The 281,131-nt window shown below is 45.7% G+C and overlaps 11 protein-coding genes across 33 annotated transcripts in view; 8 read left to right on the top strand and 3 right to left on the bottom strand.

The window, feature by feature from the left end:
• Nucleotides 1-804: 804 nt before the first annotated feature.
• On the top strand, nt 805-111,398 carry LOC136019956 (serine protease inhibitor Kazal-type 5-like). Of its 7 annotated transcripts, XM_065690611.1 has the most exons (18): nt 807-1,120; nt 85,095-85,188; nt 92,398-92,510; nt 93,561-93,607; nt 95,127-95,203; nt 96,279-96,304; nt 97,348-97,475; nt 97,981-98,047; nt 99,743-99,870; nt 100,077-100,128; nt 102,414-102,544; nt 103,147-103,225; nt 103,715-103,782; nt 104,615-104,705; nt 107,073-107,200; nt 107,567-107,630; nt 110,673-110,725; nt 111,160-111,398. In XM_065690611.1, the coding sequence occupies exons 3-17, from the start codon at nt 92,415-92,417 to the stop codon at nt 110,676-110,678; spliced, it is 1,188 nt and encodes a 395-aa protein (XP_065546683.1). In that variant the 5' UTR covers nt 807-1,120; nt 85,095-85,188; nt 92,398-92,414; the 3' UTR covers nt 110,679-110,725; nt 111,160-111,398. The 7 variants fall into 7 exon arrangements, with proteins under 7 accessions (XP_065546682.1, XP_065546683.1, XP_065546684.1 ...); XM_065690610.1 differs by lacking the exon at nt 92,398-92,510 and having other exon boundaries at nt 805-1,120; XM_065690612.1 differs by lacking the exon at nt 85,095-85,188.
• HRH2 (histamine receptor H2) lies at nt 8,862-21,465 on the bottom strand. 2 transcript variants are annotated; one of them, XM_065690556.1, is made up of 4 exons: nt 21,339-21,465; nt 14,338-15,862; nt 10,794-10,954; nt 8,862-8,948 (listed from the first exon to the last, which is right to left on the bottom strand). In XM_065690556.1, exons 2-3 carry the CDS (start codon nt 15,438-15,440, stop codon nt 10,936-10,938), a joined length of 1,122 nt encoding a protein of 373 aa, XP_065546628.1. In that variant the 5' UTR covers nt 15,441-15,862; nt 21,339-21,465; the 3' UTR covers nt 8,862-8,948; nt 10,794-10,935. The 2 variants fall into 2 exon arrangements, with proteins under 2 accessions (XP_065546628.1, XP_065546627.1); XM_065690555.1 differs by lacking the exons at nt 8,862-8,948; nt 10,794-10,954 and adding an exon at nt 11,170-11,883.
• Nucleotides 52,190-57,019, bottom strand: LOC136020081 (pancreatic secretory trypsin inhibitor-like). The gene is made up of 4 exons (XM_065690807.1): nt 56,965-57,019; nt 55,583-55,623; nt 54,868-54,980; nt 52,190-52,271 (listed from the first exon to the last, which is right to left on the bottom strand). Exons 1-4 carry the CDS (start codon nt 57,017-57,019, stop codon nt 52,190-52,192), a joined length of 291 nt encoding a protein of 96 aa, XP_065546879.1.
• Nucleotides 111,399-118,588: 7,190 nt separating the features above from the next.
• On the top strand, nt 118,589-129,688 carry LOC136019711 (ovoinhibitor-like). Its single transcript, XM_065690187.1, has 16 exons — nt 118,589-118,712; nt 119,511-119,530; nt 120,348-120,484; nt 120,661-120,721; nt 121,245-121,378; nt 121,834-121,888; nt 122,907-123,043; nt 123,476-123,536; nt 124,324-124,460; nt 124,908-124,968; nt 126,114-126,247; nt 126,323-126,383; nt 127,982-128,118; nt 128,502-128,562; nt 128,895-129,010; nt 129,498-129,688. Exons 1-16 carry the CDS (start codon nt 118,658-118,660, stop codon nt 129,541-129,543), a joined length of 1,413 nt encoding a protein of 470 aa, XP_065546259.1. The 5' UTR covers nt 118,589-118,657; the 3' UTR covers nt 129,544-129,688.
• A 98-nt stretch (nt 129,689-129,786) lies between these two features.
• Nucleotides 129,787-146,794, top strand: LOC136019712 (ovomucoid-like). 4 transcript variants are annotated; one of them, XM_065690192.1, is made up of 10 exons: nt 129,787-134,386; nt 134,469-134,642; nt 141,329-141,455; nt 142,439-142,458; nt 143,270-143,406; nt 143,908-143,965; nt 144,242-144,381; nt 144,943-145,003; nt 146,043-146,152; nt 146,622-146,794. In XM_065690192.1, the coding sequence occupies exons 3-10, from the start codon at nt 141,401-141,403 to the stop codon at nt 146,665-146,667; spliced, it is 627 nt and encodes a 208-aa protein (XP_065546264.1). In that variant the 5' UTR covers nt 129,787-134,386; nt 134,469-134,642; nt 141,329-141,400; the 3' UTR covers nt 146,668-146,794. The 4 variants fall into 4 exon arrangements, with proteins under 4 accessions (XP_065546264.1, XP_065546263.1, XP_065546262.1 ...); XM_065690191.1 differs by lacking the exon at nt 146,622-146,794 and having other exon boundaries at nt 146,043-146,369; XM_065690190.1 differs by lacking the exons at nt 129,787-134,386; nt 134,469-134,642; nt 141,329-141,455; nt 142,439-142,458 and having other exon boundaries at nt 142,717-143,406.
• Nucleotides 146,795-148,519: 1,725 nt separating this feature from the next.
• On the top strand, nt 148,520-150,647 carry LOC136020188 (serine protease inhibitor Kazal-type 6-like). The gene is made up of 4 exons (XM_065690972.1): nt 148,520-148,574; nt 149,421-149,437; nt 149,864-149,976; nt 150,439-150,647. Exons 1-4 carry the CDS (start codon nt 148,520-148,522, stop codon nt 150,482-150,484), a joined length of 231 nt encoding a protein of 76 aa, XP_065547044.1. The 3' UTR covers nt 150,485-150,647.
• A 3,528-nt stretch (nt 150,648-154,175) lies between these two features.
• Nucleotides 154,176-160,167, top strand: LOC136020003 (double-headed protease inhibitor, submandibular gland-like). 4 transcript variants are annotated; one of them, XM_065690715.1, is made up of 9 exons: nt 154,176-154,211; nt 155,816-156,019; nt 156,491-156,513; nt 157,083-157,207; nt 157,464-157,509; nt 158,425-158,552; nt 158,693-158,738; nt 159,472-159,593; nt 160,069-160,167. In XM_065690715.1, exons 2-9 carry the CDS (start codon nt 155,962-155,964, stop codon nt 160,112-160,114), a joined length of 594 nt encoding a protein of 197 aa, XP_065546787.1. In that variant the 5' UTR covers nt 154,176-154,211; nt 155,816-155,961; the 3' UTR covers nt 160,115-160,167. The 4 variants fall into 4 exon arrangements, with proteins under 4 accessions (XP_065546787.1, XP_065546785.1, XP_065546784.1 ...); XM_065690713.1 differs by lacking the exon at nt 154,176-154,211 and adding an exon at nt 155,195-155,246; XM_065690712.1 differs by lacking the exon at nt 154,176-154,211 and adding an exon at nt 155,256-155,427.
• Nucleotides 160,168-163,397: 3,230 nt separating this feature from the next.
• Nucleotides 163,398-167,683, top strand: LOC136019991 (serine protease inhibitor Kazal-type 6-like). Its single transcript, XM_065690672.1, has 4 exons — nt 163,398-163,582; nt 165,679-165,704; nt 166,539-166,651; nt 167,426-167,683. The coding sequence occupies exons 1-4, from the start codon at nt 163,525-163,527 to the stop codon at nt 167,469-167,471; spliced, it is 243 nt and encodes an 80-aa protein (XP_065546744.1). The 5' UTR covers nt 163,398-163,524; the 3' UTR covers nt 167,472-167,683.
• Nucleotides 167,684-178,887: 11,204 nt separating this feature from the next.
• On the bottom strand, nt 178,888-192,020 carry UBLCP1 (ubiquitin like domain containing CTD phosphatase 1). Of its 3 annotated transcripts, none has more exons than XM_065691007.1 (11): nt 191,922-192,020; nt 189,139-189,293; nt 188,645-188,736; nt 188,162-188,247; nt 187,955-188,070; nt 186,761-186,859; nt 185,783-185,820; nt 182,909-183,007; nt 182,358-182,474; nt 181,264-181,391; nt 178,888-179,917 (listed from the first exon to the last, which is right to left on the bottom strand). In XM_065691007.1, the coding sequence occupies exons 2-11, from the start codon at nt 189,290-189,292 to the stop codon at nt 179,890-179,892; spliced, it is 957 nt and encodes a 318-aa protein (XP_065547079.1). In that variant the 5' UTR covers nt 189,293; nt 191,922-192,020; the 3' UTR covers nt 178,888-179,889. The 3 variants fall into 3 exon arrangements, with proteins under 3 accessions (XP_065547079.1, XP_065547078.1, XP_065547080.1); XM_065691006.1 differs by having other exon boundaries at nt 191,813-191,976; XM_065691008.1 differs by having other exon boundaries at nt 191,860-191,971.
• A 6,999-nt stretch (nt 192,021-199,019) lies between these two features.
• RNF145 (ring finger protein 145) lies at nt 199,020-245,581 on the top strand. 4 transcript variants are annotated; one of them, XM_065691003.1, is made up of 11 exons: nt 199,020-199,255; nt 208,562-208,775; nt 219,737-219,845; nt 225,452-225,543; nt 230,259-230,494; nt 234,240-234,415; nt 238,173-238,313; nt 239,642-239,824; nt 241,725-241,872; nt 242,535-242,891; nt 243,995-245,581. In XM_065691003.1, the coding sequence occupies exons 2-11, from the start codon at nt 208,592-208,594 to the stop codon at nt 244,418-244,420; spliced, it is 2,052 nt and encodes a 683-aa protein (XP_065547075.1). In that variant the 5' UTR covers nt 199,020-199,255; nt 208,562-208,591; the 3' UTR covers nt 244,421-245,581. The 4 variants fall into 4 exon arrangements, with proteins under 4 accessions (XP_065547075.1, XP_065547076.1, XP_065547077.1 ...); XM_065691004.1 differs by lacking the exon at nt 199,020-199,255 and adding an exon at nt 199,432-199,506; XM_065691005.1 differs by lacking the exon at nt 199,020-199,255 and adding an exon at nt 199,744-199,814.
• Nucleotides 245,582-261,992: 16,411 nt separating this feature from the next.
• The window catches only part of EBF1 (EBF transcription factor 1), a 278,427-nt gene continuing 259,288 nt past the window's right edge, over nt 261,993-281,131 (top strand). For 4 of the 5 annotated variants that reach the window (XM_065690402.1, XM_065690403.1, XM_065690404.1 and 1 more), the window contains exons 1-5: nt 261,993-262,942; nt 264,290-264,446; nt 264,735-264,798; nt 265,047-265,102; nt 274,117-274,190. In XM_065690402.1, the coding sequence (XP_065546474.1) occupies nt 262,809-262,942; nt 264,290-264,446; nt 264,735-264,798; nt 265,047-265,102; nt 274,117-274,190 (485 nt within the window). In that variant the 5' untranslated portion in view covers nt 261,993-262,808. Of the gene's footprint in view, nt 262,943-263,726; nt 263,997-264,289; nt 264,447-264,734; nt 264,799-265,046; nt 265,103-274,116; nt 274,191-281,131 lie in introns of those variants that run through there. The other variant, XM_065690406.1, reaches the window with a different exon arrangement.

A 281,131-nucleotide genomic window follows, 5' to 3' on the forward strand; every position in this document is an offset into this window, starting at 1 on the left:
AGAGCTGGCTGGGCACTGTGGGTCCAGGGCTTTGGCAGAGCCTCCCGGGTCCAGGCAAGCATGTCCCCTCCTTGTGTGTCATGGGGGCCATGGGGGACCTGGTAGGTGGCCCCCTCCCTGCAGGGCACGGCACTGAGCTTCGCTCTGTGCCCCAGCGCTGCAGTGGGGGGTTCAGGCTGGACACCCCTCTTCTGCTATGCTGAGATGGTCCCATGGCAGCAGGGACCTCGGGAAGCGCAGGGGTCAAACCTCTCCTGCAGGCTAGAGCTGGAGAGGGAGGTTTTGCAGCCCAAGGAGAGGACGGAAAACACCCGGGCTCCATCTGCGACCTGAGGTGCCTCCTGGCATCCCTGTGTCTGCAGGGTGAGGGACGCTCCATGCCTTTCCTTACACTCCCTTGGGCCAGCTTCACAACTGTCTTGGGCTCGACCACTGGCCTCTTTCTCCGCTCCCACCACTGAGAATGTGGGATTCCTCTTTCCGCACTTTGATCTCTCCAATTTTTAGCTCATTCTGGCTGCCTTATAGGCACTAATCCCTCTGCAGGCATCAGGGAGAATCCACCTACACTCCATGCAGTCTGAAGTCTTATTGTGTAAACAAAATCTCAAACACGAAATCCCTAATCCTCAGTGGTTGAAACCTCTGATACCTGTTCCCATGTGTCCTGCCCAACAGAGACTGGAAGAGAGAGGGAGGGAGGGTCACTGCTATGTTTGCTCCCATCCTCAACCTCAGCCCATATTAAACATCCGTGCATGCTTTTAACCTTGGGTTTTTCCTTTCTTCCCGGCAGCCCATGGCAGCGAGCTGCCTCCGGCCCCCTCCCTGCTCCGTTGCATTTGTTCAGCTTAGGGGATCAAACTGGGTGACATTTGGAGTTGGGATATTTAAAATGCAAATCTCCCCTGGATAGATAAGTGGAATTTACTCCCTCTTATGAAGGGAACCTCTGGGGAGAGCCGAGCGCCGCGGCCAGCCCGCTCTGCATGCGAAATCCAGCCGGAGGGGGGGAATCACTGCCTCCCCCCCCAGCCCAGCACTTCCGGGCAAACACTCCTGCGGCAACCATCCTCATCACCATGAAGGCTTCCGAGTTGCCCACAAGCCCAGCGCGGAGGTAAGAGCTGCGGGGCCGGCAGGGAAACCTGCGGCGTTTCTGCCAGGGAGGGAGAGATCTCGGTGGCCGCTGGTGTAATCCCAGAATTGCTGTTTTCCTCCTCTGCTGCTGATGGATCATTGTCTCTCTCCCTCCCAGCTCGGAAATTAAAGCTTTCGCCACTTTTCTCACTGCAGAGGAGCAAATGGGTGTCTGAGAGGCAGAGATTTACACTTTACATTCCCTTTTGGAAACCGAGTGCGATTTTCCAGCCACTGCAGATGCTGGGCCTGTCCTGATGAACTGAGCTGGGATCTCACAGGGGGGAAGAAGGAGCCTCCCATATCCTCCCTCCTGACCTGCTTGCAGCAAACCGGGTGGGTGCACATCCAAAGGAGTTTGGCTGAGAGAAGGCTCCAGTCCTGCCTTGCCCCTCTTCACTCCTGCAGGTGACCCCCCCTTGCCCATCCCTGCTCAGGGGTGCAGGCTCCAGGCTGGGCTGATTCACCTCCTGAAGTGGCTGAGCTTGAAATCTGCTGAACCCCCCCAAAGGGAGGAGAACCAGAGCACCTGTAGGGAAAAACACTGGATTTGCTGCCAACCCCATCCAGGATGTGACAGCAGACACCAGGCTGCAGCTGGTTTAGGGGATGGGGGGACTTAGGGGTCTGGGGGTGTGTAAAGTGCAGCAGTGCTGGGATGGAGAGAAGCAGCTCCAGGTGGGAAAACCCTGGGAGGGCTGTTGGGGGTGTTCCCCAGCCTGGGAGCCATGCACAGGCAGCAGCTTCTTCCCTGCCAGCCCCTGGTCCCCAGCAACAAACCCAGCAACAATTTAAGCAAAAATGGGAAAATCATAAAGCACCAGAAGTTGAGCAGCTCTTTCAGCTGGTTCCGGGCTCTGCAGCGGCTGGGGGCTTCCCGCAAACCACAGCGCACCGAGGAATATCTGGAGCTTCAGAAATATACTCTGGGAATGGAGGAAAAGGGATTTGAATTTCAGCTTTGATGCATAATGTGCTTTCTGGGGGAAAAAAAAATAAAAATCAGCCTTCTTGGCAGGGACCAGACAACTTCCCACTAAATCTCCTGGAGGAGCGCGTTGCCAGTTGCAGAGATAAAACCTCAATGAAACACAATTAGCTTCTACTTGGATTAAGCCAAACTTGCCTCTCCCCAGCCACCCTGGCCTGGGGGTGGGATGGGGACTGTTTGGTGCCAACCTCCTGCATCCCCAACCCCACTGGGATGGATGGGACAGCGGCTCTGCCCCGGCAGGAGGATCACCCTCTCTTCATGGTTAAGGGGACATGTAACGAACACACAGAAGCTGGAGTGCTGCAGAGCAGCCCCTGCCATATCACCGAGGACAGGGGCTCATCACTGCTGGTTTGCTGTGGTTCTCTGTGCTGGGGAGCCTGGTTGGGGAGCCTGGGGCAGGGTCCCTGTGTTATACCCTACGGTTCGGCCAGCTTGGGTTTGGGGCACAGCAGTGCTGCCTTCCTTCCCCACTCAGTCCTGGAGCAGGGGGAATAGGGCTGAGGGGACCTGCTGGTAGCAAAGGTTACTGAGAGATATTTTCCTTTAGGAGGAAACTTCTTGAATATTGATTTTTTAAAAAATCTCTGTAAGCTGGGGTGTTTTCTGGTTTGGAGTTTTCAGGCTTTAGCATCACTCATGGTGGGAATCACAGAATGGTCAAGGTTGGAAAAGTTTGTAATATCTCACCCCTGTTTGCCGCTGTCTTCCAGGGTATCACATTGAGCCCAGGCATGTGTCAGCCTCGCTTGTGCCCAGGGCGACTTTCAGAGCAGGCTCCTGCCTCCAGGCTGGTGCCCTAGGGCCAAGCTGTCAGGGAAAGAGTGCAGAGGAGGTGGGAAAAATGCCTGGGAGCCATCCCCAGCCCCACAGCATCTGCCCTGTCGGGGAGCGACTGCCAGAGGGACCAAGGGATGCTGGCAGGGCTCTGAGGGGAAACCGGCTTGTTAATTAAGAGCTTAATTACCCAGTAAAGAATGGTGGACTTAGCTCAGCCTTGAAGCAGGCCAAGCAAGTGAAGCGTGCTGGGGGAGGGACTGGGGAGGTGGGCTGAGGGCATGCTTTGCATTCTGTGATGTATGCAAATACCTGCAAGATTAATACATGGAGAGAACAAAACCCTGCAGCCCCCTTGGTACCTCTGTCCTGTTGTCCCCAAGGTGTCCCCCTGCATCCTCACTGGACATCAGTCCCATCATCCTGCTCATGGGTCCTTGCCTGGGGAGAGGGATTCTGTCCCCGCTGCTGTGCTTGTGGGGTTCCAGGGGTCTGGCTCTCCTGCAGAACAGGATGGATGCACATCTCACCCTGGGGAATGAGGATGAATGACTCAAATGCAGCCTAGGGATGTGGTGCCAACAGAAGGACACAGGATGGGGACCATTCGTCCCTCTGGCAGTGTGACATGCACCAAGGAGGGGGTGGCCTGTGGGATGGGCATTTCTGCTGGTAGAGGAGGAAGGGAGGAGAGTTTCTGAGCTGGAAAGAGAGACGGATTTCTTTGGCTTGGCGCATTTTGCTGCAGAAAGGCTGTTTCAGCTCCGAGGGTAAGGGAAATGAAACAGAAAAATACCTCCCATTAAGCAAAAGGGATGGAGAGCCCTGCATAATAGTGCTGTCTGCAGGGGTTTCTTGCTCCGAATTTGCATCCAGCACAGCCTTGTGCCAGCATCCAGCGGAGACGTGCCGTGTGCTGCTGCAGGAGATGGGGCTGGAGGGGACGAGCTTCTGGCCCCACAGCCACATCCCTCACTCACCCCATGGATGGTGGGCAGTGCCTGGGGAGAGGGCAGGTGGGCAGGTCCCAATGGTCTGATGGGCAGGGAGATTGGGATCCCCATGATGTGGGCTGTGTCACAGGCATATGGAACTGCTGGAGGGGGTTTGGTCAATGACTGTAGCTGGTGCTGGGTGTCTCCTGACTGTTGGGACACAGGCAGTGCCAGTGCGTCCTCTTGCTCTGCCTACATCTGCATGGCCCCAGGGAACAGCCCCAGCAGAGATCCTAACCCTGGCAGACACCCTAGGCCCAGGTAGGGTGTTCGTTGGGGGATGCTCTTTCCTCTCCCTTTGCTGGGAGTTTCTTAAAACCCAAGTAGACGAGACGAGTGTGTGTGGTAGGAAGAACAGCATTCGCTCTGGAGCTTTCCTGAGCAATTCAGCCTCCGAGAAATTAATTATCAGTGCCGGCATTGCACATAATCAGCATCAGCCCCTGCGTGCCTGGGGTTGGAGGGCATTGCTGCCTCTGCCTCCAGCGGCTCTGGGCTCCTGCCGACAGAGAGATCTGTTGCTGTTGTTGGAATAGGAGCTGGAAGCAGGGAGAGCAGATCAGGCCGGAAGCCAAATTGAGCAAACACTACTGGGGCAGCAGCACCTTGCTAGCCCTGCCTGGGGATGGTGGCTGGGATGTGACAGGGCAGCCCCGGTGCTTAGAGCAGCTCAGACACCCACAAGGGAGTCCGAGGGTGCCCATTTGGCTGGGAGCAGGACTATAGCCTGGGAGATGGTGGCCTGTGACCAAGTGCCCCATTGTGCACTGTGGACAGCAATCCCCCACTGGCAGCATGAATGTGTGCACATGTGTATGTGTGGCACACCAGGAAGGTGGATGTTGCAATGTTTGTTTGATGTGGGACACACAGGGGCATCTGTTCCAGCAGAGCTGGCTCTGGCATGTGTCTGACAAATGGTGTTTGGTTTGGTGGTGGAGCATTAATGTAAGTGGTGATGGCTGAGGCACAGGGATGGGAGCGCCTGTCTGAAGGATGCTCTGGGGGAGAAAGGAGAAGGGGAGAAGGATGCTGTACATGGCTCTTGGTGGTGGCCAGATGCTCCTTTGCAGGACCTGTGTCTCACTGCCTGGCCAGGGGCACCTGGCTCTCTGCAGCCAGACCTGTGCAATGGGCTTTGGGCCACCAGGAGAAGGTGAGCTGCTGGTGGGGAGAGGATGTGTTTTGTGGGTGTGAGAAGGTGCTGGCTGGTGTGCAGGGTCAGGCTGGTGCTGGGTGGGTGTCCCACGCTGGAGGCATGGCCTGCATGCAGCATGGGCTGCCACCACACAGGGCTGTGGGGCTTGGGCTGTCTGGGATGATGCTCTCTGGACATGTCTCCGTGTCCAGGTGCAGGCCCAGTTGGGGCACTGGGGGACACTGAGCCCTAGGGCCAGGAGGACCTCAGCTAAGGGTGGGCTTTTTGGAGATGGGGGGTGATGGGGGATTCTGGGGACCTCTGGAACTGCCGTGCTGGGGGAGCAGGATGTCCCTTGATGTGGGAGATGTTTCTATCATACTTGTGCCCTCTAGTGGCTCTGTCCCCTCTCCCGTCCCATGGCCACCATCCCAGTGCCATGACCATGTGCTTGGTCCCTTGGCCACCATCCCACAGTGCCCAGGGTCAGCCTTGACATTCACGGGTGGTGACAATGATGGGAGAGAAGGACTTGGACCAGGCCAGGAGGGCATCTTGTCACCATGTGATGCTGTCTTCATGGTCATCTTCTTCAGGCTGGAAGGGAGTGCTTCTCCTTGATTTCAAGGTGGTTTGGCATGGAAAGATTTATATCTGGGGGGAGGCAATGGATCCCAAAATCTTTTCCAGAGTCTTGGATCCTCCTCTAAAACTGTTGGGTGAGTGGCCCCCAAACTAATTTTATCCCAGAAAATGAAACCTTGAGTTTTCTAACACAAAGTTTCTCGTTTTTTGACTGCTCAGGGCTGTCCCCTGCCTTTCTGTCTGCTCTGTTTAAACACACGACAGCCTGAAAAAAAAAACCAACACACTTTTCTCATTCTACTGATGTTTCCCTTTTATATAAAAGACATAAAACCCTCCTTTGCCTCCAGCCCACAGCAGCCACCGCTCCTCAGCTGCGCTCCTCTGGGAAGGGATGCCTGGATGCCCTGCGGCTGCTCCTGTCTCAGATGTGCCTCTCCCCTTCCTTGTGTCTCCTCTCTGCATGTTTTTGGACCCTACCCAGAGCTGCGGCAAGGACGGGAAAGGTGGTTTGGTGAGAGAAGGCCAGCCAGGCACTGCTGGTCCCTGGGGCGGTTGGTGGAACAGGGTGAGGATGGGATCCTGTACATCAGGACAGTTGTGCCCTGCAGGGACAGGGGGATGGGATGTTCCCGTGCTCTTGGCAGCTGTCCCTGTATGTGCTCCCACTGCTAGCAGGGGGATATTTCCTATCTGAGAAAGCAGATGTTGGGTAGGAGCTTCCTAAGCAGTTTCTCTTCCCTCCCAGAACTGCTGCTTGGAGAGGAAAATAAATTCTCCTTTGTTGTTGGTTTAAGGGAGAACAAAACCAAATGTCACCTGAAGAAGTTCCTGCTGCTGCACCCCCAGGGGCTGGAACGGATGCCCCAGGATGGGGATTAGCACATCACTGAGAAAGCCACCGTGGTTGATGGTCCCTGGGGGGATCAGACAGATGATCAATGCTGGGATTAGCCTGTACGGTGGCTGCAGTGACAGCATCGACCTGGAGCAGCAGCTTCACCCTGCCTGTGCTAGCACTGAGCCAAGCCATCCCCGTGGCCTCCAGACTGGTGCATGCACTGAGCAGTGTCAGGCCTCTGCCAGCCCCATGAGGGGCTTGGGGGCACTGACAGCAGACAGCAACTGCCACAGATGTTCTGCATTTTGGATTTCTCCCCTTTCCAGCCTCATTAGTATTGAAATTAAAAGCAAGTGTTTGTGAATTGGTAGCTGTTCTCCAAGACCCTAATTAGCAAATCTCTTCATCCCCCACGGCTGCAATCTAATAATCAAAAAAAACCTCAGCACCCAAACAAGCCCCAAACCTTGTTTGATGGATCAGGAGTGCTACTGGAACAGTCAGAAGCGGCTCTTCCTGCTTAGTATGGTAATTAAACACTTCAATTGCAATTATTTTTGCAATTAGATAAGTCTCTAATTGTTATCATAGGTGGCAGGGGTTTGGGTGTGTGTTTGCCAGTTCTTCCTCCCTGAGCTGGAATGAAACGTGGATGCTACAGGTGATGAAAGGCCTGCTCCTGTCTGGTTGGGTTGGGGAAGAAGAGTCTTCTGCCTGTTCTGCTGTAGCGACTTGTTTCCTGCCTCTTTGCAATGGAAAGTGCTGATGAGGTGATTTCTCTTTCTGCGGTGGGGTCCTCTCCACAGGGGTCTCTTAGCAACCTGTCCTGAGGTCATATGGGGGGTTCTGGGGAGGGGATGTGTCCTGCCACGGCATCGCCTTGCTGCAGGGCATCCTCTTGCTGCTGGGTATCCCTGCTCGGCGCCGAAACCAAACGCTGTGGTTGCTGCGGGGGCTCGGGGAGTGGAGAGGGTCCGCAGTGGCGGTAGGAAGCAACCCTACCCCAGCCGGGGGTGCTTCGGGGCCCCGCTCCTCCGTGTCCGGTCCGGGCGGGCAGGCTTGTCCCCGGCAGCAAGCAGGGGGAGCTCCGAGCCTGCGCTGCCGCCGCTCCGAGCCCCGCTCCTCGGGGGTTGCGGCCCGGCCCTGGCAACGCCGCTCCGGGAGGTGCGGGCGGGGGGATCCGGGTCCGGACACTCAGGGAGCTGGGACCGTTCCTGCCTGGCGCCGTGCAGAGAGCCCCTTCCTGCACCCCCCCAGGTCAGCATCCTCCCTTCCCGGGGGCATCCTGCAAACAGGGCTCTGCCTGTCGCCCGCTGCGCTCTGGGGATGCCGTGCGGTGCGGAGCGAGCGCACTGTGCCTGCGGGTGAGGGGGGTCAGGTCCAGGGGGAAAGCTCTTACAGCACGGCAGTGCGTCGTTGTTCGTTCAAGTCCTACCCAGTCCTCGATGCCGGCTGCCTCCTTCTTCCTACGAGCTCAGGGAATGGGGTTTCTGTGTATATGGGGGTGTGTGGGGGGGTGTTCTCACTGGTCCCACAGGGCAAGATGCTGTGTGTGTATGTGTGTGCCAGCCCTTCCCGGGGCAGCCGCAACCTGGGAATTTGTGCTCTGTGTGTCCAGGCTCTGTGTCAGCAGAGGGAGGGAGGTGGCACAGTGGGGTAGAGGTGGGCAAGATCTTTCCAGGACAAAACATGCTCAAAGAAATCAATTATCCCATTTTCTCTCTGTGTTAAAAAGATTTTTACAACACTGCTTACTTCTGCACAGGCTTGGTGCAGAAACATCCTGGTTTGGATCCTGCTGGGGAAGCTAGAGCTCAGGGATGAACCCTGGCTGCTTCATGTCTCCCAGCAGGCTCCAGGGCTACTCTTCTTGCAGTGGGGCTGGAACAGGGGTGTAAAGCAGTCACAGAGAGCAGGGATAGCATCAGTCATGTCAAAACCTCCCCAGCATGGGAGGCAGTCTTACCCAAGTACAGATGCGGCACGACATTCAGCGCTCACAGCTGCCGACATTCACCATGCCTAGCCCTCCTGCTACATCATCCCCACTTCTGCCAGGACCTCTGTCCTCTCTGAGGGATGGGTATGTCCCTTGGACAAGGTACCAGGGAAGGTAGTGCCTGTGCTTCCCTTCTCCATCCTAGGTTGGTGTCTCTGGCACCAAGAAATTGATCACAGACCACTGCCCCTTTCCCATTCCTGTGCCCTCTCAGCCTGACCCACTGCCCTGGGGGTCTGTGGAGGGCACCCCTAGCCCAGCCCTGCTGGGGATATGTGTTGGCTGCTGACCCAGCTCCTTGGGCACCACTGCCTGCTGGCATGCGGCTTGACACTGGAGGTGTCACGGCCCCAGTGGGGCAGGAGAGAGGCTCTCTTGCAGCTCCTCCAAGGGCTCTTCAAACACAACCCCTTGGGCAGGTGAAGGCTCTTCAGCAGTGTTTGGGGAAGGGGCAAATGTTGTTCGCCAGAGCAGGGATCCTGCAAGGGAACAGAGAGGGGGTTCAATAGCTTTGCAGGGTGCATGTGGGTCCTTCTCCCTGCTGTCCTCTTTCCTGCTCCCCACCATAAGGGATGCTGCATTAAGAACTCTCTGTGCCTGGGAGGGACTGTGGTGCGATGCTGTGAGGATGTTCTCAGAGCATGGTTATATGCCGAGCGCTGACATTTGGGCAGTGCTCAGCAGGCTCATGTCACTCCAGGACCCACTGAATGGCATCCCTCTGAGTGACATCACTTTTCTTTGTGGCTTTCTTTGTCATCTGCTTGGGCCACCCAGCTGTGGCAGGGTTTTCTCCTCTGCAAGCAGCTTGACAAAAGCAGATGTCCTGGGGTTAGTGGTGCTGTGCTCCTGGGTGCTCCTTTCCTCATGGCCTCTCTCCCTGCCCCTGTAGATGTCTTGGGGACCTTTTTGGGCTGGTGCCCTGGGCAAGATGACATTTCCTGTCCCACCCCTGTCGTGCAGAGAGGAAATCTGCGGTCACACTGGGACCTCACATCTCCTGCAAGCCTCTCCCCAGACCGCCTTTGCTTTACTCTGCTGATTAGATTAGCAGCCTCTCAGGGGATGGCTGGTATTTTGCCTTTGCCTCGCAGAAACTAAATGTGTTTCGGAACATATGTGCAGCACAGAGAGGGAAAGCATGAAGCAGAAGAGCTGGAATTGGCATCCCCTCCGCCCCTGCTGTTGGGAAATGACAGCAAATAGAGATGACTCTGCCTTGTGTATACGCTGCTGGGGGGGGGTGAGCACCGTGTCTGCCGCCTGGCAGGTTCTCTATGAGCTGTTGTGCCCTCCAGGCTCGTGGTTTCACACTGCTCCTTGATGCCACCCCGGGGAGCAGCCACTGCACTGCTGGGTGATGCTTGTGCCTTGGTATGTGGCACTGTGGGACTTGCAGCCCAGCAGGGCCTAATGGGGCCATGGGGATCTCACTGCTCTGCTCCTTGCTTTCTAAGCCCCTGGTTCTCCTACTGACGGGTGATGACATTTCCAGGGTGATTCATGGGGAGACCCTCTGAGAGGTGCAGGCTGATGCTGTGCCCCAGGGCAGGGGACCCTGTGCTCTCCTGCTGCAGCCCCATCTGCACGTGCAGGCAGGCAGCACCAGCTCTCACCATCACCATGACCTTGGATAAGCTCGGAAGTGCTCAGTGTGCAGCAAGGACAAGTGTACCTAGCTTCCAGCACGTGAGTGGCTGTATTTTCTCCCTCCGTGGCACAGTCAATACAGGAGAGCCCAGGTTATCAGCATGCAGCACTGGAGGGAGAGGATGTGGAGGTCAGGGTGACCTTGCCTGGTTCTTCACTGAGAAGAGCTGCACTAAGTGGCTCTCTGGAGCTGAGAGGCATCTCCATGCATACCAGCCATGTCCTCCAGCCCAGCACCGCTGGGAGAGAGCAGCAGCATCAGCCCCTCACCATGGGAGATCTGCCAGCGTCCCTGTGAAAACTGCTGCAATTTATGTGGAGCCGATGTAGGCTTGCATGAAAATGAAGTGTGCTGGAAATCCATGGTCTGAACACAGCTGCTCTGCAGCGTGTGGGGGGACAGGCAGGATGCAGGCATCTACTGGGGCATTGCAGGGAGGCTGTGTGAGCCGGCACCTCCACAGCCCTGTGCACCTACCCTGGGCTTGCGGCTGGGTTTGGAGAGCAGATGGTGCTGGAATGAGGAGTGAGAATGCACCTCTGATAGTATCACCCTCTGCGTCAAGTACCATTGCAGTGGGATGGCTGCATCAAGGAAAACGCAGTGGGTTCCACAGCAGGGAGAGCTGCCCCTTCCCCTTCTTTGCATGCAGTGACCGCGGCCCCATACTCACCCTGCAGCCCTCGCCTCTGCTGTAGAGTTGTTCCCTGAGGAAAACTGAGTGCTGTCCTTTCAGCCTCACGGGACTTTGGAAGAAGGCAGCCAGGAGCTGAAGGCTGGGAGATGGGGTCCCAGGGCAGGGGGCTGGCTAAGGCTCACGGGAAAGCTCTGGCACTGGAAAGGGTTAAATTGCACATGGGGACAGAAACAAGAGAGAGAAAAAGAAGAGATCAGTTGGTCAGTGCCAGCCTGGTCGAGCCTGGCTTTGCTCTGTGGAGCACCAGGTACTGCCTGCCTGGTGTCTGACCCCCCTGAGGCCAGCAGGCAGGCTGGGACACTGGTCCTTCCCTGTGGAAACTGCCATCTCTCACTGTGGGCCCCGTCCTGCCCCTGAGCACAGTTGATATGTGCAAGAGGGTGATCCAGAGCCACTTGCTCAGCTCTGGTGTTTTCTGCCCAATACCTCCCTGTTTGTTCTGCATGCTCCTTCCTTCAGTCTTTTATTCTCTCTGGACCCCAAGGACCGGTCTCACAACCTGTAGTCCTGCCCAGTGCTCAGCGTCCTCCCCAGAGTCTGGTGCCACTGCAGTGAAGCAGGTTCCTGAGGTCCATCAGGTGTTGTGCGTGCAAGAAGTGCTTTCCTTTCCTGGTTTTGTGTAAAGTGAATTGCCTTGCTTTTTTAGTACCTGGTGAGGAGATAGGAGCAGCTGTCTTCTCTTGCACCCCTGCTTGGTTCTCACCCATGGAAATGCCTCCAGCCCCTTAATGGCTGTGCTGCTGCTGTGGCCTTTTGATTTCCAAAGCAGTGATGACTCTCACTCTGTTCCTGCTCCTGATGCCCCTGAAACTGGCTGCAGTTCTTCAGTATTCCCACTCCTGATTGCTGGTCTTTTCTCTATGCCTCATAACAGCAAAGAACATTGTTATTATGGGCAATGGTTCAAATACTGCTGGTTGTGCTTTCCCCTGAACGACCCTGTGGAGCTGCTCTGAGCAGAGCTCTTCTTAACTCTGGCCCTTCTTATGCGGGAGGTTATGAGTCTGTGGAGTGATTCATTTTCATCTTTTTCTGTTAACACGTCCAGAGCAGGTGACTGGGAAAACTGCAGAAGGAAAGGGGAGAGAGGAACCAGCTTGTTTGGTGCTTGGGATGAAACTGGCTGCCAGGCTTTTGGTGTACAGGTAAATCCTGTGCCCACCTGTCTTCTGTGGTATTAGTTGATCCAGATCATCTGCCAACAGCAGATGTTTGTATGTATTACTATGGAAAAAAGGGTTGGAAGGGGCCCCGTGTGATCCTTGGTGCATCACTTCTGTGCAAGTGAGCAGGTTGAGAAGTAGAGAAATTAAAAGCATTAACTGATCATTCAGTGTTCAATCAACTCTTATCTGATTGCGAGCAGAAACCACAGCAGCGATGCTGGGGACAGGAAGGAGATCTCTGGATTTAAAACAGTCAAAAAACATCCCCGTGCTTGAGTCTTCCTCTCTCGCTTCCCTGTGGTCTCTATCTCTCAGGTATCTGCACCGTTGTGGTTCCGGCTGCCGCTCACCACCATCCCTCCAGCCTCCTGCATCCCTGGGGGCAAATCCAGCTGGGAGGCTCATGGGGGCTGAGTTGAGCAGTGGGGGAGCTTCACCCGCAGGGTGAGGACAGGCTGGAGGCCCACGCTGGGTCTCTGCCCTGGGGGTTTTGCTCTGCTGGCACCAGGCACCAGCATGCTCAGAGCTTGAGGACGGAGGTCCCCTGGCTGCTGCTGACCTCAGTGTGGGCTTTGAATGCAAGTCTTGTAGCAGGATCAGGCCCTGTGGGGAACCAGGGTTCCAGGGACCTTATCTAACTGGGAAAGCCTGGAGGAAGTGACCCTGACCTCTGCCTGGGGAAGAAGAAACCTATTTTTCTTCCCCTTTTCTTTCCCTCTGTCTCATATTCTCCCTTTGTGGTAAGGCAGCTCTTTGAGAAGTCACTGATGTTTCCCTTCTCTTGTCCCTCTCGGCTGTGTAGGGAAGTCCCACTGCCCCATTCCCTGTTGCAGCTCTCCCTGGCTGGCTGCAGAGCAGCAGTGCGTGAGCTCCTGGTTTGCCCAGGAGCTGCACTTCTGTGTGAGTAGACAGCACAGCTCCTCCTTTGTCTCTGTCTGCAGGAGTACCTCTACCATGCCAGGCACGTGCTCTCCATATGTTTTATATACAGCCTGCTACCACGTTTACCAAATGCTAAACCTTTGCACCCTTTATTAGTTTCCCAGAAACTGAAAAAGCAGCTGCAGAAGCTGTGTTATTGTATTTGTTCACACTCATCCATCCCTCTGTGTCTCCTGGGGCAGACTCCTGTCTAAAGCTGCCCATCTGCCCTGGGTAAGTCACATTTGAGCCCCAGGGGAGGCATGATGCCGGCTGAGCCTTTTGGATGGCTCTGCCCTTTGGTTCACCTCCCTACGTTCTCCTTTCGGTGGCTTGAGACTGTGTTTCTGGGACAAGATCAAGAGCACGTGCTGCAGGAGAGCACAAGCACGGCTCCTTTGTTGGTGTATGGGGAACAGGGAGTTCAAAGGGCTCCTTATCAATGGATGGAAAGTTTCAGGGCTGCTTATCAGGCACTGCCTTGGAGTTCGATTAAAGTCTCGGGAGCAGCAGTTTGCACTGTGGCAGATGGCAGGCTCCTCCGTGCTCCTTATGCTCAGATGGGTGAATGCTCCTGAGCAAGGTGCTGTGCGGGTGGCTCAGCCCCGAGGGGACTGGTGCCACCGCCTGGCACAGAGCTTGCTCGCCTTGCAGGTCCTGACCCCTGTGACATGCTTGGGATGATGGTGTGGGAATTTTTGGCTCTAACTTTACGTGGGTATTTGTATTTCTTAGATCATTTGCCAACCTAATTTTGGCTGTTTCTGCCCCTTTCCAGAGATGGGAATGGAACTTGCTGTTGGCCGAATTTGCTGCTAATGCAAACTGACAGCCGAAATGCTAAGGGTGTGTGGCTCGGCTGGGAAGGGAACTGCTGAGCTGCTCAGCAGGGAGCTGAAGACCCAGATCTTGGCTCCTGCAGGGACTTGCAGCCTGACTATGCCCTATGGCTAACACCCTGTTGGTCCCTGTGACAGGCGGTCACTTTCCCAAGCTCTGCTCTGTGCCCAGGCTTTGCTGGCTGCCTACCAGCAGAGAGTGGGACATGTCCAGTTTTTGGGAGCAGATGCAGCTAATGGCTGTGCCCATTCTGTACAGATAATTCTGATGGCAAAACTGTCCCCATTACCCAACAAAACCAGGGATGTTTTGTGTTCCTTGTGAATGGGTGACGATTACAGGAGTAGCCAGCCACGTGTGAAGCTGGAGTAGCTGGAGCTGTGCTGCCAGCATGGAGGGATGTGCTGAATGATGATGCTCAGCTGAATTTCTTAGTGACTGCAAAGAGCAAGAGTTGCCTGGGCAAGGGTTTTCCTGCTGGGGCATCAGCTTGTTGCTTAAAAGTTCATGGACAACGTGGGGTCCCCACCTCTGCCCCTTTCTCTCTGAGAATGGACCTACCATCAAAGCCCCGCGTATGAGAAGGCTCTTACCTCTTAAGGGCTCCATCGATCAGCAAGATCCCCTTTCCGTTCCTCATCTCCAGTTTCAGGGGTTTACCCTCCTGCCTGCCCTGGCTCTGCCTGCAGTTTCTGCCCCTGGAATGGGCCTTCTGGGGGGGACGCAGGCTGGAGCTCCTGGGCCCCCCAGTCCTCCAGCAGTGCAGCAAGTGTTGGTAAGCCACCCGGAAATCCCTGTTGAGTGTCCCATAGAGGATGGGGTTCAGGGCTGAGTTGGCGTAGCCCAGCCAGAGGACAATGGACATGGGTGTGCCTTTCACCCTGCTGTCCCCCCACATCCCCCGGTATGTGAACACTGTGAAATAGGGGAACCAGCACACGATGAACGCTCCCATCACCACTGCTAGTGTCACGGTGGCTTTGTGCTCCCTCACCATGGGCGGCATGTGGGTGTTGCTGCTGCAGCACCATGTGTGGTTTATCCTCTTGGCTTGCTCCCTTGCTATCTTGAATATCCGGTAGTAGGTGATGCACATAATGACCAGGGGGATGTAGAAGGTGAGCAACGCGTCCACTAGCCCATACACAGGGTTCACCTCCAGTGTGCACTCCCTGTTGCAGCTGGGGACTGTGTTTTGGACTGCTGTGCCATTGGTGTTCCAGCCCAGGTGAATGGGTAGGAAGGAAACCATCAGTGAAACGGTCCAAATAACAGCCAGGCCCACAGCCACCCGGGAGGGAGTGACGAGCTGGCTGTAGCGGAGTGGGGTGGTGACAGCAAAGTAGCGGTCCAGGCTGATCATGAAGAGGTTGAGGATGGAAGCCGTGCACAGCATGACGTCCAGGCTGGTGTAGATGTTGCACAAGGTGCTGCCGAAGGGCCAGTCTTTGGCGAGCTCATAAAAGGCAGAGAATGGCAGCACCAGGAGGCCCAGCAGCAGGTCGGTGATGGCCAAGGAGACAATGATACAGTTCGTCAGGCTGCGGAGCCGGCGGTCCAGGGTGACGGCCAGGCAGACGATGATGTTACCACAGAGAGTGATCACGATGAGGATGGTGAGGCAGGACCCAACCAGCAGCTGCAGGGGGAAGTCCATCCTTTTTTGAGAGCTTGTATGGTTATAACAAGGATCCATAGTGCAGTTGCATGGACGGAGCTGTCCTGCTCTCACTGGCTCCAAATCTTCTTGATGTGAGCCTCTACAAGGCAGCTCTAGAGCCCTTTCCAAAGTGACCTTGGGCCTACAGTGACCTTGTAGAACATTGCAGAGTCACTTCACATGTTCGGTTTTGCTCCTTGCATGCTAGGAGTGACATGACCCAGGGAAAGATGTGGTCCTGTGACTTGCCTGTGCTTGTTGGCCCCATCTGCGAGGTCAGTGCTGGAGTCAATCTCCCATGGCAGCTGCTGGTGGGTCTCAACTGCTCCCTTTTCCTCTGCTGCCTTCTCCTTTCCTCTGAGCAACCAAGGGGTCTCATGTGCTCTGCATGTTTGGTTGGTGACAGCGGTCTACAGTGCTGCAGCTGGGACAGAGCATTGCCACTTCCCGAGGACAACCTGCAAAGAAAGCACCGACACAGAGCTGCAGCGGGTGAAGGTTATTTGAGCTCTCCCTCAAACCCCTCTAGAAATGGGATGCCTGCACCTCCCTTGGATGCTTCAGCCTACTTAAACCTGTATTAGAAAGCCCTTTGGCAGCCAGGCACTCGTGTCTCTGCAGCTGCATCCCCCCAACCCTAGGGGTGCCCACATGAAGCAGGGATGCTGAGGGAAGGGCAGGGATTCTGGAGGCACCAAGATTCTACAAGCTTATGACAAAAATGAGGACTGTGAGGACAAGGAAAGAGTTTTCCTGAGAAAGCAGTGTGCTTTTATTATGCAATCTAGCAAAATCAGTCACAACTGTGTAATTTAGACGTGTGGCTGTAAGCCTTGTTAAACTTTGCTTTTGCATCTGCACTTTGCAGCAGTCCATGCCTTGTGCTGGTCCCTACCATCAGCAACTGTGCTGGCTTGTGCAGCTCAAAGAGGAAATCCTCACTCTCCTCAGGTCCCTGGAGGTAAAAGGAGCCCATTTGTCAGTGGTGCAATGTCCTGGGAAGGAGGTGGCTGGAAAGGGCTCCAACAGCTTTATAGGTCCTGTTCCCTGCAGCTGAAGGGACAAGAGGGATAGGGGCTGGGAGCAGGCTGAGGAGTCCAACTGCTTGTGCTGGGACCCCCATGGAGCTGCCTGTGCTGTAGCTGTGATCTCCTAGTCAAGGTGATAGGTCTTCCTCATCCTCCCTGCTGTGCTGGTGGGGGAGAGATGCCCTGGTCCCCATGGGTGATGAAGGACCCCATTCTCCAGGCTCCCATAGCCCATGGAGGGGTGGTGAAGCCCTCCCTGGTGGTGCACAGACTTGCGCAGGAAGGTGAAACAGGTTCCCTACAGGGTACAATAAGCTACAATGGTGGAGCAAACAGAAGAAGGAATAGGTCCAGTCTTGGCAGAGGGCAGGGTGAGATTTTAAAGTCAAACTCACCTTGCAAGAACAAGATAAGGATGTGGAACAGGCTGAAATACTCTTCAGGTGATTTATGTCCTTGATTCAAGGTTAAAGGCATGGGGGCCAAGGGAGAGAGTATACCAGGGAGACTGCATGAGTAAATAGCCACCAGCTGCAGGGAGCCATGTGGTGAAGAGCTGAGGACCTGTGAGATTAAAGATGATACCTGCAGCCCTGCTGATTCTAAAGGAACTAAAAGTGAATGACAATTGATGAATTGGCCCATGGGAAGCGTTCTGCTGAGCAGAGCAAATTCATTGCCAGACAGGGGGTCCTCTGAATTTGGGTGCCGGGATAAAGGCTGTTGGGAGAGGGCTGTGATACTTTCAGCTGCGGCGGCAGCATGCGGAGCGGTTCCTCACCTCCTGCTGCAGCGCAGGCTCTTGCCATGGAAAGCTCTTTGTTCGTTGCACAAAAGCAGCGTGGAACAAGCTGAGCGCTGCCTGCCCACTGACGGCAACGCTGAGAACAGGTTGTTCTTGGAGAACGGTATTTCCAAGTGAAAGGGATGTTTTTTTGGTTGCTCCCAACATGTGGAAATGGCAGGATAAATTATAGGGGGAGTAGCACACTTAGAAAATGCTGTGGGTGGATCACAGCCTCCTACGTGGCTGCTTCACCACACATCAACAACCTGCTCCTGCCACCAGCTCTCGCAGCTCACATGGACTCTCGCAGCTCACATGCCAGGGCTCAGCCTGGGCTCTGCTGGTGGGTCCCACCTCTGGGTGCATCGGCACACTTGGCACTGCCATGGTGCAGGCAAGTGCTATGAGGCAGCCCTGTGCCACGCACCTGGCCAGAAATAGCTTTCTTACTACTTTTTCTAATTAGCTCAGGGCAAGGAATGGGCACATCTTCCCCTGTTCAGGGCAGGGGGTAAAAAGCATTCCCGAGTGAGACAGAGAGCCACTGGGCTGAGCTGTGGAGGGAAGGAGCAGTGATTCCTAAATGAAGGGGACAGAGGTGTCCACATCCCTGCAGAGGACTAGCTGTCAAGGTGCACATGTGGGCTTCAGGGCTCGGCTGCCTGCAAACCCTTGGGACTTTGCTCCTCCGTGGGACAGGGCAGGACCTGCCAGCTCAGACGTGGGATGCTGCAACCCGAACTGTGGCGGGGGTATGGGACACTTTCCTGTGTCCCTTGGGCAAATTATCTCATGGAAACGTTCCTCTGAGTGATCACAGCCTCTGGACATGGCCTTGTAGCCTGGAGGGCTGGTGCAGACAGAGACTGTGGCTCTGCCCACTGACATGAGAGCACAGTCCCTGCAGCAATGCACTTAGCTTGGGGCTCTCTCGTGGAGCATCGGCTCTCTTGGACTCCGCATCTCCTCCTGGTTTTCTGCTCAGGTCACCACCTTTAATACCAGGTCCTGTGTCCTCTGCTCCTGTTGCATTTTGGCAGAGCAAGTTCATTTCCTCCTTGATGTATGAGCGGAGCAGCTGTTTCCCATGGCAGGATTTCTAGTAATAGCCTGAATAAGCGATATCCTTCCAGCCCTGTCTCACCAGGCAGCCTTTACATTTACCTGATTATCCTCATTATCACAGCTTGGACCTGTTCCTGGTTCAGAATCACCCTCCTGACACTGGGGGAGCAGAGCAGGGCACTGCTTCTGGGTCATCTTCCAGTGCTTTTTCCGGTGGCACTGGTGCTCTGATGGATGCTATCTCTGCTGTGAGGACTTGTCAGGTTGCATTTGTTTTGTTGCGGTTATCCTGGGGTTCCCTAAAAGCCACATATTTTTCCTATGGTGTTTTCAGCTGCTTAGAGTAGCAATTTTTGCTGTTAGTCCCTAAGCATGTGAACTCTTGCCAGTTCGTTGTGTTTCTGTCTCTGTTTGGATCCTCTGGTTCTTCTCCTATAGTACTTAGTCCCTTGTCCTGTTCACAACTTCTCCCAGGTTTCCCACCAATGCATTTTCTTACGCAAACTCCCATTTTCTGAGCCAAGATCACCAATGAAAACCATTAAATAAAATTTATCTCTAGGCTGATTTTTAAAGAACTCTGTTAATAGCCTTCTTCAGAGCATTAATGATCTTCCCATTTTAATGTACTATTGTCTCCCCATTAGCTTCCTTATAACTCTCATAGTAATTCCTGCCTTCTCCTGCTTGAATAGACATTTTCTGCTCTGTTGCAGCCCATGTTACATTTGATTCACTGTGTTCCCTTTTGAAATGGCAATTATCTCCTCTGGGGAGGGGGCTGTGATTTATCCATGGGATGTTTCTGTTGCATTTTAGCCTTTTAGCCTTCCTCCTCCCCGTCTTTCAGCATCCTTTCCTTCAGCATTGTTTATTTCAGCCCTTTGTGCATTTTTGCAAGACTAATGGGATGCAGCACCCGCGCCGGCAGCGCAGGTAATACATGTGCTGCTCTCCATTCATGTGCTTCTAGTTCTGGTTCTATAATAAATAGGTTTGTTTAAAATCTGTTAAAAGCCTAGGTACATCAGCATGGTACATAGGCAGAAAGGAGCACTCGACGAGTGTCTGAACATGGCAGTGTGTCTTTGGAAAGCATTTCCTGCTTCCTGAAAGGGCACCAAGAGCAATGGTTGTGGGCTCAGAAGAGGCTCCGCATGAAGCTGTCCAGGATGGTTCTGCTCTCAGGCAGACCTGAAATGTTTCTTTGCCTTCTGCTTTAGCTTCTTTCTGAGCAAAGAGCTTGCAGAAGTCACTTAGGAGAGAAGCACGTTCCCTGGCCCTGCAGAGCTTGCAGCAAAGCATCATGGCCCTTTCTAAAATTATATCCAAGTGCTTCCTGAGATTAACCATCCGGGCACGCTGTGAGATGTACTTCAGGCAAGGCTGAGATGGGCAGGAGGGTGGGAATTTCTCCTAGTCTGAAAGAGGATGTTTGGGGTTCGATGGTGGGGAGCGGGTAGGGCCGGGAGCTGCAGGGACCCTGGCAAAGGGCAGTCTTGATCTTCTGCCTCACAATGGGACAAGACTGAATTTGCCAGAGTTGGGGCTTGAAGGCGATGTGAGAGGGGACAAACGTGAGAGTGCTGTGGTAACTGGCTTGCTCTGCTGTCTGTGGAGGGCTTTGGTGAGGTTGTGGGGTTGTTTCTACTTATGAGCAGCCTTTCTGGAGGGGCTGTGCTCCTCTCCATGCCTCCCATGGGGTGCTGCACCCCATAGCATCCCTCAGCATGCCTCTGTCCTTGCACTTGCTAAAGGCTTTTGCTCCCTTGTTTCCATATCTTCATTGCAATTGCTCATCTCCCCTCTAATCCCTGGGGCAGGGCTGTTGGATGTGCTGCTCCTGGGTGCTCACACATTCAAGGTGCCCTGCGCTCTCATTCATGTCTGTAGACAGAGTGTGTACGCTGTGATCGTACAGGTACACACAGACAGTTGCAGTCTCATATTTGCAGGCCCCTTTTGCAACCTTTCTGCACCTCTGGGACTACAGGAAGACAGCGGGGTCCTGCCTGGCTGCATCCCCACTTTTCTCCCTGTTCCTTGGTCTCGGCTGGAGCCTGGTGCTCTGCCTGCCCCATCCCAGCCTGAACCCTGACTGATACATAGCACCAGTTACTGTCTCTGGCATGAGCAGAGGGGCTGGGGGAAGCAGAACGCAATTCCCAACACAGTCACCAGCCCTCCATTGTTCTCCCCAGGAGAAAAAGGGCTCCCTAGGACAGTGGGTAAGAGGGAGTTTGGGGCCCCTGAAAGCAGAGAATCTGAAGGGGTACGTAGAAACCAGCAGAGCAGTCAGCATTTTGGAAGTTTTATCTGCAGAGAGCACTTTATCTCTTCCAGGTACTCGGAGGGCGCCTGGAAAAGATAAAAACTGAAAACAGAGGTGCTGGGCTCATGGGCGTGCTTGGGGCTGCACAAGTTCCCAGCAGAAGTCCCACGGTTCAGCCTCCGCTGAAGCTTATTCTGGCCAGGGGATGGTGAGCACTGCACACCCCTGGGGACTATCCACCCTGCTGTGCCCGTGCTACAGCTTGTGGGTGCCCTGCCCCAGGAATACCCTGTACCACAGAGCCAGCTTTGCCCATGGACAGGCAACCCCTGCTCCGGCAGATTCCCACCAACTGCCAGGGTGTGCAGGGCTGGATGGAGGGGCTGGGGTGCCCAGAGAAAGGACTCGGGCAGCTCAGTGCAGGAAGTTGTCTTAGCAGTAAACCTCGTGGGGAGGCTGCTTGGGCAGAGGTGCTGCACACTGATGGATGCTTGGGCAGGGCCTGGACACACTCCACCCGCGTCCTCCCTCTGACCCTGCTGTTCTCTGCTTCAGAGGTCCCATCAGCAGCAGCCGGCAAAAGTCCCCAACCTGGCCTCTGCTCCAGGCACAGCAGGATGATGATAGCACAGGGGTCCGATGAGCAACACCCTCTTGCTCTGACCTGGCTATCCCATCGCACACCCCAACCTCAGTGAGGACCCACCAACCCCTCTGAGATCTCACCTAGAAAGTGATTTACCAATGTAACAACCAAGTGAAAAGTAAGGCAAAAGCTTTACCTGGGAGAGATGCTGCTTTCCCACCACCCTGAGCCGGTGGAAGCCCCCTGTGGCTCTGCTGCCTCCAACTTTCCCCCGGTGTGTGTGGCTCAGTTTATGAAGGCAGAAGCGTGTGCTGTGGGATGCTGCCTCCTTCCCTCTTCTCTCCTCCCTCCCTGCTCGCACCAATATCCAGGCAGCGCGGTGACTGCAACATGAGTCAGACCACAAGTGGGTGGGATCAGAGCTGTGAACTCAGACACTGAGGTTATCATCCGGCAAATTTGAAATGCTGGAAGTGAGCCGTGCTCGGGGCACGCAGTGTGTCGGGCTCCACTGCGCTGTGCCAGGCACAGAGCCGGGTCGGATGCCTGCTGCCTCCTGCTGCTGCTTCCCTGGGTGATGCCCGTCACCTTCCTCGCTAACATTAAGGTTTCAGGGCCCTTTTGCCATGTGCAAAGCCTCCCTCCTGAGTGGCTGCAGGTACAAACTCACAAACTTCCGTGCTGCCAGGATGCCTGATGCCATCACTTGCTCCTAGTGCAAACCTGACTTTGCATTTGGTGTGAGCACCCTGAGAGCAAGAAAGCCAAATCTGTGGAGATGGCTGAGAGGCCGCAGGGGGGATTGAGGCTCTTGAGTTGCATTGGGGAGAGATTATGAAAAAGGGGGTGTAAATGCAAAGCAGGATAAAACTGGAGCCCGGTCAATGCTGGGGTGTAAATTTGCTTCTTGTGCAACTCAAGGTGGCAGGAGGAGCCCATGCCACCACACTGGGGGTTCTGTGCCACGGTGGGGAGAAGCTCGTGCTGGATCAGTGGCAGGGATGCTCCAGGCTGGGCATCTTTCCTACAAGGCTGCATTTGCTTTTGCTGAAAACTGTCCCCTGAACGTGTGTGATGGCAGAGAGGGAAGAAACCAAACGATAAACAGGCAGTGACAGCCTTTTATGTTTCTCAAATCTTTCATCTGTGGGTTTCAAAGCACTGTTTTCATCAGCTGCTGGGCCAGCTGTGTGAGGACCTGCTTTCCCTTTTAGCTCTCTGCTTCGAGCTGAGCAGGTCCCAGGCTGCCAGCAGAACTCCAGCAAAGCTTGGCCACCCCCCTGGCTCTGCATGGCCTGGGGACAACAGTGCTGGCAGTGAGGCACTGTGAGAGAGGTGCTTCAGTCCCCACCAGCCACTTCTGAGTCCTCAGAGCAAATAGCAGGGACTGAATTATTACAGCCTGAATGTGGCCCTGGGCTCCCTAAGCTGGAAAGAGACAGGTCCTGCTGCTCCCTCGCTCACTGGGCTGAGCTCCCCCAGTGTCCTATGCTGGGAATGGAAAACACATCCCAGCCTCCATCTCTTCCAAATGGGGGTACTGGTGGCACTGGCACACAGACCAAAATGCCTTTGATGTGTTTATCTCTGCAGACCAAAGCATGGATCTATCTTTAATAAGCTTATGATGTGCTGGAGAGTTTTTCCCTTGATCAGCAGCCTGCGATGTGTCTGGGTACCAGAACTGGGGACTGGCTGCTGGGAGCTTCTCAAGTGGCTGGTGTGTGCAGTGTGTGGCCCCAGAGGGATCCCTCCTGCAAAACAAGGCTGAAATCTGCTCAGGAATGTCTGAGCAGCTCAAGTTGCTGGGGTGCTGATTTATTCCAGGCCCCCTTGCTTGGCTCTCCTCTAGGAGTGATCTTACATTTGGAAGTGTCAGGATGGGAAGTGCCATGTAGGGATAAAGGTCTCTGGTCATCGGGGCAGGATCCTCTCTCCAGCCTCCTTGCCCTAATCCCTCCCACTGAAAGGTCCCTGCTGCCTCCTCCAGCTGCTGGAGGTGGGGCTGGTGGCTGGTGTTGGGGCAAGGCTGCCATTGCCTGTCCCCAGGCTGGATCCATTGGTCCCAGCTCTGCAGAAGGATGCTGCATGCAGGGTGCTGGGGGTGCAGTGGTGTAGCAGCCTCAGGCATGCAGGGCTGTCTGGGTCGTGGGGGAACCCAACACTTCTGGAACCCCCTGAGCACAGGAGGTCCTAGGGCTCTGAGCTTATGCAATGGCTGGGTGGCCGTGGAGCTTCTGAGGGCTGTACGGCCTGGTGTGCTAGGTCTGAGTTAACTGGAGAGTGTAGCACTGGAGGTGTGAGAAGGGCAGCCTGCACAGATCATGCAGTGACGTGCAGGAAAGCAGCTGGACCTAGAGCCAAAAGGAGCTGTGCAAGAGTATTCCTGCTGGCACAGACCACTGTGCTCTGCACATCTACAGAAGCAACCTGGGAAGTGGCAGATGCAATACCTGTGTATGCTGTGGCTGGAAAGTATGAGTGGTGGCAGGCTCCAAAAAGGAAGGAGACACTTGAGACCCATCAGACCTGACGGCCAAACCACAGTGCGCGCCCTGGCAGCGTGGCCACCTTGGCCAGGCTCGCTGGGCTGCATGGAGTGGGCAGCAACCAGAGACACTTGTAACTGGGATATTCAGGCAGGCTGTGCTGAGGCATGGAGTGAGTAATGAGTCAGCGAATAGCAAGGAAAGGTCTTCTATGTCCTATGTGTGTGTGAAGCAGCAGTTATTGCAGGCTTTAGCAATGCTAGAGGGTGGGGAAGTACAAGAGAAATGGAAATTCCGGGACTCCTAGAACAGGGATGTGAGATTTGGCAAACATGGGAGCTCCTGAAATCAGATGGTGAAGTTATGCCCACATACGGCAGTTCAGCTCTGAGCAGGGCTCGGAAGGGCAGCTCTGTGCTGCTCTCTTCAGCCTGGGCTGGGTTTGGAAAAGCCAAAGGAGGAAGGGAAAGAGGAGCAGAAAATACCTGGAGCACACAGCCTCTGGCTGTGGAGCTGCTCCTGGGGCAGTGCCGGCTGAGCAGAGCTGCAGGGTGTCCCATTGGGTTTCAGAGACATTTATGTGAACTCTGGCAGAGGATCCAGGATTGGGTTTTGGGACTTGTGCAGAGTTGTTTCTTCTGGAAAAATCCAACCTAAAAAGCCGTGGAAAGACTGCTGCCCTTCCTGGCTGGATGGGAGAGGCCAGTATCTTACTCAAATCATCTGAAGACTTTGATTTCCAGTGGATTATGTACCTGGTGAAAATAAGAGACCTTCCCAACGTGTTAACCTGCTGCTTTTTTTTTAAACAAATACTTTGCAGTGAAATGTTGTCCTGGACAAACTGGTGAGTTATGACAGAAATCTCTGATATTCCCTGTTGGGGCTCTGTGAGCAAGAGCACACTTGTGGGAAATAAATATTGCAAGGGAAGGACATGTAAAACAGCTCCAGCGAGTCCAACATGGGAGCCTGGCACCGTGCAAGGAACTGCTCCTGCCTGCAGACCAAGCAGCTCAGCACAGTGATGGGAGACCCTCGCTGTGCTGTGGCTGAGGTCCAGAGCAACATCCTGCTTGTGTGTGTATTTTTGGCATGCCATAAACCCTAGCTATTCCAGGAATGTTTCTTTCCAAAGGCAGGGACAAGTACTGGAGAAGGAAATGAGGCTTGAGCCTTTCCCACCCCTCTGTTTGCTGTAGTGCTGATCCCAAGGAGGCTTAGCAGGACCCCATCTGCTGTGATACAGTGTTAGACTATAGACACAACCTGTCATGTATTTCTTAAGCTTCTCCTAGTGCAGAGGGAGGATGTTAGAGGTTTGTTTCCAGGTTGTCAGTCTATCTGTGTTATGCAAAGCTCTCCAAGCTCTAACAAGGACTGGAAGGTGCTGGCTGGCTTCACACTCACACGTTGCTCCTTCAGGCAGTTGAGGGTTCACATGTTTTCTAGTGTGTCCAAGGGCCAAGGAGGGTACTAAATTCATTGGAACTCCTAGAATGAGGAGAGAGCAGTTTGTATAACACCAGTACAGGAGGTTTCATCTCTCTGATGCCCTCTAAAGAGGAAAAGGAAAGGTTAAGGTCTGTGGGAAGAGGTGACAGCCATTCCTCCGAGGCCATGAGGCTGGGAGGGCAGTGGGAACCTTGGCATAGCATGCACCCACCGGTGTGCGTGAGATGTCCCCAGGAAGGGAGCAACCAGTTACGGCTCCGATGAGTGGGTCTTTTATGGGCTTTAGCACTAATCCTGCCAAATGCAATTGTACATGTCCTTGTTTTCCAGATAAATATTTAATCCTCTTCCAAACGCTGCTGAGATCATGGCCTGGGTGATATCTTGTGGCAACAGGTTAATCTGGGGCTGTGCAAAGCTGCTGCCCCCTCCGGGTGTGGAGGAGGCTGAGCTGTGGGTTACTCAGTCCAGGAGCAGAGTGGGAAGGTGGGATGCTTTGGGATGCAGCTCTGCTCACATCCCTCCTGGCATTTTTGGGCCCTGTGTCAGGAAGGTCTGCCAGTGCTTGCAGGAATGAGCTATCAGGTTTTAGCTTGGGGCCAGTGGATTCCGGTCTGCGTATATAAGCTCCTGCTCTGACGTTGGCTCGGTGGTTTAGGACTTCTGAGGGCTGGAAGCCAGCTCCTGCCCCGTTGTTTCACAGAGAGGTTTGCCTGCTTGAGCCCCAGGTGCTTCTGAAGCATTTCCCTGCAAAGCTGGCAGGAGGCTGTGCTGCTGGGCATGGGGGCAGGAATGAAAGGATTAGCAAAACGCTCCCCTGCAGCGGGACCGCCATGGGGCTGGCAAGGAGCACAAAGCTCAGAGCATGGACTGGACACGGGCATTGCCCAGGCAGGCTGCCGGCTGCTGCTGCCAGCTCACACCCTGCCTGGGCCCTGAGCGGGACCCTGCTGAGATCCTGCCTGACCTGCCAGTGCGGGCAGACGGGGCATGGGGAGACCCTGCAAAGACCAAGAGTTGCAGAGGGACCATGAAGTGGCTGCGCCATCACTGGTAGTGTTCAAGGCCAGGTTGGATGGGGATTTGACCAGCCTGGTCTACTGGAAGGTGTCCCTGGCATGGAATTGGATGAGCTTTAAGGTCCCTTCCAGCCCAAACATTCTATGATTCTTTGAAGCCAGTGTAGTGCTGAGCTGCTCCCAGCATGAGATGAAGAGCTGGGCACCAGTGTGGATGAGCGTCACCAGCATGTCCCTGCACGCAGACCCCAACAGTGAGGGCACCTGGGGAGGGAGCAGCATTGCAGTGGTGTGGGCAAGCTCAGCCAGGCCAGGACAGAGACTGTGACACCCTGCCTGCAGCCTGCTGTGCCTCTGTGCCAGACTGCTGCAATCTCCATCTCATGTCCCACTGCAGGTAACTGTAAAAATGGGAGATGTGGCTGTAGAATGCTGCTCCCTGGCAGCTGCATGTTGAATGGGGTAAAGAAAAAGAGGATCTTTCTGTCCTGACCCACAGTGTGAAGGTCCTCTGCTGCAGGTGGTACTTCTTACAGTCCTGACTGATACCAGCCTCCCCCTTGTCTCCTGTGTGTAGGAGAACCTGGAGCATTTACCAGGGTGAGCCAAGCCAACTACAACTTTCCTCTTCATGGAGGCTTTTCTGGCTGAGAAGCCTCAAGGGTGAGGAGCATACAAGATAGACAGATGCCTGGAGGACGTGTCCTGTGGGAACAGACTGAAAAGATTTTGAAGGAGCAGATGTCACAACCTGCATGTATTTGCAGTTTTGCCATAGGGAAGGAAGGCAGAAGCTCCCTACCGTATGGCAGGAGAAGCAGCAGCTAAGGACTTAGCTTGCAAAAACTAAGATTAATTTAGACCTACTCATCATAAGGATATTCATGTACTGGAAGGAATTTCTTAAGGAAGTTTCGGTTAGACAAAGTCCCAAAGTCCTGGAGCAGCTGGCAGGAGGCATCACTAGCAGCAGCCACCCCAGAACCCATGCATTGCTTTCACATCTTCCATATATACAACTCCTACATACCATCAGCTTCTGGGAACCATCAATTTGGGAACAGCGGTAGTAGCTCACAGCAGAAGACCTGCTGTCTTAATAATCACCTATGGAAAAAAATCAAAGCAGGCAGTGAAATGAGCCTGAAGCCTCCTCCCTGCAAACCACAAGCTGAGGCTTGTGACAGGCACTTGGTGACAGCCATGCTGATGGAGGAGAGCAGACGCTGTTGTGCCCAGGATGGGCTCACCCCATGTGGACTGGTCAGACCCATCCTGCTTTCTATGGGAAGCATGAGAGCAGGCTTGGTGAGGCAACAAATGCCCAAATATATGTTTTTTTTTCTCTTTCCCCTTACACAGCCTGGAATGAGGCCAAAAACAGGGCTGGAATCTCTCTCCAGACAATTAATTATTGCAGAGATACAATTTGTTAAGCAAGAGAGGCTTTTAATTTGTAAGAGCTCATCTATTCTTATTGTATCTTTTAAACTGAAGGAAGTGGAGTTGATCAAAATAGACTTGAAATAGAAGATTTTAATTTAGGGGCTATGCTCAACGTGCTGTCAAAAATAGGAAACATCTCAGAAGAGCACGTCCTCCCCAGAAACCCGGCTGGAGTCTGCAGGGAGTGCTCCTGAACAGCTCAAATCAGTACAAAACCACTCATAAATCTTTTAGTGAGATTCAACTGGACTTGCTTGGGAAAGGCAGGACCGTCGCCATTGCTGATTGCTGCCCAGGCGCTGACACCCTGCCTGCAGGGCTCTCACCAGTGCAGTGTGAGATGTCCAAGGGAATGCGGGGGATGAGATTTAAGGGAACCTAAAGTAACATAATTTGCAGCCTTCCAGGAGGTGATGGGATCAGAGCTGTGATCTGCCACCCTTTGCGAAGATCCGTTGAATTTAGGTTATGCAAGAGATGGAAAAAGGGATGGAGCAGTTGCAAGAGGTCCTGGCTGGGCAGCTGAGCCAAGCCCTGCACTTGTTCAGCACTCCTCTTGTTACAACCTATATATACCCCACAGGGGGATCCCAAACTGTGAGTCAGGTAGTGAAGAAAGTGAGAGAGAGCCATGATGGGCCTGGGAGAGGCTGTCAGGCCGTCATCATTGCTTAGTGGATGGACAGGACTAGCACAGTACCCTGTGCTGGGACAAGCAGCCTCAGTGGGTGAGCTGGGGCTGTGCATGTGCCCAGGGAACATTTGCAGTTTAGTATCTTTCCATCAGAAAGCATGAGTTCTTCAAAGCTGCCAGTCTGTGCAGAAAACGATACGTTTTGACCAGTCTTCTTATTGCACTTACTCTTTTGAAGTATCTATATTTAGAAATCTTTGTGAAGTCTCACATTGACACTTCTCAAAGGAGAATGGTTTGGGTTTTGCTTTGAAACAACTTATTTAGAAATTTGTGCTCATCTGCAGCATAACAATTACACTGGGCTGTAGAAAAGGCTGGAAACAGAAAGGAAATAACCCCCCTTGCTTGCGAAGTATATTGAGGTCCCAACTTTTCGTCCCAGTTTAAGCTGGGAGTTACTCTCTTTTAAGTCTGTGCATGGATGCCATTTTTTATCTAGTTGAAAAGCTGCATGAAACAGCCAGTAACTGGAAATTAAATGCTGCTTTCTGTAAAAGGCAAGAGATTGTCCTCAACCAAGGCATTGCTCCCTGAAGACTGCAGGTCCATGGAGAAGAAGCTTGCTGTAAAGATTCTATCAGCTGGATGGAGGAGAGGAGCCAGTCTGTGGGCAGTTCAGTTGGAAGCAGAATCAACTCTTGTTTGCTTCAGTTTAAAAATAATAATCTATAATGAAGTGAAGGCAAAATGGAAAATGGGTAGAAATTGAATTAGAGCTGCTGTTGTTCCAGTACTCCCCTGCGGCCCTCTGCAAGCTGAGTCCCCCGCACCCAGCCTGATTCACAACCCTCTCCAAAGCCTTTAGAGGCACTGGTAGGTGCACTGGGGCAATTTGTGTTTGGGGGTGCCACCTTCTTGGAAGGAGGGTGAGAAATTCAAGGGTAAATCGCTCCAAATAAACAAACTGATGCTGCTGCTGGGCTACGCAGCAAGAGCCTGCTAGCAATGGGAGCTATGTGTGCTGGCTCTGTGCAGCAGCGTTGGATTAGCATTTCTGATTAGGCACATTGCAGTTGCGACTTTCTGCCTAGCAGAGCTGGGGTTTTCCTAGAAATGTCTAGAAATCAGGTGGCAAGTCAAGTGCTTCAGTTATGGGAAGGAGAATTAGTACTCACGTGTATGCTGCAGGCAGGCAGGAGTTGAACAGAATGAGATGTTCCTCCAAGCATTTTTGGTTCAGACCAAAAGTGGTCCCAAGTCCTGAAGCTGGGGTACTCCCACATCGATGCTTGAAGACTCTTGCTTCTGGTTCTCCATTTACCTGGGATATTTCAGGCTTCTGAACACCGTGAGCCCACTTGATTTTGGGCTGACATCATCCATAAATCTGTCCCAAGCCTGATCCAGGAGCTGGGTGCTGGTATCTCACAGCCCATAACCTAGTTCCTGTCCCCCCAGGCTCTTGGGGACTTAGTGGTGTGGTGCTCTAGCGAACACTTTGCTGCTGTTGAAGTAGATTAGCTCTCCATTTCTCCCATTTGCAGAGGCAATATTTTATCTGTGAGTGTTATCAGGCTATCTGGCACCCTTGGGGGAGTGGAAAACCGGGTAATATGTTCTGAGCTCCAATTCCCCCTTTCCTTGGACTTTGTTCTATGCCTGTCATGTGGCATGGGACACCTGAATGGTCTGTAGTTGGTGTAGTGGCATTTTTCCCTCTTTTAAGTAATTTTATGTTCTTCTTTCCCTATGCTTTGTGAACGTTTTAATGGGAAGGTTTCAGTGTCAGGTGTTCAGTACTAGGGGATAGGAACCAGCTATGCCCGTGACATGAGCCTGCAGCCCTCTGATTCTTTATCTGGAGGGATGTGACATTTCCATGTCCATTTCCTTGTTCCTGTTATCCTTATGTCCTCTGCACAGTGACAGGGCACTAGAAGGATGCATTAGTTTTGGTTCATGCTTGAACTGACTTTGATTTGTCTGAACCCATCCTTTCTGTACAGCAGCTCCATTTCTCGTTCCCTTTTCCTCTGATGTAGATGGCTAAAACTTCTCTTGTTATTGCCATCCTCTGCAAGAGCAAATTCAGCCTGACCCTTGCCAGTTCTCACTTTATGTCTTGGGCGTTTCAAGGCATAGGAGTAGGCTGCCTTTTTCCTTTGCAGCACAATCCTTTTACCCCATTCCTTATCAGCTCTCTCTGTCCTTTTATGTAGTGATTTCCTTGGCCAGCACAAAAGCCCTTTCTGGTCTTGAAATACATGTTCCAGAGATCAAAGGTGCAAAACCACCAAAGGAGACTCCAAGCCATCTGCGTACAAGTCTCCAGACTCACCAAGCAGCTGGTTTTATACTTAGGAACACAGAGTCCATCAGGAGTGCAGCCAGCAGCATGGTGTTGGGCTGGGACTGAGGGCCCCAGCAGCAGCACAGGGGTGGAATAAGGACCACAAGGAATGAAATTCCTCATTCCCAAGGATCAAGATGAGAAATAGTCCTAATGGTTTATTTTTGTCTCCAGCACTCTTCTGTTTCTGGGGCACAACCATGTACTGAGCGATGTTCAGAGCCTCAGCATGGTGGCTGTTCCACTCTGGCTCCTCGGCAAGATTTGCCCTGCTTTTACATTGAAGGTGGATATGGAAAGGAACGTCACCTGCCCTTCCTCGTGCTGCTGTGTTTCCAAGCTGGGAAATTTAACATGAAAACTGGCTGCAGCCATCTTGCAGGGCAGAAAGGGAGCATGAGAGTTGTGCAGGATTTGGGGCTTGTGTGTCCCAAAAGATTCATTAGGGAAGGAATGGTAACACAAGGCTGAAGGCAGCTGGATGGGAATGTTTAGTTGGCTACATGACAAAAAAATAAAAAAGGAAAAAGGGAAGAAAAAAAGGAAAGGCCAAAGCTTTTGTGAAAAACCACCAGAGTTTTGGGAAGGCCAATCTTGGTATTTGGAGCTGCGTCCTACCCAAATCATTAGTGTCTCTGCCTTGGAAAGGATGAGGGCTGCAGAGCTCTTCCAGCAGCACTGTCCTCCCTCCCTACATCCAGAGCCATCCCACTGGCTGTGTCTATGCTGGCTCCTCTTCTGCTGTCATGGAAGCAGTTACAGGGCAGCTGCTTGTGCCCTGCTGTGCAATGCTCAGCTCAGTTACTTGCTAGGTCATGACCAGCGAGACACTTGTCATTCTGGTACTGGACGCTAAACCACATCCCAGCCAGGACTGCAAGAAAAGCAAAGAGGTGCTCCATCCCTGCCATGTCCTCATCTACACCTTTGGGCATGGCCAGGGACAATCTCATTTTAACCTATGTCACCTGGAGCAAACATCTAGTTCTGGTCTTTCTGCCTTGTGTTTCTGCATTGTCTCTCACCTTAACAGACAGCCCTTGTCCTTCAAAGCCCAGCTTGAAAATACCCCATGCTGTTGCATGGGACCACCACCTTCAGGCTGCATCCTGAGAAACCTGATGGTTGTGCTGCCACTCTGATTTGATGGAGCAGCCGGTCCTCGTCATCACATCTTGGCCATCCTATTCCTCCGCCTCTTCAAAGAGAAGTGACATCCCTTGGCATCTTTGACTCTGCTGCCTGCGCATTAGCTCCTGTTCCCAGCCCTCTTCGTGGGAACTGGTGGCTTTGACTCTTGTCCCATTGATGAGGCCAATGTGACTTGGCACAGGGATCCAGGAGAAGAAATTGATGGAGTGGCACAGGGTAGAACACGTGTTCCATTTGCCTGGGATCAGAAGAAACATCCACAGAGGCCAAAGGCTGCTGCAGCAGACAGGAGTCTTTCACTTTTCTGCCAATACAAGTGTTTTTCCAAGGCATAACTGTTGCCAGAAATCTATGGAGTCAAGACCTGCTATTTCTTCACTTCTAAACAAAACGAACCATGGTTTGTTTTCTGCCAGGGAGAAAAGCTCTTGTCTCAGAGAATAAAGTCAGACAGAAAGACAGTGGGCTCTTGTTTCCTTTCTCATTCAGTAGTGATAAATTTGGGAAGAGGGGAATTACTTGCAGGAGTTGGGAGATGGGTGCACAGCCTGGGCATGCTCTAGTCTGCACGGGGAAGCCTCATCAATACTTGCAAGATGTTTTACTCATCTTTCCAACCTGTTCATCCTTTGGAAGCAGTTGGGCTCCTTCTCCCTGGTGGCATAGGCACTGTGAGCATGACGAGCTCGCTGCCACACCGCCTTTGCAGCTCAGCAGAACCGTCATGCATAAAATCCCCAGGTAATTTACCCTGAGTGGGATCCTGTGATTTGCTGACATTCCTTATAAACTGAAACGAACATAAAAGAAATGAATGCAGAGTTGCTAATTTGGAAACTCATTTTGAGTAAATCCTCACTGATGTGGTAACGGTTAGCAGGGAGCCCTGGTGATAAATAATAGTTGCTTAAATCCTGAATTGGCTATAAATTGGCATGAAGGAGCGGAAACCCCTGCGTGAGGCTCAGCTCAATGAGTTACTCTACATTACACTCAGCAGCAACTGCAGGTGAAGATAGATAGTTTTATCTGTATGAGGTTGTGGTAGCAGATGTCCTGACACACGTAAACTAGAAGATCATGTGAATCCTCAAATGTCAGCTCTGGTTTACATTGCTTACTGCTTCAGGGAGTTGTGAGGCTTTACACCAGCAGATTATCCACCTCCCTTCTCTGCTGAGCACTCCTCCTTTTTAGCTGCTTGATATAATTGCATATAAACTGGGAAGATCCCGAAGGGATCATTACTTTTCTGCATAAACTACTTTCCTTATTCACATTTCACATCATCACCTGCAGGCATCCTTGATACCCAGCAGTGCTTCCTTGCAGGGCAGGGTGGTTTGCAGAGGGCTGAAGTGTTAACAGGCAGAGAGCTGCTGTGCCCAGGGCTGGATGAGATGATGTGGTCTGAGACCTCTGCAGTGGTACCCAAGGTGGTGATTGGAGCAAGATTTCCTCATAGACCACTCGCTTTCCTTCCTGGTGGGTCACCCTCCCCAGCACCTCTGTGATGTTTGGTCCTGGAGCAGGGAATATGGCGTCTCCCTTCCAAGATGCTCAGGATGGATCAGCAGAAGGGCCATGGTCGGGAGTGTTGTATCAGGTTCTCCCTCCCACCAGCCCTTGGCAGAGCTGCTTGGTGAGCATAAGCCATCAGGCTGGATCTGCCTTCCATCACTGTGTCCTGATGTATGACAGCATCTGCAGGCTGAAGGATGTGCAAAGAAATGGTGAGAGCAAAGCTTGGACACAGACTTTCTCTGCTGAACATGACTGTTTTTTGGGAGCTGTGAGAAAGATAGTTTCCTTTCACCACATTCTGTCTTCCAAAAGAGCTGCTGCTGCTTGTAGGTTGCTGTGATTGCGGCAACACCTTCATGGTGCACAGCGTTCACTTGTCAAGGGGGGAAATTGTGCTGCTAACACTGCAAGTTTTGTTGTTTTGGGTGGTTAAGGCCTGAGTCAACCAACAGCCTGCAGTAGGTGGTCACATCAGCCCGGTCCCAGGGGTAGCGTCCACCAACACCATTCTGCAAAGCAATTGCAAAAGCAAACTGCAATTCTTTGTAACCACAAACTTTGAAGACTACATGTTTGTCTTGCAAAACCTTGTGACCAGAGCAGTTGTTTGTTACACACATTGGGAATGAGTCAGAGCTCAGCTTTTCAAGTACGGATCTGGCAGTCAGCCCTAAAAGTTAAGGCTTTATGTTGGGTGAGTTAAGACTTTCTGTTGGGTTTCCTCCATCTGTGGCATGTCAGACAGACCCATCTATAGAGATGACAAAGACCTGCTTCTGCTTATCTGGAAATGAAATTGTTGTATAGATTGTGAATTGTGGTAGCTAGACCACAAAAGCAAGGCAGCTTATCCAGCACAGAGATGTGGAAGATCTTACCTGTCTATGTATGCACTTAAGAAAGATACATAGGAGTTCAGTGTTTCCTCTGGTTAAGGATGTTCTAAACTCACCAAGTGCTTTCATTTATTGTGTGGTTTTTGGCCCCACTCATGCTAAATATTACTAGCTGTGGCAAACCCATAGCTAAGATTCCTCCACAAAAATTTGCTTCACATTGAATTATTTCTAAGGTTTTCTTAAATCCCACAGGTTTCTTCCTCCTGCTCCTTCCCAGCACAGGCTGATTTATAGCATACATTCATATATTTTTAAATGTCCCTTCTATATGATAAGCTTCATTGAAATATGTTACTATAAGAGACACCAGGGAGATAAGCCCTGCTTGAGGCATGCAGCTTTTGACTGCATGTCCTTTGAAAGGCATGACAGGTTTAAGAAACATCTCATGTTAGACAAACTGTTTGCAGGCTGAAGACATCCAACAGCAGCCAGTGATGAATGTTTTGTGCATCAGAAGATGAAAATCTCATTTCAATCCTGCTCGACTCATGGCCAGCTTGCCATGAGCCAGGTTTATGGCTTGCTACTACCTTGTCTTCTGAGTGCATCTCACCCCAGTCACCAGGGCAGGCGGTTGGTAATCCCCAGCTCCCAGAAGGACAGAGGCAGCATGATGCCATCAACTGAGAATGACTCAATAGCTGTAACTCAGAGCAAGAGGCCTCCATCTCAGCAAGTACCATGATGGACTTCTGACCGGAAGATCCTATTCCTCCCCAATGCAGGGTGGTTCCGCTTATATGGGACATTAGTTTCTATGAACTCAAAACAAGCTCAGAGCTGGCTAGAAGAGCTACAGCTGTGATTATAACCAGTTTGACCTTTCTGAATGCTTCTTTTCCTCAAGCTGAGGTTGGAACACAGCTTTCCAAGCCAGAAGGCTGATGTCAGGATTGCTTCATTCAGCAACGTTGGGTAAAGCTAATAAACACCACTAAGAGCTTGCTAATAGCTCCAATTAGACTGCAGCTGATGCTTCATAAGTGGTTCTCTTTCCTCCTCCTCCCCTTTCCTCGCAGCTATTTCCTGGTGGAGTTTAGGAAGGTAAGGTGGATTAATGCTACTCTGGGAGACAGTCAAGAGTCCCAGCTGCAAAATTACAGTTTCCTCTCGGCTTTTTTTTGGCAGCAGGTCTGGCAGGGATCTCAGTGCACTACCTGCTTCTGTCTGGACTGGGTTGAGGTGTGTTGCTGAGAATGAGCCTAATCTGGCAGTTTAATAGACAAGAGGTAGTATTAAAAAATGCAGCTTTGAAGAGCTGCTTACCCTTGCTCTTGGGACCTTTCCTGGTTGTGAGAGAATCAACAAGCCGTTTCCTCAAAATATATGGGCAAAAGAAACTGTGATAAAAATGTTTGAAGGAGCTCATGCAAAAAAACCCCACACCTTTGCTGTAGTTTGCTTTGTGGTTTGGTTCTTTCTCAGTTTTTTTAGCCTTGAGTACTTCTTGCACAAGAGGGTTGTGCATCAAGACTTTCGCTGTCTTGTGGCATTTGGAGTTTTTAAGTGGATTTTTAACCTTTTATTGACCGAGGATCCTTACCGTGAAGGCACAAGAGTGCCTGGTGCTGTGCAGAGGAGGTGCTCAGGGGCTCATCACTCTCCAACATCTATTCCTTAGCCATCTGCCATGGCAAGCCCTGGTCCAGAGGTCAAGTCACCAGCTATACGCTGTGATGCTCCAGCCCTTGTGTTGGAGCATCATGTCTGTATTTTTCATCCTGATGCTCTGTTTACAGACACTGGGTTTCCTGCGCGAGAACTGGCCTGAGCTGCAGCATTAGATAGGCTCCTTACAGCAGAATGATGAACACCATTCACCACATTGTAGGGCGAGGTGGGTTGTAAAGCCTTTGCAGAGACTGAGGCAGCAGTGGCGTGGGGTTCTGCTATTTCTTGGCTTGAGGATCCTAATTCTGGCTCTTTTCTTCCACACCTTTGATTACAGTTTCTATAATGTGTCTGAACAACCTGCTCTGCAACCTTCTCCACAGGGATTCATGGGCATATTTTGAAAGCATCTGTACTCTAAGCCCCCTCAAAAAAAAAAAACCCAAACCAAACACACTTTGGAATATGCACCCAAGCAGATGACTTGGAAGTGGCTCTTGCGTAGTGCTGGCGTTGTGTGCAGGCATATGTCCTCTGATTCTGTGGATGTCAAAGCAAGTAAGCACAGTGATTGTGTTAGCAGGTCTTGTTTCCTTCTTAACAGAAATAAAAGCAAGGAGCAGGTGGGATTCTTGTGGGGGAGGGAGCTTTGAGAGATGCCTCATTGAAACATCTTATGGAAATAAACCAAACATCTACCGCTGGGAAAAGTAATAAAAACTGTCCCTCCCACAGCCCTGGACAGTCACAGCAAGCAGGGTTTTGTTCTGTGTGTGTCTTGAGCTCAGGGGTGTATACATAAAAAAGAAAGAGCTCTTGAGCATGGGCCACAGTGTTTGCTGCAGTGTTTTTGTGGTTTTGGATATGTGCTAAGGGTGGGCTGGGCTTAAACCACAACAGGGAAGTAGAGGAGGGTAAGATGAACACCAGAGGCCTCCATGGTGATAAGCAAGATATAGGTGTGAGGCTGGTGAGCTGCTCTTTGCTGATTGAGCTGCAGTCATGACATTGATGGATATTACAAGTGAGGAAGGTGGGCTGGGAAACCTCTGCTTGCTCTCTTGACCTAAGTGATGCTACTGGTCTGTTCTGGAGGCTGAATAGCCCAGCTATTTGTGTGTATGGAGCAGGATGGGTGGAAGGCACCAATGGTTTGGGACAGGACTGGTACTCTGGTCACTGCGAGCTGGCTGGGAGATCACAGTGTTGTTTCAGTTGCAGCATCTCCCTGGGGTGTGAGTGGTTTCAAATGATGGGTGCATATCTCAGGGTCCAAGGGAGGTTTGTGAAGAGGAGTGTGCTTCTGGGCAGGGATTAGTCACATCTAGGACTAACATAGAATAAACTTCTTTCCTGTGACAGCAGGGCTATGAGCATTGGGATTACTTCACTTTGTAGAGAAAAGCTGAGTTCTTCCTCTGGGGACTCAAGGGGAAACATTCTTTGAGATATGACCATGCTCCTGGCACGTAGTGTGCTGGTGACAGCACAGCACTGCTGAATGTGATGGACATGACTGCTCATTATTCCCAAATACTTCCCAACTGCTCTTGGACAGCAGTGGTTTTTGGAGGTGGCGAAGTCACATAGAGCTCATCAAATATTGCATCAGTGCCTGGAAGAGATGGGCTTTATTTGGAAACACAGAGAGGGCTTCCGTGCTTCCTGGCAAGCCGTGTTGCTCTCATTCTATGCTGAGGGGCTGCAGCTCCTGACTGACTGAGGTGGTGCAGAGCTTATTACTAACCCTTTACGTCCCAAACCCTGCTTGTAGCGGGCAAGTGCTCTCAGGGGTCTGGAGCACCTCCCATGTGAAGATAGGCTGAGAAAGTTGGGGCTGTTCAGCCTGGAGAAGAGAAGGCTGCGTGGAGACCTCATAGCAGCCTTCCAGTATCTGAAGGGGGCCTATAGGGATGCTGGGGAAGGACTCTTCGTCAGGGACTGTAGTGACAGGACAAGGGGTAATGGGTTCAAACTGAAACAGGGGAAGTTTAGATTGGATATAAGGAGGAAATTCTTTACTGCGAGGGTGCTGAGGCACTGGAATGGGTTGCCCAGGGAAGCTGTGAATGCTCCATCCCTGGCGGTGTTCAAGGCCAGGTTGGACAGAGCCTTGGGTGCCATGGTTTAGTGTGAGGTGTCCCTGCCCATGGCAGGGGGGTTGGAACTGGATGATCTTGAAGTCCTTTCCAACCCTAACAATTCTATTATTCTATGCTCCTAAGTGAGTGTGCAGGTTCTGGCAGCCTCTGCCTGGATTTGTCAGGCAGGGGGAATTGGCGACATTTGGTCCTTGTCCCCAGGAGCAAAGAGGGGTCTAAACCAACCTGACGTCATGCTGTGTCTGCTGTAAAACTGAGAAGATGTTTTGTGCTATACTAGTTTGGAAAAATAAATGTTTCCTTCTGTATTTTGTACCAAACAAACTGCTGGGAGGTTGATAGAATTCCTGTCCTGACTTTAGGTAGGGAAAAAAAACCAACCACAAAGCAAAGCAAGCAAGCTGAGACACAAAGAGATGGAGCTTTTTAAAAGGAAAAAAGGGCCCTGGGTGTGCTGTAAGCCACATGCTGGCTCCTGTGGTCTGAACTTGTGCTGTTGGTAAAGGCAAAGCTAACAAGACCTTACGTGGTGGTGGTTTTGAGGGTTTTTGAGCCAGGTTCACACATTCCTGGGAAAACTGTATTATATGCTGTAGGCCAGATGCTGGTGGCACAAGCTGGGAAGCGAGTATCTGGCAGCTGCTATGTATGCTCTAGGGCAGCCCTGGGTGCATCTCCTTCCCCAGTCCCTTCTTCAGTGATCCCCTGGGTTCCTTCATGTAGGAGAATGTCAGCCTGGAGGTAGAGGCATTTATGTGATGGCTGCTGGCAGTCTTCTGCAAGGCATCCCTGTGCATTCACACCTGTGCAGAGCAAATGCTTTGGGTGTCCTGAAACAGTTTGAAACAGAGCAATTGTGAGGACTGTATTGTGGTAAAACAGGGGAGGAGCTGGAGCACTTTCTGGTCTGAAGTCTGGGAGGTCAGAGTGTGCCTGATGTGAAAATGGCAGGAAATGTCCCATTTTAGAGATTCCTAGGAATTCTTTAAAAAGGAAATCCTGGATGCTGATTCAAAGGAGCTACTTCCTTTAATGAAATCTGGGAAGTTTTGGGTTGGTTTTGTTGGGTTTTTTTTTGTTTTTTTTTTTTTAAACCTTTTAATCTAAATCTAAGCCAAATCTTTTCATTTATAAGATTGGTAAAATACATGGCAGAATAATTTTGAAATGGGAAACTGATGGGGGAAATTCATTTTTTACAAACAAACTTCTGAAGAAGTAAACTGGAGATATCATCAAAATCAAAGCATTTCTATACAAAACCCCTGTTTTGCAGAACAGCTTTTCCTGTGAAAAGCTGTGCAGCTGGGGAGTTGCTGGGAAGGGCTGTGTGAGGCAGGCAGAGGAATGCTTGCAAGGAGATGATTTCATTGACACATGTCAACCGAACTCACGTGGCTCACGGCCCCAAATTTTGCATCTCAAAAACCTTCCTTGCTCTTTTTGGAGATTGGGGGTAGCTTTGTTCATGCATCCAGGAGACTGGAAACAGCCAGAGACGGGCAGCAACCATGCAACATGGTTGGATGGATTTTCAGCCTTTATTTAAATGTCACTTTGTCAAAATCCTTTTGGACACTTTTCTTCATAGCTCAAATCCTGCCCTTGTATAGGAAGGTCGGGCGCCTCTGGAGCTGGTCTCAGCAGAGTCTGATGTGAGAGGCGATGTCTGTTATGCCTGGCACCAGCCAAGCATGTCTGATTATTCAGAGGGGAATTGGATGGCAGTGCTGAGCAATAGCTATTAAACTGGGTACCTGTAGATCCTACTCAGTATGCCTGTGTGTTACAAGCCTACACAGGCTTCCACAGTGTCTGGTACCAGCAGGCGATGTTGGTGTCATACCATGGATTCTGTCATCATAATTATCATCACACCCCACCCTCCTACCTTGGTGTGATTTGCTGCCAGTGTTGTACTAGCAAAAGTAAAGGGGAAAAAAAAAAATCACGGTGTTTCCAATGTACAGATAGCAACAGAAATGTTTGTATGGAAGTTGTGACTGGAGTAATCTTGGTTGTTAGACAGCTTTAAGTAGGATTTAAAATAGTCAAAGATGCCAAAACAAATAGCAATGAGATAGATGGTCTATTAGGCACAGCTTGTTTAAACCACTCAGTGCAGGAAGATGTTTACTTGGTTTGTTGTGCATTGGGAGTGCTAAATGAGAGAAAAAAAAGGGTACGGCCTTGGTGGGACACACCGTCAAGGAATGGGCCAGCACCAGTTTTCAAGTATAGCACTGGGTAAAGCTTTTAAAGGAGCTGTATCTGCTCAGTTCTTCTTTGATTGTTGGTCTTGGTCTTGGTCTTCACCCTGTTCAGTGTCCCACGTGGAGGAAAGATTCAGCACTGTGTTCTGAGCCTAGAGTCCAGCCACATTCTCACTTGCACTTCCATGAACTAGAGAAGCATGATCCCAAAGGCTGGTCCTTATGCTTTTATCTTTGACTCCTCGGTTGATTTTGATGTTTTTCCAGAGCAGGACCTTTGTCCTGATTTTTCAAACATTTAAATCTCAGTCTGGTGTAAGTATCTTATTGATAGAGCTGGAGGAGGTACATTCACTCTTTGGTCCCAAAGTAGGCTACCAAGACGCCTAAGGTTCTGGGGGAACCAATGACTGCTACTTAACGCTTGGGCCACTGGAGCTGAGATGCCATTCACACCTTCCAGGCATGTGAATAAGTCGTGCAAGCAGCTTTTATTAACGGCATCACATTTCTCTCTTGAAGTCCCAGTGTGAGTCCCAGTGGGAGAACATATGGCTGTTGGGAGAGGGGCCACAGCAAAGCAAACGGCCAAAGGCAGGCGATGTGTGGGAGAACACATGTTCTGCCGGCCAAAGGACAAGCACATCTCCTGTTCTGGCCAAATGTGGAATTTGGCCTGTTCTGGGAACAGAAGCTCCTTCCCTAACTCCAGCAATGACCTTTGCACATGTGACATTCAACACAGAAAACCGTAATTGCATAAACTAATGATTTGCAGAGAATGAGCTTTCCTAAGGCCATGTAAAAATGGCCGGTGTTTGTCAGCAGCGGGTAGATACAGAATACAGGCGTTTCAGGGCCAGCTGGGTTATGTATTTTTAAGTCAGTCTGCTGTGGTAAAGCTCTAAGTGACCAAACTCTGCCCTGGGAGTCCTGGCTGCGTGAGGTGGCTGCCTCCTTACAGCCGTTGCTTGCCTCAACTCCCACCAGTCAGCTGAAGGTGTTTTCTTGTATTCTTTTTACTGGTTTTGTTTCTGTCTGTGTAATTACTTATTCACTTGTTTCCTAAAGAGAAAAGAAGCCAAATAAAACCAATTGGACAGAAAAAGAGATGAAGAACTGCTTCAGTACTGGAGAACATCAGGAATTAATTTCTGATATCCTTGCCTTGGTGCAGTCCAGGCTTCATTAAAGCATTTGGAAAACTCCTCCTGGCAGTCAAGCATGCGGTGGAATAACTTGCATCTCCCTATAGACTGAACCAGTACCTGCCTCTGGGTTTGGCTGGTCTCATTTAGAAATGTTTGTGTTGCTGCTGCATGGAAGGGACTCTTTGTACAATCTTTTGCATAACAAAGCAGGGTAGAGTTTCAGCAAGGCAAACAGCAACAAACCAGCTGAGGAGTTGGTGAGGCCCTGCCACAGCTGATTGACCACTTGGAGAAGCAGAGTGAGAAGATGGTGGGACTGTGCTCGTGACTGTGAAAATAGGATCTGACCTTGGTGCTTAAGTCTCCACCATAGAAAGATCTTGGTCACAGAGGTAAATGGATGGATCTGGCCATGCAATCATCCTCATCCTTAAGCAAGCTGTGCACCCCCTTCCGAAAACCCGTATCTGGCCTGGGTGTGTGATGTGGTGCTGTGATTACTGAAGGACACCCAGAGCCTGATGTGGTGTTTCAGATCTCGATCAGCCAAATAAGCTGAAGTTACAGTGAGCTAGCTGTGACAGCCTGACCTAGGGAAATGTGTCTCTGCAAATGCCTGGTGCTGCCAGCCACGTGGGCTCCCCTGGGAAGCAGCGGATGGGAGCTACACCAGCATGCAACTTAATTTTCATTAGAAAAGGTGGGAGCCTCTTAGGCTATGGTGAGATTGACAAGTTGAGACAATTGAAAGAAACACTTCCAGGAATTTAGCTCTTCACCATCTCCTGAATGGATAACATGCACACTGCAGGTCTGCTGGAGATTGGCCTGCAGTGGCTCCGGTGGGGTGGGCGATTACGTGCTACCGTTGCCTGCAGGGACATTTAGTTTAGTTTTGTTAAATAGATCAAGTAATACCTAGGGCATGACACGTGTCATGGGGTGGAGATGATGGACAAACTGATCTGGTATGCTGCTGGAAACCTGCTCTGTGCCCTGTGTGCAAGCTGTGATGTTAAGTTTTTTAGGTATCTATCTGGTGGGAGAGCATGGACTGCTTCTTCCAGTGTAGATGGAGTCCCGCAGTATTAGACATGGCATTATTCTCACATGCACATAATTATATGTAGCAACTACTTTTAAATAGTTTGAGGCAATGTAATGACTGTAATTAGGCTGCCATATACAACATGAAAAAAACCCCAACCCAAAACACAGAACACATTGAGCCAGGACCTTATTAGTAAGAGAGGAAAGTTTAAACAACCTGAACATTTATTACGTGCTTTATGAAAGCTAATGGCCTAGTGCCGGCTGTTCCCGTGGTTTGACACCTGCAGGTATGACTCGCGGTGCAGAGGTGCTGGAGCTGCAGCAGTCCCCTCCTGCTTGTCTTATCTCACTCTGGAGTGATGTTGCAGGTCCCTGGCCCTGACAGGCTCTGCTAACCCCCAGACAGCTCTTGAGCTTGAGATTTTCAGCAGAGCAGGCTCGCTCCTTGGGCCCAAAAGAAGAGGTAAACAGCCTGCACAGTGAAGTAGGAAGTCACAAGAGCAAAGAGAGCCAAAGGCTGTTGTACCAGCAAAGCCCAGCTTGTCGCTTTACCCTCCCATGGAGCACCACGCTAGCACTAATTCTCATGCGGCGGCCAGCCCAGGCTTTAGCAAGCCATGATTGCTGCACTGGGTTTACTAGCAGGTTCCCATAGCACTGCCCTCCCTGGACATCCGCTTCTCCTCTGTACTTGCTGCCATCTGACCTTTGTGAGTGACTTGACTGGGAGAGGCTGCTGGGTGTTTACAAGGAGCTTTGCTCCTGTTTCAGCTCCTGTGCCCACAATGGCAACACGAGTGAATCTTTAAACAGGCAGGCACAGGAGGGAGGGGAAGGATAAAAACTCTGAATAATGACTGAAATGTCAGACATTTATTATTAAGTTTGTCCTGATGTTGACAGCTGAACCCATTAAAAGCTGCCTTGATCAAAAAAGCCAAAGGCAGATCCGATTCTTAAATATCCCACTTGTTCTTTTTGGCCCAGTTTTTGAAGTCTTTAGAAGAAAATATAACTTAAGAAAATATTTACAGGCATGGGAAATGCAGGATTTTGTCATGGCTGGTGGCTTCACAGGCCTGCAGGGGGCAAGGACAGCAATTAAAGAGCAGGAGGGCAAGCAAATTCTCACCTCTCCTTTGCAGTGATATTGTTAGTCTTAAAAGTTGAAGTGTGAGTAGTTAGGGCCGGATGAGCAAGAAGTCACCAGTCTCAACATAAGGCTTTGAGGAGCTCTGGACGCTTTCAGGATGTTAAAGTAGTAGTTGTGAGCCAGGCTGAGGTTTAACAGGCATTGCTGGGAGCTATAAAGGTGAAACGATCAGTGCTGTGTTGTGTGTGCCAGTGAAGCAGAAATGCCAAAGAACTGCTCTGAATAATGAATGATCTTTGCAGGTCAAAGCCTCCTGTGAGAAGGCTGGTAGAAAGGGCTCAGCATCAGCCATAGATTTCAGGTTTGGATTAGGGTAAGAATAGAAGACAGCAGTAGGAACAGGGAGAAGGATAGAAAATCTGACCTAGCAGGAGAGGTGGAAATAAAATGGTTTACTGAAGACTGAGGCAAAAGGGAATAAATGAGAAGCTCTTCAAATGTGTGAAAGCTACAGAAAAGAGAAGAAAAAAGCTTTTTTTTCTCTGTCATGGCTAGGGGAAGATGCCATGAGCATAAGCCAAACCAGAAAGACACAGATTTGAGAAACGGTTTCTTGAAGAAGTTGTAGAAGGCTGTTATTGAAAGTCTTAAAAAAGAAATTGGAAAGGCACGTGATACAGCTGGTTGCGCTTTGAGCTCCTTGGGCTTCTTCAAGCTTTATTTTTCATGAGTGCATCAATCTGTAGTTATCACTGTGAAGTTAGAGAGATTCACCTCCAGAGCTGCAGAGTTGAACACTGCCAGAGCCAGCTCTGAGGGCAAAGTTTTGAGCTGAGACCTCAGACCTTGGTGGCTGAGTGCCGAGTAGCAAACAGAAGCTGTGAACAGAGAAAAGCATCTCTTGGTATTTAATTAGGTTGCTTGTAAATGAGTGGAAAACCAGACACTTCACTGGTTTCAACATGGCTGGGCACATACAGTTTTTTCTGACTCCTGGTTCAAGGAGGGGTGGCACATTGTGACCAAGGCCTCCAGCTCAGCTGACGTGATCCACATGGTCTCTGGGGACAGTTTAAGATCCTCTGTATCCAGCCATGAGATGAGGATGGGACCCCCTCCTTCAAGGAGCAGCTCCTTGCCAACATAACTCCTGCCTGGCTCTGCTGATGGGGACGTGGTCTGAGTCCTTGGACAGGGACCAAGCTTGGCAGGGACCAAAGCTACACAGTGGACTGCCAGGCTGTCAGACCTGCCAGCAAAACTACCCAAAAAGCCCAATTTTGAGGTCAGATGTTAGGGGGGTTATAGGGGGACAGGGAAGATAAGAGTGGATGGCAGTCCCTGTGTGGCAGTTCACATATCTACATGTCTCTTCATGTTCATGGTGCCCCTGGGAACTGTACAAGTATGTTCTTGTGATGAAAGACATACTGTGCTGGAAGTATAGTGCTTGGCTAGATGGACCTTTGGGGCTAGAACAGCCATTCCTATGTACTCATTTAAATTTCATTGATTTTTCTAAAGAATTATTTCTCCCTTGGTGGTCTAGAAATAAAACCTCTTGCCCTGACTGGTGCAACAGCCTCATGGGTTCTATCTATTGACAAGGAGGTTTTCACACTCTGTCTTGACATGGGCAAGCTATTCTTCAACATGCTCCATCTGAGAAAGAGAAAATTACATTTATACACCTCCTGCCGCTTCCTGTTATATTTCCCCTCCTGGCTTTCCAGAGGCAGGTGTTAGTGCAAGATCCCATCTACAGACTGGCCAGTGAGTTTCCCAGCATCAGGTTTTCACAGGAATATCTCCTCATGATACAGGCAATGCCCAATTAGGCGTATTGCCAGGCTACGAGTTTGCAGTGATATTTTTAGTTTTCCTCTGAGGTTCATTTTTGTCTCCAGCTTTATCTTGGCTGAAAGAAAACAGCCTGTGTGGCTACTCTTTGTGCTCTGGTCTGATTTCTGGCTCGTTTCTCATGGTGCAGTCAAACGTGTGCAAAGCAAGTGAGGACACGGAGTTGTGCTGACCCTTTTGCACAGAGTGTGTGTGTCAGGCTGGTGACCAGGAGCCAAGGCTCTCTCAAAGGACTCTTCAAGCTCAATGCTTTGAATAGCAGCAACAGAGAGGGAGCGTGGAAGCAAGTGTGATGACCCTGCAGGTGTATGGCAGCAGGTTTGCTGGGCTACCTGAGGATAATGTGACAAAAGTACCATTTTCCATCTTCCGCTTTGATTAGGACCTTTCTGGCCATTGCATGTATATTAGAAGCTATTATACATATGGGTCAGGGTTTTGGATGAGGAAGCCTTCATGGGTTTCAGAATTGTAACCACACTGTCTCCAGCACGTACGTTCTCCAGCTGCAGTCTTTGAAGACCCAGCTCTGGAGCTCATTTCCTTTGTTTATATTTTCGTGGGTCATCGCAGCACTGTTTTCCAGAAGCAAGTGAGAATTGTGGACCTAGATTAGCTGCAAGATCCTGAAAAGTGATCTTGCGTCACTTGTGGAGGCTGTACATACCATCTACTGCCCCCATTAACAGGAACTTGTTTGCATGGGAAAGGGCTTCTGCTGGCAGAGCTGGTTACTGGGGGTGACTTTGCTCTCATGAGCTTTATTCCTGAGAGTGGCACTTCAAGTATGCAACTCTAAATATGTTTCCTTGTCCAGATGTCCTATTTAGGCCAAAGCCTGCACTTCGCCTGGAAAAGCATGGACATGCTTCTGCAGACAATTAGCTGCCTCCAAGGCAGGAATTATTTCTAAAAGCAGTTGGATTGGGATAGGAAACGTGCCAGAGCTGGAACCAGAAGATGCTTGTCTGCCCTAATGTCTACAGTGGTGATCTGAATTTTTCTTAATGGCTTTTGGGGAAGCTAACTGTAACCAGATAGCTGCTTTCCTTTGCCAAGAACTTGGGGATATTTGTGGCCCTGGAGTAAGAAGGAACAGCAGAAACAATAGAGCACTCATTATGACTGAATCAGTCTATGCTTAATCTTTCAAGCAATTTTTCCAGAACACCTTGACCTGGAACTCGTAGTTTATTTGCTATATTCATCTCTTTTGCACCGTCAGGCAGACTGGAAAGCTCAGGCATGTTAGTGATTGTTTCTAGGCACCAAAATTAGAAGCTCTTGTTGAATTGGGTGGCTGAGCAAACAGCACTAGGGCAGTCAGGGAAGGCTTGCAGGGCAGAAATGCAGTGGGTTTGTCCCTGCCTGTTTTCACTTGGTTTGCTTTATGACATTATAGTCCAGTCTTTCATGTTCCCTGGAGCCTCCCAAATAGGGTGAATGTGTGTGCCATTCTCTAAAGCATTCTATCCACAATGGCAGGCCAAGACCTATGCTTTCCTCCTGCCCTGCACTATATCCTCTTAGGTTCTGCTGGCGGTTGGAGGAGAGGAGCTGAGCCCTAGTTCAGATGTTTTGCTGCGCTGCTGCTGGCTGGCAGCGATGCAGGTGCAGTGTCCTGAACCAGCCAGGAAGGCCTGCAGAGGTGGGGAGAGTCACATCTGGCCAGCCCCTTTCTCATCCCCTTTCAATCCCTGTTTAACTCATCCCCTGCTGTCAAACCAGCACATGACCACCAGTGCAAGGGCTGTGGGATGTCCTTCTCTCCCTCTGCTGTGCCTTGTCTACTGCTTCAGTCCCCACTGTGTTCCAGCCCCTGATAAACCCAACTGGTGGTGTCCTGGCTTTTGCTTTCAGGATTTGGCATCCTACCACTGGAGTTAAACAGAGTCTATGCCCTTGAGGGCATTGGTGGGGGACAGAGTGCCCCAGAGTGTGTGATAGGGTGCATAAGGAAGGCTGATGTTTCTCTGTATGCATACTGACTTCAGAAAAGAGGGCTAATAGGGGGTATCTGATTAATGCATCACATCTTGGTGTCCTGCAAGTGTCCACCTGCAAGCAGGACACTTGCACTGACCTAATGTCTTTGTGGCTTCAAGCCACATTAGCACCATCTGCCAGGAAAGGAGAGCTTCCCAGCACCCTGCAGAGCAGGAGTGGGGGTGGATCTTCACCTGCTCCGTGTCAGGATGGGACAGGAAGGACGTGACCTTCTCCCAGGGGCCAGCAACCCCTATAGGGGTTTAAACTGCACATGTGATTTTTCTATTTGTGGCATCATTTTGTGGCTAGCAAAGTGCTCAAGATTTTGGGAAGAGCCTTCCATCTGCCCCTGCTGAGCCATGCTGCAACAGGTTATTGTTCTGGCATAGGTGAAGGACAGGACCCCTCTGCCTGGGAGCTTTCCAGGAGTTGTGCTTAGCTGGAAGGAAGCAGAACTTCTCAGCATTGAGTCTACCCACAATGCTAATGCCAACTGCAGTGCTGGGAGGTCTCCGACAGCATGCAGAGTGTGAGGAATCCAGCTTCATGTGCCAGCACCCTGCGGACCTGGCACTTCCAGCCCCTCTGTCCTCTGGCATAAGTGGAGTGTGCGTGATGTAGGATGGAGGCCAGAAAACTGGCGTGGAAACATTAGCAGGGCTGCCTTGATGTCTGCACTGGCTGCAGAGCACTTTAGATGCTCATCATTCCTGGAAGCTTACTGTCTTTTGATAGAACTACAAACTATTACTGTCATTTGATTTGTCTGTAACAGCTCAGAAAGACATTAGAAAGCAAAGGCTGAGATCTTCCTTCAGACTTGCAGCTCTAGTTGTGGCTGTGGTTGTCTGTGGTTATTGTGGTGTTTTCAGCCCACCAGTGAGAAGTGTCCACTCTTTAGTGATGCTGCTGCTACAGCCATATTAAGCCCCATGGACAGTTTGTGTTGGTACAGATCCACTTCTAGCTCATTTCCATGCATTTGTTAAGAACAGCTTTTCATCTAGATAGCCTAAGCTGTGGTTTAGATGAAAGGAAATTTGCAGTTTAAAAGCATCCTTCCATTTTGGTGGGACTTTTGCTTTGCAGAGACTTAACACCATCATTTCCTACTCAGGTGGGACAAGTTAGTATTTCCTTCTCTCGTCTCAAGCTTGGCAGCATAACACTGTTAACATAGTGCTGCTGCACTGTGACAGGCAACCATCTCTCCACAATGATAAAACTGTGTTTGCTGGCATCCCTGACATCTTTAGTTGAGGCTGTGGCAACAGCAGCAGCTGAAGTGATTATGTAGGTCCCATAAAGGAGAGCAGAATCTCTGCTCTGGGCATGGGAACACTGCTGTCTGTACCCTTTGCAAAAGGCCAGATCCAGGAGGTGGTACGTGGCAGCACACACAGAGCCTTTCACTGGCAGGTGCCCATGCGGTGTCTGCAATGCGAAGTTCTCTTTGCCAGCTGGCCAAACTGGGCTTAATGCACCTCCCTCCCAAAAAAGCCTCCTGGAATTGGGATACAGCCCATGGAAAGTACCCTCTGGCAGCTGCAGCACATCTGAGGAAGCCTCTGCTTATTCCAGGACTAGAAAAACAAATCTCATGTTGAAAATGTGGCTAAAATAGAAGCTTTCTTAGTGGAGAAAGGTCAGGGAAGGCTGCAGTGGGTGAAGGCAGTGCAAATGCTGCCTCTTCCAAACAGGACTGAAAATGGGAGTGTTTCAAAACTGCCAGAAATCCAGAGATGCTTCTCAGCTGTGGGCCCTGCATGCCACTAAAGTCTCTTGGTCCAGTTCTAATCCTGACTTCAGTCTGCTATCATGGCGTTATCAAGTCAAAAAACACCTCAATGGACATCGATGTTCCTTTCCATACGGGAGCTTCAGTTGAGTGTTCCAGGAGGCGGAGGGGGAAGAACTTCCCTGGCTGAATTTCACAGCAATTTTTACCAGCAGAAAAGTTTCAATTTTAAAGAAACATGGTTTTGTGATCAGGAAGTGCTCCCCTGGGCCATCTGTCCTTGCTGTCTGGTTTTCATCACTCTTGTGACATTCCTGAGGCTTGGCAGAATCCAGGGCTGCTTTGGAGGCATTGAGCAGGATGTGACCTTGCTTTGAAAAGCTTCCACCTGAACAGCAAATCCTGGCAAAGGAGTGCTGGAGGGATGTTCCCTGTATGGCAGGAGGAGGGAATGCATTGCTTGTGCAAACCACCTGCTCCTCCTCTACATAGATGTGCTGGTGCTCCCCAGGGTGGGCAGGCAGGGAGCTGGTGTGGGGCTGGGCCATACGGGTATCTTGCTCTGTGAATTCCTGGTTGCTGCAACTGGCATGGTTATTTTTGGTGTTTCCCACTTTGCCATTCAAGCAGTTATTCTGAGCAATGTGGTGGTGGGGCTGACGTTGCATTGCTCCGTGCCCTCATTTTCCCAGGCAATAAATGCTGACCCCCCTGTTAGTACCATCCTTTGGGGTCCTTCTCATCCACTGTGTGCCTGTGAACCCCTTGGCCTTTCCCACTGGCCTGGCTGAGCCCTCTGGCAGCAATCAGAAGGGAAGGAGGATGGAGGCGGATGGCTGAGCTCTTCCTGTGTTTTGGCGAGTCCTGTTTTTCCCCAGTTGCATCATTTGAAATGTGCTCATGGCTCTCCCAAACACCCACTGCCAGAAGTGCTGCCCTTGGAACGTGGCCTGAAAGGCTGCAGCTATTTAGACAGATGAAGAAAAGAATTGAAACCGTTACCCTTCCTCCCATCACTCTCCCTTTTGCTCTATCCCTGTCAACTCACCAGCACTGGGAACAGCATCAGGAGACACAGGGAAGCAAGCTGGTGTCTCAGAGAAGTCATGTTGGCTGCCAGCAGGATGGCTCCAGGCTCTGCTGGTGATCAGATGGTGGAGGAGCAGCTGAGATGAAGTTCTTCTCTCCTCAGCTTCAGGGATGGATCTTTATGGGGGCAGAAGACTGGCTTTTGAGGATGAGTCTCCTATAAATAAAACTAAACCTGGTCTAGGGGTTGGTAAAACATCTTTGCACCTGTTAAAGCTTCCTCAGGTTTGCACTTGGTCAAGCCAAAACCAGAATATGGACAGCAACCGTTCCCTCCAGGAAACCTGCTGCTGGTTCTGCCTCATGCATCCCAGCAGTGCGGTACCTACAGGGTGGCCCTTGATCTGGTGCCTCCCATAATCTCAAGCCTGATGTGGACCTTGCTGCTGAATGGATGTGGCTGACATTTAGCAGGAATACTAGTTCTGTCAGAGCAGTGCCTGGGGGGATGCAGTCTGCACTCAACCATCCAACTGACGTGACCGACCTGCTGCTTTGCAAGCTTGGTCAGCACCTTGCTTCATCAAAGAAATATTCTTGGCTAATGCAGGGTGATGTTTTCCAGAAATGGCACAGACAGGAAAGATGTTTTGCTTGGCATAAGCTGGCCTCGGTGCATTCTCTTCAGTGTTTTGAGTGGAAGAAGCCAACTTGGATGAGTTTGGAGCTAAGCTGGGTTTAGCCATGCCACAAAGTCCAAAAGCAGTGAGCAAACAGCGTGAGGATGCTCAGCCTCCCCTCCTGCCAGCCCCACTTGCAGAGACCTCTCCAGCTAAAAGCTATGCTCTGTTTCTCATGATGCAGCAGAATCAGAAATATCCCAGCTGCAGGAGGCACGCTTCCAGGATCCCCTTAATGCAAAGATGTTAAGGCAATTTACAGTCTCAAGCCTATTTGGGGCTACCACCTTCAGTGCATTAATTTTACATATGGGCAAAGTGAGTCGTTTTCCCTCTCTCCCTCGACCGCAGCCAGACTTGTTGGCAGATCTGGGATGTGGAGCCCGTGCTGCCCTCCCTCCCCGCTGCAGCTGGTTGCATTTGAAATTTCAAGCGAGAGCTAGAGCTTTCTCTCAGGCTGATCCTGCAGGTTTGTGTGTTTCAGCCCCTTCTTCAAGGAACATAAAGAGAACTCGAACACATCTTTCTAACCACAGCTAAGTTCAGCATTTGCTAAGGATTTGGTTTGTCCAAAAGTATGAATAGCCATTTACTTGAGGGCTGTAATTCATGGGGGACCTCAACAGTGTTCAACCCCCAGCCCCGACCGCTCTGTCCCAGGCTGGTTTCAGTTGAGCACCTCCGCTAACCCACCGCAGCGGCTCTCGGATCGCTGCAGGGCTGTAAGCGGCGGCACCGGCACCCCTCTGTGCTGCTCCCCGCCTGCCCCGGCCGCGCATCCCTCCAGCCGCGAGCTCCAGCTGCGGGATCGGCTCCTGCACCGGCTCAGGCGGAGCAACAGCGGCCTCCAGTGCCGAGATATCCCTTTCTCCATCCCTCACCCCGCGTCCCGCTGCCCTGGGCTCCGCATCGCCCCTCCCGCCGGCCCGCAGCCCCATGGGTGCCAGCAGCAAAGCTCACCGGGGCCGCGAGAGGAGACAAATGGGCTTTGCCTGGAAAAATCGAGCCTTTTTGTTTTTCCGATGCACCGGGTAGCTGTGACCTGCAGGACGAGTCTGAGGTTGGTGGCTCTCAGTGTACAGGGACCGTGTGATGCGCTGGTGTATGGACCAGGCTGGAGACAGGTCGGCATGGAGGTGGCTTGTTGGACTCCTCCTCCTGGCAAATGGTCGTGGATCAAGGGCTTTAATGCCCTCTATTTAACAAACACAACTGCAAGTCGTGAGAATGCTAAAATCTCTCATTGCTTGGATGCTGGAAAGGAAATCGAAATTCTTGATGCAAAAGAAGAGCCTCTTTGTTATGCTGGAGCCTGGCTCTCTCCTTGGGCATGTCTTAGCCTTGTCTCTGGGGCTCCACCAGTAATTTTCTCTCAGCTCCTATGGCCATTACCAAAACAAACTGTATTTTCTAGGAAGATATTTCAAATGTCAGGGAAAGGGGGCTGCTATGTGTGAAAGAAATCCCAGTGCAAGACATGGCAATGCTTCTGTTTTATTAGGAGTACAGATGAGAGACAGCTTTGTGCTGTCTTCTCTGGAACAGTTGTACCTTTTAGTTTTGAGTGGAGTTGGACGAAGGAGAGGGCTTCTGGCACATTCCCCTGTTCTTTATGCGCACATTAGTGTTTCTTTGCCTGGAAGAGATGTAAAAATACGCTAGAGAATGCCTTCCGGTCCCTGATACACAGAAGACCCTGGCTTGGAGTACAAGGAAAGAAGGAGAGAAGGGAAGGAAGAAAGGAAGGAAAGTACTGCTTATATTATCATTTAAGTAATATTCACAGTCAGTAAGGCCACATATTCTTGACAGGGAGTTCACTGTTGCTATGGACATGTATTAATTGGTTCCAAGAAGCTCAAGAGCTGGTGATTTCTGACACCTCCTGGCAGAATAATTCACCTCTGTGCTGTAGGACAGCACTAAGGCACCTGTAATCTCTGTCTGGATGCAGATGATAAAGGTTGTGGTTTTGTTTTGTAGGTTTTTACAGGCTAATGCTTGCCATTGTGTCTTGCTTGGACTTGGGCTTCTCCCAGCCTCCTCCTCCAATTGCCTCACAGCAAAAGCAAGGAAAATACTAAAAAGGCACCTGCAAAAAAACAGCTGTTATTTTTTACCATGTAGTAGACCTAATTGCCATGAATTGTTCCATTTTCATGTGGAATCATGATGTTCTCTTTGGAAAGACAAACCCATGTCTCAGGTGCATAGAGAAATGCTGGTTGGATGATTTTCAAGCTGTTTTGTGTTTTGCAAAAAGATTTTGCACTCTGGTCACAATGAAGTGACCAAAGGCGACAAGTGAGACACTGGTGCTGCAGGGACCAGCCAGATGCTCTCTCAGTAGTTATTCCCAGATTCCTTGCAGGCCTCCAGCTCTTGTCAGACTGGCTGCACACACAGAACTGCAAATGACACTTCATCTGCCTCTTGGCTATCTGACTTTTCCCCATGGACTAAAGCTTTATAGATGAGGATGCTCCATTTATCTCTCCCCTGAGACATTTGGTGCCAGGCAGGTTCAAACTCCTGGTGCCTGGCCAAGATCACCCAGACAAGGAGACCAAACGGCCGCTGTTCCTAACCCTAAAACTTCTTCTCTTGGGAACATTACAGGGGAGCTGCAAAGCTCAGGGCTTTGACCCGCAGGAGCAGCACATTTCCAGTTGCAGCTCCTTAGAGCTTGCTCAAATGGGAGTTTGAAGAAATACGGGGATGAAGTGCCTATCAATGCAAAGTGAGCGTCAGCACCAGCTTTCCTCCCCCGACTCCTGGCCAGCTCTGGATACATCACCGGCTCAGTCTTTTTCTTTCTATACCCCAGACTTTCCTTCTTGTGACCACCTCTGGCTCTGCACCAGGGAGGGATGTAGCATCCGCAGTGCCACTTCACTCCCTGTGTAGCTGGCTTTAAAGCCTTCCTTGCTCTCTTTACCCCACTCTTGGTTCATGGCCAAAGTCCTAATGATGTTGTGTCTGACGAACCTCCCACCCCCATCTGTTGTACAATACAACCGGCAGCTGGTGCTGGGCTGCTGGCTTCCAGCATGGTCATTACCACCCTGCCATGCGTGCTGGGTCATTAACCATGGCGCCTTTGTTCAGGAGATCCCACTCAGCATGTCTCTGCCTGACTGCATCCTTTATAAATGCAAACCCAGCATTTGAACAGGCCAGAAGCAGAATATGGGGCAGCAGCCTGGCTTAATGAAGGGAAGAGGAGACAACCAGACCAACAATTGTTATCCAAGCTTTTTTTTTCCTGGTGATCTGGACTCCGTTCTTGTTACCGCAGAGCTGCTCCTAAAAGCAGAATTTGGCTCCACAAGCCCACTCATCCAGGGGTTGAAAAACTGGAATTTGAGCTTCTGTTAGAAATGTCTCTGCTGATGGCAGATGGGTGTGTGAGCCTGATCACCCCAAATCCCTGCCTCCACCAGGTAAAGTCAAGGATGAAGCTCCCTTAGCCTCACAGACTGGGGCAGCTGGCTACAGATGAGACTCAATCTTCCCAACAGAGATTTTCAAACCACCTAATAGCATTGAGCTGGAAGTAATTCCTTCACTTGTCTGACACAGAGCACTCCCAATGTATAAATATACTCAAAATTAGCTAGGGCCCAAGCCAGATTAAATGAATCAAATCTTGCCAGAGACATTGCTAGCATTTGGACCTGGCCTTCTGCTAAGACAGTGCAATCTGGCACCAGCACAGATTAAATATAAGGCTCATTCTTAAAAATACCCAAATTGTACCTTTTCATATGCAGAGAACAGAAAGCAGAGCTCAGCTATAAGTTACTGGGGCAAAAAACCATAGTTTTTGCTCAGCCACCACACATTTGAGGTCACTTGGAAAAACGTTTTTCCGCCTGCACGCTTGATCTGGGCAGGCTTTGAGGACTTTGTTATTTGAGTTCCTGGGCACCCTCCAGCACCGTCTGAGCAATCCCTGCAGTTTGGCAGCCGCAGGTAAGGGGAGATTTTGGCTGTGTGGTCCCTGCTCGTGGGCAGCTCGTGTGGGACTTATTTCACAGGCAGAGTCCAAGTGCTTGGAGCAGCGGGTGCAGCATCGGCGTGGGAAGCCAGATCCGTGCCAGATGTGCCAGGCTCGCTGCCCATGCTCCACCCAGCTGCATGCAAACAGCTCGCTTTCTAGGAAATCCCAGACATCTGTAGTGGCCCTCGCCTGTGTGGTATTTAGATGTGCAGGAGGTCCAGGTACTCACAGGTTCTGAAAGCACAGCATACACTCGTTGTCGTATAGGAGGTTGTCTGTGCCGCAGATGGGGTCGAAGATCTTTGCACAACCCTTTCTTAGGGGATAATTGCCACAAGCTGCCTGGAGACACAAAAGGGTAATGCTGGAAATATTAAACATGCTTTCAATTTACCAGAGGACCTTTGCATTCACATAGTTTGTATATCTTAATAACCCATCACTACTTGCCCGGAGCTCTGCTCTGAGCTTTCAAAACCACTGTGACTGCCTGTCACCAGTCCCGTGGCCAGTTGAAGTCCACCAGGCACTGCTGCACAGCCTTAGGAGTAACAATATTGAGTAATGCTCCATGGAAGGTGCCTGATCATGTTCTTCACGGTTTTTATTTTTATGCCACAACAATACCTTCCCTCACACTTGCAAACCAGAGAGAAAGGGAAGCTCTTATCTTCTTGGCAGGTAACAGCAATATTCAGCTCTTTATTAATAGCTTTTCCCACTGAGTGTGAGGAAATGCAGTGAGAAACCAGTACTGTCTCTGGGATTTTGCTGTGACATAGCAGGTAGAAGGAGGATCCCAGGCACTGGCATCTCTGGGCTCCCAACCCAGCAGCTCACTGTACTTCACTGTATTTAGCATCTTGGCTCCCCAGTGTATGGTTTAGTGCTGCCTCACTAAAGCTGGACATATCTTTGTGCTACACGAAAGTAGGAGCCTTCACCTCTGTTCCTTTGCCAGCAGCTCCATGCATCTCAGCGTTTCCTAGGGAAAGAGTGAAGAGAGAAGGCAATTTAACACCCATCACTCAGGCTGGTTTGAAGGTGGACCTAGTAAAGATGCTTTAGGCTGAAGACCGTGTCTTCACTCAAACACCTTTATCCCAGCAAACAATTTCTTCTCTTGGATCTCCCCTAATTTGCATTAGGATCCCTCCCAGCTGCATCTGCCTCTTTCCCTTGGCAGAAGCACCATGATGGTGCAAGGCCCTGTTGATGACAGATGCATACTTCCAGCGACTTTCCCTTCCAGCTGATAGGGAGCAAAGGTGGCTTTTGTCATCTCTTATGACATGTTCATGGGTAACCAAGAAACTCCTGCTGAAGCTGGATGAGTGCTGGAATAAATCCAGGGTGATTTTCTGGTGTCAGTGGGTTTGTACCACAGGGAAGCAAAGCAAAATTTAAATTGCTGAAGGTATCTATTAGAAGGAGAAATGGTTGGACCCTGAGGTCTTGTGCCAAAGCTGGTGGGAACAAGCCAGGACTTTGGGTTGTTTATGGATCCAGAAGTCAGCTACATGGGGGATTTAGACTTTATCTGTATTATTAGCCAATGTGGTCCAATAGCAGTGGGTCTGTACAGTGAAACTGTTTGGTGCTGAAGACTGGATAGCCACACTTCAAATATTTCAGGGATTTCACTTTGGCCTAGCACTGGTCCAGACCCAGGAGCTCACTACATGCTCAGTTCATCTGAAATGAGTGCAGATTTTGTGCTGAGACAGCTCTGCAATAGCACAGTAAATAGGATGATGGAGGACTTGTTTCAGAAGCACCCTCCTCCTCCAAACGAACCCACTAACTCAGAAATCCCTGGTGAGCAAGACCTGAAGAGCAGCAGCAGCTCATGTTCTTACCCCTCTGCACCATATGGGATTTTGAAAACACAGTTGGCTTAAATGATGACTTTGGTAATGAGAGCTGCATTTTCCCTTGCACAGATGAGTTTCCTGTCTTCTTGAGTTTGCTTTTTTAAAACCAGAACAGCACCTATTCACTCCAAAAGAACTGTATTGCTCTAGAAATCACCAGCTCCAGGCCGAGCCCTAGCCCTGAAGGGAGAGTGTCAGCCCATTTTTGGGAGGTCTGCTCAGCTTTGAGAGTAGGTGCCAAGCATCCTCTTGAACCCTTTGCTTTAGGTTTTCTCACAGACCACTGGTTTAATCCACATTGGCCATTGCAGCATTCTCTGGTATTCCCTGCCCAGGGACACAGCAAGGTCCCAGCACCGGCTGGTGCATTCCCAGGCTCACCTCCGCATGAAGCAGACGTGGGAGCTTTAGCAAGGAGAGGAAATGGCTCCTGAGCAAATTGTTGCACTCACCTTGGTAGCAGCAGAACGCCAGGGAGAAGAGCAGAAAAACACCAGTTGCCTTCATAGTCAAGGTGATGCTTTGCTGGGGACAGCAAAGAGGAAACGGGACACTTCTCAGGCATTTAAAGATCCTGTCTCCGGCGGTCTGTGCTGGCACCTTTATACCTTTCCCCACTTCTGGCACCACGCTACACGGCCAGCTGCACCCTGCAGTCTTGTGGTGACAACACTGAAATCACAGGGACAATACCAGGTGGCAAATGGCTCATTGGTGTGCGCAAGGATGAAAGCTTCTCAGAAGCCAATGGAGGTAAGGATCCTTATCGCTGGCAAGGACTGGAGCTGCATCTCAGGTGTGGGAGACAGCCTTGGGTCTGCACTGCAAGCCGGGAAAGAGTGACTTTTTGCAAGAAGGTTGGAGAAATGGGCAGGACAGCAAGTAAAATCCATGTGTTAGCATGAGGAGTGTGGCTTTGATTAACAGCCTTGCCACTGCCACTTGCAGAGCTCTGGGTGAAGATGGATTTGGTCCACGCATGCCTTTCCTGGTGTGATCCACAGGAAAGAACTGGGGTGTTGCAGCTCCTCTCTGCAGACAAATGGGGACAGCAGCAAGAACGGCTATGGGAGAGCAGAGAGCTTGGAGGTGTCAGGCTCGCTTGTGGGTGCACATTCGGTGCTGTTATTTTGACTGCACATCTGATTGCAGGCAGGCAGCTGAAACCAGCTCCTTGGGTCGGATGATGCTCCCTTCCCCTCTCCCTGCCTGCAGTTTGGAGTAAACCCTGGGGATTTTCTACGTTTACTCCATCAATGGTGCATTGCGGGGAGTGCATCAGTCCCTCGGGTTTAAAGGATTAATTAATGTTTCTAAAGCACTTTGATATCTCGGCCATAAATCACTGGAGAAGTGCAAAGCAAATTATTACTAATGGTGGCTTATGACTCAAAGACAGATTTTTAATTAGCTGAACAGGAAAAAGTCAATGCCAAGAGCAATTCAAGGAGCTGTTTGTGAGACAGAAATCTCAGCTCAATCGGCAGCTCCTCCACTGTCCAAGGGAGACCCCTGTCCAAATGTGGCTCTGGAGGATCCTTTCCTCTGCCATAAACAACCCTTGTGAGTTTGCTTTGGAGGTGATGGAGAGTTTCCCTGCTGTCATCAGGAATTCCTTCTGCTCTCCCTGGGGGACCTGCAACATGAGGCTGAAAGAACTGCTGTTAATGATATCTATTATTTTATTAACAAGGAGAGTAAAGCTGTGAATATTTGGGCTGGGTGTGAGTGGATCTCTGTGAGCAAGCATAGTACTTTAGTGTGCCTGGGATAAAGATTCTTGTGGTGTAATCACTCTCTGAGGAGTAAGGGTGGGAGGTATGATCATTTTTTATAACTGAAAGAGGTTCATCTGGATCCAACACTGTCCCCTGTTACTCCTCCAACACACCTGCCAGTGTAAGTAAAGCCAAGTAGGTGCCAATAGGTGCTTTTGTCTCACTTCCCAAAGCTGGAAGAGGACTTAGCAAGAGTGTTGATGGTTATATGCCAGGAAAACTGGGGAAAAGATTTTGCTTTTCAATCTGTAACACATGCAAATAGAGCAGTACTGAAAAGAGTTTCTCTGATTACCCCTGTCTGGGATGTGCCCACTCCTGGTAAAACACGTTTGCACCTTTTTCAGTTTAGAGATCCTCACTGTAGCCAGGAAATGTGATACTTTTGATTGTCCAGAAACAGAAACATCTTTTCTCAGGTTCTTTGGAAACATCTAGGCACATTTCCAAACTTGAATTTGATGGGTAAACCCTCAGTGTTTACGACAGCTGCTCTGCAGATGGGAACTGCGTTGTCTCCTGGGGCATTTGAAGTGTGTACAACACTGCGGTTTTCTCCTGTCCTTCCTTCACGAGTCAGAAGCATCAAAGCAGAGACAGGCTCTTGACCAGCCCTTACCTCCTGGACACTTCTGTCTTTATCCTCTTATTGCTTGGGTTCCTGAAATATTTGCACTGACTTAATCTTTGTAACCCCTCTCAGAGCTATAGATGAAGTACTTTACTACTGAAGAAGGTTGAAGAAATTCCAGATTATGCGTACGATGGACTGAACTTTATTCTGCCACAAACAGAGCCAAACCAACTGATTCAGGGTCAATTCCCTCTGTCAAAAGAAGCCTCCCATATAGGCTGCTAATGCTGCTGCAGCCCAACAGCAGCCACACTAGGTTTTTAATGCAGTTTTCTCCGTTAGCAGGTGCTCTTCCTTCCCAAGTGCCTCTACTGACATCTGTGTGTTTATGAGATGCCTTCAAAAACGTGGTATTTCAGGGCTCCTCTCTCCTGATTGACATCTATATTATATCCTTCATGAAAATCAGAGATGCCTTGGGGCTGATTTGACTGGGGAGGAATGAAAAAGAGCTGCGAACTGCTATTGCGCTGGGTGCTCCTGGTAGAAGGAGCAGGGAGATGTCTTCATCAGTGTGGGCTTTCTCAGGATGTGTCACCTTGTCAGAGCAGCGTGTTCCTCTGAACACATCAGCTGGAGGAGTAGAGAAAAATGAGTCAGGCGGCTCTGCCAGCCGTGTGGTGGGACTCGCCGAGCGCAGCGCTTGCCATGGAGAAATGGAGAAGACAAGCAGGCCCCAAAGCTGGTGCTGCTATGGGATGGCTTCGCCTTGGTTGCCTTGTTGGGTGATGGCTATCACACACAGTGTGGGATGGGAGACTGCTATTGCTGATGGTGTCTTTTGGCTTCTGCAAGGCACTTGTAGGGGAAATCGACACACAGGAATGCAGGGAAGGGGCGGTGGGTAAAGCGGCAGGTCTGCGTCTAGGTGGATCAGCAGGAAGAGGTGATTTTCCTTCAGGATGAGTGTCTGAGTACTGTCAAGTTGCATTTTATCTTCAATAGGAAAGTATTGCAAAGGAATGAAAAATTGCATTGCAGGGAAATGAAAACGTTTTGTTTTCATGAGGGATTATAGAATTTAGGAACCTACTTATTTCCCTGCTATGGCCCATCTATGACAGGCTGGAGGAGCACTTGTTGTACCAAGACTGGAATTTGCTTTTTCTGAAGACTTTATATAGAGAGAAAAACCGCCAGTGCCCAGGGGAAATTGCAACAGAATCACCAGTCAAAAGCATTCAAAGATCACAAACCAGACCCAGATGATCGTGAATCACAGCTCAGAAACCACAAACGGTTCTTAAGCCTCTTCAAAATTATGGTATTTACCAACAGGCTCGTTTGGGCTGGTTCACATTCTCCAGCCTTCTTCTGAACCTGAGATGGAGAGAAAATGGGCTAAAGTAAAAGTAGAGCTCCTCTTGCAGTCCCAGCTTCTGGGAATTGGGGTGGTAACGGAGATGTTGTGATACTTGGCTGGTGGCGCTAGGGCTGGGAGTACAAATGAGATGTGACCGCTCAGCCTTGTGCCAGCAGGGTCCTGTGCTCTGCCACCAAGGAGTGACTGTGCAGCCAAAACCCATACTACGTCCCTGTGCTGGTGGCATCCCTTGGTGGAGGTTGTAGGGATCTTTCTTGGATACAGGAAAAGAAGGCACTTTTGGGGACCTGTAGGAGGATCCTGTGCTCAGGATGGTTAACAAGTCAGGTAGAGTTTGCTTCTGCCCTGTGATGAGTGGGATGAGTGAAGTTTGCAGAAAGGCTGATGCAAATGTGAAGCCCAGGGTGTCACAAAAGACAGCTCCTAAGATGCTCAAAGCTCTCTCGGGTCCAAAAAGCTACTTGTGTTGGATTTAAAGGCTAAAAATTCCGAAAGCTCTGTTACTTGCTGGGTTTGCCGGGCCTGAAGCTTGCAGGTGTACCCAGGACTTTGCCTATGGTATCTGAGATGGTTTTGAAAGCAGCCGGCGCAGAAAGTGCAGAAGAGCAAGCCCTGTGCAGTGGTGTGCCCATAGAGAGGAGGAGGTCGTCACCACATGCAGGAGCCCATGGGGAGATCTCTGCAAGTTGGCTGGAGGAAAGGGGATGGTGCAGCTGAATCCATTCAGGCACCATCCATTCAAGACTTGTTACATCAGAAGGTGATAGCTAGCCAGTGTGCAGTGATCAGCTGCTCTTGTACCCAGGAGATACTGATCAAACACTGATTTTCCTGCAGAAAACCAAACCAAACCCAACCATAGTTTGGTCTGTACTGATTTTTGTCATTGATTCTTTCCCATTAATGCTGGGAAAGCTATTTTACTGCTCTGGGTGCATGGAAGGTATTGAACTCTCTGACAGTTTGGGAAAAGGGATCTTGTGAGTAGCTGCTGTGAAAATATCACTTCTTTTCTGCAGCTGTAGAGGTGTCTTTAGAGCCCAGAATGGTATATATGTTTGTTTTCTGTCCTGGAAACATTGCCCCTGGAGCCTCTGGTTTCTGGGGAGGTGGCTGAAGTTAGCCACAGCAGAAAATTAACAAATCATCAAATTATCATTTCTACTTTTACTAAAGCTTCTGTTTTTAACCTTCCGCAAGGGCAGCATGTCCATGACAGTGACCTTCGGAAATATGTAGTCATCAGCAGCTTTGTCTGAGAATGGGTATTGCTGACAGCAGTATCTGAAGACAAAGGCACCACATAAATCATAGCTTGTTGGGTTGTTCAGAAGGGACTGTGCCTGAATGCCCATCAAATGCTTCCTGAAGAGGATGAACATACCAAGGACAGGTGATGTGTTTGTGGGGATTACTGGCTGAAATTGCCTGCAGTGCGACTGCATAGCTCCCTGGTGTGGGGGCAAGTTCCTGGCCCCTGGCATCCCTGCTCCTGGCCTATTTCCTTGTGCTCTTCCACTACTGCCCTGATACCAAACCCTATGGACCCAGGCTGCAGAAACCTTTCCCTCATCTGCTGTCGCTTACTGGGTTGTGGCATGTGGCTGGTGGGGATACCTCTGGACTGTGGTGTACTCTGGTCACAGTGGTGGCCTCCGGGCTCTGTCCCTTACAGATGGGACAACTGCTGCCGCTGTGCACCTGGGAGTGATCCCAGGTCAGGATCAATGCAGCGGGTGCTGGCTCCTGTCAAGACTTCTCTTACTGCTTGTACCCCTCTCCTAGGCTTCCATGTGGGATCTCCAGTGGGAGCACATGGGGTTGGTTGCCCAGGAGCTGAAATATGGAGCTCTCCTCTTCTTGCCTTCCCTGGCAGCACTGGAGAAGAAGTATCGTGTTACCCACTCCTACAGAAAATGCCAAAAGCAAAGAATTCTTTCATAAAATCACTTCTTTATTAAATCCTTTCTGCCTCCCACCTCTGTATCCAACTGACTGCCCCTGAGGCTGTCAGAGATCCAGGGCAGAGTGACTAAGTGCTGTGGCCGATAATTGTGCAAACAGAGTTTTCAGTCTCCTCCAGCAAGGCACCCCCCTGTTCTCTGAACTAGAAGTAGCACTCCCTGCCCACTCCCTCTACCACCCAGCAATATTCATATGGGAAGCATATAGAATCATAGAATAGAATCATAGAATATATGGTATGTACTCCTTCCAGTGTCACAGACTCCTGGAAAATGACCTGGTCTATTCTGACCTTCTGCATAGTTCAGACCACCTCTGCCCCTGCTCCCAGGGATCACATGTCCCTTGTCCAAGGCTGGACATTGCTCTGAAGTGTGCGTGGGGTAACTTAACAAGGAGCTCTGGTGTTAAGCACTCTTAATAAGGATCCTGGATCTCTATTACCCTGTCCTGTTTGGATAAAAGAGCCCGTCTGCCTCCAGTTATTGTTGCCTTTAGGTCCCCTTACCAAGACTCTGAAAAACACTATTGTATTTCTGATTTCAATGAAATATGTGGCTAGAAGAGGATGAAACTCTTAGGTCCATCTCACTGTACCATTCCAATTAGGGGAGAAGAGACTTTTCCAGCAGAGAGCTCTCAGCCTGCTTAGCTCCATGGGAAAAACTGGCTGTTAAAAAAAATTGAAAGGTGTGGAAAGGAAGGGAAAAGTAATGCAAACTATGAAAAAAGTCTTTCATTTCTGACAACACTTCTCCCTGTTAGCTATGGAGAGGTTTTAAAATGAGAAGTGCACTCTTTCACAGACCGATAGAAATGAGATTTTGAGAGGAAAAGGAAAAAAGTAGTGGAGGTGGGCTAGAGCTTGTGGTGATGTTTCTGTTGTTGGACTTTGATCCAGAGTGTGCCAAAAAGAGGAGGGAAAAGCTCAGAGGTGAAAACACTGAGCATGCTTCCAGAGATGGCTTTTTCTTGAAGCCGCTGCCACAGGGAACCATGAGACCCACGTTAGTTGGAAAGTTCATTCCTACATTTGAACTTTATTCTCGGTGAACTCTTACCCCGGCAGCATCCAATGCTACCGCTGGGTGCTTTAGCCACAACAAATGTGTCCTTATTGTTGTGTTAATCGTTTGTATCTGCTCTGGGGTGTGGAAAAGCAATACTCCCTGACCCCGCCTGTGCGTCAGCATGACACACACCTGCCTGAGTAAAATCTCCCCAAAGCTGATAAATGATGGTTAAACACTGCTGATAAACTTTAGCTAACTGCTATTGACCATTGGGCTGGGCTGAGATTAGATAAGGCCCAATTAGCTCTTGCTTCTTTTCCTAATGACTGCTCAAGCTCAAAGACGGAGGCTGACATTTTAAAGCTAAACTAGGGACACTGTGATGTTTTGGACCGTAGCTGATGGCTGATGTTTATTGTCCCTACAAAACAGGGCTTCGTTTCAAGTTCCAAGAACTGTTCCCAGGACACAGATATGGGATACTGGTGAAAAGATGCTGGGGTGTAAGAGTATCGGCACCTGTAGCAGTGCTGTGAAAGGTGATGATGCAGGCACTGCTAGCAGCTCTGTGTGCTTTCAGCTGTGGTCAATGGCCTTGATTAAAGAAGGATTTTGTCTTTGATTTTAGGGAGCCTTTGAACATAGTGGCTAAACATTTCCTTTCGATCAAGGGTTTCCTTTTGATTTCTGCATGTAGTCAGCTCCCTATGTCCCTCTGTGAGCTTTGCAATTGAAGTGCTTCCCTAATAAGTATGACATTATTTTTGATGCCTTGCATGTTTTCAGCCTGGTTGTGGAAGTGAGGTGCTTTGCAGTGAAAGCACTGTCTGCAGCCCATCAGGGATATGAGGAGCAGCAGTGCTTTTGCTCTGGTAACGGAGATGAAATAATCCACTGCTGAACCTCCTTTCCCCAAGCAGCTTTTAACTTGGTTTTTTTCCTTCTACATGAGGAAGTGGCTGCCAAAGCCTGTGGCTGCTGCCTGCAGTATGCTTTTCCTTCTTACCCTTATTCATCCCTGCCAAGATCCTCTTTTCTTCACTCTTTCCCATTTTCTGAGCTTCTGGAAGCCCCTGGCTCATAGTTTCAAGCCCCACTTGACAAGAAATGTGGTTTTCCTGTTAAAAGCCAGCTGAGGTTCCCACATTATGCTGTGGTTTCTGTAGGAAATATTCAGAGATGTTGCATCCTGAAGTTTTCTCTCTGTTTTTTTGGAAGAAGAAATCCGTCCTGCTTTCAAGCTCAATGCAGCCCCACAGTGCCTGGACTTGGGACAGCCTTCCTCCAGCACTGAAGTGCTTGCCAGGAGCAGACAGTGACAGGCTGGAGGCAGGCGATGATGCTGATTATGTTGTCCTGCATCTGCTGGTTTAGCTGAGACATCCCTGAGCTCTGCGCTTGTTCCTCTGCTCAGGCTGAGCTGCAGAGCTGCCTGGTGGTATGAGGTCAGGCTCTCCCTAAGCATCCTCCTGCATTACCTGGAGGGTGATCAGACACTGCTGGCGGAAGGCTGGGCAGCTGTGGTTGCAGATACCCTGTGGGCCACAGGAGGGAGGGTGCACCAGGTGCCAGTGTCCCTGAGCCCAAATACATGTGCTGGCACCCTCTTGCCCACTTGGGACCTCAGATCCAGAGACCTGTCCCTGTAAATCTCCATCTTAGTGCAGACATGGATCACATGCAGCCTTCACAAGACTCTTTTACTCCACGAGCTACAGTTCCACCTGTTGGGACTATCACTTTTGCTTCATTTTTGCATTTTGTGCCCTGCTGACATTCATGTTCTTTCCCAGGATCTGGCATCGTGGTGGTTAGGAGCAGCCTTTCTCACTGACTCCAGGCTCTGGTGTTTCCAGGATCCTATAAATTCAGCTTTCAGCCATACAGAGCCCTGGGATTTTTATGGATGAGGAACAAAGATGCATAAATGATAATTAAAGCCTCTAAAGAAACACTCAGTGTCGGCCAGAAGCATAAGTCATAAATAATTATCATGATGCCCAGCTTTGCTTTTATGATGCTGTATTATTATAAACTAGAATTAACATTATGAAATTTAGAAAGTCAGCAATGGAATGGAGAGGTAAAAAACTTGGAGGAAGTCTCTGGGTCCATTCTGAGGATAGGGTGCTGGACTGGACAACCCTGTGCTTTCAGGGATACTGCTTTTATCTCTGCAGTTATATTAATATTTAAAACAGGGATTAAAACATTGATGACACCTAAGAGCTTTATAGATGGACCTTATTGGGATATAGGTCTTGCTCTGACTGAAGTCCCAGGATCGCCCATGTGCATGGACCCCAGCTCTCCTTTTGCTTTAGCCCATTTTCTCTCTCCTGGATTCAGAAGAAGGCTGGAGATGTGAACCAGCCCAAACCAGCCTGTTGGTAAATGCCATAATTTTGAAGAGGCTTAAGAACCGTTTGCGGTTTCTAAGCTGTGATTCACGATCATCTGGGTCTGGTTTGTGATCTTTGAATGCTTTTGACTGGTGATTCTGTTGCAATTTCCCCTGGGCACTGGAGGAGCATGCTGCTTCTTGCTTCTCTCTGGACTTCAGAACTTTCACGCCCTTGACAAAAGTAAATCCTAGCCCTCTTCTGAGGACTCGGGCAGCTTTTTGCTGTGCAGATCCCACCCTGGCTGGAGAGAAATTGCAGGCACAAAGCACAGTGTGTCCCGCTGGCTACCATCCCATCCCATTTTCCATTTTGCTTGGCAGCTGCTGCTCACAGCATGCTCCTCTCCATGCAATGCAGAGAGACCCACCAAGGTGGGACCCCGCAGCTCCCAGCTGCTGCTGCTCTGTTTGTTGGCCAGGGATGTGTTCTGCCTCTCCATGGGCAGGAGCCCCTTGTGAAGCTACCCAGTTTTGTCCAGTATGTTACCCACAGGTGGCACAGCAGGGAGTCTTGGGTGACATGGCTTAGTGTGTGGTGTCCCTGCCCATGGCCAGGGGTTGGAACTAGATCATCTTAACATCCTTTCCGACCCTAACTATTCTATGATTCTATGGTGCAGCACTAGACCTGGGTGCCTCCAGCTCCCACCAAACTGTGTGTAACCCCTTGACTGGCCCTGGAGGAAATATTCAAGCAGAGATCACTGATTCGCTCTTGGGGATGGTGTATGGTTGGTGAATTTATGGGAACCATGGCTAAAAGGAGCCCCTGGAAGAGTGGGGATGGCTTGTCACTTGAAGGACATCTACTTAGGCACATTTCCACTCCTTACAGAAGTTTAACCAAAAGATTTGATGCTCCCCCTCCCAGTCCTGAAGAACAGCTGCTAGATGCTGTTAATGTTAAAAGCCTTCAATTAGGAAGAACACTGAGGGACAACACAGGAAGCCAGAGAGCTGCTCTGTAGCTAAAATAACTTCAGTGAGATGCTGTGATAACAGGCTGAGACCGGAGGATGAATTGCCAGAGTGACATTCCCTGCCTGCCTGCAAGGATGGACCCTGTGTGGGAAAGGATCTGGCAGAGGAGTGGGAACATCCCGGAGTGTTGGGACTGGTCCTCTTTTCAGAGCCTCTCTGCACACTGGGGTTAGTCTGTCATGAGCAAATCCAAGATGAAGCAAACTAAAGGGAACTTCTGCTTCACATCGAAGTGCCCTGCTGTTTCCCACACATGCTCTGAGACAGGGTTGGGTTTTTCTAATACAGACATAGCAAAGGAGCTGCTATAAGATGGTTTATTCAGCCCCTGTAACTGGTGTTCAGAGGAAGCTGAGCTCTCTCATGTGCAAAGAGCAGGGCTGAGGTAGGAACAGGCTGGAAGGGAATTGGCTCCATCTGGGCCAAATTCTGATTGGGGAGGAGGAGGAGGAGGCTTGCAGAAAGACAACCAATTTTTCTCCTTGGAAATTAAAAGCTTCTGGCATCACCTGCTGCTTATCTTGCTGCAGTGACATGCAGTTTTTTTCCAGGCCTAAAGAGCACTACCGTGAGTCCAATATGGGCTTAATTGCTACTAATCCTGTGCCATTTAGCACTTAGGCTGAAGGAGGGAGATTGAAAAGAAAAAGTCTGTGAAACAAGTTCAGCTGACCCAGGGCTGGTCACTGCTCCTGATGTTATAAATATGTGCTCTCCTGCACCTGAAAGGAGGTTGGCTGGTTTGGGTAGGTAGCAGTGGGATTGTGCTGGGAAATGCTTTTGGTACCTTACTGGTAAGAAGCACATCCTGCTCTAATTGGGCTTTGGGTGATCTGCAGGCTGAATGTGAGCTCTTAAATTAAGTTGAATTCCATGTAATGATGAGACTTGGGGTAGCAGGGAATTAAGTATGTTCTAAGGGATTGTCCTGCTTTTGTAGGGCTTTGCTTGAAAGCTGGTGTGTGATCTTTGATAGTATTTTTGGTTTCAAAAACATATGTTTGGGGGCTGTGGGCAGCAAAGTGATTTTTGAGTATGTGGTTTTCCTCCAGGGTGGACTTCTCTCAGATGGGCCACAGGAACAATCTCTCCCATCAGAGCTGTGTGTGCATCTGCTTTTGCTCATGGGAAGACAGGTTTTTGGTGCGTGCCAGGCTTATGAGGCTGGTGTCTGCGCTGGTTTTTGTGCTTGCCAGTAATTCCCACAGCAAGAGAGCCAGAGTGTGCTCTTTAGAAACGGGTCACTTTATTCCGTTTTGTGTCAGTAGCATTTCTGTTAGAAAAAGATTTTGGGAAGGGGGTTTGTGGGCAGTGGGCTCCATTCACTCCTTGCAAGCTGACGGTGAGAAATATAGAATCTGGGGTTTTGTTCCTTCTTGGGCACATCCAGAGTGTGGCTGCAGTCTCTGGTTGAACATTAGGTGGTTGGGTAACAGCAGAATGTTCTGGATGCTGTCTTCCCGGTTTCTGGAATGAGACCTGCATGTTAATTAAATCCTTAAGCATCCTTCCCATGTAGTCAGGGCAGTGCAGTGCTGCTGTGTTATGTGCAAACCGACCACGGGTGTATAGTGTTGTGGCTGGGTGTTTTTTGGAGAGAGGTCTTTGGATTTTAGTTTTTGCCCTGTGTATGTTCCTGTGAGCTGATGATCAGAGCCAAGCTGCGGAAGAGGCAGAGCCGGCTGTGTTTGGGGGAGTGCTGCCAAATAAGTGCATGGAAAGCTCTTGTAGCAAAGATCATGTAAGCCTAAATCAGAGAGCTGGGGTGAGTCAGAGGCTTAATTTAATTAGTTCTAAAATTAGAGTATCAGTGAGGGGAAGGCAGGGCAGGAGGAAGGAAGATTTGGGGGTATGCTTTGTAAGTGAGAATTGAGTAGTACAGTTTGGTGCTGTTTATACAGACCAATACCAGCGTCCCAAGGCCTTTAATATATCTAATAAGCATGTTTTATAGACAAATTAGTGTGCACAGTATGCCTCAGTATTGCTATTCATTATATAACATAGGGTAGTCAATTGATTTCTGGTTTTGCTTTCACATGAGAACAATGCTCTCTTACATTTTGTCTTTTCCCTCTGTAGTTTCTACAGAAAAGAATATTGCCTTTTAACATGTACATATTATCTAGTACATGGCACAATGGCACTAGGCTTGTAGTGACTGCTGCAGGGTAAATAATCAGTAATAATGGTAGTAATAATGGTAGAATATGCCAACACTCTTATTTCTGGAGATTTTCCCTTTAGCTTGAACTTCGTTTTGTAAGTCGGTTTAAGTATCTGTCCTGGTGAATCCTTTGGCCTCTCTTTCACTTCCCAGAGAAAACAAAGGTCAATGAACTGTTGGTCAAGGAATGAAGTTGTAGCCTAAGGATCTTGGTGGCCACTTAATGGGATAGCAAGTTTGGGCTTGAAAATTGCTTATGAAGTGGATTTGCTGGGGAAGGGAATTCTATTTTCCAGCCACTTTTAACTAAAAAAAGAGCAAGTTAAAGGCTTATAAGTTTGGGAATATGATTAACAATGCACCAATCCATTAGGAAACATTCTTTTAGTGAATGTCAAGGGCTTTCCCAGTCCCTTAGAGCCCCAGAGTCCTGCTGAACTTGGTGGTTTGGCTCCATGTGTTCAAGGCCAGGTTGGACAGGACTTTGAGAAAACTGGTCTAGTGGAAGATGCCCATGACAGGGGGTTGGAACTGGATGAGCTTTAAGGTCCCTCCAGCTCAAACCACTCTGTGATTCTGTGTTTTATTCTGTTTTGGACCATGCTGCAAATGGTGCCAGAAGGAGTTTGTAAGGCTTTTGTGAGGAGATTGCTTCACTACCGGGTCAACCTAAACCCCACAGCCTTTATCACTGAAGAGCAGTCTTGGCATGTGGTGGAAAATCCCATGCTACACTGATGGCCAGACAGTGGGTCATCCAGCAGCTCAGCATCTGCCCCACACAACCACATGGAAAGGGTGAATGGACCAACGAGCATCCAAGAATATTATGCAGAATTACTGCTGTTTTTGGGGTCTGACTAGCACATGGGAGGTAATTGAGCTGCGAAGGTGCATGAGGCCCTATCAGGAGGGGATGGGAAGGGGACTGGGTGTCAGCAGATGGCACTGTCTGCTGTGAGCCAGCCCCAGGCTTTCCCTGCACCTTGGGGTGCTCCTGGGGGAGCCACACCTCTGTCCTCCCCTCCCTGGGGCCCATTTCCAACCATATTGTAGGTACAGATGTGACTCCCCCTGCATATGTGGTAAGTCTGGCATTTTAAGGTGCTACTTTGACTTGAGGTCTATGCTTAGAAAGGAATTTAAGGCACATTTTGTACTGTTTTAAATGGGTGCTCAGAGTGAATCTTGATGCTAAGAAAAGCATCCCTTTGGGATGGTACTGTATCTATAACAGAAGTAAGGCTTCTACCCCCGCTGCCTCTAATAACTGCAGTTAGAGAATTGCATTTCGTCTGCCTGAAATTCTCCTGCTGCTTCAGAGAGAGATGCTGGACTGATTTCAGCTCTTTCCAGTATTGATCTGACGTTGCAGAGCTTTATTTAAAGGCTGTCCCTCTCCATTCAAAGGGTTTTGGGATCCCTGCATCTTCATAGGATTTAGTGAGCAATTTGGGACCTCAGGATGAGTGGTAATGAATAATTGTCAGCAGTTAGCTCTGAGCCACAGCCATGGGAAACGGTGAGAAAAATGAAGCGGTGCTTCCTTGTAAACCCTGCAATTGTGGGTTCTCCCTGCCACCCGAGCGGCGGAGGAGGAGCAGGAGTCCCACTCTGCGCAGGGATGTTGCAAAAGCAGGCAGACTTTCACTTGCCTGCTCCAAGGAACCCTGGGGACAGAAATGGATGCTGAAGTGAAAGGGAGCTGGGAGCAACCTCCCAGCCCTGCCTGGTCTGTCCCAGGGCATTGTGGAAGAGCCGGAGCACTCCTGCGGCTCAGGAGGCTGCTTCTCCTGAGTAGTGGAATCTGTGAGAATGCTATGATAAATGCAGCCATTGCTGATGGTGGGGTTTGGTGCTGGTGTGCAACCCTTCCTTGTGCATGTGTGCACCCTGTTTTCTCTCTTCACAGCCCCCTGTCTCAGGGCTGTTGGGGACCAAGGTGTTTTCTTCTATTCTACTGAGTGTATGTGAATGCCCTTGCATGGCAGCTCTGCCTGCCTGTGTGGTGACAGAGGAGTGCAGCTGAGGTCTTCAATAAAGTACGAGTCATTTTGGGTGACAAAATACATTTTTTTGGCTGGTTACACCTTAGAGGTACATGATGGACCTGGTGAACGTGGGTGCTATGCTGCTTGCTTGGCAGCGTTTGAGTGAGCCTTGACTGACGTAAAGGATAGCTGAGGGGGAGCATCTCTCCTGGTGACATGTCCCACACCTTGAGTGAGGTGCCACCACCCTGGTGTGACACATGCTGACTTCCCGCAGTCTCCCAGTCAAAGGCCGTCTCCCTTCCCAGCTCCCTGCCCTCACTAATGCCTCAGAGGGTTGTGGTGTTCCCTAAACCAAGCTCTGCTTGAGCTGGAGGAGATGTGTGATTTCACGTGCAGAATGAGCCGGAATATTCTGTCCCAGTTTATAGCAAAAGCTAAGCACTGCCAGTAGCTTATTTTGTGTTTCAGTTGTCTCTCTGGCTCCAGTCACATCAAAGTTTATTGCCATGCTCTGGTATCATCCTCACTGGCCTCTGCTTTTTATTGCAAGATGTAGGACTTTTTATAGGCCTGTTAGAAGCATTTATTGTATATGCTCCTATAGCTCTTCAGCTGGTTCTAGTTGCTGTGTATCAGTGGCCTGCTCTGTCTTAGTAGTCTTGGATCATTTTTCTTGCAGGTCATTGATAAAGTACTCAAGTAGCTGAGTCCTGTGTGGCACAGAGAAAAAGGTGCTTGGTGACAGCTCTGCTTAGGTGGCTGTGACTCTTTCTGCTGTGTTTCCGCTGTCTGGGGTGTACTGCTTTTGTTCTTCTGAGGGCCCCAGCCTGGGGCTGGGAGTCAAGTGCAGTCAGCTGGGAGTCAGCTAGGGATGGCCTTGGGAGAGGCACTTAACTCTCTCCTTCTCACTGATGGGGAAATGGATAAAAATAAAGATGCTCACCTCCCTCTGAGGGTGGTGAGAGGATTAATTGGTTAATGTTTGTGAAGTGCTTTGAAGTTGAAATAGGGCAGATGAGTGCTAAACCTGGATTGCAAAAGCTGGATGTGTCATGTGGAGGTAAAGGCTGTGCTGAGTAGGCATTGTGAGTCTTAAGCCCTCTGTCCTTCAGATGTCGGGCACCTCACGACTTGACCTATGTTCAGAGGCAGTCAAATACAGGGATTAGAGAGAATGGTAGTTGCAACATCAAGACCTTTCCCTCCCCATTAAGTCCTGGGCCAGCCTGCACCCCTGCTTGCGGGGACAGGCCATCATGCTGCAGCCCAAATGGCAAGGTGCCGGCCAGTTCTTGTTATAGAAGTGGCAGCATCGCATCCTCCTCATCCTTTGGACAGAGCTGTGTGGGCAAGAAGAGCCGGCACGTTTTGTGATGAATGGAATCTGGTTCCGGGTTCAGCGTAGGGGAAACCAGAGCTAGAGTGGGGTTGAGCAACGCGGGCTCCCTCCTGGGGAGGAGCGTGAGAACTTGCGCACCCAAAGCAAGAATGTGTTTGGAGACCTGGGTATAAGCCACGGCAGGTGGGGGCGGTGGGACCGGAGCTGTGTTTAGCCTGGGTGTGTGTCCACCCACTGGTGTGGTTGCTCAACAGGCAGAAGGAGGAGGAGGCACTGTTTGCCTGGCAGCTGATGGTGCTGGCTGAGCCTGGTGGGGAGCCCCAGCCACAATGGGGTGTCCTGTTTCCTTGGGAAAGGGAGCTGCCATGGGGCAGACAATGTTTGGGTTTATGGCAGAGCACTCCTGGGGTCTGTGTGCTGGCCCTTAAGGCAAGCCCTCTGTGTGCCATGCATTGTCCATGTGCTGCAGGGCATTCACAGTGGAAGAGGGGGCCAAATTCTATTTTCTCACTTCCTGAAGTAGTGGACAGGGCAAGACTTCATCCTGTGGGATGAGGAGTAGTGACAGAAGCCAGCAGCAGAGCTTCCTATCACACCCTGTCAGTGCTGTCCTGAATGAGACCACACTTGAAACTTCCCTTCTGGAAGGGCAAAGCATTTACTTGCTACCTCTTGTGGACCCTGTTGTCTACCTCCAATAGCACAAAGTTGCTGATGGTCTGCTGGATGTAGGACCATGCCAGTCTGCCCTCCTTGTCCCATTTCTCCACTGTTTGTGGTCTAGCAAGCAGACAAACTTCACAGTCCTGTTTCTGTCCCTGTTATGATCCAGGAAAAACTGGAGATGGTGCTGGCCTCTGAGTAAGGAAGGGATGGGGCAGCAAATGTGGAGGCCAACAAGGGCAGTGAGCTGTGTAAGCCTGGCTTCAAACCAGCAGCAGGATCTGCTCAGGGCTGTGCCTGGCTGCTGGATGCATTGGTCACTTGTGTGCATCCACAGTAGTTTCAGGAAGAGTGGAAGTGTTTGTTTTATACTCTGCTGTTTTTAGTACATGGGACCTGCTGTCGTGGTTTAAGCTGAACCCAGGACACCCTCCATGGGATTGACTTTCTCAGGTCTGTGCCAAGCAGGTGGTACTGGGATGGATGAACCTGTGGACCTCCAATGGGCATTTGGGACAAAGCAAAGAAGCCCTGTGGTAACCCAGAGCTGATCTGCAGCACTGCAGTGACTGTCAGTATCTGGGCAGCCAGACCCTTCTGGACCAGGCTGGGCTTTGGCAAGCAGATCAAGGGATCAGAGTGGGAGAAGATGAGTAGTTTCCTAGGGAGGAGCAGCCTGTTGGGGAAGGCTGGGGTGGCAAGGTGGAGTCTGGAGAAAGGCGCAGGTATCTTTCACTTTCATTGGCTTCTCCTGCAAATGTGGGACTGTGAGCCAAAAGGCAGCACAGCAGACAGCACCCTGGTCCTTGCAGGGAGCCTGCTGTGGTCCCCATCCACACTTGCAAAGCAGATGGGACTGCTATGTCTGCATCCGCTGCTCTGCACAGGTTGTCTGTGCTGCTTGGAGGTTACCTGTGGCTGCTCTGCACCACTTCTTTCCCCTGGGAAGGATCAAACTGCTGCTGCAGTCTGTGATCCAAATGCCTCCAAGTGGGGAAGAGCCTGGGGACCTGTCTTACAAGGGTCAAACAGATGTAAATAGCCTTTTTGCAAAGATTTCTGCTCCACTTCCCCCATTCCAAATGCTGTAGCAGCCCCGGAGGAGGTTTCTTTCTGCTTTGGTTACTGTACCCTGCTGAGGACTCAGCCCACACAGCCAGTTTTGGGCTATCCAAGGTTTGTTCAAGAAAGCAGCCAAATGTTTTCATTATGAGGGTATCCATAAAACATATGGGTTTTCCAAGGAACAGCCGAAAACAGGGGGGAAATATGAGGAACTCTTCATCTGCATTTGACTCATGCTTTTTGCTTAGATGGGTTTATTATTCATCCTGTACCCATTACTGCCTCGGGCCTCCTTAGCTCCATGCTCAAAAAAGTTTATTTTCTTCTTAAACCACATCACTGCAGTGCTGCTGAGCACTTGTTTGCTGTTGCCAGAAGCGCCTTCACTCCAAAGCTCTGGGATGAGGCAGGAGACAACTAACTTCTTCCTCCTTTTCTGTAGAAAAGGGTTTTGTTCCTGGACAGCCCTACCCCACCCAGCTGGAGGAACCCTTCCTGTTAGCAGGAAAACTGTAGTGCCAAGTTAAATGCCATGCAAATAGGGTGGTTTCATTTGCGGGTCTTTGTAACTACTGCTGCAACCAAAGGGTAAGAGGGGGAGGCTGAAGCTTTTCCTGCTAGTCCCCTTGTCCTGAGCACCAGTTGGATGGAGAATGATTAAAGGAGCAAAGCTAATCCTGTCTGAAACTGGGGATTTCCCATGGAATGACAGCTCTGCGTTCTAGTGCTGTTGTGTTCTGTGAATAAGTGTGCTCACCTCTGTGGGCACTGCATGATCCCCCTCTAACCTTGAGGGCCACCATCTCTGGAGGTCTGTATTGCCAGTGACAGCAATGCTGTCCAATGACACGCTGCTCTGAAACTGGCAGTGCCATAGGGTAGTCTCATTATGCCTGCTTATACAAAATCACCAGAACCAGTTCTTGGGCCTTATTTTTGGTGTCAGTGGCTCCTGTAGAAGGAAAATCCAGTGGTCATGTGCTAGGCCTGGGAAAGGTGAACCTCCAGAGATTATGCTTTTAGGAAGGGTGGGCAGGGGGAGGAAGGAGTTAAGGCCTCCTGTGAAGCAGGGAATCTCTGTCGTGTACCTGAACTATTAGAATTACACTTTTTGGGCTGGGAATTTCTATTACTGAAAGCTTCTTGTTACAGAAATCATGTCCAGTGAAGAGGGGTGAAACTGCTGTAGCAGGGTGAAGTAGCTGTGGAATGTAAGTGCTACCTCACCTCCCAAGCCTCCCTGCAGTTATTATGGACCTGAGCTGATGAGTGTGGGGAGATGGTGGGGGATAGTGGACTGAACCCCAGCCTCAGCTCCAGGGAAGGCGAATGTCTTACCTAACCACTGACTTGTTTGGTGGCCAGTGGCAAATATCTCCATTCCCTATAGCCCAGCTGATAAACAACAGACTTCCAGGTTGGCTTCTTCAGGCTATTGGAAAAATGATTCAGTTTTTTTAAAGACCCTGGGAGGTGATGGGCAGTTATATAAACGGCAGGTCTTGGTATGCCCTAATGGAAGGGCAGCACCTGCGGCTCTGGGTGTAACTGGCTGAAAAGCCGATCAGACAGCACCTCCGCATTAGCGTTATCACGGGAGGGATAGCTTAAGTGCAAAGGTAAGTCCTGCAACAGAAGTCAGGGGAGTAAGACATTGGTAAAAGCAGGCTTTGGGGAGTGTGAGATTCTGGGCTGCCACAGAACAATCTGCTGAGAAAGAACAGGTTGTTTATTTTCTCACTACTCAAAATCCTTGTATCCCTGCTTGCTGAGTGTGCCCTGTTGTCTACAACACAAATGACCCAGTTTGAATGGACCAGTTAAATCTTTGAGCTGTGCTGATGAAACAGAACATTAAAAAAACTGAATCTCAGACTGCAAAGCATCTTTTCACTTAGGTTCATGCAATTTGTGAAGTGCTGAGGCTAGAAGTGAAAAATGAAGTTCATCACAGAGGAGTCAGGTTCATGGATGTTCTGAAGTTATTCAAGCATCTTGAGAGTTGTTCTTTATTCAGGGCAGGGGCACAGATTTTCCCACGTCTCTGGGTGTTCCTCTCTGTTTTTTTGTGCTTGAGAGCTGTCTTTAGTCTTGCTTATTGATCCTGTTTGCTGAAGTGGTGCCACAGTGTGCCACTGCCACTGGCATGATGAACTTCCAGTCTAATTTGAAACAAGATATGACCTGGGCACATAACCCCAAGTGGGAGGCAGAGGGTGTAATGAGATCCCAGGTTTGATAGCCCGCATATTGCACAGCATGGTGTGTTTGAGCACCTTGTTTGCAAACCTTGGGTCCCTTTATGTAAGTTTTGGAGAACAATATCAACCTGAAGGTTGTCTGTATTTTTGGAGATAAACTCAGTAGAGGTGTTTTTTTAGACCTGGTGCATAAAGGGTTCAGTGGTGATGCCTATGGGAGAAGTTACCGAAAACTTCAAAGACTGCTAGTGCTGAAGCAGTAATGCAATGTGATGTGAAACTGAACAAGAGCAGCCAAAGCAGGGGGCTGCAGGTCTGGGGAAATGTAAAGGTGAGGAGTGCAGTGCATTGGGTTTTTTTTATGGGAACATGGGGAGTTATTAAAGGAAGGATGAGGGATCAGGAAGGATGGAACTCATCAGCTGCCTTTAAAATGTAGGATGTGGGAAAACTGGGGAAATGTGTTGGCATGCATCCCAGGCTGCACTGATTTATTTTTAAATGAGGAATCTATCATTATGAAATGTAAAGACTTACAGCAGCTATTCTCTGTGCAGGAATGTGAAAGTCCTTGGGCATCCTGGGAGCGAAGTGAAAGTGGATCTTCCCTCTCTTGCTCCTCCTTATTCCTCCACAGTAAAAGCTGATCAGCTCCTCCCTGCCAAAAGTGAAGTGCCAAGTATTTCCCCTTGACTTACTCCTTTTCCTATTGGCTTCCCTCTGCCCTTGTGGCTTGTTCTAGTTCAAAATGTTGGCAATTATGCTGGTACTTGGGATTTGGCTATGCTGTTGTGACTCGTGTAGTTTGACTTCATCAGCTCAAGGCAGCCAGCCAGCCAAAAGGAACTTGTTAGCTTGGCTCATGTTTATCTGGAACTATGGGTGACTATGGAGGCTGCATTACCCTCTTACAAAGGTTTCTTTGGGCTCTATGCTTCAGTTCAGGAGGTTTCTAAAGGTGGAAATGAAACTGCAGAAGGAGGAAGAGAAAAGGATCCTCTGCAGGGAGAAAACTGCCGAAATGTCCCTGTGGAGATCTGATGGGCTCCGGGGAAAGATCTGTGTATCTCTTTCCGACCTCAGTATGAGACTCTGGGTGGAGCTTAGACAAAAGCAAAGTGTGTGGTTGTTGGTTGGCTGCAGAGAAAAGGTGCTCTGTAGGGAGAAGAGACCCTGTTGCTGCCTCTGTTTCAGCTCCTGAGTGCCAGTCCATCATGGCTTGTGTGAATGTCAGGGTTCAGCTCCTCCAGGCAGTAGGAAAAGGGATTATTTCTACCATACATAAAAAGATTGCAGGGTTTGGCATCTGCTTTGAGGTTCTGGCTGCCAGGCTTAGTGAAGAGGCTTAGGAGTGCTCAAACCAGAGAAATAAATCTGCTGCACCTCTTATCAAAAATAATGGATAGTAGGCTTCAAAGGAAGAGGAAAAAAATCTTTGTTTTGTAGCATACGTATGTGTCTGGCCTGACTGATTCTCAACGTTCTCTCTTTGCACCGGCGTAACAGTTAGTGGGAAAATAAATAGAAACAGATACGTCTAGGAATAGATCTGGCAAGTGGGTGGGACACCTCCGACGCTGGGGAGGCTCTTCAAAGAGAGGAAACATCATCCCTACCTGTGCTGCTGCTGCGGGCTGCCGAGGGGCAGGGCTGCGGCTCACCGGGGTTGCATGCGGCTGCCTGAGGGTGATTTATATGGAGCAATCGTGGTAATTAGCAAACACAAGTTTTTCCACGTACCAACCATTGTCGAGGGCAGTAATTCAGCCCCATGCTTGTTATTGTAGTGAGTGTTGGGCAGGAGTGTCCTGGGAATTTGTTGCATCCCAAGGGGGGGAGCCCATCAAAGTGTCCTCTACTTGCTGATGTTGGCTTGCCACCCTGAAACAAAGGGCTGATGAAACAGCATTAGCCAAGCTGGTCACTAATTGAGGGCAAAGGAACATCTGGAGCCAGGATTTGTTTATAGCTCTTTGTTTTGTCATTGTTAGGGAGACAGAAGAGGAAGTGTCACTTGGAATATAAATCATGACATCCAAACAAAGGGCTGACATCTGGGTGTGATTTTGGATTTCATGTCCTAGGAATCTTCTGAGGTTTAAACCCCCAAATTTTAGCCCAAGTTGTTGGCAATCCACCCTGTTTTCAGAAAGTTTAGTGTCAATTCGGGACAAGGACAAAGAAGCAGTCCAGATCTCTAGACCAGAATTGGCATGTGCTGAGACCTGAGAATGTCTACATGAACTCTTAGAGCCTGCACAATCTTGGGATAACTCCTGTACCTGCGCCCTGGGTCTGACCATGGTTGGCTCTGGATGCTGAAGGAAATAAACAGGGCGAGCACAAAGTAATTCTTCCTGTGATAAACCTTCATGTGGCTTAGGGACTTGTCAGCCAGAGGCTGCATCTCCATAATCATGTTTAATAGCCACTGATGGACCAGTCCATGAATGTGTTTAATTGACTTTTGACTCCCTTGATGTGTTCGGCATCCACAACATCCCGGGGCAATGAGTTCCACAATGCAATTAGATTGTATGGGGAGTGGAAAAAAACCTTCCTTTTGTTTATTTAAGCCTACTATATGATAATTTATTTAGTATCCCTTAATTCTAGTGCTATGAGTAATCCTGAACAACATCTACTGTTCATTTTCTCTGGGTCACTCCTGATTTTGTGGACTCTGCCTTAACCATACCCTTCCTTTGTAGCCTGTTTTCCACTATGGGAATTCTGTGAGTTTAGACAAAAGCCCTTCCCATTTCTGCCCTCTCTGGCTAGGAGAGGGAGAATCTCTGTGCCCTGTCTAGTTCCCCACATCCCTGTTGTGATAATGATGAAGGCCATGGTGCAACAACTGTGCAGAATGACGCAGCTGAGCAGACCCAGCATGATAGTACAGCTGCATGATAGAAATGATTCGTTTTAGCCTGTCCCTGTTTCTTAACAGCTCTTATCAGGTGCTAAACCTTTCTGATTGCTGCCTAACAATGAGGTGACATTTATTTGTGACCTTATCCACAATGTTTCCTTAATATGCCCCCTGCCAGTGATTGCTAAAGTAGAGCTGTGTATGCAGGTATAATACAGCTGGCCTTTTCCCCTGTCTGTTTTTCAATATTGAAATGTCTGCCACTTTCTTGTCCAGCCACTGTGTCATGAGTGACTTGTGCTTTTCTCTCAGTTGACCTGCAGGTTTGAACTCTTCTGAATCATTCCATTTGTCCCTTTGCTAATTGCCTTTTCAGAGTCATTTACAAAAAGCTGAGCTACAGAAATTCCTGTTGGGTCTCGCCTCCACCTCTTATGACTGTTCTCAATTTTAACCATTTTTAACTCAAAGAAGCTGCTCCTTTATGGTCCCTTGCATTCTTCAGAAGCCTTTAGAGGAAGGATATTGAAATGGGTTCATTAGAAACAAAAGATCATTGTGTCAAGCAGTACCATTGCTTTCCTGCACCTGGGGGCACTGTAAGGGACTGCTGGATGCTAACAGTGTGGTTTCACATCTGGACTGACCCCCACTCTGAGCTGGGAAAAAGACTCTTTTTTGCCTCCCCAAAACCTGTGATGAGTCTTCCCCAGTCTTCCTCTTCTGTGTACGTCATTGCTCTGTTTATATGAGCTTTCCCTCCTCTCCCCCAAAAGTGCACTATAGAGCTTGAGCTGGGTGATGGCGTGTTTGAGCCCCTTTAGTGCTGCAGGGGGAATTTAATCCCTGACTGTTGCTCTGCATCACTGGGATTTATCAGTTTATTGTGAATAAGAGTTAATTTAGACTTTCTACCATGGAGCTATCTTCCTTTGAGGTTCCCTTAGCCCTGTGATCACGGATTCTTCAATGTATTTTGTTATTAGTGACTGTGACTTGGAAAATTCTGCTCAGATCTTTTGTGTATTTTGGCACAGTTGCAGGTCTTACTTTTCAGTCTTTGTTTTTATGTTTTTATTATTTGGACAGTGCTTCTACTTAGAAAGCATTATTTTACTGTTAATAGTCCTACTTTAAGCTTTACTCTAATTTTTTTCCCTTTTAAGAGATGCATGCTAACTCTAATGACTTTTTCCCATCTCCTGGGTGTGTTTTTCCTTACTGGCTTTTCCTTTTTAACTTTAACAAGTGTCTGTGCTTTTCGGTGACTCCCTACCCAAGTTAAACTTGGAGTAACAGGCTTGCAAGGCTGCCTTCGAGACTGTCAGTTTTAGGGTGCAAAGAACCACAGACAATATACCTAAAATCAAACCTCCTAGTTCCTGGGTGCTGCTCAGGATGTGTTAAAAAAGAGGCTCTCTGCTTCAGATGTCATAAATTACTGCTGGAGGGAGCAGTAGCTTCCTGTCTTAAATGTAGACATCTTCACTGCTGTCTGTTATCCTGTCTGTAAATGGAGATGGGCATCTTCTGTTGTCTGTGCTTGTCTTCTCTTATATCCATCACAGCCTCACTCCTCTCCCTTAAAGTTTTGCAGTTGTTGCCCTGTTCTGGATGGGTGGATGATGGAGTAACTTTAATGCTATAATGTCTGGGCATGGGACTGCAATCCTGGGGACTCTATGGCACTTGTTGATACAGTTAGATTGGTTGTGCTCTTTGAGCTTGTCTTAATGTATACCTTACTACACGGCTCCTTGCTGCTCAGCTCCTCCTCCTGCACAGACTACTCTCATTCCTGCATAATTTGTGCCCGCTTATTGCCGTGTTCTGCTGCTTATATTCCCTCCACCAGATCTCTGAGGTGCTGGGTATGTTAATAGCCCCACCTGAAACCAGGGCACTGCTGTTCATTCACCTTGCTTTTAAACCCTTGGTGCTTGGATAGAAGTGCACATATGGTGTCTCGTTCCATTCTCTTTCTCTCTGCAGGCCAGAGAGGGATGTCTGCTGGGGCTGCAGGCTGCTGTTTTCTCCCTGACTGATTTTTGGCTTCTCTCCTATCCTTTTATTCAAAGATACAAATTTTTCATGACTTCTCCACTGGAGACCACATTTTCCCAAACCACATGTCTTGTCAAACTGTTGGTTTTCCCACAATATTTAGTTTAAAAGACCTTTTTTATGTGCCAATAGCCTTGATCCATTTTTATGTGGATTTAGTATTTGGAGCTTTACTGTATAGGTTCTTCCTATTCAAGCCTGACTTCAAGGTACTATACTCTGAACCTTGCAATGACTCTGGATTTCATTATAGGGCACTGGAGGAAGCATTTCTGTTACTGAGTTGATCCTGGCCTTTAGCCTGGTAGCTTCTAGCTAAATCTTGCCTTGAAGATTGTTCTCTCCATCCCGCATTGGTGGTGACCATGTGGACCACACCATGAGTTCTTCGCCAGCTCAGAGTAGGGGGCAGTCCAGATGTGAGACCACCCTGTTAGCATCCAGCAGGCAATTGATGTTCTGGTCCTCAGTTGTCTGTTTCCATTGCACTGACCTTTTTCATCCTATTGACAGAAGTAACTGTTTTCAGAGGCATATCCTTAGTATGAAAGAATACCCCTTCCTCTTCCTTAGACAGCTTTTTAGAGCTGCTGGTCTGCATGAGTGCTACATGGTGTTCTTGAATGTGTCACTGCTATCACTCTGATCCCAGCAGATGTCTATTTTGGCTGTTCTTGTAGCAAGACTTGGCACTTTAATGTCCATGGGTGCCCTTCCCAATGTGCAGACCTGAGTGATCTCCTCATGACCAGCCCTGTCCAGCTGAGTATGTGCAACAAGTCTAATGCAGCTCAAATCCTCGACATGAATCCTTTGCTCAGGCCTTGTGATCCCATCAAGATAGATTGAATGGGATAATCCTCTGAAAGGGGTTTCAAACATTCACTAAACAGGGAAAGACTGAGTAATTTATTCCCTGGAACAGTGCTATAATCAAGTGTAAATACTTAGACATTTTTTCTTTTCATAGGATCTTTGCACCTTTCCAAAGCTGATGCTTTCTGAGAGGTCCTACAAATACCCCTGGAGGACACCAGCTTCTTGTTGGTATCCTCCATTCCTGAAAAGAACTTAACTGTTCTGTTGCTCCATGGCAAGATGAAGTAATATCCTGTCACTTAGTGATTCAAAATCCCTTCCATTACATTCTCATCACAAATTCAGCATCCTTTGTGAAAAATGGTCTGTGAATTCTGGGCAATTGCACTAAATCACGTAGTCTAAGCATCCCACACAAATGTGAAACAGAACCACATGCAATGCAAGTGTTGATTTTGAATGTGTCTGAGATGCTGCAGTGACTTGCAGTCATTGTTGCAGTGATTTGCATAATTTAAAAGTGAGGTATTTTGATTGTATGTGGAGTGTAGAAAAGCTCAAGAATGAAGCAAAACCTCACAGTGGGCCTGAAAGTTTTTTAACTGCACCTGAACTTTTCTTCCCTTCCCTCCCCTCCACACCCCCACCCCCCCACCCCCCCGAATTGATGGTGTCCACAAAGTGGGTACTAGTACCACTATAACCGTGGTGCAGTGTGTGTGTTCAGACAGAAAATATTACAACAAAAGCTGTCCAGGTTTCTTAGTAAATGAGAGACTTATTTATTTGTTATTAATTAAATCTCCATCCTGAAGGTATGTTAATTATCTCAGATGTCAGTCTAATCTCTAGGAGAGCAGCTTCAAAAGCATGTGGGAAAATGCCTAGGGCGTATGGATATGGTATTTTTCAATTTTATTTGATGCCATACCTTGAAAACAAATACTAAATTGCATTTAACTGCTTGCTTTTGTAAACGTGACGATGGATGTAGCTCTTAGGGCGGGATTTAAACCAGCTAGCTGCAGCCAGGCGATTGTTTTGAGTTAATTCTTGTCTCACTTTAAGCAGTGATTTATTTTTTTTAACCTTTTCTTTCAGTTTGTGGATTCCTCTAGATGTCTTACAGGGAAGATGCAAAATAAAAAATCCCAGTAAGTGTATTATTACATAGCTGATGGCAACTCCTCTTTGTTACCTCTCACAAACCATGTAGCAGCAGTCCAGAGATTCCCAGAGACTTCTGGATTTGGGGCAGAAAGCCAGGGGATAAAATCGTCTTGACAAAACATTCAGACTAGATGAAAACTTGCCTGTGATGTGGGATGCTCTGGACTGGTTTTCTCCTGCACAGACTCAGGCACTGTTAAACAGTCACCCCTTGTTTCCAGCCTGATCTTGCTAGTTGTGGCTTCTAGCCTTTGACTCCTGTTATTCCTCTGCCAGACTGAGGAGCCCATTAGCTGTGATAGGCCAATCAAACATCTCCTAATTGATCTAGTGATGTGGTTACTAGTGAAGACAGGCAGATGAACTTGATGACCTGGGAGGTCCTTTCCACTTCTCTGCTCCATGGAAGTAGCGCAGTGTTAATGCCAGAGTGAATCATGGATGTATCTCTGTCCTACATCTTTGGAAGCAGGCTCCATGGCTCCAACAGCTGTGATTAACAAGGTAGAGTGTGTTCCCTAATATCAGCACACCAGGCAAACAGCCCATGGGACCAAACATGTACGGCAATGAATTCAAGAGGATAAAAATATAGTATTTGGACACTGATAGAGTTGTATGCTGCATCTGGTCCTGAGCCAGTGATGAGTGGACAGACATTCTGGACAGCCAGTAACTCCCACAAGGATGAACCTCTGCAGTAAAAGCAGCTGGATGGTAGGACAGGCAGCAGAGCAGATCTAGTTTGCATGTGACAGATTCAGAGCAGAGAGAAAGGAAAAGGACTCTGCAAATGCAGGATACTTACCTTGCTACAAGCATAGACTTACTGAAGTGAAGGGGGAATTCCTGAGACAGCAGCTCCATCCCTGCCTTCCAGCCCCAGCGCTCTGTCTATCGCTGAGCTTCCTGTTTCAGTGCTGCAAAGGGGAAGATCTCCTTTTCGGTTAACACTGTACGTAAAGTGTAGCCATGTTTGTACAGATGTACTCCCATGCAACAGCTGGTATGTGGCATCCTCAGCTCTTTGACCAGCTCCCACAAAAGGTGCAAATAGAAGCTTTATGCAAACTTACTAAATCCTCTTCAGAGGGCTCCATTCCTGTAGTCCAAATGTTGGATTATGGCCTTATTTTCCATTAGGAAACAAAGAGTGAGTCCAATCCCATCAGGGAAGGGATTGTATTCACTGGAAGGGATCACAGGCTGGGAAATCCCAGCAGTCCACCAGGAAAGGCAATTTTGTTGTTGGTCTAGCACCACTGTGGGCAAACAGTTGGAGTATGTTCAGCTCAGACCCTGGATATTTTAGGACAAGCTGAAAACAATCAGGAGCTGAGGTCCTTTGCTGCATACTGCCTGTTTGAAGTTTTATTGCTTTTTTACCCTTCTGCCAAGCACTGAGTGGTGATAAAAAAGGGCCAGATCGTGATCTTGATGTTCCTTGAAAAAACTGAAGTAGCACTGATCTGGGGCTTTCCCTGGCCTTGTTTTAGCTACTGGGATGCTGTTGGTGTCTGCCACATGCCACTCCCAATAGCCAATTTGCTAATCAGTCACTGATGGTGAATGTGTTGCTTCCCACTGCTAACATTAGGCCTCTGTTAGCTCACCTGCTTCACCATTAGACTGGCAACCCGGCTGCAATGGGGTGCTTATTAAGTCGAATATGGGTGCATAGGCTAGTGTGTTGTGTTAAACTGTGTTATTAAATGCAAGTGAACAGGTAGTTAAAAATAACCAGGTAAACCTCAGGATATAGAGAGTGCATTCCTGGGATAACAGAGCTCTGTGGGTGAGTGCCTGTGGAAAATTCATGGTTTATAACAGTCCTTGGGGAAGCAGGTTGGGTTAAAGGTGTGCTGAACTCCCATGAGGTGCTTGTGCTTCTGTAGCAAACAAAAGGACTGAGGATGGCTTGCAGTGGCTGAGGGAATGCTTCAGATGGCACCAAACAGGATGAAAGAGACAAAAAGATTCAGAAACACTTTGGAAAGGGTTTTTTCCCCCTCTTTGATGGAGGGTGAGAGGCCAGAGAAGTGCAGGATGCAGAGGAGCCGCATTGTAGGTGCAGTCCCTGGTGATGTAGAGAAGGAAAATGGCTCATTCCTCTCTTTTCTCTCCTCCAGAAGAAAAGCTGGAACAAAAGGCCAAGACAGCCATGGCAATCAGCCATGTCTGCTGGAGATGCTGGAAGGTGCCTTTAGCTCAGATCACCACTTGGTAAGTGTTTAGCACTACTTTTGGGAGGCATATTCCATACCTGTAGGGAAGTCCAGAGGCAGGCTGGACCTGTGGGTTAGGCAGAACTTAGAGCATGTTTCCTAGGCATGGTGTGCCCCAGCTTACTGGCCGTGTAGACTGATGTTGATGGGGTGTTCCTTCAGCCTTTGTGCAGTTCAGAGCGCAGCTGGAGTAACCTCTTCTCTGCTCAGTATGAGCAGAGTTGCTCGTGTCTGGTTAGAAGGTATTGTGTAGACAAGTCCTGGTGTCAGATACTAAAGAGGGCTTTATTGTGGAACACTAATGTCAGAAGTCTCATGTTTGCAGGTAAGGGAAGACATGCTAGCTGGAGTTTGCCATGGTATCCTAGTACTCTTGCCAAAAAGGGCCTGGCAAACACTCCCACCAGAGCATAGGGATTATCAGTTCAGTAGCAAGCATATTAGCTGAAAATCAGGTACAAACTTGCAAGGAATCTGGTGACTGCAGACTTGTACTCTGGAGTATTTGACCACCGTGCAGAGGAGCAATCTCCAGGGTTACCCATTTAATGCCTTCATGAAACTTAGATTTTGATGTGTGAGTGGAGACAGCTGAGCATTAAGGACTGAATTGAGTTGTTTTCTTTAAGTGTGTTGGACCTAAAGTAATTTCCCAAAATTCTAATGCATTTCTAGTGATTCCTTTCCCTGCTGAAGCATCAAGGGCTGTGCAATTATCTTTGGTAAGGCTGAACTGTTCTTTAGCAACCAGAGGGATGCTATTGAGTGTAATAAGGCTACTTGATAGTATGCCTCCCTTTCCCATAGGAAGGTGTTTAAGCCTTTTTACATCTCGCATTAAGGGACAAGTCTTTCCCTAGGTAGTGCCACATCATCAACACATTGTGGGGAGGGTGTACAGTGGCCGTAAAGTAATAGTTACGGGTGTATGAAGACATTCTGTGGCTTTCAATTTAACAATAGGGAGCTTTGACCAAATGCAGATATTCATGTCAGTTGTATACTTGCTCCTAAATTTGGGGGATATGAAAGAAGAAACAGAAGATTATGGCAAATCTGTAGTTCTCATGCAAACATTCTGTACTTTCAGTTGCTGTTGCTTGTTTTTTAGTGAAAAGTTGATAATTTTCTGTTGAATTTATCCCCTTTGGCATACAGTTCTAGTCACAACCCATGGCAGCAGATGCCTCTAGTAATGACAATGTGGTCTTTCACATCCATGCACAGAATGCCTTATTCTCAGTTCCCGTCTACAAGGCAGAGAAATTTGTGATACTGTCTTTCCCATAGGTAACTTCAGAGAAGCAGCTCATGCCTTGAAGGATCACATGAGTGGCTGAAGGCACCTGCCATCACAGGGATAGGGTAGAGATCAGAGTTTCACAGTGCAATTAGCGGAGCGGGGTGCGGTGATACTATAATCTAAGAGCAACCAACACCCACACGGGGCGTGTTTTTGGCCTCCTGCTGCTACTGCAGCGATGGGTTCTGGCACTTAGGCCACCACACCCTGCGGCCAGTTCCAACACTGGATCCTTTGCTACTGATAAAACATAAATAATAATTTTGGAGAGAGAAAAACACTATGTTCTTGTCCCTTGTTGTTCAGGTGGGGATGGCTGGTGATGAAGGCTGTTGGGTGACATGGAAGGGCTCAGTCCTTGCTTGAGGGGAGGTTATAGTAATCCTCATCGGAGTAGCACTTACAGGGTCCAACTGGCAGCACAGGATGGGGCAACATTGCTCAAAATGGTTGTTCTCTGTTCTGTAGTCCTTAGTGCACTGTGCTCATAGGCTCTCCAGGCACCCTTCTTGCTGTCCACTGGAAAACAATCTTGGGATAGATTTTATTTCCTCTGTTGAAATTCTGCTGTTTCAGTAGCCCAATGACAGTCATTGTCTGTTATTTCCATGTGTGACTTGAAGCCAGAGTCAGAAAAATACTGTACTTTGTTCCCAAACAATAGGGCTGTGTGTCTTTGCATGATGGCTCTGGCTTTTCAGCCTGTGTGCCACGTTTTGCTTCTAGCTGTGGCCCATAGCTGGTGCTCAGCCGAGGCCGGAAAATACCCACAATGAATCTGTGTGGTTATGCAATGCTGCACACGAGGTGAAATTCCTTTGTAAACCCTGCAGGCGATCAATTTATGCCCTGAATGATGAGATTTTGATTACCCTTGTCTAAGATACAGTTAACTGCAGTAAAATCAGCTTGCTCTGGTAAGGCCCATCAAAGCGCAGATTCTGGTGACGTTCTGAGGCTGCAAGTCCTTTGCAGCTCTGTGGGATGTCGTGGTGCTTTGCCATGGGAAATCCTTTCACTGTGCAGATGTTACTTGCTGTGGCCTTTTGTAGATCAAAACCCAACTCCTGCCATCTCCAGCCTAGTGCTTTTCAACAAGCAAATACCGCCCTAGAAAGTGTTGACAGTAGGAATGGCGGGCTGCTTCCCTGGGGTCGGCAGGGAGAGCTTGTTGCTTTGACACTGGATCTCCCTCTGAACGTAGAGACTGGTTCCAGCAACCCCAGCCCCACATGGCTTTGGTTATAGACTGGGGAGCAGCTTTGCTCTCCCAGTGAGCACAGTTTCCCAAGGCAGCTGCATTCCTCTGTGAATAAAAGTTGTTGAGCTGGGGGAGGCTCCTGGCTGGAAGGTGGAACCTCTCCATGGCCAGACTGAGACTAATAGGTGGAATGAGGCCTGATGGTGTGTTAGACACTAAGATGTATCTCTCCTATGGATTCCTCTGTCTTATATTTCACATACAGAAAAAGATAAGTGTATGTGTGTATATATATATATATATATCTATAAATCTAATTCAGCAGTAAGCCAGAGCTTCATGTACCATTCAGCCTCATGAGAGGGAAGAATTGATAAGCTGATCTGTTTTCAAGGCCAGGAGACATAAATAGGACCAGTTGGTCTGGTGTGCCATGCAAATCAGGCCATGGATTCCTGTACCAGGCCTGTCTGAGAGATAGCATTCTTGTTTTGATTTGTGAGAGGATCTCTCACACAACAGGGATGAGTTCCAGTATAAGACCAGGGATGAATAGGCTAAAATAGGTATGACCAAGAGGATAATGCGGCCTTCTGCATCTTAATGTACCCATCTGCGAAATGCAAATAATAATAGGGGAACCTTGTAAGGATTCATTAGTCCTTTGAAGATGGCATGTGTTACACACTGTTATTGTGATCTTCCAAAGTTGGCCTCATCCCTGCCTTTTGGACATACACATCTCACTGTTGCTCACTTCCTGATTTATTTCCCCCTCCTCCCTGACACAGTTCAAGCTAAGTCAGCAGGGCAAAGGCCTGTCCAGAGCAGTCAGACACATGTCATGGTGGCTCATGGTCTGGGAAGGGTTGCAAAGGTGAGACCCATGCTCTGCTTCAAGTACAGAGTGCTAGAAATTGCTGTCTTTGCATTGCAGATTTGACAAGGAGACCCAGGACTTTCTGTGCTGGATGGACTGATGGCATGTAAGGCAGTTCATAACCCAAGGTGCTTTTTGTGGATTTTAGGTCAGAGCTATATGTAGATTTGGGCAGGAGGAAACCTGATGACAGGGAAGGGCATGACCCATGAGACACTGAGTCCAGAAGATGCAGTAGATGCTGGATTTAGGGGAAATTGGTAGATGGTCTGGGTGCAAAGATTTGCAAAGCAACCGATCCAAATGAAATTCATCTACATCCTTTCCTTTTGATACAGTAAGTCCACTTGACACAGATCATTATTATACATTATTCCGTAAAGGTTGTTGCCATGCTCTGGGCATGTTTCTGAAACGCTTTTTGCTTCCACTCCATGGACTCTGGGATGCATGGGACTCGCTGCGCACCTGGTTCCCAGAAGTGGACGCAATCGGGGAATTCCTGTCATTCCTCTCCTGGCCTCTAGCAGTTCCCCTCCTTGGTCACCCGCCAGGGAATCGTGCTCCGGGATGCTGCGAGTTAACGCTCTGCATTCGCAGCGGTGCAGCCAGGTGGCGTGGAGAGCCAGCTCCTGTGCTGGTGAGCTGGGTTGCATTCCCAACACAACGGTGGGAAATGAGCGGCCTCTTGGGATGGGCTTGTCCCTGGGTCAGGCCGGTGGAACTCTTGTTAGAGCTCGGGAAGCTCATCCTGGCTGGAGGGGAAGGACCACGGTGTAGACCTTGGTCAGTGGCAGTGGGGCTTCAGCATGACCCAAGACTTGTTTCCCTGGAGATCTGGGCAGCACTCACCAGAGCTGCAGCAATAGTGGGTACAAACAAGGGAGCTCTGGGACAGTTGCAGTCTAGAGACTCCAACTAATTTCCTTCAACTGGTTGGATGCTCAGCAGCTGGGCTTTGGTCACAGAAGTGCTTGTCCACTGTCATAAACCTTGTTCTTGCATGGAATGGATACCATGTTTTTACACGGATGAGGTGCCTCCCAGGGTGTGCTGACATCAGTGAGATTTGTAGTTCTTCTTGCAGCTGTGTAACCCACCATGGGTGCATAACTGGGTGTCTGTGGGAGGCTGGAAGACCTCTCTGTTTGCTAACAGAGATGAATCCTAAAGATCCTGAAGATGTGCAGAGCAGACCTCTGGGCCACGCTTATGCAGATGCAGCCCAAAAAGCTATGTTAGCTCACAGTGTTAATGTGTGCGCTGATTTTGCCTGAGATAATTTTCTTCATAATAGCTCATGGGGCTGTGTTTTGGGTTTGTGCTGGAAACAGTGCTGATAATTGGGGATGGGGATGTTTTAGCTATTGAGCAATGCTTGCACAGAGTCAAGGCCTTTTCAGTGAGGAGGCTGGGGGTGCACAAAGAATTGGGAGGGGACCCAGCCAGGACAGCTGACCCCAGCTGATCCAAGGAATATTTCGTACCATAGAGCATCATGTTCAGCATACAGAGCTGTGGGAAGAAGGGGAGGATGTTCCAAGCAATGGCATTTGCCTTCCTAAATCACCGCTATGTGTGATGGATCACTTCTTTCCTGGAGGTGGCTGAACACCTACCTGTGATGAGAAGTGGTGAATGAATTCCTTGTTTTGTTTTGCTTTGCTTGTGTGTGTGGCTTTTGCCTTACTTATTAAACTGTCATCTCAACCCACGAGTTTTCTCACTCTCACTTCTTACTCTTTCAGTTCTCTCCCCCATCCCACCAGGAAGGAGTGAGTGAGCATCTGGGTGGTGCATAGTTCCTGGCTGGGGTTAAACCACAACTCTGGCAGCACAGTTACATACCCTTGATATTTCTTATTTGACAGCTGCAGATGAGCCCAAAGTGAGCTGCAAGGGGCTGCTGGCTCCGAACCTGAAGTGTAATAATGTTCAGAAACTGATTAAAAATGGGTGACTTCAGTCCCTGCATTGTGAAATGTCTCACTTTGGAGGTATAACTCATGAAACGCTGATGAAGTTGAGAGCTCTGGTCTCTGGCTGTGAAGCCAAATACCATCTAGTCTGGGTTTCCTTTGTTAAGTAGGCTGAACAACTATTCCTTTTCTCTTTTAGTCCTGAGAATCTCTGGGTTGTGAGAGAATTGTAGTGGTCAACGGAAAAAGAGAGAAGTTTCAATGTTTCAGAAATCAAGAGTTAAGCAGTGGTGGTGATGGGGATCCTCTGAGAGGGAAGAGATGGCAGGGAAGTAAAAAGTGTGTCAATCAGGACAGGAAAGGACAACTATGGTGGGAATATAGGCATGACTGTAGTTTTATTGGAAATACGTGTGATTTAGTTTTCCTACTAGTGTTACTTTCCACTAGGTATGGAGTTTAATTCCCTGGGAAAGGAGAGCAGGCCATGGGACCTAGCGTTGAAGGCTGTCTGTGCTTGTGTGAACGGGACCCCTGGAGAGGGCACCACTTGAGAGCACGTGCTCTGAAGGTTTTGGTGGTGTGAGCTTGGCTGGTGAGCAGGAGGAAGAGTGAGCAGTGCTAGCAGCACAGAGACAAGCATGTGCTGCTTTCCCAGTCTGGTCTAAGGACCCAGTGGTGATGCCTGGTAAAGTCCCATTTGCTTGCTGAATTATGTTGATAATACTGAAGTTACAGCAGTGAGTGCAGAGGTGTGTGTTTTCCAGTAGGAGAAAAGGCAAACAGTGCTGTGAAAGGGGGCTGTCCCTGGCCACCCTCCTTCCCCCCTTCACAGCAATGCCAAAGCAGGTAAAATGTGGGCTGCAGATCTGTATCAGGGTTTGTTTTGTCCTGCTGTGGTGGCTCTGGATACCTGACCCAAAATGCTGCCTTCCTCTAAGTTTAGAATGGGCTGCACAAGCTCACGCTCTTGAGCATTAAGGGCAGCCTGGAGACTGGCATTCAAACAATGAAAAGCTATTGAAAACCCAACAATAAATCCCAACCAACCAACAAAACCTTCACTGTCCTTACGCATACATCCACACCCCAACCACAAACAAGCTTCCCCTTCCCTCCCACCGCCCCCAGCAGCTCTGAAAAAAAAAGCCCCCAGCCAGTTATACTGCCAGGAAGCTTTCCCTTGCCAAAACCATTCCTAGGTGATGCTAAACCCATTAGGCAGGAGGTGATCCCATCTGCAAAACAGTGCCATGCCACAAAAGGGAAGGAAATCAATTTTCAGAGTGGACAAGGCATCTCATTTATTTTTATGTATCTATAGACGCATTCCTGTGCAGGCGCAGCCTATGAAGGAGTGAAATGAAGAAACATCATAGGAAAGGGAGCGTGAGCATGGTCATCACTAACTGGGGTGTGAATCACTTAGCTGCTTATTGGACTCCCCTCCCCATACTCCTCAGGACCCTGAAGAGGGAAGAGGTGAATGTCCCTGTGGCTGTGTCCTGCCCAGCTTGGTGGCTGTAGGACTTTGTCCCTAGAACTCCTCACGACTTCTCCGGTTTCCACCTGACAAGAGTTTGCCTAAATTTAATATTGTGTTCTCATTTTCCTAGTTGCTCCTCCATGATTATTTTTATCCTGTTTCCTGTTTTCCTAGCAGAATGTGTTGGAAAATGGACCCAGTGAGAGCTGTCCTGCCAGGCATAGCATCATTTATATGCTGTTTTCTCTTCCAAAATTTTAACTGACATGAACAAAAGAGTCATTGGAATATCTCTTCTTGCCTTTAGCTGCTTTTCCCTGTAGCATGTTGCTCTGCAGCTGCTTGGCATCATTTTTGAATTAAGATTAGCAAGGTGCTGTAATAAACCCACTGCTGAAGCACAGGTTCTCTTCTACAGATCTCCTATGGAAATTAATGGGCTGTCTGGATTCCAGTGCAGGATTGAGATGTTACTGTGTAAATCCATCAATAAAGTGTAAATCCATCAATATAGGCAATCAAGTGAGTCAGGTAAGGTTTATATTTAAGACACCCTTGCTGCTATCCCTCATTCTGCTCAGGTTTGTGTAACTCGAGCACACAGGAACAAATTCTTCAAACCGTATGGCTTTTCAGGGGTCTCCCATCCCCTGACATCACATTTCATACTGTTGGTGGTGTAGCTGTGCAGTAATAATTGGGAGGGAAATCATAGAATCAGAACAGTTTGGGTTGGAAGGGACCTTTAAGATCATCCAGTTCCAACCCCCTGCCATGGGCAGGGACACCTTCCACTAGAGCAGGTTGCTCCAAGCAACATGCAGCCTGGCCTTGAACACTGCCACAGATGGGGCAGTCACAGCTTCTCTGGGCACCCTGTGCCGATGTCCCACCACTCTTAAAGAACTTCATCCTATGATTTAATCTGAATCTTCCCTCTGTCAGTTTAAAGCCATTATCCCTTGTTGCTACATATCCTTGTAAGAAGTCCCTCTCCAGCTTTCAAATCCTTCTCATTTGAAATTCTTCATTCTCTTTCTGTTTTGTTTTGGTTTTTTTGTTTTTTTCTCTTTTGAGTTTTGGTACTGAACATGGTTTTGGTATCAAGGTGTGTTTGGACCATTCTGAGCATCTCCCACATGTTGGTGTATGTATAGCTGGAGGACAGTGTTCTCCAGTAGTCAGATGATGGGAGGGAGGTGTGGTGGTTGCAGGGCTGATCTAGGGTCAGGACCTGGGTGTCTAATCTCTCTCTCATTTCTTGACTTTGTCTACACTGCCAGGCTGAAAGCTGCTCTCACCTGGCCAGTCTGACCAGGTCTGGTACCCACTGCCAGCTGTTCTGAATCAGGGGATTGTGTCACTTGTCCTAGGAATAGACGTTTTGAAGGAAAAGAAAATTTTAAAAACAAAACCAATTAAAAAATGCACCTTCTCTTCCCCAAACTCTACCTCATGACTGACATCATGGGAAGATGCCTCAGTAACAAAGAATATTGTTTGGCTTTGTCCTTCAGATTCCAAGCTCTATCCACTTTCAAGCTACCATGCACATTTCATTTTTTGCTTTTTCCATTCCAGATATTTTCCAATTTCTCCCAAGGATTTACCAAGACGTGCTCTATCAGGTTAGTTTTCTTCTCTTCCTGTTGGCCTCCCCTCTAATTCCACGCCCAAATACGCATACAGAAATTATCTCATGATTCAGGGCAACACGCAGCTCTTCAGATCTGCCACGAACCATCTGTATGACCGTAGGCAGTTTACTTCTCTGTTCCAAAATCTCCACTGTGAACCTGCACGTAGCTTAATTTGGAGTAAAAAAAAAATGTTAGGGATGACCACACGCTAAATTAGGACCCTACTTGGCTAAATTAGGACTTTACTAACAACTATTCTGATCTGAGAAACATGTGGCAGCAATTTATCAGAAGGATTTATACTGAGCTGTGTTGACCAGTCCAGATGAATGCATATGTCATGCAGAAGTATGTTTTCTTCCTCAGGTGGAGCTGAGCTGACTCTGTGCACAGCCACAGCCTGCTTGCTTGTCTTTGAATCCCTCATCCCTCTGCTCTGCTTGACTCACTTGTCCACATGTTTCAAACCTTGCAAATGATTTCTGTTTCCCAGTTCTCTTTTAACTGGACAACAAGGCACATAGCTTCTTCCCACGTAAATCACATTCCAGAACTTTGATGTCATCTTTATTTCCCTCTCTCAAGTCTTCTGAGAAACCCTGCGCAGGATGACAACCTTTCTTTTTATCGCTTCTTTGAGAGACAGCTGAGCAGGGCTACTGTGCTGGGCCCTTTAGCATCAATAGCAACCTACCTCTGAGCGCTGATCTGCTGGAGCAGTATCTGTATGGTCTGCCAGGTCCCACCTGGGCTGAGCAAAGGTTTTTCACTAGTAACACTGTGGTCCCTTCTGAAGACAAGGGAGAGACAAGAAAGGGATGAGAATTTGGCAGTATGGTTTTATTGTTAGCACAGCTGCTATGTGAACTATAGCATCAAACTCAGAATTTCAACAAGGCTCCTTACTTGATGCTTTTCAACCTTGCCTGAAAGTTTACTATTTAGGTTCATACTGAGGTGTTTTATTAAAAGCAGGCTGACTTCCAGAGGCCTTGAGTGATCTTGCCTTCCTGTTGTCTCTGCTGGAGCCAAGTTATCAAAACAAAACCCTTTCAGCTATTTTGTTGAGATGAAAAAGGGTATTAGTGTTATGTCAACTGGGGTACCTCTGTCTTATGAACCACTCTAAAAATGGCAAGAATTCCTCTGGCTGTGGGGAACTAAAATAATCTATTCATAGTTTTCTTACCTTGACAAAATACAGGGAGTGACTCAAATATGTCCCATCCTTATGGAAATTAATTGTGTTAATGGGATCATTAGAATTTAGAACTACTGTCATCAAACTGGTTTTTGCAGCTAATGACGGTTCTTGGGAAGATTATGTCATAATGAAGGCGGAGAATCTGGTCATCTATATATATGTGATCTGACCTGAGCCCTTTCTTTGGGTTTCATTGAGCAATGCACTAATACAGTCAACGTAGGCAAACAGCTGCCACCCTCACCATGAAAATAGAAGGTGCCTCGGTGGTCCTTGCTCTGGCGTTTTTCTGCTTCTTCGCAGGTTAGTAACTTCTGATGTTCTCTGTGCTGGAATGTGGGACTGGCAGAGGACACAGCGTGGGAGCTCCCATAAAGACAGTGAGACACCGGATTAGAGAGCCCTTGTTCTTTAAAAAGCATAGTGACATAACCGGAAGACCATAATTTCTTACTGTACTACTTGTATTGATTTGATATAACACATTCTTGGTAACAGCTCTTTCTCTTGTGTGTGAAAATGTTTTCTCTTGAGTGTGAAAAGTTCTATTGATAGGTGAGAGTATCTATTATTAGTAGATGTAACAGCTTAAGAACAAACAAACTCAGTTGTGTAAGTGGAGGAATACAAATTTCCAACCAGATTGACTTTGAAAAAAGTGTAATGCAATTTTTGGTAAATTCAGAAAGCCAGGAATTTCTTGTCACACTTACTAAGAAATCCATTTTTGTATGCCTACAATAGAGATTTTAGCATGCCTACAATAGAGATTTTAGCAGGAGTTTAAGCTTGAGGCAATGGTCTTTACTGCCTGTTTCTGTTGAAAAAGAGCTAGTGGAGGATTTCTTGATGGTTTCCTGTGATGCTACTGATGATGCAAGAGGAAAGGATGAAATGTATTATACTGGCTCTAAGTGGCTTAGTAAAAAGAAACATATATCAGCTGCTTACCTGCTGACTCATTATTAATTTGGCAATTTATGTGAGGTACTGCAAATGGAATGGGCCTTGAAAAGGAACTTGAAGTTTTAGACAAACAACAATGATATGACCTAGCTTTGGTATCCTGATTTTAAGGGATGAAGACAAAGCAAGCCAAAAAAATTTGGGTAAGGTTGATACAACTACTGAGGCAGTGGGATATAATAATAAACAGTGAGTCATCCTTGGAATTTGGACTTTAAGCCTGAGAAAAGTAACACAGTAAAGGAGGGCACAAAGACACAACAAATAGATGTGCTTTTGCATTTGAATGACAAAAAGTGCAATGTTCCAGAAAGTCTCTAATGCCCAGTCCTTTCTATTAGTGTGCAATAATGCACTGGATTAGCTCTTATCTAGAGGCTATTTGGGTGGATTAGGAAACTGCATCAAGTATTTTAATTAAATGCTTTTGGTTTAAAATTTCCCTTCAAAGGTTTTTGTATGGTCTCATTGTTGTTTTTTCTGTTGCAGATGTTGCCAGCCAAGCTTCGATTAAGGCAAGTCCAACCTTTTCTATTCTTACTGTCCTTTTGTTTTGCCAGCTATACTGCTTAATGCATGATCTGAGCAAAGCTGTTTAGGCAGACTAATCTTGGATATCATAATGCTTTTTCAATGGTGGAAAAAGCAGTGAATTTCTTCATGTTGAGAGACAATACTTTTGTAATACAGCAATGGCTCTAGCTGACAGTGCATATTTGGTGCACTATGCTGAGCACATATCCGAACAGCTCTGAGCTGGAAATCTCATGAGATGAAGTTAGAAATGTCATATATGATATTTCTAATGATATTTCAGGATTTTGCTTCTGATCAGAAGCTGAGGTTTCTGCTGGATAATTTCCTAGTTTGATAATTAAAAGAATTAAGGCAAGTCCTTTGAGTCTCAGGAAATTATCTGATCCAATGACTGAGAAGTCAGCTCTGTTCATGTTTTAATCAAACAAGCTTGTCTCTCCATAGTAAAGACCCTTTGGAAAACATAGTAGCCCAAAATAACTAAATGCTTCATTGATTCTCCTTCTCGTGCATTTCGGTTACCCAGCAGAAGAGGCAATTGGTTGCTGCAGCTGTGTTTCCTAAGAGGATTGTCCTTTTCTGTGCTTCAGTCTTTCACCTGAATTGCTCTTCAGTTACCCTGGTCGATTCATTACTCTTGCATCCCACTGGAACTTCTAGGGCTATATTTTCCACTCTTGACTAACTTTATAACATGGATTCCTCCCCTGCAGCGGGTAGCAATTTGAAGCTGTATGCAAATTAAATATGTATTCCTTTTCCCATGAATAATGGCCTCTCAACATGTTTTGAACTTTCTCCTTTTTTACCTTGGGAGTCACAAGCAGGGCTCTGGGTGCTGCCTGTACCACGTGTGGTGTGCGGTGAGGGACAGGGATGAGGAGTGTGGTAGCCTCAGGGCTGGTGTTAACAAACTGTGTTGAGAAGCACATAGTCAACCCAAAAAAGCTTAAACAAACTGTTCTCAGGATCTCGATGGCCTCTGAGGGGGCCTCCACTGACTGTTCCCTGTGCTTTTCAGGATGAGTGCACGAAAATCTGGTCACTTCTGCGCAGTGGGAAGTTTTCCTGTCCCACCACCAAGGAGCACATCAGCAGCCCGGATGGAAAAGCAGACCTCAACAAGTGCCTGATGTGCCAAAGGCTGCTGTGAGTACCAGCTGCCCAGTGGCTCTCGCGCTGGCTATAGTGGCCACACTGCCCATCTGCAACATGTCCTCCTCTCCCATAGCAATGAGCCCACTCTCAGAACTCTAGTCCATGGTGTAAAGTCATAGTTCTGGGCTAGACAGACCAGGTAGTAGCTCTTCAGAAAACCTGTGACCTCAGTAGCTCTCTCTAGCTCCTCACATAGGGTGTGAGGAGCAAATCCAGGGTGAAAACACTTGTTTCTTGTTCCCATAGATGGTGTTTAGTAGGATGGAAACACCTGGAGGTTAGGGAGAGAGAAAGGATGGCAAAATGCCCCCAATGCAGAGATGCTAAAAACTCTGGGCAGGTCTCGCTGGGCCAGAGCCCCAGTGCTGGTCCATCCCACTGCCTTGCGTAAACTGGGAGGTGGGGTTGGCAGGACTGGACTTTAAACATTAGCTGTTTTGGTTTTAAGTCTGAAGACTGCATGCTGCTCTGTCACTCATGCCTCCCTTTCTTGCAGGGAAAAAAACTCAAAAAACAAAGGGAGTGGTGAAGAGGTGAACAGGAATGCGGACTCCTTGGGAGAGGTGAGGTGAAACATTGCTACTAAAGCCAGTTTTATTGGAATGCTGGGAGCAGGACAAGGTGGTGGCATTGTGTCTTCCTCTGACCCACTTGCTGAGTGCATTTCCTTGTCTGAAGTGGGAAATGCTGGCTTGGCCAATGGGGAAGGTCCCAGCTATGTACCTGTAATGGGAGCAGGGTAAATATACTCTTCCTTTGGAAGAGGGTCTAAAGGAGCACGAGGCTTTGTGCCATCCACGAACGTAAAAGAAACCAAAACTCCTCAGGGCTCCTCGCAGGCAATCTGGTCCCTTTCGGGCAATTACTAACATTGCATATATGGTTCGTGCCTGACCCAGAGCACAGGCTAAGGAGGATACCTGCCTGTTTATAAGGTACACCATTGGCATCTGACAAATAATTAATAGCAATGATGATATATGTGAGCTCTGACTAGGGCAGGGTGTGGGAGCAGGCTGACTCTAATTGTCCCTTGTTTATCTTGTTGATGCACCTGGCTGGTTTCTTTTACCCATAGCTGTTTTTCTAGATAGCAGGTCTTTATGGGGAGGGAGTTGTCTTTTGAGCCTTGGGTTTTTATTCTAGATAGGAGTGAATTGGTTTCCATCAGATAGTGTTGGTTGCAGGATTTATTTTTTTCTTCACATCTGGTTAAGCAGGGTAGCTTTCTAGCTCTTGTGTGCCTGGACAATTTAAAAGCTTTGTAAAGCACAGCTGTCCTAAGGGAGATCTTTTTTTTTAAACACCTGACATGGCAAAGTGTGATTCTGAAGGCAGAAGGACAGTTTCAGTGCTAGGAAGAGACCTACACTGAATTTCTTTGTTCAACCATAGATTTTCTGTCTGGCTTTTGGCAAGTAATTTTCTGGGCTTGACTTCCCCATCTGCAGAGCTGGGATAAGTTATCAAACCATCTCCTCTACACACTGTGTGTGTGTGTGGGGGAGATAATGTATTACGGATATACGCTTGGCAGATAACCTTTAAAGTGCTGCATAAAAGAACCTAAAGACTTCACATATAGCATGTTTCTTCTGCTACAAAACTGCTTGTGTGCCCTGAAAGTTACAGAAAAGCTGTTCAGAGGAAAACAAAGACCAGGTTTAAATGCTTAAGCAGGTTTTGCTACAAAAGCCTCTGGTGAAAAAGGGTGCTTTGCTTCACATAACACATAATGTCATGTTAAGTGGAAGGTAAAAATACCCACTTCTTACTCCAGCATACCTGGGAATGCCAGGTGTGCTAGGATTTATTTTATTTCTAATGCCTGCAGCTTCATCTTTTTACTGTGTGTGGATTTCAAAATTCTTGGTACTGTGTTCAGCCATGAGAGATGGGAAAAATTACTTCCTCAGTCAAAATTCAGTGGGAAATCACAGCTTTTATTCATGGAGCAGAACCTAGGTCCCTTAGGCAGGCTCCTGCATGTCTTATCTATTAGGAATAGAAATAAGGCTGCCCTGGCTGCAAAAGACAGATCTGCTCATCTAAACATACTAGTTCATTTGGTTTATGTTGCATGCTATAGTTTAAGAGAACACATCAGGCAAACTACGATTTTCCACTTAGTTACACCTCAAGGAAACAAAATAGTGTTTGAAATGTAATTTGTTGGGTGGATAATCCTTTGTGGCTTTGTCGGAGATGCATCGCTGTCAGCGTATCTGTGTCAACCCACACTCCTGGCATTTCCACAGGATGACTGCCGAGAGTTTCGGGACCTGTTCAAGAAAGGAAAACTTTCCTGCACCAGAGAAAATGACCCTGTCCGGGATTCATCTGGGAAGCAGCACAGCAATAAGTGCATCATGTGTGCAGAGAAGTTGTGAGTAGAGGAAAACCACAGCCTTTTCTGTTGAGAAAGCAGCTGCTGGAGGGACCCTGCTGCCAATGGTTGGCATCACTTGCCAATGGTTGCCAATGGCTGCCAATGGTTGGCATCACTTGCCCCTCCTGCAGCCGATGGTGAGGAAAGCCTTTTGCTCCCTGGAGCCCCGTGATATTCACTTTCTTATCTTGCTTCTCTTCCAGCAAAAGGGAGAATGGACAGGAGTCATCTAAAAACAGACAAAAGGAAGATAAGGTGAGATTAAAGTATTAGGCAGGTCAATATAAAACTTTATTGGATTTTCACCCAAGATAGAGAAAAGGCAACATTATTCTACTCAGTTGCTCTTTCTCCACTGATTTCATTTTGAGATCCACTTTCCTTTCCCTCATTTCTTGTTCATATTCTCAAATCCCCCAAGTGAATAACTTGTGCCTGAACTTTACAGTTTATCCTGCTGACCTGTGGATCTAGGGACAGGCAAATTCCATCAGAATAAGAAACCAGGTGTGCTGCGCTGTCCTAGAACCTGGCTCAAGGGTGGAGAATCAGTGCTGCTGAAGGTGCTAATTAGGTGAAAAAGAGAGACCTGGGTGAAAAACTCTAAATCTGAACTCTGCGAAGCCCACAAGATCCTTGTATTCTGGGAGATTTCAGCCCTGAGCTGTCTCCATGGACTTGGGGCTTTTCTTGTTGGAAACTTTGGTGCTGCTGTTTGCCACCTTATCTTTACAACCCTGCAGCCACCATGTTCCTGTGCACTGATGCTTTCCTGGTAAAAGCCCTGTAAGGGGAGAGAAAGCTGTTTTCCAACACTTACCTTTTGAATTCTCCTATGGTAGGGACTGGAGTAGTCTCCTTGAGCCTCAGTCTTGGGCATAATCCTGTTTCAGTGCTTTTCCTAATGACTTTTGGAAGTGTAAGTGAAATTTGCTGATGACAAAGCTGGGAGGCAGCATCAGCGAAGAGGATCAGCAGATCACTCACGACTAATTGGATAGCACTGAGGCCTGGAGTAATAGAAACAGGATAAAATGTAATAACTGTGAGATCACAGAGTCAGTGATTAACAAGAATTCCTGCTTGTCACTTAGAAGTGACAAAGGATAAGAAAGCCCTTCATTTATTAGTGGGTCAGGCACGTGACATGCCATGAAAAAGCCAAAGGCAAGTCTTGGATGTACGCAGCAAGGTTTTTGCAGCAGAGGTCAGGAAGCTAAGAGAGCTCCATATATGCTAATTTAAAGGAAGACTGAGGGAGGCTATTAGGGGAAGGCAGAGCTGTCTTAGAGGCAGAGGATTGGGGTGCAGAGCTGCGTTTGTCCCAGGGAATAAGGCACAGAGGGGCTGGAAGAGTTTTTGTGGGCTTGTTGGGGAGGGAAAGCATTGCCTGAGCTGCACGGGGATGTGAGTACAGGCTGGTGATGGGAAGAAGCGGTGAGGGTCTCAGGGACGTGAACTGGGGTGCAATACTTATTTCTGATGGGAGCAATGTAAGGTGGCTGCAGGCCACAACCAGAGCAGGGTCATCCTGTGCTGGGTCATGTGTCTCCTCCTCATGGCTCCTTTGGCTCTAGGGAACTGTGGGGCTTTGGGTATTTTGCTGAGGTTAGTCCAGTCTCAGCACAGCTGAGATGCCCTGGCTGGGATGCAGGACACAATCCTGGGGAAATCCTCCCCTGGCAGAGAGGATGAGACGCTGGAAGCTTCTGAGCAAAGCAAAGGATGAGGCCAGTGGCCCGCTAAGGGCCTTACTGCAGTCTAACCAATGCTCTCCTATGCACAAAACAGGCAGAAAAGTACAAGTGTTGAAACCTACCTGTAAAAAAAAAAAACCAACAAATGGGAAGTGGGATGCAGTTACTTATCCTTTGTACTTGCTGTTTGGAATCAGCTATTGCAGTGCCTGAAACAGTTGAAATTAGGGAGGTTGAACCCCATGTTACATAACAGGGGAAAATTAACATGGTTTCTGTGCAGTGATTTTGAGCAGGGAACAAATTAATCATCCATTCTGCAAACAGACTTCCACTGCTCTTAGACTATTATGTATATTAACATTGTGCTTTTGTGTTTTAACTACTGCTTCTTGATTGACATGGCCCAAAGCGTGGTTGGTTTTGGGGATACTACTTGCTTTGTAAGTTATTATCTGAGCTACAATCTGGGAATAGGCTGTAGCTGTGTATTAAGTACGTTGGGAGAAGTGGGAGGGACTTCAATACCATATCAGTCACATCACTGGCATGCTTTGGATAGCTCAGCAAGGAGAATAATAATTAGTTGGAGAATAATAATTAGTAGAAAACTCCCAACACGTGCTGTGCAGGCAGAAGGACCCGTAATTTTTCTGACTCACTCTTCTTTTATATACTAAGTGACTGCTACTGCACACCCTCTTCTCTTGCCCACACCCAGGCTCTCCTGTGATGCATTTGTGATGCTGCAATATTTTTCTGGCAGGAAATGCCAGATTTCTAGGAACTGGATCAATAAGACAAGGAGGACAGGGTACCCTAACCACTGCCCTCCTTCCGCAGGACGTCTGCAGTGAGTTTCGCTCCCAGTTTGAAGCTGGTGGACGACTGTCCTGCACAAGGGAGAACGACCCTGTTCGGGATTCCTCTGGCAAGCAGCACATCAACAAATGTCTCATGTGCGCTGAGAAGTTGTGAGTACAGCTTCCTCTGAGCCACAGCAGCAGAGAGGGAAACCTCCGGCAGCAAAACTGCAGTTTCTGCCTCTGAAGCTGCACCAGGGCCATGCCTGGGAGAGAGTCCTGAATCCCAGTGGCCCTTCAAGAGAGGTTCTGGCAGTAGGGCTCCAGCCATTGCCCCTCTTCCCACTTCCCTTTCAGCACAAAGGGCCCAGGGGCAGGTGAGAAGCAGCGTGGAGTAGAGAAGGAGAAACAAGGCTGATAGAGAGGAAACCCTTTCCTAGGGGACTGTTGGGCATGGGCAGCTCCTGAGGAGTTTCCCACATGTGTACTTTGCCTTCCAGATGCTCTCTGTCTCTACTCCCATAGAGCATATGCAGCAGCAGCCCTGATATGAAAGCAACCACCTGGATCCAGGATGTAGCGTACAGTGGGAATGGTGAGGAGAAGGGAGAAGGCTTAGGGGTGGGAATTAGGAACAGGACCACCAGAAACAGGGACTGCAACGGGGAGGTGGTGCCTAATGTCACGACACTAGCTTTTATAGGGCAGCCTTGGGTGCTAGTGGCAGTCGCACTGCCATAGCAATCCCTTTTCCTCCTCTCCCCTTCTTCTAGAAAAAAGGAAGCCCAAAGAGGAGGTCAGTCTGGTGGAACCGGCCAGCGCAACAAACAAGCTTCAGGGAATACAAGCCAGGTGAGACAGAGCTCAGAGAATGGGGCTGGTGAGAGTCTGGGATCCTGATGGCCAGTGACTGTCCGTGGTCAGCTTGGGTGCTTGGGATGCTGGAACCAGCTGACGATGGGGGAGAAGCAGGTTGTGTTGCAAAGCCTCCCTCATTTGTGGGATGAACCTGTGCATAAGCATACAAAGTGGGCATGTCTGGACTTGAGGGAACAGCCCCTCTCACTTTCTCGGTGGTGTGATGCCATATGAGAGATAAAGGGCAGGTTCAGGCACCCGCAATCCTGTAAGACCTCAGATGATAACATTTGATGGGTATTAAAGCCAACAGGTGGGTATGGAGCAAACATCAAACCTGTTTCTCTAAGAACAGCCCCATAAATCTCTGGGTCTGGGAGGAGAAGGGGGAGGACAGAAGCTGCTTTAGCTTTGCTGCTTCTCTAGTTGTGTAAAAGTTGTTCCTGCGTTTGGTTGTTGAATGTGATCCTGCCCCTTTTGCAGAAGGGCTGCAGTGGTTCAGGGTCACAGCAGGATACGAATGAGAGACGCCCCTCCTCATCGAGCAGAGGGTAAGTTCAGCAGTGCCTGGTATGGCAGCCTGTCCCCCCAGCCACACCACAAGCCCTGGCACCAGTTTCTGTCCCCTTCCACCTACGTGTTTTTGCCTAGAGGTGAGCCAGCATGGTTCAGTAGCACGCAAGGAGCACTGTCTGGGGTAGAGAATTGAACACTGGTGTTTGGTGCTCAGTACGGAACTTCTCCCTACTGGCTGAGCTGGTGATGGGGAAGAGGCACATAGAGCGAAGCATGTTCTCATGCAGCCTTTGCTCCTTTTTGGCCTTGGCTTGCCTGTGTATGAAGCACCAGTGATTGCTGTGCTCAAAATCCCTCTTGGGACACCTTTTTGCCCAGCAAGCCCTGCTTCCTGGCAGAGCATACGTTTCTGCCTGGCCGTGGCTCACCCTCACCCGCTGGCTTGGAGTCAGTGCCTGGTGTACCACGTGCTTTTTGGGCACTGGTCAGGCACTTCTGTTCGTTTTGTAGCTGCTGGACCTGAGCAGGACCCAGCTGCTGTTTTTTTCAGAGCCTTTGCTGGGGAGCTCTGAAATTTCTTACTTTTTGGCTGGTGCAATTCCTTTGTCTCGGCATCCACCAAGTGACGCCAGAGCCCTGGGGAGGGGAGGCACTTGGGCTGAGCACAGGGCAAGGTTTGTCCTGCTGCCTCCCTGTTAGCGTGTGGCCAGGGGGTTTCTCGCCCTCTCCTGTGTCAGTGAGTGTGTGGATGCCATAGTGCAAGCAGCTCCCTGTGGGGGTCTGTGGGGAGGGTGGGTTTGCACTGTGCTCCCCTTGTTCAGGACGGGTGGTGTGATGAGCTGTCTCTCTGCTCTTCCTCCCTTCCAGCCCACAAGGAAATGCATCTCAGAGTGGTAGGAACTGCAAGACGGCGCCCGGCCGCAAGACACAGAGCAGGGACACCGATGCCTACCGGCTGGTAATCCCACCTCTTGCATCTCGGGTGGCATCTGCATGGGCAGAAATGGGGACCGATCCCATGGGGTGCTCTGCTGGTGCTGAGCCCCTGCCAGCTTCTTTCCCAGCAGCTCCTCAGGTTCTTGTTGTGACCCTAAAGATTCTTGGAAGGGTTTGAATGAGTGGAAGCATCTGTATCCCAATGATAGCTCCTATATCACCCAGTACAGAAACAAAGGGAGTGGGGCTGGATGTGCCCATATGGACCCCTCCTAAGCCAGTTTTGCTTCTGGGCTTTGCTCCTTATGGAAGTAAATCAGCTATATGGGTGCTGATCTCGAGCTCAGGCTGGGTGCCTGCCCCACACATAGTGAAAGTGGGGTGATGAGTGCCACTCTCCACATGTTGAAAAGGTGCTGACTAAAAGGCCATGGCCAGAGCAGTGTGATGGAGCTGACCAGGGGATGAGGACAAGATTGGCAGAAGGAAGGAGTGCTAAAAGGGGAAACACTGAGTGATAGATGATGCCTGTGTATGGAATAATGTGGGAGGAAGATGGGGGTGTCTGCTGTCCCTTGTCTCCATGAAAATGCAATAGCTTCAACAGAGCTAAAAGTGGAAAACAAGAAACTAATAAGAAAAAATAAGCTACCACCAAAAGGGAGACTAAACCATGGATCTCACTGCTATAGGGTGTTGTCAAGGGCTAGGATGACTAAAAATATTACCTGATATTTTAACCCCTCTAGTATTTGCATAGAGTGATTTAATTAACATTCTGGAAGGGAGTGGAAATGCGTTTCTGTGGACCTTACTACAAACTGCCTTAACGCTCTCTGAAGCCTTTTCCATTGACTACTTATAGAAAAGGGATATTTGAGTTAAAAACCCTGGTAGGTGTTTCAGGTACAGCAATTTTGGTGCATTCCAGAGGAGGCATGAGGTGTAACAATGCCAGTGTACTTAAGCGCTTAGTGGTATTTCCTGGTAGCACCGGAGGGGGAGTGGATGCTGATGAGCCTGATTGACAAGAAGTGATTCAGAGAGCAAATCTGCTCCTCTCCTCTTTCCAGGGCCACCTGTGGGCTTTGTCACGGGAATTCCTAAGTGCCAAAGGGGTGGTGGCACTGGCTGCTGGGATCGATGATGTGTTGGCCTGTGGTGGGGTGGCCGCCTGCCCTGGGCAGTAATGCAGGCACACGGGTCATGCTGCGAGCAGCAGTGTCTGGCACGTAGGAAGGCATCTAGCAGAGAACTGCAAAGGTCAGCGTTGTCTGCTTTCACGTCATCCATAGTTACCCAGATGAGGGAGGAAGCAACACATTAATGGAATTAGCAAGTGATGCTTAACTAGCAGGTGCTATCACAGCATCCCAACATCCCCATCCTCCCTATGCCACCTGATGTGAAACCTTCCTTCCCTCTGGGGCTTCCTGCTCTGTAGCACTGCTGATAAGCCATCATTTTGAGCTAAATGCGGCATCTCCAGGTGGGACAGGAGGAATGTCCTCTCCATCCCAGATGCATCTCTGCTCTGATTGCACAATTTGCAGTTGTTGCACCATGTTCTGTAGCACCTAGAGATGGAAACCCATTGGTCAGTCCTCCTTGATCTGTTTTTCAACACCCGGAGCAGGGGTGGGTGACCAGGCTGAGGAAGGGGCTGTGTGTGTGCCAGGCTGCAGTATCTCTGACCTCTGCTGTTTGAAATTTGCAATGACTCTGCCAATACCCATCCGGGCGTGCTTGTAGCATGGAGATCTAAGTGTGAGAGGCTTTTTGGGGTCCCTAAGGGGCTCTTTGTTCTTGGAGTTTGTCCTGGTTGTGCCACGTGTGGCTTGTAAGGAAAGCTGTGTCTAAATGTTCTCATCGTCGTGCTCAAGAGGAAACAAGAGGGCACCCTTAATTAGTCATAGCTGTTTGTATCTGCTTCTGTCTCTTCATACAGTGGGTGTCAGAAGTTGTGCTGCGTGTCTCACCACCCTCAGGCAGCGCGAGGCTGCTGCAGAGGGTTTTCCTTAATTTTGGCCAATGGGTTCTGTCTTTGTTCTTGGGGATGAAACATCATCAAGGCCCTGGTGAGGACTGGGGTCAGGCAGCAGTTCTCATCTTGTGGATCCCTGGTGAGAGAAATACACTTGCCCTGGGCAAGGCGAATCAGATGAGTGGGCCCATGCCAGGCAGGGCAGGCTCTGTCCCTAAAAGCTTGGCTGGCCAGTCTGACAAGAGATGCTATCTTCTACAAGCCTGGCATTGCTGGAGGAGTGCTGGACCTGCTGCAGGGCAGAGGGGCCCCATGGAAAGGCTTGGTTTGTAAGTGCTTTTAAGTCACGTAGAGGAGGGTCATGCAAGTGAACCAGCACCAAATGTGATTTCTTTCTTTCTTCAGCTGGACTGTGATCGAATTCTGCACGGGGTAAAGGGTGGAAGGATTTTCTGCAGCAAATCCTCAGAACCAGTCTGTGGCACTGATGGGAAAACATACAAAAATGAATGTGACTTGTGTTCAGCTGCCATGTGAGTAGGCGGAGAGATTTCAGTAATACAGGGCCATCCACCATTCCCGAGTGTCTTTTGCAGCACAGTGTTTGTTTTGATATATCATGACTCATTATCAAGTGTGTCCTTGGTGCCTTGCTGTTAAGCAAACATAGATCAAAATGCTTGAGATTAATCTGATGACAGCTAATTAAGATACACAAGTTTCCAGAGTCCCCTATTCCCTTTCTGCCCGATCATAAGATTGCTTGGGGACTAATAAATGCCATCACATTGGAAGTAGCATCAAAGTATTAAGGAGCCCACAGAGGAATGTCATCCCAATGGCAGAGTGTTGTGGCATTGCAAATGAATAATAAGCAATGTCTTGTCCTCACTTTGCAGGAAAGCTTCAAACTACATCACGGTAAACTATCGAGGTGAATGCAAAAAGCCTGCTCCTGAAGTGGTAAGCAGCATGCCATGGCTGGGCTGGGGAAACATCAATCTCTTTTTTTCCCCTTGTGAAACTCTCTTGCCGGCACTGTCTCGGCTTGTGGGGACCTGATCCAGGCAGCCACAATGGAGAGTGAAAAACGAGAAGTAGCTGTCAGGCCTAGACCCTGCAGGCAGGGTAACCAATGGTTTAATTGAATGAGCAAGTTACTGAACTAACAGGTTAAAGCTGTGCTCTGCAACTGCTCTTCAGCCACCTGGTGCAGCACTCTGCTATTGTCAGGGTCAGCTCAGGGCATCCTGCATGCTGTGAGGGCTCTGTTGTACCAAAGGCATTGGAGCCCCCCATCTCCTCTTTTCTTTCTTTTTTTAATTCTTCTGGGGCGAGATGTTGCTGAGAGGTGGAGAAAACTATCACCAAAGTGCATCTCTGCTGTGTATAGCACCCCGCTTCTTACTCCAAGTGCATGGTAGGGAGCCAGTCTGATCCCTGCACCTGCAGTGGGATCATTAGAGTCCCAAGAGTGGGATGCTTGTGGTCCAGAGGTTTAAATACAGGTTCAGACTTGGCTTTAATATATAACCTGGGCATAATCTCCATGTTTTGCCTGGGCTGTACGGTAGGAGTGTGACAATTCTGAGAAAACATCTGGCTTTCCTCCTGGGACTTTGGTGAGGACAGAAAGACCAGAACTGTGTGAACCATAAAGAACTCTTTTCCCAAATAATACCCAGGGAGATGGCTGGGAAATGAAAATTATTCACTAGGTGGCATGCTTTTGGGAAAGGTCTTGAGCCTTGACATCTTGTGTGATCCCACAGAGCAGATGAGTTAAACATTTATCAGTTGTGCTTTGTCTTTCCACCAATGGAAGCTCATCAGTCTCCAGCCCTTTGATTTGCTGCTAGGGTTTCCCAGTTTGTGTCTCTTGAGTGTGTGGGATGCCCTGCAGTGCTCTGGGAGGAGCATCCTCTGTATTGGCATGAACTCTTGAGAAGCTGAATATTAATCCTGAGGGAAATACTGAATATTGTTCCCTGAAGAGAATCAAAACATTGAGCCAGCCAAAGAGAAGTTCTGTAAAGTTTTGGATGGGAGCTTTTGCTTCTGAATACAAGTTTGCTATCAAAGTGCTTGTGGTCAACAAAGAGCTTTTCTGTGGGGTAGCCATCATGCATAGGGTCATGCCTTCCTCTGCTTGCTGTCAGGATGCCAGCAGGTCCCTGAAACATTAGAAAGTAAACATCCCAGCTCCTCTTCCCCTCTTCTGTAAAGCAGCAGAGTGCTCCCTGTTGTTGAGAAAGCTGAATAAATTGCAGTGCAGAGAGAAATTATTTTGCCTGTGATCATAGTGGAGGCCTTTACGTTTCAACCTTTAGTGTGATAGAGCCACTGTTGGCTTGTGTGTTCTGGGGCCACAGGGAGACCAGGCATTACACAAGCCTGTAGCTCATGTTGCCCAAGACAGATGAGGCTGGGCATACTTTGCAGCTGAAAACCAGAGGGGGGTCCCACAAAACTGTGCTTGGTCTGGGATTCCGTGCTGTTCTGTGTTTTACCAAGCTGTTACAGCTTTCCGGCCTTTGCAATTAGAGGAATACGCCATTTATTGAAAGTCAGACAGCTTGTAGCTGTGTTAAGTATCCCAAGGAGATTTGAATGCAATTAAAAGGGAAAGTGATAAGCTTTTTCCTTGGGGCAAGAAAAGACAAACCCCTGTGCACAATGGTTTGTTTTACTTAGGTGTATTATGTCACCTGAAGAATCAGACTGGAAATTTATAGAAGCTTATGAATGACAAACAGAGCAATGTTATTTTCAGCGCTGAAATTCATGGTCACTTTCAATATGATGAGTTATTCTTTCTGCTGAAGAGTCAGGCACTTAATATATGCTACTAAAACCCAGAGGAAACCAGCTGCAGCAGTGCTTTTGGCATCAGAAATGGTTTTAGACAGTTGCAGTGTGCAGAATGAAAATGCAAAGGGCCCCTCTTTAAGCTTTGGAGGAAGATAAGAAGTTGTTACCTCCAAAATGTAATATTTCCTTGAGCTGTGTTTTGAAACTATCCATTGAGGGCATTGAGTTGCCTGACAAAATGTGTGTCCAAGTCACCTCGTCCCTTTGCAGCTCAGTGTCTGCATCCATTCCTGCGGGGAAAGCTCCTACTGGTGGATTTCCACACTACCTTCCTGGTGAACACATTGCCTTCAGGGGGGATGCTTGTAGAAAAGGGTGAGGGGAGTGGGGCTTGGGAGAGATCTGACACCGAAGGGTGTATCTGTACAGTACTGTGGTGGAAAACCTTGCATGCAGGGATATCCAGTCCCCGGGGCCTCAGGCTGGCCAGAATTCAGGCTCACCACCTTCCTTGGGAGGTCTGTGCCATGACCAAATTCCTTTGATCCTGTTCTGCTTTACTGAAGATAAATGTAGGTTTGAGTCCTGGGTTTAGATATCTTTCTTGGTAAGCTAGCTGACCGGGAGGTCCTGCAGTGCTATGTCATATGGATGAACTAATTGTGTTTTTTTCCAGCGCATTTCACTTTCAATGCTGCATATCTTGCAGTTCCTGTATTTGTTCAAAGGTTTTTCTGCGATCCATCCATGCGATAGTCACCAATTGGTCAATAGGTCAGGGAACAAAGGGAATATCCAGTTTCTCTGTTTTAAAACAATCTGTTTTTTAACAAACAGACAACTCCCAGGTTCGCAGTGGGCAAGTCCCGGTTTTCTTACAATGCCTGTTGTTTCGTAATGCTTCTTTTTCAGATGGTGGAAAGGGGGCTGGGAAAGGGGGGAGTAGGTGCAAAGCAGGACCTTTCCCAGTCATATAGTAGGTGTGGAAAGCACCTAGCTTCAGGCTGAAATCAGTCTTGTTTTCCTAGGCTGGCAGCGACCCAGCCTGCCTACCCTGGTGCCAGGCTCTGCTGTAGCTCCATGTGGCTGCTGAGCTGGCCAGAGGGGCTGTCACACTGACACTAATGCTTGGCAAGTGTCACACAGAAGTGGTCATGCTTGGGGGTGGACTTATGTTTTGCTCTTTCTTTCCAGAAATAATGGAGCTCAGACTGCCAGCAAACACCAGGGATCAGCTGTGACCAAAGGTACTGAGACTGGCAGTGATTTACTCCCTTTTGTCCAGCCTGTTCTCTGGGGCTTGTGTTTCACAAGGGTTGCAGTGTCCTGCTTTGCTTGGACAGGCTGTAGGGATGGTGCAAAGGGCTCTTGCAGAGTGCTTTTCCCTCTTATCACAACCAGGGCATGGTGGGGCTGAGCCCGTGGGAACATGCAAACACTCTAGTGCTGTGGTGGTGGGCCCTACCCATTCCTTTTACCCTGCTCTGTTTTTTCAGTCCCTGATGATTGGGAAGGACACTGGCAGAGCAGCATGCTGCTGTCCCCCATCATGGGGAGGCAGGGGTGGCCTAGAACCCCTACAGAGTGTGGAAGCATCAGCTTTAAGGTTTTCTCATAGTCCTTTCTGGTCCCTCCACCTTCTGGCACTATAGTAATAAACTGTCTCCCCCTGTCTCCCTAGGGCAAGTAAAGGAAGAGGTGATGTTGATCATCAGGAGAGCTGCCGAGTCCCCGGGACTGCCAGAGCTGTCTTCATCCCCATCTGTGGCCAACGGGCCCTGTCTCGCTCAGGTGGAGGGCAAAGGGCTGTGGGGATGCAGCGGTGTCTTCCCAGATCTGCCCCACGCGTGCCGTCGCGGTCTCTGCTGCCTCGCTGTGTCTTTAACGTGCTTCTACAATAAAGATAACTCAGCATCTTCATGTCACTTTTCTTCACTGAGTCCCGCGGGAAGGACACACCAGTCCCCCCTCCAGATTTACACTGCATGTCCCTTAGGCAATAAGTAAGTGCAGAGGCCCCTGGGGTGCACCAGCTGCTGTAAATACCCAGTGAAGATGTTGGACCCAAGGAGGAAGAGCATGGTCTGGGGTTTTGTGAGGAGGGACCAGGGGTCAGGCTCTCTCCAAATCAGTGTGTGGTCTTGGGTCAATCACTTCACCGCCCTTTCAGCACTTTTTTCTTGTCTGTGAAACAGTTATTAAAAGATACTTACCTACCTCAGAGGGTTGTTTTGAGATTTTGATTGGTTTACATTTTGAAACTCGCAGAGGAAAATTGGTTTAAAAGCACTACAGAGGTTGGGCTGGCACTTTAGCTGTTGCAGTAAGTGTCCTCTTCCAGCATGCTCATCTGAGGCACTTGGGAAATCCAGACCACTTTGTTTTGAGCAGCTGTGGGAAGTATATACACCTTGACGGATCATGCGGGATGGTGTGTGGAGTCCTGCCCCTGTGGAGCTGGAGGCACAGCCGGGAAGGTCTCTGGGATCCGGAGGTGTGAATTTGTCCAGCAGGATTTCTTGCTCTGAGGGTGCAGGAGTACTGATGTCCTTGAGGCAGTGCTGGCTAAGCAGAAACCTCAGCCATCTTGGAGGCCCATGGACCTTCACTATGTACTTCTTGGTCACCCTTCTGCTTTGGCCTGAACTTCCTCTGCCAGACAAGACCCTGTGGGCACAAGGGCTCAGCCAGTGCTCACCCCCCCATCTTGCAGGGAGAGAGGTCCTTCCTCCTGGGTCCTGCTGCTGCTGGGGGAGGTGAAGTGGGAAGTTCCAGGGTGTTGAATGACTTAAGCTGTTTAATGCAAAGTATCATTGTTTTGAGATGTAACTGGTTAACAGACAGTTCTAAGTCATTTATATCTGAAACTGTTTTAAGATGGAGCCAGGTCTTTGAGCTATGGGCTCCCCTGGCTTGTTGGGGACAACGTATCTGAGAATGGGGTGAGATTTGCAGAGCCAGAAGACTGTGACGGTGGGTTAACAGAAATCTGCTGGCAGTTTGCACGCATTTCCTGTACTTTATAGCTGATACTTAAAGCAAATATGTTCTTTCTTTGTGTAAACTTTATGGCAGAACATTTCTAGAAGACCTTGAATGAACACAGACAGTGTTTGAGTCCATTTTACCTGTGACCTGATATGTAAACACTTTCTGTTGCAGATAAGGCTAGAGTGACTTTTTTCAGATTTTGGCATGATTTTACCTAATACCAATTAATTTTGCTCCCACCAAAGACATGGACTGTACTTTTCTTTTTCAATTAAGTTATCAAATCCTTTTTTTCTACTGCAGCTAATGAGAATTGATTTTGAGCTCTCAAAATGCTTACACACCTGTTACACTTTATTTCTGCTGATAATAAAATTGGATTTTATTATCAGCAGACCAACATAAATAGGTGTTAATATTTTATTTGTGGGTTTTTAATGTCAGCAAATATTATGACTTAGAAATAAATTATGAATGCCTATTGCTACGTGGAAAATCCCCTCGTTAAGTACAGTCATGCAGGGTCAAAGTCACCAGTTTGGTCCTGGTTAGCTGTTTTGGTGGATGTGAAGGTTTTCTGCCTTTGAGCTATGATGAAACAAGTAAATTCTTGAATGTTATTTATGCAGCCTGAGAATGATGACTATCAGACAGTAAAAACGTTCTGTGATGATTTCTGCTTGCTGACTCCTGCTAAAATCATGTGCAGGGACAGCTACATGATTTTATCAAAGCAGTGCACAATTTGCGGCTAAATTCTTGCACATGAAAATCAGAGCACTCAAAAGCTATTATGTTTTGTAGTGATTTCAAGCATTTAAGTTTTGAAATAATCACTCATAAACCCTGCATTAACTGTGTTCCGAAAGCAATGAGTTGATGAAGAAGGTGCCTCACTAGCCTTTTGTATCAGTATTTGATCACCTTCTGAGTTTCTCCTGCTGCCAGCAGAAATTATCTTCCACAAAAATCACAGCTGGTGATAAGGGATCATTAATCAGATTCCAAACCTGTCTGCTGAGGTGGTGCAGGACCCTGATTACCTAAAACTGCTGCTGTTCACGGCTCTACTAGAGGCAACAATGCGAACTCCTTCTTGCTCTCAGCAGCCTGCCTGGTCAGTCCCTTCTTGCTTCCAACCTCCTTTTGCAGATGGCTCTGAGGGCTCACCGATAATGTCTGTCCTGAGCAGCGCTGTGTGCGGTGGAGCAATGCGTGAATGATGCCACATGTTATTTCCATGAGGTTCCTGGGGAGGAGGAGGCAAAAGCTCAAGGTGTATTGGGGATTTATTCCCTTTTCTTTTCCATTTGCTCTTGGTTACCTTTTATGTTGCCTTCTAATACAGTAATGAGGTCAAAAGAGTCCTTTACAAAACTGGAAAGGTACCAACACTCTGGGGATTCTTTAGTTTGCTGTAAATTATGCTTTATTAAGGGCATCTTTTGCCAGTAACCACAGACCTCATGTGGTTCACAGAAGTTTCTGAGGTTTTGCAGAACTGGCATTATGAATCAAGAGCTTTGGTCTCCAGGCCTCTCTGCATGCTTGGCTTTTGAACTAAATTGTTCTCTGCAGGGACCTTGAGTCTCCTGCCTTTGTTTTTTGCTTATTTTTCTCTCTCCCATGAAAAGTGTTGGCTATTTATACTATTCTTCAGGACGTGCAAATGCTGCTTGTGGTGTACAGGGAAGGTTGTTGACTCTGGCAGGTGCCTCGGCAGACCTTGAACTCACTGTGGTGTTCCTCAGTCCTCTGCAGCCTTGTCTATTTGGAGCCTGGTGGTTCTACCCACCAAATCCCTGCTGGTCTCACAGCCAGGGTGGAGGGAGAGCCCGTGAGTGCTCTGGCCAGGGGAGCTCTCGTGATCTGCTACAGTACACAGTGCCAGACATCCTGCAGTTTGGAGGCGTTTGCTTCTTTCAGAACCGAGCTGTGACATGAGAGCCTGATGGCACTTGCTCTATAAAGCCACTCTGGGACTGCTGTAGAGCTCTTCTCTGGCTCTCCCTAAATCCCTATGATGTTCAATCCCACTAAGTAATTGCTGCGTAGGAGTACCTGGGGGTTTTAGCATTATTTGCCTTGATTATCACAACTTCTGTTCTATGGCCCATATGCTTTTATCCTGGGGACTAGTGAATGGGTGTCTCTTTCTCTCCTCTTTATGGCTCCTGTTTGGCATCTGTTAGCACATCTGCCTTTTCCTGCAAGGCTGTCCCTGCTACAGGAAGCTTGTGTCTGGTCCCTTTCCTTGGGATCTTCCTGCTCCAGTCTGCTGCATGAGCCCTCCTGTTGCCCATCCCTTTCACTGCTACTGCAACAAAAGAACATTCAACGCTTTCCACTGCGTAAAGGTATGAGCAACTCCACTCAAATTATCCACTGAAAATAGACATAGATGTAACTACTTGCAAATTACAAATCCAGATCCTTGATGTTGAAGGTCCCTAAAGAGACAGTTTAGTGTTAGGGCTAGTAACAAACACACAGTTGGTTTGAGGATGGGAAGCGTGGACAATTTCTGCATATATTCCTAAGAAGCCAGGTGAGTCGGCTTTACTACATTCTGGCCTCAAAGGGATTGCTCCCTTTCTTGGCCAGTGCCAGTAGAACTCTGCAGAAATAGTGACAGATGATTCACTAGAGGGTACCAGAGGTAACCTGGAGAGGCAGCAGAAGGGAGCCGAGTGCTCATGCCCAGGGATGCTCGGCCAGATGATAGGCTTTGCAGAGCCTCCTTCTCTTGACATGGCTGGTGAGGGGTAAATAAACAGGTAGATGTTAACACAGCGTGACTGCAGGAGGGGTTGCACAAACACAAAGGTGTAAACATATGGACATATTACTGATGGACAAGGGTAAAGCAGTTGATGTCATCTACCTGGACTTGTGCAAAGCGTTTGACACTGTCCCACACAACATCCTTCTCTCTAAATTAGAGAGATATCAATTTGATGGATGGACCACTCGGTGGATAAAGAACTGGCTGGATGGCCGCACACGAAGAGTTGTGGTCAATGGCTCAATGTCCGGCTGGAGAACGGTAACGGGTGGTGTCCCTCAGGGATCGGTGTTGGGACCGGTCTTGTTTAACATCTCCATCACTGACATGGACAGTGGGATTGAGTGCCCCCTCAGCAAGTTTGCCGATGACACCAAGCTGTGTGGTCCGGTTGATATGCTGGAGGGAAGGGATGCCATCCAGAGGGACTTGACACGCTTCATGCCAGCCTTATGAAGTTCAACCACGACAAGTGCAAGGTCCTACACCTGGGTCGGAGCAATCCCAGGCACAGCTACAGACTGGGCAAAGAAGAGATTCAGAGCGGCCCTGCAGAGAAGGACTTGGGGGTGCTGGTCGATGAGAAAATGAACATGAGCCGGCAGTGTGCACTCGCAGCCCAGAAAGCCAACCGTATCCTGGGCTGCATCAAAAGGAGCGTGACCAACGGGTTGAAGGAGGTGATCCTGCCCCTCTACTCTGCTCTTGTGAGACCTCACCTGGAGCATTGTGTGCAGTTCTGGTGTCCTCAACATAAAAAGGACATGGAACTGTTGGAACAAGTCCAGAGGAGGGCCACGAGGATGATCAGGGGACTGGAGCACCTCCTGTATGAAGACAGGCTGAGAAAGTTGGGGCTGTTCAGCCTGGAAAAGAGAAGGCTGCATGGAGACCTCATAGCAGCCTTCCAGTATCTGAAGGGGGCCTATAGAGATGCTGGGGAGGGACTCTTTGTCAGGGACTGTAGTGACAGGACAAGGGGTAACAGGTTAAAACGTAAACAGGGGAAGTTTAGATTGGATATAAGGAGGAAATTCTTTCCTGTTAGGGTGGTGGGACACTGGAATGGGTTGTCCAGGGAGGTTGTGAGCGCTCCATCCCTGGCAGTGTTCAAGGCCAGGTTGGATGAAGCCTTGTGTGGGATGGTTTAGTGTGAAGTGTCCCTGTCCATGGCAGGGGGGTTGGAACTAGATGATCTTGAGGTCTTTTCCAGCCCTAACTATTCTATTCTATATGGGGACAACCGAAGGTGTTTCTCTCCTGCAGCTCCCCGTCCTCCCTGGGAGGGACATGCTGCACCTTGTGCTCTGGTCCTGAAAGGCTCTGTTCTGATGGACAAACAGCTGGTGGGAAAAACTTTGCTGAATTGCTCTTTGTGGAGCGGGTGACTTGCTTGTAGGGTCACAGCATTGATCTTCCTTGTGCACAGGGCAGAAGCCCAAAACTGAGCCTTGGCTAACATGGGGGACAGCAGGCACATTCTATAGCTGTGGTGATGTATTCTAGATCCTTGACAGGTGTTTGCTCTTCCATCCCTTTAATCTGTCTTCTATTGCAAACTGTTCCCCAAATTTAATAATTTAGCCGGAAGAGAATGACTTTGTTCTTGACAGAACATGCTGAGTCAATCTATTTTAACTGCAGATTTGGTTTACAAATAACATCTCCTTTCTGATAAGGTTCAGGTGTCATCTTTGTGGACACTGGCAGGAATTTGCTTGACCATGACAGCTTTTACAGAGTTTGGCAATTAAGTTGTCAAGATACATTTTCCTCAGCCAGGAAGCATTAATGGATGGTAGTCTTGGCTGGAATAAGTCCTTAGAGATGGATATTGTAATCAGGATGAACAGAGGTCCTTATAGGTGAGGCCTGCATTGGTCCAAAGGTCTGGAGTCCTTGACACTTGGTGGAAAAGAAATAAGGGACAGGGCTGGAGGCACTGGGGCTGAATATCAGGGAGAAGAAATGAAAACAAAATAGATGAAGAGAGATCTTTCTAATGTCACTAGAGATTAACATAGCTGGAAATGCTGGTATATGGGAATACTTCAGTTTTGCAGATGCACACTGCAAACTACTAATATTAGCAGACCTCCTGGGTATGAAAGCAAATCAAATTTTCCACTAGGTAATCCCCAAAATCGTGTTATTGTGGATTTACTTTTCAAGTAAGAAAAGTGTTGGAAATGCCCTTCTCCTAGAAAATAAAACTGGGATGATTCAACATGAGCTCACTGTGTTTAAATTATGTCAAAAATAGGTCTGTAAGTAAGGATTTTGATTACCAAGTACAGAATTTGAAAGGTTAAAAGTTAGTGAGATATTTGGAGAATTTAGGATTTGGATTAAGAAACCTGGGATTGAGACCAATCCGAAGAATTGTCAAAAATCTCCTTAAATAAAGACAAAAAAAAAAAAAAAAAAGAGGTGTTCAGGACCAATCTAAGTTCCGTTACTTTAATAGTGGGCAAACCTTCAGGAGAAGTTTGAAGAAAACTGAAGAAGTAAAGCATAAAGGGATAATGTACACAATGAATTTTCAGGAAGGAAACCATGCATGGGCTAATATCAATCTTTGCAAAGCTGGCTGACTTCCTAGATAAAGGAAATACAGTACATCTAGTCTATGCAAACATCAAAAGCCTTTGGCCTGCTGCCTTGTGGGATGGCGTCACTTAAGCTTGGCAAGGTGGGTCAGGAACTGGCCATGGGGGAGGTGGCAGCAGGTGAACAGAGGGTACCATGACAGTTAGCAGGGAACAGCCAAAAAAGATGGATTTTAGGAACAAACTTATTATTTTTGCTCCTTGCTGTAGTACAGAAAAAGCTGGCAGAGCACTGCTGAGATTTTTAAAACAGGAGAAGAGCAGGATTTCTCCCACAGAGCACAGGGTGACCTTCTGGGCTGAAATTGCCTGGGCTCAAACTGGGATCAAATACTGCAACGAAGAGTACAAAATCATGCTCTGAGGTTAAGTAATGAGGGGTCTGGCTATCGGCTGGCAGCTCAGTTGAAAACTATAGAGGAGGAGAATTGCATTTACCCAGTTGCAGGTTCGATGTGAGCCTGCCATGTGCAGAAGCTGTGCAAGGGGCAGCCTAGGGATGGGGCAGACCTGTTCGGGAGGAGAGGCATCCTGGCATGTTCCACACTCCCCTCAAGTCACACAAAAGGCCCCTTCCTGGTACATGTGCTTGTGTCAATCATTAGCTAGAAATCTAGGGCTGGGTAAATATATTTTTTGGCTTTGATTGATGATGATGACAGGCTTGGAGCATTACCTAATAAGGTGGGACCACTCGGTATCGTGGCATGCTATATATTCCTGTTCCTACCTGCAGTCTTCCTCTCCCACAGAGAAAGCTAGCAGGCTGCAGTGGAGAGGTATCTCTGTCTGCCATGAAGATATCAGGGGTTTTCGTGAAGGCTGCTTTGGCCCTTTGTTGCTGCTTAGGTGAGTATTTCCTGGGATATTGCAGAGATTGATATGGCTGTATCAGAGCTGAAGTTTCATTTCTGTAAAAGTATTTGGGTCTTGTAATGTGGAGGAGAGCCTTTATTCCATGAAGAAATATTCTTCCTGAGAGACTGTAGCAAAAAGTTAGACTTCAAGAATGAGGTTTCAGCAAACTTCATACAGATGACTTTTCATCTTCTTGGTTTGTAAGAGCAAATTGCTGAAGAGGCAGTCCTAGTGCAGGGCAGCAGCTTGTACATGGGAGTACTGTGTATGAGGGCAAAGTAAAACTGTTAAAAACGGCATCATTATCCAATACAAATGCAAACTGTAACCTCTAGGATTCCTCTCTAAGTGTACTATGCCCACTCCTGGTAACTGAGAAGGATGTGTTCGGAGATGGACAGTGCCAGTGGTCAGCAGTTATCTTAAACACAAATGTCCAAACTTTTTGAAGGTGAATATAAAAAGTCTCTTAGAAAGGGTTAAAAATCTAAGAGTACTGAACTTAAAGTACCTGTATAGCTTCCCTGTAGCATCTTAGGGATGGATTAATATGTGTGCTTTCCCCTCTTTTATTTCCCTTCGAAAGTACAATGGAACTTTATTTAGTAACTCTTAATGCATGCTGTGACTGTTTAGTGGCATAATGTAAACCTCCATGTTTTACTAAAGCCAATAAATTGGTCAGAAACAGTCACTGAATTTAACAGTTTAATTAAAAGATTTACATAGACCTTCTCTGCATATCAATAACATGATTATTTTCTATTTTTTTCCATTATTTTCATTCAGAGATTGCCTTTGGAGTTCAGGTGAGCTACAGAGTTATTTATTCTCTTCTATTGCAAGTTTCTGGCAAAATAGAAACAGTGTGTAAATATCTGATGAGCAAGTGGATTAAATCTAATGAAAATTCGATTGTTCAAATAATATTTGCCATGATTGGATGCTATTGGAAATTTCAAGAGAAATATCCCCAAATCTCTCTTCCCCCCCCCCCCCCCCAGTATTTTCAGTTCATTAAATAAAATGAAGAAACTGGGAAGTAATTATACAATCCTATTATATTAACTCTTAGACAGAATGTAATTATTCCAAGCCAAAGGCGGAAGGTTACCTCCTCATGAGGAATACTGCCTTAAGATGATATGCTCGAAAGCGTCAAACACTGATTCTGATCATTTTTGCTACGCAGTAAGACCTGCAGAACTGTGTTCCCTGCATAGGTTTCCTGTACCTACGTCACAGAGAGGAAAACAGCAGGGTCTGTGCGATGGATTTATCTGTAGGTTCTTCCCACGCAGTTACAAGACTCCTATAACTCACCAGGGAGTGCAGCAAGATTTGAAGTGATCAGAGTCTGAGCTGAGGGGCTCTGGCATACAGCTGGGCTCCCAATTATCACCTGCCTTCGTTAGGCACTGTCTCACCCACAGCAATCCTTCCTCTATGCTCAGACCTGGCAGGAAAGCTTAATCAGAAACTTCCTTAGATTCACTCCTCCTGACTGCCTGAGCACATTCAAAATAACATCTTTCACTTACCCTGTGTGAGGAGCTGCGGGTGCTGTGGCTGTGGTGGGAGGCTGAGGGAGTCAGCACTGGGGTTGATTCTGTGCTGCTTCCCCAGGTTGATTGCAGCCAGTTTCCTAATGGCGTTGGTGAGGATGGGACAGTCTGGGTAGCTTGCCCAAGGAACATAAAGCCAGTCTGTGGCACTGATGGTACCACGTACAGCAACGAGTGTGGGATCTGCTTCCACAACAAGTGAGTATTGCTGGAAACCTAGCAGAAGCCTCAGGGCGAGGGGCTCAAGGTAAACATGGCAGCTTCACACACCACAGGTGGACTGTGCAGAGAGTGTGAGTTAGAAGCTGGGTGCTGACACTACCGGCCTCAAGATGATGCTCTGTAATCCCTGACACAGGTCTGCTTTCTTCTAGTAAACACAGTGACAGTGTGGAGAAGGCATATGATGGAGAATGTGAGCAGAAATCTACTACGGTAAGATGAAGTCCATGGAAGTCTTCAGCTGGTTGTAAAAGGGGACGGTTCAAACATGACACAAAAGGAAAACAGAACATGTACACCTAGTCTGTATAGCCCAAGGGGAACAGGCATCTGATGATAATCAAAGCTGAGAGGGTTTTTTATGGGGTATCTGGTACCATGTCTCTGTGCTTTTCTAACTTAGACTTCTAGCCTCTGTAATTGGGAATGAAACAAAAATGTTGTGTTGTCTGAGGGCTGGATCTCACCACCTGAATAGCTCTAGCAGTATCTTATGTAGGGCCTCACAAAACCCAAATCACAGTGATGGCTGTGCCTTTTTTTTTCAGCAGGAGAGCATTCCTGACTTCTGGTTCCATGCATCCATGACTCTGGCTTCTGTTTTTGTTAGTGGAATTAGTTTGATGCTGGATTGGTTCCCAAAGGCAGAGGGAGAGTAAGCAGACTTTGTAGGAGTGTTATATCTTTATACCAAAAATGTGGACTTATTTTTTCTCTATTCCTGCTCTTTTTACAGATTGACTGCAGTAAGTACCGAAGCAGTGTAGTAGATGGTCAAGTCCTGGTAGCATGCCCAAGGATACTGACACCAGTCTGTGGCTCAGATAGCCTCACTTATGACAATGAATGTGGGATCTGCGCCTATAATGCGTAAGTTTTGTGCATAGAATGTCCTTGTGGATAGTCAGTGATAGTTAAGGCTCTCAGAAACAGTTCTTTAAAACACTGGCCTGTTTTAAGGCAAGTGTCTCTGTAGGTTTCCTTGGAGCTGGCTGCTTGTAATTCTCCAGCCAGCCCGAGTTTTCTTCTACATTTTCTGTCTGTGCTCATGAGGGGAATCACAAAAGAAGCAGAGAACAACCAGCAGAGCCAGGAACAGATCAGAGTGTTACTTGTAACACCTAATTACTCCTAGCACTTTATTACTGTGTGATACGGAAATACTGTGCATTTACTGATACCATCTATGTGGTGCATTCAGACAAGTCAAGCAGTTGTAGTGACCCATAAGGCAGGTGGGACCTTCCTTTCTTGTCCCAGTGCCTAGAGTGTTATGGGGAAAGTTGTTCTTAAGGCTTCCTAACCAAAGCATTCCTTTCTTTCAGAGAACATCAGACAAACCTTACCAAACTGTATGATGGAGAATGCAAGCCTGAGATTGTAAGTGCAATAGAAGTCATCTCTTAGGGCTGTTGATAGAATTCTGATAACCCCACAGATTTCCCTAGCAAGAAAGAGGACCATACGACAAGGCTTACTAGGGTCCCAATCCACGTTTTGGTTTTCTGCACAGTGAGGGTGGATTTTGCACCCTCCCCGCTCCAAAGAGAGCGTCACCCCATATATATTACCCCCAAAATGATGGAGGATAAAGGAGACGGGTATGAAATGGAAAGCTGCAGTGCTGCAGAGCATACTTTCTTTTACTAAACTGGCTTTTGTGCCCAGCAGAAGGGGAGGCCCAAGATTTCACTTGCCAAAATGCAGTGCAGGTTGTCAGTTTTCTGTCTTTACAGGAGATTACAGGAGTTGCACAGGGAGTCAGAACTCCCATGCTGGCTGCTTTCACAGACATAATGAGACTCACAAGAGCACTAAGTATACATATTTATGGAGTATAGTTTATTCTATATTCATACGAGATCCACAGTCTGGTGCCTCAGGAAGAGAAGCTTCTGTATCAGCACCAAAATTCTGGGATGTAGAAAGTCCATTCCCCAACTTAGAAATAATCATATTTTATATATACTTCCAAACTTTGTGCTTAACTACAAGGAATCCAAAGTAATAATTAATTCTAGAACTGGAGAAATGGGGAGAAAACCAGCACAAACCACAACAGTATTAGTCAGATTTCCAGCTGGTGAAAAACATTTCCCCCTAAATCCAAGACAGCTTTTTTTTCTCATGAGAATGGGCCCGAAATTTTGTACATGTCTTTCTGCCTGAAGGATCCTTTCTCCAACATAGTCCTTCTTGGCTGCTAGAGAAGTACGGTAATATTCAGAAAACTCCTTTCTGATTGAAGATTTAGCTTCACTATATCAGGGCTTCGTCCTGTTGCAGAAACAATGGTGACTATGATATGGAATGAAAAGGTCAAAGGTTAAAGTTTAACATCCACTTTTTTTTTGCATAGCAAGGGCTCAAACAGAGCTAATTCTCCTTATTTTGACAGGTTGACTGCAGTAAGTACCCAACAATAATCAATGAAGATGGCAGTGTATTAGTATCCTGCCCAAGGATCCTGAGTCCAGTCTGCGGCACAGATGGTGTTACATATGATAATGAATGTGGAATCTGTGTCCACAATGGGTAAGTGCAATATGCAGAGCACTCCTCCTAAGTAGCCAGCAATGCTTTGCAGTCCTGAGACCATTCATCTCTATTTCTGCTTATCCCTATTTCTTCAGGTCTCAGAAACTGGATTGGTTCTGGATTTACCTTGAGTTTCCTTATGGTACCTTCTTTGTTCTCATGAGGGGAAACCTCATGAGCTCCTCACAGCAGCTCCTTGGATTAGTCTTTGGGCTGGGCAGTGACTGAGTTGAGGAAGGAATAATTCAGAATATTGCTTTAAATTGCATGTTATGAGAAGACATGATAAGCTTGTTAATGATTAAAGTAATGAAGCTATTCTGATACACTCCTAAAGAGTTAGAAGCTGCGGTTTGCTTCATTTTGTATGTGACTTTGAACAAAAGGTTAAATATTTAGCTCCTCAACTTTATTGCTTCCCTCTTCCAGAGAACACAGCACCCATGTTAGCAAGAAGCATAATGGAAAATGCAGACAGGAGACTTCCGAGGTAAGTATTCAATATAAAGCATATTTCTCCTTTCAGTTCTATCAACTGACAGGTTCCCTGAGGCTACCTCTACTCTGAAAGTGAGCTGGCCCAAAGTCTGGCTTTCTCCCCTTATATTAAGTCTTGTCAACACCTTGTGTTGAGGATGCCTACAGATCCCATCTGTCCTGGGGCAGGTGTCCTTTGGGCTCTCCTTGCCTGCACAGCCCTGGCAAATAGCTGCATGGGAGCTAGGTGCAGAGTTTTCATTACAAGTTCATACCTACAGCCTTTGGGGTGGGGATATATTCTGGTACATGGAGCACACCTGAAGTTTTGATTTGAGTGTGTATTGCAGAGAAGTTCCAGAGCTGGGGTCTAGAACATGGCAGCACATACATGTGGAAGTTGGTCAGTTTGAGCTTAAGATCTTCCTTTGAGGATGCTCTTCATATGCATTGTCAGCAAAGTTCAAATTCCTTCATTATTTTGGTGTTTTGTTTTGATCTATAGTGTGGAATGAAAAGGGGACTTTTTCTCTTTGCTTTTCTGGCATATCTTGCATGTGGGATTGACTGAGATACCCACCCTAGTGATTTCACATCTCCCAAACTATGCAGTGCTGTGCAGTCCACTCTGTGCATGACAGGATTCATGCAGAACTGACTCAGCCTGCTTTTGAGAGAACTGAGTCATAGCACTAGTGTTGTCTCAGCATCCCAGCTTGAAAGACCTGGCAGGAGGTTATGTGGTGGTTTTTCTCAGAGAACAAAGACTTCCCTGGGTTTGACACTCCTGCTTTTTGTAGATCGATTGCAGTCAGTACCCATCAAGAGTGTATGAGGGTGGTAAAGCCCAGATACGCTGTCCAAGGATCCTGCTCCCAGTCTGCGGCACAGATGGATACACTTATGACAATGAATGTGGCGTCTGTGCCCATAACCTGTGAGTACTGTACCTAGGACTCTATTTTGGAGTCACTAGGCATGATTAGTGCTCAGGTGGCTTTTCTTTTGATACCAACATAGCTGTATGTGTGTTTCTGTTTATCTTTCACCTCGTGAAGACCCAGTCACCCTGGGTTTTTTTCCTGATGCTGTTTGTGCTCCTTGGGAAAGCTGTGGGCTAGCCATCTCTCAGTCTGGGTATGCTATGAGGGCGGTGGTGTTTGGGTGGAGAAAAGAGTGGATGGGGCTGCTACATAGCACACACTGAGAAGACCTGATAGGTCTGTTACTGCTTAGGATTGTGCATACTAATGAGCTGGAGAGGTTGGTTCATTAGGCAATCAGATGCTTCCTTTATCATATATATTTGATTATGAGTTTGGTTTGCTTTCTGTGGCACAAGGCTTAGCTGGTGAGCACACTAACATCAACTTCTCCCTTTCAGAGAACATGGGACTAACGTTAAGAAAAGCCGTGAGGGAAGGTGCACAGCAGAAAGTACTCCTGTAAGTGTAACTGGCTGTAAAATACACATCGTCTGCTACTTCCTTTCCAGCCTCCGAAAGACCCTGTCTGGGCTCAGTGCAGCCGCAGGGCTCCTGGGTGCACCTAACGGTGATGCACAGGGCTCATGATGGCGCTGCGGTTCTCCCTGACCACAGTGGCTGCTGCCAATGCTCTGTACATGAGGGCAAGAGAGAACGGGAATAGCCAAGACTTCAGAAACAAAATGTCCCAGTGCTGCAGATCCCTGCACAAAAATCATCAGAGGCAGCCCTTTTTAGCACAGTAAGAAAGGAAGACAGAAGGTTGTGCTGGATGTCGTTGTATTCATTCGGTGCTGGGATTCCCATTGCACTGGACAGGCAGGTTAAAATATCCCTTATGCCCTGGCTGGCCAGGAAAAATCTGCTCTCAGGTATGGATGCAAAAATAGCTTTATTATCCTGCACAGTAACAATATGTGCTGATAATATCTCAACACACTTATTCTGCTTATGCAGAGCAGCTCTAAAGCACCAAAAATAATTTCATGCATCCTGAGGGACTGCAATATATTTTCTATACCAAAGACACATTGTTAAGATGCTGTCTTTAATTTGCTCTTGGACCACAAGGGAAATATGGGTAATAAGAGACACAGCACTGGAGAAACTAGGCAAGATGACAGTGAAGCGTCAGTGATGCTTAGCTCGTGTAGACTGACTTCCAATGGGTTTGTCTGTTTATCCTCAGATATTTAAAATGTTAGACTTTATATACCGTAAATTAAATATTTCACCAGGTTCTGGTGAAACAGTTCTTGCTGCTGCTATGAAAAAGCTGAAACAAAATCTCAGATTTGGTTAACTGTGACTTAATGTCAAACATTTTAAATCAGATTCTTTGGGTTAAATGATTGATTGTTTTAAAACTTGCATGTGAACTACTGGAGGGAAAATAATCTTTTTGGCCAGCTGTTCCTTTCCTCCCTCTGCTAGCAGACAATACCAAACCCAGATACAATTACTTAATTCATTTATAATGGAAGACTGAACTTGAAACCCCTCTGATTTTCTGGCAGAAGCCTTTAAAATCTGGATGATCAGGGTGGACAGACTGCAGATGAGGAACTCTTCCATCTCCCAGCATTGTTACTTTCTCTCTCCAGGTTAACTGCAGCAGATACCTGCGCGGTGCTGAAAGTGGGGGAGCCATTGCAGCCTGCCCCTTAATCCTGCGTGAGATCTGTGGGACAGACGGTGTCACCTACAGCAATGACTGTCTGCTGTGTGCCCATAATGCGTAAGCCTGGAGGTCATCCCTGAGATCTCAACAGAGTGACTTGCTGAGCATTTCTAATTCTGCTTTCTTTTCCAGCAAATTTTCAGCTAATGTTGCAAAGAAGCATGATGGAAGGTGCTTAGAAGAAGTTCCCCAAGTAAGTAAAATGTAAAGAAAAACAAGAATAACACAATGGTTTGAGTTGGAAGGGACCTTAAAGATCATCTAATTCCAACCGCTTCCACTAGACCACGTTGCTCCAAGCCCCATCCAGCCTGGCCTTGAACACTGCCAGTGATGGGGCAGCCACAGCTCCTCTGGGCACCCTGTGCCAGTGCCTCACCACCCTCATAGTGAAAATTTCTTCCTAATATCTAATATAAATCTCCCCTCTTTCAGTTTAAAGCCGTTCCCCCCCTGTCCTGTCACTACATGCTCTTGTCAGAAGTCCCTCTCCATTATTTCTTGAGGGCCCTTTTAGGCACTTAGATACCCTGCATACCCCTTGAGATACTTTAGGTGTAGCCCTTTAGGTACTAAGAGCTTGAGTGGAGGCTGATTGCATAACTTCAATAAATGCTTGCTGGTTTTGGTGGTGTAGCCTTCACCCAGTGCCACAGCTTCTGCTGCCCTTCCTTCTGAGGGTGAATATCACTCTCCCAGCAGTAGGAACATTGTGTGCTTCCTGCACGCAGTCAAGAACAGAAACGGGAGAGGACAGGTGAGGAATGAGTTATGAGACAGGCAGCATAAATGATTTAAAGCTTTACAAGAAGAAATCCTTTTCCCACAGCAGTCTATCATAGCTGCCACCGGAACTGAGCAGTCTGTTTTGGCAATACAGGAGGGGTATGCAGAGGACCCACAGTATCTGGTGTCTTCTGGAAGCTTGTGTTTTACAAAAGGATGTTCTGCAAAGATTAGAAAACTGCCTGTGTTTTGCATTCTGATACCTAATGTACCAGGGCATTCAAACCCCTTTCTGGGTTTTTATTGTAAATGCAATGTAATCTAATGTATACCAACAATGAGTTTCATAAAAATACCAGTTTAACTATATTTGGCCAGCTCTAAACTATCTACACTCTCTGGGGAATTGAAGAACAAAACCATCTCATTAGCATGTGTTTGAAAGAGTCAACAGCCTGAGTCAGATATTTCATTTCTATACAAACAAACTATGAAATGTCATTCCTTTGTTTCCTGAGTATGCTCTGTGCTCAGACTGGGTGAGATACATAAATCAGGGAGGAAGAGCTCACACTGGAGAAACTGGGAGTGCTAAATACAAGGCCAGTTCTGCAACTGGTGTAAATCAGCTTCAGCTGCTGTCAGTCCTGTTGGCAGATTTCAACACTAGGAGCCATCCTGTTGCAACAAAAGGCCTGTCAACACATCTGATCCATTCTTGTGGGCCATGAAAAACACCTTGGTCACAGTCGGCCCTCTTGCAGGATGTACATAAATCATGCCATTTTGATTTGCAGATTATTTTTGAGCTGCATTTTGCAATATCCTATTATGTTGGTTCAGCGAAGTATAGGGACATCAAGATAAATACAAAGCTGAATGAGTAATGTCTATCTCCAAGCTTTGATTCAGTCTTCTCCAGCATAAGACTATGAAAGGAAATTGCTAGTTTTCCATGAAGAATGACTTAATGTATAACCATAATTTGTCCTGTGGCAGACACCAAAGGGCAGAGGCATAAGCATGGGGGTTACACAGAGCTCAGCCTGTGTCTTTGTTCCCCAGCTTGACTGCAGCCGGTACCGAGTTTCCACGCTGGATGATGGCAGACAGCTGATGGCCTGCACCATGATCTATGATCCCATCTGTGGCACTGATGGCGTCACTTACGCCAGCGAGTGTACACTGTGCGCCAACAACCTGTAAGTAGTCATTCTCCCTGGGGGATTCACAGTGGCGGTGGTTGGACCTGTAATGTCAAGTAATGTGCAAGGGCTCCCCCTAAAGCCCTGTGCTAGATTGGTCCTGTCTGTCAAACCCCATTTTCCTGCTTCCCCTGGTTGGGGTTGGACATGGGTGTTCAACCCCAGAGCCCCACAAAAGGAGACACATCAGCTGGGAAGAATGTTATTCCAGAAGACACATGCCTGGTCCATAAGGGCATGTTCTTGTTAGTGATGTGTAGGCAGGCTAAGCTAGTTTATCTGAAAATCTTCTGTGTGCACTATGTAGGAGTGAGGTTTGTTGTTGCACTGTGGTTGTAATGGGGAAGGTTGTGGCTAACAATGGTTTCTCTTTCCTTCAGGGAACATCAGGCCGTTGTTGGCAAAAGAAAGAACGGACGCTGTGAAGAGGATATTACGAAAGTGAGTGGTAAAGGATGGGAACTAAGAGTGAGGTCAAGTGCCTGCTACACTCATGGGGGGACTGTCCTCTGCTCTGCGTTAGGAATTGGGGTAGCGGTGGTGTGCTTACTGGTCATAACTAATGTCTGTCCCACTGCTCTGTAACAGTGCAGGAAAAGATGTGGCACTGAGCAGGAATAGTAAAAGATTGCATCTGCCACCAGGAGGAAACTGAGTTTGCTATTATGATATTACAGTTTAATTTCTCAGTGGGGTGTCTTTCCTTATGCTGGGGGGGGACGGGACTGGATGTGGTTTCCTCACAGGTAGACTCGTCTATTTTCTGTGTACAGGAGCATTGCAAGGACTTCCAACAGCCCTCTTCTATGTGTACCATGGAATATATGGCCCACTGTGGCTCTGATGGCAAAACATATGGCAACAGATGTTTATTCTGCAATGCCTACCTGTACGTACAAGAGTAAAACTCTTCCTCTCATTATCAATTCCTATACCTGCTATGAGTGCAGGGCAGTTTTCATAATGGGTTTTTGACTAACTGCTTATGGGCTTATACTGTATATTTCTGATGCACCATGACTTGTTCAAGGGCATGGGTGGTTTTGCATTTTAAGGGAAAACACAAAGGGCCCGTTTCTGTGATCTGTATGTGGCTTCCCGTTTGTTAACTTAAAAGATATTTTACTCATTTTCATCAGCATGTAATCTTCCCCACAAGCTTATCAGGGCATATGGAAAGTACTTCACCAAACCAATTGGATTGTATCAAATGTATGAAACTATTCATCTTTCTTTTAATGATAATGAAAAGGCTTTTGAGACTGTTCTTTATCTACAGTCAATACTAAGCTAACACTTGGGCCACTGAGTGAGGAACAGGGTTTCTTCACTGAATATGCTCTGTGTCTAATCCTTCTCTTTCCTTTTCTCACCAGGGAAAGCAATAGGACTCTGAACCTCATGAGTATGGCTGAATGCTAAGTGTGTGCTGAAGTCCAGCCCAGGAAGACAAACTCCCCTGCATGTGGCTTCCTACAGGCTGATCTTCCCCAACAGCTTTCCTTCAGTTGGTCTCATTTCCTTAGCTCCTAAAACACTTCTTCAATAAACTCACTTTGCAACATTTCTCCATGTTAATTCCATGGCTCATTCCTTTTGCCCCTTTCCTTCCCTGACATGGTACTTCTAGTGGTGCATATGTATTTTTCTATTGATATCCTGCTCTATCAAACATTGTGGGTAAATATTTTCCTGCATGTGACAGTGTAATCCCTGCTCTGGTGAAGGCCTGACCTCCCTTAGAATTCCCAGGCACTTCCTTACTCTTCAGAGTCTCTTTGTCAGTATTAGTTTCATCCAGACATTAATATTTCTGTCTGACCTGATCATGGACTTCATAGTGCAAGGAGGTGTTTAACTCAAGGGCATGGTCCACGTTCTCCACAGGGCAATGTCTAGGATGCGGGTGGTGGTTTACTCTCAGGAAGAGCCCTTTCTTGCTGTGGGCTAGAAAGGGAGCCTGGCTGGTCCTGGCTTCCACTGCTTGTGCAGCCTGTCTCATAGAAGAGGCAGCAGCCTCTCTCCACTGAATTTGTTGTCAGTGTCAAGTGCTGTTATAGGATATAATCTAGAGGAGGGGAATGTCAAGATTCCTCCAGGGTCACGGACAGCAGAAGTGTCCATTCACAAAATATCTTGACTTATTAATGCAACAGAATACCTTTAGGACTGGTGGGCAGAAAACACACCTGGGGTGGGGGACAGCCCTGTAACATCAGTGCAGCTGCCTGACTTCTAAAGCCATTAGGGAAGTAAAAAAGTGCAGAGGTTCACTCGTGACCAGTTTTATCTCAATATATAACAAGTCATAGGAAAGTGGTTCTGACTGATAGTCATGTTTTGTCTACTTTTTTAAGGCCAAGGAGCTCAGGACCTGGTGATATAATTGATGTCACTTTGATGTCTGTATTGACGTCAGGGAGTTAGGGGGATATAGGGGCTGCCCTTCATCTGTTGGCAGCATAGGTACATCTACTACCAGTAGCATTACAACAGGTCATCAAAGCTATTACAAACCCAGTATTTCAGGATTAAAAGATTTCTTCTGGACTACAGCTAATGCTTTCCTGATTCAATGTCGATTGTAGTTTACCAGAGAATAACATGATTATTTGGATTGGTTTGGAAAGTCACTCTTTGAATTGTTGGGCTAGAAGAATAGGCTGAAGGCAAGTGTTCCTGACTTGGAGATACTGTGGGTACTGTACCAGGGAATGAGGCCATAGTACCTCTGTGCCGTTAGTGTCTGTGGCTGGCATGTACTTTTTGAGACGATTTGCGGCTAACAATGGCTTATTGTACTTCTCTTGGGTCTGTGTCCTAATGCAAACACTCCTTTGGTTTATATAACCTTTTTGCCATTTTCAGTCAAGTTGTTTTTGCAGAACATGCTGCTTTAGTCTTGTTTGAGTGTTACTTGGTTACCCTCAGGGATAAGACCTGAGTAATTTTTTTCTTGTGGACTTTGGCAGACTTTCACTTGGACTTAGTGCTGACTGCTGGCTTTTGCAAGCCTTTGCAGTAAAGCTGTCAAGATCCAACTGAATGACATTAGCTCGGCACAGCCATGGCAAAGACTCCTCTGTGGAGCTCATTGTCTGATGACACCAAAGGCAAACATGAACTCAGGAAGGCATAATCTTGAGACTAAGTCAGAGCAACCCAGGGAAGAGGCCAAAGTAGTCATTAGACAGAGGTTTCCATGCAGTATTCACCAGTAGTTTTCATGTAAAAGCACATAATGGAATAAATCACTAAAACTGGGCCAGAAAATGAGAAAAGCCTGACACTGGAGTTTAAACATCCCTCAGGCTCAAGGGGTGTTTTATGAAGCAACATAACTCTACAAAAGTAGGGCAGCCTTCTTCTTGGGGACAGAGCTGTTTTCTGTGCCTTGGAGTTGTTTCCAGCTGTTGCAGGGTTACTTACTGAGTGTGTGCTAATTAGATGATTTCTTTCTGCTTTGTGTTGGAACTGGCCTCAAGTTGCACCAAGGGAGGTTTTGACTGTATATTAGGAAAAATTTCTTCACTGAAAAGGGTGTCAACCACTGGAACGGGCTGCCCAGGGAAGTGGTTGAGTTCCCACCCCTGGAAGTATTTAAAAGACGTGTAGATGTGGCACTCGGGAACATGATTTAGTGGTGGACTTGGCAGTGCTGGGTTAATGGTTGAACTCAATCATCTTAAAGGTCTTTTCCAATGCAAATGGATTCTATGACAAGGAAGCAAGGGTCAGGCAAAGACAAGCACATTCAAGAGGAAGAGCTGAATTTTTGTGGTTTAGGAGAGAGGTAGGACAATGCCAGGTTCAAAGTCCCACTAGGAGATTTGAAAGGTGCTTTTGAGGTATGGTTGAGTGAGTTGGATGCCTGTTTGTTCATAGCTAGAGGAATGGCTGGATAGATGGACAAATAGAGATTACTGTGCTGGGGAGCACCAAGAGGTCATCTTATGAGTTCAGTGCCTGCCAGACTGCAAATATGTTCAGTAACTGTCTCCACTATAAAGCTGACGGATGCTTTGGTGCTTCTTAGCCCACTGCTCCGTTGCTTCTTGGGTGCACAATGCTGCAAAACCCCAAGGCTGACTTTCTTAGTCACCTCAGGCAAAAGCCTGAGTAGCTTCAAAATGGTCAGGTTACTCTCCAAACCCATTCACTTCTCATGATAGGAAAGCCTGTATTTTAACTTGGAAAGAGGCACTAAAAGGATCAGACAGAAGCATGGATTTAGTCCTGCTTCAGTGAACTCTTCTTTCTGCACTCTTTTCATGAACAGAACTAGCTGTAGGTGCAGTCTTATATCCTCAGTCAAGGCTGCAGGGAAGGATTCAGCTCCACACACTGCCTTGCAGCCACTACTGCAGCTCTGGATAGCAGTGACCGAGCTCCTGAGCCACGTCAACGGCTGATGAACTTTGCTGTATTTTCATCCAAGGTCCAACCCCAGGATTCGTGACCTGGGAATGCACCGGTACATATTACAAAGGCAATATTTTAAAAATATAAATGTTCTCTCTCCTTCCTTGTTTGTCTTGGTTACCTTTATAGCCTTATCAGTGTCTTTTTGAATCTACAGTCATTTTTCTTGCAGCACAAAGAGGAGGAAGAATGAGGTGAATCATTGAAATCTTCATTGATAAGTGGGATTTAGAAAACAATACTTAGTCTTTTCATATTGAGCCAAAAGATTTTTTCCATAATTTATCAGCACTCGCCTATCTGTGACTTGAAAAAGAACCCAACAAACAACAACTTTTCCTTGATAGTGTCTGTACCTAAACTTCAGTCAAACACTGTAGCAAAAAATTCTATGCCTTTCAAAACTATGTCTGCTGATTTACCTTGTTTCAGCTTTTTTTTCATATGCTGCTTTTTCTGGAGAGGCATGCAGATGTGCCTGGATACTCTGTCAACCTCTTGAGTGGTGCTTGAGAGTGACAAGGCTCATCCCACTGACTTTTTAATGTTGTTTTTTTCAGAAGAATATCTAAGTGGGGTGGTTTTCACCACTTTTGTAACTCCATGTTTCTCAAAACAAAAGAAATACAGAAATAATTATACAAGCTCATTGTGTCAGTTGCACAGGTCTATTTAACTGTCTGATAGCAAAGAAAATACTCTGGGAACCGCAAAGATTTCCTCAGACCTCTATATTTAAAGAAATATAATCCTGGTATCCACTTGTTTCATCCATCAATGCATTCACATTCAGAAATGTCAATTCTCTTGCTGTAATTTAATGGTTGATACAATTTTATTTGATTCTTTGCCATGCTCTGGTCTCTGGTTGTGTGCTCTCTGCTGATCAATGAGTAGATACGAGAAAAGCAGACAGCAGCCGTGGAAAGGAGTCTGTCTCCAGCTGGCAGACATCCACTCTGTTTAGGAGGGTTTTCCAGATTCTCACCAGCTGAGGTGCAGCCCCGTAAGTTTAAACATACTGTGAATTTGCAAACAAAGAGCATTCACATAGCGTGGTGCTTCCTGCCTATTTTACTTTCATAGAAGTAAAACCTGAATTTCATTCAAGCCCCCTGAATAATGAGGAACGTTTGGAAATGTATTGCTTTAAGCTCTTCTACTCTTCTCCCTTTAAAGCACAGCCCTGGAGGCATTGCTGAGGATGGCCAGTCTGGGCCCCCTGGTCAGGCGCTGGAGCAGATCTGTGCCACAGATGGTCTCACTTACACCAGTGAATGTGGGATATGTGCCCATAATGTGTCAGTCTGATGGAAAGAACGTGCTTTCCGAGTGACAGTCCCCTAGCCCCTGGCCTCTCCCTGTCCTTTTCCAATCTATCCTCTTTTTCTCTCTTTTCACTCGCTGTTTGTGCTTGGAGGGAAATCATGAAGATCTAGTGGAGAAACCAGTCAAAGAAAGTAGCTGGAGTGGAAATCTGAATGATGCAGTATATTCAGATGGTACAGGTTTGTTGACTGGTAGGATTATAATAGCCAGAGACAGTATAACCACTTCATTGTTGATGGTTAACTCAGATGAGCTTTCCTTCATTTGCATTATTCGGGAGTTTTATTTACATTCCCAGCACCCATCCCGCTTTGGGAAAATGGTCATCCTGTCTCTAATATCAGACTTTTCCTTCTTCAGGGAACATGGCACACCCAGAGTCTCAAGAAACAGCAGTCATCCCAGTGGCTAAGAAGTCAGGCGAAGTAAGAAGCAGCCTGATCTCCCATTGCTCTCTGTGGCATCATCCCAAATAATGTCAGTCGGATGCTGAGCAGGCAGCATACGATTGGACGTAAGTGATGCATATACCTTCTGTTGACATTTTCTTTGGCAGGGATTTAACGCTAGCTTTCTAATAGTGCCATTCTCCACAGGCTGCATTCAAATGTATGAAGAGAAGGATGGCAAAAAGATGCAAAACATGAGTCACGTAGGAGAAATATTTCTTTGCTATGCAAGCATGCACAAGCAACCTTCACTGACAGCATCAGGACAGTGCAGCATAACCTGTTTCAAGACCAGAAAAGGAGACACACAAACATTTGCAGGTATCAGTGCATTCTGCTCTCCTGAGATAAGAATTTTTGTCAGGTTGCAAATGGGGCATGGTGCACAAGCCATGGGATGTAGGAGCCATATGATCATGTATTAAGTAAATAACTGCATTACTTTGCTAGTGTAATAGCTTAGAGGTGGTAGAAGTCCTGCTATTTACCTCAGTTTCTGTGAAATAGTAAAATCCTGTAATTTGGCAGCATGCTGCTTTCTGTCAGAACCAACGCTACTTCACCCATGTCCAGCTGCAAAGCATCAGCCAGTGGTCTCATTAAAGCTCAACTCTGCAAAATAAATGAAACTGTTGCCCTTTATTTTGATGTTAATAATGAAGGAAAAAATGCTCAGTGGTTATGATGCTAATATTGTCCTTCAGCTGTAGAAACTCTTTCCATCCAATACCTCCTATTTCAGCCAAGTTTTCAAGTTACAGCACCATTATGCATTCCGTCTCTCACCCTCTTCTCCCTTTCTTTCCCATAGGGGAGAGCAGTAGATTTTCATTCTCAGCCTATTGCACCCCTATGCCTCAGAAACAAAATCCCTTCTTGCTGCTTTATTTGCAAGATCTGTCTTAAAAAGCAAACCACCATTCCTCCCAAATCCCAGAGTTGCTCTTGGTGTTTTCTCCCCATAAATGAAAGCAACCACCTTCATTTGCCTTTTCCAAACATTGTTTCTTGTATGAATTTTTGCTAGTTTGTTGGTTGACGAGATCTGGGAACATGTTTTTGTTTGATGCTCTTCTCGCTCCTTTTCTTCATTGCCTTGTCCCTTGGTTTCACTTGGAAAGAAAACTTTGCCTGGGGATGCAATACATTGATGTTTCTTGTGGCAGTTAGTAGGCAGTGATGCCTCCAGGTTACTGTAGCAGCAGTGGATGAGCACCTCCAGGGACAGCTTTGCTGTCCCTGTTGTTTCCTCCCATATGAGGTTTGTTCATGGGGACACACTCTTGGAATGTTTAGCTTAAAAACCACTTCTGAATAATTTCTCTCTCATACATGTAATTAGCTGTGCATAGATTTCTTCCTCTTTAGCTCCCGCAAGTTGGACAGAGCCTCAGCTCACCCTGTCCTGAGCTTGCATGAAGAAGGTTCCAGATTCTGGCCCAAACTGTTGTGGAGCTACAGGCTCATGGGATCTTACTCAAAGACCTGGGGCTGTGAAAAGGGTACAAAAGCCCTGAGTCCAAGGCTTTGAACATTTACTCTCAGTTACTTACTATTCCAGATAGAGCTCAGAAAAATTGCTATTCTAGTCCTCCTGACCTCTGATCAAGAGCATAAAAGCAAACCATGACTTGTTTACAACCAGACCTCCTCAAAATGAACAGACTTGGTGTTTTACTTACCAAGAGGAGGGAGATGTAAACATCGAAGGTTAATTACCCTCTTGTCAAGAACACTTTGTGGTCTTTAGACATGTCTGTCAATCTTAGGAAACAGAACTGAGGGGAGCGAGCACTGAAGGCATGTTCCTATGATAAATTAATGAGGCTTGGCAGCTCACTGTGAAGAGGTGATTCCTGTGCTTGATAGGAGACTATAACCTGTCTCCCCAGCCAGCCTTACCACAGCATTCGTACTGCAGTTGCATCTGGGATGCTTATCCCTCTGTAAACAAGCTCTTGATTGCAGCTGTCAGGGATCAAGTGATCTTCCTTGAAGCTTTCATATTCCTCTTTGCTGCTCAGTGCCATGCAGCAACTGCTCATCCCAACCATACTGAATTACTTTTTCCAGCCCTGATAGTTACTCAATTAAAATATCTTCTGCCTATAAGCTTCTCGTGGCAATGACACTGTTTGGTGGCTTATGTAGCTGTCTGGAATCCCAAAGACACAGCCACGATCCCCCTGTCGTGTGCTATTCTGATGATGTGTGTGCTGCTAGATGCCTGGTAGCTTGAAAATGCCTCATCTGCTGTCCGTTAGAGACGTGTTCAACTATTCCCCTGGTTTATATAACCTCAAAGTAATTTGCTTTCATGGCAGAAATGCTTATTCATTCTATTTTAACTGTGCATTGAGTTATAAATAACGTCTCCTTGCAGATAAGAATTTATTGACCTTTTATTTTTTTTTTTCCTGCCTTTGGAAGATTTTTCTCCTGACCCCAGCTACTGCAGGAGGCCTTCCCAGCCTTAGCAATGAAGCTGCCACATTAACATTCTCCTGCCAGCCAGCCATGAATGGTGTCAATCCCAGGTTGACTGTAACTTCCCACAGCCACCTCCTCATTGTTTCTGCTTAGGCTGTGGCAAAGATGAAACGAGCACTCACTGAGGCACAGCTGAGGTCACTGGAGTGTCAGGAAAACTGAATAAACTAATGATTTCCTCTCCTTCTGACCGGCTGCAGAATAATGTCTCCTGCATTACCTCCAAAACACCTTCCCTGCAGTATGTTCTCTTCAAAGAGCAATAGCCGGGGCCACTGTGCAGCCAAATGTTTTGCTCTTTAGTGCCTCCTTTTTCTGCTGCTCATTCTAGCATTTTCCTACTTTCACGTGGGTAACTCTTGTCCTGTGCAACTGAGACCTGACCTGACATCCTTATCATCCAGAAACCACCCAGGGCTGAAGCACAGCATGAGCTAGTGTGGCGAGAATTGAAGGTATGTGCTCAGAGCTGGTGCTACAGCACAGCAGTGAAGTGGCTGCTATTTTGGCAGCTGATCTTCTGCGGTGCAGGTAACTGCTGTAGGTTCAAATGCTGATGCCCTTCTGAGGAAGCATTGTGATGGCAGGGGGCCTGGGCTGTTGCAGAAATGGAGAGACTTTGAAATCATCACAAACTAATAACATTCTCATATTTGAATAGTGTGTTTGGTGTTTTAATGATAATTACAAGCTACTCTTTTTGTTGTACATGTTACTGGTCATCCCTCTAAAAGTGTCTGGGAGGTCTTATCTGCTACGCTTTAGGTGGTAGGAAAACTTTGAAGCTGCTCTCCTGGATCATAGAGAAGTATTATGTTCATTAATAAAATCTATCCATAAGACAGAGCATTATATAAGTACCATACACATAAAATAACTCAAGTTGGAAGAGCTCTCTAGAGGTCTAAAACAAGGCCAAAGTCCAGGGCAGCCCAGGGTCCTCAAGACTTTCCTTATTCAGCTGGGTTTTCAGTATCACCGAGGAAGAACATGCATGGCCTCCTCTGATTCCTGTGCCACAGCTTGATCAACCTCATGGCAAAGAATAACTCCTCATATTTGTCCGAATGTAATCCTTTTGCTATGCAGCTCTGAGAAGATTAGCTCTGTCTTCTATAGAACTCCATTAGGGAGCTTCAGACAGCAGTGATCCCCCACAGCCATCTCTTCTCTAGCTCCTTCAGCTTGCCCAAATGCCCTGTGCTACAGTCCCTGACCAGCCTGGTGGCCCCGGCTAGACTTGTTCCTATGTGTCAACATCTGTCCTTGCAGTGGGGCCAAGTACATTTAATTCATTGTATAACTAATGTGACACCATGTTAGCCTTCACCTGCAGGGTACAAAGTTCTGCACATGGTCTATTAGTTCAGAAAAATATTCACCGGCATTACCTGAATCAAGCTGTATTTAATAAGCTCATAAACACCTGGATACGTTTCCATGTTGATATGTTTTAATCGTATCAGTGACTTTGCTTTATTGCTTAGTTCAAACAATACCTCTGGGCACTAGGTGAGAGGCAGATCTTCCATTTGTTCTGTATCAGTTTCTCTGGGCGCATGGCTCAGTGCAAGCAGTTATTGACCGTACTGTGGCCAAGAGAAAGACAAAGATGGAAACTGCAGTCTGTATTGTATTTAGCAGGCGTTTGGAGTGATTAGAGGCAATTTCATGAAACAGCTACAACTAATTATTATTATTTCCCACTTTTACAACAGCTATTTGTTAATTAAATAACGTGACAAAACCCAGGAATGTTTGGAAAATGTATTGAGTAATCTGTCATTCATTTATCAGGGTATAACTTACACCGAGAAGTCACATATTGCCCAGGAAAATTTCCCACATTGGTTTTGATTCTTCCAGAGAATATGAAATCGATACTGGCAAAAACTTCAATGGAGAATGTAAACCAAGGAAGTCTTTGTGTAGGTGAGAGAGGATGTTGTATAATGGCCAAATCCTGCCCTGGTGTCTGCCAGCAGACCCCCTGGTGCCCTGAGGCACTAACACATGGTACCCTGAGATGTGGTACTGCCTTTGCTTGCTAGCAGACGTCTGCCTATGTGCTGGCTTCTGCATAGATGAGGATTTTCCATTAGCAAAACGGTCATCAGCCGTATGCTGCATCTGAATTTGAGGATTAGAAGACCGTAATGAAGTGGATTACAGCACAAGATCAGCGGCAGGACTGCAGGGCAAATCCTCTTTTTAACTGTTCTTCCAAGAGTAGCTAAGTGCTGAGCAACCTGTCCCACAGCATGAGCTGAGCCAGATGTGGGATTTTTCCATGCCCTTATCAGAGGCAGGATAACCTGGAGCTGGGGATGTTGGCTGGCTGAGTCTGAAACCTGGTGACTTCTGGGTGTTGTTTTTGTGGCTTGCCTGAAGGGGCACCTGAGCGGCTCAGAGGAGACTGGTGACAACTGTCACAGACTTGAGTCTCCCTAGAACGTCTGTAGGTGGGAGAGTGAAGGAACGGATCTGCTGAACATCAGATGGGTGTTGTGGCGATTGAAGGGAATTTGGGTTGCTTGGGGCAAGTGCCAGACCCGGTGCTGAACCCGGCATTTGCAGTGGAAAATTTTATTCTGGTGTATACAGGCCATGCACACCAGCCTTTGTCAGGAAGGTGCTCTCCAACCATCAGAGGAGAGGTCCACCTTGCCCAGAGGACTGCACCATCTGGAGCAGGGAGCAGCAGCATTGTGGGCACCGGGCAGGAGACAACCTGTCCAGAGCTGTCAGGTCAGGGCTGGTGAGGATGATTTACAGTGGACTTGCTGCCTGGCTGGAGAAGGTTGTACCAAAGTTCATGCTTGACCCAGAAAGATGCACCTCCCTCCAACTGTGCAGAGACTGCATGTCTCTTCATCAGAGAACTGATGAAGGCAACAGGCATGGTGTGTGACAGCAGCCTCAGTGTGATTCTGTGCACGCTCAGAGAAAGTACTTGGCTTCCAGAGACACCATCCACAAGGCACATTAGGGCAATATATCTTGAAGATGTGCTCAATCCATCTAAAATATTCATGCATGCTCTCTGTAATTTATAGAAATAAATCCAGCAGCATAATTATTTTAATGCTTCTCCCTGTGAAGAAACCCATCTCTTCCAGGTAAAAATGTAACCCATATATCCATACAGCCATGCTGCTGCCTTCATAGCTCACCATTGCCCAAGATAGATGATTCCATGCATACAACGCATGAATACAATACATACAATGTATACTTTAAAGGATCAAAGCATATCCTGTAGACCACTGTGACGTATCAGACACCAACAGAACTTCTTGGGCTAATTTTCAATGATTTCAACTGAATTTCATTTGATCAATGGGTGGTGCCTTGTTTGTTCAAGGGAGCATCTGTAAAAGATCTTTTACTCTGCCGCTCCAATAATGCTGAAGTCTATCCTAAGCACAGTACTCAGCTCCCATGGCAGAAAACCATTCTTGCCATTTCAGACCTGTGAAAGGGATCATGGTGAGAAACTTAGGTTAAAGGCAGAACCCACTTGTGCAAAATTACTCCTACTAAAGCTGCAGAGGCCCAGACCTCCTCTTAGGAAGGAAAGACTTGGGGATTGCATGAAGGCTGGAGGTGCGAGACGGACAGGAAAATTGGGACAGGATCTGTGTTTTAAGTATAATTTTCTAAAATATCTGTAGGGGGAAAGGACCTACTGTACTTGCAAACATAGCTGGTGCTATGTAAATAGGCTCCCAAACCTTCAATGTGTTTTGTTCTTCAGATGACTTGGCAGAACACTTTGAATTGGTCGGTGTGTTTAATTGTGACTAGGTCCGTAAATAAGTGCTCCCTCGTGATAAGGTCCAAGTGACATTTTTGGTGTCATTTGACAGAATATAATCTGCTTTCAAGTCTGCTGAAGTGAAACTGTCAAGAAACCCTTTTACTTACCACACCAGTGCTAAATACCATTAGCTGCACAGGTTAGACACAGTCCTGCGGGACTCACCTGGCAAAGCTTAACCAGTTATGGCAAAGCTTAACCAGTTCTGCTGATGGCAAAGCCACACCTGACCCTTGTTCATACCTAGAGGGGAATATCTGGGAATGCAGAAAAAATCCCCACCCAAAGCAAAAGCAAGCAAGCAGAGAGTCTTAGCCTGATCTGCATCAGGATAGTACTGCATGCTGCGCATGAGCTGCTCTTGATGGGAGATGTTGCTCTGCAGAGACACACGAAGGACCTGCTGTTTACTCCCCTCAGTATTTTGTGCTTCTTACATTTCTACTTGAATCCTAAAGAGGTTTCTTTTGTCTAAAAGGCTGTTTGTTTGGTTTTGATCACTGAGGACGTGTGATAATTGTCTCAAGCTATTAACCAGATGTCCAGCCAAAATCGATTGCGTAGCAGATGCCGACCATTACCTGAAAGTCAAGACCTCAATAAATATTACCAGCCTCATTGTGCTGGTGACAGATTCTGCAGGTTGTTTTATGTTACAGTTGAACAGTTTAGACATTGCATTTGTATATATTTGCAGTCAGCCTTTGAGAGGCCATCTCGTGATCAGAGCAGGAGCAGTCAGCCTGCAGACTCAAGACATACTCCCAACATGACCACAGCGGGTGTTTTTGTGCTCCTCTCCTTTGTGCTTTGCTGTTTCCCAGGTGAGTAACTCTTATGGCACCACAGAGGCTTCACATCTGAGTCCTGGCTGTCTCTAAAAAGATAAGGGAGTGACTTCAAGGAGAGAAAATCTTCTCCTGCAAAGATGTAGGATGCCCTGGTGCTTTGGCATCACATAAGATGCGGGAGCAGATTTCAGGACAGGCTTAAATGGATCACTGTTGTAGCTGGTTGTCTGTCATAAATATAAATAACTGCAAATGGAACTAGTGCTTTTATGCTTTTTACACTGTTGTTTTAACACTGCTACACTGCTTACACTTGTTCCACAATTACAGAAAGTGGATACATGCTTGAAACAAGGCTGTAACAAGGTATGCAGGCCTTCAGTAACTGATCACAAAAATATTGCAATGGCACAAGCAAGTTCTTTTCAGGAGTCTGGCAACTTTTGTGCAATACTTTTTCTGTTAATGGAGAAACAAGAGATGAAAACAAGCCAGGGTCTGATGTTGTCATTGCGTATTTCTGTCTGATGAAATTATCAAGTCAAAGACAATTTTTTTTTCACACTCAGCTTCTTTAAAATGCATAAGCTTGACAACAGATGCTGTATGTATTTGCTTATCCTGTAGGTGACTATTTGCATTTACATTTACCTGTATTGATTCAGGTTTCTTTTCAGATACCCAACAGTAGCTCTTTAGGGTCAAAATGGGTGTGTAGAAAGATAAGGAAGGAAAAGTTATTCTACTTTCAACTAATATGCCTACTTATCTTGAAATACAAAAGAACAAAGCTGTTCAAAAACGTGTTTCATCACAGCCAGCAATAAGCAATGTTATTATACTTAAGAACACAGAAAAGAAAAAAATCATACATAGTTTATTTAGTTCAGGAAACCAATCACTGGAAATCAGTTTGGTCCTGCATACAGGAATTTTACATCTAGATTTCCAGCTTTAACTGAGGTCTTATCATATTGGCTTTGTTTCACAGTTTCTGCCTCTCTCTTCTTTTCCAGATGCTGCCTTTGGGGTTGAGGTGAGTGGAAGATTTCTTTCTGTCACTTTTCTCAGGTATGTGGCTTGGTAAAGACATAACTGAAGGAATAGGAAAAACCTCAGGACTGCAGATGCTTATCTGTTTTTCAGTTAGCGTGAAATGAGTGTCATTGTAATCAGATTCCAAAGTATAAACACTAAATTTTACTGTCCTTGGCTCTACATCTGTGCTGCATGTTAATAGTGTAGTAGCAGTAGTAACAATATAAAATTTTTCTTAATTCATTTTTCACCAACTTTAAACTTGTTTAAGCTGTAAGTTGGGTCATATATGACTGGCTTTAAAAGGACAGGAATAAGCTGTGGTATCAGAAACTACCTGAAAGCAGCCTGCTGGAAGAATAAAATACTACCAGGATACTCCAGATTCCATGCACCATGTTATTAGCCTTGCTTGTCTGAATAAAAAACATAATCAGTGTTTTGATAATGAAAGAGTAATAACAGAAGTGCACTGGAGGTGCCACAAGAATATAAAAATGAGAGAGCAACAGTACAGATAGCCTTTGTAAAAGAATGCCAGGTAAGCATGAGAGACCACCATTGATTTGCCCTATCTAAGGAGCTGTATGGCTGTAGCCCTCTCCTCCTCCTCCTTTCCTGCTGTGTCTCTGCAGGGGAGGTCACTGCAGGAAGGATTTGCCTGTTACCATATTGACCCACCAGCACAAGTGTGTGCAGTGGCAGTAAAAAACCCACTGCAGGTTGTACCTGGTCACTGTCTCGTGCCAGATGAGAGTGGTGAATGTAAAATGTTTTCTCCACCCTGTTGCTGTACATTCCTTTGGCAGGTGGACTGCAGTACATACCCCAACACTACAAATGAGGAAGGCAAAGAGGTGTTGGTCTGTGCCAAGATCCTCAGCCCCATCTGCGGTACCGATGGAGTCACCTACAGTAATGAGTGCCTGCTCTGTGCCCACAACATGTATGTACTGCATAGGCAGCAAGTCTTAGGAATTCTGGAAGCACTACTTTTTGACAAACAGTGATCTGACATATGTCACTAATGTCAATTCCTTCAAAATGAGCTTGGATATCACTGCATGGCACTCCATCTCCTAGACATTGCTTTAGTGACTGTCTCTCTCTTGCTGGTGTAATTCATTCTTATTTTTCTTCTCCAGCTCAAGGATAAGCCAGATGACAGCCCCTAGAGCACATCTCATCACAGCAAAGCAGAGCAAAAGGATGGAGAGATGCCCTGCTCTGATGTGCCCCAAATGGTCCTAAAGCTCTTGGCATCTTTATGTCCCTGACAGCCACTCAGTGCTAGCTGGTTAGGGAGGATGGCACTACCTTCTCAAAAAATAGCTATATATAAGCTTGACTGATAAAGAGTCAGTTTTCCCTTGTATTGGTTACATATTTCCAGAACCTAGGATGTAGCAAGGCTTCTTTTTGAACTTCCTAATATTTGTCTTTCCAGAGAAAATGGAACCAATGTCGGCAAAGACCACGATGGAAAATGCAAGGAAGCTGTCCCTGTAAGTGAAACCAAGGGGAAACTAAGAGCCACGTCCTGCTTCTCAGTGGCCAGAGCTGCTTGACTCCCCCAAGAAAGAATTCAAACACTAAATAAGAGGACATATGAGATGTCAAAATCTTGCATTGGTCATCTTCAAGTGAATTGCCATCATAGTGACACAGAGAAAACAATTTTTCCTGCCGTGGTAGTATCCTAGGTGGCCAGACACACTCACCAGATCTACTTGCTTCTTATAAGTAAGCCTTCACCAGTGCTTTGTTGTGTGTTCCTTCAGCAGGTGGACTGCAGTAAGTATCCTAACACAACAGATGAAGAAGGTAAAGTGGTATTGCTCTGCAACAAAGATGTCAGCCCCATCTGCGGTACTGACGGGGTCACCTATGACAATGAGTGCCTGCTGTGTGCCCATAATCTGTGAGTACTGCATAGGCAGAGCTATCCTATGAGGGACAACAAGTGCTTTGCGCTCCCGGCAACTGCTTTTCTGAATATCAGGACTTCCACCAAGGTCTTTTTTCTAAGGTGCTTGGACTTTGACCCTCCTCTTTCCCTGGTAACCAGACCGTGTTTTCCTTTGTGAATAGAAAGAAAACTGCCTTTGATCTAGAGAGAGAAGTAGAGGGCTGGGTGGAGATCTAACACAGGACAGAATGCTTCTCTTTACGAAGTCAAAAGGGTCTATGTGGTAGATGCTGCCTTGCAACTGACCTAAGGTGCATCTCCATTGTCACACAACCTACATCGTCATTCACCCTAATGCCCTGGATGCTCCCTTTTCCTTCACATCATGCTATAAACCAGCACTCTGGCAGGCTGTGACACCACCTGCACTGGAATCTAGAGCCATGGGGACACAACCTAAGTCGAATGTCTCCTGTATTCTGTCTGTTATACCTGAGGCTGATCAGCAGTCCTGGGATTCAGCAGAGCAGGTTTCTCACAGCACTCCTTAATGTGGGTCTCTTCCTTTCCCAGAGAGGCTGGAACCAGTGTTGACAAGAAGAATGACGGTGAATGTAAGAAGGAAGACACTACAGTAAGTGAACTCTGCGATGACGGACCATGTTTCAGTTCTGCTGATGTCAGGTTAAGCACTGTCAGTGTTTGCAGCAGCCCGCAGACCAGTAGCATCCCACAGGAATGTAGCTGCTGCTGTGCTTCAGCACAGGGAAGATTTTGCTTTTTCCACACATAATACAAATTATCCACACTAATGACAGGAAAGGAAGAGGGTAACTGCACAGAAAAGGATGAGTAAAAGAGTAGTAGCAGAAATAATTTATCAGGGCAGAACTGAGAAGAACAGATAATGCCTTTTGGGGTCAGACCAATGGTCCAGCATGACCATGATGGCTTGATGCAGAGCCTGCTCTTAGAAGGGGTTGTAAGGACTGTGTAGGAGAGAGTAAGGTTAGAGTGAGTATATATGATGTATGGGACTTCTCCTCTTCCAACCTCCAGCTATTTTTTGGGTGATGGACCTCAGCTAGCTGCAGTTTCCGTGTAGTCAATAAGCATTGATAGATTTCTTCTCCATTAATTTCCTCAGCCTCTTCCAGGACCCATAGCACATTTTGGCATTACAATACTCAGTAACTGTAGCACTCATTGCATAAGAAACAAAATCCCTCTCTCACCCTACCTAGCTAAATGTTGATCTTCCTGTTTTAAGAATACAGGAGTGATACTGGACACTTACACAGGCATCAGCACATCAGCACTTACAGTTCTCCGGACAGCAGGGTTTTTCCATTTAATTTCCTGGCCTGGTTGGGAACACAGTACAATGTGATTACGAGCATGGCACATTCACAGAGTGAATTGTTGCTGCTTGGAAATGCTATGGCCAGCGTATCGTACACATCTCTTCAAACAGGAAATTATGATCTATTTTTATATTATAAAATTCTCTGGCATAGGAGGAACTGACACCTCCGTTTATATCAGATTGTGCAAGGAAGTTAATTACTTTCAGTTAGATTCTTATCATTAGCACTGCAGCTGTAGTGAGGGGTTCAAGCCCTTCTGCTGGTGACTGCTTCACAATCCTTCATATTAGACTTTTTCTTTTCCAGGTTGACTGCAGTGACTACCCTAAACCCGTCTGCACACTTGAATACTCGCCTGTCTGTGGCTCTGACAGCAAAACATACAGCAACAACTGTAGCTTCTGCAATGCAGTCGTGTATGTACAAACATGGATCACATTCCTGTTACCAGTTGTCTTCTATAAGCGCGAGTTTGCACAGTTGCCACTTTCTTGTTTGCTGACCAGTGTTGAGTAGGAATACAGGTCAGGAGAGAACACCAGCCATCGTGCCAACCATTCATTTTTGTTTCCATTGGAGCATACAAAGAGCTGTGTCTGGTTTGTTAGCGTGAATTGTTTGAACACCATTAATCTTCATGGAATTTTTCTTGCATGTTGCAAAGAAATGAAATTCAGAGTTTCATCATAGTTTCCCAAAAAGTATTTTCAGTCTTAAGAATGGGTTAAATCGTCTCACTCATCTCTTAGTTAATGGGACTATGAATCTGCAGGTTCTTTGTCTTTGGGACAGGATCCTATCTGCCTTCTCTAGGAGCCAAGGGAATGGACAGATTATAGCAGACAGGACTCTGTCTAATCAATTTTTTCCTCTCCTCGCTTCCAGGGACAGCAATGGGACTCTCACTTTAAGCCATTTTGGAAAATGCTGAGTATCAGTGCTGAGAGAATTCACCACGGGATCCCCACTGGCAAATCCCAACTAAAAATCTCACCTCAGTTCATCTTGCCCTCTGGGGAACTCAGCTCACTCCTTATTTTCTTTCTCAATAAACTAAATCAGCAACATTTCTTTGTCTTGTTTCATGTGTTTCATGAAACATTTTCTTCTGGTTTGTTGAATGATGATGCCAGGCTGAATAGGTTATGTGCTGATAGCTCTGGGATATAACAAAAACTGCATTTTGCTCCCTTCCCTCTCATAAAAAGCACAAAATTAAATACAGATGCACAAACCTCGGAGCTGTGTGACTTTTCACATCAATGATAGTCAGCCTACATTAGTGTTCAGGCCCTTTCAGACGTTCGACATTGTAAAGAGCTGAAATGCTGCTCTGAAGTGATGACACCAGCTGATCTCCCCTAAGGCACTTGCTGGTGCACTTTCCCTGTGCAAAACCCACTCAGGCTGTGGTGGTGTCTGCACTAAGAATTGATCCCTGGCCTCCTGAACACAGCCCTCACCTGAAGTGTAGCACCCTGTGAGGGCAGTCTGTTAGCAGAGCCTGTATTTTTCAGACACTGCCTATGTCTCTGGGTCCAACAAGTGACTTATTTCCTTTAACGACCTTCAAGTGTTTTAAGATAAATGCCATTCTAAGGATGGTTCCTACTCCTGCCTACTTGTCTCCTCTCCTAGTCTTTAATAGCATTGTACTCTTTGCCAGCCCAAGGAGTATCTCAGCAGTGTTTCACAATCCAAGGACAAAATATCCTTCTCTTTTGTGAGAGTGTGACCTGTCATTGGTGTATTGTCCATGAAATTTATTTTGCTTTTTTCCTCTGTTTGGTTATTGAATTGGTGGGGGTTTGATCCACACAAGAGAAACATATATGAATTGGGCATATTCCTTCTAAAAAGTATTATCTCCCACATGCATTTCTCCTGGGAGCCGAAGGGAGGAGAACGCTTGTTTTCCTTGATGGAATGAGGTCATCCAAAAAAACAATGCTTTGGTGGTAAAACGAAGGATTTATATTGAGATGGGCAGAGGGATGAAGCAGCCACTTCCAGATTGGGTTCAAGTTTTCCAGGATCCAGGCGAGGGTCTCACACCATTCTGTCATCACTGGTCTATCAGTTCATTAGGGTAAATCTAACCCACAATTCTAGTGGCTTTTAGGGGAAATAACAATTGTAAATTCTTTGCATACGCCTATAAAAGTTGCTCCATCTCTTGTTCAGTCCAAAGACTCCCTTCACTGTCTGGGACACCCTCTTGCTTGCCTTCCCAGTTCACTGCTTTCCTGGTTTCACTATAGCTTCATGATGCTTTACTGGGATGAAGCATGAAAATACAAGTAGAGACTTTCCACTCTGGAAGCTGTTCGTTCACTGTTTTGCTCCTGAAAAAGCACCACACATGAATAGGCGTTGATAGGTGCACACAGAGGAAATCTGACAGCAGCTGCTGCTGAGCTTTGTACAGTTGCTTTTTTGCCTGCAGGAGTTTTCTATGGTCCTTCAGAAGGAACTTGTCATGTATTTCACTTAAAATAACCACACAGAGGGTGTATCAAACATATCTAAACTTCTTGTGACTCCTGTTGATGAAGAAGCATTCTTCCTGGCTTGCAGCACGGCTTACCTCTGCCGAGTCTGCCACCCTGAAAAACGACCAGGAATGTTACTTCAGAATAAGGGTGGATGAGCCAAATCCGAATGTGCAGAGACTCATGTGCATACATGAGTACATAGAGCGTGGTTACCACCTGAGGGCAGAATTAAGGTGATGTTTACTGAGCAAAACACAGGCTCCGCTGCACGCAGACGCTCCAGCCACCATGAAGACAGCAGGCGTGTTGCTGCTGTTTGCTCTAGCCCTTTGCTGCATCCCAGGTGAGTAGCTTTACTGCCTCCTGCTCTGCTTTTGAGTAAGTGCTGGCTGTCTTTAAAACCACAAAAACATCCTCAGACTGGAAAGAGCTTCATTCTACAAGGACTTATTTACTCCTAGAAAGATAGTGTTGAAAAGACTTGACATCAAAGACTATCACTTATGGGGTAATATTTTAGCAACAGAACTGAGTGGGTAAGAACAACTGTGGGAACAGCTCTACTCTCAGCGCTAGTTTATGCATAATGAAAGAAGTGACATGTACGTGGTATAACCCAGAGACTCAGACATCCAGTATTTAACCTCTGAAATGTTGCAGAAACACAAATTATTTTACTGAATGAGAGAGAATGTTTCTTGTAGTCATCCTGAGCTGAGATGCAACCCGAGAGCCTGAACAGTTGTAGAAGCTTCATAAAAGTTACATCTCACTAAATACTCCTTGTATTTAAGAACTACTGTGGCAATGCATGTAAGATGCTACCTCCAAGTACTTGCCATCTTTATGACCCTGTTAGCCTCAATAACTTGCTGAGCTTTGAGTGCATGTCTTGCTCCATCCTTTGGACCATGAAAAATGCTTTTCTCTTCTTTCACCTTGTACGCCCTTTTCCATTTTGGCTGTAACTCTCATTAAAAAACATTATTCTACAGAATCAATGTTGCAAAGATATAATAAACCACTGCATTTTGCCTGACATTCTTTTTGTCTAGGAAGTAATTTGCTAACAGTGAGTTGAAAGTAGTATATTCAGGGCACGCATTCACAGATTTTAACTGTAACAGAACCCATGAATTGCATTTGTATCATATTTCCTTCTTTTTTTCTTTTCTTTTTTTTTTTACAGATGTTGGTGCACTGCAGGTAAGGGATGGATCTTTCTAATTTCCATCATTTCTTTACTTAAAACAGTTTCTGTTTAAATCCTTACTAATCACATTGTGATAAGCATTTGAAAATCCTGAGCCATTCAGCTGACTGAGCAATATTTGCCACAGATATTATTGGGTGAAATCGCTACTTTCACCGGGTGGTAGTTTCAACAAATAGTGCAGTATTCAGTTCATGTCCGAGTTATTGCCTAAGTTACTGCAGCAGCATTTACGATGGTCATTGCTGGAGGCAATGCACCACTGTACTCCTGCCCTGTTCCTGGGCTTTTTTCTCAGCATCTGCTTCTGGCCAGTACTGGGGGGAGCTCAGGGTGCGTGTGGGGTCTCCTAACGTCACCTTTCTTACATATCTGTGGTTGAGAACTTTTTCGTGAACATAGATTGCACCTATCTACAGGGCTACTGCAGGAATGTGGTACCCAGCAATGTCTGCACTATGGAATACGTCCCACACTGTGGGTCTGATGGTGTAACATATGGCAACAAATGCTTATTCTGCAATGCATTCCTGTAAGTATGAATATAAGTCTCTTCCCTAACTGAGTAACAAATTAGCTTAAACTAACTAATCAGTCTTGGAGACTGGTTGGAGAGCTGAAGTTCTCTTACTTTGTGTTTATCTGTTTTCTTAAAAGCAAGGGTCAGTTTTTATTGGGAGAATTTGCCAGAATTCCTCTTTCATGTATAAAGAGGTACCATTTAGTATAGTTCTGCATTTCCCTCTAAGGTAATTTGCTGAAGAACTTTCTTTCAGCAAAGAAAGTCTATTTCATGCAGACTATTTGTTCTTCCTTTAAATTAAGTCTTCATCTTGTCTTTGAATGTTAGTAATAAAAGGAAATAGCTGGAATAGCATTCAGAAGTTTTCTGCTTTGTTTAAGCCTCTGTATGATATATCTTTCACCAGAGGGAGAGGCAAACAGTAAAAGCCCAGATGTTCCGTCTCTGAGGTACTGATTTCTTTCTCCGCAGGAGAAGCCGCCGGACTCTTCGCTTGAGATCTCTTCGAAAGTGTTAATTTCTTGACAGGCTTCAGCTCATAAAGAGGAATCCTCCCTGGCGCCATTCCCCACGGCAGATGCTCCCCTAAAGCCTTGTCCTGAACCTTGAAAGCTCCTGTTGAATCCTGAAAACCTCTGCTTAATAAAAAAGCCATCAGCATTTATGTTTTGCTTTAATAATATGTCTCATTCTGTTTTTACCTAAGATGTTGCATGATTACATCACTGCAACAATCCTGGGCTGCGGATATTAACAGGCAAATTACAGGGAAGAGGTTTCTATAAAGAAATCGACAAAACCACAAAGGCAGTGGGTAGATCTTGAGGGCATCTGCCGTCATCCAGCTTTCCAAAAGAAAACCAGGGCTGGAGATGCATCCTGGTGCAATAGTCCAAATGATTTCTTCCACTAAAGGCATCTCGGACAGACACTCTCTGGGTTAGGAGAACTGTGCTCCCCTAACCGCTGCTGCCTCTCCCTTGCATTACTATGTGGCAGACTTGGGGAGCATGAAGAGACCCTAAGCAAGCCTGAACATACATGTAGTTAGAGGCAGTCCCAAGACTGTTGTAGTTGGGGGTGTTTTGTGGCTGCTTTTCAAAAGCCATGCAGGCACAGAAGATCTTGCTGTCACCAGGAGCTGCTCAACCCTGTTTCAGTTTCAGGTGTTACCCCTAATTTCTTATGTGAATAAGGGCAGTTTCCCAGCTGCATCTGTTCCTCTTGCAAGCAGGATTGGAAAACCACCTTTAGGTGAGAAAAGCTCTTTTGCAATCCGCTCAGCTTCCCAAAGCAAAGGGACAAGATGTTTTCTCTGGGCAGGCAGATACCTGGCTGCCCACGTTCGTGTTTGCAGTGTTCATCACTGTGGGAGATTGCAGAAAACTAGTGGGCAGTCAGTCCTAACAGACCTGATCTTCCGAGGACTGCTAGCAATTGCTATTGCAGCCCATTTTTGCACCTCGCCCACCACTTAGCTGCTGCTTGTAGGTAATTACGTCGACTGTCCTTGTTTGTAGAGGATCCTTTGAGATTCTTCGGCCTCCAGAAACCTCGGCTGATGAAAGGAAAGGCTCAGAGTCATAGCGTTAATTTATTATTCATTAACAGCAAAGCGCTGGCAGTGAGGGATGCTGTACAGCAGCAGTCTCCCAGTCAAATAGTTAATGATCTTAAGTGACAATGTGTCGCTTCCCAGAGACTGGAGTGAGCAGCTCTCTGAAGGGAGGCAATTTATTTCCAAAAGACATGACTCTCTACAACCATTTAGTGCCAAGTCCCTTCCCAGGGCTGGAAAGTCCCTCCTGTGAGAGGGAGGTCTGTGTATGGGAAGGCATTTCATTGTTGGATGCCATTTCTTAGGACCAAGACAAATCGAGGCTCTGGGAGGTAGAGCCAAGGGTGTGTGGCTCGGGGGCTTCATGCACCTTCTTGCCCCACTCATCTGAGTGAAGGAGTCAGGTTTAAGAGAACACCAGCTCCAGCACCTATTGTCTTTCCGGGAGAGCAGCAGAAAGGATGAGGATGGCCCCAGGAGCCATGATGTCTTGGAGACAAGCAGATCTCCTGATCACACTCAAGATCCCAGTGGTCCTCAGAGGGCATCTTCCAGGGGTCCATTCCCATGTCCACTAAATGGGAAAGTCCACCAGGCAATTGAAGGGAAACTGTGAGTAGAAATGTATGGGAACAAAGCCTCCACCCAGATGCAGAGTTATACAGTATACTACCCAGGAGGAACCGAAGACAGAGCAGGACCCCAGCCGCATCCCCAGCTCCCTGCCCCAGGGGGGCAGCTCTTTAGGGTGGAGAGGAAGGCAGTCCTCTTTTATGGCCACCTCTTTGGAAATAATTTTTTTGTTGCTGCTCAATAAAATCCTGCCACAACAACACAAAATCCTCTCACCATTACTAATCTAACTCTCCCTCCAGGAAATGCAAGGCAGGAAACATTGTCTGCCTGCCGAGGTATTTTATGGTACCATTCTTTAAGCAGTACCTCGGCACTTTATGTCATTATCTGATGTTTGTGAATTTAGGAAATGCCATTCAATTACCCCACAATCTGATTAACACATTGCATGTAGTTATTTTGTTCTGCTCTATTTTATATCAATGCTTCTGTTTTAGTGTATTGTTCTACTTGTTGCTGGCCAAAATATACCTCAGGCCAGTCTAGACCTTTCTGCTAATGCAGTTTCTCTCTGAGGCTTCATTCAAGATAATCGGTTTGTTACTACGTTCTTTCTCGATGCAGAGAAAAATAAAATGATGTTTTAAAAGAAAATTACTTGGAGACATCGTTTCTGGGGGCTGTCCGTGTCAGAGCTATTGCAGTGAGGCAGAGCTGAGATTTACTGAGTGTTTGCGATGCGCAGGGCCAGATCCTCAGCCTTTTGCTGCGAGTATGTGGCTCCCAGATAGTCAAATTATTCCAGACACCCTTGCCTGTGATATCATCTCATCTCTGCTTAAGAGACTGGTGATATGCAGACAGCAATCAGATAGCTGAACTACAACGAGAAATATTAGATGAGTATGGCTTAGAGCAGGGGCTTTGCTTGCTGTAAATTGAATCCATGTTGTCATAGAAGATCCAGTTCTGCCCCCCTGTGCAGAGGTCTGGGAACAGCAACCTGTTTTGGAGCTCTTGCAGTGTGCCACATTGCTAGTCAATGGCAAAGAAACGCATTTTACATTTGTCCCTACAGTAGCATAGACTGGAGCATAAAACCACTTTGTTCTTGATTACAGTGTGGTGTGTAACAGCAGGATACAGGAACAAGGACAATGGTAATTCTGGAATAACAACATGTAGTCTTGCATGCACACATCCACCTTTTCTATTTGAAAAAGAAAAAAAAAAGTATAATTTCTCTTTGCAGCCACATGAAGCCTGTGATAAGCTTTTAACTAAACCAAGGATAAATGAAGAATTTTTTAGGTCTCGGTAGATTATGGACTTACTTGAGATAGGGAGTCTCAAAGCCAGAGGAAAAGATTCCCAGGAAAATATTACTGCTATGGGAAAAAACAGTGCTGGATTAGAAACTGGGTAGATTTTCCAGACTTATTGAAAAATTATCTTAATAGTAAAGGATCCATCATATGACTACCAATGTTTATCGCATCCCCGTGGCCATAACTTTCCTGAATGTTTGCCCTCTAAGAATTTGAAATAGCAGGAAGAGTTCTATTTAAACTTCTCTGCGGAGCACATATCTGGAGAAATGCTAAAATATTCCTATGCCCAAAGTCACTTTACTGAGCCCACCATCAAGATACTCTTGAATACCACAGAGGGGTTTTGCCAGGTGGGTCCACTCTGCCCTTCCCATTTGCAACATGTGTATGACATTTCCCGAAGCCCACTCTTCCAAATGCATGGAGACAAGTTGGTTTTGATTGCTCCTAATGCCTGTTTTCAACCCACCTGCTTCCACACAATTACTGCTGTCCCATTCCCTCCATTTCTTATTAACAGAGTTCCTCGTGCAATTCCACATCACATTTAGCACAACAGCTCTCCCTGCCCTGTCTGCTGCCAGTTAGCTCCCATTCTTTCCCATGGATCCTATAGAAGGCCTTTTTTCTTGTTTCTCTTTTTCTCCCTGCTGTCTTATGGAGTGGCAGGGATTACTGGAGAAAAAGAGCTGCTTTTGGAGCAGTCCTGGCTGACTACCCAGCCCCTCAGAAGCAGCACATGGATCAGAGGGAGATCTCCCCAGTGGATCTATCAAAGGGTAGGTGCTGGTCAGACACGGGAACAAAGCTGCTTACTAACAGATACCTTGCCATTCACAACTCCCGAGTGACCAGCATGATTTCAGCCAGGCAGGAGAGGCAAACTGGAGAAGCAGCACAATTTCTGGTTAACTGGGGATCTCAGATGTGGAGGTGGATAGGGAGAGGCTTGGAATTGCAGGCCTCAGGAGGGGACAGACTATGTTCCTGTAGCCTCGCTGACCACTGCAGAGCTGGCAAATGCCATCTCTATCAGCGGCTGGTGCAAGTTCTGAGGAAGCCTTGTTTTCAGGCTTTGTCATTCTTGTCCCTGGAGAATAATCAATACTAATCCTTCTGTGATTACTGCTTCCCTTCCAAATAGGCTCACAATCAGTTCAAGGAATCTGAAAGTCAAGTTACTCAGGATGTTAAGAATACAACAGGAACCGCTTTCAAAGGAACCCTTCAACTTGTGGTATTTGTGAATGAGATCCAAATAGCATTATTCATTTATTTTTCAGGAAAACGATTTCACTGATATAAACAGGCCAAATCCCGCAAGCTCTATTCCATGACTACAGTTCCCTCGCGCTTTCAGTTACATTTTTATGATTTATCTGCCCACCAAGTCTTGAACATCTCCCAGGATAATAAGAAAACCAATTATATTTTCTATTTAAAACTCAGGCCGCATTTAAGCCACATGTATGAATCAGGCTTCTTTTAAAGCACAAACATGTTCTGTCCCACAGTTCCTTCCGTGACTGCCTTAAATCAAAAGTGTATTATTTTATGCAATATTCCTTATTTGTTTTTCCATATGCTTTTGATAGAGTTGAACCACTTAACAGCGCCTAGCACATTATTCTTCACCTATTTTCTGCAATAACGACTTTCAGCTGACTCTCTAAATGTTATGCCATGTAACAGAGGGGGGAGGAGGAAGCCTAAGGACTTACTCCTGTTAGCAGCTGCTGCAAGTTTTTCTTGAATGTCTTTGGTATTAAGAAGCCCATTTTACCTGCACAGAATACCACTTGCTTGCCATTAAGGTGAGACATTACACAAGTCCAGATTTAAGGCTACTTATTCTCATGATTTCTTAATAACGCCCACAGCCAAAGGATGAATAACTCCTGCTCCTACATAGAAGCATCTTTTAAACTTCTGAAGTTTTAGGTAATGTTGTCCTGTTGGTGAGAAGTCCAGCGTACCAGGAAACTACAGGAGAGAGTAAGGAGAGATTCATTGAGGCCTCAGTATCTTTAAACTGTGTTGATGTTTGCCAAAACCCAGATTTATGTCTCTAAAAGTTTAGACTGTCCCATGTTGCTGTTTCCCCAGCTCTCCTGTAGCATGCAAATATCCTGGAACCCAAATACCATCTATGGTGGGCATAAATTCAAATGCTTTCAATAAACGGAGTTTTTTTCTTCCATATGTAATTTCACAGCATCTACTATTGAGGCAGTGCTCTTGTTTGGAAAGTACAAATCACTCATTGTACAGCAGGGCGCCTTTGTTAACAAGCTTGGCGTAGCTTTTGTTTAATTCTTCTGGGCATCTCTAACAAACAAGTATTCTTTAAATCTCAACTCAATAATCAATACATTTTTTTTAGTTTACAGAGCAAATAATTACTTTCTGGGCTGACTTCACGAGGCCAGGGAATGTATATATATAGTGCAGAGAGGGAAAGCTGAGAGTCATCCACTGACTTCAACAGCGACAGGTTTGCAAGTAACAGACGACACAACCGTCTCCGCTATGAAGACGACAAGAAGTGTTGCCCTTCTTGGGCTTGCGCTTCTCAGCTGCCTTTCTGGTAAGCCGGTTTTGCTATGCTTGTATCTCTAGTCCTGCTGAGCCTTTGCCCTTACATATATATCCTAAAGGAGAGTTCAGCCTTTTGGAGATGTGATGATAAACAGTCTTGTTTAATGAACTTAATTAATTAATCCTTGTGCCAGTAAATACTATAGATAGGCAGGATGCATTTGTCTGATTTAAGCTTATGTGTCTTAGTGTGGATAATAATGCTGCAAAAATAGAAAAGTTTACATCCTGTTTCTTCTTTAGTGAGCCAAAACTTCTGGTTTCACAAATAATTGATTTTTTTAATCTTAGTTTATAACTTCTTGTTTATTTGGAATTGATAAAACTTGGGCAAAAAGTCACTTCTCAGGAATGAGAAAGTCTATTTGGCTACTCTGTTGGGAAACTGATGATTCCAAGGGAATTTTATTCAAGGACATTGTGCAGTTTTTATATTTTATAATCTCTGTTTTTATTGTAGATATTGTTATTGCTCAACGACTGGTGAGTAGTAGATTTTCTTTGTCATTTAGCCTTGATGTCTAAGCCTAGATGAATAATTCATACTTCTACTGTATCCCAGGAAAGGCTGAAAGAGAACAAAAAAGGAGAGTGAGACAGAAAGGAAGAAGAAAAGTGCCCTTAAGTATTACGCCACCTCTTTTCCCCAAAATAAGAAATAACCTTTGTCAGAGAAAGATAACTTCCCATGTTGGTGACAAAAAAGACAGCGATTAATAATGTAGAGTGAGAGCCAGCACAGCACAGAGTGCCAGCAGAAAATCTATACAGCTATTGAATAACTGCCTAAATATCTTCCCTGTCTTGATTCCCCAGGGAATGATAATTTTTGGCTGCAATTCTTGCAGAAAGTACTTTAAGCCTTAATAGCAAAAAGGTGCTTTTGTATGCTGTAGGAAACACGGTAGATTTTATTCCTTCTCTTTTCACCATGGAAGAAGGATAGAGAAAAAAGGAAAAGACCAACAGTAGTCTCCCAAAGCAGAGAAAACAGGATCCACATTAGCACACCCTTCTCTCCATCTGGAGACATCACAAGCGCTCTTTGACAGGCCTCCTGCGGCATGTACCCGTTCTCTGGAGAGACAGAGTTTGACTGTCCCACTGATTATGAGCCCATCTGCGGGACTGATGGTGTGACCTACCCCAATGAGTGCTCCCTCTGCAGAGAAATCTTGTGAGTATAAGGTCTCCTGATTACCTACAATGCCAATTCAAGCAGCAGACAAAAGCCTTTGGGGTTGTGACTAATAAGGGGGTGGACTAGATTTTTTGTAAGTTTCAGTCTGCCTTAATGCCCGCGATCTTCTGTGTCAGAGCTCCTGAATCTGATTAATTACTGGGGCTTTATGAGTGGAGAGATTTAGTGAGTGAGATGACTGAATGGTATGAGCAGAATAATTCTTCCTTTCCTTCTCTCTCTCTCCCTCTAGCCGTAACCAAGCCATCGACAAGAAGCATGATGGAAGATGTGTTAAGGTACGGTCTCAGATCAGCTCCTTCTCCTGGTGCACTGAGCAGTGGTGGGTGAAACGATGGCAGAGAGCTAGACAAAAACCTTGCCCAGGATTAATTCTGTGTTAAACCCACACAATTTCAAACTGTCAGAAGCTGAATGAAAAACAAGAATTTCAGATTTACAAAAATTCCTTTTACGTTTTGTATGAACTCTTAAACTCAATGAGTTTTAAAACATTACCTTCTCTGTAAAACCAGACTTCAGAATGGAAGCTTTTGTTTTCAATAACACTTCAGCATTATCCAACCAGTTTTCTTCAGACTTAGACTTAGAGGCTCATTGAAGCCAAGAAATTCCCAGAGGAAGTTTGGAATTTGATTAAATGGTAATTTTGTAACAGAAAAAAACAACTCTATCAAAACATTTAACATAAACTTTATTTATCAATGTATGGAGCTACTGTGAAGTGCAGAAGCATCTCTATTTTTAGTTTAGAGAGAGAAAGTAAAGAAACACTCTGGCTGTGCAATTTAACATAATACAACGACTTCCATTTCAGTACACTCAGAGTAATTGCAGAAACACCGGGGTGAGCGTAAATTCCATTTTCAAGTGGCACTGACATTTCGCAGCAAAAGTTGCTGCTGCAGGAGGCATTTTAGGCAAAGATCCTTCATGGTGGCATTCACAGTGAAAACAGACAAGATGATAGGGATGCAGCCCACTTCAGGACAGGAAAAAAAACAGATCCTCCAGCATTCTGCTGTACCCATGTGCAGGATTTCAATGGTTTAGGCTCCTTTGACTCCTCCAGCCACACTGGGGCTGCTCTCCCCTTGCAGCTCTGGAGAGAGGGGAAGATGTCTCTTGCACTTTGCTCCATTATTAATGCAAAAGGAAGCAGAGATTAAAATGTTGTTCTGTGACTCTTTCAGTTCGACTGTAGTGGCCACCTGAGACCAATCAGGGGCCGTATGAACCCCTGCACCATGGAGTACATGCCCATGTGCGGTACCAACGGGATTACCTACAGAAACAAGTGCCACTTCTGCAATGCTGTGATGTAAGTGGATGGCCTGGGTCATGGGAGCGGGGTCTGGATCAGTAGGTGCTCATGTTGGTATTTGAAGTGTAACGAGGTAGTTTGGCTCATGAAGCAACTGTACTGTGCTCATTCATTCTCAACTCGCTTTCTTCCCAAAGGAGCGGACTGGACATGGACCTGAACAATCTTGGAGAATGCGCCAGGGTAAAGAGCAGGAATCGGCACACTGCTGTTACAGTACATTTTACAACACAAACTCACTGAATCTTAACTAAGTAATAGAAATGCCCACACTGGCCTTGTGCATTTGGCCTGGAAAAAGGCTTTGAGGAAAAGAGTTAAAATATGCCAGTGTCAAAGGGCTTTGAATCAAATCCATGGCTCAGATATGCAGCTGCCCCTCTGACCTGGGAACACAGCAGTCAGTGGGTGCTGACACCTACATGTACCAGGAAACAGCATGAGCAAGAGGTGCTGTCTCATCCTTTCTGCTGGAGAGCGGGAGGGCTGTGTACTGCCAGCACTATTAGTAGTGGTGATTTCTCAGGTGGGAATGCTTTCTTCAGCGTGGCTTGTGACTGTCCACTTTCTGTCCACTTGCTTCTGCTAGCCCGCTGAACCAGAGCAGCCAGTGAGAGGGCCAGCTTGGGAACGTCAGCATGGTTATCTCACTATTTCATAGAATGGTGTTATGTATAATAGTATTTATTAGATTCTTTGGCCCCTGCCTTCTCCCTGCTTCAGGATGCTCCATGCAAGCATGTTCTCTGCCTCTGAGCTAGCAGAATTGCTAGAACAACAGAGCCCTGCACCTGAAAAGTGCTTTCATGCTTTACCATACTATAAACATTAAATAAACATAAAGCACTCATGTAGGAAAAGACAGGGAATAAAAGCTTTAAAACCTGTTTTTGTTCCATTGTTGCTCCACTTTTAGGAGGAGATTGACTGCAGCGAACAGAACGGTGACAATCTCGTCTGCACCCCTGAATATAGCCCCCTTTGTGGCTCTGATGGCAGAACTTATGGAAACCAGTGCCATTTCTGCAATGCAGCTTTGTAAGTATGGAGCTCACCATATAGCCATGAAACCAGAGGAGCTGGAGCATACACACAACAGCAGCAGCTGGTGTGGAAGGTCTGGAGCTCCCGTTAGCCCCTCGGTAAATCCATCCCTGCTCCAGTTCCTCTCCTGACACTCACTCCTCTGTCATCCCCTGGGCACTGCAGATCTAAAGCCTGAGTGACTCTTCTACTTCCCTTGCAATTAAACCCAGATCCCCGTTTGCAGGTTCATAGCACTGCTGACTCCCTCCCTGACAAAGTGATTTAAATTGTAACTGTAAAAGGTGTCTGAAATTATGGGGTTTTTTTTCCTCAAATCTCTTTAACGTGAGAAAGCGTGTAACCTGGGGAATCAGGAAACATCAAGTGAAGTACTTTATAAGTTGGAGAGCATTGGCTTATTTGGATAAAGTTAGACTATAAAACTGAGATTCATGTCTGTAATTTTGCTCTCCCTGTTTCTCTTCAGATCGAGCCAGGAAGGTCTGTTCCTCAGGTACCGTGGCGAATGCTGAGCACTGGAGCTGTGCCCTTCACCATGATTTTTCCCTTACAAATCCTGAGAACACACACGATCCTCCCTGCTCCTTTGACTGTTGCTCATTGGTCTCTGCTTTGATTGATCAATAAATTAAATGCAACTACTCTCTTTGCCACAGACTGGTTTTTGGTTTGGTGGTTTGCTGTTTGTTTTTTCCGGGGCAGGGGTAATGGTCTTCAGGCTTTTAGGTACTTACCTGTCAGTCAGGAGAAGTTGTGAAACAAACCACAATAAAGAGCAAAGCGTTACACCCATCACACACCAGCCCAAGCCTTCATACGCGTACGTCACTCCATACCGAACCATCAGAAGAGAAACCAAGCTGCTATAAACTACTGCCACTTTCCCAATTTCCGTGTCTTATAGAGTGAAAATGGTTTTGTCTTTGCATCAGCACTGAGTCTTGGGGCAACTGGTTCTTTTAGGGTCCTTGGCACAAGTGATGTCCCTGGGGAAGAGTGAAGGCGAAAGGTGGCTGTAGTCAGCCCTATCTGTCAGACCTGGGCAAGGGACAGGTCTGGCTGTGTGTTATAGAAAGGCTTATGGCAAAGGGAGGAGGCTATCTCATAGGAAAGAAAATTAGGAGCTGCTGCTTCCTTGAAGGGTGTGCCTATCAAGACTGTGTCGATCAGCACAAAATTGCAGCAAGCTGGGTAAGGCTGTAATGAGCCTAATGAGAACCTGAGGAGAAATTAGACTGGGTTCAGGCTTTCAGCTTCTTGGGGGGAGAGATGTGAAAAGTTGTGCTGGGGGTATGGGAAGTAGGGGTAGGATAAAGGACCCTTCAAGAAAACGTCTTGGATTTACTAATCTGTGGAAAGAAGGGCCAGAAGATGTGCTGGTAGCTCCAAAATGCTTTCTATCTTGGGAAAAGAGGTATGGAGATAACATCTCTGTGAAGCCTAAAGGGTGCACTGGAGGAGCAATGATATACGTGAATGTTCATGATGATGTGCCATCTTTTTGGGTGACTCAAGCTGTTAATAGGCAAACATCAGAGGCAGAAACTCTCAAGAGCCACAGCTCACACACTCCCTTTCTCCACCTCCCATTCTCTTGATATTTAGCAAGAATATCTGCTGCTAAAGCTGATATTTAGGGCAAAGTCTGTGATTTCTAAGCCTTTTCTTTAGCTCTTGTTTCCTGAAGTAGATAATTTCCTGACTGGGAATTTTGTATGTCCTTCTCCTAGTACTAGATCAGAGCAGTGTTCTGTCCCGGGAAGAAGGATGGGACTTCTCATTTTCAGGTATTTTTCTGTTAGTACAGGCTATACAAATCACATCATGTCTTTGTGCATGCTCTTAAGAAAAGTTAAGCTTGAGAGTCATGAGAGTTCACACTGGTATTGTGTATGAAAAAGAGTGAAGAACCAGTCTAAGTATCTAATAGATGTGAACAGAGAGATGTCAAGACATCTCTCATCAATTTCTTGCTGGCCATGAGGTTTATAAAGTGGCCACAGACTAGTGGAGTTCTGGCTATAGCAAAATCCTTTCTTCAACAGCAATATCCTATGATGAACCTCCTCTGCAGTGGTAGCTTTTGCCTGAGGAAGATAGATACTGGCTGAGGAGCTCAGAAGACTTTGGAAAAGCCCAAAGAGCAGCTGCTCATCTACTGGACAGGGAGGGCAGATAGGTATGTACTGGATATGTGGCTGTACCCAAGATGCTTCGAGAGCCTTTAAGCAAGAATTCTTTGGAAGATGGAAAGGTTGTATCACATAATACTTACCCAGCACAGTAAGTACTTGGCTTGACACCAGCAAGACTCTGCCCAGCTATACCTCTAGGTCTGCAAAACAAGGTACATATGCCCTTGTCCATCCCTGATTTTCAGAGGAGTCAGAGGAACAGAAAGATGCCCTCACCCATGCCAGCAAGTAGCCTGTTTCAAGTGCTGTAAAGAAGTGGAAAGGGGTAATAACAATAATCACCTGGTTGGTAATTTAGTCCCTTTCTTTCCTTAGCATGGAAGGGATTGGTCCCTGTGGTACGTGTGCTGAGGCTTTAGCCACTTGGTTACACTGCAGCAACCGAAACTTTTGGGTAGATAAAGGACTGAGGTACTAAGGCTGTGGTCGTGAGCGGTGACGTATGAAACGAGAAAAGGCAAACAAGTAGTGCTGTGAGCGGCAGAACTGAGCGTGGTTTTGAACGGCGCTGCGGCTGAGTGCCTTGATAACTAAATTATATGAGAGGCTGGGTCGTGAGCTCACCCTTAATAGACATCTGAGAATTCACCTGTCAGTCACGGTTTCTCTGCTGTGTGGGTTTTAAGATGTCTAGCAAGCTGCAAAGTGTAATGCTTCCCCAGGTGTAGACATTCATAACATTGATCTCACGCAGAATCTCTCTCCTTTGCTGGCTGAAGATGTTACTAGCATCTTTCCTCTGTTGCTAGAAAAATGTCTTGGAATGTATTTTTTACTTACTTTTTTACTCCTATGGTTGGAATTAGTTGCAGATTCAAAATTCACTGGGGAAAATAATAACCAGATATATCTATACTCAATGCTCTGCTAAGCCTTGTCTGCTTAGGTAAATATACTAAAATTGAAAGCTTATTCTGATCTGGACAGATATTTTGCAAATAGTGGAGCTGAACACAAATCCTCAAGCAGACTCAGCTGGAAACAGATCTCCAGTCTCCTAATTCCCCATCAAATTCCCCGCATTGCCGCTTGCTGTGGGAGCGGAGCCCTAACATATGTTTGTGAATGCGAAAGCTGGAAAACACTGACAGCTAGAGTTTAAATAGTTCAGGGGGGAGAGTCAGCAGTCCTATCTGGGACTGTGCACACAGCTATGAGAGCATGTCACACTGGAGCGCTTCTCCACCCCAACCCAACAAATTTAGATCCATCCTCAAAAATAGCCAGGGAACAACGTATAATTGGTTTCACAGACAACACATTCTCATGGTGTGATTTATTTCGTAACGTCTAGTGAGTGTCATCACGCCGCACTCAAAGCCTCAGAGCTGGCATTCAGTGAGGGCCCAGAGAATGAAAATTACCAGCTTCCCCGATGAATCACTGCTTTGAAAATTCACCCTTGTGAGAATCCTGTGACTATTTAGATAAAAAAAAAAAAAAAGAAAAGATATTACAAGCCCATCTATCACTCATATAATTATCCCTTTCTAGGTTTGATGTGGACAGGGCAGCATTCCTAAAGCACCATAAACAAGGCCAGGACCAATAATGGCTTTAGAAATGAAGTGCAGAAGTTCTCACAATTAAGGTGGAGAACGAGGACAGCTACAGATGGGCGCATAAATACACAGAAAGGCAGGTCTGTGTGTGCGCTGTGGCCTCCAGTGCTGAGACAACACCTCCTGCACACATCGCTTGGCTTGGACTAAAGAGCTACCTGCAGCATGAAGGCAACAGGTGCCTTAGTGCTTCTCAGCCTGCTTTTGCTCTCTTTCTTCTCGGGTAAGTGATGTTTTCCCTAGCCTAGAAAAGAAAAACAGATCCCAAACCTTTCCTGACAACAGCAAATTCGAGAGAGCCTTGATCACTGGATGACAGGCTTGAAGATAAAGCTGAGCAAGTAGAAAATATCCGCGGGACTTGCTCACTCGTATGACATATTTCCGCTCCTCGTGTGCCTCCGCAGTGAATAACGCAGTGGAGGTGTCACTGGGAGACACAGCGAGCAAATCCTAAGCTGCTCTTTCAACAAATGTACTGAAGCAGCGCGTAATGATGAGTTTTTTTTGGTGCAAATGTTCACTGGAGAGTTTTGCTGAACCAGTTAGAGAAGAAACTCACTCACCTCAGGGTCATCAGCTCTTGTTTTGATCCAAAGTGTCTTGGTACTGGTGTTTTCCTTGGAGATGGGGAAACGTAATTAGATGAAAGTTTCAGCTTTCATTTATGTGGCAGAGAAAAGCTTTAAAATTAAATTCGAATGTCCTCAAGGAGTCAGAGCAAAGAGGGCAAATTAAAAGGAGCCAGCATTTATTTATCTGGAGATTTACACCTCTCTCTGATGATCTGGGGAAGCTGAGTGATGGTTTTTGAACATATAGGTCACGTCAGTGTTATCAATTACTTATGTCCAGCTGACCCAGCTCTGCAAGGTTTGTGGTGACAGTTATTGAAGAGCGTGCAGAACAAGAATTATTCCTACTTGTTTTTCTGTGAATAATTTGAATAAAGAATTCACTTGAGAAAATGGCAAGCTGTGCATGGAGAAAAGAGATGAATTGCTTTGTACACATTATTCATTATGAAATATTCATCTATCTCTAATTGAGTTTTAATTGGGTCTGGGTTCTGTCAGAGTGCTGAAGCTTCCTTCCAAGGCCAGGCAGAATAGCAGCAAATTCTGTGATCTCCTATAAAATAAACAGATGTCAAGAGACATCATCACAAAGTCTTCTGTAGCCACATGTAATATTTATAAAAACTATCTAATGAGCTATTTTGTAAATAATATGCAGATAGCCCTAACAGTGACTTTACAATTAAGCCGGCCCAGCCTAACCTGGGGACATGATAAATACACCAGCGCCAGGGACAAAACATCAAAGAGCAATACAACCAGCAGAAGTCAGGTGGGTTGATGGGTGATGATGTTCTAGCTTACTGGGTTGGGTGGGATTTCCAGTCTGTGGGAGCCCAAGTGTAGGAGAGCTTCCTCCCATCTCCTGCCCAGAGCACCATCACAGTGCACAGTGACCTCACTGCTGAATCTCTGTTCCTGTATGAGATGCTGGCTCTTTGTTCCCCAGTGTTGTGATCCAAATTCTGCAAATCTGCATTCAACCCACCCTTGAGCACCAGGTTCCTCCTTAGAGACATGGCAGGGTTGCTCAGTCTCACAACAAGAACTCAACATATGCATCTGGCTGCAGTCTTTGCAGTGCAGAAATATACAGAGGATGAACTGAATGGCTTCAAGCCCAGAGTCTTACAGTGTGTATTTTTGCACTCTTACTGATCAGCAGTGCCTGTTCTGCTCTGCATCACCCCATGACGTCTCCTTGTATCTTGCCCAGGATGAACTTGTTTCTGGGAGAGTCTCTGGGTTGTGCTGTGCTGAGGATGGCTGTAAAGCTGAGCATGGGGGGTCTCATTCTTCTGCACAGTACCCTCTCATTAGCAGTACCAGCCATTTTCATTGTTCAGAGGTGCAGGAGCTTAAAAGCTTTAAAAGTCAATATAGCTTTAAAATCTCTGTTGAGTGCAGCTCCAGATCCGATATGGCAGCTCACTTTCCCGGGAGTGGCTGCCTTCCAGGAGATTGGGTTATGTGTCTGAGGTGCAGTTAGCAGCTGAATGACTGATTACATGGTATTTTAGTAACATTTTTCAAAAAAGCAAAATACTGAAAAGCAATTCAGATAATGCATTTCCTGCCCCCTCCTCCACCGCACCAAATGACAGAGTAGGAAAAACCTGGTGTGTGTTTCACTGTTTGCATAAAGGGTTTGTGGCTTTAGTTCAGCCTCCATTAGAAAATAATGCTGAAATGGAAAATCTCTGTTTGTTTTTCTCTTTTTCTTTTTTTTTTCTTATTCCAGATGTTGCAGGTCAAGACATTGAAGAGGTTAGCGCAGTTCTCTGCTTACTGAATCTGCACTGTCTGGAGGAATGGGTTTGTAAGATCTTGGTGCATGGTAAAGAGGTTTTAATATCTGCTGGGAGCAGGTGGGTGCTTCCAAGAAGTTCCAACAGTTTGGGGAGTCCACCATTGTACCGGAGATGTTATGCGTGGCCACATTAGCAAGTAGATGAAGGAAATAGATGGTTGGTTTAGCAAATGTTTCTTATGATTAGGTCTAGCGTGCTTGCACAGGGTTGTGTTTATACACAGCACCACTTTTGTCTGCTTTGCTCCACTGCCCAATCTTTTCATGAAACAAATGGACTATTGAGAGTGTTCTACCCCTCCAAACAAGGTCCAGAGACAAAGTACCTGTATATTTCATGGACATCAGTTTTGATTCCAAATAGACTATGGTTTTATTCTCCTTTCACTGGGAAGGCAGAAAGCTCAGCAAGCACCACGCTGAGTGCATGGTTTCGCAAGGTGCATGAAGCCGTACAGCATCGAGCTAACTTGCCGCCAAATGCCCGAAAGAGCATCCGTGCTGACTCTTCTCCTACATGCCTAGGCTAATCCACTCTTGTCTTCAGGAGATCAAGACTTCTCTCGGGTGACTGTAGTTTCCCTCATCAAATACGGGGCAAAAGATCCTCTGAAACACTGCTTCTGCTCGTTTCTGACAGGGCTTTTTCCTTCAGTAAATAGGTAGTGTCATCACTGATGCCTTAGTCCTTTTGGCAGAAAAGGCATTGTATTAGTGACCTTTATCCACTTTGGAAAGTGAAAGAATGACTATGCGAGTCCTGAAAGGGTGCTTTGTTATTCCTTTTGCAGATTTGTAGAGAGTTCGTAAATAGAAGCGTGTACTGCACAAGGGAGTCCAACCCTCACTGTGGCACGGATGGCATCACATACGGAAACAAGTGTGCCTTCTGCAAGGCAGTGCTGTAAGTGTGAAAGTAGAGGGGATTGAAATAACAGAGAATTAGCTCCTTCCGTGTATGTAATTATATTCTTTATGGAGGGGATGCCCTGCATCCAGGCTGCTCCTCTTGTAGGGACCAGCCCCTGCATCATGCAAGTGGAATATTTCCTCCTTGGAATGAAGCTGTGTGAATGCAAGTTAATTTAAATTCATTTCTAGGCTTTGCACGCTGCTGGTTGCCATGCTGAGAGGCAGCACGGGGCCTGGGAGGCAATTGCATCCTGCCTGTACCTTCTGCACACACTAATTTGATGCACATTTCCCACTATATGCCACAGGCTGCAACTCTCACTGCCCACTCTTCTGGATACTGAGAAGTGTTGGGAGGAATGCGGGAGCTGAGCTGTGCCAAATTATTCCGGAAAAGTCTGAATGGACTTTGTGGAACAAGACACAAAATCTCAGCGGAGGAACCTGAGTTTCTCCTTTTGCTGAGCTCTGTCACCTTTTAAAGAAGATGCAATTGGAGCCACATGCTTGGACTGAATGTGCTTGAAAAATATTGAGTTTTCCTTAGAAGTCCTTAACTTTTGCTGCACACTCAAGGCTGCCTTATCCTAGGGGAAATCTGAGAGGAGTAAGGAGAGGAGAAAATGGCTTAATGTTGCCTGTGAGGCACCAGGGTACACTAGCATGAGTCAGGCAAATGGTCCTGTTCAGAGGGATGAGCCCCTTGTCCCACACTGCTGCGTCTGTCCTACACTGCTTTGTCTAAGACTGTCTTGCTCCTTCACAGGAGAAGTGGAGGGAAAATAAGATTGAAGCACCTGGGGAAATGCTGAGTCCTCACTGACACCCAGCAGCAAGAGCTGACCCCCCGCATCAGCAACAGCCACAGATGCCTGTTCACGGGCAGGAGAGCAGCTTGCCCTCATCTCCGCCATCTCTGCTCAATAAAATAAAGCTCAGCACAATTCTTTGGCTGGATTCCTTTTTCTGCAATTCCCAGGAAACTGCTTTGATAGAGCCATGCTGGAGCCTAATGCGTGGCTTTGCTATACCATGGCATTACATCACCCTCCTCCCGGGAAGCAAGGCGCTCCCTATGCCGAAGCGGTGATTCCCACGGCTCCCATGGGCTGTGTCCTCCTGTCCGCAGCAGTTCTTCTGTCCCATCCTGCCTGGCAAATCGGTACACGCTTGCTGGGCAGCCAAGCAGTGCAATCACCTCATGGGTTCCTGCCCAGCTCTCCCCATCCCAGCGGGTGGGTGACAGCGGGCGCCTTCCTTCTTTACCCAGCCTCCGTAGACATGTTCTTTCCTCTCTCAGAGGTTATTGTGGGAGGGTGACAGGAGAGCTGGTAAACAGCGTGACTGCATATGCCTCATCTCCTTTGGAAACCAGAGACAAGCAAGCTGAGACTAGGGAATATTGCTCCATTTAAGCCTGCAACAAGAAGATGGCAGGTGGAGGCTGGTTTTAGGCAGAAGCTGCAAGGCTCTTCTTTCCAAATCGGTCTCTTTCTTCTTCCTTCTAAGAGAACGCTTTGTCTTGGAAGCTGAACTCACCAGCATTAATTTCCTGCAGCCATTGGCTTCTCATGCTAATAAAACTGTATTTAGAAGAGCACTAGATAGCATAAAGTGTCAATAATTAAAAACCCCCAAACATATTCCCTGGAGAAGAGCTGTGGGCTTCCTTCCCCACCTCTAGGATAAACTCCCCCTGCATCGTACACAGACCCTGATTTTCCAGGCACCAGTATTTGTATTTATTTACAGCTTTTAGTGCACGTAGGCTTTATTCCTTTCTTTACATTTTACACTGCTGCCCTCTCTCTTCTTGGTGCTGGCTGAAAATTCCTCCATTGTGCAAACATGAGCAAATGAATTCCATAGTCTCTCCCCATTCACTGAGCAAAATTCACACAGGGAAATAGTTGTGGCATCCCCTTGTTAAAACATTGGCAGCAGATCAATGGGACACCAGCTCCTTCATGTTAAACACTTAAATTTCAAAGGGAGCTTTAGATTTTATCGTGAGCCTCAGGGGTCAACATGTTTTGCAAGCACCTAAATGCTGAGCATCTAAACCTCTGGACCTTGTTTGGACAGAGCTGGAGTGTTTGCCTATCATGCCACAATCCAGGCTTTGAACTCAATTGGTGTGCAATGCCTAAAAAGAGAGGTCTTAGCAAAGCTCTCAGCACACCTAATGCTGGCTTCTCTTCTGATAATTCACATTTGTGATGCCAATTCTGGCAAATCCTTTGTCATTTGGTAACTTTACAGGCAGGATGCAGGCGGCAGCGGTTAAACCACTCAAGCAAAATTCCATGTTGGCTGGTTTAGAGCTTCTTTCGGACCAGCTGTCTTTGATCCTGATGTTTTTCCCATCCCAGCCTACTGGATTCTTGCAAAATCTTCCATGTTTTCTTGGAAGCAGGCTTACCTTCTCTGTATTGCAGCTGGTACAGCCAAGGGAAGTACACCTGCTTGGTTTCACAGTGAGGTGTTACAGTGGCAAATTCAACAGCAAGACCTCCAGAACATGGACAAGATCGAGGGAATGCAAGCAGCATCTCCTGCACAAGGACAAATGGTCATGAAAGACATGTTGGGAAAGTGGGAGGGCCTTCCTCTTCTCGCTTGGAGCAGGATGACCTCTGCATGTCCTCTCCTTACTGACTTATCCTTAGGTGATCTTACTATGTTGGATGGCTCTGGATCAGCACCATATTCAGTGTACAGGAGCAAACCCACCCATTTTTAAGATGGAAAGTGACATTTTAATGAGTGAGGGGGTATGCAACATCTTTACGCCTGAGATGACCCTCAGTGGCTCACAGCATATTCCTGTATCGAATCCATTTTAATCTGGAGGAGGCAGAGATAACAAGGACAGATCACAAGAGAACACAAACTCCAGGAGTTCACTACTTGACAACCATCCTGTATTTTGCTTTTCAGATCAAATAGCAAATAATGTACCTCTACAGACCCAACTGCTATCTCCTGCATCTGTGGCAGGGAAGTGGAGAATGGGAGTAGTCTCCTTTGAGGAAATTAATTCCCCCAGTCGGGAAAACTTCCCATACTTCTTCCTCAGGAGAGGCCAAGAGATTTCCTTCCTTCACCTTTTAAATTGTATTGGGTTTTGTTGGGGAGTTTTTACAGCTTTGAAAGGTGTGTGAAAGATAATTGGATAACAGGATAACACGAGCATCTTCACAGCTTGTTCTCTGCCTAGGGAGGAAGGGACAGAGGCTGGGGTGGGACCTGGCCCAGCATTTCAGCCACTGCCTCTTGCAGTAGAACGAGGGCCCTGTGCTCCCTGCAGCTCGCTCAGTCCCTCTTGCAGTTAAAATAATGGAACAATTCAATTTGTGCATGGTTGCTCCTACTGAAAGAAGCCATTGCTCACAGCTGAGCACCCTCCTGTGACCAGGCTATGCACATGGCAGAAGGGGAAGGATGTATTGCCATCTCACAGCTTCGCTCTGCTGGTGATGCAGCTGATAGATTACTGTGTCCAGGCTCTTGGCCCATTTAACTTGTGTGCTCTACCACTTCCTCCTCCTCCCCCAGCACAGGCACGTGTTACTGTCGCAACTCAGTTGAGTCCTTTGTCCTACTTTTTTCCCTTGACATTCACAGTGTTTGACAAGGCTTTTCTAGCTGCCATGGGATGATCCTAGGGTGGTGGTGCTGACTGCAGGGTTCCCCCAGCCCTGCCGAAGAGGAAGCTCTGGACTTGGTTATCATTTCGCTTCACCCCATTTTCCCTAAGAGAAGTCAGGCTGGATTAGGTTGGGAGGCACTTTGGTACAACCTCCTGTTCACGCAGAGTCAGTTCTGAGGTCCCATCAGGTTGCTCAGGGCTTTATCCAGTCTAGAACTGAAAACCTCCCAGGGTGGGGCGTGCACCATCTCCTTGGGTTACCTGTCCCAGGGTTTCACTGTCATCATGGTAAAGAAAATTTTCCTTGTATCTGGTTTCAGTCTCTGTCCTTTCAATTGTCTCATCTCCATCGTGAGAGCCTGGATCTGTGTGCTCTCTAACCTGCTTGTTAACTGGCAGGCTCCTCCTATGTCCCCCTGCAACCTTCTTCTCACCAGGCTGAACAAGCCCACCTCCCCTGCCTCTTCTTGCAAAGCTCCAGTCCCCAACTCTTTTGGCGGTTTTTCGCTGAACTTAGTCCAGTTTTTCATTGCCTTTCTTGTACTGTGGTGGGGCCCAAAACTGAGTACAGGAGGGAAGGCTGAGCTATGGGGGCATGTAAAAGGACTGCTCAGAGAGGAGCTGGGAGAACTGTAGGAGTATTGCAAAGGATTGAAAAGATGTAGATGCTGACAGCTTCAGGGAGCAGCAGGACGGTGTCAGGTGTATTGGATCCTTTAAGGATCAGATTGCAGCTGAGCCTGCTCTGGGGTGAAATGGCTCCCAAATGCTAGGAATCTGCCAACAGTTCCCCCACCCCACTGCTGCTGAAGGGCTTAAGTAGGAGCCCAGGAAAAGTGTTTGGCTGACTCCAGAGCACAGAAGGTGAGGGGTTTGCTTGTGCTGTGAGAGTTTTGGTGTTTGGTGTTTGGTGTTTTTTGGGGGTTTAGGTGAGGGGTTTTTTGCTTTGTTTAGCTGGGTTTTGTGTGTGGATTGTTTTGGGTTTGTTTTGTTGTTGATTCCTTTCCCCATGCCCCCTGCTGAAATTAGCAGTGTGTTTTAGGAGCTCCGCATAGGAGTAGCTGCAGTCATTGTGGCTGATGATGGTGTCTTATAAACCTGCTCTAAAAATGCTGTGGAAGGCTTATAAAAGCACATGGAAGACAAGAGTTACCACAACACATAAAGGGAAAATGGGGGGAAGCATAATAAATATCCCTATAGAAAGGCAGATGCCATGTAAAGAGTTGCTTGTTTTAAAGCTTTGCCATCCATCGTGCATGAGTGTTAAGAGTTTCAATAAGGTCAGCAGAGACTTTATCAGAGCAGGACTTTGGAAGAGCCTCAATCAGAACTTAAAATATAAGGTTAACACTGAGCTTTTGCTGGGTCTGGTGGGATGCTCTGACCAGCCTGAGGCTGGTCCCAAGCAATGGCTGTAGTGCTTGTGGTAGGGTTGGACCTAGTACCCAGCTTGTGGAGCAAGGGTCGTGGGGACCATTGGTGCTGGGCAATACAGCGCTCACCTTTCTGAGCTAAAATTGCTCAATAAACTAGGAGTGAACAGAGTGTTGGTGCGGTGGCAAGGGCTGGCTGTGACACTTTCGGCCTTCTTCCCAAAGAATGCCGTGCTTTTGGGAGGGTGGTTTTGTGGAGTCACCCGTGACAAAGCCATCAGCTGCCCGGGCCCTGCCCTGTGACGCGTTCTCCTGTCATCCCCCGCTCCTAGACGTACCCTTAACCCCTATCCGCAGTCACTGCGGCCTGCGAACGCTCCCGCGTTGCCCGAGGATGATGCGGATGATGCAGATGATGCAGGCGCTGGGCGGGGCCGCGGGAGGTGACGTCATCGCTGGGGCGGGGGTACCGCCCGGAGCGGCCGCTGGTTCCCGGGTGCCGGGCTCCCTCTTGCGGCCGCTCCGGCGGCGGAGGGTGCTCGGGTGCCGGGGGGGGCCCAAAGTCCTCCCGTGCCAAGCCTCGGGAGCAGGTCAGCAACGCTGGGTGAGCGACCTGCGGCCCCTGCCCTCTGCGGGGGCACCACCCGGCCACAGAGCATCTTCTGCCTGTTGGAATTTAGGTTGAGGGGCCCATAGCAGGGCTGGGCACAGCTAGTGACAGTTACCCTCACAGACCCAGAAATTCCTTGTATTGCAGCACCCATCCTCTATTCAGGCTGGGTGTCTGCATTAGCCTATTTTTGCTGAGCACAACAGCTGCTTTTGTAATGAGTTACACCAAGAGATCCATGCAGGGAGGCACTGGCACTCTGAACTTCCTTTTAAACTGCTTCTGTCTGTTCCCTGTGCCTTAGCCTTCCCTCCTGGCAGTTGTTCTCCCCATATCCTGCAGCTGATGTTGGTCAGGGTGCTCTGAATGAGTTTTCTGTGGTCCTGCACAGCCCATTGCCTCTCACGGAAGAGCTCAGGCACAGGGTGCAGTCCTAGCATGTCCCTTTGACATAATAGATAGAAGGTGTCTCTCATCAATGACTTCTTTGGCCTGAGACCACTCAACTTCCTGTCTTCCCCAGGGGATTGCTCACTTCCCCCGCAGACACCAGAAGCAGAAGTCTGGGGGCAGAGAAATGCAGCTGAGATGAGCTGGGCTTTGTACCTCCAGGATTTGGGAAAAGCTTTTCAGCTATGCGGTAGCTGGATGCAGATAGTGAGATTTAGTATCAGCTGAGGCTTGGACTCTGTCTCTGGGAAGTACTTCTCCTCTGTTAATGCTGTGACAAAGGAGAAAGCCATTGCCCACCCCTGCGTTCGAGCAGCTATGGCATGCCATGGCACAGCTATAGAATTAGTGCAAGCATCCTTTACCCTGAGAGGATCTCGGAGGACCTTTTGCTCCTGAGAGTGCTCTCCTGTCTGCTGTTGTGTCTTGGTGGCCTGTCCAGATCCTGATAACCCTCTGGAACGGTCCAGGCTTCAGCGTTATCTCTCTAAGGGTTAGCAGGAAAAAGGCTGCTGCTCTTGTGAGCAGATCAGGGAGATGGAGGGGCGAGAGTGCAGTACCTGCGGTGGACACTGGATGCTGCCACAGACCGGCTGGTTTTAGCACTGGTACCGTGTCAGTTCCGCGCAGTTCAGCTTTGAGAGCTTCTGGCAGCGGGCCGTGATTCTTGCTGTCGGCTTTTCTGCAAAGCCTCAGCTTCTGGAGTGTAATGATTAGGTGATACCTAAACTTCTGCCTTCCTGAGTATATACACACACACATATATAAAGCCACTCTAAGCATTATTTATGCTTATTTATGAGGTAAGGTAAGGTCACTCGGCTGTCTCCCACCTCTGTAAAGCCGGTGCAATCCAGCAGTTGCACATTAATTGGCTCTGGCAGAAGCTTTAGCTCAAAAGCTCCTGGCTGCTTTCCTTCCCAGCCTTCTGCTACCGTGCTTGTCCCATGCCTGGCCCAAGGTTTCTGCTCAACCCTCTGGGAAGGCAAGGCAGGAGGCAGGTATAAAGTTCAGCTGATTCTTGTGGAAGATGGACCAGTACCGGAAACACTGCCCACAAGTCTCCATTTGCCCTCTTACTGCCTAAATAGGCTGATAACTTAGTAATGTTGTTGGTCCCTGGCTTGATTCAAGTTTCTTTGACAGTAATACTGCAGCTCTTCTCCTTTCATACTTTCTGGAATTGTGCCCTGTACTTGACTGAGTCATGCTCTGTGGATCTGTAATTACCTCTGTTACCTGAAAATCCATTAAGGGATTTGATGCATTAATCTCACAAGATCGACTGCTCATTTTGATGTTTTCATCTTGCCGCTGCCCATACCCTCTGCCTGCATTGTGCAGGGTTAACTGCAGGGTAGGCAGGGATACAGACAAGCATTTCTACCAGCCTGTCTCCCCCTAATTTGCTTGTATCTTTGACCCCCAGTTGTGCAGTCGGGCTCCCAGCATCCAGCTGAAGCTTCAGGACCAGCATCAAGCTGTGGGATTCTCAGTGTACATGCTTCAACACATCTTCCCATGCATCGGAGAGTAATGAATGGTTCTGCATCAGTGATGTGAGTTTAACTGGACAACTGTTTTATAGCATCTCTAAGCTGAAAACCAGACAAACTGTTGTGTAACTTGTCCAGGGATTGCTGTAATGAGTAAGTGAAAAGCCATGAATTTGGTCTTGTTAGTGACAATAGTTCCATCTCATTGCTACATGTATGCACTTCAGTTCCATATAACCAGTTATTACATAGTTTTCTAGTTTCACAACCAAATCTACCTAAATTTACTCAGTTTTGGTCTATCTAAAGTAAATATCTTTTTAGCGGGGTGTTTTTCAGTAAACTAACAAAACCAATAATTTCAGAAGAAAAAAATCACTTTAGGTTACTTAAATTCTTAAAATTTAGGACTACTTGAAAGTAGAAATGCACATACAAAATGCAATATTTTGATTCTAATTAAAAGAGTCAATTTTCAACTACTTGCCTGCTTTCTTCCAGCTGCAGCTACTCGCTAGATCCAAACCAACTCAGTTTAATAGCTTCTGAATATGTTTATCTCAAATAATTTCCTATTGATGGGAATACTGCTCAGTTGTAATTACAAAGCCACATGCATCTGGAGCTCAGAATTTCCTTCTTTCCAAGTGTCAGACACAAATCATTTGTTTGTTTTAATTTGTTACTCTTTTACAGGAGAAGGCTTTACAACAGTGTTCCTGCTTAGTCGCATCTGTAAGGGACTAATCAGATTTTAAAAAACCCACATCACTTTATCATTTTTATCTCTGAGGCAGTTTAATACACTTAACTTTTCCAAAAACATGCTCATTTTGGTCCTGATTCAAGGAATATCCATCACTAGGACAGCAGAGGGACCCAAAAGTGCAGCAGTTGCACTTCAAGTGTGTATTTCAAACTCTGCTCGTGCTCACATATGAAACTGGTGCTGCAGTTTTGATTACTCATAGATGAGATGTTATATACCCATGTATGTCAGGAAACATGGACTGAATCTAGAAAGCAGGGTAAGGAATTGGTAAGCTTTGCTAAATACAATTCTAGAGCCATCTCAGCTTGCTCTAGGAAGTCAAAATCTTCTGGGGTGTTGCAAGGGAAGGAGGGGACACGGCTCAGCATCAGTGACCATGCAGGCTCTGCTCCAGGTCACCCAGTCCCAGGCACACAGCCAACCCTGGCCCCTGGTATGGTGAAAATTGTAAGAGCTGCTCTTTCCTGATATAAACACCTTGGAGGAAAATGGCGGGTGTGTAATTTCAACTAGACAGCTGAAAGAAAACACAAAACACAATTTTCAATCAAGTGTTAGTGGTGCACTTCTCTTTGCTGCGCCCACCACCCCACCCATAACACCAAGAGCTTTATGCAATTTGAGAACAAGCTCCATTTGACTTGTACCCACTGTTCTCAACAGAAATGAATTGGTGGGAAAACTATTTGCTAGGAGAGACAAAGAAATTAATGGCATGGCATTGTATGTGTCTGTGCAGCAAGGAAACATGCGAAGCTCTGCACAGACTACTGAGAGCTAAATGAGCATCAAAATGCTTGCAATATCAAAGGAGCATCACAGGATCTCCAGAAATGAGCAGACTTCATAAATTAGCATAAATAATGCTCAGGGATGTATGAGAAAGCTCATAGGTATATAAAGAGTTAATTTTGAAATCCTCTGTTATAAAACACCATCAGGAAAGGGCTGATGTATCAATGGTGAGGTTGAGGCGCTGTGTGGCTATTGGGGATCTAAGAGATAATGAGGGAAAATACAGCTGGGCTGGGAAATAAAGGTCCAGCAGATAAAGTCAGAGTCACACTTAGCACTGTAAGCCATCAAAGCCATTTTTCTCCATTCTCTAGGAAAACCTAACTGAACAGAAATTGTTCATCTCTTGCCATGAGGCAATCCCTTTAGACCTTGAGTCTTTTGAGTCGTTTTATATATAAAACATGTCCTGATTAGTGAGAAGCCATTTCAGACCACAGATGTCAGTATAGTACTTGGGTAACTTATGGCTGTCACAAGATATTGCTAATATTACTTACACAAGAAACTCATAACACTTGAAAGATGTACCTTGTCTTCTCCAGGACAGATCAGTATTTTTCTCTTCTAGTCCTGTAATTCTCTCTCTCTCTCAACATTTCCTTTTCACTGAAATCTTTCTCCATCAATCCCCCAGCCAAAGCACTTTATCAGCCACCCTATGCTGGATGTAGTGGTCGTCAGTGCTAATAATGGCTGGCATCCACCATGAGGGTTGCAATGTCAATAGTGAAATGTCAGGGGATTCTGCCCTCTGACACCTCTTCAGCCAGCATGTCTTGTTTTAATCAGCTTTAATGACTCAGAAGAACTGTGTACTTTACCCTCTGGAACACAGTTTTTACCACGGCTTCATCTTATTGATAGAAAGTATTCAGCACTTCTTCCATCAGTCTTAAATACATCCTGAACAGACGGAGTGGAAAATTGTCTTAAACCCTTTGGCATCCACTTGCTGTCAGTCGGATGTCAAGTCAGGAATAAAAATTGGCAACTAGCTGTAGATTTCACAGTCATGCAGGAGGATTTGTGGAGCTGAATGTGCAGTTCAGTTCTTGGCTTCAGCTGTCACTCCATGTACCTCCAGTGATAAGCATTCATGCCACAGTGAGACATTAGAGTTGTCAGATATCCAGAGCTTAGAGAAATAACTTCATTTTAAAATGGACTGTCTCTTTTGATATGAATAATCGGACAGAACAATATACAAAATGCTTGACATGTACTGGGAGCCCAGTACAGTCTCTGACACATGAAAATATTTGGAATATTTCAGACTCCATTTAATGCTTCTCCAGTTTTTCAGAACACTAAATTACAAACTCTAAGGCACATGCTCCCCCTGATTATGCTTGAATCATATTTCTTTTAACAAAGATTGTGAAAGCCATGGATCAAATGCTTCTAGGGGACCTCAACAGAATCTAAAAGAAAACTAAATGTTAACAGGGAACGAGGCTTTAAACTTTGCTGTTGATAGCTATTCCCAATGATCAACTACACTTTGGAAATACAACTAGGTCGAAACTGCCTTCCATATCAGAAAGGAGGAACAGAAAATCAACAGAGGTGCTTTCCACCTTCCTGCACACCTGCAATTCTTGTGTTACAGATAATGGGCCTTCCGAGCGCACTCCCTTTAGCATCTGACGATGTACTTGTTCATGAAGCTGTTTAACTCCTTTCTGAACCTGCTGATGCCACCTGCCTCCAAAACAAACCATGGCAACAAATTCCAGGAGACTGTGACCTGCTGCTCTTAATTTTAAGCCACTCTCCCGTTTGCCTGAGTGACCCCTCACCCCCTAGTATTGTGGGATTTGATGAACCTAAGTTTTGCACTTGCCTTATCCACAGCTTCATGATTTTATACATCTCAATCATAGAATCTCAGACTGGTTTGGGTTGGAAGGGATCGTAAAGTTCATCTAGCTCCAACCCTCTGTCGTGGGCAGAGACACCTTCCATTAGACTGAGTTGCTCAAAGCTCCATCATGTCTCAGCCAAGTAAATCACTGCAGTGTTTTCAGAAGATAGCCGGTAAAATACATGTTTCCTTTTTTTTTTGTTGTGGGAGAAAAAATCAGATTGCAAGACTAGTCTTCAAACATGCAATCTGGTAAGGGAAACAACATTAGTCATAAAAGACATAATGACTTGTCAGCAACAGCTATGTGTTACCATCACATTGAGATCCCACTCTCATGTATTCCAGCTCAGCTTATAAAATATTTGAAAAGGGAGTGCACATCTATTTGTACTTTGAAATTCTGGGATGAAATCCCAGTGTCAATTAAATTAAAATCTTTTTTAGAATGTTCCTTGTATAAAGCGAAAGAAAGGAGTATCACTCATTCACTGTGAAATTTCTGCTTGTATGCCAGCTTTGAGCAAAGATATGGGCACATGTTGAAATACATTCCCTTGGTTCTGCTCTAACACAACAAACTCTGTAGGTGATCCAAGTGCAATACCTTGACTTCTTTCAGTTGCTTAAATTTAAAGGTGTTCTGTCTGCCACATATCAGTCCTGTATCCCAGCATCTATGCTACTGCCGCTTTCCTAGGTAAAGGATCACTGTTCTAACCTCAGTGGCTGATCTGCCCTGTTACATACATGAATGAGCCAGCCTTACAGTCCAAAAACCAGCTCTAGGAAACAAAATTTTGGAAATTCACTTTCTATGCTTACCTAAAACAAAGACTTTTATGCATCAGGTTTGGTTTACTAGTTTAAAACGTTTTGGGATGACCCTAAATCACAAAGAGCAGCAGAAAAGAAACTATGTTTTCTGACAGGTCGTTGAGCTGGAGCCTAACATGCTCACCTCATTTGTGTCTGCTGTGCTGGCATTCTGACATTTGCTGTCAAGGTTTCTTTCCTGGGAGGCAGAGGCGCTTCAGTGTTTGACACCACTGCTCTAATCTGCAGTGGCACATACCAGTCTCTTACTGAACTGCAAAATTGGTGTCTCTGGAACCCAAAGAAACCTCCTCAATCCCACTGCCCAAAATGAAGATGATCAAAAGCTTCTCTACTATGCAAACCAGATATCTAAGACAGCACAAGACACATGTTATGAAAAAGGTATTTATTATTTACACAACTGCTATAGTTCCTTAAGAACAATATATACCATTTTTATTTGAAAGGGTCAGTCTTCTTTCAAATACATGAACTGCATAATGCACAAGTGTTGGTAATGCCAAACAGCAGTCACATCACACTTCTATAGTGCAGGCATAAGCAGCGCAAGTAAATGATATTTTAAGAACAGTATGGCTGAATATTGTATTTAAACACAGTGTTTGCACTTTGACAAGATTTAGCTAGAAGAGAACAAGGGTTTTGTTCATGCTTTGTTAGGAATGTGACTTTCCCATCTGAAGTTTAAACCCTTTATCTGACATATGAGAGTTTTTCAGGCAGACTGCTTTTCACTTACCAAATAAGAGTGGGTTTCTCTCCCTCAAACTTCAATCTTTTGTTTTCCAGTAAACACTGCTTTATAGTACAAGTTCACACACTGGGATAAATTCGCCACAGAGGTGGTATTTTCCCATCTTACTGTCTTGCACAGAGAAACACTGACATACTAATACATACCAAACTTAGACAACTTGTAATTTATAGACTTAAATACTGGAATGGGAGAGGGAGACTGTTTCTAAAGATGGAGGGAATAGAGGGCTTATACAAGTCATACACCACCAAGGTTGGCTCCTTACTCAACTTTTTTGGCCTAAATACTTGTTTTTCTAGTTTCAGAATGGTTTTGGTCTTTAATGGTTATGGTTGTACTTCGGCAGCAAAGGAGAGGAAAGTATTTTAAGTAGTAACACCAGAACTGAATGCAAGGAAAAGTAACTGACTTGTTTCTCCCACTTTGAGCTTATTGCTGTGATCTTTAAAAAAAACAAAACAACCCATAACCAACCAACTGGAAGACCAAGTATAGCAGTCATTCTGGCATTGGATCCAGTGTCCAGCACTATTATACTCTAGCGTAAAAGCAAGGAAAAGTCCAATGATCTTAGTTATGTTCCCTTCAATTCAGTGCCACACAATTTTATTAATGTTATTGTCCTTGCTTCTTTGAAAGATACCTGAAAGAAACAAAAGTACAGTTTTTCACAGGCACAAATATATCTAGTACATCTTATAAGTTCCAAGTATGAATCTGCTTGCTTTTCTCACTAGGAATCTCCCTATTGATAACAAAAAAATAGAAATGTGATCAATACTACTTATGATTTTATTTTACTTCAATGTTCTTGCAACAGAGTTAGGCTCTATTAAGGGTTTTTTTTGGGGTTTTTTTTTGTTTTTTTAGCAAAAGGGAAGAAGGAAATGAAAACATGTTTTATTCTAAGAGGTTGAAAATACATCAGTTGGAAATCAGCTATTATCCTTGAAGATAAAAAGGCCCATTAGATATGGCATTCCTTCAAATACATTCAAGACCTGAATGAACAGTCATCTGGAATAACCTGAAAAGAATAGCTCTCCACTAGCTTCTTTAGATGATCTGAGTTACTCTAAAATGCTTGTTTTCTGATCTCATAGTTCTGCTACTGCTATAGCTGGAGCAATTGGTTTATGTGGTGACACTGAAGTCTTTGCAAATACTCCAGAACAAAAAATCCAACCAATTCAACTGACAGTGTGAAACATCCAGTGAATTTCACTGCTTTTAAAGTGTAACAATTGACTTCCTGTTTTAATCAGAAACAAGAAAGAAAATTGTATCAGGTTTGCAAGGCTGCTCTTTTAAGCAGTGAATGAGCATTTTTTGAATAGCATATTGCACTCACTTTTCTTGCATGTGTCATAACTTCAGGCTGTTGCATGAAACCATCAAGAATTTTGCACAAACACAGTAGCTAATCATTCTCTAGCAAGAATTAGGATGCTTACTGGTGCCCTAAGCATTTGAAAACTGTTGTTGATAACACAGTAACTTATATTTTGGATCTGATGAATACCGTAACACCACACAACATGGATAGGGCCTCAGAGTCACTCAGTAACACCCCAAATCTCTGAAGTAACCACCAGAAAAACTGCCTTGTTACAAAGGACCTGAGATGTGAACCGACAGCCTAACTTTGTAAGGGTGGGAAGAGAGAGATTTCCAGGGACCAGATTCCTTCAAATTTTTTTTCCCTTTAGGAAGCATAATTGCTTCAAATGAAAACTATCTTCAGACCTGAACGGTAGAGAAGTATGGAAAAAAAAAAAGCTCCATTCTGTCAAAATCCTATCGTTTTAGGGAAGCAGCTCAAACACTATAGCCTTATTAAAATTCCACTCAAAGTAAAGGACCTTCATAACTGTAAGCAATGTCAAAGTTCTTCAGCTCAGATGTTTCCCATCATTGTACAGACAATCTCAAGAAAAACACAGTAGGGTCAGGGACGGAAGGAAGAAATTATTTTGACTTTATTCTTACCTTTCCCAATGTTTGTGATTCAGCTCCAAGAAGTCATCTAATTTTGCTATTTCTTTGAGGTACTGAGTGAGCTTTAGAAGCTCCTTGTCTTTATCCCGATTTAAATGTGCTTTCATAAAAGGTCTTATCTATACAAAATAAATAAACTGGGTATAACCATTTGCTCAAAGTAAGAAAAATGTTTTCAATTCTCTTTCATTTACCAACTGATTAAAATATATTTTCAGTACTATTCCAAATTATAACTTCTCTTGGGTAAGAGGAAGAAAATCCTTTTCCACTAGTGGCCATATCTGATTTGTCTTGTTATTCATGCAAACTGGACTGTAGAGAGATGCCCACAAGGAAGAAATTTCTTCTGTCTTGCACTTCAAGCCTTTCCCTTCCAGTCAGACAGAAAGATAAAATGATCTGGAAGGGACTGCCACAGTTTGTGATATGATTTCATAGATATTTTTGCAGGAGACATGAGGGGCTTTCAGCTCTGCTTTGAGTTGTGTGTCATCACTGGAACCAGATGTGCTTTTTTCAATAAAAAGCCTTCGACTACAATCATAGCTTCTGTGAAAAGAGATGTCAGAAATAAAGCTTATCTGACAACTGTTTTCAGCTTAGAATACATTATACTTGTGCCTTGTTTTAGTGATTCAATGTTCTTGTCTGCAGCTCTGTTAACATTTTGACAAACACCTTTCAAATCTGAGCTAGAGCAAGCATTCTGGATAATCCTCTCCCAGTGAGATACTTATTTTCTGAATATAACCACTATTGAGATTGACCACTGCGTATTTCAATGGTGCCTGTCAGCAATGCCCAGCTTAATTATAGTTCACAGGCGTAATTTAAGCAGAAATCATGTTTTCCTTGATTTTCAATAGCCTCTTCAAAGCTCACTTAATAGTGAGACAAAGCTTGTTTAATACTAACGTCAGGGAAATATTAGTCCAGACAAATGGCAATCTAAATAAAAAAAAACCCCAACATGCATCTTTGCTAGTTAAGAACAGCCTTTCTTTATGATACAGTAAAGTATGAGAAAGTGCTGCTTGAAGTATAAGAAAAAGAAGTAAATGAAAATTCCAGTTAAAAATTACCTTGAGTCCATTTTGTGGATTCATTAGGAAGTTTCGGCCAATATCATCAAACATTATAGTATTTTTTTTGCTGTAATACTCTGAAAATTTTCCCCAGATAACACCAAGAGGCTTCACCTGAAAAAATAAGACAACCAAGGTACCTGAGGGAAATTAGATCTGCAGGAGATGACAATACGAGTCTATACAAACTTGAGTGCAGACTTGAATGGACACTTAACATTCTTTCACTGAAAAATTATCAGGTAGTTTGGCTTTAGTAAGAGACGTGAAAGAGTATAACATAGTAAATCCACCCCTAACCCCTCAAAGAAAACCTTTCTATTGGTACTAAATCTCCTTGCAACAGTTATTTCCTATTTGATTTGAAAGCAGTGTCATCCAAATGTACTACTCAAAATATCAAGAATTTCAATAGAAAAATACCCAAATTCCAAGATTCTTAGCTTTCTTGCATGAAAACTCCAGCACAACTTTATTGTTGAATTATTGAAAAAGGTATGATAACGTGTTGGTTGAATGTAGAAGATCAGGAAAAAATAGGCACTTACATCTATAAGTCCTCTTCTAGGAGTGTGTACTGTTATCATGGCAGCACTGTCCAACATGAAAGTTATCTTGTAGTTCGCATTGGTACTCACTCCAAGCTCCTGCATCACACAGATTTATTATTAAAGCTTCTAATTATGACAGTTTTACTGCAGTGCAACTGGAACTACAATTACAATACACTGTTTGTCAAAGCCTGAGTTGATGAGGATCACCAGAGACACACTAAAAATAGGCATCTTGGAAGTTTTAAATGTTTTTACCTAACGAGAATCATAAAAGTACAGCATTCTATCATGAGAAAAAAAACTAATAGGATTTTTTTTTCAGGGTTTACTATCATAAACTTATCAACTGTCAGCATAAATCAAAGCAATTTTGCAGAAAAGGCAAACACAGAGAGGTCTTGCCTGTACCTTCATGCATAATCTTTCACGAGTTCTGCATGCCTCAACTTCACTAAATATCTGTAGCAAAGACAACACCTGAGTATTGTCTGCTATTTGTTCCTGTTGTGGTTTGACCCCAGACAGCAACAAAGTACAATGCAGCTGCTTGCTCACTCCCCTCACTTCCCCTTGCAGGATGGGGAGGAGAATCAAAAAAGGTAAAAACCCCATGGGTCAAGAACAGTTTAATAACTGAAATAAAACCTAATAATAATAAAAATAATAAAAGTGTATATATACAGAGAGAGGGGAAGGAAGAAACCTGACCCCAAACAAACAACCTGCCAAAAAAACCCAACAAGAGATGCACAACACAGCTGCCCACCACACATTGACTGATGCCCAGCCTGAACCTGAGCAGCGATTGGTGGCTCATGGCCAATTCCCCCCTGTTTCTACACTGTGCATGATATTCTATTGTATGGAATATTCCTTTGGGTAGTTCAGCTCAGGTGTCCTGGCTCTGCTCCCTCCCTGCTTCTTGTGCCCCTGCTCACTGGCAGAGCACAGGAAACTGAAAAGTCCTTGATGAGGGTAAGCACTACATAGCAACAACTAAAACATCGGTGTGTTATCAACATTATTCGCATACTAAATCTAAAACACAGCACTGCACCAGCTTGTAGGAAGAATATTAACTCTACCCTAGCCAAAACCAGGACAGTTCCTTCCAGTAAGTCACAGCCCAATTGAAGGCGAAATATACAGTAACAGTTCATTGTTGCCCTTTCCTCCTAAGTGTGTCCAAGATAACCAATGTATCAGAAATCTGCCAATTTGCACTTTAAAGATTTGATAGCTCCTGAAATAAAGACTCCAAGGAAAACATCATTTTCAGAAATAAAAAACTCTGATTAGATGGGAGAGAACCATTTCCATCTCAAATCCTTTCAAAAGCTGAAAAGGAATAGCAAAATCTGCTGACATGTTATAACACATATAGTGCTGACAATTTCTGGTGTGTGCAGCAGCAGTAATATGCAAAGCTACAGAACAAGGAGAAAATACCCACTGCAACAGCTCTCTTGCAAATATCCAGCCACACTTAACAGATTTGCTTGTATATGAAAAAGTGAATCTTGCAAATGAACAGAGCTGCCTACCTGGGTCAGTGTCCTGTTACACTGAAAAAACTTGCTGTTCTAGACTGAATTCCTGACATAAATAGATGGTGAGAGATGAAACTTGGTTATCTGATAATCCTTTCTTTTTTAATGCTGTTCCTGCTTTGTAGTGTAAAACAAGTATTGCTGGAACCATTGCTTTCTGACAAAAAGTGAAACTTTTAGAGGTGAGCACCCCTGGTGCTATCAGTTTAAGGAGAAATAGCAGCTGGCTTCTAGTGGCAGGAATCTCAACTCATCAGGATGCTGGAGTAGGCCTAGAAAGGTTGTGATTCAGTAGAACATGAAAGGGCTGGAAAGGCAACCTAGAAATTTAGAGAGGCGAGCAGTGCAGGGGAAATTTTTAACAATGGTTTTCCACAAGGTTGAATTCTAGCACTACACTGACAGCCACGACATAAATGGAGATGCAACTGCCACAAGAAGTGCAATGTTTGCAAGGCTCAACACCAATTTTACTTGAGCTAGCTCCACTTCATGGGTGATTAAAGGTTCTCATTTCTGAGATCACTCCTTTGTTCAGAAAAAAATGTAGCAATTCATTATTTTGAGGAAGAGAACACTGAAAATGTGCTTTGCTCTGTTAAAACCTGAAAAAAAAAAGGTTAGTCTGTAACAAAGAATAGAGATACAAAAGCTCAGATTTGGAAGTTTTCCCTGAAATGGAAACAAACTTTGATTAATGAGCATTAAAGAAACCCCACCAACCAAGCATACAGCAATTCTTAGCAAGCTCATTAGATTTACAGCTAAGCCTGACTGTAAATACGTTTATCACTGTGTCAGCTGTGCAAAATTGGCTACTTGCCTGATTTAGGTACGGAGAAACTAGGATTGAAAGAGCAGTTCTTACGGATGTTTAATAAGACAGAGGAAGAAACAGAACCCCACAGCTGCAAGAGGTACAAGGTAAATATGAAAAGAGTTTCCTCTTGATAACCTATTCCAGCATGCCACATCTGTCTGCTCCTTTAAAAAGAAAATTATATTACACTCAAGGATTAGAACTCTAGAGGAAAGATGAAAACAACTGTGAATGCTATGTGACTAATCTGTTTCACCAAGTAGTGACTTGTGCTTAGTTCTGCTAAATTTAGCATCTACTGCTGATAGTTTGTGTGGAATTCTAAAATTAGACTTAATCTAGTTTTGTGACAGAGATAATTTAAAGTGACTGAAGATTAAAAACCCTCAGGTTTTGATCCATATGACCAGTTGCTGCTCTATAACGCTGCGCATGAGTTGAACTCCATGAACAGCTAACCAGACTAGAAACAAATTACACATTTCCAGAACAACTTACTTTCATTTTAGCTTCAATCCACTTCATATTAGTGGCAGCTGAAACAAAAGTGAGAAAACAGAATTCTTTATCAAATCAAGTCACTGACAGGAAGAAAGAAATAAGCCAAGAAGCTGCTCATATGAATGTTTTACACACAATTTTAGTTCAGAAAGATTCATCCTTGCTACAGCTTTTAGGGTTCATTGCCTTGAAGCCAGACTTCCTTCATGGAAGTTTATTTTTATTTGGAAAAGCTTATGTTTCAAATGAATACCTAGATGAAGCACTGCATGCATTTAAACCATTTTCTAGATCAACTGTTACTAACTACAGCCTGCAGGACTGTAAGAAGTGGGCTACATTTGGTTTGAGGAATCATACTGCCAGTGCAGGATTTTCTTCTGGAAGCAATGATAAGGATATACAACGCCTGGAAAGAACAAAGTGACAACGTTGCCCACTGATCTAAGGGTTTGTGGAACCACTGTTTCAGACCACAGAAATTATATTCTGTAATACAATTTCAATATTGTGTAAATCCTGCACTGGCTCAAGTCTGCTCTCCAGCTGTACACAGGAAGTGAAACAGTATGCAAAGTCTGTAGACAGGACACTTTGGTTCATTTGGCGATTCACTACTTATTGTCTAGATTCAGATTATTTGTAAAGATAGCTATCAAACAGTGTTTGAATGTTGATTATGCAATTCTGCTACTTCAAGCACTTGTTTGTTTGTACAAAGTCATACTTAGTGTGATGTTGAGCTTTATACTGTGATTAGAGCCATTCATATGAGCAATATGTGGTGTTTTTTTACATAAAAGTTACTATTTTTCTATGATAGCATTAATAGCTATGTGAACATTCCTGCTGAATGTTAACACTCAACATTCATGTACTGTGATTCACTCTAAAAAGCAATATAAAAAATTCCCTCCTGGAGTCTCAGCTCTGACAATTTACAATAAAATCTTAAGTACTGAATATAAAACTTACACCAAATTACAATATCATAATCCTCATATGCAGATGTCAGGAATTCATGAAGGTATGGCCTCATCAGTTCTACCCCAGTTTCAGCACATGATCTGTGATCTAAATAGAATGTAATAGATAAGCAATCCATTATTGAAGTTTAGGTTAAGTTATGAAAGTTCATTCTTACTTTCCCATCTATCCAGAAACCTAAAGGTTTCATGAAGGAAGCACTGAGGCACTTTAAAATTATGAAGGAACTCACAGCAAACTACCATTCCCATTTTAAAGGTAGAAAGAAGAAACAGAGGGGATGTTTATCTTGCAGGTCTTTGATCCTTACAGGTATCTGAAGGCTCAGCTAAAAATTAAATTGGAGATCTGTGGGTCTGAGTATCTTTGAAGAGCCAAGCCAACTAGTTCATCTGTGCACTTAGAAGAGATATGAAAAGGATTCCTTTAAACCTAGTCCAGTAATTTTGTGAACATATATCAAGCTTATTTCAGACATGCAAACATTGCTTGTTCCAATTAGAAAACTGATGTCTAATTCTGCTAGCAGAAGACCTCTAAATAAAAATGTTAAACTCACTAATAGGTTGAATATTGATTTCAGATTGTAAACAGATCTCATCAAAAAGGAAAGCTAAGGAAAAAGAATAAGACAAGCTTATTACTGCTTATAGTCAAGCTGCTGTGACATACCTACAAACCCAGAAAATTAAGTCATAAGGAAAATTCTGGCTTCCAAAGAAACCAGTCTGGCAGAATTTTCAAGTAAAACATGTTTTTGTGCATTTAGTAACAATGTGGAAATAAAATTTGAAGCTATTCTCCCACGCCCCCCCCCCGCAATGGACTCAATCAAGTACAGACAGAAATGTTAGTTTACAATATCTCACTGTCACTGTGATGTCCAAGATATGAGTTGGTCAAGAGAGATTATCTGGCTAGAACACGAAATCACTACTTTTTTATGTCTTCTTGCAGGAAGTAAATGGTTGCTGCACTAAAATCAACAATATGCAATGCTTAAAATGCCCAATATTTTTTAAAATATGAGCAGAAGACCCCAAAATATTACAAAACAGAAATGATACAGTACAACACATACCGAAGTTACTTAAGTAGATTTGTAAAGAAAAAATCAAGGAATGTGAAGTGGTAAATAAACTGACCTCTTAAACAAAACCCACAAGTAGCATAAAATCTCACCAAATAGTGTATAATCAACATCTAGCACCAGCAGCTTTTTTCCTTCTCTAGGAGGGTTCAGAATTTCCACTTTGTATTCTTTAACTCTGCGGGAAATTTTTAGTAGATTTTCTTCCCTAATGTAACAGTGCAGAAAGTTCCAGTTAATTAAAATGCATACTGAACATTCAATAACAGGGCTGTCTTTTAATAGCTACAATTCCTAACCTGTTTTCTACTTCCACAACTTCCTCTTCAATATCAAAGTCATTGACAACATCATCATTATCAGGAGGTGGCCCAAGGACATCTTCCTAGAGGCATAATAATAAGAGATAACTAGGATTGCTGAAGGAAAATAACATTGGGTATCAAGTTCCTATTACTGCACATTACAGGACAAAAGTACTATTTAACCAAAATTATTTCATTTTATTAGTGGAAAGAATTAGTGAAATATACCAAAGATTGTTCAGATTTGAGAAGCCAGTATCATAATAATAGATTTGTTCTTCAAACCTAGGACAATACAGGAGTTTCAGGAATACACTGCTAGCAGAGTTCTGCAGAAAAGCTTTATGCAGAAAAATAAACACCAACAGAAATCTACTGTAATGCCATTTTTCAACTGATGTTAAATTTTGAATATTCCAATAATCATAACTAGGAGACCTATAGGCATTTAAGTTAATAAACAATTAAAATATTTACCAAACTCTCTTCACGAGTGCCCATCATCATAATTTTAGTATTTGGTTTCAGCTTGAGAGCTCCAAGCTTAACATCATCATCAGCAGGTTTGCCTATAATGCAAGCAGATAATTGCTTCTTTTTTAATGGGGTAGAGAGATTTTAGAAAACTGTTGAAACTTTTCATGGTTAATTGAAACAAGCCACCCCTCTAAACACCAGAACACCCCAAGCTGTATTTTCATCTTCTTCCATATACAGATACATTGCTGGTCTGGCATGCAGCAATTTAACTTTTTTTAACATACATTTGCAGCATTTCCATGTCAGCCATCAAAAAATGACCAGGTAGATGTATCAATAATAAACTACATCTCGTGATGTATAACATTTCTATGTTCATGTTCATTCTGGTAGATGACCTGTAAGTATACACGTCCTGGCTAGGTTTAAAGGATGTTCATCCTTGAACATTTCAGGCATATCCACAACAAATAGCAAATACGAATAGTTACCCTTCATTTTAAGTCCAAGTAGTTTTTGACGCTCTGGTAACACTCCAGTAAGGCCTTTAAGAGACTGCTTCAGATCCAACACTGTGTCTTCTTCTGATAGAGAGGTTATTGTATACTCCTGTCCACCCCATTTTATTATGAGAGGGAGAGACATCCTGGAAGCAAATGTTCAGTATTATTTTCTGAAAAATCTGCTGCAGGAGGAAAATACAACGATCATGTAAGGAGGAAACAGGAGAACTGCTCTTTTCAGGAGACAAACCATACAGTCTATTTAAAGTATTTTTGATCTTTCATTATGTTGTACATCAAAGAGCTGTTTGTTTTGCATAAGCAGATAATAAACATGTTGATTAAATGCTGAAACGAAGGGAGAAAGAACAGCACTAAAACTGGGACTCTGAGTTCCACTTCAATGTATTTAGCAATGTCACATTCACCATTTGCTCCAGCATATGCTTATTTGCTGTGTGTTCTGTGCAGGTACAGCCTGTTCACTGCATAACCAGCACCCAAGCAGAGTACTGCAGTATCATAAAAGTCATTTCAAAGCTCAGAAATGTCCTCTGCAATAATTATGCAACCGAACCAGCCATGGCTATCCTCACATGTGTAACAACAAATGGCAAATGGGAACTACATAAAATATATAAACCCATAAACACAGTTCTGAAGCCAACAGTTCATTTTTAGCACTGGTTTTCTCTGATCACTTTCACTGTGCAATACCTGCAGTAATACACGCCCCAGGTCACATCTCACTGTAGCAATATCAAAGTAGGAGTTTGAAAACAAAGCCAAAATACACACCTACACAATGCATTACACTATAAGAACTGCACTTTCATTGCAGTGCTGACAAAACAACCATAATTATACCGTCTTTAACTCACACAGCACCATTTATACAAACTGTATTTAATAGTTTAGTCCTATGTTAAACACAGCAGAAAACCAAGTTTTCTAGCTTTATGCAGAAGAAAAAAGAATGTGTTTTTTTCTATTGAAGCCTGGAAACAGAGAATCAAGGAGATAGCAAGGTACAAAGTCTGTTACAGACTGCCAACGGATGCAGAAAAGGCCTCTGCACCACTAATGGTGAGACTGTCCTTAAAAGACTGGTATTCAAGAACAAGAGAGAGCACACTTGTAGAAAATAAAGCTGCGAGGCTATCAGCCTTCAAGGAACACACACACCAAGAAATACAGGTTTGGCAATTCTGAAAAATCTCAGAATCCAAATCCAAAAATCTGATTCCTCTCTCTCTCTAGCATTGTATTCTCAGACATTACTTGCTCTCAGACAAAATACTTCTCATTCACACAGTACAGCCTATTAGAAATGAACAAGTAAGAACTCAGGTGTATCCATGAAGCTCAGAACAGATGAGAAACAGACGGCTAGATAAAAACTGCTTGCTGAGGACACTACAAGCCACACCTCTACACTATTCCTTCTAAGAGCCTTGAAAACAAATTAAAGAGGAAAACTCATAACAGAAAAATGAAACTTTTTTCTCACTCCCCCTCCCCCCCCCAATATTCCCAACTCAGAAGGGACCTGGTATTACCCAGTGAAAAAAACAGACTCATAAAAAAGGGGTCTTAGAAGTACCAAGAAATTCATCGGAGGTTCAGACTGCATAGTGTCAAGCAAGTTGATCATCATAAATTACCCCTCTCCATAATCCTTAGACTAAGTTTACACAAGAAGAGTTTACTGTCTGTTTTCTTACTGATACCACACACCTCAAATCATTCTGCAAGAAAATGCACAGGGCAAGAACTGCTAGAAGACTTCTCAAGTCTCTGTCCAGTGCTAAATTGAAAAGATCATCTCTCCAAAGGTGACCACCTGCCCAATACCTGTCCTTACTGAATTACAGTCCTATTGGGATGAACGTTATCAGCAACACCAAGCAGAAATGATACCTTTATTCAATGCCAAAATGCTAAGGGACTAAGTGTGATCACCAGAATCGATGATTAGAGGAAAACAGATGAGGAACAGAGAAAGACACAGGGATTTTCAAAGTTTCTACCATCTGGGTTGGATGCAATGCAAAACTGAAGGTCGGTTTGGTTAACTACATCTCCAGAGCCCTTACCACCAACAGCCTGCGGGTTGGAAGGTCATTGGGTAGAGAAAGTGTGACAGTTGTGTTGCTGTGGTTAAATTGTTGCGTTACGCCACTTGTCTTGGAATATTTAAAAGAGAAACATCCCCATCTTTCAGTTTCACTAAGCAACATCAAACATAACCATAACAACCCCAGACACAGGACGCGCGATGCTGCAGGCGGGACCGCAGCACTTTCTACCACCCCGCAACAGGTGGAGAGACGGGGTTTCGAATCGAAGCCGCTCTGGGTCAGCCACCACCGCAACCGCGTCCCTGGACAGCACCCGCGAATTCACAAGATGAGGTTGGCTGCCCCCGGCCCCGGTTCGGAGCTCTCCCGGCACCGACACGGTGCGAAGCGAGCGGGGAACCCCACACGCTGCTGCCGGCGCCGGGGAAGCCGCTCCCGCCCGGCAGACATTATGGGGTTATCGACCCGGCAGAAACAAGCGCCTGCGCTTGGCCCCCTCTATCCGCGACCGGCCCTGCCTCACCCCGGCCCAGTAAAGCCCGGCCTCCGCCGCACACGGACGGGCTCGGGCCCACACCCACCGGACCGCCCCGGCGATCGAGGTCGCGGCGGCGCTCCCGCAGCCCACCGGGTCGCTGTGCCGCTGCCGATCGCTGCCCGCGCCCCCGGCAGCGCGATGCGGCCCCTCACCCTGGCAACGGAACCGGCACCGTCCCGCGATCCGCCGCACCGGAAGCGGAATTGGCGCCCACCGGAAGCGGCGAGGGGGGAGGCCCGGATGGGCGCGGATTTCCCGCTGACCGAGTGGTGGCGGGGAGGGAGGAGAGATCTTGTTGCTGTTGTAGCGGGCAGGCGGTGAGGCGAGGGGGGTGTTTCACCTCATATGGCCGCTTGAGGAGAGCTCCTCGGGCTGCTCCTGCAGGAAATGGTGGGTTTGTGAGGTAAAATCCGCGGTAGCCGCGGCGGGGCCCCCGTGCTCTCCTCACGGCCGCTGTATTGCTGAACCGGTTGGAGCCCGGTAGAGCATGGTCTAGGCCGCCGGAGAGGGCTGTGGAGGGGGCCGCTGTGCACGGCGGTTGCTCCTCCGTGTGTTTTTCTCATTACTAACTGAAAGGATATTTCTTTGCAGCTGGGGGTCCTGACTCAGTGTGCTCTTACCTCCTAAGTCGAGTCTATAGGCATGTTGTCTTACTGGGTCTGTTGAATCAAGGGACAGTGCGCAGCTGTGTTGGGATTCTTGGGCTTCAGCTGCAGTGGTTTTGTGCATGGACATGAAAAAGGAAAAATACGTTTTGCCCAAAGATGACCTTCTGTACTCGGTATTCTGCTTTGCAGAAATAGTTTGAAGGAAAAAAGAGTTCTGCAGTGAAGTCTCTTTTCTTCCAGATGGGAAATAAAGTGGAAATGATGCAGACTGCAGTCTTGCTTGGTATCAGTAAAGATGGTGTTAAATTTGAGGAAGTGAAAGTTTAGGTCCTCTGTCATCTTGGGTCTTGCTCAGTGGAGAGGTTAGATAATTCTTTGTCATTTGGTAATAAATAGGGAAGGGAACAAAAGAGCAGAGGTGAACAGCTGTGCACCAAGTACAAGTTCCTTTAGAAGGTCGTCTGTAACTTCTAAGAGCTATTCCTAGTGTAAGTAAATCTTGGTGAAGAAGTACAGTATAAACAAAAACTGCATAGAAGCCTGATTTCTTCCCTGAGTTGATACAAATTCAATGTATTTCCTGTCAGGATATATATTTTTAGTTCTGTTCTATATTCAGTTTTTAGCATAAAAGCACATTGGTTCCAAACGACTGGTACAAATTGGAGACTGCTGCAGTGACTGTTCATGTCAAATTTAGCTTCTGACTGCACTTAAATCCATGTGAAACCAGTCACTATGTGCATATCTTGGTCATGAAGAGTTTGCTTTTTCCTTTAATGGTACACAGTTGTCCTCTGCACAGAGGCAGCACATTACAGTAGTGCTGGAAAGTTTCCAGAACTACAACTCCTAATTAAAGTCGCACCCTGTCATAAATCTATGCACCCTCCAGGCCTATTTGAAAATTCAAGCTATGAAAATGATATATAGTGTTACCACTTCCCTGGAATCTTTTTAAAATATCTTTTAATTACTTTCTGCTTTTAAAAAGCTCTTTTGAGGAAGCAGTAGGGTTTGGTTGGGTTTTTTTTTCCTGTTTGAGGAGTAATATGAAGAAGTATAAGTATTTATGCATATTTCATTTCTGATATGATACTGTTGTTTTAGTATCTTGAGCTATGACTAGGATTTCCTTGTGCTAGGTACTGTTGAAAAGTGCTCTGATCCTGCCCACATTCATGTGGCACAGATATGTCCTTTTACTTAGCTGTGAAAACACATGGTGGTGCTCAATCCCAACTGTAATAAGGGCAAAGTGGTACAGTAATTTGACTAAGGCTGTGTAATTATAGTTCAGAGCCCAAACAGCATCATCTTTTCTTTGTACTCAGGAGTTTGTTTTATGGTGGTATTCTGGGTTTGCACTGTGGTAATGTAGCAGAGCAAGGAGAAAGGAAAAGTAGTGGGGGACTTTTAAAGCAAATGCATGTTGCCTTTCACCTTGATGTGCATTATGTCCTGGGATGCTCCAGGGTGAAATGAAACGAATGCATGTCAAACTGATGCCTTCTGGATCCCTTCCAGTACCTCATGTTCACAGCAAGTGTTTTGAGGAATATGCTTCTGTGCATACGTGCTGAAGCCCAGGAGCTCATCCTCCTAAAGTTCTATTCATGCTGCATGTAGGAGCAAAATTCCTACTAGCAACTCTAGGGGATAATAGGTAAGAATCCTTTAAAATCATCATTTAAAGTTGAAAACTGTATGGAAAGATTGAAAAGTTGCTTTGAGATTTAAGAGAAAGATTGTCACATCTGTATGGGATCTCACGAGTGAGAAAGCACACAATGATGACACTGCCAGGCTGAGAGATGCTAAATACTTGTTCTATTATATGACTTTAATGGTGGAGTCAGTGCAGATGGTAATGTGATACAGGCTGTGAATGAGCCACATCCCAGATTTCAAGATTTTGCACCTTTTTTGTTTTCCTTTCCCCATTTTTTTTTTTTTGTTTAGAAAACTCATTTGACTATACTCCAGTCTCTCTACTGCAATTCTAAATTGAACCCATGTTAGGAAAAATTCTAGAGCAGAGCCCATGTTCTCCACTAGGCATAGAAGAATCCTTAAAATACACTGCGGTACCAGTGTATTGTAATCTGTTTTATGCTTTTTTGTTTCCTCTCTTGACTGTTTTTTGCTATTATTTACTATAACAGCCTTCCAGTATCTGAAGGGGGCCTACAAGGGTACTGGAAATGGACTTTTCAACAGGGATTGTAGATATAGGATGAGGGGTGATGGGTTTAAGAAGAAGTTCAGGATAGATATAAGGAAGAAGTTCTTTACTGTGTGGGTGGTGAGACACTGGAACAGGTTGCCTAAGGAAGTGGTAAATGCTCCATCCCTGGCATTGTTCAAAGTAAGGCTGGACGGAGCCTTGGGCAATGTGGTCTAGTGTGAGGCGTCCCCCATGGCAGGGGCTTGGAACCAAATGATCGTAAGGTTCTTTCCAATCCTAACTATTCTATGGTTCTATTTCCTACAATACTTTTCTTACTTTTCCCCAGTTTCTCTTCTCCTTTCGTAATTTGTTCTAAGCAGGCAGTAAAAGCAGTGATGTTCAAGAATGTCAGACTCTTCAAGTCTGTACTGTCCAAGTGGTTCCAGCCCAATGCAGATGCATGTGTGAGCTGCCTGTGCTGTTTATGACCACTTCAGTGTTCCACACCAGGCAGCATGGTTTACTGCACACTGCCATCACTGTGCCCTAGCAATGTAGCTTTGGAATGCAAACACCAAGAGCTGAAATTTCCAGTGTTAAGTAATGTGTGCTTTAGTAGCTGGCAGCTCTGTTAGAGACATAGCAATCTCTCAAGTTTGAAATGAAACTCATTTTCAAGTTATCCCTAATACAGTAGGTCTCTGTGTCAGCTTCCTTATCAGTAAAGTGAAGGTTAGAATAATATTTATATAGTTTCATAACAGCAGGTTTTTCAGGATTATTTAGTTAATGTTGGCCCTGTGAGATGCTATAAATACTACATGCTCGTACCAGTATACCAAATGATTTCCACTCTCTGAATGCAACTGTTATTCTGCCACTATTCAGCCTAATTATTTTTATTTTATTTACTTCAATTCTTTGTATTTTATATTATGCCTCACTGGCAAGGGATCTCGGGAGAGAACTGTGATGCTTTTGTTCACCGAACAAAACCTGATTCATCACTTTCCTTACATCACCACCCAGCTCTCCAGCATCTCAACACAGAGATTGGTATGGCTTCCCTTTAGGTAAGTTGTAAATCACAGCAGCTGTTCATTTGTTTGGAGTCAGTGCTTTCCAGTGTTATAAAAGTGGTAAAAATGTATGTAATCATAGGAGATATATAATTATCAAAGATACTGCATAAGTGTTTCCTGAAGAGAGTGAAAATAAATATGAAATTGAGAAACTAGCTGAATGGCTAGAAAAAGCTCTGAAAAGCAGTGAGAATGAGAGGCAAAATGAGTTGATGAGAAGCTAAGTGATGGGGAGAAATTTAGGAAATAGGGTAACAGATAAGAAAAAGCTGGGGAATTTCTGAGATGGGGCTATGGAGTGAGAGAAGGTAAATCAGAGAAAGAGATGCACCAGCTCTTTTGCCCTTGTGGGACCCAGTAATGCTCCCAATGCCTGTGTCCGGGTATGTGTTTCTACAGCAGTTAAAGTGTATTTGTTCCTTCATTTAGTGAATGGGATAAAATTGCAAGAAGAGAGCACAAAGGCTTTGGGGGCTGGTTGCCATCACCATTGTAAGGCATCTGCATGAGGCACTAGATTAGGTTTTGCAGGCAATCTTAATTCTTGTTTTATTTAACTTTTGTCTGACTTGATGCAATATAACCTACCTGTTAAGATGTTCCTTTGCTTATACATATGTATGTCTGATTTTTTGTTTTTGAAAAAATGGCTTGTAAAAAGCTTCAAATAAAACTGCCCATGTTACTGTCCACTTTAGGCATGCAGTGTCCTATGTCAGCCTATTTTCCTGCTTTTGAGAATTCTTACAACGAATTTTCTTTGCAAGCAGTTTGGGGTGCTGGCATTTGTCCATCCACATGGACAAATGAAGCTTCCACAATATCTGAACTTGGAGAAGGGCTTTTGAGAGTTTTAATGAGATGTCACCACAGTGGCTCCAGTCAGTCTTTGGTGCTGATCACTGAATGTTTGGAATCCAAATGCCTCTGTTAATAATGAGAAATAAACAGTCATTGAGTTCAGAATTCTTAGCCACCCAGTGTCAAATGGAGGAAAGGGTTTTAAAATTCCAGAGAAATGAGGCAGAAAGTTGAGGTGCTTTTGAAAAGACACACCTGACAAGCCAGTGGTAACACCACATACCTGCTCTGCCCAATAGAGAAACTGTGCTTTTGTGGAGGAACATATTTTCACAGTTAAATGCTGAGAGATGACAACATGAAGTAAAGGTGGGGTTCAGTTCTTATTGTTTGCTTTCAAAGTGAAGCGAGAAGTTTGGTGACTTGCTACAATATTTTCATTACATAATTACTTCTAAAATAGCAAGAGGTTTCCACTCCATCTCCTCTAAGTACCTGTTGCTGCCTGCAGTTGTGAATATATATTTGTGTCTCTCTGCTGCTTGCTTTTTTTTTCCTGAGAAATAGTACTGCACACAGGTGGTGGAATTTGCAGATCCTGCACCATCACCCTGACCTCAGTTGGCATTGAACCAAGTCCATAAAGAACAGAAAAGAAGCAACTCATGATTTTTTATTCCATGTATGGCATGAGAAGACAAGCAAGCCCTAGAAATAAAGCTGCAGTTCTTACACCTGGTATGGCAGCTGGGTCCCTGTGGTAAGAAGCAGAGTACCAGCAGGTGCTGGTGAGCAGTGCTGCAGCAGAGCCAGGAACAATGGAGCGGCTGGAGGCCGTGAAGCCATTGTTTTCCCATGGACTGCAGGAGTCCAGGGTTTGGAGCAGTGTGTTTGCCCCAGATACAACAGAAGAATTAGGTGATAGTGGCACATTAATAAAAAGATGCATAAAACTATAGCTTGAAGCACTTGTAGTGCAGGGACCTGTTAAGTGACAAAGGAAGAAGCTAACTGCGTAGGAGAGCAAGAGAAGCCCTGTGCAGAAGGGTCTCCATAAACCTCAAGCACCTGACCAGAGCAAAGAGTACTTGTGAGCAATAACCACATGGAGATGCATGTCCTTAGTTTGGCTGAACATGCGTATTTGTTCTGTCTAAAGAGAAGAATTACTTAATTAGGGAATCCAGGGAATCAATGCATGAACTGATAGCTTTAAATGAAAAGCTTTACAATATAAAAGCCTGCTATTTTAAAAACAACACGTAAATCTGAAGCTTCTGAAGAATTGTATCAATAAGCTGAGCTCCCCTATGGTGCTGGAGCAAAGATTTATGTCTAGGAAAACTCCCGTCAGTTGTGCCATTTGGGCTCCTTTCTGCTGCACTCCAGCCTGACCTGAGTTAGGAAGAGGACAGGTACTGGCTTAATCCTGGATTTGGTAGAATTTAACACAGGCACGTTCAAACTGCTTTTCTCTTCTGGTGTTTGGAAAAGCTTTGGGTATTCAGTCAAGGGTAATTTTGCAAAGCAGAACATGGATGGGCACCCAACCCCCTTATTTTAGTATCTTTACTTCACACAGTTAAAGACATTATGTTGAGGCTACACATTGTTAATACCCACGCCTATGAATGTTCCAGTTCTCATTAGAGATGGATGGAAAAAAGCAATTACAAAGTTGGCTGGCCCAACCCTTGTGAACTACAGGATTTTCCAGTTCAGTGTATTCCCTCATTCCTCACTGCAGCTTTTTTTTTCTTGTCCCAGACAATGTGGCTTTGTAATTTTTTTAAATATTAGGGTAAAAAACATTATTTCTCTTGAGTCATGATTTTTCCTTAGTATGCTGTGGGCTGTCCATACAGCCTTTACAGAATGGGTCTGCATCAGAGGGACTTTTCTTGCAAGGGCTGTGAGTACAGGGTGTGAGGAACAGCGAGCTGAGCTGCTGGAGCTGCCCCAGCACAGGTCTTCAGCTGAAAATGTCAGTGCAGACGGACAAAAAGCCCGGTATTCTCTGTTTGATCTCATACCAAAGGTGACTAACTTCCACAGTACACCACTGGAAAAAAGCAGAGAGACAACCTTAGCATTTGAAGTCAATGCAGCTCTTTGTGTTCCATAAGGCCAGTGAAGAGTATTATTAAAATAGCAGAGCTGCCTTTTAAGCATCTGCCCAGACGCTACCTCAGATCTTGCTGACCGGCCTTTGTGAGTCATCTTCCAGACTCGCAGCTGCCTGGCGAGTCCTCACGTCCCGGGAGGACCCAGAACCCAAACACTGCTCTCCCCGCGGAACTTAACCCCAACCCTCTGCCTTTTCCGGGGGGTGTTTCAACAGTGTGGGGCGGGGGTAGCCGGCATTAGGGGCAACTAGAGGTGCAGCCTCCCTGGCCACATTCGTACGCCCCAAAGGGCGCTTTCCGCCCCAGACCGGTGCCTGTCTCTCAAAAATCACGTTCTGCTCTGTCGACCGCCTGCCCCGTTTCCCCACGCGCGTTTGTAACATAGGAACGGACCCCGCGCGCTGCCCTTTACAGCTCCACCACGGCCCACCGCCAACGGCTGCGGGCGGGGCGGGCGCATGCGCGGAGCGAGAGGGGCGCGCGCGCGCAAGCAGCGAGGCAATGGCTGCCTGTCTGTAGGGCCGTGGGGTGTCGGCGCCCTGAGGCGTGCGCGGCGCTGCCATGGTGCCTCGAGGAGCTGCTCTGCCGCCGGGCACCGAGCCGCCGCCACAGTTGTCTCTGTGAGGCGCGGAGCTCCGCCGCGGCACCGGGGAGCAGGAGCAAGAGGAGGAGGAGGAGGCGGCGAACCCGCGGGCCCAGGTGATTTCCCCACCCGCCGCCTCAGGGCGCCCCTGCACGCACCCCGGTGCTTCACGCGTGTGCGGGGCCATCCCGGGCTCTCCTGCGCGCAGTGACCACCTCTCCCCTCCATCCTCCTCCTCTCGCTCCCCTCCCTCCGCCGGCGGTGCCTCGCAGCGAGCTGTGCGGGGGTTACTAGAGTTCAGAGGCGGCGGAGCTGCGCGGGGCCCGGGGGAGGATGCGAGGGACTCTCTGCAGCGCCGGGGGTGAACGTGAGGGTTTCGCCGCGCTGGCGGCGGGCAGGAAATAAGTCGCCCGTTAGGGGAGGGTGTGTGGAGGGCGTCGGAGGGGTGGCCGTAGAGCCTGTATGTCCGTGTGCTCGGCCTGGCGGCGCGGCTGGCCTCGGGCCCCGGGGATGAGTTGCTCGGTGCTGCAGCCGTGACCGAGGTGCTCGCTTCGCTGTGGATGTTGCGGTGCTCCGCTCCCTCCCTGGGGTCTGGCCTTGCTTTCTGCTTCCCGCAGCCAGCTGTCGGTATTCCCACACCGCTTTCTTGGTGTCCCGGCGCTGCACGCCGTGCGGGTGAGAGGCGGAGCGGTGCCGTGTGCTGGGAGCCGGGCGGGCAGTGGGGAGGCCCGGCCATTGCCTGCTGGAGACGGGCCCTGGAGCATATGGTAATGCTTATGTAAGAACCAGCCTCTGTGGCGTAAAGAACGGGGCTTGTGCTATCTTTCTTACCTATGTCATGTTAGGCGATTTTTTGGAGACCTTCTGTAGTCTTTTAAAATAAGGTTTGTGATAAGAATTTTCATTTCTTTTTCTGTGAACGAGAGTAGTTCTGGGCACTAAGTACGCTTGGGACATGTTTGCGCTTAGAGGGATTCTTATCTCTTGGTTGCACTTCCCTTTTTGGGGGTGTGTGTGGGCCTGGTGCATAAAGAATGTGATCGGGAGAATAAGGTGGGAAAAAAAAAGGTGGGGTTTTCTGTTTAATGCATGTAGATATTGGTAAATAAGGGAGAATAGCAGGCATTATAGGCAGAAGATTGCCAGTGAAAATGGAGATTCTGGTAATGTGTTTGACTCATAAATATTAGCCATTTGTGATCTAATTCAAAATACGTCCCTTTTAAAAAAACTCTGAAGGCACTGCTATATTTGTTTCTTCAATTTTTAGTACAAGACTCTCTGTTAACTTGTTTTGAGGACTTGGGACTTGAATACTTTTAGTTAAATTTGTGTTAGGATTTTTTGTGTGTGTAATGCACCCCTAGAGACCAAAATTAGGAGGGAAAGAGGGAAATAATTTTTAATTACTGCCTTTGATCACTTTTTAGGTTAATGAATGTAGATTCAAATATTGAAATTTATTTAAGGTGAGAGCTGTTAAACTATTGCACCTGTAACTTTGGCTTATCTGTAACCTTGGCTTATTTTTGCCAGTTACCTTAAATAAGGAGCTGTGTAAGAAACTCTTTTCTTTTTCTAGTTAGCCTTAGTAACTATTGTGTTCAGCTGCTGGTGTTTGAACCATGATGTCATGAAAGGCTTTAATTCCTAAACTCATTAGCATTTGGAAATAGTTGTCTTTGTGACCACCATTATGTGGAAGGATTGTCAAAACATAGAGCTACTGCTTGTCCAAAACACAGGATTCACCTTGTTTATGTCAGTCTTGTGAGGAGCTGCTGATATTAGAACACCCCAGTTCTGATGGAGGTATGAACCAGGTGATGTGTTGGAAGAAATACAGGGTAATTCCTTCCTTTGGAGATGGTGGAAAGAGATAAATATCTCACTCTGGTTGAACAGCTGGGCTCCATGATGCAGATACAGAAGGGCACGTTGTGCCAAGATGTGTACAAATGGGTGTGCCATGGAAAGAGCTATAAGCCTGCTTAGTGTTTTGTGTTGTGCTCTCAAAACATTCTTTAAGTTCTTGTCTCAGCTTGAGTTGGTTTCCTCCTTTACACAGACATATGGATGGCTTCTCTTCCAGTCCTCTGGATCTGTTTATATTTGTATGGTGATTTACTCCCTGAATCCATTTTTAGCTCCAGATACACCTGGCAGTGTTTGATGTGGTTATAGAGTGGACAGTTTACTGTTGTTTTGCTTTTTAAGTGCATGTTCATATCTAGTGCCTTCAATATGATTCAGAGATTAGTGCCAGTTGCCCTGCCTTTGCTTTTATGACATTTCATTTCACTTCAGAGAAGCCCTGCTGCTTTGTAATTAGTTGCATACTTGAACATTCAGAAGTGGGTACTTCATCTCATGGAGTTTTTCTGGAAAATTTTTTTGATTGCATGTCTTGAGTTTGAATGTGTTAAAAGGGACTTTTCTCAGTATTTTTACGATTTGTTTGATCTTTCTGTCACAGGAGTCTGTTACTGCAGGAAGCTAAGCTGCCTGTTTCACAGGCCTAGAAGCTGATGCTCTTTATTTACACACCTCAAATAGCTAAGGCAGCACCAGCAATGGGAACTTTATCAGTTATTGACCTAGAAAAGTCTTGAAAGTCTTATTTTGTATTTTAACTTCTTACCAGTGAGTTAACTAGTCTTGGCATTGCCGATTCTAAGCACAGGCTCTGTCTGTATCTGAAATGGCTAAAAACTAAATGAGCAACTGTGGATAATGAAACATATTTCATCCTGTCATGTAAGTTCATCCTGGTAACACATTTGGCTTGCAGGGTTTTTTGTGAGGTTGATGGGGTCTGCCAGCTTCACTTCTATGGCTGGTCTTCCTGTAATCCATTCTTTGGGGTGGGTTGTCACTCACAGACTGCATCATCTTGGGCTGTCATTAGTGCTCTGTGTGCAGGTCCTCTGGGTATTCTCTCCTCTGCAGAGGCGCTTTGGGATTGCTGCCCAGATTTTCTCAGAATGTGCTGATACAAATGTGGTGAGGCAGGATTGTAGGTGTAGGCTTGCAAACACGGCTGTGATGGCAGAAAAAAAAATGCTGAATAACTAGTTAATAAACCAAACCTGGGACTGGGAAGAAACTGTAGAGTCAAAAAGGACCTCAGAGCACTTCAGTTTGTCGATTTGATCTAGATTGGGTTTTTTTCCTGAAGATTTATTTTAGTTAAAGATATGATTAGTTATATTTTTATTTTAATGAATTGGATTCCTGTCATTCAGGTGCCCAATGCAAGTTTGTCATCTAAAAATTTACAAGCAATCCCTCTTAGTGTGGCTGTATTTGAACTGATCATATTCAGGCAGAGTGACAATTCTGTAGGAATCCAGAGAGATTTTGCTGCGTACCTGGTGGATTTGTTAACCTTTGTTAACGTGTCGGCCCATGAGTTCAGCTGCCTGGTCTTACCTGCTCATTATGAAAAATAAAAGACATGGGATGTTTTATAGGCTGACTATAAATTATACATTTGCTATATAATTGAGTGTACTGGAACTGCTCACAGCGTATCCGTGTACCCCAGAAATAAATCTTTAAAGAAAACCTGAACTTAACAGCTTTGTGATACATGTCCTCGTTTCCTAAACTGATTTTCTTCTCTCTCATATAAAACTTGCTAGAATTAATGAAAGTTGGAAATGCAGTTTTTCCTTCTAATACCGTTAACTATCTCTAGTTGGTTTTGTTCGTTATCATATGTCTTTAATGTGAATGCATGTTCACTTAAGTGCCTATGGACAGATAAGAGGTTGACTAATTTGATTTGCAGTAAAAGCTGTTTTTCACAAAGTATGTTATGTATTAGTTTAGAATGATTAACCTTACCTGTGTCACACTTCACAATGGAATGAGTCTTGGGTGAGTAGGAATTGAGGAATTAATTTGTTTTCTAGGTAGAAGTAACAGTTCTCCAGTCACACCACCGCAGCAGCTCTACAGCAGTAGGTATTGTTAGACCTGATGGGGGAAAAAAGGAGGAAAAAAAGTTTATTCTTGTTAATTTCTTACACAGCAGGATCGAGGAGTCTTTGCCTGATTCTCTCTAAATCTTTAAACTGAGGGCTAAATACTTTCTGTTTATTTGAAATTACTGAACTACTCTAGTGTAAACCACAAACCTGAGTAGTATTGGAAATGCTGACCGGATGCTGATGACAGTACTACCACACACGTCTGCAATGTTTCACTGTTTCATTAGTGCACTTGGTATGCTCACTGTATCTGGCCTTCTCAGCAGAAATCTTAGAGAGTTATCCTTGTTAGCCAATTTAAATTATATGCGAGCAAGACATCTTTTGCTTTCCTTCCTGCTGACTGCATGGGAAGGAGCTGTTTTGATGGCTCCATGACTCACATACTCTCTGGAGTTCTAGGGGATTTTTGATACAGACTCACACAAGGAAATTATTTTCTAAGTGCGTAACTGATAGACCTTTTTGTCCTGTCCCTTCCCTTTTATTCTCTTTGTTTTCTCTCTCCCAAACTGATGATACAAAGATCTATGGCTCTGAAGAATGGGATTCTTCTGTACTTCAAATTCCTTTAAATTTCCTTCCAAGAACAGGACAGGCATATAGAAGGAGGGGTTCTGGGGAGTACGTGAATCCAGCCCACCTGATAGGGCTAATTTTAGTTTTTGAACTGTGACGCTGAACTTTTCTATAGTTACAGGTAGGAGTTATATATTTTGGGTTGAATTTATTTTTTTTTTTTCTTTTTCATCCTTTTTAAGATCTGTCTAGCAAAGTTTATCCTATAGGAAAATAAAAAGCTTTAGCTAGGACATTTTTAGTTTCAGAATGTATCACTGAAAAATAATTCCAAGTGTAAACTGGATTACAGATCAAAGTCTGCTGGGTAATGAAGTACTTAGAATTTCGTAGATGTGAGGAGCAGAAATTGAAATTGTCTCTTTTGGTTTCTAGTCAATCTTGCCAAGTATTTTAGGTTCCAGTCCTGTAGGAGAATGAGCACTTTGTTCACAGATGTTAGGCTGAAAGTTGCAGAATCAAGTCTGGTTTTGAAGTTCTGATCCTGACTGGAATTTCTGCATCTTTACATGGTGATTTTTGGTGGTCATAATATTGGAATAACCCTTAAATTTGCAGGTATTCCAGTGTATGTCTGTAACTAGTAAATAACTTTACAATTAATGCTTTTCTAAATGTAGAAACTCTAGTCTGTTGATGTAATTTTGCACCTGCTTGGATAAATGGATGCAGATTTTGTGCAGCCTCTTGTACTGCTTTAGCAGTGAGTATTTTCTGCCTGTGATGCAATAGATTTCTATTTATGTTGGTGCATAAACAACAGTTACGCTGGTTTAAGTGGCATAATTCACAGCTTCCGCTGAAATGGTAACATTTTATGTGATGACAAATCCTCAGAAAGAAAATTTTGTTAAAAAGAAAACGTGTGTTATCGTTGAGGTTTTGGGTTGTTTTTTCTCTGAGTTTTCTGCTAATCTATTTTGCTAATGGAATGAGCTGGGACAGGCTTATGGTGGCTTTATACAAACATATATATATATACACTTATAAATATTTTGCTTTGCCAGTTCTGCTGTTTAAAGCTAATTAGAAGTATGGTTTTGACAAAAAGGCTACGTCAGATGAGGGAGGGATTTTTGTAAAGGACGGTGTTGTTAAAACAAAAAATGTTTCCATGAACAATCAGTTATAATGGGGAGTTTTTAAAAGGTGATTTTGGTCAAATAGCACAATTATGCTAGCATTCACATAGGATGTGAAGCCTGAAGTTCTTTGTTCTGGTTTTGACTGGGGTAATTTTTTTTCTAGTAGCTGATGCAGTGCTGTGCTTTAGATGTAGTCTGAGAATAATGTTGGTAACATAGAATCATGGAATAGTTAGGGTTGGAAAGGACCTTAAGATCATCTAGTTCCAACCCTCCTGCCGTGGACAGGGGCACCTCACACTAAACTATGTCAATCAAGGTTCTGTCCAACCCGGCATTGGACATACTAATGTTTTAGTAGCTGCTATGTAGTCTCTCATGCCCTACCAATGAGCAGGGCACAAGAAGTCAGGAAGGAGCAGAGGCAGGACAGCAGACCTGAACTACACCAAGGGATATTCCATACTGTAGCCCATCGTGCTCAGTATAGAAACTGGGGGGAGTTGGCCAGGAGCAATTGTATTGTGCATCACTTGTCTGTCTTGGGTTTTGGCTTTTCTTCCCCCGCTCCCCCCCCCCCCCCCCTTCATTACAGTTACTATATTTTATTACATTTAAGTTATTAAAATGTTCTTGTCTCAACCCTGGGTTTTACTTTTTTTCTGATTCTCCTCCCCATTCTACTACGGGGGGTGGGGCTGTGTGCAAGTGAGCAACCAGCTCCATGGTACTCAGTTGGCAGCTGAGGTTAACAAAGACATTCTTCCTAAGACTTTTCCTTCTCTTATCGTGATCTGGAACAAGGAGATGTTTGAAAACATGGGAAACATTTTTGAAACTCAAATAACTGGCTTCCCACTCCTGCTCTTAAGTCCATTTTTTGGCTATGTACAGCAGTGACCTATTTTTTTCCTAACGTCTGAGCATCCGGCAACTCCTGTCATCATCATTTATCTACAGGTTTTAGAGGTTTAACGTTGTGGTGGGGTTTTGGGGTTTTGTTTGTTTTTATACCAATCAAAATAATGTATTGTGAGAGCTCTTTACAATATAATGAGCTTAGAGCAATGGACTTTGTTGCTTGCCTGTACTATGTTCTGTTAGAGCTTGGCAGCAATTACAACCGAGGCTTTATTTAACACATCCGCATTTCTAGTGGAGTTGATTTTAAAGGGTTCCTTATTTGTATTGGATGCTTTGTCAGTCAGTGACAGAATATGCTGCAGTGGCTGCTTCTCATGGCCTATCCATTGCGACATAATGTGGTTTTGAGAATTTGTTTTGCTTTTGTTTTAACAGGATTTGAAATTTGGATGGCTTTATTAGATACATAAATGCTGTCCTTTCCAGTTCTCTTCCATTCTCAAGTATGTGCTTGTGAATTTGGGAGGTAACATTTTTCAGCCTAATTTGGATGTGCTGAACCTCAATTAGCTTTCAGTATTAGAAGTTGTCTGTAGAATTCTACATTTGGAGTAATTAAGGAAAGTGAAAACTTCCTTCCTGTCCTACATGTTTGGTTGTTGTTGATGACTGGAAAAGGTTTGACAGTTACGATAATGTATTTTGAGATTAGGTGCTGCCTGTTGCTTTTCATGGGTATTTTATGACAGAGTGAAAACCTGTAAGTCAGTTCCCGCCCACCCTGAGCCCTACAGGAGGCAGATGAAATTAAAAGTTTTAATGAGTTCTGCAAACTTGGCAAACCCAAAGATTTTTGAGAATGCCAGGACATTTAAAATATTTGCATATGAGTTGTTTAAGCTCTGTGCTGAGCATAGGCTTGTAGTTCAGTACTCAGCCTGGCAAAACTCAGTGTACACAATCTGTGTAGCTCCCAACTTTTGTTTATACAATACCATACGTTTAAACCCCATCTTTTAATCACACTAAATGATGAATGCGAGTATTCTGTAGTAGCTGCTTGGGCAGTGGTTTTGGTTGGTCATTCTGTGAATGTATGTAGTCTCTGGCTGATCCTTTGATTAGTTTTGGGAAGCACTGTGAAATGCTGGTACTGTGTGGGATGTCTGATGCAGTGGGGATGCGCTTCCTCTGTGAGAGGAAGGAAGTGCTGTCTTTGGGGTTTATAGACCTGTTGCAAGAGCTCTATAAAAATTGCATTTACATAACTTGAAAGGTTATACTGTGGACTAAACAATGATAAGCAGCAGCCCTGTAACCTGTGGTTTACTGAGCCATATCTCAGTTTTGATCTGTCCTGACTTCCTGAGCTGAATTAATTTTACATCATCATGCCTTGATAAGTGTCAATGTGGCCTTAGGTGTGCACATGGTCAGTTTATGGTGTCATCTTGGCCATAGCAACACAAATAAAACTTCACATGAGGATAGTGCATGGGTGTCCCTGTACAAGAAGGAAGATTTTTGGTTTCATTTCTGTCTGTTAGCATGGTTTCATTTCATGCAGAACTTCCACATTGGCTTGTTAGTGTAGAACTTGCATAACTGCAAAAGCTTTTAGAACTTACACAAGGACAATATGAATAAAGTCCTTCGAAACTTTATTTTAAAAGTGTTTTTCCAAGTGCAGATTTTTCTGTTTCTTTAGTCAGGTTGCAGTTCTCTCCAGTTGTCCCCCTAATAATTGGGATCAGGAGCCTTTTTTAACTCTGATTTCACTGAGGGAGTGATTGTGCTGCAGGTAGTTCTTTTTACTTGTTTGAAAGGCTGCTTGTGGGTAAAAACTTGCTGGATCATACCCACCTTGGCCTTGAATACTTCAACCGCACTTCTGTAGTAGAATGTATATAATTGGTGGCTTCCAACTACTGCCTGGGGTGAATTCTGTTCCTAGGGTGGGAAGGTGGCATGTGGCAAGAACACCACATTTCATTTAGGAACAACTGTCAGTCTCAGCTGAAAGTAGTACCCTGACAAGATGTAGAAACTGATCCTTTTGCTCTTCAGAATGGTCCTGTTGGTGACTAGATCTCTTTAGAGATGCTGTTGTGGACCAGCATTTTTTTCCTGTTAAAAGGAGCACCCTTCATTGTCTTACATCATCTATCTTTGATAGCAAGCTTCAAAATTAAATTACCTTCTAGTACTGTGGAGTGAGGAGATGGTCTTTTGTTTGTATAAATTATGTTAAAATGAGTAGCATAGTTGCATTGTTGGTCCTAATCTTTAAAACATGCAGCCCTCAAATTCCATAAATACATAAACTAGATGTTAATGAATGCTGGAAATTATTTTTTAAAAGCTTAGATATTGGGAAATTATTTATTTTAGTTTGCACTGAGGAAGCGAAGCTGAAATGTTTTAAAAACTCTTTACTTAGTCGTTATTTCATTTGAGAGGCATAGAGTTAAGCTAAGTAGAGGTAGCGTCTGAATTTTGTTGGTGTTTGCTTTCTAAAGCTTATTGGATATTTGCTTTTTAAAGCTTATTGTGTTCATGTTTATGTAATACCTAATACATTGGTGCCTTTCGGCTGAAGTTTTGAATGCAAAATTATTGCAAATAAGAATGAAGGTTTATTCAGGATATACCCTTTGACCATGTTAATGAAATTAATCTCCTCCTATGTTATAGTATTACCATGGAAAAATTGCTAACAAATTGACCTTTATATAGCAAAAATAGAAGTTGTCCTGTCTGGATTTGAATTTAACTCAGTTGATTCATTCAGTCATTTGTGGCCACACAGGAAGCCCCATTCATATGATCACAAAGCCTAATAGCTGTTTGTACAATGAGATTGATCTGATTACTCTTCTCTCTCTTGCGCTATTTACAGTCTGCTGCCAGTTCACAGAAAGGGAAGAGAATGGCTGCAAAGGAGAAGTTGGAGGCAGTGTTAAATGTGGCCCTAAGGGTCCCAAGCATCATGCTGTTGGATGTCTTGTACAGATGGGATGTCAGCTCATTCTTCCAGCAGATCCAAAGAAGTAGCCTGCACAACAACCCTCTCTTCCAGTACAAGTACCTGGCCCTTAATATGCATTACGTGGGTAAGTGTACGTGTGTTTGAGAGAAAACACTGCTGTAGTAAATACCAGTTTGCTTACTATGAGAATTTTAAGAACTTGGTAATAGTGTGATAATATATTGATTACAACAATTAGCATGATGATATATTCATTACAGTTCTGCTTGAGTCTGTTTATATTAGCTGTAAAAATCCTGTCTAAGGTGTTTTACTCAACTTTGATGTTTAGCCTTGATAATGTAGATAGTGTCTGGAAACAGGATCTGTGCCCTGAAAGAATAGCACAGTGACTTTGCCCTGTGTCTGATGAGAAAGCTGCTGTGAAATGCTGTGCAGGCAAGAAGTATTGTAACTTATATCACTGTCATCAAACAAGAGATTAGGGAAAAGGTTGCCTAGTTTGGACTGTGATCACAGCACCAGAAGGTTAGCTTTCACTGCTGCATGGATACAGCTCTTCAGTTTAGAACCATATGAACTGTATATATGCTGTGAGTGGATTAGAGCAGGTAACAAGTCCTTGTGTTGTAGATAAATGGATGAAATTACTAGCACAGCTCAGGGAGCTGAGGTTTGAACCGTGGCCTGCAAGTCTAGCTCTGGAATGCTAGACATCTGATTTTGGGAGATGGAAGGGTTGATGTTCTGGGACCTGCTTTCCAGGTGGGTATGTGATTCATCTGCACATGGGGTTAATTAGAGATTGGATCCAGGCTGTTGAGGTTGATAGCCACTGACATCTGCATGAGTACTGCCTAGCTTGGAGAGAAACGGCTAGCTTATAATTTTCCCACTCTGTGGTGTTTCTTACTTGTAGATAGCTTTGGAGGATAAAGACATACTGGAGTCAGGTAAAGAAAACACCCTTTACTTAAGGAGTTGGAGGACTGTGTGTTTTTTAAGTGGCCCATCCATGTTTTTAATCCTGATTTCCTAAGTGTTGGCATGTGACTCTTTATTCTGGAAATTATTTACTGCCATTAAAAACACATGGGGCTTTCTTTGTTATGGCTCCACTTTCTCATGCTGGAATAGAAGTGTACTTCTGGTGCAAAAAGCTGGTGTTACAGTTCTGTGCTGTTTTCATATGTTTGTGGAGAGAATACTTGTTTGTTGCTGGTGCGTGTGACACAGGACTGTGGTGGGCTGCCTTTCTCATGTGCTTGTATGCCCATAAGTATCTTATAGAAATCAGTTTCTAGCACAGCACTAACAGTTGTGCAGTAGGCTGTCAAGACGTCAGTGGTAATTTCCAGCTGTGACAGAACCCCTCTATAGCCAGTTGACAAACTTGTCCTCCCTTAATTCCATTGAGATAATGACTCTCTCTCTCTGGCACTTTTGATGGCTGTATTGTTAATAAAGTATTTCTCACCTGGATGCTATTTTAGTACTAAACTAGTGGATTCTGACTTTGTGCTCCTCATATAAGTGGTGCATTTGTGCTGGTACACAATCACTCAACAGTTGTTTTGCTTTTTGCTTTTACAGTATTGGGCGTCTGTACGTCTACTGCTCCAACTGACCAAGAAGGGCTTCTAAATCATCAAACAAGTTACCTGTTTTAAAATATTTTCAGGCAATTTTTAGTGACAAAACTTTGCTAGCACTTTTAAAATGAAGTTGATTCAATATGGTTCCCGGGTGTTGAGGTGGTTTTAAGCTGTGTCATTGTGAGGCTGGGACAAATCAATTTGCATGCCTACACATGATTTTATATAGATTTAGTTGCATCAGGTTACAGTATAACCTTAATTAAAATGACATCAGAATATATAAATGTGATTTGTAATGAAAACAAAGTACTTTTTCACCAGTTTGGGAAATCAAGCTTCTTTGAAGATATACTGAGGGAAATTAACTGCCAGTATGTAATTTAAATAACAATTTAACATGGATATGTTTCAACATGCTAATCTGTTTTATTTAGGAGAAAAAAATGCTCTGTTCATATTTGCAGTTATATAACACAGTATCAGCAAGTGCCCTTTGCAATACCAAACAATCATTGAATTTCTTATATAGGCAGTGTAAGATACCATATCATAGAAGTGCTTCTAGCACCTTAGAAAATTGGGTGCATCTATCTTGGGCAGATGCTCAAGGTATGATTTGATTAGAGAGCCATAAAAATCAATAAACCGTACCAAGTTTGATATAGTGAACCGTTTCCTGGAACTAAGGATACAAAGTTGGAAATTAGCTCAGCACTGGGGGTTACCAGGGATATCTTTTCTGTTTAAATGCACTTACTTTCTTCCATCCATTTGACTTAAAGTTGGGAAAGCCAGTTGTTTTTGTTAAGCGAGTGTGATTCACATTCCAGCCAGCAGCACTGGGAATATAATAAAAGCCTCCAGGATGCAATTTGTTGTTTGATACAGCTTTTCCCTTTCATATCTTTTCATGAAACAGACCTTATCTACTTCAGTGAGGGAAACTATTCGGTGCTGGTAACCACTCAGCCATGGGTTCAAGTGCAGGAAATTTAACTTAATGTGTATAAAGCAAAGCAAACAGTAGAGAGAGCTTGTGGTAAATTGCATGCAGTGTGCTGTATTACCAGATAGAATTCTGCTAGTTGATAGGCTGTTACCAGGTAGAAGGATCTGGAGGGAAAGCAGCTTAGAAAGCAAATGAACTTCTTTGTCCATAGCTGTTAAAGGTACAATGTGGCTTCATTAAGATTTCATTAAAATAATTTTGTATAAATTTAGAATAGCCTCTGCTTCAGGAAAGATCTGTGCTAACTAAAATGGCTTTTATGTCAAACCTCTGCGTAGGGGAGACCAACACATTCTATTGCCAGACTTGAGTGTTCTCTTCTGCACTGTAGAGTGGCTCTGAGAAGACAGGTTTTTTGTTTGGTTGGTTGGTTGTTTTGGGGTTTTGGTTTGTTTTTTTCCATTCTTTTGATGAAGAAGGTGGAAACAGTTGAAACCATGTAATTTCCTTGTGTGAAGGGCAAAGCAATGCTATTTGTGCTAACTGGTAAACACTCTGGGCTAGATGGGAAGAGAAGAATCACAAGCTTAACCTGTAATCATAGGCGGATTTAGAGTTTAAGTCACTGTCAAGCTAGAGGCACAGAATTGCACTAAATTCATAGTGTTTTCCTACCAAAGAATAAAAATAAGAGCGATTTATCTTGAATTATATTCCTTGTCATTACACACACAAAAAAGGAATTCTCAGTGAAAAAAGTGAAGGGCTATTTAAGAACTTGGACTAGGTGTAAGGTGTGTCATCTTTCACAACTCTGTTCTTGAGCAGAATCTAAGGTTAATACCTTAGTTGCTTGGTCACATCACTTGCTGCGTGTGAAGTACTTATTATAAATGCTGCCTTTAGAAAGGGGGGTCAGAAACAGAGCTTACTGCCATTGTGTTTGCTGTTTGCTCTCTGCTTTGGTCTGCTCACTTTTCTTTAAGCTCTTGTGCATTAATTAGAAGATACTTTATTTGGATTGCTTTTTCTGGGATGCCTTTTGTCTTAAAAGGAAAGATACAGTACTCTAATACAAACACAGTAAGAAGTGCCATGTGAAGCTTCAGTGTTGAGAATAAAGAAGCAGTCACAGTTCATTCCAGAAACAAATTTTCCAAAACTGTGAGAAGAGGATGCATGACTAGATGTGTAAATGCAGTTAATGCATATCAAGATGAGAGAGATACTGCTCAGATTCAGCATCTCTGGGTTTGCTCTGCCATGTCTTCTATCTTCCTCTTGCCAGCAGTGTTTAGATACATGGTTAGTAGAACTATTTTCTGAGAGTTACTATATTAAACTCTAGCTATTTTTAATCCATTGCAATTTTATGACATGGAGTTGGTCTTCATTTCTTAAAAAATTACTTGCTATGTCTTCATATTCTCAGATAAAATGCAGGGTATACTGCCGTTGGTAGACACAGAATTGGGTAGGGATTACGCAGTGCTTAAAACACAGTGTACCCTTTCTTTCCTCTTTCCAACTCTAGGAACTGCCAGTTCATGTACTGCTGCCTTAGTGTCGTAGCTTTTACTAAACAGCTTTCTCAGCATATGGATGCTTGCAGGTAACTTTTCTGTATTAAGCTGATATCTCTCCTTGGCAACCTTCATCGCTTTTTGTTTAACAATAGCGGCTTGCTTGAAAGGAGGCACTTAAAATGCTGAGGTTCAGTGGACTCTGAGTACCAGTCTCATGACAACATGGCAATTTGTGTTTGCAATTTAGAATACATTGTGACCATTTCTGTTTTTATGATTCCACTTCTGTGTTGTCTTCCAGTGCTCTTCCAAGTTTTCCATGGCTGTATTTAGGCCTAGAATTCTGATCATTAGATGTGCGATGTTACAGGAACACTACCTGAATCATATGGCAGAACTAGAAGTCCATTTGATTTGTTTAGAGAATACTGCAAATCCCTGTAAGGAGCTCAGTTCTTGGATTATTTATACTTCAGAGTGCCCGATCTGTTATGCATTTAAAAATTAAAGAAACAGCTGTTGGGACTGATGACAGTACCACAGTAATGAGTAAATTGTTTTGTTGGCATTATTTTCACTGAGATGTGCAGATGTTGATAACAGGATTTCTGAGCTCTGTTTATAGTTGCACGGAGCCATGACTGGGTAAACACTAATTTCCTTGTATGTAAGTGTGTTTAGATGTGTGCTTTCTCAGTTCAGAACTGAGGTTGGATGAAGCCTTGGGTGGGATGGTTTCGTGTGAGGTGTCCCTGCCCATGGCAGGGGGGTTGGAACTAGATGATCTTCAGATCCTTTCCAACCCTAACTGTTATATGATTATATATGAACTGATTTTTCAACATTTTCTGAAGGGCACATTCAAAGTGTGGAACTACTTAGAGTGAGTTAACATTTATTCGACCAGCTATAGCTGAGGGGGAGGGTAAGGAAGAGCTGTGCCTTGGCATCACCATGCAAAAACATCACTCACCCAAAATGCTATACATGTTAAGTCCTACTATGCTTATGTTTTCTTGAACAGGTATCAGTTGACAGTGGTGAGACAAGCTAGATGAAAGCTACGCTTTATGGTGGGGTAGTACTAGTGCCTCAGTGGCTGCTTGAGACTGAGAGCACTTAATGCTCTCTGAACAGCTTATTTCTATGTTGATTTCAGTGGAGTGACTTTTGCATGAGTTGTGTGTTGGAGCCACCTCTGACACAGGAGAGGTCATTTTGCCCAGTGGCAGACATTCTGCATGACATTGCCTTTTGTAACAGAGCAGATGAAGATCTAGTCTCACTCTCAGAAGTCTAGCATAGCTGTTCCAGTCAGTTCAGAAGACTGCCTTTAGCTGAGTCATTCTGCAAAGGATGCTTAGTATGAATTGAGGATGTACAAGAGCTTTTTGTCTCTTGTTTTACACAACTTAAAAATAACTGGCAGTTAGGGTTTTTTCTAGGCTTGAGCTGCCCTCTGGTGAATAGGCCACAGAATGTTCCTAGTAACATCTGCATTGTGTCTTTAACTAAAGTGTGCTCTAAAGTGAATCTCTTAATAATCATCTGCTTTCAGGACAGATGATTTAGACAAACAATACATTAAATCTCTGTGAAAATTCTTGTGTGACCAGTCTGATGACTGGTTATCCTGAGAATTAAACACACTGAAAATGAAGGTGCCAGTTGTTGTTTTAATACTTTTACCATATCAAATAGTCTTTCAGAAGTCTGTCCTGTGTTATTGGTATTTTCATGTTGTGGCCAAATAGTTGTCTGAATTAACTGAAATAAGGACAGTCGAAGGTTAGGCTGAGACGGAATCACTCCGTCATGCATTGATCCTGCACGGAGACAGGAGTTTTGATGGTGTTCTGTTGATCACGACTTGCTGCTTCACTGCGAGTTGCTTTGCAAGTTCTTGTAAGCTCGACCCTTTACCCTTTTAAGATATGGGTGAGTTGGAAGTTAGGGCCTGCCAAATTAATTTCCTGGTAGAATCTAAATTAGTGTGCCTTACTTTCTGGCACTCCAGGAGATGGTGTGGTTTTATTAAGAAATGTTATGAACTCTTTCATGTGCAGAGTTCTCATTTTTAGACTAAACCTGCAGGAAGCTGAGTAATAATGTGGACACAAGGGAACTGTAATCATGCAAATGAGCACTAAAATGTTTCATAAAGAGGATGGGTTGCAACTTTGCTCCAGAAGCCTCCATTGTTTGGAGGATGTCAATAAAACTCAGACACCTGAGTCTGCAAAGAGGTAATACGGGGTGAGAGAGGCTGGGAAACACCTTGGTGGTAGATACATGGAGACAGATTGCTGAAAGGCAGTCTGAGTTGCTGCTTACAGTAACAATGAGTATTGCACAGTGAGAGGTTTTAATGTAGCTGAATCAACAAGTTGTAAATGAGGTCATGAGCTAGTTAATACATGTGTTCTAGCATGTTTAGCTTAGCTTTTGTACTTATTACTGTGTTTACAATATAGCCCGTATGAAGACAGGTTAAGAATGTTTGGGCTGTTCAGCCTGAAGAAGAGAAGCTGCGTGAAGACCTCATAGCAGCCTTCCAGTATCTGAAGGGGGCCTAAGAGGATACTGGAGAGAGACCTTTCATCAGGGACTGCAGTGATAGGACAAGGGGTCATGGGTTTAAACTTAAAGAGGGGAAGTTCAGGTTTGACATAAGGAAGAAGTTTTTTACTGTGAAGGTGGTGAGGCGCTTGAACAGGTTACCCAAAGAAGTGGTAAGTGGCAGTGTTCGAGGCCAGGCTGGACAGACCCTTGGGCGACATGGTCTAGTGTGAGGTGTCCCTGCCCAAGGCAGGGTGTTGGAACTGGATGGTCTTGGTATCCTTTCCAGCCCAAACCATTCTGTGCTTTTGTGATTCACAGTTTATTCAGTGGGACTTAAATCTAACATCTTACACAAAAGGCAGCAGAAGTTCTCTGCGTCCTAGTGCTCTTGAATAGGTACTCTGTGGGGGCTGTATATTCGTAAAGTTGGCAGAATGTCTTCTATTGGGCTCCTTATAGCTTGAAGCATAATGGTACAGTTCTGTTTGGTGGTGGCCTGGCATTAGAGCACTGTGACTGTATTCAGGAAGGAGTTTATTCTCTCTTGTCTGTATCTTTTTATAATATGCATTAGAATGGTTTCTTTACTGGGGCAGGAATTGGGCTTCACTGAGCCTGCTCTGCTTACACTTGAACAGAAACGTACTTGGTGAGTCAAAACGGACAATACACCAAGTCCCAAGAGCAAAAATAGCAAGCGCAGCCTAAATCAGGGGAGTGCTCATTGTAGGTACAGAGCTCAAAAAGCTTTGGATGGAAGTGGGCGTTAGTTACTGTTAACCCACTGCTGAAGGCTAACCAAAAGGATGACTGTTTCTCAGACTATCAAGAGAGTGTGTGTGGAGGATCTCCCCAAAGGGATGTATGTTCTCAACATAATGTTTTTTCCTGACAGAGGAAGTGCAAATGAAAACAGAATGTAATGATTTAGATCAGAAAGCCACTGTGAGAAATTTCATTTCCTGGTCTTTTTTTCTTTTTTTTTTTTTTTTTTAGTGGCATCTTATTTATACCATGCACTAATTATATCATTTGTTTGGGCAAGAACAAAGGGAATAGACTATTACTGCTGGTATGCCCGATTTTGAGCTTTTGTCTTCCTTTTAGGCAATGAGATGGTTTGGTAATGAATTATTTGCCTTTTTTTTTTTTTTTTTTTTTTTGCAAAGGTGTTGTCAACAAAAATGAGGTTGGAACCACTTCGGGAATAGGGCCTCTGCAGCAAAAATGCAAATGTTGCAGTATGAAGTGTGTTGAAATCTCTCTCTTATCAAGTCACAAGAGAGAACTGTAAATAAGAGTGAAAGGGAACTACTTCAAATGTCTCTCAGTCTCCCTCTCTTCAAAATCCAACAATTAGAGCAAACGACTGCTTCAAAGTGAACATTTAAATTCCAGCCCAAACTCAGGAACAGTGGAATTCATTGCTCAAGCTTCTGCAGTAACCTTGGCTGTCTTGTGCTGCTTCCCTGTGCAGTGTTATAACCATCTGTGCTGTTTGGAAGCCCTCTGTTTTAAAGGCACAGATGTGACAGTAATCTTCTCATCATGTGATTTGTATTTAGACCTTTTTTTTTTTTCACTACTTCAGTGAATTCTTATGTATTTTAGTTCACTCACTTCTAAAATATTCATGTGTAACATGGCTGTGTTAGGAGTGCAGTTACTGCCCTCTAAAATGTCTTCCTTTTACAGTAAAAAGTACATCATCCTGTGGCCAAGGAGCAAACTTTCATGTGATAGAATAAGGTAAAGAACATGGCAGAGCTTAAATGCAGATACAGTAAACAGGTATTCTTAGACTATTTATAGAGTACTAGAGGAATAAAAGACTGCATAATAAACTCCGTTTAATTCTCTGAAGGTGAGTCATGGGCTACAGTGAGAAGGAAAGATTTAGAGATTTGACTCAAGTGCTGGAATGATACATGGTTGTGCCACGTGGGTTGTTCCCAGAGAGAATTGTCCCTAAGTAAGCAATCAAGGGAAGGTGGTGAGTACAGCAGAGATGAGGTGTTAAGAATGTCTGCAGATGGTGTGAGAGCTGCTGGAGCTGGTTTGTGATGCTGTGGTGTGGTGCAAATTAGTTAAATGTCTTCATGGAGGTTCTGCTGAGGAGTTCCTCCTCTTGTCATTTGTGTATTTGGTAGAAGGAAGGTGGTGAATAAAGAGGATGAATATGATAAGACACGCGTTTGCTAAGAAAACAGATGATGTAGAACATCTGTGTTGTATTAGCTAAAGTGTGCTATTCTGTATAAAACAGTTACTAGAAGGAAACTGTTGTACTGCTGTGTTTCAGGCCCCTTTAGAAAGCTCAAAATAAAAATCACAGAGCTGTAGAATAGTTTGGGTTGGAAGAGACCTCTAAAGGTCATCTAGGCCAACCCCTCTGCAATGAGCAGGGATATCTTCAATTAGATCTGATTGCTCAGAGCCCAGTCCAGTCTGACCTTGATCGTTTCCAGGGATGGGGCATCCACCCCTGTCTCGACAACCTGTGCCAGTTCTTCACCAGCCTCACTGTAAAAAATTTCTTCCTTTTATCTAGTCTGAATCTACCCTCTTTTAGTTTGAAACCATTATCCCTTGCCCTGTTGGTACTGGTCCTATTAAAAAAATCTGTCTCCATCTTTCTTAAGCCCCCTTTAAGTACTGAAAGGCTGCAGTAAGGTCTTCTCAGAGTCTTGTCCAGGCTGAGGAACCCCAACTCTCCCAGGCTTCCCTCATAGGAGAGGTGTTCTGTCCCTCTGATCACTTTTGTAAATGATCAGATGGATACTGTACAGGAATTAGTGATTGTGATTTGTATTATAGTTGATTCTAATCAAAGAATCTCTCAATTGGTTTAGGATATACCTTTTCAAAAGCTGAGATATGCAACTTGTCACATTGACTTTATGAAAGTACTTGACAAATTTTCTTTAATGCTAAATATGTATATTGTATATTTGTATTTTTAAAAAGGTAAGTAAGTAGGCTTGCTTTGTCTGTATCAATCCTGTTGTCATATCTGAAATGATCTTTGCTTGGCAACCTGTGGGCCTTTTCTAGGAGCATGTTGTGAGTTACCTTCTTGAAGACCTGACTGTTGATGGAATTTTAGAGGTAACTTACTGAGGATGACAGCCCTGAAATGCTTCTACATAAATACCAACTGACTCTGAAGTCTTTTTCAACTATTGGAACATACTGTGTTCTCAAGTTGATTGTTGCACTACTTATGAGTGCTTCATCTAGAGTTACATTATTTTTTAAGTATTTTTTTAAAAGCTTCAAGTATAAATTAACTCCCTTAAAAACACTGTGCTTAGTGTTGCTGAGTAGATGGATGAAAGTCTAAATGTAATGTGACTAGTATAGCTCTTAAGTGTCATGGTAAGTTCTTCTGTAGTGTTTTGTTCTTAGCTGCAGGGAAGCTGTTAGCTGTTGCAGTTGTTTTGTTGTTTGTGGTGGGTTTTTTTCCCCTAAATGGATTTCAGTGCCAGATACTTAAGCTGACCTTCAGAAAGAGCATGTAGAGACCCGCAGAAGGGTGCACTGCATTGTGAGGGAGAGGCTGGAAACAGAGATTACTCAGGGCACCACGTGCTGGGTTTTTGACCTGCAGCCTGTCTGGGAAAAAAGATGGACATGTACCACTCACTTGTGAAGTGAACTTCAAAGCACTACTTTAAGTATCCTAATGAAAGCAGGTATGAAAAAAAATACGGGTATACTGCTTGACAGAGAGGCTGCTAAGCACCCAGGCTGTGGTCTTGGAGAGTAAAGCTGTACCTGCATCGAGTCTTTCAACAGTCTTATTAAATCCTAACAAGAAGTGAAAGAACTGCCAGTGTAAATGCCTGCAAATCCTGGGCTGTGCCAAGTCCTGTCCTAGATTTATGCAACACTGAAAGTTTGAATGTGCTTTAATATTACTAGTATGGAGAATAGCACTTGTGTCCTCATCTCTAATTATGTGTCTTTAACCCATGAAGATACAGTGGAAGAATTAAAATGTATAATGCTCATCGGCATGGAAAAGTGTTCTGTGTGTCTCTTGCTGCAAGAAAAGGATTTTTACATCACTTGAGCTTGTTGGATAGGCTTTTTTCCCTGCTACACTGAAACTTGCTTGCACTTGGAAGAAGAGGGAGACCTAGGCCTGTTTTCTCTTTCTTACAGAGGTTATATTAATTAAATCTCTTTAAAATACTGTGGATCAAGTCTACTTCTTGAGCTCTAGATGTGGTTTTACAGAAGCTAGCAAAACTATTTCTGTTCAGAAGGAAATAAAAGAAGAGGTGGTGGTCTTTCTGTGTTTTGATGACAGGAAAATGTAGGTACAGGAATTATAAAACCAAATACAAAGGTGGTTAAAGAAATCTGAACGAGTGTTAATTCATATTTTAAGAAATTTGGGGTCAGGTAGCATTTTTTGAAATTTCAACTCTGCTTTTTGTTACAGGTTACATCTTGAGTGTTGTGCTCCTAACCTTACCAAGACAACACCTGGTTCAGCTTTACCTGTACTTTTTGACTGCACTGCTGCTTTATGCTGGGCACCAAATTTCCAGGTAAGAATAAATTGATTAATTTTGATAGTTTGGTTGGGGGATTATGAAAATAACTGGTATTTTGTTAATATCTGATATAAATGGGGTAGGTTTGTTTTTGTGGAGGCCTTTTCTTCTCTGCCAGACACATAAATACATCTTGCTGTTCTTTGTCTTGAAAAAAATTATGGAAATAAATATGCAGTCAGGTAGCTCTGGTGTATTTTCGTTGACTTAAGTCATTTGTAGCTACTTTTCTGTGGAGTATAATGCTCACTCATCTGAGAAGAGAAAGGACTTACCACAAGATTAAATCTGGCCTCTGATGTACTAATCTGAGTTAGTCAGTGGTTCAACTAACATGCTTTCAACACTGCCGGGTTTTGCAAGTGGACAGGATGTTACTTTTAGTTTCCTGGCCCCTAGGATGGGAGCAAATAGTGATATGGAAGATCATAAAAGTAAAGTAATAGTGGAGTTTATTCTTTAATTCATCTTTGTTTGTGTAATATATTTTACAATGAAAACAAAGACAGGTGTTGTGGATCTAAAACACAAAGCAAGAGACTGGAGAACTCCAGGTTGGGCAAGACAAAGCCTTCCTCGTTTGTTTGACTGCAGCTAAATCTGTTGAAAGCCAGTATAAACTCTTACTGACAGATGCTTAATTGGAACCAACGAGTGCCATCATATTAAGGGCTTTACATGGGAAGTTTTGAAAATACAGACTTGAGCCTGCCTTGCTTTGGTGCCTGCCCATGGGAAACACTTAAAAAGTGGTTTTGATTGATTAAAGAGATAAGTTTGTTTTCTTCATCAAAATTGTTGTTCCAAAGCATTTGCAGGACTCTCTTTCTTAGTATGTTGCTGTTCAGGGGAGTGTTAATGAAGGTTTTGTGGTGACTTGGCATGTCACTGTTACGGCTGTCAGTTGCAGTTAATGATTTCCTGAATGGACGAGGGTGCAATAGGGGAATTATGGGCTCTTATTTCCTGGGTAGGAAGGAAAGAGGTTTTTTTTTATCACCCTCAGGAGAGTCCTCAGTTTTTATAGATATAGTTTGGGGGTGTTTCTTATAGGGTTGAAGGTTTACTTATTGAAAAAGCAACCTAAACATTACTTAAGAACATGTGTTGAAATGAAGCTGGTAACAAATTCCAATCAGATACAGGGCTTTGTTCCAGAGGATTTACCCTCTAGAGATCTTTATGCCATTCTGGATCTTTACATTTTTTGAGAGAGAGAGATGGTATGGATTTTGGTTGATCCATTATGGTCTAGCACTGTGGGTTTTTAATAACATTTTTCTTTGTGATTCTGTGTAATGTGAGTTGTGACTTCTGTGCTTTGTGAAGTTTTGAGACTTTTACAGGCTTTCTTGAAACATGTTAGATAATTATTATGTGGACTATTTGGCGTATTCTTGTTAAGCTTTCTCTATTTGGTATTATTGGAGAGAGTTAATAAAGACTTCAGTTAAATCTTGCATCATCAGGCACCAAAAAATACATTTAATTAAAAGATGTCTTGGATTCAAATAGTCCAGCAGTATTCCCTAGCTATTTTGCAAAGCAAATGTAGTTGTTAACACTTTTGAGTGAGCTTACCAATTCCATAGACATAACCTAGAATTGGTTTGCAAGGGGTTCTCAGCATCAGCCTTTGTACGGTGTGGGGAGTGACGGTTGCATTAGCTTTTCAAAAGAATGTTTGAATCCCATTAGTTTTAATATTGAAAATAGTGAAGTGTAACACACAAATACAATGTTAGTGGAGCTATTCCTTTTATTGCCAAAGCCACCCAATTCCAGCTGATGTTTTTATTTAGCAGACTGATCATAACAACACATACAGTAGTCACATGTGCAAACTGTTCCTGAATGTGTTTTGTTAATAACTGTGTTTAGAGCTGAAAACTTCCAGTTGGATTCCTTGCAAGCATTACCAATTGGGATGCTATTTAAGACAGATGAAGAGGTCTCATATTGAGGCCAGTTTGGTTAGTGCAAATTATAGAACCAGACCAGAATCAGCTGGCACTTGTGACTCTGCAGTGTCCTGGAAATTCTGAGCTGTTGAAAGACTTCAGCTTTCAGTGCTTTTTTTCCATCCCAGAAATAGCCTGTGGTTCAGCTGCAAGTCTGGGAATAAGAAGATCCGAATTTTACAGTTAAGCTCTGACTTCAGATTTCCAGGTCTGTGTGACCTTGACAAGTCCCCTGATTTCTTAAGTGTTTGTTTCCTTATCTGCAAGACTGGTAATTACCTCAGTGTGTAAAGATTGGTTAGCTAATGTTTGTGAAGGCTTGGAGAGTTTGAGAAGATGCTACATTTGTATGTAGTGTGTTAACCTGGCAATTTGGAGATAATACACCATCTGTTTATGGAAAAAGGAGAAGTCAGCTCTAAAAACCAAAATCCTGCTGCTCCTGACAAGGAAAATGAATGCTGTTTTTAGCTGATGTGTAGCTGCACAAATGGCTTGCTTAAAAGGATCACATTTTCCCATTTCCAGTAATAAAACTTGGGGAAATAAACAATGCAGTTATGCAGAAAAGAAACAATGCAATTAATAATGTTAAAGAAAGAAAAAAAAAGAATCTGCATCATAGTGTTATTTCAAGTTTTGCAGTTTTGTTTTGATTGTATTCCAAGCATCGAGTCTCATAGAGCTAAGAATGAGGGGGGGGGAGTAGGAACCTCAATCGTTTCTTACAGATAAACTTAAAATACACTTAATATTGAGGTTGTCTTAGACATTTAAAACTTATGAGAATGTGTTTGATGTTGACAGCAGTGATTAATCAGCCAAGGTAAATGTCAGCTATATGAGTCAATTAGGTCAGATAACCATCGTGCTTTGTGTCAGTCGATTGCAAAGCATATTTTTAACAACAGGAGACCTTTCTGCACTTTCAGTAACAAAAAAAATGGTCATGTGTGAAGCACTGTATCTCTTTACCTTTTCAGAGCAATGTTAGTCTGGTTGTGCGTGAGTTTATGTTAACAGTCCAGCAGTTTGATTATATGAAGCTGTCAGTGCATTGCTTGCAGAATGAATAGCTGGCAATCTGATCTAAGTTTTACACTTACATCCTAATTTTCTAAAATAGTAATGTCGTTTCAGTCATTTCATTAACTTGTAAATAATGATTTTAGCATTCTTGTTTTCTTACATTGCTGCAGTAAAGTGAACAATTCTCAAATGTAAAAGCTGCAGCTTAATACAGCTTTAATTGATCAAAATTGAGTGCAGGCACTTGCTCTTCTCAGCATCTTGTATGGCACTGCAGCTGTTCGAGGCATCTTCTGATTGGTGTCTGTGCCAAAAGATCCTTGTGTTTGTACTGGTAATAAGAGAATCACTGCTTTGACTTCCTTTATTCAGACACCATCTACAAATACTGTTTAAAAAAATTAGGAGGTCTTCAAACACTGCTTCTCCAAGCTGGTAAGCCTAAAACTCAATTAGTGAGAGTTACTTAAAGAATTAAGACAAGTACAGACCTCTGTGCAGGTGACTGATTCAGCTAGACAATGACAAGACATGTAGCTTGAAGGAATTTGGGTAACCTCCAGGCACGTTCCTGGTGTTGAAGCAGCAGCTCTACGTGCAGCTTTGTTGAGATGTCTTTGCTAAGTTGTGTAAGGTCATCTTGCTACAGTTGGTATGCTGGATGATTTTGTAACCTGTTTCTTAACAGAGAAGAACCTTCATGTCTTCACTGTTTTCCTTGTAGCAGTCTACAAATAGCCGCTGTTTTCACTCTAAATTTGAGGATGGAGAATAATATTGCTAATCCAGCCATCTTCAGCATGTTGCAAATGGTGTTACTGTTTTCTCCCTTTGTAACTCTGATTATCATGTTTGTTGGTAATGCTTTCAATGCTGAACCCAGCACATTCAGGAAATGCTTTCTGCAGGTTTATGTGAAATAAAAATACTAAAATAATCAACTTTGCCCCCAAGATTACATCTGTACCGATGCCGGAAGGGAGAAAAAACCCTTGTGCTTAGCTACGCCTTGATAATAAGAAGAAAGTTCTATCTAGAATCAGTTGTTTTAAGTGGCTTTTCAATCCTCATGTATTTTTAATTATAGGTTACAGTCTAAAGAACCCATTTCAACATACCTCGCATATACTATGACACTTGAAAAGCTGCAGTGAGTAGGAAGGCTGTCAGCTATGAAGAACAGGCTTTGAAGTGTTTGTTTTAGTACTTTGAGATTTATGTCTTCAATTCCAGAGATTTTTTGCAAATGAAAATGTGAATACCTTAACTAAAAGGGTATATTTCCACATTTCTGGGGAGAAGTGAATGCTGCTGCTAGGAGCCCTGAGTTGCATCTTTTTCTGCACTGAAATCAAAAGAGCAATTCTTGTATTGGTTGTGGTTTCCGATACTGTTTGCATCACATTGACTGCATCTGTTCCCAGCCAGTGTGGCTTGCCTCACTGATACAAATAAATAAATAGTAAATGAAATACCATGTCTCTTGAGCAAACAAAGTCTGCTACCTCCATGCAGGATCAGATCAAGTATGTACACATAAATGACTGGACAATATCGGCCAGATTGGAGCACAGGCTTAGTTGTGCTGCTGCTGGCAGAAATGGTCGTGTAGTAACAAGGGTGGAGCAGCAGCTCTCCTAGGAGTGGAGAAGGAAGGGTCACACGGCAAGGCAGAAAAAGGGGCTGGAGTATTGGATCATGATGCAAAGGTTCACGAGTATTTCCTGCTGTGTTGTGGCAGGGCATTAAGGAGCCGCTGGACAATTACTGCAGTCCTCTTCCAGGATCTCCTTCTGAAAGTGTAAAATGCTTGATCCTACTGTGAAGTTCATGTTTGAGTTATACTGCTGTTAGATATGTTAGCCTGCTTGAAGGCAGAGCTGATGGGTAATCACCAACAGCAGAAAAATGCCCAGTGTCTTTGGGTTCTTTGGTTGCCTGAGCTCATACAACTTCTGAGAGAAATTACAAATACCCTGTCAGATTTTCAGACTACCTTCCTGTGTCTATCAGTTTGAGGGTATATGGTTTGTCCAAGTTTCCCAGGATAGAGCTAAACTTTTAAATTCTGTTGGGTAAAAGGATTATGTAGCAACTCTGTTCCTGACTAGTCTATGACTATCACTTTTCCTTCATACCTATTTTTTAATTTGTTGCAAAGAGGTTGTTAGGTGCAAAATACAATAAGCATGAAATTGGAAGACCTCTCTGTCAAGCTCTCGAGTTAATTTTTTTTTGTTCATGTGGAGCTGGTGGGGAAAAGCCATTACTATTTGGAAGAAAAACACTTAATAAGGATACTTAAAAATGGAATGGTGCTTAAGAGGCTTTGTCAATAAGCAATTTCAGACCACGCTCTTAAGAACAGCTTGGATATCCCAAAGGATTTTTACAGCTATGCCAGTGAGTCTAATTACAGCTAATACTTGTCTCACTTAAGGATCTGAGGCATGACTTATACCAGTGAGGCTGCTGTACCAGTAGTGTTAATATTGCTATGTGTAATTTAGTTGACTGTGGCATACACTGAAACTGCATATGTGTGGAATGAATAAATTGCTTCTTGTCTGATCGGATGGATCTTAATAGTGTTTGGTGGGTTTCTTTTAGGGATTATGTGAGGAGCGAATTGGAATCAGGATATGAAGGGCCAATGTACTTGGAACCTCTCTCTATGAATCGCTTCATGACTGCTTTAGTAGGTAAGTGCTTTAAATATTTGTGATGCAGGAGGGAGTTCTGCCTAATTCTCTTCATTGAAACCTATGCACATTTTACCTCTTGGTTTCAAATCTCTCATCACTTTTTGTAGCTGTGTTTGCCATTAATATGCAAGAAGCATGGGAAGCTAGGTGTATCCTGTCTGGCTTTTTCTATGACACTGATTTACCAATGCTCTTGTACTTGCAGCATTGAAGTATTTTCTAGGTCTGTTTGTCATGCTGTGCCCCTCCATTCTTCTCAGACATGCCATCTGATTCAGGGCGACTGGATGGTCTGTAATAATCTTTAGGTGCAGAGTACTCTGGACATTTCAATAACTTGTATTTGTAGGGCTTTTGTCAATGAAAGTGTTGTATAAGTATTCTTCATTTGCCTTACAGGTGAGCACTGTCATTCTCACAAAAAAAATGGTGATGCGTATTTGTGGGTGTGTGCACGCAGCTACAGTAAGGAGTAACAAGTCAAAACTACATTTAAATTGTGTTTGATTAATGACAAAGATGACTTCTCTAAGTAAAAATCCTAAATAAAACCCAAAAGAACTGGATTTTCTAGACTGTTTCCTTACCCTCTGAACTTTCACAGGAAGAGAATAAATTCAGTGTTAAGGTTGCTACACCACACCATATGTTCTACTGAGAGGATATTGGAATACACACATACTCCATGTGTATTTTAAAATTAAGCCTGAGACAATCTTGGAAGAAAAATCTTAGTGAAAGGAATTAAGGAAGATCTATGGATTTCATCAGATTATTGACAGATTTAGTCAGCCATGTATGGTTGGCAAAACTCATCTGCTTTCTGTTTACTTGCAGCTGTTACTGGCAGATATAGATGGGTTTACTTCTTTAGTGTGTTAGGTCTACCAGAATATATACATCTCCTGATTGCCTGCATCCTTACTTCCAAATGTAGCATTTGTCTTTGTTTTTAATATTTTTAATAGAAATAACATTGGTATTTTTCAATGAAAGGGAAACTTAAGATATATTTTTTACTCTCATGAATTTCTAAATACATTTTGCTGTCTTGTCAAATGACACCAAAGTACAATTAAAGCCTTTAGTGTGTTTCTATGACAAATGTTTGTAATTAGCCCTTTGAATCTTGGGTGCAATGTGGGGTCCCATTATAAAGCAGAATCCCTCAGAGAGCTTCACAAAGCATGAGGCAGGCCTAGGCAGGAAGAGGTTGGGAGGTGTTGTGTCATTCACAGGCAGAAACTAAACCAAGAGTCAAGCCCATTCTGCTTCATCCAGGTTTTAATATGGAATAAAAAGAAGTGAGAAAAAGATAATACTTTTTGTACCCCATACAGTTTTGGGTCAGACTAAAGTGTCCCCATATTGTAATGATTTTTTAAAAGTAGGTACTTGACAATACTAGCAAATGTGTATGTAAGCAGTTGTCTTTGGGGAAGACCTGCACAAGCGGGCTATGAGACTTGACAATGTTTTGTATATATATGAAATACTTTCTCAGATTTGTTACATACAGAGGTATTTATCCAGTTCAGTCTGCCACGTCTCAAGAGTATACTGCGCTGAACTGTCATCTTCACAGCAAAATGAATATACAGCTGCTTTGTTCCATCTTTTTCTTCAATGTTGTGCTGCAGCACTGTTGACAAAGGCAGTAAGGCGGGTATCTGGGGAAGTAATGGTGCTGCTGATCCAGCTGTTGTTCCTTAAAGTCCTGGTCAGAATTAAGGGGATGATGTACAGTACGCCAACTGCTTCACAGATTTCATCTTTGTTAGTGCTTTTATTCATTAGTGCTTTTTGAATGGGCTCTCCTAGTCATTTCTTCCCTGCATCTAATTCAGTCTGATGACTGTTGACTAGAGTTACTAACGTTCCAAAGTGCTGGATGGAAGAAATAAATGTCTTTGAAGACCATCCCTTGGATGAATGTGCTATTTTGTAAGCATGTCGGTTGTGAATGTTGTAAAGCCGCGTGGTTTTGGATGCTACCATGAAGACTTGCTTTTTCTTAGTGCACAATATGGGATTAGATATTTACTTTTATATATATATAATAATATATCCTGGGGGTTTAGTAGCATTTAATTTAGTAGCATTCCCTGTAGCCAGGGCATTTGTTAGCATCAGCTTTTTAAAACTGGGAATGAAATACAGTTCCATACAGAGTGGCTGGAACAGTGGCTGTACCACATAGGCTTTCTTGTTGCACATTTTCTATTAGCTTATGAGCGGGGGAGCTTTGGCTACCTGTCAACAATGTTTAATGTATTTGTGGATGTTTTGGGAAAAGAAAAGAATGGGCAGAAACTTAAGCAATAGATTTCTCCTTATTGCCTCATTCTCTAGCAGAAGAGCCTGGTGTCCTGCAGGAGGTTTCCGGCTGTCGGGCTCATTAGCTGTGTCTGGCAGTTTTCAGTCCATGGTGTTTAAGTTTCTGGAGTGCAGACATTCAGCTGGATTTGCTGATCTTAGCAGATAGCTGAAGTGTTAGAATCTTTCTATGACTCAATAAGAGGTACAAGCTAATTTCTTCTGATGCTGTGATGTTACGTTGAAGACTGACAGTGTACAGCCCCACTTGGAGATAAACTATGATTTACTGCAGAGAGATACTGTCCTGAACTAAGATACTGCTACCCCAGTTTAAAATGGGAAGTACCAGTCATTAAAAGCTCCACTGGAGGCATTTTCAGGCTCTTCGTGAAGGGGCTGAGAATTGACAAGGTGCAGACTTCAGGAAGAACTTTGGGACCTCCAGAGAAAGTGCTCCATGTATTTCCTTTGATGGTGTACAGCTCTCCTTCCCATGACAAGTAACATTTGATCAGAGTTTGAATTAAAAAAGGTGGGAGGGTCAGAGAGTTTAGCAGGGATGACCAGCATACTCGGCACATCACTGCTGGAGGAAGGCAGGTTTTGCTGTTGCATGAGATGAAGCTGAACTTGGAGGTCCTGTTTTGTGGTTGGAGAGCTCCAGTCATCCCAAAGAGCACTGGGTTGCTTAATGTGATGTTGTTGCAATATTTTATTTCAGATGATAACATGCTTACCCAAGAACATATTGGATGCTGGGATTTGTATCCCTTTGTGTGTGGAGCTGGGTTGCCTTAGTTACCATGAGTCGCAGAAATCCTCACAAGCTGACTGTGCCAGGCTCCTGAATATTACAGCACAGCAGTGTGCTGGTGGTATCTTAAATAGGGTTGTAGCAATGTGTGTGTGGGCAGAGAACAACAAAGTAGAGGGAGAATGCTTCAGAGCTGGTGTGCTGAACTTCTGAAAAGATGAGTAAAGTAACTTTCTCTGAGGCTTACAAGCCCCAGCATGCTGGTAGTGTCTTGCTGAGAGCAAGGGTGCTTGCTCTGAAATGAAATCTGCTAATTCAGAAGTACATCTAGCAAATTGGTGGTAGGCCTTCAACTTGAAAGAGGACAGCGTGACGGAGGAAGAACTTTGTGTACTTAAGTAGTAGAGATTAGAGATTCCTTTCAGCTCAGTTGCAGTTATTTTGAAAGCAGAAGTCCTTTTCTAGGTGGGGAAGCTGAGCAGAATGAAAGCAAAACCCTGCTACTGCTGTTTCTCCTCTTGCTATTTTCCTCCCCAACTCATCCGGAAGGGCTTACAAGGTCAGTAAGCTTATGTGAACATGTGGAGTTAGCAGTGACCTAGAGATGGTAGCAGCCTTGATTTTGTTACTCTCTGTTTTACTAAGGCTAATTCCCAGTTTTGGGAAAAGCTGTGAGATACAAACATTGGTGGAGGTAGCTCCAAAACAGGATGAGCACTTGGGTTTAGAACCACATATTGTGGCTTTAAGATGTTAGTTAACACAGGTGGTGAACAAGGTTCTGCTTTTAAGTAATATCCAATAAACTTTTTCCTTACTGCAAAGTGATGAGTGAGAATTGTTCCTTTTCTGGGTTTCTCACCCTTCTGTTTCCTCTTAGAGAAAGGGTACAACTTCCAGTGAGTCTCATGTAACTGCACATGGGAGCAGTTACACTGGAGTGGTCTGCTCTGGAAATACCAGCCTTCAGATCGCTGGGTGTGTGGGAGATGTTCTGGTGTCCCTGCCAACTGTTAACTAGAATTTAATCATTAATTACCTGTCACTTGCAAGCTTCAGTCTGTGCAACTGCCTCAAGCACTATGAAATTATTGAAGTCTCAGCTGCTGACCTGGCTGTTCTCCTGTTACTCTTCTTGGCCAATAATTCCTCTTGACAGGAGAAATGTTGTTGCTCTAAAATCCATTTGGGACCTCTGATTACCTTTTTTTTGCATAGATTAGAATGAAAGAGTAGTATAGCTGTGCTTCAGAAAAGCAACTGCATGTATACAGATCCCACCAGTATTGAACTGGGGCATTACGGAAGAACAGGGATGACTTGCAGGGTTATCCTGTGCATAATGTTATTCCTGGGACTTCATATTAATCTTGAGTATGATTCTGCATGTGTTTTGGGTTTACATCTCATTAATCTGTAAAGCAAAAGCCTGCACTTCACATAGTTTGAAAATGGTGTGGGGCAGCAAAGGATGCGGAGGAGCCTGGTTTCATAACAGATATGTCCTAGTTAGAACTGTCATAATATGCTGGATGTTGATAACTGCGTTATGGAAACATAACGTATTAAAAGATGGTTTTTTTTTTTTTCCTGAAGGGGATAATCAGCTTGATTATAAAATACTGTGTCGCGTTTCCAGGTCAGCTGGTGGTATGTACGCTCTGCTCCTGCGTCATGAAAACAAAACAGATCTGGCTTTTCTCTGCTCACATGCTCCCTCTGCTGGCACGACTTTGCCTGGTCCCTTTGGAAACCATCGTCATCATCAACAAATTTGCCATGATTTTCACTGGTTTGGAAGTTCTCTACTTTCTGGCATCAAATCTTCTGGTGCCCTATAATTTGGCAAAATCTGCATACAGAGAGCTTGTCCAGGTAAGACAGTGAACGTAACGATTTCATTTTCCTTGTCCTGAGCCTTTTTTGCGGAAACGAAAGAGAAGAATACTTTGGCTGTCTTCTGTGTGCAACTGTGTGTGTGTTCCTTTTTCTTAGCAAACCAAATATGTTCTTATCTATAGCATCTTCTTTCTTTAATTTATGGTAGCTTATAATTTGTGTGGATGAGCAGTTAAGATGTTAATTAGAATTATGCTGCTGGCCAGCTGAGCGTGTCCACTTTGCTTGGACTTTGCTTAGTCCTGCCCAAATTCAGGCTACAAGACAAGGTTGTGACAGAATGGGATTTTAAAGCCTCATTAAGTGAGCAAAGTAATCCCCATGCATTAATTGTAGTAGCTGTTCATTTCAGAAGATGCTTTCTGTATGAAAAGCGTTTATAATTATAGTAGTGTTAAAGTGGGAGTAACACTAAAGCTCATTTTGACTCTAATAATCACTGACTTGCAGTCAGTGATCTGTAACTTGCAGACAGTGATTTGAAAAGTATGTAGTATTTTCTTTAGAACAGCAGCATTGCTGAGACCGTGAACAAAAGAGTTAGCAGAAACAGAGGAGACTGATCTGACATGTATCCATTTTGTTAACACTTTTACATCTAATATCTATGTAGTGGAAAAGACACTTTGTTAATGGTACAGAAATATCACACCATTTTTTCTATAAAAATAAAATGTATGTGAATATGTCTTGGGGGTGGTGGTTGATGAGAAAATGAACATGAGCCAGCAGTGTGCGCTTGCAGCCCAGAAAGCCAACCGTATCCTGGGCTGCATTAAAAGTAGCGTGACCAGCCGGTCGAAGGAGGTGATCCTGCCCCTCTACTCTGCTCTCTTGAGACCTCACTTGGAGCATTGTGTACAGTTCTGGTGTCCTCAACATAAAAAGGACATGGAACTGTTGGAACAAGTCCAGAAAAGGGCCACGAGGATGATCAGGGGACTGGAGCACTTCCCGTATGAAGATAGGCTGAGAAAGTTGTGTCTGTTCAGCCTGGAAAAGAGAAGGCTGCGTGGAGACCTCGTAGCAGCCTTCCAGTATCTGAAGGGGGCCTATAGGGATGCTGCGGAGGGACTCTTCTTTAGTGACTGTAGTGACAGGACAAGGGGTAACAGGTTAAAACTTACACAGGGGAAGTTTAAATTGGATGTAAGGAAGAAATTCTTTCCTGTTAGGGTGGTGAGGCACTGGAATGGGTTGCCCAGGGGTTGTGAATGCTCTATCCCTGGCGGTGTTCAAGGCCAGGTTGGATGAAGCCCTGGGTGGTATGGTTTAGTGTGAGGTGTCCCTGCCCATGGCAGGGGGGTTGGAACTAGATGATCTTAAGGTCCTTTCCAGCCCTAACTATTCTATGATTCTATGAATAGTTCTGTGTATTTTGACATATAAAGCTTGATGCTTGCTTGAACCACTTTCTGGATTCTTTTGAAACGAAGCCACTGTTTTCTGACTTCTGCTTTTCAGTCCCTAAGCAGTCTGAAAAATTAACTTGTTAAGCTCTTGTAAAGCTCTGCTTTGCTGTCATATCTGTCATACACAAACAAAAACTTGGCAGCAGTAGGTGTGTAGTGTGCCAAGGTCTTGGCCTGTCATGTTGATCATTACTGTTTGGTTATTTATTTTATATGTAATTGGTCTTTGGAGCAGGATTATCTCTGTTTGTACAGCACCTACCATGGTCTGATCTCACCCATAACTGGCTTGTAGATTTGCTGATTAAACGCTACTTTGGGAGCTAACTGGCAAAGCTTCAGTATCTTTGTTTTCCAGTGGGAATAGGAAAGTCATGCTCACTCTTCACTTACTGTGGCAGCATTTGGGATAAGCCAATTGCATGTCTTTTTACAGCTTAAAAACTTGCAACAGATTGGAACCAGCACTTCCAGTTTTCATGTGCATGAACAATGCAGCATTTAGCTTCCTGAAACTGGGTGTAGGTTTGAGAGTACTGTATCTGTTTTTCTTAATGGAACACTTGTGCTTAAAACACTTCAACATTTTATGAGTGTTTAATTGCAAATACATTCATGTGCTATTTTGATACCAATGGCAAAACTGATGATTATTAGGATGTTAATCGCCAGGAGTGTTTTCTGAGACAGCCGTAAAAGGTGGGGCAAGGCTGCTTTGTGTGTGTTTCAGGCTGTGCCTAATGGTATAATTTAAAAGGAAGTCCAGCCCCTGGCTGCTTACTTGTAGCAGAAGATGCCAGAAATACTTCATGGTTATGAATCTACATTATGAGCGTAGCATGACCCTTTTCCAATGTGGTGAAGCACTCTGCCAGGAGCTGCATAGGATAGCTTGTGTTGGTCCCATGCCAAGGGAGAGCTCGGGGGGGATCTCCTGAGGGCTAGTACACTTCCTTCACATGTCTGTGTGCAAAGCTAAACGCAGGAACTTGGCACCATATCCCTGCTAGCAGCATATGCTTGTCCATCGGCCACAGTACCTACTGCAGCAGGTCCTATGAACATAATATCCCTCACGCTTGTCATGAAAGACTAGGTAGGCAGCCTTTTCAGCTTTTTGTTTAGCTAAAATTTGCTAGCCGTTATGGATTGTATGTCACTGTGGGAAGCAGGTGGTGAGGAAATAGTAGTTATGAGTGATTTCCTCTTGAGCTTTTGTATTAAGTCCAGTTATATGAAGTTCCAGCTTCTTGGAAGTGACTGCACTGTAATTTAGGCTTTGAAGCTCAAATGTCTTTTGTATTGCAGAATCTTCTGAAATAACTCTTAAGCATTAATTTCAAAATACTTCGTAGATTAGGAGCAGTCAGAAGTCTGGTACCATGTTCCTTTTGAGATACTTAAAATGTCTGAGGCATTAAGTTTTTCCTTTAAAACAGGTCAGCAAAGGAGGTTTACTGTATTGAAGTGATGTGGCTCCTATTTCAGTACCTGTGAGTTCAGTGACTTGGCAGTACCTACAGAGAAAACAACATTGCTGTGACTTAAGCTGGACGAAAAGGTCCAAAAGGGTTGTGTGTTAACTAGAGGCCTATGTCACAGAATCACAGAATCACAGAATCCCAAGGGTTGGAAGGGACCTAAAAAGATCATCTAGTCCAACCCCCCTGCAAGAGCAGGGTAACCTACAGTACATCACACAGGAACTTGTCCAGGCGGGCCTTGAATATCTCCAGTGTAGGAGACTCCACAACCCCCCTGGGCAGCCTGTTCCAGTGCTCTGTCACTCTTACAGTAAAGAAGTTCTTCCTGATGTTAACGTGGAACTTCCTATGTTCCAGTTTACACCCATTGCCCCTTGTCCTATCACTGGGTATCACTGAAAAAAGCCTAGCTCCATCATCCTGACACCTACCCTTCACATATTTGTAAACATTGATGAGGTCACCCCTCAGTCTCCTCTTTTGCAAGCTAAAGAGACCCAGCTCCCTCACCCCTCTGGCTGTCAGCGGGCTTCAGTCAGCAGCTCCCAGCCAGTTTTTGGTAGGAAGATGCATTCAGCTGCTCTGATAGTTTGCTGCACAGTCAGGTACTTCTCTCTTCTTCTAGATAGTGGTAATATCTCGCTGCTTAATCTGGGTTCTCCCTTTGTCAGACTGTAATTTTATGTATCTCCTTTTCTTTGGGATGGCTAATGCCATGTGAATTATCCTTAGCTTCCTTGTGGCTATATTGTTTGATTGTGCTTTTGATACCAAATCATGGGTGCTGTGAACCAGTAACAAACTGCATTTTTCTGTCTTGCCCAGGTGGTGGAGGTGTATGGTCTCCTGGCTTTGGGAATGTCTCTGTGGAACCAGCTGGTCGTCCCGGTTCTTTTCATGGTGTTTTGGCTTGTCTTGTTTGCTCTTCAGATCTATTCCTATTTCAGTACACGGGACCAGCCTGCCTCAAGAGAGAGGCTCCTCTTCCTCTTCCTGACAAGGTAATTAACTAGTCTGCAAAAGGTTTTCTGTTGTTACTGTCTTCTGAAATTAATGTGCTTTTTTAGGCGCTGAGTATGTAGGTTGGCTTTATTGCATTTGGATGCCAAACAAATACTTGTCCTTATTGCAGCGACCACACGTGTAAACCCTTTTAAGCTTGTCCTTTGGAGGCATGCATCCCATTCAGAACAGACAGCATTAGTAAAACTGTGGGACAGTTCCCAGAGAAAGCAAAATATTCCTTTGATGAGGAAATAGCTATAATTAGAGCTTTGGTCCACAAGTTGTTTTCAGTATAGAGATTGGATTTAAGGCTGAGATATTTCAGCTGAATTTCAGTCCAAGTGATATTCATGATTGTGTTGCTTTCTGAGCCTTGTATGTCTTGTTTCATCATTCTGGTGTGGGACACATTCCTGACTTCATCCAAGAAGCCAAAGTACCTCACTCCCAAAGGACTTTTGAGTCCAGTGGTTAATTTGGCAGAGGTGTGTAGATCTTGGATAACAAATTCCTAAAAGCTTTGTAAAAACTTTGAGATAAAGGAGAGGCCTGTGTTCATGCTGTTTCTGAGAGAAAGGCAGCATCTGGGGGATTCTGACTGGAACCTCCATGCCGTTGCTGGCTGTTCTTTAACTAGAAATGACAGAATACAAAAGGGAGTGGGAGAGTGGGGCAGAGAGGAACTGGGTGTGTTGCAAAGGATCAGTTACACAAATTAGATAGTGTAATACTGGAATGGGAAGAAAAGAGGTAATAGTTGCTTAAACACAAAGGCAACACAGGACATACTCTTTAGAGACCATATGCTATTAGTTCTGCTGTTTGGGCCGCAAATTGAGTAACTTGCTCATCACTGCAGTTTTCCAATCAGACTTTACAGTTACCTTTTTCTTGCCTCTCTGTGTGTGTATCTGTGGTGCAATAGTGTAAGCTGTCAAAATTCACTATCAGTAAGGAGATATGCCAGAAATTTTGTTGCATGTAGTGTTACAGTTGCTTACACTGTCACACTGCATTATGTAAAAGTGCTGACATGTTACTTGGACATATTACCAAGTAACATATTACCTGGTTGTTTACTAAACCATTGGTCTCTGAAGTTTTTCCTCCTGTTCGTCTCTGCTGCAATTTTAGCTTTGTTACAACAGAGTACTGCTGTTAGAGGTGGGGGAAGTGATTCTTTTCCTTATAAATAAGTTGAGTTTATTCCTACACGAAATTGTTAACTTCATGGCAAAACAGGGAACTTGCTTTGCAGGGTTGCATTGACTTGATCTGTAAGTGCCTGAATACCAGTTGATCTGTGAAGTTCTCCCTGCAAGTGGAAAAATATGGAAAAATGGTGCAAATATTCTCAGCCCTGTTGCAGTTGAGAGGTTATAAATGCTTATTGATCTCAAAAGCAAAAACCCAGTACTGCCAATAGTCTCTTAACCCGTAGAAGGGAGCTGAAATACCTTGTGAGGGCTTTTAATAATGTAGTGCTGGCTATTCAACAAAACGGAAAAAAAGATGTGCTCTTCCATGAGAGTTGAGTGAATTCCTCATCTTCTTCCTTTTCTTGAAATATTATAGCTGTAATTCAGGTGAGAGCAGTTGGGCTGTGCAGAACAGCTGTGTCCAGCTCTCATAGGAATATCAGAGTGGCTGTGCTGGCTCAGACTATATACTGTCTAACCCAGGATCCAGTTTCCAGCAGTGCCTGTAAATGAATACCTGGAAAAACACCCACTCATCATGTGACAAACAGGACACTTCCTAGTACTCTTCCAGTCCTGCATCCAGCTTCAGCTGTCAAGCTGCGTTAGCTGGATATGGTTAATATGCATCCAGTAACCCTCTAAAGGACTTCTCCATCAGTTTGTGCTTGCTGCCCTTGAACCCATGTACATTGCATCATTGAAAGATGCTGAGCAAAGAGTTTCACAGCTCAGCTTGGTCTGCATGATAGAAAAATCTGTTTTGATAGTTTGAATCCATACAATTTCATTCAGTGCTCCTCGATTCATGTATGGGGGTAGGAGAGCAACATACCATACAGTTCTGTTCTTTAAAATTGGGAGTAGCGTAAGTTTGTTCTTCCCAGACTGGAAAGCTCTTGCTTGCATGTTTGCTATTTAAAAACCATTCCCTACCTTTCATTGTCCTTGCTCCTGTCAACATCCTTTCTGTGGGTATGTAACTGCTGTGATTTTTGAGAAGCCTTGAGGAGTTCAGCTCTTTAGGACAATTTATGAACACGTGCTTGACACATAAATATAACACTCGGAGCTCCCCAGGCTTCTCTTTGAGCTCTTAATCTCCTCTGGGACCCTTGCTTATTAGATCATCTGAAAGTAAGTTTAAAGGTGTTAAAATTGACAAAAAAGAATCAGGCAGAAAAGACAGAGTCTTGATTTCTTGTAATATATTTTGAAGGAAAACTTAAAGAGTTCCTCAAGTATCCTGCAGAAATAGCTGCTTTAAATATTTCATTTCTCACTACCATTGTGCAGCAGGAATATTTGAAAACCTTTTTGGCCCTGCCCAGCTTGGTAACCAGGCAGAATTTGAAGGCTTACCAGAAGCCCTGCAAATAGTATATGTAAACACATCAACATTTTCTGTTTTGAATGGCTTTCAAAGGAGTTTTCCAGTTAAAGTGGTCATTAAAAGAGACAAACTAAATGTCTCTTGGACAAGCTTTGTTTATTTTTGAGGCATGTGTTTCCTCAAAGTCCTTTAGTCTTGTCAGAGCCCTGGACTAGTTCACTCTTCAGTTGGTTAATTAACCTGACATGGTTTTGACCACCATATTTGCTCCCACAAGACTATTGTCCTGGTGAGCAAGAGAAGATTTTATTTATTTGTTTGTGAATGGGGGTGTCAGTGTATATTACCTTGGATAATATATGTGAGGATTTTCAGATGTGTAATCCCTTGTTGACAGGGATTTCTGGTTCTCCGTAAGCTGATTCTTTACGTAGTGCTGGGACATGTGGTGCACTGCACTGCATTCCCCTTGTTCTGACAGTGTTGTGTTTCAGAAGCCAGAGTATACTCTGAGGCTTAGGCTGCTCCAAACATTGCAGTGCCAGAATCAACAGAAGGTGAGGGAGCTGAAGTAATGCAGCTATTCTCAGCATCAGCAGATGTATTCTGGGGTCTCAGTCTCTCTGACTTCATTGCTGTTGCAAAAGAGAGGAAGAAGCCTCCTGCAGAATACTCTTTGCTGTCTTATTTTGCTGCTTCTGGCTCAGCCGTATGAAAGACAGGCATTGCCTACCTGAACCTGGTGTGAATTTTATCATTTTGATGTTTATTTGCATTATTGTGGATCTGAGTGGAAAGTGCCTTCGTGAATCCATCTGCTTTAACTCTGCTTCTGGTAGCTGGCAGAAATTTCAGCAGGTAACCTGGGTGCATAGTGTTTGTCAGATTGACTTTAGGTTATGAAAACCCTGCACAAGCAGGACAGTGCCACCGTGTGGCACAGCGCTGAAGAGGGACCAGAGAAACACCATAGCACAGCTCTGACAGCAGCATTAGCTGAGATGAAATTGTGTCTTGGGAAGAAGTAACAGAATACATCTCATCTTTTTCCTTTTATAGAAGCGTTTCATGGTGGTTTAGAGTTTTTAATATATTCATTAAACCAATCCAGTTTTTCCTTTCAAAGCAGCTTGCACAGTTAACAGGACAACGGGAGAGCTCAGCACACTGCTTTTAATTGATGGACCTTTTCTTTTTGTTTCTTTCCCTCTCTCCTTCCAGTATTGCCGAATGCTGTAGCACTCCGTACTCACTCCTGGGCTTGGTCTTCACAGTCTCTTTTGTTGCTTTGGGAGTTCTGACTCTCTGCAAGTTTTACTTGCAGGGTTATCGAGCATTCATGAATGATCCTGCTATGAACAGGTAAGTGCCTTGTTGTGCCTGAGGTCTAAAAAGAAGGGACTTATACAGAAACGTGCAGGTTGTTTTGCAGTTTTTTAACTTACGAACTATTGGGTATCCTTGACAGGCTTTTTGTATGCCGATCTTTGTGCATAGGATGGATTTGATGTGAAAATACAGCTTGTCACAGACTTCTTGGGAGATGGTTAATTTCTGTAATAAATTCAGGGCTTTTAGTTGGGATTTGGATTGTCTTAGTGCTTTAATTTTCATGAGTCACTGGAAAATTTTCACATGCTTGGATAATCTAAACACTTCATCTTTCCATTTCCTCATTTACCCTGTAGTCATGTGTGAAACATTACTAATCTGTGAGGCTTAAAACACAGCATTTTATGAATTGCCTGTAAATTATTATGGGAAATAGACAAAATATGGAAACTGCCTTTTCTTAACACTTGTCCCAACTTGTCCAATGTGAAATTGGGATCCTAGGTATGATAGTACCTTTCTCAGTTATTCCAGCCCTTAACTCTATAGAAAGTTTAGACCATATGCAAAAGAGTGTTTTACATTTTGGATTCTGTGATCTGGAAGTGAAAATGGTATAAATTGGGGGTGCCCAGGAGTAGCCTACCTAAAAGTATCTTCTGGGTAAGAATGCAATTCTGGGTGATCTCTTCTTTAACTGTGTCAAATACTGGTGCTGAGTTGTGGAACTCAGAGGTATTATATTCAATCTGAGGTTCCAAGCCAAGAAGAAGAGGACAGTGTGTAGGTACAGAGAGGTTAAACTGAAAAATGGCTAAATTGCTGGTTGCCTGACCTGGTCACTGGGTGGGTTGTTGAGCCAAGGATGTTTCCCCTGGGCCAAACAACAGACAGGAGGGTATTGATGGGAAAATGTAACTGGCAGAGGGTGTTTTCGTGGTGATGTAGGAATGAGGCTGACTGGTGCCCAAATGTAGACATAGCAGGGTTGCTTTGGGCTTGTGTAGGCAACACTGAGGTGGTGGGTTCCTCCTCTTAAGACACAGCATGGGTCCTTACAATGCTTTGTGCTGGGGGAGGACTCTCTTACTGGGTGGTGCCTGCTGAGTTGCATGTAGCCCACACACTGAGGCAGGAGCAGTCTGAAATCTGCTTCCTAACCCCTAGCACTTCAGTGTTTCTGAAAACACTCCTCTGATTAAAACCTTAGCAGGGACATCAGTAAAAGCTAAAACAAGACATTTGAAGGATTGTGGCAGAAAGAGCTTATTTCCTGGTGTTTCTAGATGTATTTTTGAACCAGCATTGACACACAGAAAGATGTGATTGATTGTTCTTTTGACTCTGTTAATCTGCAGGGGAATGACTGAAGGCGTCACACTCCTCATCCTGGCTGTGCAGACAGGTTTGATTGAGCTCCAAGTTGTGCATCGGGCGTTCCTGCTCAGTATTATTCTTTTCATCGTGGTGGCATCCATACTTCAGTCCATGCTGGAAATCGCTGATCCCATTGTCTTGGCACTGGGAGCCTCAAGGGACAAGTAAGAGACTGGTTTCCTAAAACGAAACTTACGCAGTGCTGGTTTAGGAGGTGATGAACTAGTAATCGATGGCCTGATTTGGCTTTTTAGTAGCTTGTAAATTTACCCTGTCTTTTGTATGCAGATTTCTTTTCCAGTCTAAATTCTCTAGCTTTTCCCTCCCTATCCTGCTTTCTCAAGAGTGCATGGTATACTACTTTTCCTCATGCTGTGTGCTGGCAAACAGGGGTGACTTTGGTCACCTGCTCCTGCCCAGGACTGCATCCGTCCAGCCTTTGTAAAGCCATGCTGTTCTGCAGCTGCTGGCTGCCCACCCCGACCATGGCACTGTTCAGTGATTATTCTCCCTAGCAAGAGTGTCAGTGCACTGTGGTCTCAGTTAAGCAAATCCAGGACTCCAGTGCTCTTCCCACCCACCCTCCATTGTGTGGCTTTGCAGAATGGTTTTGCTTACCCTCCTCTGCAGTTGGGTAGGTTTCCCTCTTATGCAGTGATCTCAGACAGCTGAGAAGTTGTGAGATCTCAGGGTGGGAAGTTTCTGGGAGTGACCTCCTGTTAAATATTGTAAACCCTTTTACTTTTTCTGTGAGACTGATCCCAAAATGAGAGGGTTTACTGGCAGAAAATAAGAGGTGGAAGGCTTGCTTTAGTGCACCAGATGTTCTGATGATGTGGGATTGTTGTTTAAGTTCAGTTTCTGGTTTGAAAAGCTGTCTTGGTATCTGGTGTTCTTGTATTAATCTGTTTGTATCTTTGTTAATTGTCTGTGTTTTTTTCTGTAACCTGTAAGTGAAGAAATGAAAGAGAAAGCTTATTTATGTTTGGAGATAGAGATTTTGTTTAGCTTAGGGGCTACTTATAGCCAGCATGTTCTGCCTGCAGCAATGTTAACTTCAAATATAGTAACACAGGGGGAGGGAGTAGAGCCAGGATATGAGCATCTGCCCAGCTTAAATAAGCAGTCTGTGGTGATAGTGAGTTTTAACTCTCTTCTGCCAAATCTCCCAGGCAGTTCTAAATCGGCTAAAATCAGGATAAATTCCACTTCAGCTTTGCCTTTCTCCCTCACCTACAGACACAGACTTGCATGCCTCATAGCAGTGTTCTCTTCAGATAGTTTCTTAGTCAGCTTCTGCTGTTGTCCTTTTGCTATTCCTGTACCACATTTTAACCTAAATGAGGTTAAAATACCTGAGGAACATGCAGAGGTAGTATAGTAAATTACTGAAGATGTCCTGAAAGCCTTCCAAATGGGTGGGTGTAAAAAGATTGGTGTATTCAGGTTGGGGAGGAGCTGAGGAAGAAGAAATTATAGGAGCAGAGTAAGGAATGGCAGAGATGTATGTTCAAGTCCTGCTACATTTCTTTTGTGATGTCTGAATTGGGAAATACGCTTTTAAAGGCAACAGGGTTAAATTTAGTGATGAAAGGAAATACCTTTGCCCCATGCGTATTAGCAGAAAGACACAGAAGAGTTGTAATCAGTATATAATGTGGGTAAACTCTGTTTATATGGAAAAGTATGCAAACAGTTACATGCATAGTCATTTTCTTTATTTTTCTGGTCTTTCATCTGACACATTCAGTATCTCAGATACTTCATTTGTCCAACCACTGATCAGACCCATTATGGCAATTACTGTGGGTGAATTGTTTTGCCCATAGTTTTTGTCTTTGTATTGAAAACAGAAAAGGCTATATGAGAAGGAACTTTTCATACTCTGTGTGGTATAGGCATGCATGGTTGGAATGAGACTATGCCTGGGTCAAATACAAACTCCTTTCAACAAGTTAAAGCCTTGAGCAAACATCTAACGTGCCTACATTGAGCAGGCAGCCTATTCTTATCCTGACACTTAAACCTGATGTAAAAAATAAAACCCTGTTGTGTTGTTTGCAGGAGTCTGTGGAAGCACTTCCGAGCAGTCAGCCTCTGTTTGTTCTTACTCGTGTTCCCTGCATACATGGCCTACATGATTTGTCAGTTTTTCCACATGGATTTTTGGCTGTTGATCATTATTTCCAGCAGTATTCTAACCTCTCTTCAGGTAAGAACGCTAGCCCTGTAGTAACTGTGAAGCCCTGCATTAACCTGTGATCCTGTTACTCTAGAGGGGGATATGCATGATGAGGAAAGACCAGGGATGACAGAAGAGCAGAAGTACAAGATAAGGTATAAAGTCTCTTTCATTAGCTTGTATCTGAAGCTAAGGGCTAGGAGTACAGGTGAATGAAAGTAATTTCAAATTGTAAAGCCAGAAGGCTTTTGAAGCCATAACTATCGTAGTAAAAAAAGTTGGGTTTTTTTGCCTCCCAGAGTACTAATCTATGTATTGTTAGTTGGCTATGGCTCTTTGAAAGTGATTTGATGTTCATAACACAGCAGTATAAGTACAGCAGATGTTTTCTACTAAGCATATTTGTTGTAACACTATAAAATTGCTGCTCATGATGCTCAGCACTTCTGTTGAATCAGCTCAGCTATGTTCTGGACTGAGAAAAGTACGGAAGGGGAAGTACTTGGGAACAAGCTTACATGCTCTGCAAGAAAGAGTGACTTCTATTGGTCTTGAAGCTCAGCAACAGTTTTATTCCTTTGGGGCTCACCTCCTCTCTCTCTGGTTTGTACAGAGCTCAATGGACAATGCTGGATGACTTAAGCTCTGGTTCAGAACTGAATGCTGAGCTTATGGTCTTTTCACTGTTACAGGTGCTTGGAACACTTTTCATTTATGTTTTGTTTATGGTGGAGGAGTTCAGAAAAGAACCTGTCGAAAATATGGATGATGTAATTTATTATGTGAATGGTACATACCGGCTGCTGGAATTCCTCGTCGCTCTCTGTGTGGTGGCATATGGTGTCTCGGAGACAATCTTTGGTGAATGGACTGTGATGGGTTCTGTGATCATCTTCATTCACTCCTATTACAATGTGTGGTTGCGGGCCCAACTAGGATGGAAGAGTTTCCTTCTTCGTAGAGATGCTGTGAATAAGATAAAATCACTGCCTGTTGCCACAAAAGAGCAGTTGGAGCAACACAATGATATCTGTGCCATCTGCTACCAGGTAAGAATGAAAGTGTCAGAAGATTGACTTTAATTTAGACACCTCTATACTGTCAAGTTCAGTCTGCAACTAGTAAAATAAGTTACTTGAATCATGTTTAACAAGTAATGTGCTCAGTAAATTACTTGAATTACCCAGTTTTCTGCTTTGTGTAAATTGATATGGAGCACTGTCACCCACAGAGTCTTTTATGAATAAAGAGATAGTTTGGAAGTGTTTATTGCTTTTTTTTCAATCAAGTTACACAAAAGACTTCCTTGAAACCTCTTATATTTGGGTTGATTTGGTCTCAAAAGTAACAGTAAATGTGCCCTTTCTTCATTAGTGAAAGATTTTGTTAGTGAAAGACAATGTGTACTCTATAACTAATTTGTTGTTATTCCATAGAAATAGCCCAGTATTTACAGACATCGCTACTTCAACTTCATGTGCAATCTCAGTTTTATAACAGAAACCTAATTATCAAGTCTTCCTAATGTAAGCCAGCAGATGCAAGTACCTTAGAAATCAATGCTGAAAGTAGTCTTTATCACGCCTCTAGCTCCAAGGTCTCTTTCTCTTGGATAGAAATTGTAGTTATGTATGACAGTGAAAGAACCACCCTGAGAAGAGCATGTAGTTGGAAAGCAGTTGGAGTGACTCCAAACTTGATACTCCATGCTCTTTGAAGAGTAAAACTGTGGGTGCCAGATTGAATGAGGGTGTTTGAAACACCAGACCAGTAACATGTGGGTCTGAGCTGACAAAGTTCAGGGGTTACTTAATTTCTCGCTTGTTGTTGTTACATGTTCTAAGTGTGCAGGTTTTGACATGCACAATTATTTCTTAAACCAACTAATTCTGTGACTCTTAACACCTTATAAAAAAAAAAAAGCTTTTTTTTTTCCTAATTTCTAATCCCTGTGGTATAAACAGCCAGATATGGCCTGTGTTTGTATTCGAATGTAGACGCGTGTTGGTATGAAGGAAGGAACATTCTTTTATTTGCCTATAAACTGCTTCAGTCTCTTCTGTGGCTGATGGACCCATCAGATACATGGGGTGAGAGGAAAGGAATGGAGTTGCAAATAATGTGATCTTCTTTCTTTTTTTGTGTCTTTCAGGATATGAAAACTGCTGTCATCACACCATGTAGCCATTTTTTTCATGCGGGTTGTCTTAAGAAATGGCTGTATGTGCAAGAAACCTGCCCTCTGTGCCACTGCCAACTTAAGAGCCCTTCACAGCTGCCGGGGCTGGGACCGGAGCCAGTTCAACAGCCAAATCCTAATGCAGAGCAGAATACCAGACCTGGAGATGCAGCTGAGCCACCTGGTGCTGAACCTGACAATGGGCCAGATGTGAAAGACAGCCCTAGCAAGAGCAGTGGCCAGGTTACTGGTGGACAGGATGGCCTGGTGGGGTCTCAAAGCATGGACAGTGACACAGGCCCATGTGAGGCCAGCCAGGGAGCAGCTTGTGCTGCAGAACTAATGGCAGCTCCAGAGGGGTGCCCCACTCCCGATCCAAGGGTTTGTGTCCAGCTCTAAGGTGACAAAGGATGACACAGGAACAAACACATTTCAGAGATCCAAGTTTGACTCAGAAGAAAATCTGTCCTTCCACAGCTGTGAAAGAAGTTTAGCTATTAATGCTGGTCAAAATGTAATCTCCCATGCTGATTTTTATGGGCTGCTTGGTAGTGGTAACTCCAGTGAGATGTAGTAGAAATGACTCCAGAAGCTCTCTGAACTGTGGGCATAGGAAGGATGTCTGGAAACAAATTGCAGTGAAAAAGTGTTTTCAAGACAAAGGTGAGGGATAAGAGGAACGAGAGGTCTGTGAGAGGTTGCTGACAGACAGGACGAGGGTATTGCATACAGCTGTGTCCCGGGCTACCTGAGAGGTGTTAAATGCAGCAAGTTGCCAGTCTCTGGTCACTGACAATTTTTTGTGGCACGTAAGCAAAAATCAAAGCTACAACAGCAGTGATTGTACTAGAAGATGGAAGCACTCTTAATACGTCATGTCTATGCTTTGGGTGTTCTTGGTGGGGCAATTGCATTTGAATTCATGTAACCTATAGTGACTCTTGACTTTTATGACGGAGTCTTAAATATTTTGTTGTATATGAAACTTTTGCTAATAATGGGCACAGTCTGGGCTGAGTGAAGTAAACTAAAGCTCTAATGAACGCTTTGACCTCTGCTACCGTGTGCAGGAGGCAAGTGGGATGAGTTTTAGGGCACAGATAGAGGCCTTGCAGTACTGTGCTGTGTAATGTTTAATTCTTGCAGCTGAATTAAAACAGTATTAAACTCTGGCGATATTTGCACTTTGGGAATGAGTACATTATTGTGTATGATCAGACTCCGCAAATGCCACTTTTAAAGCTGTTAATAGGTTTGCACCTTTATTTCTTTGACAAGGACATGTCCATACTTAAATTTTTACATTCATCATGGCTTCAAGTAGAACTAGGGACTGGGGTGGGGGAATAGGTGGGAGTAGGGAGCAGGCAATTTTTTTATGTGAATTTTGATATGAAGAGAAATTAGTCACTTATTTATACGATAGGCTTGACTCAAGTGTTTTTCAAAGTCGGTATTCCTAATGTGAAATGTGATACTATTTTATTTTTAGTAGTAAATTTGGATGTAGACTGACAGACATAGCTGAATGTCTTAATAAATTACATTTGAAGATTTTTACACCTGGTTATGTGATTCTTGCACTGAAATGCCATCGATTAAGTATGTGTTGAGAGGCTCTTCTGCAACCGCAGCTCTCTATTCCCCTTGGAGCTCAGTGGAAGTTCTGATGCACATGCTCTTCTCCCATTTCCATTTCAGTGCTGTGTGTCCTGGTGATACCTCCTGGCCTCCCCCAGGCCTTGCCACCAGATCTTGTCCACAATAACAGGACACTGGGGCTTGTTTGCTCCCAGAGGCTGTGACTGCTGCTGCTGAATATCATGCAAAACCCAAACCTATTTCCTTCTCACCTGATAGGAGGGGAATATCAGTTGCACTATCCTGTGATTCTGTATCTCAATTTTGTTTTCTTGTGTATTAATCAGAAATGTAGATTTTCCATGTGCTTCACTGCAGAGCTTTTATTAACAGCTTGGGTGTGTTTGGGGGGAAAATTGTGAGGCTTTTTTTATTGAACTCTTTTTTCACTCCTGTTAGTCAGTGCTTTGGGTCCTGCTCTTCCACACCTGCATTTCTGTGGAATTGAATCTCTCTCAAAATGATGTGTATGTGTCCAAGTTTTTAATCTACATGATTTAGACTGTTTCCATTCCAGCCATATTTGAAAGCCTGTGGAAGCAGGAAATGGAGGGTCTGGGGGGCAGCAATGTTACGGGATGCTCCGAAGTATTGCGAAACAAAGACTTTCCCTCAATTCACAGAACATGTTTTTGAAGGATGCCCTGTGAAACTCTGCTTGCTGTCCCTAGGTGCAGGAAAACGATCCCAGAAGCTCTTCACGTGAGCAATGGAAAGGTTTTCCTTTGTATGATTATCTCCCTCACATGGTGGGGGGCAAGTGATGCCCAAATGATGAGGAAGAGAGAAAAGACAGGTTTGGTCTGTCTTGTGAAATAAAGGTTGGAGGGGTTGTAACTGCTCTACAGATACCTTGGGTGAATGCAGGGAAGGAAGGAGAGGAGCTTGTGTTCACCTACAGGACTCACATGCGGGCAGTGGGGCAGGAGGGAATCACAGAGGTGATTGTCTCCAGTTCCTCCATGTCCCACACTGTGTCATGTCATCACTTTAATAAATACAGGAAGTGGTGTTGAGAAAGTAGCAAAAAAGAATAAGGTTTGTGTTCATGGCTTCTGCGGAGAAGCTGTTCCTTAGCCTGACCTCTTGGCAATGAACCTTTCCATTTCTACCCTAAGTTGTCCATAGCTCACTGGTTATGCAAAAGCTAGAAGAAAGGACTCTGGATTCACACCACCCCTGGTAAGAGATAAGTGCACTTGGAGACTCCTCGCTGAGAACCAGCAGTCCCACAGCAGATTCAACAACCACAGTGTCATCCAGGACTGCGGGTTGAACACATGGATATGATGCTGGAAAGGAGCCTGACAGGATAGGAAGTTATGTGCTGGCTCTTAGGAGAAATGATGCTGCGAGATTCCCACTGGAGTAAACCAAAAGCAACTGTTCTGTGCTGGAGAAGGTGCTCAAAGGTGTGGAGGCTCCAGCAATCAGCGGAGTTGAGCATCCTGGCAAGAGGGGCTGGAGGAGATGAAAACTGCACCTCTTTACTGTGAGAAGGTTATTTTCAAGAGGGAGAGAAGAAAAAGGAGGGGATGCTGCTGGCTTGGGGAGCTCATAGGAACAGAACTTCACTTGAGAGATGGGAGTTTCCTACGTTAGGTGCCACCGCCATTACAAAGAGTTGTTTGTGTAAAAGCCAGCCAAGGTGGAGTGTGGATGTTGTGCAGGGTTCATGAGGCAGAGCTCACCAGGTGCTGGAATCTGCTGGGCTGCAAAGTTTAAGAGGGGAGGGATATGGGAGTGTGTTCTTTTTTGCTGCTTTTTGGCTGTGTTCTTTACCCACTCGGAATCCTGACAGAACACAATTTCATGAAAAGCGAGGGACTGCGAGCTCTGGGAGGAACTTAAAAAGAAGCCTGCAAGGAATGGGGGTGGGTGGGAAATAAATACTGATAAGCCAAGCAGGCTGTATGTTATGGGTCAGGAAGTTCAGGGATGAAGTGAGAATTGCCAAAACTCGCGCCAAGTTAGATCTTGCAGAAGAAATGAACTGTGTAACCGGAAGGGGAAAGAGGAAAAGGGGGAGGCTGCTCTGGCGGAGCAGGGAGGTAAGGAACGAAATTAAATGAGCCTTATGTCTTGATGCTCTCTAGAGCATCTGAGTGAATGATCCTGACCTCTGAGCTTTGTTTGGTGCAGAACTCCCTCTTGGACGCTGCTTGCTTTGAGTTGATTTTCTTTTTCTCTGCAGCTGTGCATGAGTAAATGGGGAAAAAATGCTTTTTGAGTGTTTATGATCGGGGTACAAGTGTAGGCTGAGGCTTGAAATCATTTTCACGTGGACTCCTTCTGATGGTGGTGTGATTGACGAACATCTGGACTCAAAAAGATGTTTCCAGCTAGGTGATATAATGGGAACAGTTTGGAATTTTATGGTAGGGTGGTTTTTGTTGGAAATAGAAGCACTTCACTGCATGGGATGATAGTGTGTGTCTAGTTAGTCCTGTAGAGTATCCCAGGGCTGCTGATTTACCAAGTCCATTGCTCTGGGCTCAGGGAAATGCATTTGCAAGGTGAGATGTCTCCATGAGATGAGCAAACAAGTCTGCGGCTAAGAAATTTCATTTGAAAGCCTTAGTTTGAATTGCATTGCTTGTGGCTCCCTTGATTTTTGGCTGTTTTGCAGTGGAAGAATCTATTTCCTTCCTCATTCCTAGGGAAGCGCTTCACTTTATGCCGGGACAGAGAGTTCTTGAAATGCACAAGGTTTTCCAGCCTGGGAAAACCTCTTCATGCTGAGTCCCCTTCTTTCTTGGTTAATTTTAAATTCAGTTTCTAAGTTAACTCAATGCTTCCCCTCAAACCAACCAGTTTGGGCTCAAACTATCTGAACGTTTGAGAACAGACCTGTAACATTTTTGCTAACTGGCATGGATAGTGAAGGAGTTTGATTTCAGTTGGGTCAGAATTAAAATTATCAAATAAGATATAAAATACAAAAAAGTTGGTATCAGTGTCTAGAAACAAAAATCCATGTTGGGAAGGAGAACTGGCTGTTTGAAGCACATTGTGCTGTTGGGAAGCCGGCTGCATTCAGAATGAAAGTAACCAGAGTGAAGCTGCTGTTGCTGGGGCAGAAGCTGCTTGGTTAGGAGCAAGCAGGATGTCACAGCACTGCACTGGATCACAGGGTTGGACCCTGTCAAGAAGGAAGCACTGCTGGTTCATGCTGCTCTGAGGCTGTGGAGGTGGCGGTGGTTTGGTGCTGACTTCTTTCCTTCTGCATGTTACATGTGTACAAAAGAGACCTTTAAATGATTTTTCAGAGCTACTTTTCAGTCTCCACAGCATCTGGAGCTGTTGCGTATTAGGTCTGTCCTGGAAGGATTGCTTATTCTAAGTCTTGCCTGTGGTGTCACTCCACAAAAACACTTGTGGGAAAGACTGACAAACACATGTCCCTACTAATCCCTTTGGCTTTGCTTGCACATATAAAGATAAATGCAATTTTAGACTCAATTTTTTTCAGTGTTACAATACTGAGTTTAGAAATTAACTGGTCCCCACTTTTTTGATATGTGTGTGCAATCACTTCAAGGATCACAGCTCACTCCCTCACACTCCAGAGGTACCATTCTTCTCCTCGGCAATGCCTGTTTCTTCTAACTAGGGCTATTGTACTTACCAGCATGCTGCTGGAGTCCATGCCTAGAGGTGTGGTGACTCCTCTCATCAATGCAGTTGAGTGCTGCACTGTCGAGTGGTTGTGCCTGGGAATGCCAAGTGGCAATGTGGAGACTCTGCCCAAGGAAATTCCATCTGCTTGCATGAAGAAAGTTATGATTTATTTGATAAACTGCTAGGCAAATGTATTCTGTGGCTCTGAGGTATTGATTATGTTCCTGAGAACAAGCACTGTCTTTTAGAGAAAAAGGTAGCCTGCAAACTTGGTGAGCTCTCTACACCTTCCCAAGAACGGGGATCACTTTCCAGAGGGTTCATTTTTCTCCTTTTCAATGACAAAGATGACCAAGATAAAGAGGATGAAGTCACGAAGAGAAGGGAGGTTGGAAATGAGGGGGAAAGCCTGGGGAGAAGCAGAGGTTGGGTGGTGCTGGCAGGGGATTAAACAATGCTAAGAGAAGAGTCTATCTGGCACACACATAAACATAAGGCTGCCCATCCTGGTTAAAGAGAGAAGATGTAAAATGAAAACAGTTTATAGGCATAAGCAACCAACCCAAATTAGAAACAAAAAAAAAGAGAAAATAATAAAAAGGAAAGAAAAAAAAGAAAAAAGATTTAAAAGAGGAAAAAAAAAAGGAAAAATATTTCTATGTGTTACAAGTAATTAGACACAAATTTTCCCAGTGGTTGCCATTTCCTGGCGGCTTATAATCCCCATCCTTAAACAAATCTGGTAGCTGAAACCCTTTTGGCGAGTACTACAGCCAAAGACCAGCCGATCTGCAGAATTTTGCAGCAACAGATGTGAAAAGCCCAGGACTCCAATGTGGGAAAATGACTTCATTCTTAGGAATTTAAAAGGTAAAACTGACTTAACTGGATCAAAATAATCAATGGAATAGGTACCTGGTGTTTATAAATGCAATGATATACAGCTCCTTAATTGACCATAGGCTGAGTTTTCTTTAAATTGATTGTTCGCTTTTAGCTTGGGGAAAAAATGCCAGCTGGAATGCAGAGGGATTAAGTTTTATTTATTTTCCTTGCTAAGAGCCACATTGTGCAATTTTAAAGGAAATGTCCTTGAAAGATGGGTTCCTTTGTAAACTGCTTCAGACCTTGTTTGTTTTCAGATGGAAATTAATTTCTCAAAGGCCCGTCCATATTAGAAAGTACATGTGGATAAGTGAATAAAACTGAAAAGTTGTAACCTGTGAAGACACATCTTGTTCTCAAGCTGGAAATCCTTGGCGTGTGTGTGATGGAGTTTTGGGTATAGCTGATGTGTGGAAAAAGGCTTGGTCATGACCTTCCTTTGCACTGGTGGTAGGAAATCAGTGGGAGAACCCCAAACCCAACCGTTGACTGTTAGTAGGATTTTTTTATTACACTTTGATGTGCTCAAATATTAATCTTGAGTACTGCAGAAGATGCAGCCAAGTGTGTCAGCCCCTTCCTGAGCTCTGTGGGTGCAGCTGGGGGCCCAGGTCTGTGCATGTGTCTGTATCCAGCTGTACTACATGGCAATGGGGATGGACTGAAGTGCTCAGAGGCATTTTCACAGAACCTGGGCCCACACAGCCATTGCTCATCAGTTACAGCTGCATTTAACATGGCTCTGGTGGCTTCCAGATCCCCAGCTTTTTATTCTGAGGGCCTGGAGCTGGAGAGGAGGATAAAGGAAGCTGCAGGGTCACCTTTTTGCCTTGGTATAGACAAGGAATAGAAACTGAGCTCTGAAAACTGCCTCACGTGGAGGCAGGTGTTAGGTCTGGGCTGATGTGCGGCTGCTGGTGGGTTGTGCAATCTCCTTCCCAGGCGTGTTCTCAACAGAAAATACAAGTCTTGCCCTCGTGGGGTTTTGTTGGCTGGGTCTGCCTGTGCTCTGACGAGTCCTGAGTTGTTCCCTCTGCTTTCAGACGCAAATGGGCTCCATATTTGTGCTATGCTTTTAGCAGGCAGAGGGTGGCGCTGGCTATGACAGGTTCATGCTCCTCTGATGATGCTCTCGAACTTCTCCTTGGGCAGAAAACCGTCCCTCAACCTGTGCTTCACTCCTCCTGGGGATCCAGACCTTTGAACACATGTCCAAAAGATGTTCAGGCCCTTCTGGATGAAATTAAGCCCTGTGCAACGGGATTCCAAACTTCCCAAGAGCCTGGAGTTGGTTTCCAAAGGATTCACTTTTCTCATTTTCAATGTGGCAGAGGAGCGGGATGAAGAGGATGAAGTTGGGAGGTCAGGTTGGGAAGGGGGAACCTGGGGCCAGGTGCAGCAGCCCCTGTGGTGGGGAAGCGCCGGGATTGGGGGTGCTGTCACTCGGGCTGCAGGTGGAAATCACGGAGAACACTGAAACAGGGAAAACAATAATTATTTCCATATTTAAATCCACCAATTGAATCTGGAGTGAAGCCGTGGTGCAGCAGGTTCCTGTGATGCTGGTGCTCTGTGAATGGTTTGTGTCTGCAAAGTTAGCTGGGAAAAGTGGGATTTGCACTTACAGGGTTCCAAGATCTCCCCGGACACTGGTATTGCACTTTCAGCTTGAAAGATGGTTTTCCCTCCTCTTCCTTAAAAAGCAGACAGTGTATCAACCCTGTTCTCAGTGACAAAGCAATTAGGTGCCATGAAGCAACTTCTTTCTTCCAAGCTTCCCACAGATAAAGATTTATATGATAGAAATAATACGATTGGGGTCAGGATTTCTGCTCAATGTAACCCAAGGGTATTCTGAGAACTGCTTGGATTCTGCTGAAATCCCACTGGGCACCAGTCAACGCTGTTCAGCTTCAATTATGGGGTTAGATATTTTTTCGTCTTCCCTTTGCACAGGGTTTTGGAGCTGGGATATCCAAACACATGCCGCTGTCGAACACTCCGACGGGAGAGTGCTCTTCAGCTCCTTGGATACAGTATCTTTTGCCTTCTTGCATAAATATTTTAATTGCTAATTTTCTGGTCTCATTTAACACCGATTTGGCATTTATCATTTGAATTTAAACTTGTTAAAATTGACAATTTCCTCAGCTACTCGTGTTAATAATTTAAAGGGAAAGCTCATTATTAAGTTATTATGGGTAATTATTTTGTTACTAGTGCAGAAATGGTCATTTCTGTAGCCTTAAAAGATCCTAGAAGAAGTGCATGTGGATCAGTGTGGATCGATATGGATCAAATTGGTAAAGAAGCACAGGAATGTATAAAATGATGTGCAACTGGGGAAAAATACTAGAACTGGAATATAATTGTCTATACTTGCAACTCCAAAGCCTTGGAGACTGCTGATGCCAAGTGGTATAGTTGAAGGGCTATAGGAGCCTTTTTAACTCTGGGTTTTGTTTTGTTCTGAAGCTGTGGAGCTGATGGGGTGGGATCTGGGTGAGGTGCACCTTGTGCAGCTCAACAGCAGTATTGTATGTGATGTTTGCTGTGTGTTTGCTGGTTATTTGTGCAATACAGATGCTGTGGGTTTGTCCAGCACTTTCCTACCACACCTGAGACTCCTGGCATAATGGGGAAAAATGGTTTGCCTTTTTCATTTTCCACCTGGAAGGTGTTGAGTTCAAAAAGATGACTACTCCAAATATTAAGGTATGAAGCTATCTTCTGGCACAGGCTTCACTGTGCTGACTCTCTGGTCTGAAAAGCCTGTACAGTGTGTATTGAGTGAGTACTAGCACAGGTGGAGCGGGATCAGGGCTACTGGTAGCAGTTCATGTTATTTCTCAGTGACACTGATTCTTTGTCCTTGGCAAGGTGTCATCACGTGGTAGTTAATGCTCTGGGTTTCTCTGATACAGTTTGTTTCTCCGAGAAATGATACTTAAGAGCTATGGATAACAGATGCACTCAGGAGGGGCAGATAATTTCTGTGCACCCTGAAGAAGGTGGCTGCCAGTTCTGTTTTCAGTTGTGAGAGAACACTCTTGTTGGACTGGTGTTTGCAGGCTATAGTCCGGGATCTGTAGCTCCAGTGCTCATACTTAGCATGCACCGTACCTGCTGAGACTTAGAATAGTTAGGGTTGGAAAAGACCTTAAGATCACCCAGTTCCAACCTGCCTGTCATGGACAGGGCCATCTCACACTTGTCCTTGTCCTTCAGGGTATCCAGTGGTCAAGTAAATGCTGCTGATTTCAGTGAGTTAGTGCTGAGCCTTACTGAGCAGAAACAATCCTGTTCCAGCCCTGGAAATAGTGCAGAGGAGCCTTTCCCTGCCTGCAGCACCTGACCGTCCATCCCTGGTGGTATCTGGGCTGCAGTCAGTGCTCATGTGCAGGTCCTGTGCACCAGCCCCAGCAGCTCCGTCTCTTACACAGAAGCGCTTGGCAGAAGCATGCTGCCTTTCAGCGGTGACCGAGTCCTCCTAGACAGGATTCCCTTGGAAAGGATGTTCTGAGGTGCGGGGCACGTTACGGAGGCAGGCGATGCCAGCACGGCCCCTCCAGCATTCCCCAGTTTCTCCGCATCCGGCCAGCGGTCTCCGCAGCTGGATGTAGCCCGCAGGGAAATCGCGGGGAACAATGAGGTGAAGTCAACCCCGTCCCTGCTCCCGCCAGGTGGCCCTCACGCTTCTGATTTCACTCCAAGCGGCCGCGGGCGCTCTGCGGGCGCTCGGTGAATGCCCAAGGGGTGCGAGCCTTCCCGTCCCTTCGTTCCGGGAGCACGCGGAGCGGAGTCCCGACTGCTGCCAGGGCCCGACCCCCGCCTCCTTCCCCCGCCTTTCTCGGTGGTCCCCCCGTTTTCCTGGCTCTGTAGGTCGAGTCCTGAAGGAGAAGCGCTGAGGGACTTCAGGAGGGTGCAGAGCTGGAAACGTTGCTAAGCAGGACCCTGCAATGAGTGTTACAGACCATGTCTAACACATGTACCTTGCCCAGGAACGGGGCTCCAGGGGCAGGTGGCTGCTTCTCGCCCTTGGTCTTTGCCTGTCAGCAGCCGCCAGATGCTGCCAGAGATGCTTTGTACTTTTTGAGAGCAAGGGACAGTTTGGGAAGCAGTGAATTAGGTGATAACTTATTTTCCTGGCAGTCTCGTAAAAATAAAGACATTTAACTCCTTACCCGTTACCCTGACATTTGAGTTTCAACTCTATGGTAGTGTTATAATATTGAGAAATTCAAATAGAGCTTCTCAGCTTGCAAAATTACGAATTTGAGGTTTTGGCACTAGTGTAAACCAGTTCTTGATCCTGGATTTCCTAATGTTTGCATCTTCCTCTCATTTTCCCTTTGAGAACAATACCGGATCTGGCACTTTCATACTGTACTGTTACTGGAGTATTTTTGTGCACTAACTAATAGATTTGTTTAGGCACAGAAAGTTTCTGCCCAGACATCACTGCTGCAAGCTTTTCCATCTGCATGCCCCCATCCTGACCTTGATCTACTGTAGGGCTGCAAAAGCTCATTCACGCTCCAGCCTTGCAGGCTTTCCTATAGGCATTAGCTTCAGGGGGTTCAAGTTGTTGAAGGGGTTTTCTATTGATAAATGGATTGAGACCCATATTTTAATCTCACATCATCAAACATTCATCAGATACTCTTGGTCATTACTGACAGAGCCAGGTTTGAACTAGTGACCTGGCAGTAAAAGGTCCCATTAGCAATTTCCTTAAACTGTCAAGTCTTTGCATAACAGGAATGAAATGTGATGGGTTTGGTTTTTTCCACAGGTAAGGGCAATGGGTTTCTGCCTAGTTTTTATTTACTAATGACTGTGTTACCAAAACATTTTGTGTTGAAGCCTTCATGCTCTCATGTAAGGAATCACAAATACAAAGGAAAAGGTAGGAAGTACAAAGCTGGGTACATCATCCAAGTGCAGCCCCTCTGCAGAGAGTAGTGGCACAGTGCTGCAGTGCCATGTAAACTTCACCCATTTGTCCCCCTGACTGGGGAGAGTGGTGGAGAATCCTGGTGGCAAATCCCATCCCATCCTCGCCATGCCTCACACACATCCTGTGCAAAGACAGATGCGGGCTGTGTGTGTGTTGCTCTCCATAAGCAATAAAAGCAGAGACTGACAGGCGTTCAGAAAAGCTTCTTTGGCTCACGTCACACTGCACTGTTCTTTTAGCAGCAATTTTTCTATCCAAGTTCTTTCTCTCTTTACAGAATCATTTGAAGAAATAATGTGTGAGAGGGGGGAAAAAAGAATTACCTCCGGCAGTCATGTTATAATGGCTCTTGTGCTGACAGCCCTTTGGGAACAGTGGCAGCAGCAGGGTAAGTATATATGACATCTTTGTAGTGATAAAGAAACAAATAAATGTTCCCATTAACACTCCATCAGGTCAACAGCTATTCCAGACCAACATGATGTTAGAGGAACCGGCTTGATTCATATCATCTACGACACGTTTCTCTTGCAACACATCTTCTGGAAGGCACATAAAACAGAGGTCCTGCTCTAGCCAGGTGGAGTCATTAAAGAATCAGTGAACTTTTTACAAGTTGTTTGAAATACCCTGGCTAGAATCCAGCTCCAGTGTTGTTGCTGTGTCTGTTTAACAGCTCCTTCATCACACCACGACAATGACTCTGTTTCAGTGCTGGAGGAAGTAATTTCTCCCTAACATTGATCGTAACACATTTTTGGGAGGCTTCTGAATGCTTCCTGAGCCCTGCAGTGAGATCAGTGGGATGGGAACCTTTCCATAACAATCTGCTCAGGAAGCATGAACAGCATTTGTATATCATCCATAATGAATGTGTGTGCATATGGAAGAGGCACACATGCACACAGATGCCTGCTCAGACGAGCTGCCCTTTTCCTAAGCAAGTCAGAGCAAGCTGTGTGTGAATAAAGACTGCACTGCCTCATTCCCTGCACAAATACTTGGTAGCAAACAGCAGCTCCCAACAGAATTTCTGCTCGGGAGAGTGTTTAAGTGCACTTTAGTGCTGATAAAATGCAGGCTTTAAAACAGGTACAGATTTTCTAACAGAGGATAACCCAAGTTCCTAATGAGTGTGGTGCTTTTCCTCATGCAATAGGTTGTTCTCTGGTTTTCTCTTCACCTTTCTTGCTTTTTCACACAGGCAGAATAGTTAAGAAAGGTCCTGAGAAGGGGCATGAAAAGTCCAAGTGGTTTTCCTCAAGTCACACAGATCCTGGACAAAGATAAACCCAAAGAAATCCCCTGTTGTAGATCACACAAAGTGGAGACTTGAACTTTGAGTTGTCCAAAGCTCTGGGAAGTACATATGGAAGTGAGTATCTTTTCTATTTTAAATGTCATTGCAACTAAAGCGCCTCAGTGCTGTGCCCTGGCAAAATCTCCCTGGTCAAAGGTGTGCTTCTGGCTCCAGGCAAAACGTCTGAGCCCAGATGACGAATGTGTGATTACAGCAGAAACAGAACTAAAACCTTATGATGTTACCATGAACACCAAAGAAAACAGGTTTCAAAATGGCCCACAAAATACACAGCAGCCAAATCCCGAGCATTTGGGTTCTACACAAAAAGAACTGACCTTGCTGCCTTAGCAAGCATTTTGCCTCTCCTATCACTCCCCTGTTTGAAAGAAGAGCCTGAGATTTTGGAGGATGCCCTTCAAAAGAGCTTGTGCACCTTTTAAAGTCAAAATCCCAAGATGTAGTCTTCAGAGTTTATGTAAGCATTTAACAGGCGATACAGATTCCTGAGTCACTTAAATACTTCTGATAATATTCAGTCTTGATTCAGCAAAGCGTGTGACAACTTTAGTAGATATTTAAATCCATTACATTTAATGTGCTTAAACTCATCCTCTTGGAGGGAAGGAGTACATGTCTTTGGGCTTCTTCCTTCCCTCTTAGATGGGAGACATGTATTTACATCTCCCTGAAGCCAATAGCAGTTCATTATATGTTTACATGCTTTGCTGAACTGACAATGTAAGAAATCATAGGGTTTTGTGTGATAAAATAACTGTAATCTGCCCAGTGGCTACTGGCATAAACAAATAAGTACAAGCTAGTCTTGAACGTATTGCAAGGTTGTGTGAGTACTGGGGGGAGAGGGAATTTTCACCTGGCTGTAGTGCAATTTCCACTGGTAAACTAACAAAACAGCTTTGACGAGTGAAAGCAGAGGGTTTGCCCCTTCGGGGTGCTTAGGGCCTCCAGGAAGCTCTCATGGTGTGTTCTCTGAACAGGCCGTCGGGTCCTCGTTGCTGACGCTCCACCGGCGGCCCTACTGACCCCGGAACGGCAGTAACACTCTCGCGGCTGGACGGGACGCGATGCTCGTGCCCCGGAGCGGCAGCACTACGTGCTGAGTGAGCACCGGCAGTGTTTGGGGTGGCCCATGGCAACCCCGGGCGGGCAGCCCTGCCCCGCACCGCTCAGCGGTCGGCTCGGTGTCAGACGCCAGTCCCCATGGGCCGGGGGAGGCGCTGCGGGGGCTGCACCCCCGGCCCCGATGCTGCCGGTCGCGGCGCCGGCGGGAGCAGTTCCCCGGCGTGGCCACCAGGTGGCGCCATAACCACACGGCGCGGCGCCCCGGCGCCACCCCCCCACGGCCCCGACACACTCAGCTCCACCGAGGGTGCAGCACCGCGTCCCGCACCCCCCGGCCCGGGCACCCCGAGGGGGGTCCCCGTTTCCTGCCGCCTCTTGCAGGCCAGGAGGGAAGGGCTTTCCCCCAGTGCCCGCTGCTTCCCACCCGCGGGAGTTAGCTCTGCCCGGGCCAGCGGAGAGGTGAGCCCCATCCCGGCCAGGGCAATGCGGGGTCCCCGGTCCCCAAGGGGCAGGGGGGCAGGAGGAGAAAACCTCATGTAGAAACGTTTCCATCTTGGTCACCTGCTATCGATGCTTCAAGGCAGCTGAGTTAAAAGTGGGGTTCTGTCATTATCGTGCTGTGACAGACTCTCTGCCTCGCCCCAGAGACAGCCAGGCCCCTTCCTCCTGATCGTATCCCAGACCTCAGTCCTTTGAGGCTTTTTCTTCTCCTTCTCCTCAGGAGCGAGCCAGGAATAAGGAATAAAACACCCCGTGTAGCTGAACGGTGCCATCACCTGCAAGGGGTGGACATTGGATTCATCTGTGGATGGGAAGTTTTTGAATCAAACCAGGAACCTGTTTGCCGTAGGGAAAATAGTCATGAAAAGCATCTTTGCTGCAGAGGATGTGGTGAACTGCTCCCAAACCCCCAAGCCCCTTTCACCTCTGCATCAGCAGAAAGTGCAGGTATGTGCTCAGAGTGCTCTGCTTTGGGTCCCACCTTGAGAGGAGAGACTGCTTTTCCCTTTCCCCCGATCGGCACAGCTCTGTTGTTCATCTGCCTCCTTCTGAGAAGAGCAGGAAGGAGCATGATCCCTTTGGGGGTGTTTCATCCAGCTGCAAAGGTCAGAGAGGAGGGAGCAGAGGCTTTTCTCTTGGAAATTCCTATTTCCAACCACTTCTTTCCTCCCTTAGGGTCTGGGCAGAGCAAGGCAGTGCCTGCCTTGTCCCACTGTGCCGGGAGGCCCGTGGCACAGGGAGAGGGACTGGAGGCAGGAGGAGGGAGTTGTCTGGGATAAACTCCAGGTCAGAGGCGAGAGGGGCCTTGGGCCCACTTGGAAACTGTGTCAGGGCAAGGGAGAGGCCTCTCCCCATGCAGGGGACTCCTGTGCTCTGGGACCTCTGCCTCCAGCCTCACGGGGGCTGTGCTTGTCTCCTGGATTTAGGCCTCAAAACCAGTTGGTCCCCAGGAGCCCTGTTTTCTCCCGTATAGGACAAGCAAGCCAGGACTGGCCCTTTCCTCCTCCTTTCCAGTGTCACCCCATCCCTGCTATCTGTCATGCCTAGGGACCATGTCCTCCTCCTGTTTATAAACTGCTCCTGCCTGTGCTGCAAAGCTGCCGTTTATGGGTTTGCATTGCTGGGGTAAAATCCACAGCTCAGCTGTGTGGCTCTTGCTTGCTTTGGGAGCGAAGCATTTCCTCACCCCTGGGAGCAAATCACAGCCTGCAAAGCCTGTGTGTGCTTAATTCTGCACTGTATGTTGGGAGCGTTTCACTCGCGCTTGCAGGGAACCTCTCTGCAACATGCCCCATGTCCTTCTGCAGCAAACCAGCTCAGTGCCAAGCCCCAGCAGCCCACCAGGAATACCCCCATGGCAGGCTGCAAGCATCCTCCGGCTCCTTTGCCATGCTGAGGGAAGGACAAACCCAGCCTTTCATGTGAAACACCCTCCGGCCTCAGAACCGGCAGCAGTGCACACGCAGCAGCCTCTCTGCTGCAGTCAGAGTGCAGTGGTTTTGGTCCAGAGACGGGACCCAGGAGCGTGGGGTGCTAAAGGCAACTGGGAATTCTTTAAAATGCCAGCCCCGGTGTCCTGGGGCTGGCCCCTGTGGGTGGATGGAGCACAGAAGTCTCCTGTCTCCTGCCAGCTCCTATTTTTCTCTCTTTTACTTTTTTTCCCCCCCTAAAAAGTCCTGACTTTCTCACCCCCTCCTTGTTTCAGCCCTGCTTTTCTTTCACACTCATCCTGTGGGGGTCGAGCAGTGTTTAACTCTTTCTTCCTTGCAGCGGTTAATGGCTTTGAGACTTTCTAAGACCCAGATGCGACATCCCCCCAGCCTCAGCAGGAGCCCCCAGGAGCTGGCTGCGTGTTGGGCACAGAGGGACATGTGTATGTGTGTGCAAGGAGGAGCACAGTGGAGAACTTATCACTTTTATTGTCGTGGCCGGCAGTCCCTGCCCGGTGGAGGTGCCCTCGGACTGCTCCTGGGATGGTGTTCCCTGCAGCATCCAGGAAAAGGCACGGAAACGGTCCCTTGATCCCCTGAACAGATTTGAAGGGCAAAATCTGCCAACTGCTTGGTGTATTGATTCAAATGCATTATTCCTCCCTGGGCAGATCCTGATCCTGGGAAAGGAGCAATCAGTGCAGGTGCAAATAGCTTTTAATTGCAAAATGTATCTCACCATGGAGGCATTTTTGCTGAATATGATACAAGTGATAGAGCAGCAGCCTGAGGAAAACCAATAAGCCAGAGCACTGCAGGGACCAAACTATTTCTATGCAATACCTATGGCGTAAATATTCATGTATGGCTGTGTTCTTCCACATATCCCTGAGATATGACACAGTAGCATTATGTGAAGATTCAAATATCATCTGCAGGGAATGTGAAAACTTGCTCTTTGTAACGGTTCCTGTGTGAGAGCGCAGCATACTTGGGATGTGGATGTTTCGTGTGCGGACTCTCCTAAAGCCACATCGGCTTTGGGGCTCGGCCGCAGTTCAGCATTGCCAGAGAGGTGCTGGAAGTAGATTGTGTGCCTGCTTTGGGGATCTTTGTATCTCTGGCTGAGGTTTAGCTGTGTGCTCAGACTCCGCCGCAAACAAAGTGGTGTACAGGTGACTGGAAGAATGTCCTAGAGAGTTGTCAGACTGCTTTTAGGGTGTCTACGGAGCTTTACCCAGGTGCTTTTGTAGCGTGTGGTACCTGGACTGGCTGTTCTCCATTTCGGGGCCCTTAGCTGTGGCCAGCGGGGTTCTGCTCGGGCCCTGGAAGGGGCGGTCGGCAGCAGCCCGCCCCGCCACCCCCTGCAGCTCCCAGGCAGCATCTTCTGCACCTCGGTGCGGAGGAGAAAGGCGGGGCACGGAAGGAGGCAGAGACAGCCCAGGCACTTCAGTGATTACCAGCCCCAAGGCTGGGTCCGGGGGTCCCTGTCACCCCTCCGCGGTTTGACATCGCCATGGCGGGGGGCCGGTAGCCCAGGATGCGCCGTGTTTTGTTTCGTTCTATGTGCAACCTCCTCGCAAGCCCTTGTTCGGGGAGATAAAACCTTCGCAGCGCACCCCGTTCCGCGGCAGGAGCCCGCAGGGGAGGCGGTGGCCAGAGCCCGGCTACTGGAGCGGCTGGCGAGGATGCGAGTTGTGTGGCAGGGGCTATGGAGGCTGATGAGGGGAGCCCGCGGAGGGGTGAGGGCACTGCGCCCGCTGCGTCGCCACGCCGCCAACCCAGCGGTTCCCCAGGGAGGGCAGGAGCTGGTTCTGGTGTTATTATTTTCCCTAGGAAAAAAAAAAACCAAACCCGGACTTTCTTCCTGAGCTGTCCCGTTAGGAAATGTGCTGCTCCTGCAGAGCCGTGCACCGCTGCCGGGAGTGGGGCAGGAACGGGCGAGCGGGGTGGTGGATTCAGTGGGGATTTGAAGGGGGGAAGTTGGAGGGTCCGGCCCCACGCGTGTTTCCAGCGGCGCTGGTGCTGGGGATAACCCGTTGTATGGGACATGGCCGCGGGGCATCCCCGGCTTTGGGCGGTCAGGCTCGGGGGCGATAGCCTGGCGCTGACGGGGGGCGGCCCGGGGGGAGCGGGGAGAGCTCGGACACCTCTCGGTTCGCGCTGCCGCTTGTCCCCGCGGCTGTGCGGGAGAGCGGAGCCCTCCAGGCGAGGGGCGGCCCCGGGGGCTGTGGGGGGGATGCGGTGCGGGGAGTGGGGTGTCCGCACCCCAAGCCCCGGTGGTCCCTCGAGCAGCGCCGCCGCCTCATCCATGAACAAAGGCGAGATCCCGTTAGTGCCGGTGCCCCCCCCCCGCCCCGGGGGGGCTTCGGGGCAACTTTCCCCGGGGCCGATCGGGCCGTCTGGGCGGGGCTATGCTAATGAGACGGGAGTGGCCTCGCCCCCGCGGTGGCTCTTTGCGGTCAGCCATTGGCTGCTGCGCCGTGGGGGTGGAGCGCTGACGCGATGCAAATGAGGGGGCGTGGTGTATGCGGCCCCGCCCCCCGCCCGCCGGGGCTGCGGGGCTCGTGTTCGGCGGCGGGGACAGTCAAAGTGGCTCCCATAGGGAGAGACGGCGAGTCCGCCCGGCGCTGCGGGAGAGGGAGGGGGCACCGGGAGCCCCAGGGTCTCCCTCCGGCCGTCCGTCCGCGCCGCCGCCGCGGGTGCGCCCCTCTCGTTCCCTTCCCGGCGTGCGCCCGGCTCCGGCAACTCGCTTCCTGCGCGGCTGAAGGAGGGAGGAGAGAGGAGCGAGCTCTTCGGCTGGGAGAGGAGAGGAGAGAAGAGAAGAAAGAGGGAGAAAAGAAAGAAAAGAGAGAGGGGAGGAAGGGGGGGAACTTGCCTCTCTTGTCACTGGAAAATGACACTTGATGTAGCAGAGCCTGCCGCAGCTCCCGTTCGTCCTATTGTTTCTTAAACTGCATCTGAGATTTTTTTTCTTTTCCTTCTTCTTCCTTTTTTTTTTTTTTTTTTTTTGCCTGCTGCCATCCGAGGGGGGTTTTCATACAAAAGGGACTTCAAGTACTCCTCCGGCTTGCGAGCGCTGCAACCATCCCCCAGCACCCCGCCAGCCCCTCCACGCACCCAAACAAACTGCACACGCAGCGAACAGCAGCGACAAAACCGGGCTCTGATTGCCTCTGGATTTTTTTTTCTCCTTAATGTGCGTGCCTGTGTTCTCTTTCTCTGGTTTGCTTTGATTCCAGAGATCAGCTGCAGAGAGAGAGAAAGAGAGCAAAACCCCTGTATAACAGCCCGCTGGCGATTTCATCACTTTTTTTGGTTTTTTGAGTAAAGAAGGAAGATTTGCGCTGTTGTTTCTGATTCATGTTTGGGATTCAGGAAAGCATCCAGCGGAGTGGGAGCAGCATGAAGGAAGAGCCCCTCGGCGCGGGGATGAACGCGGTGCGGACGTGGATGCAGGGAGCCGGCGTCCTGGACGCTAGCACGGCCGCTCAGAGGTAGGCAGGCTCCGCGCCCGCGCCCCGGCAGCGCGGCTCCCCACAGGCAGCGCATTCCCCCCTGCACCAGCCCAAAAGCCGGCTCTGGAGCTCTGCTAACAGCAGGGAGCTTCGCGTAGAAGTGGCCAGTTAAATATTTATTCTTCCTGTCCCGTAGCAAGGACTTTTTGCCAGATAATGACGATAATGACAGCAGAGGAGGCAGCCAGCCTCGCTAGGTGAGAATAGGTGTGTTTTAATCTCTCCAGCCCACTGTGTTAGCGGGGAGGAAGGAGTTTCCAAAACTATGTTTGCTGCTGATTTAGTCTGAAGATCTCCAAATAACGTTTTCCTCCTCCGATAAGCAGCGACTTGAGCACGGAGGTATCCAAAATATATTTCCCTACCTCTCTCTCTTATCCTATCCAGAATCAACAGCCTCCCTTCTCCTCCTCCGATAAGCTGGAGTTTTGCAAAGCTTTCTCGGAGAGAAATTTAATTCGAAGTCCCTTTGTAAAACCACTGCCACTTATCTTAGATTTTTAACAAGAAATCCTTTTAAAGAGGAGGTAGGTTTGGCGAAGCTGTGCCCAGACTCGCTTTCTCTCATTTCCCCTTTTCCTCATCCTTTTCCCTGAGAAAGAAAGAAAAAAAAAATAAAGGAAATAAAAATAAAGAAAAAGGAAAAAAATAGAAGGAAACCCCGATGCGGATTCGCAGCCCGAGCCCTGGAGCCGGCAGCAGTTTAATGTTGACATCTCCCGGTGTCTCCCACCTCGCCCCGCACCCCTCCCTCTGGAGCCCTCTAAGGAAGGGAAAGTTTCTGCAGGGACAACCCTGAAATATTTCAAGTTGTCTCCTCGGCTGTTTACCCACCGCCCGGCCAGGGGAGGGAAAGCTCGCAGGACCGAAACTGAAAGATCAGGCACATGGGCGCTGGGCTGACAGCTCCGAGCCGACTTTGAGAAGTGGCAGGAGCGATGCCGCTCCGCGGGGCAGCGCGCCGGCGGGGCTGAGCGCGGCTCCTCTCCATGCGGGGCCGGCGGCGGGCGGGCACGGCCCCCGGGGAGGGGTGGTGGGTGCTGGGGGGGCGGCTCGGGGATCACCGGAGGGCGGGATGGGCTCCGGGCTCTGCCGCGCTCCCGACCGCACAAGGGATTCAGTGTGGCAACGCACGGCTTTCCTCTTGCCCGGAGGGAAGAGCCCCGGGGGGACTCATTGTGTATGTGGGGGATGCTCAGCCCCGGGGGAGCCCAGCCGGGCCCGGCGGGGGAAGGCACGGGACCGGGAGCCGGCTGTGGGGGTGGAGAAGGGGATGTGAGGCCGCGTCGTCGGGGCTGCCGCTAACCCGCGTCCCTCTGGTCCCAGCGGAGTGGGTCTGGCTCGGGCTCACTTCGAGAAGCAGCCTCCTTCCAACCTGAGGAAGTCCAACTTTTTCCACTTCGTCCTGGCTCTGTACGACCGGCAGGGGCAGCCCGTGGAGATCGAGCGCACCGCCTTCGTGGGCTTCGTGGAGAAGGAGAAGGTGAGTAGCCTTGCACCCCGCTGGGGCTCGGCCGCCTTCATAGGGCCCTCCCCACTCTGCTCCCCGGGGCCGCGTCCCTGGCGCCTGGCTCTTGCCCGGTCCCGAAGGACAGCCAGGGAGGGGGTTTCCCTGATCCCTTGCTATGCCCGGGGCAGGGAAGAGGGGGTGACAGCCGCCCTATCCACCCCTGGGGACAGCCGACGTGTGAGTGATGGAGAAGCTTCATATGTTTGGTTTTTTTTTTTTCTTCCTTTTTCCTCCGGCCTCCCGTGTCCTTTTTGACTTCAGGAAGCCAACAGCGAAAAGACCAACAACGGGATCCACTATCGCCTGCAGCTGCTCTACAGCAATGGTAAGGGCTGGGAGCCCCCGGTGTCAGCCCCATCACCTCCTGCTGCCTCCTCGGCTGCAGAGCCCACGAGAGGCTGGGAAGCAGCTTCCCACTACTCCCCTCGCCCCGCGCATCCTTGCGGCCTCGGCCAAGCGCTGTTGGGACCTGGGCAGCCTCGAGCAGGAGCCCCAGCGGGCCCGAGCCCTCTGGCGAGCCCTCGTGCGTTGCCTCCGGCCGATCCCGCTCCTCACACCTGTGCCTTGTTTCAGGGATCAGGACGGAGCAGGATTTCTACGTCCGACTCATCGACTCCATGACCAAGCAGGTAGGTGTTGCGGAACGCCCGCGGAGGGGTGCTGGGGAGGTGGCAGCCTTCGGGGTGGCCCCAGGGAATGCAGTGGGGCGGCCCGCGGAGGCGAAACCGGCCCCCGGAGCGGAGTGGCCCTGCCACCGAGGGGAAAAGGCTGCGGGGAAGTGGGTCCTCGCTCTGCAGCGGCAGGGGCTGCGGGGCCAACCCCGGTGATGGGGCTGTGCAGAGGGTCCCCGCTGGACCCTCCCTTCCGCCGCGCTTGGGGAGCTCCGAAAAATGGCGCTCCTAAAGGCGATGCTCCAGCCGCCCTTGTTCAGGATGGGGCCGAGTTTACAGCTTAATTAATAAGCATTAATCTGCGGGCTCCCCCGGCGCACCGAGCTCCGTCAGCGCCAGCCGCTGCCCAGGCGCAGGGGCTCCGTCTGTCTGTCCGTTCGTCCTGTGTTCGCGCCTCCGCCGGGCCCCGGGTGAAAGGAGCGATCAGATCGGGGCACGTTCGCCTGTCGGAACAGCCCCCCCCGAAACGCGTGTCGGGCTGCGGATCGTCAGACCCCGGCAGTGGCTTACCCCTAGTTTTAAGTTGCTCCTTAGCTTCGCCTCCGGCGTGTGCCTACCTGTACAATATACTTTCCTGTAGGAAAACAGCATTTTCACAAAGGGAGTATCCAAAGGAATCGATTCTCCCTTTTTTAAAAACATTGCTACTCCAGTGTATTCTTCTGCTTCTGTCAGAACATTTTCTTCTTCTGTTTCTTTTAAATAGTTGGGGTTGCTCTTAAGCCTTTTAATCCTTAAGATACGTTTTCCCCCCTCCTAATCTGTTGTACTTGTTAAAGAAAATTCTTTAATTTTATTTAGGAAAAAACATCCAGCTTTTTCTGTACCGATAGGAAAAGTCAGCCCCTGTATGTTGTCTGTAGGGAAAAAAACTCTTGGCTTGTATTTCTTCTCTACAGCAAAACATAAAGCTCTAAGGGCTGAGTTTGTTTTAGAAAACTCTCTTTGATGGTCCCAAAACATCTTTTCCTGCTATTGAAGATTGCCTTTCAACAGTAAAAAAAAAAAAAAAAAAAGAAAAAGGGAACTTGGATGAATTTTACCAGACAATCCGCTATGTGTCTGAACTCTGTTAAACTACACACTTCCAAACACAGCCCATTCCCTGCAGGAATTAAAACAGCAGCAACATGCTCTTCTTCATAACAAATCTTGAGAAAGCATTTGCTGCCATTCCTTGTTTTTCAGGCACAAACTGGTTCGTTTGTGCTAAAAGTAACAAATCTTCCTGCTATATGAACTCTTAGTCCTTTTGGAGCTTATGTATTTCATATGAGAGAGACTATCAATAAATATCATCTCGAAATAGCTCTCCTATCGTTACGGAAATGCAAAAGCCTCTGCTCATAACCCTGCCGAAAACAGAGCCCTGAACTCATGTAGAGCAGCGGATTCAAAATAATTTTCTTAACAAAGGCATCTTGCATATGAAGAGTTCATCCTAAGGCACTGTTTGACCTCTTGGTCTTTCATTATTATCAAGTCATCAGAGGGTCTTTGGAGAGAAAGGGGGAAAAAAACCCCGAGATACAGTTTATTTGTAAAACCTACCATGTAGCTTTAAAGCACATTCACAATGAAGAAGGAGGGAGGAAAAAAGTCTGTCTGATTTCAGGAAGTCTTAGGAAAACAAAGTTAGTACCAATTACAGATTTTGGGGAAAGTGCAGTGGGGTTGAGAAGGAAGGATTTATGGACAAAAGCTCTCCGAACTCAGGTTAGGAAACAGGGAGTGAAGGGCTATTTTAGACACAAACATATTTGCTTACGCAGTAATTTCATGTATATAATTTCATTAGGCAGGACTATAATTGCTTATGAAAAATAGGGCATTGTCATGTCAAAACTGTGGCATGTGTGGCTCCCAGATTTTTTGGGGGGCCAGGGGCTGAATTCTCCCTCTTCTTCTTTTTTAACTCTTCCTTTTTTGAAAGCGAAATTATTTCTGATTTGGGATCACTTTGGTGGATGAATGCTTATTAGGAAGTGAAGTACAACACATGACAGAAGCTCACCCAAACGTTGAATATATCATTTATAGTTCACGACAGTGAATTATACAGAAGATCTCGAGTAACTTTCAAATCATCAAACTGTAATTAAATATTGCAAAGACTGTCTGAAAATTCTTTAATTTTTAATGAAAGTTAAATGTGTTGTCAGTCTACTTGAAGGTGTAGTATTTTAATGCATGACGCTCAGAACAAACTGGATAATGAAATGATTACTTTTAAATGAAACTGTTGCAGAAGCGTACATGTTTCATCTGGCAAGTATCTTCTCGATACTCTCACATGCACGTTCACACACTCAGTAATTGTAAATTCTCAGACTGAAATTACAGCTACTCTGAGGTTTCTTGTGGCAAATGAAAAATGCCACAGAAGCAAAGCTTGGGTGAGTTAGGTTCCCCAGAACATACAGGAAAGTATTCGTGGCTCTTCATATTAAATACGCATTTTTTTCTAAACATGGACACATCAGGTTTAAATGTATTCTCTTTGTCTCGCAGCTATAAATTGCAAGGTTTTGTATCGTGGATTATTAAGTTAGGTAAAATAAAATAAAACCTATCCTGCAAATCAGACCCAGATTTCTGTATGGAGGATCGCTATTCATAGATCTAACATAAATATCCCATTAGCAGCATGTATTATAACTGCAGGTAGACAGGCAGGGATTTGCTGTGCTAGATGCTGTGTATGTATAGATGTTCCTGATCTGAATAAGTCAGGGATTTGTTTGCGTGGCTGTACCCAACTAAGAAACTCATGGTGAGAGCCCTTTCATAGGTGGAGCACAGAGACCTATGTGTCCTGGTGTGCGCTTGTCTATTCTCCGTCTGCAGTGATGCGGTATGGGAAGCAGGGCTAGAGAGTGGCATGACTGAAAGGACCAAGAATTGTGTTATGAACCGCATCCCAGGGCAGATCTGGGCTCTAGGTGTGACCTCTGTGTGTGCTACCGCAAAACATGAGCTCTTGCCGCATGTCCGCTTCATGGTAGCCTGGGCTGTGGGACTTCCGAATGGGAAACTCGGGCAGGATCGGTCTCAGAGTGCATTATTTCGAGTTGTATTGGGGGTAACGTGCTTAGCCTTTGGTGATGGCTCCAGAGCAGTGTTGGGTAAGACAGGAGGAATTCCGTGTCTTTCAGGGGTCTCGCTACATTCCCAGAATGTGTCCCTGTCATTTAAAATTTGCGAATACTACGCACATATCGTTACTGTTGCAGGGAAGTTCTTTTCGGTTACAGTAACAATATTCAGCGTCAATACTGGTTTAATTACATTTTCTTTTATGTTATCTTGGCACCTCATTTTATGTTGGGATCGCATTCCTAATGTGCTCAAAACCCTGTAGGATCCCAAACTTTATAGCTGTTGCTTTCCGTAAAGCAGCAGCTCTTACTGCAGTAGGTCTGGCTCTAACAATGATGCATTTTGAAATTGTCTGAAAAACGTGAAATATGTCTGCTCTAATAAAAACGGAGGTTTTAGGCCAGTCTAAGGATTTTTAATGTATTTACAGAGAGGAGATGCCTTCTATTTCTTCAGCTGTATTTTCATAAAGTTGATATATTTCGCTATTAGGAAAGATGGAGGAAATAAATCTGCAATACTTGTTCCCCTCCCATTTTTTCTTCAGCCGTTCTCATCCATAAGATATAACGGATGCTAATATGGCTCAGGCATCTTAAAAATCATAAGTTTTGCACGATAGCTATTGTCTATTGCAGTGAGTCCTCATGAGTCAAAATCCTTCCTTCAGAGCTCGACTCTGTTTATATTTTGCTTTTTTCCCCAGTACTTTAACTCTGGATGCAAATGTTTTTTTCTGTTGACTTCTCTATCATTCTCTGATGTCTGCAGACATCTGATCAGCTCTCTATTCTGTGCATAGCACGGCCCTTCTTGGCAGCTACACGCATGGAAAAAAAAATGTTATCAATAAGTTCAGAGGAGCCTCAGCACACTCGGAGAAAATTCACACAAACATAAAACAAAACCTAACCCCTGTGCCGGGGAAAGTTTACGTTGCGCCAGATTTTAGCAGCTTTCTTGTGCCTTTGGTGAGATGTCAGAAGCGCAGGTGATATTAATTTTCTTGTACAGAGAGGAATGGAGAAGTTTGGAATTTGCATGCATGATCAGGACCTGTGTTTGGGAAAATGTAAACTCATCACAGTGGAAAATGTGTTGTTTGGAGTCTGAGGGTGAAAACAAAGCTGAGGATTTTGGAGAGACTGCCTGAGCCAGATGGCCTGGTGCATTCCCAGTCTGGCAGCCCAACTGCTCCCTCCTGTATAATATACAGCCATTTGTTCTGGGATATTTACGCTAGAGCTGTTTCCATGTGAATGTTTGAAAACCATTAAAAATGAACATATTAGGAGAGATAAATTTATTTAATTTGTGTGAATACGTCGATAAGCAGGCTGTGTATCAAAGGCAGAGGGAGCCTGCATAAAATAATTAGATGCTTCTGAATTGTGCATTGAAAGAGACAGCAAGAACTAACTGTCTTCGCCCAGGACCGAGGGCTGTGCTACTTGTCTGGGATAAACCTCACTGGGATGAGTCAAAATTCTGCCTGGGGAAAGAATAAAAGCTTGGGTGATTAAGGGTTAAGTATTCAAAGCCAAATAAATGTAATTCACAGTATTTTCTGCGTAGATATATAGCGGATACAAGCCTAATCCTCTCTGGGTGAAATTCTGGCCCATCTGAAGTCAATTGCAAAGCTCCTATTGAATTCGGTGGGGCCAGGATTTTATTTTCTCTCTGTGTGTATGGCTGTATACGTCATTCCAAATCATTCTAGTTCTGTTTTCGAAAGGACCCTCATTTTAAACAAGTTTTTCTTTCTCCTTTATTTCAATAATGGAGATAGTTTTTACTTTGTGAAGCAGATGAGGAATTTGAAAGCAAGTGGATTTCGGTGCACGTTGCTGATTTCTCTCCTTCTCTTACTCTTTTGAAATCAAGGCCATAACTGAACAATATAATGACCATGATCTCATTCCTTCAAGATTGTTTTTCGTCCAGTTCGGAAAGCAGGATTGCTTGACTGGCAAACTGACACCATGAGATGATCCTGCCTCACTTGTATCAGCATAAATCTGGATTTAGTCAGGAATAGTTAAGGACAAAATCTGGCTTTATATTTTTCCAACTTATTCATCAACTCTTTTATTGCTCTATCCTGCCATCTTTACTGGGGAAAAAGTGGCTTAAATGAGAACTGTGCTCTTGACTTTTATATTATCCCCCTTCCTTTTATTTCATTTTATTATATTTTTTTAATGAACTTCATAGCTGTAAAGTTTAAGCAAACCATTGAACGCACTTGTCATCTGGAAGTGACTGCGATGGGCTCAGTTTAGTATTTTCATTTGCTGGCAAGCAGTGAATTGCATTTGATTCAACTTTTTATGCCGCTTTATTTAAATGGAAGTGAAGAAGCCTTCTATTTTGACGCTAATTTTTCGGGGTTTCATTTTTTAAGTCGGTTGGTGCCCGAGTTATAGTTACTCACTGGGGCTTCTTGTAGAAAGCTTACTTGGGGGAGTAATGGTTTACCGAAATGGAAGATGAATTTTGTGGGGAAATATTTAAGCTGCTCATGAGAAGCAACGCTATTTTGCACCACGTATGAAACAACACCGAGTTTAAACTACACAAAGTAAACAAAAAGAAAAAAGCAAAGTTTACAGTCGTGCATTTCCTTCTCTGGTGTTTTGTTGTGCAACGCTGGTGTGTATTTGCAGGCTTATTTTTAGCTCTGCTACGGTCTAAGTTTATACACTATAACTTTCACTTTATCTCTCATTAATGTGATCCCTATTTGACAAAATCACGATGGCGTCAGCACGACAAGGAATCCCGCCGCAATCAGCCCGTTTTAAAGACTGAACTTTAAAAAAATAACAATAATAATAAAATATGTATTTTTAAATAGCGCAGGTTTTCAGATTTTGCAGTTAAAAATCTTCACAACAACAACGTTGTAGACCCTTCCTGTAAAAATACTCCTGGCAGCTATAACGATCTGAAACTTTAGCAGTTCCTGTTTCCTTCTTGAAACTAATTGTAGAATTAGTGCTTTAGAGCAACACAGTTTGCAAGAGTGCAGAGTATCTGCAATGCTCTCAGGCAGCCATTCATGGAAGTAAACAGTTGGCGCTTTACACACCCGTTCGCACAAGTAAATTAGGGCATAGGAATGGGAATTGGGGATGAGCTGCTTGGAAATGAACTCGGCAATTCCTCCTGCTTCCTAGAATTCCCTAAGAATTCCAGCAGGAATAGGGTATGCAGGAGTATCTGTGCATAATGCGGAGAAAACACAATGTGGATGGGTGCAACATCGGTAATTAAATGCAAATAAAGTGAAAAGCAAATCCGTAACGTTAGAGGAAGGCAGAAGAATGTCATGCACGCAAAGAAAGGGATCACTGATGCTAAACACAATAGACAAGGTGATTATGTACCACAGTGTTGACTCTGCCCGTTCATTATTGCTATTTAGTTGAGTTATTTAAGTGGGTACCTGGAGGTTAAGTAAGCATAGCAGCAGGAAGGGAGAGGGGAGGGGAAAAAAAGAAAGTAAATGCTGTGGTCTGGTTTGTCATTTCTAGCGCTTCCTTGGCTTCACTGGCAACAAGATAACCCATAGTGGGTAAATTTATTGTATTTTCTTAAAGTTTTAAGAAGTGCGGGCCGAGTTGAGCAGTCCTCTCTGAGGCACTGATCATGCTGTGATTGTCTAGAGGTGAATGGGCACTGGAGGTGTTTGTCTCCACTAGTGGCCTCAGGGGTAGATCTGCTCATTACCCACATGCTCTGCACTCTCAGAGGCAGATTATTCTTTAATTATTGATTAAGTCCGAAAAGTGTCATGAGCTTCTCCCTTGCCTGGCCTGTCCAACTGCCAAGGGGGACCTGATTTTGGGGTTTTCTGGGATGTTCGCAGTGTCCCTACTGACCAACCCCATCAAGTGTCAGCTGGTTCCTCTGGTTCCCCGGTTTTGGCTGAAGGTGCTTCTGCCCATCTTCCCCTTTCATGCAGGAAATGAGGATTGTTAGAGTTTCTCTCACCTCCTGCTGTAGCACACGGATGATCTTCCAGGGCTTCTTGCAAACCATCTATAGCTGTCTTGGGCACTGACGTGGAAGTGCCTCAAGGTGTGGGCGAGCAATTGAGCAGGGACATGGGGTCCCAGCTGGTGTCAGGGGTTTTGCTGGTGTCTGTGCTGCAGTGACTACATTCATCCTGTGACAATTTTTATGTCCCCTTTATATGAGTGCTGGGTTCACAGGATTTGTGCCTCACTGGTGGGAATGAGGGGGTAGAAGTCGAATGAGATTCTTTACTTCTTAGCTTCAATGACACCGCTGGCCTCTGTTTTATCAACAAAAAAACTCACTGGCTCTCAGGTTTCAGGGGAATGGGTGTAGCAAAACAGAAATGAAAAAATTAGAGCTAGCAAAGCTAACACAGCCCCATTCCTGATTTTTTTTTTAATCATTAAATAATTTTATAATGCATAATATTAATATTGCTTGTTACTATCAAAATGGTGTCAAGAATCAGCTCATGCTTCCTCAGATTTGTATGTCCTGAGATCTGTGCCCCCTTTGCAGGTACAGCACCTCTTACCCTTGGTGGGTTATATCTGTAAGGACTGGGGAAGCAGTTTGTATGATATTATTCCAGCACATATTGCACAAATAAGATAACTTATTTTTTCCTCAGTGTTTTCTACACTTCCATTTCAAAGTGGTCTCATTCCATAAAATGTATTTCATCCACATAGCATACTTTTGGGTTTTGTTTTCAATATATAGTTTATAGTTAGCATTATGTATACCCATACCAGATATAATTTTATTTGCAGAGTTTGTCCCCCAATTTCTTCTGTTTCAGTCTGTATTTTACAAACTGAAAAGGTCTAGGGTAAAGCTGATGCTCAGATGTAGGGGTGGTCATCCCTCCAAGTCTGGGGCTCTAACCATTGATCCTATCTCTACAGTGGCACCCTAAAAGATTTAGGCTCTTCAAGGCCATCCAAAGATGGTGTTGTAAAGGCAACTTCTTTACACTTTCATTTTGCTGCTGGGGGGGTGGTGCCTGGGACCAGGGGTGGTTAGAAAATATCACTCTGTCATGATCAGATGGAAACCCTGTACTGGGCGGGCTGCGAGCGCTTAATCCACTTAGTGTGTATGCCGATCCCTCACTGTCTCTGCTGGTTCTACTGCTGGAAGCATTGCAAACGTAAACTCTTCCTGCAATGTGAACGCAGTGTTTCCACAGTTTCAACTTTAAGGATTCTCCCTGTGCTGTCTCAGAGTCAAATTTCCCAAGCCGGTTGATCCTCGGTTTGTTTTGGTATCCTCTGCTCCGGTAGGGCCTGCTTCTCACTTATTTATATCCCTGTAACTCCAGAGCCGCTCTCTGGGAAGTGGTGGATCATGAGGTTCAACGGGAGAATCAGGCCCAGGCGCTTTCTCAGGAGCTACCAGGAAAATGCTTGGGCTGTGCAGCTTTTGTAATTAAAAATACATGAGCACTCTCTTTTCTGTCCTTATTTTTATTTCTTTTTTAATGAATAGGGCCCAAAGTATACCCAGCCTTGCCTTTTTTTTTTCCCCCTTTTTTTTTTTCTTTTAATGCTATTAGGTTTATATTTTATTCTGAATTGAAAAGAAAATTGTGGTTGTCTTGACTACTAAAAAACCCCTTCCTACACACTGCTTGAGAGATGTGCCACGGAGAGGAGGGAATTTAGCTGTACTTGCACTCTGTTGTTTTCCAACTGCAAGTCGTCGGAGCAGGTTCAGTGGAAACACTGTCCCTTTAGCCTGCAGCGTGGCTCAGAACTCTGGGCTGTGCCTTTGGCTACAGTGATGTGTTTTTGTTTACTCCAAAACCAACTTGATGCACAGCTAAAAATGTGTTTTGTTTCTAGGCGATAGTATATGAAGGCCAAGACAAGAACCCAGAAATGTGCCGAGTTCTGCTCACGCATGAAATAATGTGCAGGTAAGAAATACCCCTCTTCAGTTAATTAGTGATGAGAAGATGAATCTGTCTCTCAAAATCTAGGTTGAACCTGCAGCTATTTTCGGACCTAAATTTATCTTTCTTGCATTAAACAATCCCAAAATAACCCAGTTCGGTTTGTGTAATTAGCAGCAAGGTCTCAGCCGTCACACTAGTTTTCAATTATTTATAAAGAGTTATTCTTCGCAGAACACTACTGGTTTTCATTTAGACATTGTAGCCCATAAAAGGTCTCCTCACCAAAATTAACAGTCGATTATAGTCTTCTAGCAATAAACGTCTTTGCCCCCAGTTCCCAACAGAACCTCCTCAGTAGAATGACAAAATAGTAATTTCTGTATTTTTTCTCTGGATGTGATGAAGACTCGAGGTCAGGAGGGCCAGTCTTGTCCCAGTTGCTGCTCATGCAAGGTCCCTGCTCAGCTGGAGCGGGGCAGGTGATACTCCTCCATGCAAAAGATGTCTTCCTGTTGGTTTTCTATAAAAGCCCCCGTGCAGATTTGGCTCTGCCCTGTGCTCTCTACCCCGGAACATGCCTGCCTGGGGTTGGTCACTTGAATTCAGGACAGCCAAATATCTTCTCTCCTGAACACGGTACTTCTGCAGCTGCTTCGTTCTCTTTTGTGGACGATTGAAATAGGTGAAGCCTCTTCTACTTCCCTTTTACTGCAGAGAAGGCAGCATCTTCCCACAGAACCTTCTATCACCTAGGAGAGCTTGACCTCGCGGTCCCATTAAAGTTAGTGGATATTTTTTGAATGTCTGAAAAAATCATTTGTTACATGTTATTTGATGGCAGAAAATAATTCCCTTGTGGAAGACGAGGCGTTCTTGCATAAGCTCATTGTTACAATCAGTTGTTTTAAGACTGTAAAAATGCCATTGCATGCGTTGTAACTTTTACAAAATGCATTTACTAAAAAGGAGTAACTTGAGGGTAAAAACTAGTACCCACTTCTAAGAGAAGAAACTTGGATGAGGGTTTCCTGGTGGGGGACAGACTTAGAAAAAAGTATTCAGATGGAAACTTCTCCGTTGGTTGATTTTTATTTTTATTTTTTATTATTGTATTATTTCTTTTCTGTCTTGGGGAGCTGCATTTTTTATCCTCCATGGCAGCTTCTCTCTGATAAAAACTTGCTGCAGGGCAATACCCTACGATGCCAGCAGGGAAGGAGCTGCTCCGCTTGCTTTGCCAGCCTGGGTAAAACCCAACACAGCCCCTCCAAATTATTCCTTGCAGCATTTGGGGATTTCAGTTTCCATGTTGTGTTTTTCCAGGCTGCTTCATTCATGATTTGGTTTCTTCCAGGAAACCAGAGATATCCCATTGCAGTCTAAGAACGATCAGAGTGCACGGGTATCTCCAAGGGGTGCCAGAGCTTCTGCTACTGTTGGGAGCTGCAGTATTGCTTTGCTTGAGGACTCTGGGCCAGTTCTCCCTTTCCCAATGGAAACCCTGTCCCGCCGACGACTCATAATTGCCCTAAAATTCGTTGGCCCAATTAGCACCACTTTCACACTAGATACCTAGCTAGGAACAATTCATGGAAATATTACAGGAGGCCCCTGACCTGATAAGGCTGAAGTGTGTACTTAGCTTTTCTCTGGTAGTAAACCAGTAAAGCAGTGGGACCGTCCATGTGAGTAAAACTAAGCACATGCTCAAGTGCCTGCAGTGTCAGGTCTGAAACTGCTGTTCGTTCCTCATACTTAAACAATAAGGTTTTTGAGGTAGGAACTACATCTGCCAGCCACTCTGAGCCATCCATGCAAGGGTAAAGACTGCCTACTTCAACGTATTAATTTTCTTACTAACACTTTAGAAACATAAAGAGTAAGAAGTAAATTAAAACTTCCTATGGAGGGCTGAGTTCTCACCAGAGGAGCAAATACCCACATCAAAGATTTGCGGACATTCAGTATACTTTGACTGAGACAAAATTATTTCCATTCTGGGAATGTGGAAAGATATGCCGTCTTTCCCTTTATTAGAGCACTTTACACTTTCTTTGTTCTAAAAATTGACTGGATCAGGAGGTTTATTCTTCTCCTTCTATTTGTTTGCTGCTAGCTGCTGCCTTGTGTTTCATAACCAAAAGGTAGAGGAGTAGTAAAAGAAATAATAATCTGACCATAGTAGGCAAATGTTGTGTGCCTGACGGGGTGGGGGAGACATATTCAAATGTCTTATAGCTCATATTAGATATTACCCATTTCCTTTTCTGCCTATACATGTGTAAGAGGGTGCTGTTTGTTTACCAGGCCGCTTGACCCTATTGCGCAAATCTGTCATCTATTGTGCTGCTAACACTCTTTTAAATTGCAAATCTGATGCTCTTTAGGGGTCTAGAAGGAGAAAAAAAACCCCTCTCTCCACACCATTCTGTTTCTCTTGATTTCTTGCCTGTTGTAAGTGGAAGTTGGGATGTGCTGAATTTGCACCAGGGGTGCAAATGCAGCCTCAATTATAAGCATAAAATTAGAGTCTGTTCCCCATTAATCAGCCCAGCTAATTGCTATGCACTACCATTAGCCATATGGTGTGAAAGACAGCTTGCTCTCCCTAAGATGAAATTTCTTCATTTCAGACATGAAATAGTGAGGGTTCTGTATTTTAAAATAGCTTGTTTTAGATATTTAATTTCTAAACAACTTTCAGCAGTGCTTTCTATCAAGGCTAACTGCACAATAAAACTTTGCATTTATGTGACAAAGCTGGGTATTTATAGTATACGACAACTATGGCACGGATAAGACAAAGAATTCAAATGTATAGGAGAATCCTGGTTGTGGTAGGAAAGTGGGGCTGATGTTTGCTTCAGGTAGTGGTTTATTTCAAAGGATTTCATTGTGTTTTGTCAAATATAAAACCACTGTTGGCGAAAATGTTAATAGCTGGGGAGAATTCACAGCCTCAGTGGAATTTATTAGTATTGTAGGCAGCATGGGGAGGGACATCTATAGTTAATATTGCCTCAACAATTTCCATTATGAAACCTTCAGTGGCTTACAGCTTTGCCAAACTTAAACTGTTCTGGCTGAAACGTCCTTTGCAGGGTGTCAGCCTCAGGCTGACTTTCTTTGGAAAGTTTCAGCTAAAATGGTTCAGTGACTTCTGAGAATGAGGTTGGAGTAAAATATGGGTTTTGTCTGTGTAAAATACAATCTTAGAGCCGTTTTGGCAAGAATCTCCCGCACCTCCACGCTTCAGGGTGAGAAGCCTTTTTGGGGCAGGGCTCGTCCCGACCGCATCATCTTCAGGATGAAACCCACCTCACTGGGAGCTCCTGCAAAATCTCCCACATGGACTTGCTAACGACTTGTTAGAGCCTGGCAGCTAAGTGATTGGAAAGTCGCATTTGCGCTGGCCACATGCCATTGCGCCGTCATTTCTCATTGTTTATTGTCCCCACAGAAAGCCCAAGCACAGATACACAAAGCAGGGCTCCTCTCACTAGCGATGCTCCTGCCCACTACACCAGGGTGGGGATGAGAGGATTTAGGGGTGCCAGACGTTGGGGTGAGGAGGCCATCTCCTGTGTGCCTGCTGAAGTGCTGGGTAGTGCAGGCTAAAGATGGTCCAGTACAGGGAAGCGAAGAGGAAGATAGGGAGCAAGACGGCAGGAAGGCAGCAGGTCCCCAGAGAGCTGGGGTGAGGACAAAGGCAGCAATAAAAGCTGGGAGTGGTGGTGGCAGCCAGCAGATGGGGAGGCCTGTGAAGGGGTAGGACAGGGATGGTGTGGGGCTTGGGCATGAGCCCTGGGGATGGCAAGGATGGCAACTAGAGTGGGGTAGACAGAGATGGGATGCAGAAGCAGGATGAGGTTGTGATGGGAAGAGGTTGCATTACTGTCTAGAATTACTTGTTTTAAAAGTGAGCTGCCCCCAAACATACCAATTTTTGTAGGCTTTTTTTGTTGGCCAACATGGCATTGTGCCTGAACCCTGGCTCCTTGCCCCACTTGGGGAGAGGTGTCATGGAAGAACAGAGAGGACAAGGCCTTGCCCTCCTGGCTGCAAGGAGCTGGCACTCAGCACCTCTTCCTGAGCTTTTTCAGAGCCTTGCTGGGAGCTGGAGGGTTCTGGGTGACTTGGAGAAGCTCCTGGGAATTTTTAAATTCCTTCAGGGAAAAGAGAAAGAGCGCTGAATATTTAGGAACTTATTTCCAAGTGCTAAGTAGGCAGTAAAACTTTTGAGGCAAGCACTTCTCCGGCAAGCAGGTCTCGGACTCGGGGTTTGCATGATGTTTTAATTCTCTGCATAGAGAAACTAGGGTAGAGGAAGCCTTCAATTCTGCTGTTGGGAGATAAAACCACAAAGACAAGCTAAAGTTTAAAAACTAATTATCTAGAACATGAAAGAACATTTGGAGCCTCCTTTCAGAGAGCAGGATGTGCCAGACATGCATCTCTTCCACACCACCCTCAAATTGCAGTGCAAGGAGTGAGGACTCCTACAATTGCTTAGGATTATGGGGTGCACTCTCCGGAAGCCCTGCCCAAATGGGGTGGATATCCAATGAGCAATGCAGTCTTTACTCAGTTCTTGAAGCTGGGTTGTCCCCGTTGGCCAGTGCCTGACTCCATCCTGCTTGTGGCAGGAGGTGAGTCCGAGGTGTCCCCATCTCCAGGCCCCTGCAGCCACTTCTCCCTCTAGGTTAGTGCCTCAGGAAGGTGCTGGCCTCTGAGCCTTGTGGTAAGTGGATGGTGGTATCTGCCCATCTCGTGCTGGGAGCCTGGGAACCTTTGCTCGCCTGAGTAAATGTGGCAATTTCTGTCCCTCCAGTCTGCTGTGAGAATGTCAGGACTAGCCCTGATTTGCTTCAGTCACAAGAACTGCATTGTCTTAACTTGTGCCAACTCTGTTTCTAATTACATTTTAATCATTTAAAAATGATTAGCAGTTTTTATTGCCTTGTTTGTGGGTAAATTTTCTCACCCCACACATTCTAGCTGCACTCCAACGACAAGTCCTTTTATAGGCAAAACAGCCCCCCGAACGTCCACATGACTATTTACCTACAGCATATTTTATTCCTTCCTAAATTTTAATACTTTCTGGGTGCCAAGACTCCTGCATTTTCTGGTGGATCAATTGTGGTATTGTGCTGTAAAATTAAGCAGTTTTTTTTGGCAATCCTAGACAATGTAACTTCCACCGAAGTGAAGATACCGCACATGTGTTAACTGTGAAAAGTTTCAGCCCTGAATAGTTGCCTTGAAGCCTTTTGCGGTGAAAAGAATTATGTATTTTCCTCTCTTTGAAAACAAAATTTTTTATTTTTTTTTAAGCCATGTTTAAACAGGCTGGTTTTGTAAAAGGCCCCCCCCGCTTTTTTTTTTTTGTTATCTTTAGTGTGGTTACTTGCTTTATTGCTAATCTTGGTGGGTAACTGTATATTATTCACTCTATTGTTCAGCAACACAAGAGAACCTTTGTCATATTCCCAACAGGATTATTTATATAGCGTGGCACTTCTGTGGGCTTCTTCCTGCCCTGATGTTCTTCCACCTTCTGGGGAAAAGAAAAATAGTTCATCTGAGGGGGAGCCATAGCTGCCCTTGCCAGCCACCCGCTGAAATAAGGGCAATGCGCAGGTCCCTGGAACACCATTAGGAACAAGCTTGGTGGTTTCCAAAGATCTGGTTGTGTGCGGTTGAGGTTTACCAGAAAGTTTATTGAATAGAGGCATGTGCTCAGGTCTGGCCAGGGAGAGCAAAGAAAGTGGTCCTTGCTGCCTGTCACTTGGTGTCACTGTGGGATGGGGTCCCTGCAGCCGCATAGGAGCTGCCCAAGCTTGATCCAGAAGTTCTTTGGGAGGGACCAAGGAGGGCTTGAGAAGACCAGGAGCTTCTTGATTAATTTTCTGTTTTATTCCTTGAAGCCTTGACTTCAGTGGGGGATTTTGTTTCAAGAGACATCAGCAAATGGGAACTTTCCTTGCTAGATGGGTGTTTCCCCCCTGGGGTGGCTGGAAGCCTGAGGATTGGTCACCTGTGTAGCCATGACTTGGTCTCATGGGTTTGGATGGGCTGCAGGGTGAGCAGGGCAGCCTATATGTCACCCACAGCTCTAGATGCACCAGGAGGGATTCCCACCCTGAGCAGAAATGTATATGCTGCCTGTGAGCTTACCTGCAGTATATCTATGGCTCCTAATGGACAATAATCCCTGACAAGGAATCGTCACAAACAACAATATAACTTCTCTTAGGAAACAATGAGCCACCTTACTTCAAAAGAATCCCAGCCTCGAGGTCAGCAATGGAGCAATGCTTTGGGAGACAGAGCTTATATTTCACATGCCTGCTTTGTATCTGACCTGACGCAGGGCACCAACCGCTGGAGCTGTGCTCTCCATGGCATTAGGGATCGTTAACATGCTCAGAAAACTTGGGGAAACAGGCACGCTCGAGCATGAAAGAGCTGCTGCCAATGGCACTTGCATTTCAGCTCCATTAACAGCAGTGTTTCTTGGAGAATAATTGTATTTTCAGATTTCAGGGGGAGGCTTTCTGGTAGCTGAGAACTGTGTAGAAGTAGGAACATCTTGTGGATGTGTAACGTAAGCGTTAAGCAAATGTAAAAACTAGGCTCAGCAGGGAAAAAGGTGCCTAATTTTGTGTGTGAGCGTATGTGGCACAACTGCTCAACCCCATGGCAAAGAGGCTACGAATAGGCAGCTCTCCCTGTTTTGGGTGACCCTTGAAATATTATTTGTGAAAGGGGCAAAACCCCTCTCTTTTTATACTTTCCGTTGCCAACCAGCTGTGCAAGAAGTTAAACATAGTAATTAACCCATATGTGACCCACTACATTTGACTGATTTCCAGGCAGGGACCGAGCGGTAACTCTAGCCGGCAATTTGAACCTACCATGTTCGTAATGATGATTTTACAGTGTAATGGTTGCACTAA

This window comes from Lathamus discolor, chromosome 10, assembly GCF_037157495.1.
Source record: "Lathamus discolor isolate bLatDis1 chromosome 10, bLatDis1.hap1, whole genome shotgun sequence".
NCBI lineage: Eukaryota > Metazoa > Chordata > Aves > Psittaciformes > Psittacidae > Lathamus > Lathamus discolor.

What these genes read in the sequence shown, in the direction of transcription:
- UBLCP1 (XM_065691007.1), bottom strand. Translation starts at nt 189,292, where the DNA reads ATGTCTCTCCCTCTCATAATAAAATGGGGTGGACAGGAGTATACAATA. An exon ending in GCACTCGTGAAGAGAGTTTG is followed by an intron (nt 188,248 to 188,644) that starts GTAAATATTTTA and finishes TTATGCCTCTAG; the next exon opens with GAAGATGTCCTTGGGCCACC. An exon ending in TGTTGATTATACACTATTTG is followed by an intron (nt 186,860 to 187,954) that starts GTGAGATTTTAT and finishes CATTCTATTTAG; the next exon opens with ATCACAGATCATGTGCTGAA.
- LOC136019956 (XM_065690610.1), top strand. Translation starts at nt 990, where the DNA reads ATGCGAAATCCAGCCGGAGGGGGGGAATCACTGCCTCCCCCCCCAGCC. An exon ending in CTGATGTGCCAAAGGCTGCT is followed by an intron (nt 97,476 to 97,980) that starts GTGAGTACCAGC and finishes CCTTTCTTGCAG; the next exon opens with GGAAAAAAACTCAAAAAACA. An exon ending in GACTTGTGTTCAGCTGCCAT is followed by an intron (nt 107,201 to 107,566) that starts GTGAGTAGGCGG and finishes CTCACTTTGCAG; the next exon opens with GAAAGCTTCAAACTACATCA.
- LOC136020003 (XM_065690715.1), top strand. Translation starts at nt 155,962, where the DNA reads ATGAAGACGACAAGAAGTGTTGCCCTTCTTGGGCTTGCGCTTCTCAGC. An exon ending in TCCCTCTGCAGAGAAATCTT is followed by an intron (nt 157,208 to 157,463) that starts GTGAGTATAAGG and finishes CTCTCCCTCTAG; the next exon opens with CCGTAACCAAGCCATCGACA. An exon ending in ATGATGGAAGATGTGTTAAG is followed by an intron (nt 157,510 to 158,424) that starts GTACGGTCTCAG and finishes TGACTCTTTCAG; the next exon opens with TTCGACTGTAGTGGCCACCT.
- HRH2 (XM_065690555.1), bottom strand. Translation starts at nt 15,440, where the DNA reads ATGGATCCTTGTTATAACCATACAAGCTCTCAAAAAAGGATGGACTTC. An exon ending in ATCGATGGAGCCCTTAAGAG is followed by an intron (nt 11,884 to 14,337) that starts GTAAGAGCCTTC and finishes TTCCTTCTGCAG; the next exon opens with TTTTCCCAGTCACCTGCTCT.
- LOC136019991 (XM_065690672.1), top strand. Translation starts at nt 163,525, where the DNA reads ATGAAGGCAACAGGTGCCTTAGTGCTTCTCAGCCTGCTTTTGCTCTCT. An exon ending in CAGGTCAAGACATTGAAGAG is followed by an intron (nt 165,705 to 166,538) that starts GTTAGCGCAGTT and finishes TTCCTTTTGCAG; the next exon opens with ATTTGTAGAGAGTTCGTAAA. An exon ending in GCCTTCTGCAAGGCAGTGCT is followed by an intron (nt 166,652 to 167,425) that starts GTAAGTGTGAAA and finishes GCTCCTTCACAG; the next exon opens with GAGAAGTGGAGGGAAAATAA.
- LOC136020188 (XM_065690972.1), top strand. Translation starts at nt 148,520, where the DNA reads ATGAAGACAGCAGGCGTGTTGCTGCTGTTTGCTCTAGCCCTTTGCTGC. An exon ending in TTATTCTGCAATGCATTCCT is followed by an intron (nt 149,977 to 150,438) that starts GTAAGTATGAAT and finishes CTTTCTCCGCAG; the next exon opens with GAGAAGCCGCCGGACTCTTC.
- RNF145 (XM_065691002.1), top strand. An exon ending in CCTTAATATGCATTACGTGG is followed by an intron (nt 208,776 to 219,736) that starts GTAAGTGTACGT and finishes TTTTTGTTACAG; the next exon opens with GTTACATCTTGAGTGTTGTG. An exon ending in CTGGGAGCCTCAAGGGACAA is followed by an intron (nt 239,825 to 241,724) that starts GTAAGAGACTGG and finishes TGTTGTTTGCAG; the next exon opens with GAGTCTGTGGAAGCACTTCC.
- LOC136019711 (XM_065690187.1), top strand. Translation starts at nt 118,658, where the DNA reads ATGAAGATATCAGGGGTTTTCGTGAAGGCTGCTTTGGCCCTTTGTTGC. An exon ending in GGCCCTTTGTTGCTGCTTAG is followed by an intron (nt 118,713 to 119,510) that starts GTGAGTATTTCC and finishes ATTTTCATTCAG; the next exon opens with AGATTGCCTTTGGAGTTCAG. An exon ending in CTGCTGTGTGCCCATAATGC is followed by an intron (nt 126,248 to 126,322) that starts GTAAGCCTGGAG and finishes TTTCTTTTCCAG; the next exon opens with CAAATTTTCAGCTAATGTTG.
- LOC136020081 (XM_065690807.1), bottom strand. Translation starts at nt 57,019, where the DNA reads ATGAAGGCAACTGGTGTTTTTCTGCTCTTCTCCCTGGCGTTCTGCTGC. An exon ending in CTGCTGGCAAAGGAACAGAG is followed by an intron (nt 54,981 to 55,582) that starts GTGAAGGCTCCT and finishes TTGTGTCTCCAG; the next exon opens with GCAGCTTGTGGCAATTATCC. An exon ending in ATGCTGTGCTTTCAGAACCT is followed by an intron (nt 52,272 to 54,867) that starts GTGAGTACCTGG and finishes CATCTCTTCCAG; the next exon opens with GCAAAGAAACACTAATGTGC.
- LOC136019712 (XM_065690188.1), top strand. Translation starts at nt 143,048, where the DNA reads ATGGCTGTAGCCCTCTCCTCCTCCTCCTTTCCTGCTGTGTCTCTGCAG. An exon ending in CTGCTCTGTGCCCACAACAT is followed by an intron (nt 143,407 to 143,907) that starts GTATGTACTGCA and finishes TTGTCTTTCCAG; the next exon opens with AGAAAATGGAACCAATGTCG. An exon ending in CTGCTGTGTGCCCATAATCT is followed by an intron (nt 144,382 to 144,942) that starts GTGAGTACTGCA and finishes TTCCTTTCCCAG; the next exon opens with AGAGGCTGGAACCAGTGTTG.